This window comes from Prionailurus bengalensis, chromosome C1, assembly GCF_016509475.1.
Source record: "Prionailurus bengalensis isolate Pbe53 chromosome C1, Fcat_Pben_1.1_paternal_pri, whole genome shotgun sequence".
NCBI lineage: Eukaryota > Metazoa > Chordata > Mammalia > Carnivora > Felidae > Prionailurus > Prionailurus bengalensis.
Window position 1 is genome coordinate 111,882,413 of NC_057345.1, and position 288,358 is coordinate 112,170,770.

Below are 288,358 nucleotides of genomic sequence, written 5' to 3' on the forward strand. Positions count from 1 at the left end.
ATTTTCTTATTGTGGAAAATAAATAACGCATGTACAAAAAAAAAAAGTATGAAGCACAAATGTTCAGCTAAATGAATTTTTGTCCAGATCAAGAAATAGAGCATTGCCAGGACCCTAGAAGACTTCTGTATGCCTCTTGCCCATCAGAATACTCTAGCTCTCTTCCTTTCCACCAGCTTATCGCTATCCCAACTCACCATAAAAAAAATACTTTTAACACCATGCAAATATGCATGTATAAATAGTGTAGTTCAGTATTCAGTCATCTTTTAAAGTTTAAGAATGAGGTAATTTTTTTTTTTAATACAGTGAGAACCTGAGTGGCTCAGTCGGTTGAGCATTTGGACTCGATTTTGGCTCAGGTCATGATCTCACAGTTCGTAGATTCAAGCCCTGTGTCAGGCTCAAGGCTGACAGTGTGGAGCCTGCTTGGGATTTTCTCTCTCTCTTTCTCTCTCTCAAAATAAATAAACTTAAAAAAAAGAAATAAAAAATTAAATCCAGGGAAAGCTATATGCATTGGCAAAGTCCATTGATTGGTCATGAGGCAAAAGCCAGCCTTTACATTGGGAATACCAGGATGAGGATTACTTAACTCTGAGATGCCAACATCTCCACTAACTGCCCTAATCCTCCCCAGATAGTTTATTTGGTTCCTTTTTGACTATCATGGTGGTATTGTGCTGCCTTTTCCTCTAGGGGGCACCAGTCATCTTCTCCAGAATCCTCCCTTAGCTCCTCTCCCTTGGAGTTCCAGCTCTTGCCTATCTGGCCAGTGGCATTCTGAAGAAACAGTGTACCCATGAAAAGCAGCAGCAGAGCCCAAGTGTCTTGCCTCATGGTTTGGAGCATCTAGGACAACCACCTACTTTGGAGTCCCGGGAGGGGCAGGAATATAAACTTCCTTGCATTTTGTCATGTTAAGTAATGCTCTAGCCAGCTCAGCCTACTGGTTGGCCATTGCAGACAGGAGCAGCAGATGCACGCTAGCTCTTTACAAAGGTGTATCCCCGCCATGTACAAAGGAGACCAGCCTCACCCTGACACCTTGATCTCATCCACTTTTACCTGTCTCTCTCCCATCTCAGGAGTTCCCTAAATCACTAGCCTGCTATGGGGAGCCCCTCTTGCTACAGCCTGTTGTGGAGTCAGAATTAGCCCACCCTTTCTCCAGAGGCTGTGTTCCAACTTTTTTTTTAATTATTCAGGCCCAAAAGTCTTATATTGTCCAGTGCTTGCCTAGGGGAAGACCAGCTGGGTGGCCTGACCTCCCTCTTGGGGCCGCTCAGGGCCTCTGGCCCCAAAAGTCTGTTCCAATGCCACAAGATCACTCAAATATCGGTGGTACCATTTGTCCAAGATGATGAGGCACTGGGAGAGAGTACAAAAAATATAGAGTACAATATGACACAGCAATGCCACACCAAATTGATGTGGAGCTGTTCCAAATTTTGACTCCCAAGTATCTAATGCTGTCCATGATCTTTTTGCCAATTGATTGTCCTACTGACTGGGTAGACCCCATATCAATTTTTTGATTTCCAAAATTCTCTCCCTTCATTTTTTTTAAGTTTATTTGTTTATTTTGAGAATGAAAGAAACAGAGCACATGAGAGAGAGAGAGAGAGGGAGAGAATTCCAAGCAGGCTTCTCACCGGCAATGCAGAGCCTGATGCAGGACTTGATCCCACGAATTGTGAGATCAGACCTGAGCCAAAACCAAGAGCTGGACACTCAACTGATTGAGCCACCCAGGCCCCCCTCCCCCTTTTAAATCACCACTTGTAGGGGCGCCTGGGTGGCGCAGTCAGTTGAGCGTCCGACTTCAGCCAGATCACGATCTCGCGGTCCGTGAGTTCGAGCCCCGCGTCGGGCTCTGGGCTGATGGCTCAGAGCCTGGAGCCTGTTTCCGATTCTGTGTCTCCCTCTCTCTCTGCCCCTCCCCCGTTCATGCTCTGTCTCTCTCTGTCCCAAAAATAAATAAACGTTGGAAAAAAAATTAAAAAAAAAATGTTTACTTTAAAAAATAAATAAATAAATAAATAAATCACCACTTGTAGTGAGTTCAAGAGACTTGGAGGTTAAAGAAGAAAAAAGAAATGACCATGAAGTAGCAATAGCACACAATGAGCTTTATTTGGACAACTGACAGGGTGGTGTATGGGGAATTCCCTCACCACATGAGGCCATCCAGAGTCTTCTGTACATGGAGCACCTCCCAGAAAGGGGGAGGTCAAGAAAATTCCTGAGGAAGAAGAGGATGGAAGAGAGGATTTAGGTGTCTAGAGGGTGTTGCTCAGCAGCACAATGGAGGGTATCTGGATCAGAGACTTTCAGGAGTATTTTATCTGTGGCTAGCAGATGCTGGGTGCTGTATCCTGGGGTATGCAAAGCAGACAGGCTCTAAAGAGGTAAAAATCTGTTCATTTGGTCTATATTTAAAACAACTGGATGTGTAGGGGCACCTGCGTGGCTCAGTTGGTTAAGCATCTGAGTTCCACTCAGGTCATGATCTCAAGGTCCATGAGTTTGAGCCCCACATAGGGCTCTGTGCTGACAGCTCAGAGCCTGGAGCCTGCTTCAGATTCTGTGTCTCCCTCTCTCTCTCTGCCTCTCCCCCACTTGCCTTCTGTTTCTCTCTCAACAATAAATAAAAACAAAAAACACAACCAAATGTATAAAATTTGAGTTTGGCACCAGGAGAATTTTGAGCTAACAGGTCCCAGCCTGCTATAGTAAAGAATATAGGGTTAATCTATAGAAGTTATCTTTGGCTCATTTATGTAGAACAGCCTGATCAGGAAACAGAAAAGACACAGATCAACAATGTCAGAAATGACAGAGGGAACAGCACTATTTTATATATATTAAAAGAATATAAAGGGAATATTATGAACAACTTTATACCAATAAATTCAACAACTTAGACAAATTCCTTATAAAATAAAAACCACCAAAACGAACTCAAGAAGAAATAGACAACCTGAATAGCCCTATAGCTGTTTTTTAAATTGAATTTATAGCTAAAAACCTTCCCACAGAGAAAAATCCAGGCTCAAAATCTAGTAAACATTTAAGGAAAGAAATAATGTTAATTCTACACATACTTTATCAGAAAATTTAAGGGGAAGGAACACTTGCAAACTTATTATGTGACATAGCATTATGCTGTTACTAAAACCAGAAAGAAAGACACGAAAAGAAGACAAAATTGAAAATCACCTCTCATGAACTATCAAAGTTTTAATAAATTGAATCTAACAATGTGTAGGAAGATAGTACATTATGTAATTTATCCCAGGAATGCAAGGATGGTTGGCGTTTCAAAATCAATGTAAATCACCATATTAAAATAGACTAAAATAGAACAACCATGATATTCTCATGTATGCAGAAAAAACATTTGACAAAATCCACCATCCATTCCCAATAATCTCTCATCAAATTAGGAAAAAGAAGGGAAAAATTTTAACCTGATAAAGAACATCTATTAAAAAACCTATAGCTGACACCCTACTTAACGGTGAAAGACTGAATACTTTTCACTAAGATTAACAACAAGGCAAGGATGTTTGCTCTTACCATTTCTATTCAACATTGTGCTGGAGATCCTAGTCAGTGTAGTAAGTTAAGATTTTTAGTCACTTATATGGTATGGAAAAGAAGGATAAATGGTCTTCATTCAAAACCAATGTGGTTATTTATGTAGAACATTTCATGGAATCTACAGAAAAGCTTTTAGAACTAATGAGCAAGTTTGGCACTTCCTTGGTGTCATCTGTGCAAGTGGCAGCCAACTACTACCAGGATTATGGCCACCCTCAGACCTCTGATGAAGCAGAAGATAGTTAAAAAGAGTTATGGGAGCAACAAGAAAACAAAACGCATGCTGCCCAGTGGCTTCCAGAAGTTTCTAGTCCACAACGTCAAGGAGTTTGAAGTGCTGCTGATGTGCAGCAAATCTTACTGTGCAGGGATTTCTCACAATGTCTCCTCTAAGAATCACAAAGCTACTGTAGAAAGAGCAGTGTAGCTGGCCATCAGAATCACCAATCCCCATGTCAGGCTATGCAGTGAAGAAAATGAATAGATAGCTAATGTGCATGTCATATTTGAGTTAATAAAACCATAGAACTAAAAAATTAAAAAAAAAACCACAACTAATGAGTAAGTTTAGCATAGTTGCAGGACCCAATGTCAAAATCAAAATTCAATCATATATCTTCATAGTAGGAACAAACACTTAGGAATTGAGGGCTGGCCGGGGCGGGGGGGGGGGCGGGGGGGAGGCAGAGAGAGAGAGAAAGAGAGAGAGAATCCCTCATGAAGCGTGAGATCATGACCCCAGCCAAAATCAAGAGTTGCACATTTAACCGACTCAACCACCCAGGTGCCCCTGGAAATTGAGTTTTTAAATGCATTTTTAAAATAGCATTGAAATTATTGAATGTTTATGAATAACTTTGACAAAAGATGTGTAAATCTTATACATTGAAAGCTACAATTGATAGGAGAAACTAAGACCTAAATAAATTGAGAGATCTATGTTCACGTTTTAGAAGACTCACTGTTTCTAAGGTATAAACTCTTCAAATTGATCTGTAAATTTATTACAATACCAATAAAAATATCAGCAGACTTTTTTGCAAAATTTGACAAGTGGATTCTAAAATTTATATAGAAATGAAAAGGACCTAGACTAGCCAAAACAACTTTGCAAAGGAGTGTTGAATTTTGGATAACTTAATTACACCGTTTAAGGACTTATTATAAAGCTCCAGAATCAAAGCCATGGTACAGACACAAAGAGAGACAAAGAGATCACGGGGACAGTCTGTAGACTCACACACACATGACTTTTGCCAAAGATGCTTGAGACACTTCAGTGAGAAAGGATAATCTTTTCAAAAAAGAAATTTTTACAAGAAATCTTTTCAACAACTGGATATGCAAAAAAATGAAGCCTCTAACCTTACCTCACACCATATGCAAAAAATAACTCAAAACAGATTAAAACTATTAAAACTTCTAGGAGAAAATCTTAGCGAACTTGAGTTTGGCAAAGATTAAAAAAAAATTTTTTTTAATGTTTATATTTGAGAGAGAGAGAGTGTGTGTGTGTGAGCGAGAGAGGGGCAGAGAGACAGAGAATCCAAAGCAGGCTCCAGGCTCTGAGCTGTCATGTCAGCACAGAGCCTGATGCAGGACTTGAACTCACGAGTTGTGAGATCATGACCTGAGCTGACGTTGGACCCTTAACAAACTGAGCCACCCAGGTGCCCCGCCAAAGGTTTTTTTTTAATGTTTATTTTATTTATTTTGAGAAAGAGAAAGAGAGAGCAAGTGGGGGGAAGGCAGAGAAAGAAAGAGGGAGAGAGAGTCCTAAGCAGGCTCCACACTGTCAGCACAGAGCCCGATGTGGGGCCCAGTCCCACAAACTGTGAGATCATGACCTCAGCTGAAATCAAGAGTTGGATACTTAACAAACTGAGCCACTCAGGTACCCCAGCAAAGATTTTTAGACATGACATAAAAATCAGATTATGAAAGAAAAAAAATCAATAAATTTGACTTCGTCAGAATTAAAAACTTTTGCTCTTCAAAAACACTGTCATGTTTCAGTCTGGCTTGTAAGGAGCTTGAAAGAGTCATCACTACCGACCTCACCACAAGAAAAAAAGATGAGCAACTGAAAATCAACAACTGTTCTTAGATGTATCAGAGTTTCAAGATCACAAGTGCTGCCCCCAAAATTCGAGAGGCAAAGAGGCAGATAAAGACAATCACACCTATAGGAGAAGAGACTCCATGGAAAAGAGTACCAGGGTGGGAAACCTAAACTAGGCTAGAAGCTTGGTGTGGACAAGTTTGAGAGTTAAAAACTCCAAGAAGAACAGTCTTTCAAGGTCCCCCATACTTATATGAGTTTTATCCCCAGAAGAGCTACCAAGTTCTCACAATTAGAGTCAGAGAAAAATCCCTTCATGCTTCTGGCACGGGGAGAGGGAAAACAGCCATTCTGAAATACACTCAGAGCATTCTTTTCATCTTAAGGCCTGCCTTCTGTTTTACCAGAGCTTAACCAACCTGAGGGAAGGGAAATATCCAACTCCAGCCTCCTCTAGCCTTCCTGTCTCATCTAAGAAGGAAACAAACAACTGAAAAGCACTCGTGAAGGTGATAGCCCAGGGGCTCAGGCTTATGAAAAGATTGAGACTTAATCATGGACTGTAGAACACTTCCCTGTCACACCTTACACCTCACACCCATGTCAATAAAGCTCCTGTATAACAGGGGGACACAACTAAAAAAGCTACATGTCTCAGACCTATTATTTATTTATTTATTTATTTGAGAGAGCTTATGTGTGTGTGTGTGTGGTGGGGGGGAAGGACAGAGAGAGAGGGAGAGAGAGAGAATCCCAAGCAGGCTCCATGCTTAGCACTCAGCCTGGAGCCCAACGTGGGGTTTGATCTCACGACTGTGAGATCATGACCTGAGACAAAATCAAAGAGTCAGATACTTAACTGACTGAGCCACCCAGGTGCCCCTCAGACCTAATTTAAAAGGAAGGCTCTAGAGAAGCTCAAAGACAGCAGAGGACAAAAGCAAAGACACCAGAGGAAATGTTATCCTTTGATATCCATAACAAACAATAAATACAGCCTAACCTATAGCCACATATATGTAAAACCTCACATAAAACCCTACTTAGCCTCAGTTCATTTTTTTTTTTTTACCTCAGTTCATTTTTACCCAATACATCATGTTGGCTTCCAACACACAAAAAAATTACAAGTTGTACTAAAAGACAAGAAACACATTTTGAAGAGACAGAGCAAGGATCAGAACAAGACTCCATTATAGTAGAGATACTGAAACTGCCAAACTGGGAATTTAAGGCAACTATGGCTCATACACTATGATCTTGAAAGGAAAAAGTGGACAACATGCAAGAATAAACGGGCAAAACAAGCAGATAGATGGAAACAAGTGGATGTGCTAGAAATCAAAAAACACTATAACAGATGGGGTGCCTGGGTGGTTCAGTTGGTTAAGCAGCCGACTTGGGCTCAGGTCATGATCTCATGGCCCAAAGGCTCCTGAGTTCGAGCCCCACATCAGGCTCTGTGCTGACAGCTCAGAAACTAGAGCCTGCTTCTGATTCTGTGTCTCCCTCTCTCTCTGCCCCTCCCCTGCTCACGTTCTTTCTCTTTCTCTCTCAAAAAAATATAAACATTAAAATTTTTTTTTAAAAAACAGTATAACAGAAATGAAGAATGCCTTCAATGAACTCATCAATACACTGGACACTAACCCAGAAAAGATTCAGTCAGCTTAAAGATATGTCAATAGAAACTTGCAAAACTGAAATGCAAAGAGAAACAAGAATGAAAAAGACGGAACAGAATATCCAAGAGCTGTGGGAAAATTCCAGAAGGGGTAAAATATGCATCATGGGAATACCAAAATAAGAAAGAAACAAGACATAGTTGAAATAATAATGATTGAGAATTTTCTAAAATTAATCTCAGGCATCAAATCTCAGATACAGAACATCAAGGATGATAAATACCAGAAAATCTACATCTAGGCATAACATTTCAAACTGCAGAAGTCAAACACAAGGAGACAATCTTGAAAGAAACCAGAGGGGGAAAACACCTTGCCTACACAGAAACGAGGGTAGGAATTACATCAAACTTCTCTTCAGAAACCATGCAAGCAGGAAGAGAGTGGTATGAAATATTTAAACTGTTGAAGGAGAAGAGCTGCCAACCTAGAACTCTGTACTCAGCAAATCGTCCTTGTAAGATGAAGGAGAAATAAAGACTTCCTCAGAGAAGAAACAGACAGAAATTGTCACCAGGAGACTTGCCTCACGAGAAATGTTAAGTGAAATTCTTCAGCAAGAAGGAAAACTATGTAAGTCAGAAACTCAAATCTGCATAAAGGGAGGGAAGAGATAAATCAAGGTAAAGTGAAATCTTTCATTTTATTTTTAAAATTGGAGTATGGTTGACATACAGTGTTATATTAGTTTCAGGTGTCCAGCATAGTGACTTGACAAGTCTATACGTTCATTGCACAGTGCTTGCCCTGATGCGTGTAGTTACCATCAGTCACTGTACAGTCATTTCGGTGTCATTTCAGTGTCACCGACTATATTGCCCATGCTGTACTGTTCATCCTCATGACCTATTTATTTCATAACTGGGTGTTTGTGCCTCTTAATCCTCTTCACCTATTTTGCCCATCCCTGACCTTCTCCCCTCCAGCAACCCCCACCAGTTTGTTCCCTGTATTTATGAGACTATTTCTGTTTTATGTATGTGTGTTTCTTTGTTTTTTAGATTCCACATATAAGTGAAGCCATATGGTATTTGTCTTTCTCTGACTTATTTCATTAGAATAATACACTCTAGGTCCATCCATGTTGTTATGAATGACAATATTTCATTCTTTTTTGTGGCTAACATTCCATTGTATATATACACCAAATCTACTTTATCCATTCATCTATCAGTGGACAGCTAGGTTGCTTGCACGTGTTGGCTGTTGTAAATACTGCTGCAATAGGAGTGCATGTATCTTTGCAAATGACTGTTTTTGTTCTCTTGGTAAGTACCCAGCAGTGGAATTACTGGATCGTCCGGTATTTCTATTTTTAATTTTTTGAGGAACCTCCATACTGGTTTCCAGAGTGGCTGTACTAATTTACATTCCCAACAGTAGTGCACACGGGTTCCCTTTTTTCCACATCCTTGCCAACACTTGTTATTTCTTATCTATATTAAAAGATTAAATCATTTAATTTTTTTTATTTTCAACTGATCTAACAGGTAACAGTTTGTTCCAAATAATAATAGTGATTAAAGCTTATGGATAAGTGAAACAAATAACTAAAATGGTATAAAAGATGAGAGATGAATTGGTAAAGTAATTGCACTTTCCATGAAATGCTATAGTAATATTTGAAAGAGGATTTGGATTAGATGTAAAGGCATATTACAAACTCAAGGGAAACACGATAAAAAAGCTTTCCCAGACAAATAAAAACTAAAGTTGTTTGTGACCACTAAACCAGCCCTGCAAGAAATATTAAAGGGGACTCTTTGAGTGGAAAGGAAAAAACAAAAGTGACAAAGACAAGAAAGGATCAGAGAAAATCTCCAGACTCGAGGGCAAAACAAATAGTAAAACGGCAATAAATATATATATCTTTCCAAGAAAGTCTAATTGATATGCAAAGAGAGGAGGAAAAGGGGGAATCATGTAAAATGTTCAATTAAAACTACAGAAGACAAAAAAAATATTTTAAAGGAAAAAGAAACAGAGAACTAAGGGCAATGAATAGAAAACAATGTCTACTTTACAAATAAAAACACAGATTAAAAGTAAAGGGATGAAGAAAGACATACTATGTCAAGACTAATCCAAAGAAAGCTGGAGTAGCTATATTAATTTTAGATAAAACAGACCTTAAAGCAAAAAAAAAAAAATTATAAGGGATAAAGAGAGGCTTACATAATGATACAGGAGTCAATTCTTTAAAAAGACATGACAATAGTTAACATGTTTGCACCTAACAACAGAGCATCAAAATATGTGAAGGAAAAACTGATATACATGCAAAGAGAAATAGAGGAATTCACTCTTACTCACTTTTCAAATTCCTTCTATTCATTATTGACAGATCCAGCAGGCATAAAATCAGTAAGGGCATGAATAGTACCATTAATTAACTGGACCTAATTGACATCTATAGAATACTTATCCAATGACAGCAGAGTACACATTCTCCTCAAGCTCACCTGGGATTTTCACTAAGATCAATCGCATTCTTGGCCATAAAACACCCCTTAAGAATAGAATTTGAAAGAATAGAAATCATACAATGCCTGCTCTCAGACCATGAGGGAATTAAACTAGAAATTAATAACAGAAAGATATCTGGAAAACCCCAAATTATTTGGATATTAACAGCACACTTCTAAATACCACATAAATTTCAAGAGAAATTACAAATATTTTCAATTAAATGAAAATGAAAATTCAACTCATCAAAATTTGTAGGATACAGCAAAAATGGTATTAGAGGGAAATTTACAGCACTGAATGCACATATTAGAAAATAAGAAAGATCTAAAATTGGGGCACCTGGGTGGCTCAGTTGGTTGAGCAACCCACTTTGGCTCAGGTCATGACCTCATGGTTTGTGGGTTCGAGCCCTGCATCAGGTTTGCTGCTGTCAGTGCGGAGTCACTTTAGATCCTCTGTTCCATTGTCTCTGCCCCTCCCTGGCTCATGCTCTCTCTCTCTCAAAAATAAATAAAATAAAAATTAAAAAAAAAGGGAGACCTAAAATCAATGTTTCCAAACCTTACAAAACTAGAAAAAGGAGAACAAATTAAATAAAAAGTAAGCAGAAGGAAAGAAATAATAAAAATTGGAGCAGAAATCAATGAAATTGATTGAAATTGATGAAATAGAAAGTCCATAGAAAAAATCAACAAAATCAAAACCTTGTTCTTAGAAGATCAATAAAATTGATAAATATCTAGCCAGGTTAACATGGGGAGACCGAGAGAAGCCACATATAACTAATATCATAAATGAAAGAGGAGCCATACTTACTGATCCCAAGGTCATTAAAAGGGTAATGAAGAAATGTTAGGAACAGCTCTATGCTCACAAATTTGACAACCTAGATGAAATGGACCAATTAAGACACAATCTTCCATAACTCACACAAAGAGAAATATATAATCCAAATAGGACAATATTTAAAAGAAATTGAATTAGTAATTACTATCCTTCCAAAACAGAAAGCACCAAACCCACATGGGTTCACTGTTGAATTCTACCATACATTTAAGAAACAAATTATATCATTTGTATATAATATATTCCAAAAATAGAAGAGGATGGAATGTTTCCCAAGTTGTTTTATGAGATAGAAGATATTACAAGAATAGAAAACTACAGACCAATATTTCCCATGAAATAGATGCAAAAATTCTCGACGAAATATTAGTAAGTCAAATCCAACAATGCATAAAAATAATTACACATCACAACTAACAGGGATTGATTCTAGGTATGCAAACCAGCTTCAACATTGCAAAATCAATTAATGCTATTCATCACATCAGCATTCTAAAGAAGAAAAATCACATGATCATATCACTATATGAGGGAATACTTTACAAAATCCAATACCCACTTATGATAAAAACTCCCAGTAAACCAGCAGTAGAGGAGAACTTACTCAGCTTGATAAAGAATATCTACAAAAAACCTAAGCTAACATTACATTTAGTTTTGGGAAATGATGCTTTCCCATTAAGATCAGAAACAAGGCAAAGATGTCTAACCTCACTACTGGTATTCAGCATCATACTGGAAGTCCTAGTTACTGCAATAAGACAAGAAAAGAAAATACAGATTGGGAAGAAAGAAGTAAAACTTTCTTTGTTCACAGATGACGTGACTCTCTCTAGAAAATTCCAAGGAATCAACAACAACAAAAACCCTCCTTGAATGAATAAAGGTCATAGGATACAAAGTTAATATACAAAAGTCAATTGCTTTCTTTTATACCAGCACTGAACAACTGGGATTGCAAATTTAAAACACAGTTGTCATTGACATTAACACCTCCCAAAATGAAACATTTATGTATAAATCTAACATGTAGATATGTATAAGATCTGTATGAGAAAAACTATAAAATTCTCATGAAAGAAATGAAGAGGCATTCCATTACATAAATAGGAAGACTCAATATTGTCAAGATGTCCGTTCTTACCAACTTGGTCTGTACCTTAAGCACAATCCTAATAAAAATCCCAGCAAGACATTTTATGGATATTGGCAAATGGATTCTAAAATTTATATGGAGAGGCAAAAAACTCAGAATAACCTATACAATACTGAAAGAAAAAAACAAAATTGGAGGTCATCACTATTTGGCTTTAATAATTACTATAAAGCTATAAAGTGTGGTAGTGAACAAACAAGCAATGGAAGAGAGCCAAGAGTCCAGAAATAGACCCACACAAATACAGTCTACTTATTGCTGACAAAGGAGCAAAGGGAGTTGGATGGGTAAAGGATAATCTTTTTCAATAAATGGTCCTGGAACAACTGGACATCCATATTTTTAAAAAATGAACCTAGACATAGACCACACATCTTTTATGAAAATTAATCAAAATGGACCATAGACCAAAATGAGAAACTCAAAACTGTAAGACTTTTAGAAGATAATTTAGGAGACAATGTAGGCGAACTTGGGTTTGGGATGAATTTTAATATACAATGCCAAAAGCATACTCCATGAAAAAAATAACCAATAACTTAGACTGCATTAAAATGAAAGACTGCTCTACAAGAGACACTGCTGACAAAATGAAACAGAAATCCACGGCCTGGGAGAAAATCTTTGAAAGACACATATTCAATAAAAGGCAGGTATCATAGATAGATTGATAGATAGATGATAGATAGATAGATAGATGATAGATGATAGATAGATAGATAGATAGATAGATAGATAATAGATGATAGATGATAGATAGATAGATCAATAGATGATAGATAGATGATAGATAATAGATGATAGATAGATAATAGGTGATAGATAGATAGATAGATAGATATAAACTCAAAAATCCAAGTTTTAAAATGGGCAAAAGATCAACCTGGGTGGCTCAGTCGGTTAAGCATCCGACTTCAGCTCAGGTCCTGATCTCGCGGTTTGTGAGTTCGAGCCCCACATTGGGCTCTGTGCTGACAGCTCAGAGCCTGGAGCCTGCTTCAGATTTTGTGTCCCCCTCTTTCTGCCCCTCCCCTGCTCATGCTCTGTCTCTATAAAAAATAAATAAATGTAAAAAAAATTTTTTTAATAGGCAAAAGATCTGAACAGACACCCCATCAAAGAAGATACACAGATGGCAAATAAACGTTTGAAAGCTGCACAACATTACATGTAAATAGGGAATTGCAAACTAAAATAACAGCAAGATACCACTATACACTTACTAGAATGGCAAAAATCTAAAACACTGAGAACACCAATTGCTGATGAGGATGTGCAGCAACAGGAATTCTCGTTTATGGTTGGTGGGAATGTGAACTGGTATGGCCACTTTGTGAAACGGTTCAGCAGTTCCTTGTAAACTAAACATAATCTCACCATATAATTCAGCAATTGTGTTCCTTGGTACTTTCCCAAACATTAATTTATATTCACACAGAAATGTGCACACAGCTTTTTTGGCAGCTTTATTTATAATTACCAAAACTTGGAAGCAACCAAGAAGTCCTTCAGTAGGTGAATGAATAAACAAACCATGGGACTTCCAGATAGTCGAATATCCTTCATTAACAAAAAGAAATGAGCTACCAAGAAATGCATATTGCTTAGTGAAAGAAGCCAATTTGAAAAGGTTGCATACTGTATGATTCCAAGTGTATGACATTTTGGGAGAGGCAAAAATATGGAGACAGTAAAAACATTAGTGGTTGCTAAGGCCTGGAGGAAAGGAGGGAGGGATGAGTTGGTGAACCACGGGGGAATTTTAGGGCAGTGAAACGATTTTCTAGGATACTGTAATGTTGAATACATGTCATTATACATTTGTCTAGACCCATACAATGTACAACAACAAAGACTGAACTTTAAGATAAACTATGGACTTTAGTTAATAATACTGTATCAATATTGATTCATCAGTTGCAACAAATGTACCACACCAATGCAAGATGTTAATAAGAGGGGAAACTGGAGGAGGGGGGAGGAATATACGGGAACTCCCTGTGTCTTCTATTCAATTTTTCTGTAAAATTGAACTCCTTACAAAGTCTATTAATGTTTTTATTTATTTATTTTTTTTTAGTTTTTGCTTTAATTCCTGTTAGTTGACACACAATGTTATATGAATTTCAGGTGTACAATATAGTGATTCGTTAATTCCATACATCACCTAGTGCTCATCACAAGTGCATCCTTAATCCCCATCACCTATTTCACCCATCCCCCCACCAACCTCCCCTCTGGTAACCATCAGTTTGTTCTCTATAGTTGTTTCTTGGGTTGCCTCTCTTTTTTGTTCCCTTTTTCTCATTTGTTTTGTTTCTTAAATTCCACATCTAAGTAAAATAATATGGTATTTGTCTTTCTCTGACTGACTTATTTCACATAGCATAATACTCTATACAAATTTTATAATTATTTGCTTTAGTTCTGTGAAAAATGCTCTTTGTATTGATAGGGATTGCACTGATCTGTAGATTGCTTTGGGTATGGACAATGTATGGACATTTTAATTATATTAATTATTCCAACCCATGGTCATGGCATACCTTTTTAATTTGTTCTGGTCATCTTCAGTTTCTTTCCTCAATGTCTTACAGTTTTCAGAGTATAGGTGTTTCACCTCCTTCATTTACTTTCTTCTTAGGTGGGTTGGGTTTTTTTTTTTTGGTATAATTTTAAATGGAATTGTTTTCTTAATTTCTCTATCTGTTACCTCATTATTAGCGTATGGAAATGGAACAGATTTCTGTACATTAATTTTTTATCCTGAAACTTTACTGAACTCGTTGATCAGTTCTAATAGATTTTTGGTGGAGTCTTTAGGGCTTTCTATATATAGTATCATGTAATCTGCAAATAGTAACAGTTTTACTCCTTCTTTACCAATATGGATGCCTTTATAATTTTTTTTTCATCTAATTGCTGCAGCCAAGACTTCTAATACTATACTGAATAAAAGTGTTGAGTGTGGACATCCTTGTCTTATTCCTGACCTTAGAGGAAAGGATTTCAGTTTTTCACCATTAAGTATGTTGTTAGCTATGGGTTTTTCATATATGGCCATTATTTTAATTTTTTTAAATATTTTTTATTATCTTTTTAAAGTTTTTTTTTTTTTTTGAGAGAGAGAGGGAGCATGCACAAGAGGGGCAGAGAGAGAGGGAGAGAGAGACAAGCCCAAGCACTGAGAGTGCAGATCTCTATGAGGGGCTTGAACTCACAAACCATGAGATCATGACCTGAGCCAAAATCAAGAGTCGAATAGTTGACCATCTAAGCCACCCAGGCGCCCCTTTGCGACTATTATTATATTGAGAGGTTTTTTTTTTTAATCATGAATGTATATTGTATTTTGTCAAATATTTCTTTTGAATTTATTGAGATGATCATATGGTTTTTTCCCTTCTCTTATTTTTTTCAATGTTTTATCCATTACTTTTGAGGGAGGGAGGGAGAAAGAGAGAGAGAGAGAGAGAGAGAGAGAGAGAGAGAGAGAGAGAAAGGGGCAGAGAGAGAGGGAGACACAGAATCCGAAGCAGGCTCCAGGATCTGAGCTGTCATCACAGAGCCCGAACCCATGAACTGCGAGATCATGACCTGAGCTGAAGTCAGACGCTTAACCGACTGAGCCACCCAGGCACCCCTCCCCGTTGTCTTATTAATGTGATGTATCACATTAATTGATTTGTGAATACTGAACCACTCTTGTAACCTTGAATAAATCCCATTTGTTTGTAGTGGATGACTTTTTAAATGTATTATTGAATTTGGTTTGCAAATATTTTGTTGAGGATGTTTGCATCTATGTTAATCAGAGATGTTGGCCTGTGGTTTTCCTTTTCTATAGTGTCTTTTTCTGGTTTTCATATTAGGGTAAGTCTGGTCTCAGAATGAATTTGGAAGATTTCCTTCCTCTGCTATTTTTCAGAATAGTTTGAGAAGAATAGGTATAAATTCTTCTTTAAATGTTGGTAAAATTCATCAGTAAAGCCCTCTGGTCCTCGACTTTTGTTTGTTGGGAGTTTTTTTTATTATTACTATTTCAATTTCATTACTAGTAATTGGTCTGTTCAAATTTTCTATTTCTTCCTGATTGGGTTTTGGAAGATGGTATGTTTCTAGGAATTTATCCATTTCTTCTAGGTTGTCCAATTTGTTGGCATATAATTTTTCATACTATTCTCTTATAATCTTTTGTGTTTCTGTGGTGTCCATTATTTTTCCTCTTTTATTTCTGATTTTATTTGTTTGAGTACCCTCTTTTTCTTCATGAATCTAGCTAAAAGTTATCAATTCTGTTTATCTTTCCAAAAAACAGCTCTTGGTTTTTCATTGGTCTTTTCTACTGTGTTTTTCGTCTTTATTTCATTATTTCTGGCCTAATATTTATTGTTCCCTTCTTTCTACTAGCTTTGGGCTTTGTTTATTCTTCTTTTTCTAGCTCCTTTAGGTGTAAGATTAGGTTGTTTATTTGAGATTTTTCTTGTTTCTTGAGGTAGACCTGTATTGCTTCCCTCTTAGAACTTTACTTTTGCTCTGTCCCAAAGATACTGGACTGTTGTGTTTTTATTTTCAGTTGTCTCCATGTATTTGTTGGTTTCCTCTTTGATTTCTTAGTTGACACATTCATCATTTATTAGCATGTTGTTTAGCCCATGTTTTTTTATTCTTTCCAGATTATTTTTGGTATTCAATTTCTAGTTTCATACTGTTGTGGTTGGAAAAGATACTTCTTCTTAAATACAGTCTTCTTAAATTTATGGAGACTTGTTTTGTGGGTTAATGTGGTAAATCCTGCGGAATGTTTCATGTGTACTTGAAAATAATGTGTATTTTATTTGTTTTGGGTGGGATGTTCTGTATGTATCTGTCAGGTTTATTTGGTATAATATGCTATTCGTTTTTTTAAAAATATAACTTATTTTCAAATTGGTTTCCATACAACACCCAGTGCTCATCCCAACAAGTGCCCTCCTCCCTGCCCATCACCCACTTTCCCCTCTCCCCCACCCCCCATCTACCCTTAGTTTGTCCTCAGTCCTTAAGAGTCTCTTATGGTTTGCCTCCCTCCCTCTCTGTAACTTCTTTTTTCCCCCTTCCCCTCCCCCATGGTCTTGTGTTAAGTTTCTTAAGATCCACATATGAGTGAAAACATATGGTAGCTGTCTTTCTCTGCCTGATTATTTCACTTAGCATAATACCCTCCAATTCCATCCATGTCGTTGGAAATGGCAGGATTGCATTCTTTCTCATTGCCACGTAGTATTCCGTTGTATATATAAACCACATCTTCTTTATCCATTAGTCAGTTGATGGACATTTAGGCTCTTTCCATAATTTAGCTATTGTTGAAAGTGCTGCTATAAACATTGGGGTACATGTGCCCCTATGCATCAGCACTCCTGTATCCTTTGGGTAGATTGCTAGCAGTACTATTGCTGGGTCATAGGGTAGTTCTATTTTTAAGTTTTTGAGGAACCTCTACACTGTTTTCCAGAGTGGCTGCACCAGTTTGCATTTCCACCAACAGTGAAAGAGGGTTTCCATTTCTCCACATCCTTTCCAGCATCTATAGTCTCCCGATTTGTTCATTTTGGCCACTCTGACTGGTGTGAGGTGATATCTCATTGTACTTTTGATTTGTATTTCCCTGATGATGAGTGATGTTGAGCATCTTTTCATGTGTCTGTTAGCCATCTGGATATCTTCTTTGGAAAAGTGTCTATTCATGTCTTCAGCCCATTTCTTCACTGGAGTATTTGTTTTTCAGGTGTGGAGTTTGGTGAGTTCTTTAGAGATTTTAGATACTAGCCCTTTATCCAATATGTCATTTGCAAATATCTTCTCCGATTCCATCAGTTGCCTTTTAGTTTTGTTGATTGTTTCCTTTGCAGTGCAGAAGCTTTTTATCTTGATGAGGTCCCAATAGTTCATTTTTGCCTTTAATTCCCTTGCCTTTGGAGATGTGTCGAGTAAGAAATTGCTGCAGCTGAGGTCAAAGAGATTTTTTTCCTGCTTTCTCTTCTAGGGTTTTGATGGTTTCCTGTCTCACATTCAGGTCCTTTATCCATTTTGAGTTTATTTTTGTGAATGGTGTGAGAAAGTGGTCTAGTTTCAATCTTCTGCATGTTACTGTCCAGTTCTCCCAACACCATTTGTTAAAGAGACTGTCTTTTTTCCATTGGATACTCTTTCCTGCTTTGTCAAAGATTAGTTGGCCATACTTTTGTGGGTCCAATTCTGGGGTCTCTATTCTATTCCATTGGTCTATGTTTCTGTTTTTGTGCCAATACCATACTGTCTTGATGATTATAGCTTTGTAGTAGAGGCTAAAGTCTGGGATTGTAATGCCTCCCATTTTGGTTTTCTTCTTTAATATTACTTTGGCTATTTGGGGTCTTTTGTGGTTCCATACAAATTTTAGGATTGTTTTTTCTAGCTTTGAGAAGAATGCTGGTGCAATTTTGATTGGGATTGCATTGAATGTGTAGATTGATTTGGGTAGTATTGACATTTTGACAATATTTATTCTTCCAATCCATGAGCATGGAATGTTTTTCCATTTATTTGTATCTTCTTCAATTTCCTTCATAAGCTTTCTATAGTTTTCAGCATACAGATCTTTTACATCTTTGGTTAGGTTTATTCCTAGGTATTTTATGGTTCTCAAGAAAGCTGGGATAGAAGGAACATACTTAAACATCATAAAAGCCATATGTGAAAAGCCCACAGCTAATAGCATTTTCAATGGGGAAAAACTGAGAGCTTTCCCCCTGAGATTAGGAACATGACAGGGATGTCCACTCTTACCACTGTTGTTTAACATAGTACTGGAAGTCCTAGCATCAGCAATCAGACAACATAATGAAATAAAAGGCATCAAAATTGGCAAAGAGGAAGTCACACTTTCACTTTTCACAGACGACATGATACTCTACATGGAAAACCCAACAGACTCCACCAAAAGTCTGCTAGAACTGATACATGAATTCAGAAAAGTCGCAGGGTACAAAATTAATGTACAGAAATCGGTTGCATTTTTATACACCAATAATGAAGCAACAGAAAGAGAAATAAAGAAACTTATCCCATTCACAACTGTAACATGCTATTCAAAACCACTGTTTTTTTGTTGTTGTTGTTGATTTTCTGTCTGGATAATCTATCCATTGATACAAGTGGGGTGTTAAAGTCCCCTAGTACACTGTATTACTGTCAATTTCTTCCTTTATGTCTGTTAATATTTGCTTTATGTATTTATTTGTATTTGCTTTATGTATTCAGGTGCTCTTATAGATAGATAGGAGTGTATAGATATTTACAATAGTTATTATTTTCTTGGTGGATTGACCCCTTTATCATTATGTATTGTCCTTCTTTATCTCTTGCTATAGTCTTTATTTTAAAGTCTATCTTGTCCAACATAAGTATTGCTACCCCAGTTTTTTTTTCTTTTTTGCTTCCATCTGTATGGTATATATTTTTCTATTGTAGTTTGTACTGTCTAGGTCTGAAGTGAGTCTCTTGAAGGTCACAAATATGTGGGTCTTGTTTACTTTTTAAAATCCATTTAGTCACCCTATGTCTTTTTATTTGAGCATTTAGTCGATTTACATTTTTTTAAGTTTATTTATTTGAGAGACAAAGAGCATGGAGCAAGAGAGGGTGAGAGGAGAGAGACATACAGGGACAGAGAGACAGAGACAGAGAGAGAGAGAGAGTGAGAGAGAGAGAGAGAGAGAGAGAGAGAGACCCAAGCAGGCTCCACGCTCAACATGGAGCCTGACGCAGTTCAAACCCATGAACCGTGAGACATGACCTGAGCTGAAGTCAAGAGCTGGGCGCTTAACCAACTGAACCACCCAGGTGTCCCTAGTCCATTTACACTTAAAGGATTTATTGCCATTTTGTTCATTGTTTTTCTGGTTATGTTTGTAGTTCTTCTCTGTTTCTTCTTCTCTTGCTCTCTTCTCTTGTGGCTTGATGGCTTTCTTTAGTGTTATTGCTTGGATTCGTTTCTCTTTATTTTTTGTGTGTCTATTGTAGGTTTTTTATTTGTGGTTACCATTGGTTTCATATACAACATTTTATGTGTGTAACAGTCTATATTAAGTTGATGGTCCCTTAAGTTCAAGGACACTCTAAAATCACTAAATTTTTACACACACACACACACACACATTTTATGTGTATGGTATCATCCTTTACATCTTTTTATTTTGTGTATCCCATGACTAATTTTTTAATTAATCTTACTACTTCTGTGTTTTAACCTCCATACTGGCTTTTATAAGTGATTAACCTACCATCTTTACTGTACGTTTACTTTTACCTGTGAAATTTTTTCCTTTTTTCCTTTCCTCTTACTTCTAGTGTAATAGCCTTTTTCTTCCACTTAAAGAATTCCCTTTAACATTTCTTATGAGACTGGTTTAGTGGTGATCAACTTCTTTAACTTTCATTTGCCAGGGAAGCTATCTCTCCTTCTATTCTGAATGATAACCTTGCTAGATAGAGTATTCTTGGTTGTAATTTTTTTCCCTTTCAGTACTTTTAATGTATCATGCCACTCTTTTCTAGCCTGTGGTTTCTGCTGAAAAACCAGCTGTTACCAACTAAGTTCTTGATTGAACCAGAAAGAGGAAACATTTTCTGGTAGGAAAAAATATATAATCTTTGGTTGCTCTAATTCCTTTTTAAATGAGTTTCTGCATTCTATAAAAATTATAAGACAAAGAAGAAAAAAATGTAACCAATAATCAAGAAGAAAAGAGCCAATATTTGCACACCCACAATGTATTAAAGAAGACAGAGAAAACAGTGGGCCAAATGGGTGGAAAGGTGGAGATTTTCTCGGAGAAATGGAATATGCAAAGACAAATCATGTGGACCCTCTGGAACTGAAACTTTGATATCTGAAATTAATAACTCATTGCACAGCTTTCACAGAGATTGGCCACAGGAGAAGACACATTAGTGAACTTGAAGACAGATTGATAGAAACTCCTCAAATCAGCATAGAGAGAAAGCAAGAAAGAAATGTGGAGAGAGGGGATGGCCGACTGACTACTCATATGAGGTCCTCTGTACCATGTGATTGTTTAACCACATGCATGAATTTTGTAAACGTGTGCAACGCTCTCCTGCTGATGAAGGGTTCTGTGGGACCATTAGTGCCCACGATCTGACCCTTGTGCACATTGCATGGCAGGGCGGGGGGTGGTGGGTGCAGGGGAAGGACTAGAAACCAGAGGACCTGGGCTTCAGGCCTAGCTCTCCCACCAGCTTGCTGTGTGATCTGGGTTTGCTTGCCTTCCAAATGAGGGACAGCTAATGAGTACTGTGGCCTAATGGGCTGAGGTAACTGGCCCCCAAATAGCATAGATTCTCTGGAGCCGGGTTAGGCTTGTTACTATCCAGTTACTGCAAACCAGCTCTAGCACCTGCACCTTGTGTTGGGAGAGCTGCTGTCCCTCCATCTGCATCCCACTTGGTAACAGAAGCAGGGCTCTGTGGAGACCCCACAACAGCGATGTGTCAGTCTTTAGAACCCCGTGTTGCCATAGCCAGCCCCATTCAGCTCCAGCCTCTGCCAGAACCTGGGAACACCCTCACTTGCTCTCTCACCCTGTTAATTCCTGGCTCTGCTGAGGTCTCTCTAGGACTGACGTTAAGTAAGAATCCTTGCCTGGAGGCCAACAAACTTAGGGGCAGATCCTCATTCTCTCCATACTCACCATATGTGTTTGGGAAGAAGTTTTATCTCTCTGAGCTTCAGTTTTCCTCATCTGAGTAAAGTGGGAGAACGACAGCATGCATCTTTTAAGAGCGCTTAGAGGATTAAATCAAACAGTGCATGTAAAGGGGCTAGAAAAATCCCTGGTCCTTAGCACAGGTCCAGGTAAACAGAGTCTGATTTAAGAACTTCTGAGAACTAGAAAGATTATGGTGTGTTCCTCCTCCCCACGTACATAATTTAAAGTAAAAATCATGCTGAACCACAAAATAAGTGCAATAAAGTCCATCACAATTCTGACTTTCCCATGATGATTACATTCTTTTTTTTTTTTAAAGATTTTATTTTTAAGTAATCTCCACACCTAACGTGGGGCTCAAACTTATAACCCTGAGATCAAGAGTCGCACGCTCTACCAACTAAGCCAGCCAGACGCCCCCATGATGACTACGTTCAATGTCTTTTTTCTTTCTTGATAGATTCTTTTAAAACTCACTTCAACTATTTCAGTGACCTAAGTGTCTGTTTGGCCCCAGAGACCGAACTGCAGCCCCGTTTGGGAACAGGTGAGGAACCACCTACCATGGGAAACATCCTGAGCAGAGAGGGTAGGCGCTGCCCCCTGCCTGCCCTGCCATATCCAATCCTGGCTGAGCCCCCTGGAGTTTCCAGCAGGGCTGCAGCCTGGGCCAGGCCTAGCCCTGCACCTGCTCCAGTGGAGACTGCCAAGGGACAAGGCTGAAGTTGGCTAATGATTGACCTATCCAAATATTGACAGAGCCTAGGTCCTGCCATTGCCCAACTGTACCTGACTCCTCTCCCTCACCTGCAACCTCGCTCCTTGTCTCAGAGGACAGAACAGGGACTTTGAAGCCTACCACAAATTCCACCCAACTCTTCCATTAGGGACAACTGAGGGAGTCCCTCTGAGCCTCTTTCCTTCTCATCAATATGGAGACAGTCAGCAGCTCCCACCTCTAGTTGCTGTGAGACAACCACCATCACATGGTCAGCTGAGTGTGGATGATCAATACGACCACTCTTATCCCTGCTCTCAGCCTTCAGCCTCCCTGAGACAGAGGGGTCTGGCCAGCCATCTCTTCCCTGGAGCCCAGCTCCCTGCTTAGCCTCTCCTGGCATTCCCTGGGACTTGGCCCAGCTACTCCTGAACCTGTGCCCACCAGCTCACCAGCCCCACCACCCCACGACCTCCCCCCCCACCCCCCGCCAGCTCTCCCTGGTCCTCTTGGCCTCAGTTTAGTTAGCAGTTTCCCGTCTGTCCTTCCACCCCTGCTCTGCCCCCTGTGTCAGCTGGGTGGAGGGCTCTTCAGGAGGCAGAAACCCCAACCCCTTACCCCAGCAGCCCCAGAGCCAGAAGTCTGTGCACATGGCTGCTTCTTCCACTGGAGAACTGAACTTTTCCACTTTCATAGACGACTCTAGCCTGTACAGCTCTCTCCCATCTCTGAGGAGGTATTAATTACTGTGACCCTCAGTCCTGGACTTTGTGTGAAGGAGTAAGGAAAGAAGGAGAGGGAGGAACTCACTGAGGACTTTACTTCCAGGCTGCAGGCACTGCCTGTTTTTATTTTGTTTGATCCTCACAACCACTAGGGATGTAGTGAATATGAACCCAAGTTCTTAGACGAGGAAATCAAAGTTCAGGGTCAGGCAGCAAGCCTTAGGCATCAACTGGGAGCTATCCATGGCAATAAATATAAAATGAGCTGGGCAGCTGTTGCTGTGTTTTGTTCTTTTTGTTCATTTCGTAGGAGAAACTTGTTTAAGATGGGAACTGCCTGTTCTTTACGAGTTTGGTAGAACTCACACAAACAACATGTGGCTGAGGCTTTGGAAGGGGACAAGGGATGGTTTTCAGTACCACTTCAGTTTTCTGCTGTGTTTTCAGGAATGTTTTTTTTTTAATTGTTTTTACATTTTTATTCAAAGAGAGACAGAACGCTAGCCAGGATGGGAGCGTGCAGAAACAGAGGGAGACACAGAATTTGAAACAGGCTCCAGGCTCTGAACTGTCGGCACAGAGCCTGACACAGGGCTCAAACTCACGAACTTTGAGATCGTGACCTGAGCCAAAGTCAGATGCTGAGCCACCCAGGCGCCCCAGGAATGTATCTATTTCATTTATGTTTTCAAATTTATTAGCTTATGACAAAACAGTTCCTAATTCCCTCTCCTTTCTGTTTTATTATGTGATTTTATTTTTTTGAGATATAATTGACATTTAATATTATATTTGTTTCAGATATACAAGATAACAATTTAATATTTGTATATATTTTAAAATAATCACCCCAATAAGTCTAGTTAACATCCATCACCACACTTAGTTACAAATGTTGCTTTTTTGTGTGATGACAACATTCAAGATTTACTTTCTTAGCAGCTTTCAAATATACAATACAGTATTATTAACTATAGTCACCATGTTGAACATTACATCCTCAAGACTTACTTATTTTATAACTGGAAGTTTGTGCCTTTTGAACCCCTTCACCCATTTTTCCCACTCCCAAATCTTCTGTGGCAGCCACCAATCTTTTCTCTGGGTCTATGAGTTTGATGTTTTGGTTTGTTGGTTAATTAGTTTTTTTAGATTCCACATATAATTGAGAAACTATGGTATTTATATTTCTCTGTCTGACTTATTTCACTTAGCATAGTAACCTCAGAGTTCATTCAGGTTGCACAAGTGGCAAGATTTCCTTCTTTTTATAGCTGAATAATATCCCAGTGTGTGTGTGTGTGTGTGTGTGTGTGTGTGTGTGTGTATCATGTCTTCTTTATCCATTCATCCATTGAGGGACATTAAGATTGCTTCTGGATCTTGGCTGTTATAAATAATGCTGCAAAAAACATGGTGGTGTAGACATCTTTTCAAGATGGTGTTTTCTTTCCTTCAGATAAATACCCATAAGTGAAATTGTTGGAGCATATGGTATTTCTGTTTTTAATTTTTTGAGGAAACTCCATACTGTATTCCACAGTGGCTGCACTAGTTTGCATTCCCACCAACGATACACGAGGGTTCCCTTTTCTCCACGTGTTTGCCAACACTTACTATTTCTTGTCTCTTTGATACTGGCCATTCTAACAGGTATGAGATGTTATCTCATTGTGGTTTTGATTTGTATTTCCCTGATGATTAGGGATGTTGAGCACCTTTTCACAAACCTGTTGGCCATCAGTATGTCTTCTATGGGAAAAGGTCTTGTCGGAGCCTCTGCCTATTTTTAATCAGATTGGGTTTTTTGCTGTTGAATTATATGAACTCTTTATATATTTTGGCCATTGATCACTAATCAGATATGTAATTAGCAAGTATTTTCTCCCATTCAGTGGTTGTCTTTTCATTTTGTTGGTTTCCTTTGCTGTGCAGATGCTTTTAGTTTTATGTAGTCTCTCTCACTTGTTTATTTTTGGTTTTGCTACCTTTACTTTTGGTGTTGAATTTGAAATATCGTCACTAAGACTCAGGTCAAGTAATTTACTATGTTTTCTTCTGGGAGATTTATGGTTTCAGGTTTTACATTTAAGACTTTAATCCATTGTTGGCACAAAAACAGACACTGAGATCAATGGAACAGAATAGAGAACCCAGAAATGGACTCACAAATATATGCCCAACTAATCTTTGACAAAGCAGGAAGGACTATCCAATGGAATAAAAACAGTCTCTTCAGCAAGTGGTGTTGGGAAAACTGGACAGCGACATGCAGAAAAATGAACCTGGACTACTTTCTTACGCCACACACAAAAATAAACTCAAAATGGATGAAAGACCTAAACGTAAGACAGGAAGCCATCAAAATCCTCGAGGAGAAAACAGGTAAAAACCTCTTTGACTCTGGCCACAGCAACTTCTTACTCAACATGTCTCCAGACACAAAGGAAACAAAAGCAAAAATGAACTATTGGGACCTCATCAAAATAAAAAGCTTCTGCACAGCAAAGGAAACAATCAGCAAAACTAAAAGGCAACTGACAGAATGGGAGAAGATATTTGCAAATGACATATCAGATAAAGGGTTAGTATCCAAAATCTATAAAGAACTTATCAAACTCAACACCCAAAGAACAAATAATCCAGTGAAGAAACGGGCAAAAGACATGAATAGACACTTCTCTAAAGAAGACATCCAGATGGCCAACCGACACATGAAAAAATGTTCCACATCACTCATCATTAGGAAAATACAAATCAAAACCACAATGAGATACCACCTCACACCTGTCAGAATGGCTAACATTAATGACTCAGGCAACAACAGATGGTGAGGATGTAGAGAAAGAGGCTCTCTTTTGCACTGCTGGTGGGAATGCAAACTGGTCAGCCACTCTGGAAAACAGTATGGAGGTTCCTCAAAAAATTAAAAATAGAACTACCCTACGACCCAGCAATTGCACTACTAGGTATTTATCCAAGGGACACAGGTGTGCTATTTCGAAGGGGCACATGCACCCCAATGTTTATAGCAGCACTATCAACAATAGCCAAAGTATGGAGAGACCCCAGATTTCCATCGACGGATGAATGGATAAAGAAGATGTGGATATATATATATATATATATATATACACAATGGAGTATTACTCGGCAATCAAAAAGAATGAAATCTTACCATTTGCAACTATGTGGATGGAACTGGAGGGTATTATGCTAGGTGAAATTAGTCAGAGAAAGACAAATATCATATGACTTCACTCATATGAGGACTTTAAGACACAGAACAGATGAACACAAGGGAAGGGAAACAAAAATAATATAAAAACAGGGAGGGGGACAAAACAGAAGAGACTCATAAATATGGAGAACAAACTGAGGGTTACAGGAGGGGTTGTGGGAGGGGGGATGGGCTAACTGGGTAAGGGGCATTAAAGAATCTACCCCTGAAATCATTGTTGTACTATATGCTAACTTGGATGTAAATTCAAAAAATTAAAATTAAAAAAAGACTGTAATCTATTGTGCATTAATATCGGTGTATAGTATAAGATAGTGGTCCAGTTTCATTCTTGTGCTTGTGGGTCTCCAATTTTCTCAGTACAATTTATTGAAGAGACTGTCCTTTCTCCACTGCATACTCTAGCCTCCTTGTAAATTAATCATGTATGCATGGTTTTATTTCTGGGCTCTCTATTCTGTTCCACTGACTTTTTTTAATGACAGATATGTACTTTTTTGATTATATAGCTTTGTAATGTAGTTTGAAATCAGAAAGTATGATGTCTCCAGATTTGTTCTTCTTCCTCAAGATTGCTTTGGCAATTTGAGGTCTTCTGTTGTTCCATACAAATTTTAGAATTGTTTTTTTTTTCTATTTCTGTGAAAAAATGCCATTGGAATTTGATAGGAATTGCATTGAATCTGGAGATTTCCTTGGGTAATATGGACATTTTAACAATATTAATTCTTTAAATCAATTCATTTAAATCATTGAACAGCCTTCCATTTATTTGTATCTTCTTCACTTTTTTTGTCAATGTCTTATCATTTTCAGTGTACAGGTCTTTCAGCTCCTTGGTTATATTTATCCTGAGAAATATTCTTTGGGGTATAATTGTAAATGGGGTTGTTTTCTTAATTTCTCTTTCTGGTAGTTCACTGTAATATATAGAAATGCAATACATTTTTGTATATTGATTTTGTATTGTGCAAATTTACTGATTTGTTGATTAGTTCTAACATTTTTTTGGTGGAGTCTTCAGCATTTTCTATGTATATCATGTCACCTGGATATAGTGGCAGTTTTACTTCTTCCTTTGCAAAATTGGATGACTTTTATTTCTTTTTATTACTTCATTCTGTGGCTAGGACTTCCAGTATTACACTGAATAAAAGTGGAGAGAGTGGATGTGTGTGTCTTTTTCCTGATCTTAGAGGAAAAGCTCTCAGGTTTTTATCACTGAGTGTGATGTTAGCTGTGGGCTTGTCATATATGTTCTTTATTACATTGAGATACATTTCCTCCATACCCACTTTGATGAGAATTTTTACAATAAATGGATGTTGAATTTTGTCAAATGTTCTTTTCTTTTGTGTCTATTGAGATGATCATATGATTTTGATCCTTCATTTTGCTAATGTGATGTATCACATTGATTGATTTGCAGAGGTCGAAACTTCCTTACATTTCTGGCATAAATCCTACTTGATCGCTGTATGTGATCCTTTTAATGTATTGTTGAATTTGATTTGCTAGTATTTTCTTGAATATTTTTGCATCTATGTTAATCAGGGATACTGGCTTATAATTTTCTTCTTGTCCCTGTCTGGTTTTAGTATCAGGATAATGCTGGCCTCATAAAATGAGTTTGGAAGTATTTTTTCCTCTTCTAGTTTTTGGAAGTTTGAGAAGGATTGGTATTGATTCTTTTTTGAATGTTTGGTAGAATTCACTGGTGAAGCCATCTGGTCCTAAACCTTGTTGGGACTTGTTTTGTTTTGTTTTTCTTTTTCTTTTTAAGTAGGCTCCCTGCCCAGCATGGAGCCCAATGCAGGGATTGAACTCACAACCCAGAGATTAAGACCTCAGCTGAGATCAAGAGTCAGACGCTTAACCGACTGAGCCACCCAGACTCAGGGAGGTTTTTGAGTACTGACTCAAACTTCTTTTTCTTTTTTAAATGTTTATTTTATTTTTTGAGAGAGACAGAACATGAGCGGGGAAGGGGCAGAGAAAGAGGGAGACGCAGAATTAGAAGCACACTCCAGGCTCTGTCAGCACAGAGCCTGACGCGGGGATAGAACTCAGGAACCGTGAGATCATGACCTGAGCTGAAGTCGGATGTTTAACCAACTGAACCACCCAGGCGCCCCTTCTTTTTTTTTTTTAATGTTTATTTATTTTTCAGAGAGAGAGCCAGCATGAGCAGGGGAGGGGCAGAGAGAGACTGGATAGAGGATCTGAAGCAGGCTCCATGCTCACAGCAGTGAGCCGGATGCAAGGCTCAAACTCATGAACCGTGAGGTCATGACCTGAGCTGAAGTCAGACACTCAACTGACTAGTCATCCGAGTGCCCCCTGACTCAATCTTCTTATGGGTAATTGGTCTGTTCAGTCTTTCTGGGGTGCTTGGGTGGCTCAGCAGTTGAGCATCTGACTTTGGCCCAGGTCATGATCCCGCGGTTCGCGGATTTGAGCCCCACATCAGGCTCATTGCTGTCAGCACAGAGCCTGCTTCCGATCCTCTGTCCCCATCCCCCAACTACTCTGCCCCTCCCCCACTTGTGTTCTCTGTCTCTCTCAAAATAAATAAATAAACTTTAAAAAAATTGGTCTGTTCAGACTTTCTATTTCTTCATGATTCAGTCTTTGGAAGTTGTGTGTTTCCAGGAATTTATACACTTCTTCTAGATTGTCCAATTTGCTGGCATCTAATTGTTCACAGTAGTCTCTTATCCTTTGTATTTCTGTGGTATTGGTTGTAATGTCCTCTCTTTCATTTCTGTTTGTATTTATTTGAGTCCTCTCTTTTTCTTTGGCAGTCTAGCTAAATATTTGTTGAATTTATCTTTTCAAAGACATAGTTCTTAGTTTCATTTACCCTTTCAATAGTCTTTTTACTCTCTTTTATTTATTTCCTTTCTGATCTTTGTTATTTCCTTCCTTCTACTAACTTTGGGCTTTGTTCTTTTTTTAGTTTTTAAGGTGTAAAGTTAGGTTGGTTGAGCTCTTTCTTGTTTGTTGAGGTAGGTATTTATCACTGTGAACTTCCCTCTTAAGACTGTTTTTTCTGCATTCCATAAGTTTTGGTATGTTGTATTTCCATTTTCATTCGAGTCAAGGTATTTTTTTCTTTCTCTTGATTTCTTCTTTGACTCCTTGGTTGTTCAGTATCACATTGTTTAATCTCCACATTTTTGTGAATTTTCCAGACCTCTTCTTATAGTTGATTCCTAGTCTTCTACCATTGTGGTCAAAAAAGATGCTTGATATGATTTCAATCTTCTTAAATTTATTAAGATTTATTTTGAGTCCTAGCATATAATCTATCCTGGAGAATGTACCATGTGCACTTGAGAAGAATGTGTATTCTGTTGCATTTGGATGGAATGTTCTACATATGTCTGTTAAATTCATCTGGTTTAACATTTCATTTAAGGCCAATGTTTTCTTATTGACATTCTATTGGGATGATCTATCACATCGATGAAAGTGGGGTATTAAAGTTCTCTACTATTATTGCATTGCTGTCTATTTCTCCCTTTAGTTCTATTAATTTTTGCTATTATATATACATATATATACTTTTTTTAATGTTTATTTATTTTTGAGAGAGAGAGACAGAGCATGAGCTGGGGAGGGGCCGAGAGAGAAGGAGACACAGAATCTGAAGCAGGCTCCAGGTTCTAAACTGTCAGCACAGAGCCCGATGAGGGGCTCACACTCACAAACAGTAAGATCATTACCTGAGCTGAAGTCAGACACTTAACCAACTAAGCCACCCAGGCGCCCCTTTGCTTTATATATTTAGGTGCTCTGATGCTGGTGAATAAATATTTACAAATGTTATATCCTCTTGTTGGATTGACTCCTTTATTTTTATGTAATTTTTTTTTGTCTCTTAATACAGTCTTTATCCTAGAGTCTATTTTGTCTGATAAAACTACCCCAGCTTTCTTTTGGTTTCCATTTGTGTAGAATATGTTTCTCCAGCTCTTCACTTTCAGTCTATGTGTGTGCCCCTAAAGCTGAAATGAATTTCTTGTAGACAGCATAGATATCGGTCTGGTTTTTTAAGTCATTCGGTCATTTTATGTCTTTTTATTGGAGAATTTAGTTCATTTATGTTTAAAGTAATTAATGAAAGGTATGTACTTACTTTCATTTTGTTAATTGTTTTCTGGCTGGTTTGTAATTCCTTTGTTCCTTTCTTCTTTTGCTCTTTTCCTTTGTAACTTGATCATTTTCTGTAGTGGTATGCTTAGATTCTTTTCTCTTTACCTTTTGTGTATCTACTGTAGGTTTGAGTTTTGTGGTTACCATAAGGCTTACATAAAACAAATTGTATTTGTTACAACATATTTTAAGTTGATAACAACTTGAGGTTGAATACATTCTAAAGCTCTACTTTTTTACTCACCCATCCACCACATTTTATGTTGGGGGGTGGTCACAATTCACATCTTTTTTTATCTTGTATATCCATTAACTATTGAAATTATATTTTTACTACTTTTGTCTTTTAACCTTTAGAGTAGCTTTAAGTGATTAACTCACCACTTTTACATTATTCCAAATTTTACTATAATATTTAACTTTACCAGTGAGATTTTTACCTTTATATACTTTTCTGTTACTAACTAGTGCCCTTTTGTTCCAGCTTAAAGAAATCCTTTTCACCTAAAAAATGTCCCTATAAGGCTAGTCTAATGGGATGAATTCCTTTAGCTTTTGCATGTGTGGAAAACTATCTCTCCTTCAATTGTGAAGGACAACTTTTCCAAATAGAGTATTCTTGGTTGGCAGTGTTTTTTTTTTTTTAAGTTTATTTACTTATTTAGAGAGAGAGAGAGAGAGAGTGCAAGTGTGGGGAAGGAGCAGAGAGAGAGAGGGAGGGAGAGAATCCCAAGCAGGCTCTGCAATGTCAGCGCAGAGCCTGATGTGGGGCTCAAACTAACAAACCATGAGATCATGACCTGAGCCAAAGTCAGATGCTTAACTGACTGAGCCACCCAGGCACCCCTCTTGGTTGGCAGTTTTTAACGCTCAGCACTTTGAATATATAGTGCCACTGCCATGTGGCCTGCAATGTTTCTAATGAAAAATCTGCTTGTAGTTTTATAGGGGTTCCATTATACTTAACAAGTTGTTTTTCTCTTACTGCTCTTAAGATTCTCTCTCTATTGTTAACTTTTGACACTTTAATTGTAATATGTCTTGTTGTGGATCTTTTTGGATTTATCTTCTTTTGAAGTTCTAGGCTTCCTGGACCTGGATGTCTGTTTCTTCTCTCAGATTAGGAAACTTTTCAGCCTTTATTTCTTCAAATATGTTTTCTGCCTCATTCTCTCTCTGTCTCTCTCTCTCTCTTCTCCTTCTGGGACCCCTGTAATGCAAATTTTGTTCCTCTTGATGTTGTCCCATAGGTCCCTTACGCTGTCTTTGTTCTTTTTCACTCTTTCTTCTTTTTCCTGTTTGGATTGGCTGAGTTCCTTACCTTGTCTTTGATTCATTGACCTTGCATTTGATTCATTTCTTCCGCATCATCCAGTTTGCTGTTGAGCCTCTGTAGTGTATTTTTCAGGATGGTTATTGTATTCTGTAGCTCTATGACTTCTGTTTGGTACTTTTTAAAAATTTCTCTCTTTCTTGAAGTTCTCACTTTGTTCTTCTACTTTTGTCCCAAGTTCAGTGAGAATCTTTATGACCATTATTTTGAACTCTTTATCAGATAAATCACTTATCTCCATTTCATTAATGTATTTTTCTGAGGTTTTATCTTGTCCTTTCATTTAGAACATATTCCTATTTCTTTTTTTTAGGTTTATTTATTTATTTATTTTGAGAGAAAGAGAGAAAGAGAACAAGCCAGGGAGGGGCAGAGAGAGAGGGGGACAGCAGAGAGCCTGATGCTGGGCTCAAACTCATAAACCGTGAGATCATGACCTGAGCCAAATTTGGGCACTTAAATGACTGAGCCACCCAGGCACCCCCCTCTGTTTCTTCATTTTACTTTGCTATTTTTTGGTTTTTTACTTCACTCTTTGTTGGCTTTTATGCATTAAACATAACAGCTGCCTCTCCCAGCCTTGAAGGAGTGGCTTTGTGTGGGAGATGAACCTTATCATTTGACCCTGCCCTAGATATTAGTTGTCTCTCAAACCTCTGTAATTATCTAAGCAGCCTACTTTATTTTTAGTGGCTCCCAGTAGTTGAGGGTGTACCAAGACTGTCAGAGTCCCAAAGGCAAGGATTTCAGTCAGCACATAGATTCAGGTTGTTGGAAGCCAGACCCACAGGAAGCAGCTTTTAATGTTTGCAAATATGCCTTTTTTCAGAGGAAGACTAGGAGATGGTCATTTCTATCTGCTTCCTTTGTGCTGAGCCCTGGGGTGATAGCCAGTTAAGAGCTTTTCTTTTTTTGCTACTATCCCATTGAACCCATGAACACAAGCCCCACTGCCCACCAGAGCCATGCTGTCGAGGGATATATCTTCTGGGTAGCAGACACAAAAGCCAGGACATCTGACTTGTACACAAGTTCCTTTCTCAAAGACATGTACAATCCGGGGCTGAACAGAGGGAAAGCATAAAGAAGAGACATGTTGTCTTCCTTTGTCTCTGGAAAGGATTGCATTCAGCCCCTAGATATATGTTTAATTAAAAGCCTACGCATCAGGATACATCCATAGAAGTAAGCAGTTAGGACTTTCACAGATATCAACAGCCCAGAATGAGACAGAAGGAAAGCAAAAAGATGGTACCCACCAGCCTCTGTCCTCAGAGAACACCTCAGTAGGCTCCTTGATATGTGCCAAACCAGAAGCCTGACCTTTAGGCTGAAGCTTCGACACCTGTAATGGTCCTCTTTCACAGAAAGGCTGGGTATGTGTTTCATTCTAGTGTCTCTATGCTGTGCCCTGGGGGAGGACACTAGCCGAGAACTCTCTGTAGGACCCATGAGCATAAGCCCCACTGGCCATCAGAGCCAGGTGATCTAGAGGTGTCTTCTGGGTAGCAGCTGCAAAAATCAGGGTGCCAGATGAGGGTACAGGCTCCTTTTGGGGAGACAATGGTGAGCTGGAGCAAGGCAGAGGGAGAGTACAAAGACGGTGCCCATTGGCCTCTGTCTTTAGAAAGTATTTCAGCAAGCCCCTAGGCATGTGTTAAATTAGACATCTGCCCCTCAGGCCAGTGCTTTAGAATAGGCAAATACACCTCTTTTACAAAAAGTCTGGGCATTTTTCAGTCAGCTGCCTTTGTGCTGGGCTCTGGGGTGGATGAATCAGTGCATGAGAGCCCTTTAAGAATGGTTTCGTAGTTTGCTATAGCCTTGTGAGTCTTATGGACCCAAGCCACATTGGCTTTCAAAGCTAGATGTTTTGGAGGCTTATCACTCAAGGGCTGGTTCTAAATGTTGGGATGCCTGGCATGGAGTTCAGACCCTTCAGTCCTCAGGGAGAAGCTCAGGGTTTTGAGTTCCCTCCCGATTGTGAGTTGTTGCACCAGGGGTGGGATTAATGGCAAGACTGTGTCTCAGCTTCTCCTACCCACTTTGATGTGGATTTTTTTTTTCTTATTTGGGTGATGCACCAGAGTCATTCAGCTAGTTTTGGTTTGTTTTGTGTGTGTGTGTTTGTTTATTTTTCCCAGAGGAAATTTTTCCGTAGGTAGCTATAGATTCAGGGCATACATGGAAAAGAGTGACTTCAGTATCTTCCTCCATGCCATCTTGAAATGGAACCCCTGGTCCTCTCCATTCTTATCTTTTTGATGTGCACTTTCCACATCTACCTTGCTAGAGGTAGTCTTTTCAGGGCTGCATTTTCACTTTTGTTTCCCATCTCCTTTTCTCCATTTCTCCTTGTTACTACACTGATTTCTGCTCCTTTATCCATATTTCCTTCCCTCTTATTCTTTTGGGTTTGTGTTCCTTTTTCCAGCTCTATCTCAAGTAGAATTCTTGTGTCACTTGCTATATTTATTAGTTTGCCAAGGCTACTGAAACAAAGTACCACAAACCAAGCTGCCTAAGCACAGAAATGCACTGTCTCACAGTTTAGAGCCTAGAAGTCCCAGATCAAAGTGTCTGTGGGGTTGGTTCCTTCTGTTGGCTATGAGGAGAATCTATGCTTCTCCCCTAGCTTCTGGTGGCTTGCTGGCAATCTTTGGGGGTTCCTTGGCTTGTATGCACATCACCCTGATGTCTGACTTTGTGTTCACCTGGCATTCTCCTTGTGTGATCACATTGTTTTCCCTCTTGGTGTGTCTATATTCAAATTTCTCTCTTTTTATAGTAACACCAGTCATATCAAGGGTCCACCCTATCCCTGTATTGCCTCACCTTAATTACATCTGCAATGACCCTGTTTTCAAATAAGGTTACCTTCAGAGGTTGTGGGGAATTATGATTTCAACATTTAAATTTCAGGGTCAGGGGCCCAGTTCAACCTTTTGTTGGTGGTTAATTTTATGGGTCAACCTGGCTGGACCATAGTGCTCAGATATTTAGTCAAACATCATTCTGAATATTTTCTTTGAAGGGCATTTTTAGATGCAAGTAACATTTAAATTGGTAGATTGAGTAAAGCAGATTACCCTCCATAATGTGGGTGAGCCTCATTCAATCAGTCAAAGGCCTTAAAAGGACCAAGACTGACCTCTCCTGTGCAAAAAGGAATTCTGCCAGCAGATGGTCCTTGGACTAGATCTGCAATTCTTGGGGTGCCTGGGTGGCTCAGTCGGTTGAGCAGCTGACTTCAGCTCAGGTTGTGATCTCAAAGCTTGTGAGTTCAAGCCCCACATCAGGCTCTGTGCTGACAGCTCAGAGCCTGGAGCCTGCTTTGGATTCTGTGTCTCTCTCTCTCTCTCTGCCTCTCCGCCACTCACTGTCTCTCTCTGTCTCAAAAATAAATAAACATTAAAAAAAAAATTTCGATCTGCAATTTTTCCCTGAGCCTCCAGCCTGCAGTCTGTCCCATCAGATTTTGGACCAGCCAGGCCTCCATAATCACACAAGGCAATTTGTTAAAATCTCTCTCTGTTAACGTTTGTTTCTTGATAAGTATATTTGAAGATATAATTTCCCTCTATGCCTTGCTTTAGCTGTGTCCCACAATTTGGCATTCAATCTTACTATTTCTTCATTTTTTTAATGATTTTTTTTTACTAATATGTTAGTTTGAAAATGTACAAGATTTTAAAACATTTTTTGTGAATTTATATTTGCATTGCCTTTTGGCTAGAGGGGAGGTTCTAGATCATAGTGAGCCCTTGGAATTTAGTCAGGTTTCCTTCTGGCCCAGTATATTTTTATAAGTGTTTCTCATATGCTAAAAAAGAATCACTCAAGCTTATTAATTTTATTGCCCAGATATTCTACATAGCCACTTATTTTTTAATCTGTTTAATTTATTGGTTTCTGAGAGAGTTTTAAAAATCTCCAATACAATTGTTTCTTTTTTCCTGAACTTCTGTCAGTTGTTGGTTTATATATTTTGAGGTTATATTGTTAGAGGCACATACTATGATGATTACACGATTGATTCTTTCATCAGTATTTAATGTTCATCATTGGTGTTTAAGATATTTTCCCCTTGGTTTCCATTTTATCCATTATGAAAATCACTATCTTAGCTTTTTGTTCAAAATCATATGACTTTCTATTATTATATATGTTCAGTCTTTCAGTGTTTTTAAGTTGTGTGTAAATAATATATGGTCAGATTGATTTTTTTTAATTTGAGAGTTCTTTTACTTGATAAGTTTAACCTAATTACACTTATCGTTATTTCCATCTTATTCCATAGTTTCCATTTACTATACTTTCTTCTTGTCTCACTTTATAGTTCATGTCCATTTTGAGTTAGTTTTTGTACAAGGTGTGAAACTCAGATTCAGTTTCATTTTTTGGCCTATGGATGCCCCACTGTACCAGCTTCCTGTGAAAAGGCTCTTCTTCCTCAATCGAATTGCTTTTGCAGCTTTGTCAAAAGTCAGGTGGCCATAGTTGTATGTTTAACTTATATCGAAGTACTTCATTTTTTTTAGGGTGCTTGGAAGTGGTATTGTGGTTTTAATTTTGATTTTCACATAGTCATTGTTATTACACAGAAATGCAATGGATTTATGTGTGCTGCTTATTTATTTTTATTCTCCTTTGCTTTCTGTTGGACAGATCAAGTTTTCTCGCATTGATTTAAAAGCTGTATCTTTGTTCTTGTTTTGTTTGCCCTTAGGACCATTCCCAGAGATTTTAGATATTTGTTTTTATAATTTTCACGAGTTTCACTAGGGAGCAGGTCAGTAGAGCTCCTCAGGTCATACCAGAGCTTCCTCACCCAAGCTACCGTACTAGTTAACTGGCTTCACCGGAAGCTTGCCTGGGGCAAAGACGTCCAGCATGCTGTCACTCCCAATCCATTACATCCCACTGTGAGTGTCAGGGATGCTGGCTCAATGCATTCATCAGGAGGTGGTTCCAGCCGTGGGCCTGGCTTCCTCCCACTCCCTAGATGTCCCATCTACTACCCCTTTGCTGCATCTGTTAGGAGATGGATCCTGCAGGCCCCTTCTCAGGCACGCTTCCTGGGGTCTCTGGTCTATAATAAGCAGCTGTGGCTCTGACAAGCTGGGTATAACCACAAGTCAGGGCCTCCTTCACTATTGACTCACTTGTGCTGTCCTTTTTCAGATTGCTGGTCTTCATTGTCATTGGTACTGAGGCTCAGAACTAGGGCCTATCCAAGCAAAAATGGCCCTTAAAGGCCATCTGGTCCAGTGGCTTTCAACCCCAGCTACACTTTTAAATAAGCTGGGGAGTTTTTAAATTATCAATGTCAGGGTCCCCCACTCTAAATCAGTTAAACCAGAATCCCTGAGGGGGCAACTGGATGTTTGTAAAAATTCCCCAGGAGGCTCAAACGTACAGCCAGGATTGAGAACCATTTAATGTTGTCATTTAATCCCTTTATTTTACTGATGCCCAGAGAAGAGAATAGCTTGGCCACAGCTACACAAAGAGTTAGACTCGTTGTATGACTTTAGGCCAATTGTCTCAGCTTCGTCTCACCTCTGTCCCTCTTTATCAAGTACATCCTTACTTATTTCTCTGTCTCATCCAGGTATGCCTATAAGGCTGGCTCAACACAGAGCCGCCTACTTACTGCTATTCATGCTCATGTGAATTTTTTTTTTTTTTTGAGGGAGAGAAAGTGCACGCACACAAGTAGGGTAGAGGGGCAGAGGGGGAGAGAGAGAGAGAGAGAGAGGATCTTAAGCAGGCTCCACACTCAGTGCAGAGCCTGATACAGGGATGGATCCCACGACCCCGGGATCATGACCTGAATTGAAATCAAAAACCAGACACTCAACCAACTGAGCCACCCAGGCACCCCTTTGTGAAATTGTTCTTAAACAGCTTCCTCAGCTGTGAGCTCATTCTGAGCTGAACCAACACCTTCTGAGTCTCTGGCTACTTCCCCCACTGGGCTGATAATGGCCTCCATACCCAGCAAGTGCTCAACACAGCTGCCCTCCAAGAACAGTGGAGAACACACAGGGGCACAGCGGGGTTGGGAGTCAGGCCTAGATCTGAATCCTGATTCCACCATGTAACCCCTCCTAAACTTCAGTTTTCCCCTCTGTAATATGAGCTTAAAACCTCTACCTTCATTGTTGGGTGTACTGTAAAGCTCTGACTTCTAGATCTCTGCTTTGTGCAGTCTCCTTCCAAGGCCCTGGGAGGGGCTCCCACAGTTTTATGGTCATATTTTTTATTCTTTTTCATAAAGAGAGCTCCTCCCCCAAATGTTATCAGCCTCGGACCCCACCAAATTTGGCTCAGCTCTTCCCCGGCCCACAGAGCTGAAAAAGACTGTGTTCATAAAGTGTGGGACATGCAGTAGATGTTCCACAAATGTTACTTCCTTCAGAACAGCCCAGAAAAGGGACGCAAAGAGAGACAGAACTATAGCTGGTGTGCTTGTTACATGTCCCCTTTAATGTCTCAACTGTTGCATTCAGCCATCCAGCCCCCCCACCCACCCCGTTCCACGAGTGGCCTCTGGGTTCCAGACACAAGCCTGAGGGAAGCTAAGGCACCTGGCCCTCAAGCGAGGCCTCCTCAGCTCTAATGTGGCTGTGGATCCAGTCAAGGTAGCGGCTGACTTTAGTGTAAACACCATAATTGTGGAGGCGCCCACAGCCCTCGCCCCAGCTCACCAAGCCCACCAGGAACGAGGTGCCGCGGAAGGATGCAACCATAGGCCCCCCACTGTCACCCTCACAGGCATCCTGTGAGTCCCCAAGGATGCCCGCGCACAGCATGTTCTCAGAGATCATGTTGTGCATGGCATTGATGCACTCATTTTGAGGGACCACGGGGACCTTGATGAAGTTGAGGATGAAGGTGCGGTTTCTCTTGGCCTCGCTGCGATGGCCCCAGCCAGTCACCACCGTCTCCTGGCCAGCCTGGGTGAGCTCGCGCTCTGCAAGGCCACTGTCAGGGAGGCAGATGGGCACGATGGTCTGTGAGAGGATGGCGGGCTGGGCCAGGCGGAGCAGTGCGATGTCATTGTCTGAGGTGCTTCTGCTGTAGTTGGGATGCATGAGGACCTCCTTGATGTCCAGGTCCAACTCCCACTTCTCCCTGCGCCGCAGGTCATACTCCCCTATGGGGCAAGGGGGGCAGTTGGAGTGGTTGGGGGCAGCACCAGGGTCCACAGCTGGAGCGGACGTCACGCATCCCAGGCACTGCCATGGGCGCCACAAATCTCACATCCCTGCCAGGTGTCGTCTTAAAGGGGTGGAAGGCTGGTTGGAATTGAGGCCTCACTCGATGGGGCAGGGAGGCCTGGCAGCCATGGGCAGTGAGCAGGGAGGCCAGGGACACAGAGAGGAGCCACAAAGGGTGTGTGGAGCTACTGTGGTGCAGAGACACGCCTCTCCTGCCAGCTCTGCCGGCCTGAGAGCAACGCAGCGACAAGCAACTGGGGGGGAGCTGACAGGGCAAGAACAGCAAGACCCAAGACCCAGAGGGAAGAACCAACAGGACACAGGCTCTGCTGGGATCACACACCACAGATAAGATCCTCCCCAGCAAGTCTGATGGCTCCTGGAGGGGCAGGGGCAGGGGAGTTGGAGATTCTAAGCCCAGTGCCACTGGAGGCCACTGGCCATTGGTTGTGTGGCAGATTATTGCAGGAAATGTGAATTGGTCATTCTCAATACAGCTTTTCCTTCTTTTTTCCGCATGGACAGTGGAGAGCCCCTTCAGAAACTGGTACACAGTGGGGCCCAGACTCAGGGCCCTGGGGACCACTGCAGCTGCCTTGCTGTGGCAGATGCCAGAGTCTCTGCCACTCAACTCCATCAGCTTATCCGTCTGTGTGAAGCATGGCCCTGGAGCCAGGCCATGTAGATCCATTGTGGGTGTCTGTACCCGACAGCACTGGACGTCCACATAGCCTGCTCCATGTGAGTGGGAGTGAAGAGGCATGTGTGTGTGTGTATGTGTGTGTGAGACGCCCCCCTCACTTTGCAAACACATGTGTGTAAGCACCTGGGCACCAGATTTGAAGAGAATCCCCACCTGCCATATACCAGGTGTCACTGCATCTCAAATCCCACCAGGGGAGTGGCTTGGTCAGGGGAGCACTGAGGTCTCTTCTCCCCAGACACCTTCCGTGGAGCTCAAGCAGCCTCTTGTTCAAGCACCCCGAGGATCAGGGTCCCCAAACCTGGCCAGGCTGCTGGCACCACCCCTCCTGGAGGCCTCCGAGGCCCCTCCTGCCCAGCCCCAGTCCGTACCGAGCCTGACCATGAGCTTCTTAGAGTCCTCCATGCAGTGGGCCGCTGTCAGCACCCAGGACGTGTGGATGAGCACCGCCCCGCAGGCCAGCTTCTTCTTTGAGTCCAGCAGGATCACCTGGAATGGGAGTGGGCAGTGACATCACCACAACTACCCCTGACAGCTCCAGGACAGGGCCCATGGCGCGCAGCACAGCCGTGGTTCTCAAGCCTGAGGTGCTGGCTGCAAAAGTGGATCTTTCCTGTTCCCTGGTCACACAGGCACAGACCCACGGCCCTTTGCTGGCATTTTCTATTTCTGCCTGTTTTACAGAGTTGGCCTGTTGTAGGGCCTCTCCCCACCTTTGCCCATGCTGTTGCTGTAGTTATTCTCCACAGCACCCAGAGACTTCTACTCACCCTTGGGGCTCAGGCTGGGACTCAAGTCCCCTGAGGAGCCTTTCAAGCCTGAACGGGGATCCCTTGGGGTTCCATCAGGTCCTGTCCCACTGGCCATCCTGGCTTTGGTCCCATTGAGTCGCTGTGTTTAGGAGCCTGACCCTCCCAGAATCTTTGAGCTCCCCAAGGCCTGCCAATCCCCTGCTTATTGATTTCTGTACCATCCAATGCCTGGGACCAAGTAAGTGTTAGCACCCACGGTGAGGCTGGAGCGGTATTCAGGGTCAACCATCCCTCCCACCTCTCTCCCAAGCAGAACACCTCTCTCACCTCTCCTCTCCCACCTCTCACCTCTCCAAGCAAAACACCCTGGGCCTCCGCCTAAAATGCCACTGGCAGTGCATTATCTTTCTGGCTTTTTAGTAAAATGATGGCTTGCCTTCCTGTACGTCCACCACATGCCCCTGTGCTCAGCCCATCCAGCCCTGGCTGCTATCCCCCATCAAGTACCTCCAGCTTTCCCCCCAGCTTTCCCTGAAATGGCTCCGCCATTAGCACGGCCTCCCACCCCAAGCAAAAGCAGCATTTCCCCTCCCCATCTGGGCATCCTGAGTGGGGGAACTCCCAGCAGGGGATCTGTGATTCCTCACCCAAGAGGCTGCTTTTCCTCTCACCTGCCAGGGGCTCTCCCCCCATCCGGATAGCTTCCCATTGACGAGCCTTGGATCTATTTGGTCAGCTTGGCTTGTGTCACGTTTCACAGTCTTGCGCTTCTTCTCCATTCGCCTCCCTGGCCTCCCACAGGGGAACTTCACTGAAGTAGGGGAAGCTGGTGAGCTCCTGCTGGGTACTGCTCCCTGAGACTGCTCCCCCACCTTTGTCAACTTCCTGCCTGCAGCCTAGTTTGCCCCATTGTAGGGTAAAGGCATATGTGATGCTTAGGGACCCAGTTACAGTAACTTGAAAATCCCCTCTGTTTGACTCTGGCAAGAGTCAGATCAAGCAGCATCACTACCCATCCGTGTGTCCTTGGTCAGGTTGTTAAACTTCTCAGAATTCCCAGGGCCACTGGGAGTAATCCCTGAGATACATAAGTAAAGTCTCATGCTGGGATGCCACCAAGCTCTTAACACAGGTAAGAGATTATGGGGAGGAAGTGGTGGGCGTTCCTGGAGAGCCCCCAAAGTAGCTCTGAGCACAGTCGTGAGGTCCTCTGCCAAGGGGAGAGAGCATGTGATGGAGCATGGAGGGCTGGGAGGGCTGCCAGAGTCTGCTCATGATGGACCATGCATGCCAGGCTGAGAGATTTAGACTTGTAGGAGCAATGGGCAACCATCAGCAGGGGGATTGCATAGTGGCAGAGAATGGAGACAGCAGCAACAAAATTCCAGAAGCCAGACATGGTAGCTGACTTGGCTATCTGAGAAAGCAAAAATCTCAGCCAGTAATAGGGGATTCTAGGAGCTGACTGCTTTTATTACCAAACACCACCGCCCCCTGCCTCAGTGCTTCCGAATAACACAGTATAGGTAGGACTGCAGACAGAAATGCTGAGTTTGGAAAGGAAACTACTAAAGCCTTAGACCTCTGTGCCAACCCCCCAGTGGCTTGACTCTCTTCTCCAAGCCTGCAGAAGTCCATAGGGGTATTCTCTGCACAGGGGGAACCAGAGACTGTGCAGAGCCACAAGAAAGAGTGATGTGCAAGACTGACCAGAGGGAGTTACCCAGACATCTGCAGCTTCCCTGCTCCATTCCAGGGGGCTGGACTCTTCCCTGCTCTACTCCAGGGGGCTGGACAGCAGGCTGGACCCACCAAAACATGAACCTGGGGGATTCCTCTCAGGAAATAGCCTAAACACCTGAGGGGCTGGGCAGTAGGGATTCTGCCAGGTGACCTGGGCTTTCCAATGGCCTCACAGGAACACCCACAGGCCACCAGGTCCACCAGGCATTTCCTTGTAAGCTCCTGTGAATCTCTATTTCAAAATAAAAAGTGAGACATTTCTTCTAAGTAAATGGATTGGAATATAATGTTGTGGAACACTCCCTGAAAGAACACAAAGTCAAAGAAATGGAAAATAGAAGGATAATAAAATGAAAAGAGCAACCCAGAGGAAAAAGACCTGAATAATAGGATGTCCAAAAAGAGAGAACAGAGAAAGCAGCAGGGAGATTATCAAAGAAATAACTAAGGAAATGTGCCCTGAGGCCGAAGATATGGGTGCACCTAGGGCACTGTAGGTCGAATGACACAAGACCCATGGTGAGGAGCAACCTGCTAGAATTCATTATACCAGTTGTAAAACTCTCACTTCCTTGTACATATACAAAGTTGATAAAATGTATAAGAAGGAGAAGCCAGAGGTATAAGGGGAAATGGGATGCCAGACTGGACAAGGTGTCTTTAGAAAATAAAGCCAGTGGGACCTCATCAAAATAAAAAGCTTCTGCACAGTAAAGGAAATAATCAGCAAAACTAAAAGGCAACTGACAGAATGGGAGAAGATATTTGCAAACAACATATCAGATAAAGGGTTAGTATCCAAAAATCTATAAAGAATTTATCAAACCCAACACTCAAAAAACAAATAATCCAGTGAAGAAATGGGCAAAAGACATGAATAGACACTTCTCCAAAGAAGACATCCAGATGGCCAGCCGACGCATGAAAACATGCTCAACATCACTCATCATCAGGGAAATACAAATCAAAACCACAATGAGTTACCACCTCACACCTGTCAGAATGCTAACATTAACAACTCAGGAAACGACAGATGTTCGTGAGGATGTGGAGAAAGGGGAACTCTTTTGCACTTCTGGTGGGAATGCAAACTGGTGCAGCCACTCTGGAAAACAGTATGGAGGTTCCTCAAAAAATTAGAACTACCCTATGACGCAGCCATTGCACTACTAGGTATTTATCCTAGGGATACAGGAGTGCTGTTTTGAAGCGGCACATGCACCCCAATGTTTATAGCAGCGCTATTGACAATAGCCAAAGTATGGAAAGAGTCCAAATATCCATCAATGGATGAATGGATAAAGAAGATGTGGTATATATACACAAAGGAGAATTACTCAACAATCAAAAAGAATGAAATCTTGCCATTTGCAACAACATGGATGGAATTAGAGGGTATTATGCTAAGCGAAATAAGTCAGAGAAAGACAAATATATGACTTCACTCTATGAGGACTTTAAGATACAAAACAGATGAACATAAGGGAAGGGAAGCGAAAATAATATAAAAAGAGGGAGGGAGACAAAACATAAGAGACTCTTAAATATGGAGAACAGAGGGTTACTGGAGGGGTTGTGGGAAGGGGGATGGGCTAAATGGGTAAGGGGCATTAAGGAATCTACTCCTGAAATCATTGTTGCACTACCTGAAATCATTGTTGCACTATATGCTAAGTAACGTGGATGTAAATTAAAAAAATAAATTAAAAGAAAGAAAGAAAGAAAGAAAGAAAGAAAGAAAGAAAAAGAAAAAAAAAGAAAGGAAGGAAGGAAGGAAGGAAGGAAGAAAAAGAAAATAAAGCTAGCAGGAGTAGTGGAGGAAGATGCCAGAGGCCTGGCCGCCTACATCCGCTCACAGTTTGGGAGATGAGTGACTTATGGGCTCATGCTCCTCCAGGAAATTGTCCCCAAGGTGAGCAGGGGTACCTGGAGGGAGGCAGGTAAGTGAGGAAAAGAGCAGGTGGGGGCACCCCCCCAAATCTGGGACGGACCCCAGGACCGAGCACCCGGAGCAGGGGTGGCTCATTTCCTCGCTGGCTCCCCCGAAGCCTCCCCGGGCCGCCCCCTCCCCGGTTTGGGGGGCTCACCCGTGGGCTCGCACTGCAGGTGGTCGTCCCCCAGCTTGTAGCCCGGCGCGCAGCTGCAGCGGCGCCCGCCCTCCTCCTCCAAGCAGTAGTGCGCGCAGCCGCCGTTGTCCAGCGAGCAGTTGGAGAAGCTCACCTCTGCGCGGACAAGGGAGGGGGCGCCGGGAGGGCACGGTGGCGCGGCGCGACCGGCCCCCCCGCTCCGCCGGGGCCCCCTCCCTTTTCCCGCCCCCACCCTCTCCCCGCCCCGCGGGGCCCGACAGCTCGCCCATACCCCCTCCCCGCCTCCCCGCCCCCTACCGCGGCCGGCCCTCTCACCGTATAGGCAGAAGCGGCCCTCCCAGCCCGGGTCGCAGTCACAGCGGAAGGCGCTGATGCCGTCGATGCAATTGCCGTGCCCGCAACACGGGCTGTCGCACGGGTGATCAGGGGGTGGGGCTGCGCACTGGTCCTCGTCTGCGACACGGCGAAGGGGTGTCACTGGTGCCACCAGCCCGTCCCCGTCCCTCCTGCGGCCCAAAGAACCCGAGGGGGCACGGGCACAGCGGCCTGGGATGGAGAGCGCACTCACCGATGTACTTGGCCCAGAAGGCCAGCTGTGGAGAGAAGGAGCAGCATGAGGGGCCGTCAGCCCGTGTGTGCCTGGGGAGCCCGCGGGTCCCCTCCCGGGTTCCACCCAGGTGGGGCAGGGGAGGGAAAGGCTTGTCGGGCCGGTGGCCAGCCAGGGTAGGGCCACACTCCTCCTTGCCTGCACCTCCTTTGCCATCTCCACCCCACCTCCCATTCACCCCACCCTACCCCCTTTGCGTCTGGAAGCCTGCTCTCTGGACTGTCTGCTACCACAACAGCCTCTGTAGGGGAAGGGACCCCAAATCCCTCAGCAGGCTGCTCAGCCTCCTTCCTGCCCCCATCACTCCTTTAGGCTTTTCTGGACTTCTCATGCTCATGGCCTTTCCCTAAGCCAGCTTCTCAAAGTTGAGACCTTCTGGGTTAGATGCTGATTGCTGGTTCGGAAGGTCTGCTGGTCTAACCAAGTCCCTGCTGCTGGTCTGGGGCCACCACACCTGAGATCCACTGCAGGATGCTTAACACCAGCAGGCCCCTGCAGCAGTGGCTGTGCTCTGTGGGGCCTGGGAGATCTTAGGGTGAGGTGGGAGAGCCATGGGAGGGATGTGATCTGCTCAGATGGTGGCTGCAGAGAGTCCTTTGGGCGTCAGCCGAGGAAGCCATTTGGGAAAAGAGGCCGTGGGGATCTAGGCCATGAGGTAGCAGCCAAAGGGGCAGACCAGAGCTCCCCCTCAGCCTGGGAAGGCCCTACAGACAGCTCAGAAGGGGCCCCCTGGTGGCAGCACAACTCTTTGTCCTAGTAGTTCAAGTAGGCCGTTGGGGATGGAGGGTCTGAGTCCTGTATCAGAGAGCCACCTCTCTTACCAATCCATCCTTCTACCTTAGGGCCACCACAGAGCCCTGGGAGCCAGAGAGGACATGGGCTCTTCCCTCAGATCCCCTGAGCAATCAGATTTAGCCCCTTGAGAATTTGAACTGAGGCACAGAGCAAGTGCATGTGAACAGACATCAGAACAGACACCCTGATGGGCAGGTGCGTGGCTGGAAGCAGAGAAGGTGGCATTTTGGCCACAGAGAACAGGCGAGGCAGTAGTGGCCAGTGGCGAGTGGCCAGAGAGCGGGCTGAACTTCCTGCAGTGGGACTGTTGTCCCAGCCTAAGGCTTCCCCGACTCCCAAGAGGGCCTCAGCAGTGGAGCCCCAGCTTGCTCATACTGCAGGCCCCCGCTGGCCACCAGCCTACCCGCCCTATTCAGCCAGCGCTGCAGCCTTACTGTGTCATCCACATTTTGGAAAATCTCCTGGGCCTCCTCCAAGTCACAGATCTCCTCCACGCACTCCCGCTCCAGGCTGCCGGCCCGGAGCTCCTCCAGGAAAGTGTTGGCTCGCTTGCGGATCCGCAGCACCCGGTGGGAGAGCTCTCTGCTGGAGAACACTGAGTCTGGTTTGGGAGGAGGGGGAGCTCACTTTGGTGGAGGGGCCAGAGGTGGGTGGGTGCTGGGGTAGGGGCTGCACTGCAGGGAGCCCAGTGAAGCCAGGAGGGGTTTTGTCTCGGACCCTCCAGACTTAAGACCCCTTCTCCTCTGCCCTCTTCCTCCACAGGCAGCAGATGGCCGGCCTTGGAGGACAGAGGACTTGGCCACTCGTGTGCTGAGCCAGGCAGCCCTCCCTTGGGACCCAGCCTGAGCTCCATGTGTGACCTTGAGCGGGTGGCTTTGCCTCTCTAACCCTCAGTTTATTCATGCAAACATGAGGAATAATGGTGTCAGATGGCACAGGGCCTGACACAGAACTGAGCACCCAGTGCTACATGCTGCTGTTATTACCAAGACTGCAAAGTTCAGTCGGTGGCATTGCTCTCTGAGTACCCCTGTGCAACCCTGTGTTGATGCTGTCCCTCCTCCCTCCCCGCTCCTCCTTGACCTCCCTAGCAGGGAGGAGCACTTCCCAGCCTTCCCCTCAGGCAGGCACCACTGGAGGACTGCAGACCTGTCTCCAGAGCTCTGAGAGGTGTCTGTTGGGGACAGCTGGGATGGAAGGACCAGGTCAGGGAAGTGAGGAAGAGAGGCTGGAGGGGCTGATGCAAAGGCTAGGAAAGGAAGGCATCAGAGTCTGGATAGAGAAGCCAAGTGGACCACAGGTGGGAGTGAACCCCACCCCCCACCCCCCGACCCAGGCAGATGAGCAGCTCAAGAACAGGCACAAATGCCAACAGTAGCTGGTGTGCCTGGGGCGAGGGCGACACTGGCAACTCATTCCCTCTCAGGCCTCAGGAGGTGCCCTGGTTTCCTCCTGTTGGCTGTGGGGGCTGAAGGAGGGGTGGGGCAGGGCTGTCACCTCTCAGGTCACTGCCTTGGAGGAGAGGCCGCCCTGCAGCTGGGTGGGGTGGTGGCCAGGCCTGGCTTTGGCTGTTGAGGGAGCAAGTACTTGGGTGGAGGGGAAAGGCCCCGGGGGACTCTGTGGTCTACTCCCAGGCTGGAGGAAGGAGCTTTGGGGCATGACCCCCAGGGCTAACTGCGTCACAACAGTAGTCTGCTGTCACAGCTCCCCCCCACACCCCGCAGCCTCCACCTGCCAGGGAGTAGCTGCTGGGTTCCAACAGCTGGCCTGCAGGGGACTGTCAGTCACTTCCTCCCCATGTGTGCCTCTCACCTCCCCATGAGGCCCAGAGGAGATGCTGTGCGGTGTGAGGGCCTTGTGGGGCCCAAGAGGGCCTATGAAGACCCGGAGGGTCCCAGGGAGGGAGTAGCGTGGCCTTACCAGGAGGAGCTGGTGTGGCGGAAGTTCCCCAGATGGTCACCAACAGGAAGAGGCTTGAGAGTTGCCACATTCTGAAGTTGCTGACACCTGTCTGAGGAGGACTCCTGAGCTTCCAGAAGCCCCACCAGCCCTGCTCTGCCTGCTGGCCGGCCCCCCAAATGGCAGCTGAATGCAAGGACTGAGGCTGGGGGGGGTGGGTCCCTGTTCCCTAGACAGAGAACCACTGGCACCTCAGTGTCCTTGCCTATGTGGGGCTAAGGTAACAGCATTTCCACAGAGTCTGAGGGATGAAGAGAAAAGGAAGAAAGGGCATGGAGTCCTGGGGAAGATCAAAGGTGACTCAGCACAAAAGGGCCACGGCAGCTGAGCCCAGAATGTTTCTGCCCTTCCTTGTCCTGTTCTTTGGTGAGGGTTAGGGGGTGGTGCCGTTGCTGATCTGATGGCCAGGCTAACATTTATTGGACATTCGTGGTGTTTTCCCAGCAATTGGTACATGGTTCAGAAGCCAGGCCACCAAGTCAGACCACTTGGTGCAAATCCCAGCTCCGGGACAGCAATACTGGGCAGGATACCTAACTGCTCCTTGTCTCAGTTTCCTCATTTGTAAAATGGTTAGAAAAGCTGTCATTTCTGCCTTATTGGGGTTACTGTGAGAATTAAATACAATGCTCTAAAGACAGGGTTTGTATACAGCAAACGCTCAGTAAATATCGGCTTAGACAAGTGAAGTAGCTTACTAAAAACCCGCAGCCAGGACACAGCAGAGCTAGGACCTAGCCCCAGGCCTAGAATCCTAGCCCCTGCCCCAAACTACCGGCTGCCCTACAAAGCCCCAGAAGTAGCCCTGCCAGCTGGAAACCTAGGAGCGAGCCCTCCACTGCCTCCAAGCCCCAGGGGTAGGCCTGCCTGCCCCATCCGCAACCTCCCCCACTCCCTAGGTTTAGAGGTGGGGGTGAGGTGGGGGAGGACAGCTCCTGGGCTCCAAGCTGCCCCTGACATGTCCTTCGTCCCTGGAGGCCCTCTGACGACTTCTCCTTGCCTCAGAGTCTGGGAAGAAGGCCCCTTGGAACTGTGGCACCCAGGCCTGAGGAATGCCAGCAAGCACCCAGGCCGGCCTTGTGGCAGAGCCCTGATTTCCCATTAGCCCAAGCTCTAGCCAGCCTCTCGAACCCTGGCTGGAGGATTCAGACTTCACATCTGCCCATCCCTCCTCCACCCCCCTCACAGACCTGCCTCGAAGGGGACTTACTGGGGTGGGCCAGGGAGAAATTGCAAGGTCGCCGTCCTGCCGCCATGACAGTCTGGACCTCGAGTTAATCCATAACCGCAAATATTTGCTTGGCCCTCAGTGCTGAGGCCACCCCCTCCACAGATAAACAAACAGGCTCCCAGCTCAGGATGGCCTGGTTTGCCCAAAGCCCACCTTTGTCCACCAATTGGTGCCAACCAGGAGGGAGGGAGCACTTGTCAAGCTGTCTCCAGATGTGGTCTCATTTTGGCCTCACAGTGGCTGCCTAAAGGAGGGACCTTGTCCTTATGTTGCAGATGGGGACATTTTTACCCAGATATATTGCAGTTTTCCCCAGACCAGTGCAATTGGTAATGATCCCATATTTCACCAAATCTAGGATGCCATTAACTGTAAGATACACCTATTTTATGTGCTAGTATAAAAGGGGGAAAAAAACACTGTCAATTACATAGTGATACACTATCCCAATTTCCAATTTTCGTGCTGAAAAGATAAGCCTCTCAGGGTCCCTACCACGTGAGTGCCAGGCACTGGGCTAGACCCTCAGCTCCAGTCACCCCTATAGCTGCCCCCTACAATGGCACATGGCTACTCTTATAATCTCTCCTTTGCAGATGAGGACACTCAGAAATCTCTTATTCGTTGCCCAAATTCACCAAGCTGCTAAGTGGCAGACCTGGAGTAGACTCAGGTCTTCCTGGCACCTCTTGGCTGCTTTTGTAAACAAGTGAGAAAAACAGACTGGGTCCCAGAAAGGCTGTTAGGATGCTGGGAAAGAGCCCTGGCGCTGGTCCTTAAGCCTTCCAACATTTATTAGGCATCTTGCTTCCCTGCATGCACCATATGGGACATGCACCCATTTTTCCCATATCCAACTGGCTACCGGAGGACTTGACCACACCCCTCAAAGCTGGAGCCCCTGCAGGGGGCATGTGACCCTGCCCCCGTTGACCTCTGGGACTGCACAGGAAAGTCACCTGACCCGGGGGTCGATCAGATTCTCTACCTCGGTCCCAGGAGTAGGGCCTCCGAACTCTCGTTCCACTGTGAGCACTGGCCTGGGCGTCCGTGTCTGGGCCTAAAGCAGAGGAAGCTGAGGAGGAGGAAGATACAGATGAGTGAGAGAGGCAGAGACAGGAGACCTTAGACACCCGGGAAGCTGAGGCAGCAGCAAGGCGAGGCCCCTACCTCCTGAGTGGGCACATCCTGGCTTTAGGCTCTTGAGGGTCCTCTCCTCTCCTAGGAAAACCCCCTTTTTCCTTAACTTCCCTTAAATTGACTGGGGCAGCTCTGGATCCTACCATGGGAGGCCACCTAGGCGGGTGCAGCACCATGCCTGGGCTGTGGGGCTACAAGCCCTCATGCTGCCCACACAGCCACTTGAGAAGGCAAAGAATGGGGTGAGGGGAAACCGGCACAAGCTGGGGTGGCCAGGGAAGGCTGCTGGAAGAGGTGGGAATTCAGCTGGAGGTCACAGGACTGGCAGGACCCTGGTAATGGAGGAAGGGCCCTCAGGAGGAGAGGGAGAGGGGGCAAGGAGACAAACAGCAGGGGAGGTGCTGGCATGGGGAGGGGTGGAAGGGAGGGGGAGGAGGAGGAGGGAGTAGAACTTGGAAGGGAACCTGTGGGAGTGGAGAGCCAGTGGCCATGTGGGAGGGTCTGTGGCAGCTGCTTTGAGAAGGGGACACGCGGTCCTCAGGACTCAGCAGGAAGCACGGAGACCATATGTTTGACCACATGAGAGGGTGGAGCGCGCCCCGTCCTTGCTCTGGTGTAGCCCTTCTAAGTGCACACTGTTCTAGGCTGGCCTTTCCTCCACTCCGCTTCCTGCTGCCCCCCAGCGCCAGGCACAGTGGGTGTTCACTGAGACCCCCCCTCCTTCCCTGCCCCACCAGACTCCTCACCTGCCACTTGTACCCCCCCCCCCCCCCCCCCCCCCCGCCCCAGCTAGCTAGCGAAGACGGTCATTGCCGGGTGAAGCCTACCTAGGGCGCCCACGCTGGTCCTGAACGTGGATAAGGGCCCCTGCCTGCTGTGCTCACGGCCCCACCCACCCGGAGGCCCAAAGCCCTGGCTCCCGGGAGAGCCAAGGCAGCTGCGGTGGGACAAGTGAAGGATGCAGGGACCTGCGGAGGCCCCGAAGGCTGCCCAGAGAAGGGCAGGAGGTGCTTCACGCTTGTCTGCCTGCTGGGGCACCACGGTGGGGGAGCCTGCCTCCTGGGCTCCTCGCTGGCTGGCAGCGCAGGGGACCCGGACGACCTCCCTGGAGGGAGGAGGGTCCCCACCATCAGCTAGTCCCTGAGTTGTGCTGGCTGAAAGGCCGCCATCACTTGAGGAGTGCTGCCGCGAAGCCAGGGGTCAGTGCTCCAGGAAACCGGTTTCCATCCGGGCCGCTCCTCTGGTCCTGAGGGAGGGTCCAGGCCGCTGTTCCAAGGGGCCGCCTGGCCTGGCTTGGGGGGCACTGCCGATTTGCCTTGTCGCCAACGGGGTGTTCCTTCCCAGGTGTGAGTCACTCCTGTTGGCCCGAAGTCAGGCTGACTCCAGATGCCACAGCATCACAGCCGTGAATCAGAGAGCGAGGAAGGACCTCCGTTGGCAGGGTATTCGCTGCATTTGTGAGGACACAGGCAGAGACAGGAGAAGCAAAGGTGTGTGGGGCGGGGCGGGGCGGGGCGGGATGGGGGTGGGGTGGCGCAAAACCATGAGATGGCCTCCAGCATGGTCATCCTCGGGGTCAGGCGCATACGGCTTTAAACTTCATCTTGGCTCCCTCAGCCTCAATTTCCACATCCGTAAAATGAGGCCAAGACTAGTGTGCACCTCAGGTGGTTGGTATGAGGATTGAATTAAATATTTTCTACAAGGTGGACAGAGACTTTGGTGATCAGTCAACACCAATGTCCTCTCTTGGCTCCCCCCAGTATCCTAGAGAGACAGCAAGGTGTCACAAGGTGTCACGTGAAGCTTGTGAGGATCAGAACCCTGGGGAAAGTGGGTGTCCCTGTTGATAAGTGCCTGTGAAGGTGTGCAGGAGGTGGGGCAGGAGAGGCAGGACAGGGAGAGGCAGGGACAGCTGCCCTGTGTGGGGCAGCTCAGCAGCGATGGGCTCAGAGCATCCAGAGGCCCCAATCTCCCCGGGGCTGGGGTGTACTCTTCCAGAGCACTGGCTCTGACTCTCTGACCTGCATGGGTGGCAGAACCCAACCTGAGCTACCCCTCCTGACCAGAGGGGCGGGATGGAGGCTCATGGGGCTGCTGCAGGCTCTCAGCCAGCTCCCTGGCGTCTTATCCCTTCCCTCCTGCAGGAAAACCTTGGAGCTGCTCAGGGCTCAGCCCAGGTCAGGCAGGGAAGAGAGAAACTGGACAGGCCCTGGGGAGCTCCCCTTTAACAAGTGGAGATGGACGGATGCAGCCTGATGTCAATGGCACAATGACTCACAGATTCTTTAAAAAAAAAAAAAAAAGTTTGAGGAATAATTTTCATACAATAAAGTTAGCTTTTTATAATTTTTTTAAACATTTATTTATTTTTGAGAGAGAGACAGTGCAAGTGGGGAAGGGGCAAGGAGATGGGGAGACACAGAATCCGAAGCAGGCTCCAGGCTCTGAGCTGTCTGCACAGATCCCGGCAAAGGCCTTGACCTCACGAATCGCAAGATCATGACCTGAGCCGAAGTCGGTCGCTTAACCGACTGAACCTCCCAGGCACCCCCGTTCTGTTTGTTTTGACAAATGTATGTAATAGTGTAACCACCACAATTATGATATGGGACATTTCTGTCACCCTGAAAATTCCCCTGTGCCCCACCAGCAGCCTCTGGCAAACCCTGATCTGGACTCTGTTGTTTTTTCTAGAATGGCATATAAATGGAGTCCTACAGTATGTAGACTTTACGACTGGCTTCTATCACTCAACATAAAATAAAGCTTTTGAGACTCTTCCATGTGGATATGGGTATCACTAGTTTCTGTAGCTGAGTAGTTTCCATTATATGGATATACCACAGTTGGTTACCCATTCACCACTTCTTGGCTATTATTTATTTTTCTTAATTTACATCCAAATTCGTTAGCATATAGTGCAACAATGATTTCAGGAGTAGATTCCTTAGTGAGTTCTTAGCTATTATTAATAAAACTTCTAGAACATTCATGTAGAGGACTTAGTGTGGCTATGTTTGCATTTTTCTTGGGCAAATATGTATAAATGGGACTGCTGAGTTGTTTGCATTTTTCTTGGGCAAATATGTATAAATGGGACCGCTGAGTTATGTGTAAGTACATGTTTACTTTTACTAAAAAACAAAAACAGGAGCACCTGGGCGGCTCAGTTGGTTACGTTTGACTCTTGATTTCCGCTCAGGTCAGGATCTCCTAGTTTGTGAGTTCAAGCCCCGCGTTGGGCTCCACAGAGCCTGCTTGGGATTTTCTCTCTCTCTCTCCCTCTGCCCCTCCCTCCCATCTCTCTCAAGAATAAATAAATACATTTAAAAAATACTGTTAAATAAAGTGGCCATACCATTTCGTGTTCCCACAAGCAAAATATGAGTGTTCTAGTTGTTCTGCATCCTTCCCAGAACTTGGCGTGGTCAGCTTTTGGTTTAATTTTGTTATTTTTAGTCATTCTACTGGTGTGTGGTAGTATTTCATTTCATTTCCCCGATCACTAATGATGCTAAGCATTAAAAAAAATAATTAAAAAAAATAGCTTGCTGGGATTTTGAATGGATTGAGTTGATTCTATAGAACAATCCGGGGAGAACAGACATCTTAAGAATGGTCTTCTGATCTATTAGTGTCGTATTTGTCCCCATTTACTTAGGTCTTTGTTAATTTCTCTCACCAGTGTTTGGTAGCTTTTAGCATATAGACCCTGAACATATTTTGTTAAATTTATCACTACTTATTTTGTGTTTTTAAAAATGCTATCATAAATGGCATTTTACATATTTGAATTTAAAACTGTGTGCTACTAGCATATAGAAATACAATTGATTTTTTTTATTGAGACTTTGTTCAGTTTTATTGAGATAAAACTAACATATAACATTATATTAAAGGCATACAATATGATTTAATATATGTATACATTGCAAAATGATCACCACAGTAAGTTTAGTTGACGTCCATCACCTCACATGGATATAATTTTTTTTCTTGTGATGAGAATTTTTTAAACCTACTGCCTTCGTGACTTTCATAAATACAATACAGAATGATTAGCTATGGTTACCATGTTGCACATTACATCCCCAGAACTTATTTATAGCTGGAAGTTTGTACCATTTGACCACTGTACCCCTCACCCCCACCTCTGGTAACCAATAATCTGTTTTTTTAATCTTTGAGTTCAGTTTTTTTAGATTCTACATGTAAGTGAGATCATACAGTATTTATCTTAGACTTATTTCCTGATTCGACAAGCATGTGCTGGGGTGACCAGCCATCCCAGTTTGTCTGGGACTGTCCCGATTTTAGCACCAGAAGTCCTACATCTGGTAAACTCTTCCCTGGGATGAGAAAAGTCCCAGTTTTCAGTGACAGATACAGAAGGTTAGGGAAAAGGTACAAAATGCAAAGGTGACCACAAAAAAGAGGGGCTGAAGGTGATACTGGTTGTTGTACCAAATGGACCCAGGACTCCCCCAGTATCTGCTGCTGACGAGGACAACCGTGACCTCTGCGACCTGCGGTTAATGATCACGCATCACCTATTATCACACCACCCTGGTGATGACCTAAGTGCACTGTAACTGGGAGCACAGACATCTGCTCTGCCTGTGAGTTAACTATCATGCTGTGTATCTAGACAGTGCTAGTTTGATCTTGACGTGGTGAATATCGTGACCATATTTTTTTTTAAGAGTTCAGATAATGAAAATGAGAATGATTACAATATCAATGCCAGCATGAACCAGACGCCACGGTTATTTGGAAAGCTAAGAGATTGTGTTATTTTAATGGCAGCTGGATAAGGGAGGTAAATCATCAAAAAGGGCATACTGCACCAAATGGAGAGAAGAATTTGGGAGTGAGCATGGTGGACAAAGGAATGTAAAAGATGATTCTCACAGGTCCTCAAGGAAACAGGCAAGTAATTCTAAATTAATCAAAAGAGGTTTTTTGGGTTTTTTTTTTTTTGGTCTCCCCCAAAGACCTCAATTCTCAATTGAAAATAGTGGCTGCTTGGGGCACCTGGGTGGCTCAGTCGGTTGAGCATCCAACTCGTGGTTTCAGCTTAGGTCATGATCCCAGGGTTGTGGGATGGAGCCCTGGATCAGGCTCCAAGCTGAGTGTGGAGCCTGCTTGGGATTCTCTCTTTCTCTCCCTCTGCCCCCTCTCCCCCTCAAATTAAAAAAAAAAAAAATAGTGGCTGCTGAATTAGCATGGGCGTACCATATGAATGAATATATTGCTCCTTTGATTGTTCTATGACACCGAGTAAAGTTACATTTCCTCATTCAGAGGCTGTACCTGAAATATCCTGTGGGTGAACCACAGATACAATTTTGATAACAGATGTGTTGCCCCTTTACAGGGCAACAATCATGCTTTCCATAGTATACAGAGGACTGAGTCCAACCATGGCAATAAAGAAAGGTTCTCCTACCTCTTAAGCACTTTGATTTGAAAAGTGGAGTTTCAAATGGTCTTTTTGATTTCCGGGAAGATTTTAATGAAACTTCAGGAAAAAAATTTTAAATGTTGATGATATACAAAGGAAGCACTGCTTCCCTGCACATTTGACAGACGGTGCGAATGTCAATTTTTGCAAATTCTGTTCAGGCTATGAACCATTACCAAAGAAAATGAAAAGGTCTTACCTGCCGAATGTCCTGCACACATGGGTAATGGAGTGTGGTTTGCTTCCTGTGATATTGAGGCTTTCCCAATGAAAGGTTTGGTTATTTCTCAGTTTCTTCAAAATATGCAAAAGCACTTAATGAGCTATTTGATGTTCTAGAAGTGGAAGGAGACGGTCTCCTTTACACATATGTGCCTATGAGAGGGCTGTCATCGCCGCCAGTCATGGAAGAGATCTTAAAAAGTTAGGCTACCATCAAATCATATTTTCAAAGTGTAGGACAAGAAGAATGTCCTCTAATTTGAAAACATATTGAGAATGAGAATGGAGAAAAGGATTGCATTCAAGTGGAAATTTACAAATGGTTCTTTCCAAAACTGATGATCTTTGAAGAGGCCAGAAGGATCCTGAAAAAGGATGAACTGACAACACCTGAGGTGTTCAATGTTCTGTGTAGGAAATAACAAAAACTCATGTAATAAAAAATGACTCAGTTTTGGGGAAGTAAAACAAAATGTCACTGGAAGAGGACAACCAATTTAAACAGGACTTTCTCACTTCTTTACTAAGACTGGAATTTGTAATCCAACTTTAATATCATAAGCTCAAATATCTCTGCTTTAAAACCATTTTCACACACAGAGAAGGAGAGAGAGATTACAAAATTACATTTTGTAATTGTATGACATGCAGGGTGCTTCAAAATGTTTAAAAAGGATGCAACTTTAGGTGTTGAATTTATTGATGCAAAGGGGCTGACAGAACAGCTGGTCTACGAAACCAGCCTACAGATACAAAGAGGATGGGCATTTTTGGAGAGCTGGAAGCTAATCCCTATAAGTCTAAAAACCTGCTGTTGTTAGTAAGATCTAAAGTATTCCATGCTCAAATAATTTCGTTGAGAGGATCGGTACCTTGATGCCATCACACTGGACTGACAGCACGCATTAGTGTAACGTGGGCTTAATAAATGCAGCACTACAAGTCAAAGCATATGATGTTTGGCCATACCTAGTTAGACCACTACATAAAAGAAGGGTTTCCTAAAGGCTGCCGCAAGAAAACAGAAAGAGGTAGAAATATCCACTGCATCATAGGACAGAAATATCATTGCTATTTTTAGTTAAATATTGGTAATATGTTTAATTAGTCCTACTGTACTTACATTCTCCTCTTAAAAAGTCTTACATGCATGTATCTTTTTTTTTTTAATACTTTATTTTTGTCGAGTAGTTTTAGGTTCATAGCAAAATTGAAGGGAAAGTACAGAGATTTCCCATATACCCCCCCCAACTCTCCACCCCCACTGCATAGCCTTCCTGCCCCCCCATCACCATCTCCACCAGAGTGTACATTTGTTAAACTAACGAACCTACCTTAACACATCATAATCAGCCAAAGTCCTTAGTTTACATTTGTGTTTCCTCTTGATGTGGTACATTCTAGGGGTTTGGACAAATGCATAATGACATGTGTCCATCGTTATAGTATCACACATGGTATTTCCACTGCCTGAAAATCATCTCTGCTTCATCTATTTCTCCCTGCCCCGCCCCCCACCCCACCCCCAACTCCTGGCAGGCGTTTTTTACTGTCTCCATACTTCTGCCTTTTATAAATTATCATAGAAGAATGCCCTGGAATCGTACCATATGCAGCCTTTTACATGTATGTATCTTAATACAAATTTTAAGTATCCAATAATGAGTTAAAATAAATTGCTGTATCAGAGAATAAAAACATTATATAACTATTTTTGTATCTCTCACAAAGTAGTCCTACTACTATTAATTGCCATTAATAATCCTATTGTTCTGTCTAAATAATAGCATTTATGTAACAAAAGTAAGTAATATAGGATATATCATTTCCAGTAAATACCGATTTTTCATATTTCATATTTATGATTCTAATAAATGATTTCAAATAAGCTATTTTTCATATTTCTATGTTAAAGTAATACATACACACGTATAATTATTTTTTACAGATTATCACGGGTTGAGGAGTCTGGTACGGCTGGGCCCCAACGTGGCTCTCTAAAACTGCTCACGAGAACACACATCCCACCTCCTCCTCGCCTGAGTTCCGTTTAACGCTAGGGATGCAGAGCCTACCAAGACCCGGCCGCCATCCCCAAGAGGCTCACAGTGGCGAGGAAGCCAGACCCATAACAGGCCGGCCGAGAGCCAGGCCGAAGGTGCCAGGACGGAGGTGGCCCAGGTAACTCGGCCCCAAAGAGGCCCTCTGGGAAGGCTGCCTGGAGGCGGCGGGGCCGGACCTTGGGTCGCGGGCGTGGGAGGAGCGGAGGAGCGCGGCACGCTGGCCTCTCCGGGCGGGAGGGCGGCCCGAACGGACTCGCGCGGCAGGGTCTCCCTCCCCGCCCTGCCATCCCCCGGCGCCCCGGGTCCCTCGGGCCATCCTTTGCCGGGCTCCGCGCGGGTCGGAAGCCAAAGCCGGAAGGGCCGTCCTGCGGCGGGGCGTCCTCTCCCGTCGCCAGCGCGGCCGCCGACCTCGTCGCCAGCAAGCCCGGGGCCCCGCCGCCCTCCCGCTGAGTCAGCCGGTGAGTCAGCGCCCCCTGACCGCGCCGCGTCTGGGCCGGGGTGAGGGCCGCAGGGCGGGGGCGGGGAGGGGAGGGAGGTAGAGAGGAGGCGGGAAGTAGGGCGGCGGGGAGGGAGGGAGGGAGGGAGGGGGGAGGAGGGCGGCGGGGAGGGAGGGAGGGAGGGGGGAGGAAGGTGGCGGGAGGGGAAGGGGGGAGAGGGAGGGAGGGGAAGGGAGGAGAAGAGGATGGGGAGGAGGAAGGAGGGGGAAAGGGTGGAGGGAAGGAGGAAAGGAGGGAGAGAGGGAAGGGAGGAAGGGCAATGTCCAAAGCAAGGGTTCGCCACCTTTGGCCTGCCGGCCAAATCTGGCCTGCCTTGTTCTCGTTCAGCTCAGGAACCAAGAATGGATTGTACATTTTGTTATTGTTGAAAAATACCACCAGATTAGTATTTTGTAACAAGTGAAAATTATATAAAATTCAAATGTCAAATTTCAGCGTCCATGAAAAGTTGTACTGGAACAGCAACGCTCATGTGTTACATCTGTCCATGACTGCTTTCAGGACATTGGTACTGGGCAATTATGACAGACTGTATGGCCCCCAAAGCCTTAAGTGTTTACTAGGTCTACCTTTACACGCTTGCGGTCCACATTCCAGGGGTGCTCAAGGCCCTGGCTGTTAATTAAGGCAACACTGTCCTTTGAGAGCACATTCTGGGGCGGGGGTGGGGGATTCCCACCCTGGGGAGCCATTCCAGCCCTCTAAGCCTTACCCCAGTGTTTGTCCACCCAGCAGGAGAGCCTTTCACTGGCCTCAGGCCACCTTCTGTCCTCGCTGAACTTGCTGTGCCCTGGGGCAGGGGCCTCCTCCCTGCAGCCTGGGGACCCAGGATTCTTCTGTACAGTCTTTCAGAGCTCTACCCTATGTGGTGTGATGGGGTCCCCTGGGACCACACGCTTGCTTGGAGCTAAGCCTTGTGCTCCTGGTTACCCATTAACCAGCTTAGTCCTTACACAAAGTTTCAGGGAAGTCAGGCCTGCACATTTATTGCCTTGTTGCTCCCAGGAACTCTGACAAGCCCCATCACCTTCAGCCTGCGGCTGACTGTCTTGGTGATCCAGGTTCTGGCTTTAGGCCAGTTGTGGCTTAAGGCAGTGTTTTGCAATTTTTTTTTTTTTTTTTAAACCTCCGTCCTCAGTAAGAAATACATTTTACATTGCAGCAAAGTTTCACAAAAAGGTTAAGTTTCACCTATTACAGGTGATTACTCCTACCATCGTCTGTTCCTCTCTTCTGTTTTTTTTACAAATGACGATCATCATGGGGTGCCTGGGTGGCGCAGTCAGCCAAGTGTCCAACTCTTGATTTCGGCTCAGGTCATGATCATGCTGTTGGCAGGTTCAAGCCCCACATCAGGCTCTGTGCTGACAGCAAAGCCTGCTTGGGATTGTCTCCTGTCTCCCTCTCTCTCTCTCTGCCCCTCCCCTGCTTTCTCTCTTTCTCTCTCAAAAATAAATAAACATTTAAATAATAAATTAAAAAATAAAAACGAGCATGAAACACTAAACTGATTTTATGACTCACTCATAGGGTGCAAGCTGCAATACGAAAGACGTGTTTGATGGTATCCAGACATAGCTGTCTTTTCTCTTTTTCAGCACAAAGCACAGCAGCAGAAAAGGCCTCCTTCACCTGTTGGCAGAGGCTTCCTGGCTCTCAGTCTTCATGACTCCCCTAGATGCCCTTGACCTAAGAGAGAGCTCTCAACTTCCATTTATTGAACAATAAATACACATATCTGTTTGTTTCTACCTGACGTGCATTTACCTGGGGGTGGGAGAGGAGGGGAGGAATGGGGACAAGGACTTGCTCTTCACTCTACCTAAGTGCTGTTTGAATTCTGTCACATACGTATTAATTTAAATTTTTTATTTAAAATCATTTCAAGTTGGGGCACCTGGGTGGCTCAGTCAGTTAAGCCGCGGCTCTTAATTTTGGCTTAGAAATGTCACGTTTTCAGATCAAGCCCCTTGTGTCGGGCTGTGTGCTGATAGGGGAGCCTGCTTGGGATTCTCTCTGTCCCTCCCCTACTCTTGACCAAGGGCTCTTGAGCAAGTGGGGTCTTTCTCTCTCTCTCAAAATAAACAAAAAGAAAATAAAACTACATTAAAAAAAAATAAAAACATTTCAAAATAAAAATAAAAACATTTCAAGCCTACAAAAAGGTGTCCGGAACACATGTAACAGTGCTGTACTCACCACCAAGTTCATGCATTCTGTCTTCCTCTCACTCCATCCTCCCCCCCCCCCACCCCCCCCCACCCCCACCTGAGGAGGGTGACCTGAGGAGGGTAACCTCCTCAGGTCACCCTCAGCATTCCACCCCCCCACCCCCCCCAACCCCCCCAGTGAAGGAAGCCTCAGAATACTTAACATTCCCAGCAGTGGGCAGTGCTGACAACTGATCATGTCAGAAGTTTAGTTGGAAGTTATTTGCAATCCTGTAGTCTGTCCCCTCTTGACAGTGGCTACCAGCATGCAGTCTTTTCTATTTTGAAAATTTAGACTTACAAAAAAAAGTTGCCAGTATAGCACCCTTTGCTCAGACTGCCCTCATGTTAACGTCTCATCTAACCACAGTGGAAGGACCAGAGCCAGGGGGTTAATGGTGATCTAATACTAGGAATTCATCTACTAATCTGACTTGAATTTTGCCAAGTGTCCCATGAGCATCCCGTTTCTAGTCCAGGATCCCATTCAGAATCCCACATGGCATATAGCAGTCCTGTCACCTTCATCTTCAATCTGGAATAGTTCCTCAATCTTTCCTTGCCACTGCAACACTCTGGCGGGTTATTTTGTAGGACAAACCTCACTGTTTTCTCCTTACTAGACTGAAGTTAAGCATTTTTAGGAAAAAATACCGCAGAAGTGATGTACCCTTCTCAGGATGCCATATCTGCTGGTGTTGATGTGTCTAATTACTGGTCATAATAATTTTGATCATTTGGTAAAACTGGTGTCTTCCTGAGGTTTCTCTGTTACAAAGTTACTGTTTTCCTTTGTAATTAATCAACATCCTGGGGGGAGATACTCTATGAGCATATAAATACCCTGTCCTCTTCATCCTTTTTCTTTTTTTTTTATAAATTTTTTTTAACGTTTATTTATTTTTGAGACAGAGAGACAGAGCGTGAACGGGGGAGGGTCAGAGAGAGGGAGACACAGAATCTGAAACAGGCTCCAGGCTCTGAGTGGTCAGCACAGAGCCCGACGCGGGGCTCGAACTCACGGACCGTGAGATCATGACCTGAGCTGAAGTCGGACGCTTAACCGACTGAGCCACCCAGGCGCCCCACTTCATCCTTTTTCCTACTAACTTTAGTATCCCCTGATTCTTGTTTGCAGTGGCTATTACTGTGGTTTTTACCAAATAGTGATTTTTCTATTTCCACTGTTCTTTCTACATTTATTAATGGGAATTCTGCTGTAAAAAGGAACTGTAGCTTTCCCCCATTTATGTAGTCCATTATTATTTTTTTTTTTAATTGCAAGCCAAACTGTATCCAGCTTTATTAAAGACACCTTTCATAAACAACCATGGTATTTCAGGCAGGACGTGGGGAGACAGTCATTAACAGCATACAACATTCAGACTCCCTTCTTCAATGGACTACCCAAATCAGAACGCCTCTCTGCAACCCTGTGAAGTCTTCATCTGGTGCTCTGAACATCAGAGTGAGGGCTGACATTTCACATCTAGCATGTTGTTTAACAACTTTTCACAAGCCGACCCCGACTTTCAGGAAATGAAATGAAAATGACAGAATTATCAATCTTAAGACCCACAAACTAAAAAAGGAACTCTTTTAATGGATACCATCTCCATGGTAATACTGGAAAGTCCAGATTGCCTGACACACTGGGAACCATTGCTTGGGGTCCCATTGAAGTTGAAGGTGGAGAGGGGGAAGAGGGCATAAAAAATGAATTTTATTTATTTAAAAAATTTTTTTTTCAACGTTTATTTATTTTTGGGACAGAGAGAGACAGAGCATGAACGGGGGAGGGGCCGAGAGAGAGGGAGACACAGAATCGGAAACAGGCTCCAGGCTCTGAGCCATCAGCCCAGAGCCCGACGCGGGGCTCGAACTCACGGACCGCGAGATCGTGACCTGGCTGAAGTCGGACGCTCAACCGACTGCGCCACCCAGGCACCCCTGAATTTTAGTTTTTCCACACCACAAGGCATCTGTGCCAAGGTGGCTTACATGTGTCAACATCAAGGAATCCCTCCTCCCGGGAACCAAGAGGAAGTTTCTCAAAACTAAAAGGGAAAAGTGTTTTTCTTCCTGTATCAATCTAATTTTGGAGGTATTTATTAGTGACATAAGCCTTTCCCCCAAAACAACAATGACGTGTTCTGTGTGCTAACAACATAGCTTTAAAAAAAATAAGCAAAATTCTGCATTTTTATAAAACTTGGTGAAAAATAGTATTTCAAACTATAGTCGCCAGAAGTACACAGTAATAAAAAATGCACACACGTCACTTGGCATCTCCTAATCCATTATTTTTATAGCTTTAGGGATAGTGTCTTGAATTTTCATTTCATTCTGTGGGTTATAATCCATTATTACTATTTTTCGCTCAAATTGTACCAGGTCTGGCTATAGAGAGCTCCTCTGAGTTGGCCCCTGTGTTCTTTGATCTATCTCCATCCTTCTTTGAGCACTTCCTTACTGCTTGGCACAACATGTTCCAGGCTCATTGGGGACTTTTCCTGCCATAGCCCTAGAATCTCTAGGAGCCCCGGTTTGTTACACTGAAGAATGGTATTCAGAAAGCAGGATCTAGGCACAAATCAGATTTAACTTGGTTAAATGAAAATGCAAACCTGAACTGGCCTTTGGAACAGCTTCAGAAGGAGAGGGCAAACCGTGCAGGGTCGAGGGGAGAAGGGGGGACACAAACACATACTGAGGTTGAGAGAGAGCCCAGAGCAGAGTCAGCCAAGGCAGGGAGCTCAATCCTTGGCTGGGAGCACCTGTGGGAAGCATGGCCTCGATGCAAATAAAAGGAAGGATTCAGAAGGACACCATCAACAAAACAAGAAAAGGCAACCTGCTGAATGGGAGAAGATAGTTGCAAATGATATATCCGATAAAGGATTAATATTCAAAGTATATGAGGAACTTATATAACCCAACACCAAAAACCTAAATCATCTGATTAGAAATATACAGAGAACCTGAACAGACATTTCTCCAAAGAAAAATACAGATGACTAACAGACACATGAAAAAGTGTTCAACATCACTCATTATCAGGGAAATGCAAATCAAAACCACAGTGAGCTATCACCGCCTTTCTGAGGCTAAAATCAAAAACACAAGAGACAACAAGTGTTGGCAAAGATGTGGAGAAAAAGGAAGCCTCATGCACGGTTGGTGGAAAGGAAATTGGTGCAGCCGTTGTGGAAAATAGTGTGGAGTTTCCTCAAAAAACTAAAATAGGATTACCAGGGGCATCTGGGTGGCTCAGTCTGTTAAGTGTCTGATTCTTGGTTTCAGCTCGGGCCATAATCTTACATTTCGTGGATTCAAGCCCTCCATCGGGCTCTGTACTGTGAGTGTAGAGCCTGCTTGGGATTCTCTCTCTCCCTCTTCCTCACTCTGTCTCTCTCAAAATGAATAAACTTAAAAAAAATTTTTTTTAAATAGGATTATCATATGCTCCAGTATTTCCACTACTGGGTATTTACCCAAAGAAAACGAAAACACTAATTCAAAAAGATACATGCATCCCTATGTTTATTGTAGCATTATTTACAATAGCCAAGATATGGAAGCATCCCAAGTGTCCATGGATAGATGAATGGATAAAGAAGATGGGGTATATACACAATGGAATATTAGTCAGCCATAAAAAAGAATGAAATCTTGCCATTTGCAACAACATGGATGGATCTAAAGGGTATTATGCCAAGTGAAGGAAGTCAGAGAAAGACAAATAAGATAGATTTTACTTATGTGTGGAATCTAAAAAAACAAACCAAAATACAGGGAACAACTTTATGGTTGCTGGGGGTGGGGTGGGCAAAATGGGTGAAGAGGAGTGGGAGATACAGACTTCCACTTATGAAATGAATAAGTCATGGGAATAACAGGTACAGCGTAGAGAATATCCTCAATGGTCCTGTAACGGTGTGCATGGTGATGGATGGCAGCTACACTTGTGAGCATACATGGGGACTTACAGAATCACCATGTTGTACATCTGAAACTAAAGTAACATGTGTATCAACTACATGCCAATTAAAAACAAGGAACACTGAGTTCCAGGCAGAGCTTGTACACCTGGGGCCTGGAGTTGGGAGGGAGAGGATGACTTTTATTTTCTCCCTTGCATCAGTACTCTTATGAATTTTTTAAAAAGTAGTATAGAAAAGACCTACTTTCCATTTTTTTTTCTTTACCAGAGGCTATATGCATCTATTTTCTCACATTGAAGAACAATGCAGGGGATGTGGTTGGACCGTTGCAGTGGGGTTCACCCAGCCGCAAATGGGTCTTTGCGGGGGGGCCAGCTGCGTTGGCGGTCCCAAATCCTTGGGGCTCAGAGGGAGTGCGGATTATTTTTTTAAGTTTATTTACTTATTTTGAGAGAAAAGGCATGCCCATGTTTGGGAGGGGCAGAGAGAGACAGAGAGAGAGGGGGTGGGGGAGAGAATCACAAGCAGGCTCCACACTGTCAGCGCAGAGCCCAATGTAGGACTTGAACCCTACGAACTGTGAGGCCATGATCTGAGCTGAAATCAAGAGTCAGATGCTTAACTGCTTAACCGACTGAGCCACCGGGGCACTGTGGGAGTGTGGCTTTTAAACTCTGTTGCATGTTACCCACTATAAGAAGTACAGTTTACAACATGTCCTAACATATAGACACATATGCAACCTGAAATTTCATGACGCAATATCCATTCCTTGTTATGGATGACGCAAGCTGCTTTCAATTCCTTGCAGGTTATTTCCCGCTAGTTTGATTTCACAACGTACTAAAGAATGGATTGGGACCTGCAGTTTGAAAACCACCCCTCCAGGCCAACCTCTTATCATGTAAATGGGGAAACTGGGCCCTAAGAAGGGAACTGAGTGCCCCAAATGCTATGGCTTTTCAAGATGAACTTTTTACTTATGACATTTACTTATGACTTGTCACACAACACTACATTTTTATAGCTATTGAGGAAAACAGGTCTGAGTAATGAGAGCAGATTTTTTAAGTGTCAAGAGCTGGATGAAATTAGACTAAGGGTCTTGAACCAGAGACTTCCTGCCCTTATTCAATAGCCCCCAATTCCTAACGTTGGAGACCATAGGCTCTTTGCAATAAAATAAATGTTTTGTCCTTCATCAGTCCATTCACCACTGACTCAGCAAAAGCTCTGAGAAGGTAGTAGGCAGAGGCGGGCATGCAAGATGAAGGTGTGAGTGCCTTGTGCTCAGGGTGCTCTCAGTTTCGCTGGGCGGCAGATAGACGAACAGCCCAGCTGAGCAGACAGAGAGGACCTTGCAGTAAGAAGTGTACCCGGTGTGGGTGGGGCTACTGAGGACAGCATGGGAGCTGTCAGTCTGGTTGGAGGGGGTTGTGACCTAGGAGAGTCACCTTCCTAGGCCTCAGCATCCTCCCCTGTATGGGGAAGGCACGACCTGCATCACCTGCATCGGCGAGCTGTAGTGGGCCCTGGGAGCTCCCAGCACGGGCAGGCCAGGAGGGCCTTAGCAGAGCATGGCAGGGAGGCTGGCAGAATGAGTAGGAGGAGGGGAGAAGGCACTCTTTGGTGGACCCACAGGCCTGAGAGGACCTGCCATGACCCCGAGGTGGGGCAGGTTGAGGATATGGGGCCTGGAGTGCAGGGTGTGACGGGAATGACGAGGAGGGGCCCCATGATGGAGGCTTTTTCTGTCTGCCACCCATTGGAGTCAAAATTTCATCCTATGGCCAACAGGGGCCAGGGATGTGCTCTGAGAAGCGGTATTTGTATGGCGAGATTTGTATCCTTTACACTGACTCCTGTAACCATAGGAGACTGGTGGTGCTTGGAAGATCCTGTAACCACAGAATCTGACACTGTGGTGCTTGGAAGACACGCTGTGAGGTGACCCAGGTATAGAAAAGGGAAGCTGCAGTTTCTATTGCACTGCTGACAGCAAGAGCAGGTGGGCCGAGGCACGAAGGTGGCTTTGTACCCCCCCACACCCACTTGGGGTGCAGGGACTGTGGGCGCTTTTCTTTTTTTTTAAATTTTTTTTTCAACGTTTATTTATTTTTGGGACAGAAAGAGACAGAGCATGAACAGGGGAGGGGCAGAGAGAGAGGGAGACACAGAATCGGAAACAGGCTCCAGGCTCTGAGTCATCAGCCCAGAGCCTGACGCGGGGCTCGAACTCCTGGACCACGAGATCATGACCTGGCTGAAGTCGGATGCTTAACCGACTGCGCCACCCAGGCACCCCTGTGGGCGCTTTTCTAACTAAAGACATGGCCCTGACATCAGAGAGAGTTCTCCAACCCTCTGTGCTGAGAAACTGCCCTGGAGAATCTCACTGGCCTGAGCCTGGGAACTAAGTCCCTGACACTGTCAAGGCACTTGAGCACAACGTGAGGTGCCACAGTGAAAAGACATATAGCACACTGAACTGCACACACCTGGGTTCGAATTCCACCTCCCCCATGTACAAATTAAGTGACTTTAGGAAAGTTGGTTAACTTTGCCCTGGACTACATATAGTTTCCTCATTGTCCAGTGGAGAGAGGACATAAGTGTGGATGAGTTAACGTGTTTGAAATCTGTTGTAAATCCCCAATGAGCAGTCACTCTTTTTTTTTTAAGTTTATTTTGAGAGCGCGAGCACACACACATACATGCGTGTGGGGGGGAGGGGCAGACAGCAAGAGAAAGAATCCCAAGTAGGCTCCACACTGTCAGCACAGACCCCGACACGGGGCTCGAACTCATGAACTGTGAGATCATGCCCTGAACTGAAACCAAGAGTTGGACACTCAACCAGCTGAGCCCTCCAGGTGCCCCAGAAGTCACTCTTAATGTCTCCTTTTACTTTTTAAATTTGTGTTAGAGAGAGAGAGGGCAAGCAGGAGAGGGGGAGAGGGACACAGAGAGAGAGAATCTTAAGCAGGCTCCACGCTCAGTGCGTGGAGCCCAATGCAGGGCTCAATCCCACGACCCTGGGATCATGACCTAAACAGAAATCAAGAGTCAGATGCTCAACCAATTGAGCCACCCAGGGGCCCCTCATAATCTCCTTTTAAAGATGAAGAGGTTGAGGTGGGAAGAGTTAAGTGACTTGCCCAAGCATACCCAGCTAGCGGAACCAGGAGCCCCGTGGTGGTCTGGCTGCTGCCCACATTCCTTTGAGGAGCTGGTGCTGCTCCAAGCTTTGATTCCACAGCAAGCAGAGCCCTGCCACCTGCACCCAGCCTGAAACCACGTTGCCTGTTAACCTAGTCCTAGGGGCCAGAGCACGGAGAGATGAGTCACTGCAAGCAGCTCCAACAAAGAGACCCCCTCTTCCCTAGCCAGCACACGGGCTGAGCCCTGGTTGCCAAGCAACAAGACATAACATATCTAAATACAACTAGGTCTCTTGCTGTAACAGTGAGGCCTGTTTCTTGCTTCTCCCTTTCACCCCTCCGTCTTCCTTCCAGTGTCTCCTGGGGCAGTAGGTTTGGTCCTCACGCTAACAGCTTCCAGACCAGAGTGAACGTGGACTGCAGAGTGGATTCCTAGGGGTGGATGCTCTGCCTGGGCGATGAATGGGACAAGGCTGTGCAAGGCAGGGGGGAGGGAGGTGCAGAAGGTGTGGGCGGTGGCAGCAGACAGGATGGGCTTTTACCATTCCAGCCAGGTAAGGGCGGTGGTGGTGCCAGGACATGACTTCCTGACACCGAACCAGGAGGATGGCAGAGGGAGGCTCCTCAGATGGGGGTGCGTGTCCATTTCCTTGGGGCTTCAGCTGTTCCAGGGCCCCCAGGGTGGTGACAGCCTCCTGTGTGGGTCTCGTGGCATCTCTTCTCGAACCTGTGCTTTTTTAATTCCATCTGGTTACTCGGTTTAGCTGCAGAATGTCTTGAGAGGGTGGCTCCCCTGGGAGGGCCTCTTGCCTACACACTGGCCTTGCTTATGCCAAAGACTGTGGACAGGGTAATAGTTATAATTTTAGGACTCCTCTTGTGGTCAGGCAATGAACTTGGTCTTTGCGTATATATCATCCTATTAACCCTTACAATGACAATGTAATGTATTATTTTTTATCAGTTTTATTAGGTTTGATTTACACACAATAAAAGACACCAATTTTACCTGTACAATTTGGTGAGTTCTGACTAAAGTATAACAATGTTGTAACCAACATCACAGTGTTCACCACAGAACATTTCTGTCACCACTCTGCAGCCAATCTTCTACCCTTGACCTCTGGCAACCACTGACCACTATAGTCTTACCTTTCCTAGACTTTATTTCATTCATTCATTCATTCATTCATTCATTATTTGAGGGGGGGAGGAATGGGGGGGGAGGGACAGGGAGGGAGAGGTAGAGAAAGAGAGGGAAAAAGGGGGAGAGGGAGGGAGAGGGAGAGGAGAAGGGGGAGGGAGAAGGGGAGGGAGAATCTTAAGCAGTCTTCATGCTCTGCATGGAGACCGAGTCAGGGCTTGATCCCAGGACCCTGAGATCATGACCTGAGCCAAAATCAAGAGTCAGATGTTCAACCAACTGAACCAGCAGACTCCCCTCTTAGACTTTCATTTACACGGAATAACAGAACATGTAGTCCTTTGGTGACAGCCTTCTTTCACTTAGCATAATGCTTTTGAAACATTATCATTGTTCTGCTAACCAGTTAATGAATATTTGGGCTGTTTCCATTTTGGAGCTATTATGAAAAAAGCAGTAATGAACATATATGTACAAGACTTTGTGTGGACATGTGTGTTCATTTCTCCAGGAATGGAACTGCTGGTTCATTAAACAGATGAAAGATTGAAGCTCAGAGGGGTTAAGAAACTTGTTTGAGCTCATGCACCTTGGCAGAAATTCACAGCCAACGGCAGGTGGTCGCCCATAGGAAATATGTTTTGTTTTTTAATTTTTATATTTTAATTTTTTATTTTTTAGTTGAAAGTTCTTTGGCCAGTAATTACTGTAGTAGTGTGTATCTGGGCTGGATCCAGGTGTATTCAGGCTCCTGGCATAGGTAGACAGACACTAAGCACAAGTTGCTGAGTACACAGGGGCGTAGGTCACTCTCAGAAAGCATTAGCAGGTGACTTCCAGAAGCCTAAGTGGCAGGGTTGCAGGGTTTTTGTTTTGTAAAGATGTTTGCCAGGCTTCTCCACTGTAAAATTACTATTTTCTCTTTCTAATTAATTACTCGAGAGGGGAGACTTTGAGAGGAAGCATCCTGCTCTTCATCAAGCTTTCATCCACTGGTCTGAATATCCATTATGAATTTCCTGACTCCACCATTCCTTTTACATTTGTCATTGGCATTTTCCTATTAGGGAGAGCTTTCCCTTCTTCCCCATTTATGTTTATATCAGTATGCCTCGTGGATTATTTTATTATATGGGAGATAATCCATAATTATCACTGTTTTAATGTTTAACATGTCCCAGATTTGACCAAATTCAGTCTCTTGAAGCTGGCTCCTATGTCCTTTTAACACATGCACAATGTCCCAGGCTTTCGTACTTCTGTGGCAGCCCCGGTCCCTTTTAGTGGAGAATGGCATTCAGAAACCAAGAATGGGGTGCTAGAGATACTCGTTATTGCTGGGCTGTCCCACTTACAGGCCTCCTCAGGCTACAGGGTTTCAAGGCAGTGGGGCTGGGTCAAAGGCAGGGCCATGACACTGGACTTGTAAGTGAGAGCTCAGCAAAACTGGGCATCAACATCAAGGGAATCTACAGTAGGTGCCAGGATGGGGAAACCCAGCCAAGTCAACCAGTCAATCAGTTTCTCTGCTCAGAAATATGTCTATAAATTTCATAAATTTAAAAACCTCTGGGGCAGGGGGAGGTAACACCTTTCAGCTTTTCTTCCTTTGGTGTGAATAACTTCCAGGGCAGAGAACACGAGAAGCTGGTTCTTAAGGAAGGTGGTGGAGGGTCAGGGAGAATGAGGGCAGGCATGGCAGGGGAAGAGTCTAGGGACTCCGGATGGTACACTGTGTCTCCAGTGGTGACAGAAAATTGCCCAAGTTCTCCTGCCACAAACCCTGTGCTATGCCCAAGGCTGATGGACCAGCTGGCTCACAAGAATCTGAGCCTTGAGTGAACTCCAGAATTAGAGGTGGGGGCTCATAACGTGGGACCACCATCTCAGAATTGGTCTCCCTGAAAATAACTACCTTCTGGTTGTTTTGGGGTACCCTCCATTCTGAAGTGGCTGCTGGTCTTACTGGGCAGGTGCGGTGCTAGGCCTCTCATGGGCAGCAGGTGGGGACAAGCCTGCCTGTTTGCAGTGGCTTTCTTTTCTTTTCTTTTTTGAGAGAGAAGGAGCATGTGTGCAGGCACACAAGAGGGGTGGGGGAGCACAAGTTGGGGAGGGTCAGAGAGAGAGGGAGAGAGAATCCTAAGCAAGACCAACATGGGGCTCGATCTCACAACCATGAGGTCATAACCTGAACCAAATCTAAGAGGCAGACTCTTAACTGACCAAGCCACCCAGGTGTCCCTCCAATGGTCTCCACATGCCTTGTCCCACTGGTGTCTCTCAGAATCCTGGGGCAGGATGCTCTTTTCTGTCTTCTAGATGAGGACACTGAGCAAGCCAGGCCAAGAGGAGCAGGCATCAGTCCCTGCCAACTCTAGTATTCATAGTTTAGCCTGACCAGAGCCACCAGACCTGGCCATAGCAGGGTGGCCACTGAGGGCACAGGGAACCCCACGGAGACCGGTCTGAGCAACCTCAGCAGTCTGGAGGGGCTGAGGAGTCAGTGGCACTGCTGCCTTTCAGGATGCTGAACCTTCTCCAGTGCAGCTTCAGACAGGGTGGCCTATGGTGAAGAACCAGACCTTCAGATGAAGGACGTCAACCGTTTGAGCAGACTTGCAGGAACCAGCTGTGGAAAGAGCTATACCACACTGGACTGATGGGTGTGGTGAGCCAGAAGGATGAAGGTGACTAACTCCTCACCGGTGTCTGCCGGTGAGTACCTGGGGGAGGGGCAGGTCCTGGAAACCAGTTCTGAGAGCAGACTGGGAAGGCCTGGAGGGAAGGAAGCCAGTGGTGTCACCACTGGTCAGGCTGAACCTGGAGGGCAGAGCCCCAGTGCTGGGAGGGGCAGCTGAAGGAAAGGCAGGGAGTGGTGCCCTGTGGCATTAGGCAATCAGGGAGGGGCTCTGGGACCTGGCTTTAGGGAGGGATCCTGAGACACCAGGCACTCGGCAGGGGTGGACGCATGACCTCCACTCAGGCCTGCTCCATGAGGAGTCCCAGCAGCCTGGTGACAGCAATCCCACCTTTCTTTGCTACTTTTTCCTTATATGCAGATGAGAATAATAATTCTGCTGACCTGTCTTTCTCAGGATGTTTGTGAAAAACACCTAATAAAATATGGTGCAGAGAGACAAGGAAAAAGAGGAATGGGAAGAGAAGAAAATATAAACAGGATAAAGGGAAGAAACAAGACACAAAGATCAGAAGCAAAGGTTGACCATTAGGGGGTGCTGCAGGGGTAGAGGTCACCAGGAGGCCCCAAGCAAAAGGTCAACTTCTAAAAAACTGATTATTGTCAACAATTTGATATTTTAAAGGTGTATCTTTACTATAGTCTTAGAACGCACTAATTTAGTAAACCCATGTGATTTAAACATCTCTTGGTCCTTTTCCAAAACAGGAAGTTCTCCCCCAATGGCAACCCATAATTTCCCCATATCATGGAAAGTGAGCTGGGACAAGGGCTAAGGGAATGTGAAAGGAATGAGTTGCACTTCTCAGATTTCCCTTAGCATCGGTATCTCATGTGATCTCTCATCCTGCCATAAACACCACGGGCAAAAAGAAATCCCTAACTGTTCTCTTGCCGCCAAGAAGCTGTCCTTAGCTCTCTATCCATTATATGAACATCTTTCACTGAAAAAAAAAAAAATTAGAGGGGTGCCTGGGTGGCTCAATCGGTTAAGTGTCTGACTCTTGATTTTGGCTCAGGTCATGATCTCACAGTTTGTGAGACTGAGCCCCATGTCCAGCTCTGTGCTGATGGCACGGAGCCTGCCTGGTATTCTCTCCCCCATCTCTCTCTGCCCCTCCCCCGGTCATGCTCCCTCACGCTCTCTCTCTCTCTCTCTCTCTCTCTCTCTCTCTCTCTCGGAAATAAATAAACTTAAAAAAATTAGAACAAGTTAAAATTTAAGTATACATACCAGCTATCAAATTTATGTTTGTAATTAAAGCAGAAAATAAAGTCAAACTACCATAAAATCTATCTAAAAACTTACCTAAAAACAAAAAAATACCAGCACAACAAAGATCTATGCAGGGAGGAAAGACTGAAGGAAACAGCTATAGAAGGAACAAGAGGGTTTTCTTCCTTGTGTTTTCCACATTTTCCATTAATATGTGTAACATAATGAGAAAATATATGACAAACGTAATTTTAAAGAAATATACCCAATAGCAACTGATAAAGGAAAGAATTAGGGATGACCAAGATCACAGAAAATTCAAGACCAACCTCTGTGGGAAATCTTATCATAGGACCTCTTTCCAAAGCTTTTGGAAAGCTTTTTGGGCAATCCCCAACAGCTGAAATCCCAGAAATGACTTTTCTTTGCTTGCAGAAGCACTGTGGACTTTTTATCAGGAGATTTACTTTACTAATATTACATTTTGCTTTTTGACAGAGCAAAGTGAGTGTCCACCCCAGGGGATCATGATGACAATAATAAAAATTAAAAAAAAAATAACAGACTTACCATGGATCATTTATATAGCCCACGGTCCTTCTCTTGCTCCCTAAATCCCAACTTTTCATGTGCTTCTCAGGGAAGACATGATTAGCTGCTATGCAACAGCCATCCATCCCTCAGCTCCCTGGTAACCTCTAGCCTGGGTTTGTGGCCAGACATGGTCTGGCAGTGTGCCCAGCCCTGGGGCACACCTCATGTGGGCTGTCCACATTATGGTAATGCTGACTCCTTTGCAGACACAGAAATGGAGCTGGCTCAGCTCTGGTCAATGAGATGCTCCTAGGACTAGGTTCAGCTACCAGTGACAGTGACTTACCCCTTTCTTATGTGAAAGTACAGAGTCCTGTGGTTCAGACCAGGATGGGGGTTCTGCTTCCACCAGTTCTTTGCACGGCCCCCTTGTTCTCCTTCTTCAAGATGATCTGTAAGGTATTCCAGGATGGAGAAAGGGATGAAGGCAGAGGGATCAAAGGGGTCAAAGCACTAGACTCTTGAGGAAGGGTCTCTCAAGAAGGTTCTTGGATGGACACTTCCACTGATTTCCCTTTTACTAGTATTTAGTTATATGACCACATTTAGTTGCAAGGGAGGTTGGGAAATAAACCCTTTATTATTGGGGGGGGCGTCTATTGCTCAGCTAAAATTCAATTGCCATGGAAAGAGGAGAATGAACTTGGGGGCACCATTAGCAGATTGTTAGCAAGAACAAAAGGGGTACTCTGCTGGAGGGCTGACGTGAGATTGTCCTTGATGAAGAGAATCCCAAACACATCTAGCCTCAGATTTTGGTTTCTAATGTTATTCTCCAATAGAAGGAAACAGGGCTCCTTGGAGAATGGCTGATTCTAGGACTGGGGCAAGAAACATTCAGGATGAGTCTGGCACATCTGGTAATGCCAGAAAGTTAGGAAGTACTAAAAAAGTAGGGGGGGGGGAAAAAAAAAAGAAAATCTCATAATGATGAGACCCTCAGAGGATCACAGGAACCAGTGGAAAGAGCTCCTAATGGCCAAATCTGGAACAATTTGAGCAAAAAAATAAATAATGTTATATTGGATTACAACCTAAAGTATAAAATAAACATCTGTGAGCCCATATTAATATAAATAAATGATAGAATAGGTAATAACTGAGGGAGAAGAGACACATTTTCCATGGAGAATTCCAAGGAATTTACGTAGATATTCTGCACTCTAGGAGGTGAAGCATAACTCTCCACTCCTTAGGTGGGAGCACAGTGATTTCATTTCAGAGAATACAATATAGAAGTTGGGGGGCGGGGGGGACGAATAGAGAAACCTGGAAATGAGGCTTCAAACAGGCAATCAAGGTCAACCTTAACCTTTATAAATCACGTTGATGACAGGCTGTGATGAGAAGGGCACTTTACCCCTGTGATCTTCATCCCCAAATTCAAACCTTACTTTAATCATAAGAAACACATAAGACAAACCACAGTGGAGAAATATTCTACAAAATATCTGGCCACTACTTCTCAGAACTGTGAAGGTCATCAAAAACAAGGGACATTGTAACCAAGCGGAGCCTAAGGAGACAGGAGGACTAAGTGTAACGGGGGATCCTGGATGGCATTCTGACACAGAAAAGGGACATTAGGTAAAAATTATGGAAATCTGAATAAAGTATGGATTTTAGTTAATGATAAGGTATTAATATTGGTTCCCTAATCTGAAAAATGTATCAAATATTAATAATTGGGGAAATTGGGTGGGGCATATCTGGGAGCTGTCTGTACTATCCGCTCAATCTGTCTGTAAATCTAAACCTGTTTCCAAAGTTAAAAGCTGAGAGAGAAAGAGGGAGAGAGAATATGAATCCTTTCCCTTTCCTGAGTAGGAGGCCAAGATATTTGGAGGTGAGGGAGTCATCTTATGACTGTAGACATGACAATCACAGCCATAACCAATTATGGACCACTCTATTGGGTTTTTGTTATATAAAAAAATAAACTTCACTGTTGAAGCTGTTTTGGGCCAGGTGTCTGTCTTGTTCCTTGCAGCTGAATGCATCCCAACTGACACTCCTCAGGTCACTTTCACAGCCACCGCTGTAGTTTAGACCTTTATCTCCTTACTTAGGATTGTTAGCCTGCTTAAGCACTCTTCCTTCCTCATTTGGTTGCTCTCTTCCTCCTCTGGATTTACCCACTGGCTGCATCTCTCCAAACACCCTGAGGCCAGCAATTCTTGCCCTTTCCAGGACAAGGGCTGTTCTTCCAAGCTTGTGCAGACTTGAGTCCTTCTGCCCGGAATGCCCATTCCTCCCTCCTCCATTCCAGCAAATAGCTACCCAGATGCAAGTTTCAGCTCACCGTGTGTGATGGGCAGGATTCTCCTATGTCCCTGAAGATCCACAGGTAAACATGGCCTGCGTGGTAAACATGGCCTGGTACTGTGACTATAATGAGCCGTACCCCTATGATTAGATTGATTTCTAAGAACAGATTATCTTGCAGGGCCTGACCGAATCATATGAACTTTTAAAAAGCACAGAGTTTTCTCTGGCTGGTAACAAAAGAGGAAGTCAGAGATTCAACACGTGAGGGGGATTTGATTTTCAAGAAATTCTCTGTTGCTGGTGTTGAGGATGGAGGGGTCCCATGGCAAGGAATGCTGGTGGGCTCTAGAAGCTGATAGCAGGCCCTGGATGAATGCCTGGGAGGAAATGGGGGCCTCAATCCCACAACCACAAGGAACTGACTTCTGACAACAAGAATGAAGATGGAAACAGGTCTTCCCCCAGAGCCTCCAGATAAGAACTCAGCCCAGCTGATATCCTGATTTCAGCCTCATGATACCAAACACAGAACCCAGCCATGATGCTGTGCAAACTCTGACCTAGAGAGCTGTGAACTAATAGTAAATAGGTGCCACTAAGTCTGAGGCAGTTTATTATGCAGCAGTAGAAAACGAACACACCATGCCTCTTCTCTGAAGTCTTCCCTCATTCCTTACATACACCTGTGATGTCCTCCTCTCTGCTGCTGGGGCACCTCATACACAGCTCTGCTACAGGGCAAGTCGCTAAGTATTATACTGATCCACTTAGGGGTCTGCCCTCATCACACAATTCCAGAGTTCCCAAGAAGTGGTGGAAACTACAACTTTATCACTGCAATCTCAGGCACAGAGCAGAAAGGCAAAAAATACTGATTCAACGAGGATTTCATCAAGAAAAAAAACCCCCAGGATCCCCAATTTGTAATCATATACACTAAAATTGCCAAAGGTACCAAAGATTTAATGTCTAAGCCAGAGAAAAACTCACCAATGTAAAGAGAGAATGGAGAAAAAAGGTTAATATTCATGTAGGGTGTTTCTAAGGAACCAGATGGGAATGAAGTCCCCAGGTAAGTAGGTGAGGGAAGAAGTAAGCAGAAGTATGAGGAAAAATCTCTACATTACTTAGTAAACAGGTATTTATTGAATGTCTGCTATGTGGTCAGGCCAGGAAGTGTGGAAAACAATACAGGATTTAAACCCTGCTCTCAAAAATACTGAAAGCCTCCTTTCTGTGGCATACCATGCTTAGAATGTTAGAACCAAAACGAATTTTATGCATACTTATGATTTTATGCATACTTAAGCTTAAAAATCCTCTACTTTTTTTTAATGTTTATTTTTGAGAGGGGAGGAGGCAGAGAGAGAGGGAGACACAGAATCCGAAGCAGGCTCCAGGCTCTGAGCAATCAGCACAGAGCCCGATGCAGGGCTCCAACACAGGAACCGTGAGATCATGACCTGAGCTGAAGTCTGACATTTAACTGACTGAGCCACCTAGGCGCCCCCAGAATCCTCTACTTTTTAAACAAGTGGGAGCAAATGGATTTTCTATTGAGCTCCGTAGTTTTGAGGCCTTTTGGTATTGGCCCTTCTTTGCGTTGGCTGCCTAATTCTCTGTAGGACAGACGAACCATTCATTATCAGCTTAGCCTGATAGTCATTTAGGTTGTTCGGAGGTTTTCACTATTACAAACATCTGTCCAGTAGCAACTAAGCTCCCGCGCCTTTTACATCTCTGTGAAAGGGTCTATAATGACAATTCCAGGAAGGGGACCCAGATATTTTATGACACCACACCCTCTCCCGCAGTCCCTGCCCCACGGAAGCAGGCTCCCTTGAGCAGCTAGGGCCTCCTGAGTTGGGGCAGTTGCCTACCTCTGGGCCTGGCGGGTGCAGCTCCCATCTCTCTCCGGGAGTGGAAATGTGGTCTGGAATAGGCAGGAAGGAGGTGGACTCCATAATGTACCCAGAAGCCAAGTAGATGCAGAGCGAGGTTAAAAAAAAAAAAAAAAAAAAAAAGGCACAGGAAGTTGTTAAGGGATACTTGAGAAAGAAGAGAGGGGGTGGAAAAGATGCTTTCTGGTTTAGGGTGGCGTAGGCTAAAATCAGTCGGAATACATACAGGTTATTCACTCGCGATTAATTTGTTTTATCCTGTGGGCGATGGGGAACGAGGGAAGGATTCAGTGAAACAGAGTTAGCTTTCAGATTCTGCCACTTGATCTAGGGATGAGTGTCAATTCATCTCTCTGGGTTGTTTCCACATCTGTTAAAACTGGGGAAGTAGTATTTGCTGGGCCGACCCTAGAACGGTGACAGGAACTAAACAGAGAACAGCTGTAAAACTTAAAAGGCCGATCTGCGGGGAGGGGGTGGTGGTGGTGGTGGTTTACAGTTAGCTAACAAGCCGACAGTAATATCTAAAGTGCTTCAGAAAACAATTCTGCAGTGAAGTCCGAAAATTAAGAGGCTTTTCGCCTGCAAACGACATGCCACAGACTGAGTCGGTCGCAGCCTCTCCTTGCTCTGCTGCTCAGCGCCTGGCTCAAAGCCGACGCAGGAAACCCTAGCCCGGGTTTGCTTGGAAGTCTCGGGCGCCGAGGACTCCCGGAGGCGGAGGATGACGGCGCGCGTGCGCGTGCGCGTGCGCGTGCGCGGCGCACCCCGCTCGGAGAAGGCGGCGGTGATCTAGGGGCGGGGCTGGCGCTGGGGCTGACCCGGACTGGGAATCCCCGCAATGCCTAACGGGTGGGGGCAGCGGAGCGTGCGTGGGCGCAGCCAGCCAGTGCGCAGGCGCGGGCACGCTCCCCTTGGCCTCCGCGCGGCGCTGTAGGCTGGGCGCGCGCCCGCGGCGGGTTCCGTTCCCGGCGGGCGGAGGGTTGTGCGCGCAGGAGCGAGCCGGCCGTGACGTGCGCCGCGCTACGCCCGACGTCACGGGTCCGTGTGTAGTGGCGGCCCGGCTGCCCTCAACGGCGGCGCCTGACGGAGGTGGTGCGGTCGCTGGGTGCGGCGTTCAGGGGTCGCGCGGCGTGCGGCGACAACCACGATTAGGACGACGATCGGGAGGCCGGGCACTTCCAGCCGCGGAGTCGCCGCTCCCGCCCCTTCTCCGGCCTCTGGCGGCGCCCGGCCCACGGCTTCCTCCTTTCCAGCCCAGCTTCGCGCGGGCCTCGGGGCCGCGGCGGCGAGAAGTACCTAAGGGCGCCGAGAGGCCCCGGCCGGCCGCGACGTTCCACGCGCCCGCCATCCCGCCCGGCGCGGGCTCCATGTGAAGGAGAGACTCGGCCCGCACCACACTCCTCGCGCGCCCCTCCGGCCCCCGGGGGCCCGCGGCCTCCCCCGACCGGGGGGGGGGGCGCGGTGACAGGCCGCGCGGGGGCGGAGGGGCGGGCTCGGAGGCAGCGGCGGCCCCTCCTCGGGCCTGCGGCTCCCTACGTCCCCGCGGAGCGGCCGGTACGTGCCTGTGTATGTGTGGGGCGGGGGCCGCGGGAAGGGGGCCGCAGCCCGCCTGTGAGCAGCTCCCCGGGCGGGGGGTTTCGCTGGGTGGTGGTCCCGCTCCAATTGGGCAGATCTCGGGGTCCCTGTATCCTGTCCTGGATCCCAGATCTGAGCGAAGTAGACTGCTGAGCTGGGTAGCTGTCAGACATGTACTCTGCAGGGATTTTAGAAGCAAGAGTGCATCTGGTCCCTTGGGAGAATCAGATATGTGCAGTAAGCGAAAAAGTGCTTGCCTTTGCACTGTCACATTGTGATTCTCTTTTGATTGGGGTTGATTCTTCCTTCTCGCTTTAGCTAGCACTAACTGCGCCGGGTAGTTGTCTTGCATTGTCTGACTTGGTCTTCTCAGCACAATGAGGTTGGTAGTGTCTCCCCATTTTACAGATAAAAGAATTGAGTCTCAGGGAGCTAGGGAATTTGCCCAAGGTCATGCAACTGGTAATCTGGGAAGCCTTGATTCCACTATGATGTCTTTTCCGTAGGAGTGTATTTTTGTGTCTTGAAAAAAAAAATATGTGAGGAAAATGAGAAGAGCTGGAGAGTTTCTTCCTGGGAGTAATGTAGTTTACTTGCCTCTAACGTAGGCTGTTCGATGTGTTTTGCTGCAACCTAGCCAAATCATTTTATTGCTTTTAAATAATTTTAAAAAGGCGCTGGGCACCTTCCCCTTTTTTTGCGGTAGGATTGAACAGAAAACAAATTTCACTCTTCTTAAGAGGAAATATAGTGAAGACTATTTGATACATATTAGAAGATGATAATTAAAAAAAGAAAATTGGTAACACTGCATGTTTCTTGAAAAGTTACAATGTTACTTGTGCAGTTTGTTCTTGACAAATACGGGGAACTCGCACTTGGGTTATTAGCTTGAGATTTCCTTATTGCAAAACTTGTTGCTGAATTATGTGGCAATGGCTGAACATACTTAGTAATTGGTGCAGTCTTATGCAATATTTCTGAGTTGAGTGTCAAAATTCAGTGTGTAGAATATCATAGAAACTTGTAATGGTGTGATTTTTTCCCCCTTTCCTTTGTATGTGGTGACTGATCAATGTTTATAAACTAAAAATTCTCATTTTAGCTTTGGCCTGTATTATTTCTTTGATTATGGTTGGTGAATAAGAAAAGAGCCTTTACGTTTCTCTTTACAGAGCAAATATTGATAAATTCCTTTGAGTAGTTGAAGCTTCACGCACAGTTGCGAATGTTTGAGAAATGTACTGATGCCCAATTACAGTACTCTGTAATTTTATCCAGTGTATTTTCAGTTTGAAAAAATTTGTAGTTGAATGATTTTGTATTGTCTGTAGAGAAAAAGTTAAATTATAGAGTTGACAGTGGTTGGTTCATAGATTGAATTGTTATTTGGTTAAAATATAAACTATGTTGAGTCCTGTTGAATTATGTTGAGTGTGAGATCATTATAGAATCGTTATCTAGCTGTGATATCCATGTGTCTCTTTTGAAAGACTAGTTGTTAAAGGCTTATTTTTAAAAATTGGATTACATTATGTACTCAATCTTTTAAGCAGTGGTTTAGGTGAATCTTTCATTTTTAGTTCACCTTACTGCTACCAAAGCGGTAAACTATTTAATAGTTGCTGTGTTAAACTGCAGTCATGTTTGATTCTTGACAGTTGCCACAGCTTTGATTTCAGGTTGATCTTTTCTCCCCTTCTAGAATTGGAGTTCACTGGGCTCCTCAACACACTCCCTCAACCTTTTATTATGAAAGTTTCAAGCATATGAGAAATTGCTAATCGTGAACATCCATACCATGACCCTTTAGATTCAATATTTGTTGACATCTTGCTGTATTTGCTTTATCTATAAATATGTGTGTATTATTTTTGGCTCAGCCATTTGAAACTAAGCTGTAAACATTATGGCACTTTCCCCCTAAATATGTCAGCATACATTTCCAAAGATGGACATTTCCTTACATAGCCAAAATACTATTACTGTCACTTTTTTTAGTTCATATTTTCTAATCAATAATTAGTTGATAGTTTCTTATTGGTAGTTCCTTAATGTAATCTAACATCATCCATACTTAAATCTATTTATACTGACTGGTCTTTTATGGTGTTTTACACCTAGCCACACCAAACCAAGATCCTATCAAGGTTTATTCACTGCATTTGGTTGTTAAGTCTCTTTGAGCTCTTCGAATCTAGAACAGTCTCACCTCTCCCTTTTAAAATGAGGTTGCTTTTTAAAAAGAGATCAAGCCAGTTGTCTTATAAAATGAGTCACATTTTCTTTGTCTGATTTTCCCCCCTCTTATGGTGTCATTTAGTGTATTCAGTTTCCCTGTATTAGTTAACTGTAAGCTAGGTTTAAAGGCTTGATTAATTTAAAATTAAATATTTTGGGCAAGAATAACCCCTCAGTGATCCCGTGTACTGCATATTGCTTCCCATCAGGTCATATGTTGTCAGGTCCCATCATTTGTGATGCTGAGTTTGATCACTTGGTTATGGGGGTGAAGGTAAGGTCTATCTATTTTCCCCACTGCAGTTAGCAGTCTGTGTTTTAGCTTTTCTTAGCCAATATTTGTTGCACAGAAGTAAGCAGAAATATAATAAAGGAAGAATGGATTTATTAAAAAACATTTTGAGGGGTGCCTGGATGGCTCAGTCGGGCATCTGACTTCGGCTCAGGTCATGGTCTCATGGTTTGTGAGTTCGAGCCCCGCGTCAGGCTCTGGGTTGACAGCTCACAGCCTCGAGTCTGCTTTGGATTCTGTGTCTCCTCTCTCTCTCTATCCCTCCCCTGCTCTTGCTCTGTCTTTCTCTCTGTCTCTCTCAAAAATAGAACATTGAAAAATATTTAAAAAAACATTTTGAGAAAACTATTTTTATGGTGTAATGCAAGGAGCACTGGATTAAGTGTCAGAAGATCTAAATCCTAATACTACCACTATGTGAAGTTCAAGAATTATAATAGAATTATATGTTTTTTTTAAACTCAGTGTTCTCATTTCATAATGATCAAGTTAGTAAACATTTGTGAATTTCTGTTTTTTTTAATTGAAGTATAATTGACATAGTATCCTATTAGTTTTAGGTGTATACCATAGTTATTTGATATTTTTATACATTACAGAATGTTCCCCACAATAAGTCTAGTTACCATCTGTCGCCTTACAAAGTTATATTATTGGCTGTACTCTCTATGCTGTATATTACATTTCTATGACTTACTTTATGAATACTGTAATTTCTGATAATAAGGAGTGTTGGTTACATTTAGAGGGGAACCTCATTTTAATTAAGCCAGGTAGAAATAAATCAAGTATATGTAATATGAGATTGAATTTATTTCCCAACTAATTGACATTTAGTGGGTTATTGGTTTATTTATTTTTAGGTTATTGTTTTAAAGAAGGTTTCATAATAGGATTTACTTAAGTAACACATTTTCTCATTAGAAATACGATTTAATTCATTAAACAGTTTATGTGAAGTTTTTCCACACGTAGGATGAACTATATATGGAAATAAAGAATCCTTTCCCTTATTCTCAAGGTGTTGTGTGAGGTATATCTCTGTATCTAGACACACATATACTTTTATAAGAAATGTGGCTGGGGGCGCCTGGGTGGCTGGGTTTAGTGTCCGACTTCAACTCAGGTCATGGTCTCACAGTTTGTGGGTTTGAGCCCCACATGGGGCTTTGTGCTGACCGCCCAGAGCCTGCTTCGGATTCTGTTTTCCTCTCTCTCTCTCTCTCTCTCTGCCCCTGCCCCGCTCTCTTGCAAAAAGAAATAAACATTTAAAAAAAAAAAAAAGAAAGAAAGAAATGTGGCTGTATAATTTTGTGGTTTTTTTGCCTTGTATATCTCTGGGATTTATTGGGAACATTTGTTGACTGCATTTTTTTAAGGTGGTTAATCATGTATATGCTTTGTAACATATCTTGTTGTCTTTATAGTTACTTAACCCTTAGATTATTGCTTAATTTTGTTTGTTTGTTACACTTTGTCTTCCCAACTAACAGGTAGAATCTTTGGGAGCCCTTCCTCTAACTAACACATTGCCTTTCTTATAAGTGCTCAAGAGTGTTTTGTTTGAGATTCATAGTACCGTAAATTTTATAAGCACTATGTGGTTTATAAACTTCGGGAGTTTTTTCTAAAGGTAATTTTTCCCATTTGTGCAGTTAGTAATTTGTGTGGACTTTAGTAATTAATAATGACAAAGTAAAATAATTGTTTAAGATACGATTTTATCGGTATTCTTTGGATAATTCCCAGATTAGGTCCCCTCATCACTACTACTTCAGAATGCTTCTCAAGCCCACTGCACCTGCCTCTCTCTACCATCATACTCACCACATTGCTCTAGAATTATGTCTGTGTCCTCCACTGGGAAGTTAGCTCTTCAAGAACAGAGGCAGTAGTGTTGTGTTGATTTTGGGGCACCCAGCACCATGCCTGGAGCCAAATATTTATTGAAAGAGAATTGACAGAAGGGACCTCCTTTTTCAGTGTCCTAAGATTCTTAAAAGGTGGTGCCTACCAAATCGCTGATCATTTACAGAATGTTTCTTCTTTATTTATTGGTTGAGTTTTCTTTGTTCTCTTTTGTGGTATTGTTTATTTAGCAAACGTAAGCTATTTCTATATTCTATGCACTGATTTAGGTGCTACTTTAAAGATACTTATTCCCTATTAACAACCTAAGGAAGTAGTTATTATTATGCCCATATTACAGATTAGGAAATTGAACCACAGAGACAATAAGTAACTACCCATATTCACACTTTTTGTGCATGGTGGAGCTGGAACTTTAATGCAGGTAGTCTGACTTCACAATATGTGCTCTTAAGAATCGCACCATGCTGCCTCTCTGCTTTATCAGGGCAACCAGAAAATTGGAATTGCTTTACCAGAGTACTATTGGTACCATTCATGGAGACCCAACTGTGTATCAGGATGGGGAAGGCACTTCAGAAGGCCTTGAAGAAGAGGTAGTACTTGAACTAAGTTAACAAAATTGGTAAACTTTACAGGTAAACTGATTGTGATTATAATATATTGAAAAAATTAAATATAGAAAAGATAAGGAAGCAAATATTAGTAATCAGTTAAGAGTATATATTTGGGAGTCAGACCTGAATGGGAGTCCCAGCTGTGCTGTTCATCCTATCTATGCTTCACTTATCTGTAAAATAGCGAGAATAGTATGTAACTCATTGGTTTGTCATTAGGTTTAATGAAATAATATGTTTAGTACAGTGCTTCGCATATAAAAAGTGTTCAGTAAACATTGTCAGGTATTGTAAAAATTTCCCATAGTTCACTTAGGTCATGCCTATTTTGATGTTATAGAAGCCCTTCTATTTAATGTGATTAAGATTGGTGGGTCAGTTTAATTAAAAAAAATTAATATAAGGGGAATTAAGTGATACATTATTACTTTAATTTTTTTTTTTTTGAACACAGAGATGTAAACTAGTCTGAGTTAAAGTGATCCATCTGGAGTTGTATGGTTATTTCTCCAAGTCTTACAGCTTGTTCACCTATGCCCACTTTAACAACACTTTCTTTTTTTAAAAACTAGCCTTTGAGTCTTTCTAAACACTCAACTTCATTCTCATAGAGACAGTTTTCACATTCACAATTTCTTTGGGTTATATCATATTTAAACTGTATAACGAGCACGTAAACACATTTGATTCTTGGTAAATTGATGGGTGCAGAAATGTACTGGTTTGGTAAAAGATAAATTTAACATTGCATGTTCAACATTTTATCCGAAGGCTCTATTTATTTATTTATTTATTTATGTACTGGTTTGGTAAAAGATAAATTTAACATTGCATGTTCAACATTTTATCCGAAGGCTCTATTTATTTATTTATTTATTTATTTATTTATTTATTTATTTATTTATTTTCAGAGGGAGCAAGCCAGGGAGGGTCAGAGAGAGAGAAATCCCAAGCAGGTTCCGCACTGTCAGCGTAGAGCCCGACATGGAGGCTCGAACTCACATTGTGAGATCATGACCTGAGCTGAAACCAAGAGTTGGATGTTTGACTGAGCCACCCAGGCGCCCCTTATCAAAAGGTTTTATAGGGAGAGTGGACTGTTGGTTAATTTGCCAAGTTGGTTTGTTAAGGAGGTTAGATAAGAGAAATTATTGATACCTTGCCTTCTGAGTTTATGGATGTAGGTATTATGTAGATATTTAAACAAATAGCGAATGTAGATTGAAAGCTAAGAGTCATAATATCTCACTTTTATTTCAGTTCATTCTTTTTTTTTTTATCTGTCCTTTGGTTTTTCTTTGTATTATGGTTCTTTGGAAATGTGTATAGTTTTTAGATTTCCATTCTCCATCTTACATATTTGTCATCATCTTTTAATGTTTTCATCTCTGTTATTTTACTTTGTGTTCCAGGAGAGCTGCTTGTGTTTGATCTCCATAGCCACATTGGCGGTTCTGCTCTTTTGCCCTCTACTGTGTTTTAAAAAAAATATTTTTCATCTCATGAATATTTTAATTCTGCAGTTGACTTCCTATTATCTTGGTAATCCTTGGTCTTTCCCATTTCTTTTTTTCCTCTTATCCTTGTTTTGCATTTCAGCCAGATCTCTCCTTCAGTTTTCTGTTTTTGTTTCATAAAGGTATATCTTCTGGCATTGAGGATATCACACATTAATTATATCTTGGGAGGAAGAAGTAATGTATAAGTAAAAGAAGTAAAGAGTGTTTGTTACATGTCAGAAGCTTTACATACATTACTTTTACGTGACTGTGGTAGACCATAGTATCCTGGTTTTGAGCTAGGAAATTGAGGCCCTGAAGTATTAAGAGGCTTGTTGATAGTCACATAGTATAGATGGGGATTTTTTTTTTTAATTTTTTTTTTCAACGTTTATTTTTTTGGGGACAGAGAGAGACAGAGCATGAACGGAGGAGGGGCAGAGAGAGAGGGAGACACAGAATTGGAAACAGGCTCCAGGCTCTGAGCCACCAGCCCAGAGCCTGATGCGGGGCTCGAACTCACTGACCGCGAGATCGTGACCTGGCTGAAGTCGGACGCTTAACCGACTGCGCCACCCAGGCGCCCCAAGATGGGGATTTTAAATGGCTCTTTTAGAGCAAGAGTTCCTTAGCCTTCTCTCTGCCTCCACATTGTTTACATGAAGCCTTCTCCTTGGAAATGTGTGCGCTGGAATCTTCTGGGGGTAGGGCCAACATGATTTTTGAAAAGTGCCCACAAATATAGATATTATTCTTACCTCTCATTCTTCGTAATTGTAGAGAATTAAATCAGAGAGTTCTGATAAATATTTGGGTAAACCTGAATGATTTCTGTGTTTGAAGTAAATACACTTTTCAGTGGAATGAGAATAACCTGGCCTATTTTAAGTAAATGGTATGGGAAGTATGTTAATTTTTCTGATATTTAGGAGAAGTGATAGGAATGATTTTAATGTACGTGGTCAGAGAAGGGATAAAATTTCTTGAAATGATGGGGCGCCTGGGTGGCTCAGTCAGTTGAGTGTCCAACTTCGGCTCAGGTCATGATCTTGCAGTCTGTGAGTTCGAGCCCCGCGTCGGGCTCTGTGCTGACAGCTCAGAGCCTGGAGCCTGTTTCAGATTCTGTGTCTCCCTTTTCTCTGCCCCTCCCCTACTCATGCTCTGTCTCTCTGTCTCTCTCTCTGTCAAAAATAAACATAAAAAAAATTAAAAAACAATTCTTGAATTGAGTAGAATGAACACGAGGAATTTTTAGTGTGATTTTTAAAATTAAATTTTAGGGGCGCCTGGGTGGCTCAGTCGGTTGAGCGTTCAACTTCAGCTCAGGTCACGATCTCACGGTTCGTGAGTTTGAGCCCCGCGTCGGGCTCTGGGCTGATGGCTCAGAGCCTGGAGCCTGCTTCCGATTCTGTGTCTCCCTCTCTCTGCCCCTCCCCCATTCATGCTCTGTCTCTCTCTGTCTCAAAAATAAATAAACATTAAAAAAAAATTAAAAAAAAAAAAATTAAATTTTAGACTATCATCCTGAAAGGCTATGAACAATAAGTCTCCAACTCAGGGCCTTAAAACAACAAAGATTTAGTTTTTGCTCATGCCAGGTGTTCATTGAGGGTCAGTTGACGCGCTTCTGCTCAACATTGTCATTCTTACTTTGAATCCCACTTTGGGACCTCCCTTGGGAGCAGTCATTATCTGGAACATTACTGGCTGCCATAGGTAAAAGAAAAAAAACACTCTAGGTTTTTCTTTTGTATTGTGCTTTCTGGGAAGGAAAATTTTTCTTTACCCTTCTTGGTTATTTGGTAGATTGACTTAAGATTGATAAACAGGAGAAAAACAAATTTAATTATATATGTACAGAAGCCCCATAAGGATGGGAGATCCACAGGCAGACTGGCAATTGAGGCTTATATGCCATCCTGAGCAGAGAAAGGGTAGGTTTTTGGGACTTCAAAGGGAGGGGAGGAAGACAGTTTATGGGAAGATGGGAAGAACAAATGTTTGGTAAACATGTTTGCCATGTTTTGTGGAGAAGGTGGGACACTGAGGAATTTGATCTCCAGGCCCTGTCAGCTTCCCCCACCCAGTTTACCATGCTTGCCCCATATTCTTTGTAGTTATTTTAGGTGATAGTTCAGGTAGACCAGACCTATCTAAATTCTTTTTTTTTTTTCTATGTTTATATTTGAGGGAGAGAGTGCGAGCAGGGGAGGAGCAGAGAGAGAGGGAGACACAGAATCTGAAGCAGGCTCCAGGCTCTGAGCTGTCAGCACAGAGCCCGATCGATGCAGGGCTTGAACTCTGGAGCCTTGAGATCATGACTTGAGCTGAAGTCTGATGCTTAAGTGCGATTGAGCCACCCAGGCACCCTCCCCCTCACCCCAATCTAAATTCTTTAGGCTGTTAAAGGGGAGGTAAAAAGCTCTTCCTGAGTCTTTTGGACCTTGATTGACTTCAGTTCAAAGTAATCTATAAGCCAAAGTGGCATATTTGAAGGAGGCTCATTCTGAACCTCTTCACACTCAATACTTTTGACACTTCTGATCACCAAATATGTATGTGTGGGAGGCATTTCCATACCTTAAACAATTTTGTAATAGCAGCCAGACATAAGGTCATATCCCACAGGTTAAGAGCTCCATTGCAGGGAACTGTCCGCCCTTCAGGCTCAGTGGCATGGTAGGTAGTTGCCTGTGCTTCAGACCAATTGGCTGTAAATCAGAGGTTCCCATTCTTTGGGAATCTTTAGGTTCAGTTAATTTGCTAGAGCAACTCCCAGAATTCTGGAAAACACTTCACTTACTAGATTACTGGTTTGTTATAAAAGGACATAACCCAGGAACAGGCAGGTGGAAGAGATACATAGGGCAAGGTTTGGGGAAAGGAAGTGGCTGTGGAGTTTCCATGCTCTCTCCCAGTGTACCACTCTTCCAGCACCTCCAGGTGTCTGCCACCCCAGAAGCTCCCCAGGACCCATCTTCTTGGGTTTTAAATGGAGGTTTCTTACCTAGGCATGACTGATTAAATAATTGGCCATTGGTGGTTGAGCTTAATCTCTAGCCCTTCTCCCCTCCCTAAAAGCCATGGGAAGGAGCTCAAAGTTCCAACCCTCTAATCACATGGTTCCGGTGGCAACCAGCTTCCCTGGATCAGTGCTTTTCAAAAGTCATCCATTAACATAAACTGAGGTGTGGCTTAAAGAGATTCCTTATGAATAACAAAAGACACCGACTTGTCCTAGCTACACCTGTGATGAGCATATCATAAAGTGTAAACTTGTTGAATCACTATATTGTACACCTGAAACCAAGGTAACATTCTGTGTCAACTATACTTCAATTAAAAAAAAGAAAAAAGACACCTGGTTTTTCTGAGCTCTTTGCCAGAAATGAGGACAAAGACCAGATATGTGTTTATTGTAAATCATACTCTCACACCAGGATAGAATGAAAATAGAATGTGTGAAAGTACACTCAGACTTTTAAAGCTTTTACCTGGAAGAAATATTCACCACTTCTATCCATGTGTATTGGCCGGAGGAAGTCTCATGGCTGTAACTAAATTGAACAGGGTGGGGAAGTTCAGTATTTCCAAATACCAGAAGAAGAACATCAAGTATTGGTGAACAGCCCTACGACCAAAGCAATGCTGTGGAAAACTGTTTGAAAATTATTATTTAAAAAAAATTTTTTTTTAATGTTTATTTATTATTGAGAGACACAGAGAGAGCATGAGCTTGGGAGGGGCAGAGAGGAGGAGACACAGAATCCGAAGCAGGTCCCAGGCACCAAGCTGTTAGCACAGAGCCCCACGTGGGGCTTGAACTCACAAGCCGTGAGATCATGGCCTAAGCCGAAGTTGGACACTTAACCGACTGAGCCACCCAGGCAACCTGAAAATTATTTTTGAAAATTAATAGGAGCCAATGAGAAAAATGTGAATCGATACTTTATAAGCCACTGGGAACAGATCTATAGCCTAAAGAAGTCAGTTTGTAATTGTTTTTGTGCTGTTACTATCTCTAAATGTTTTCAAGTCATATTTTAGATTTGACATAAAAGTGCTTATTTCTCATTATTTGATGAGTTTGTGATTATTCTAATTAGGTTTGACTTGTTACATTCTAATGGTATTTGTGGAGTTTTAAGACAAAATGTTTTTGTTTTTTGTTTTAATACAGTAAGGTAATGAGATTAATGTCCCTGATTTAATTTAAGGAGAGATTGTCATGATTTATGTGATGGCTTTAATGTATTTGAAATCAGTTTAGGCATTTAAACATAGCCTGTTGATTCCTTTTAAAATTACTAATATTGTGCAATATGACCAGTATGTCAAACTATATATAAAATTTCTGAGTTGCTTAGACACTATAAGGAAACAAAAGGTGTAGAAGTAGCTCTGCCTTACTGTTGATAAAAATCTACTTTGAGAGATGGTATATTAACCATCTAGTCTGTAAATAGTAGATGACCGCATTCTAATGACTTTACCCCCAAACCACCATGTCTCTGCTTATATAAACTTGTCTCGTGATTTGGGAAAGAGTAGATTAGTGATGTGGTCTGAGATCATGTAATCCATGTTATTAATCAGCATTGCAGTTAATGTCTCGTAGCCATGAACTGTTGCATACTTCCTTACTGTTGAGAGTTTTACTTAGGGGTGTGCCAAGGGGATTTCTTGCCTAGAGTTTTCCTCAAGAGAGTACCACAAACTGTATTCCATTCTGTTTGTTTAATATTGATGGTAGGTAGGAAAGCCTGAGTTCAGTCTTAAATCTGACATTAATTAGAAATAGACTGTGACAGAGGGACTTCAACATTTCTGAATTTGAAAAAGTTGCCCCAGGTGATTTCTTAAGGACTAGCCTGTCTAGTCTGTGATTCTGTGAGACCCACAACATAACAGAATATAGTAAAGACTCAAAAGAAATGGAAGTTTTCTTGCTTGGGGGGTTGAGATGACAGTAGTCCAGGGAATATTTGTTATAGGGCAGCATTTGGAAGATAAATAGCTGTGTTTAAGTGTGACTAATTTGTTAGAATGACATCTCTTAAAGGTATTTCATAACCAGATACCTTGCATTGTGCTTGACATGTAGGCTTTCAGTAAAATGCTTGTTGAAAGAGTGAAAGAGTAACTTCAGAATAATGTGATAGAAACCAGAATCATCTGTGGACAGTTTAGTGATAAAATCCAGTAAACATTGAGCCCTAGAAAATAACAGAACTGAATTATTCTCATGTTATGAATGAGGAACCAAGACTAGTGGAATGTGTTTTTGGAAATACTTTCGCCAAAAAGAGAGGGAAGATCTTTTTGGAAAAAGGTGAAAGGTATTGGAAAAATTGTACATGCACTCTTTTATGTCCACTAGAAAATTTTAAATAATTTAGGGATATGCTTGGATAAGCCCAAAATGATTACATAAAAAAATGAAGCGGGGCGCCTGGGTGGCGCAGTCGGTTAAACGTCCGACTTCAGCCAGGTCACGATCTCGCGGTCCGGGAGTTCGAGCCCCGCGTCGGGCTCTGGGCTGATGGCTCAGAGCCTGGAGCCTGTTTCCGATTCTGTGTCTCCCTCTCTCTCTGCCCCTCCCCCGTTCAAGCTCTGTCTCTCTCTGTCCCCAAAATAAATAAACGTTGAAAAAAAAAATTAAAAAAAAAAAAAAATGAAGCTTCTGGGGCACCTGGGTAGCTCAGTGGGTTAAGCATCCAACTCTTGATTTCAGTGTGGGTCATAATCTCGCAGTCGTGAGATCGAGTCCCGCATTAGACTCCATACTGAGCATGGTGCCTGCTTGAGATTCTCTCTCTCCTCCTGTCTCTCTCCCCTTCCCCCATTCACTCTACCTCCACCCCCTCAAAATAAATAAACTTAAAAAAAATGAAGCTACCCTATTTCGCAGTGGACAAACCACACATCAGCAAATATTTTTCTTCTCAGAATCCTTCTATATCTTTGTTTTTTGTTCTTCCATCTTCACATGTCAAAACAGAACATGGAAGTGCCCGAAGTGTTCTTAGCTTACTTTGTTCTTAGTTAATAAATTAATATTGACATGCTAATCTGATGCCTGCTCTAGTGCTTTCTGTCACTTAAATCTTCCTTTTTTGGAAACGGGAGGATCAAGTAGGGAGATACTGTTTCTTTAGAATAAGGGACACTTCAGCCTGTTTGGAAGCAAGGATAGGCTGTGCAGAACTATAATAGAAGGCTTGAATGGAGGCTATGAAAGGACCAAGTGGCCTAGATTTGGTTTTGCAGGAAGATCTCAGAAGGAAGGTTTGCAGAGACTTATTGGTCATTAGATTGGGAGGAGGCTTGAGTAGTTACATTAGTTAGGGTTCAATTAGGGAAGGAGAAGTGCTGTGATATTATGGGATAAGGAATTTATGTAAGGTGTAAGAGCTTCTACAGTTGTGGGAGAAACTCAGAAATAAGAGTCTGTAAGGGGGAATTGGCAGATCAAAGTCAGTAATCAGCCTTCCTAAAACAGTGGTACTTTGGGCCGAAGTTTGTAGATAAATCTGAGGAGTCTGGTATGCCCAGCTGCTGGAGTAGAATCACACAGTAGAGCTGGTAGAAGGTCTATGGAAAGCTGTTGCCTCTGCATAGCCTCTCCTGTGGTTTCTAGTCAAGCGTTTGGTGGTAGCCCTGAGGTTGCTGTTTTGTCAGCAAGGTGCAATCAGGAAAAGGCTGTATGCACAAGGGGAGAGCAGAGACATGGAATTTGCTGGCAACTGCACCTGTCTATCTAACCCTGATCTTCGGAGTAATTTCCTCCTTTGGCTAACTCTAACCTGGAACCATATGGGAAGAGGATTCTGGGAAATGTAGTTTAAACTCAATCAAGTTGACATAGTACAGACTGGCACAGTAGGTGAGCGTGGGGTGGGTGGGGAAACTACAGATGTGATTGTGATGAGAATGGTATTTTATAGATCTAGGTTCATTCTGTGAGAGAGCATGTCTTTAAATTCAAGGCTTTTCCCACCTCTCTGAGATGGGGAGATAATATCTTCCATATGGGAGTATTCTGAATATTAAATAAAATGTTTGTAAAGCATTTAGCAGAGTATAAGCACAGTGCAAGCTGTTATAAATAGTAGCTTTATTAATAGTAGTAATTAGTAGTAATGAGAAAGGAAGAGTACATATTTTGAAAGGGGAGGAGAGAAGTGTACGGAAGAGAGATGGATAATGAGGGGAACAAAGTAGAAGGCATGGTTCCTAATATGTGAGAATGCTGTGGTCTACCTGCAGGGAACACATGTAAACATAGAATGGGAAGGTAGTGTAGGAGGTAATATCTTTTAAGAAAGGTGATTCTTTGTCATGGTGAGTGGAGAGACAGTATGTGCTGTCATTCTAGTGTAATTAAGGTTAAGTGGTAGTGTATGTGAAATGCCTTAGCACGCTGGCAGTGCACAGTGGATAGTTATTTGCTACTTCTGTCAGTTACCCTCATGACCAGGTGAGGGGAATAGGGAAGGCTTAAGCCAAGTCCTTTTTTTTTAATTAAAAAAATTTTTTTTTTAATTTTACACTTATTTATTTTTGAGAAACAGAGTGAGACAAAGCGTGAGTGAGGGAGGGACAGAGAGAAGGAGACACAGAATCTGAAGCAGGCTCCAGGCTCTAAGCAAGCAGTCAGCACAGAGCCTGATATGGGGCTCGAACCCACAAACTGTGAGATCATGACCTAAGCTGAACAAAGTCAGACGCTCAACGGACTGAGCTACCCAGATGCCCCTAAGCCAAGTCCTTAAAAGGTGGTTTGGTCAAGTAGCAAAAAGAGAGGAAGCCTTTCAGACATAGAGAAGAAATAAAAGGTAGGCATCAGCAAGACACGTAGCACTTGATTAGTACTGCTCAGTACCTATTTATTCCTCCTCTTTGCTTTTGGTTATCTATTTGTAATTTCTAGAGATTGTCTGTGTTTGCTTCTGCTTGGGTCACTTGCCTACCTCTGGGCCATCAGTATGGCGAGGGATGTGGGACCACACTGTGCTAGTTTGGTGATATTAGGTAATCAAGTGGGTGGTTGGAGGTGGGGATGGTCAAAGGGACATATTTCCAGAAGAAGGCCACTATGGGTGAATAACTTTAATCACTCCCTTTGTTATAGTTGTTCAGTTTTGTAATTCTACCTTGTTCTTTTCAGTTCCTTGAATTAAGCATTTTTTTTTAACGTTTATTTAAAACGTTTTTTAATTTAAAAGCTGAAGTCAGATGCTTAGCCAACTGAACCACCCAGGTGCCCCTCGAATTAAGCATTTTAATCTTGTTTCATACAATTAATATTTGTTTAGGTTTATCATGTTTGCCAGATTTTTGCTAACATTTGTTCTCCTGGAATCACTTTCCTTTTTCTTTTTTTTTTTTTTTTTTGAGAGCAGGAGTGTGCAAGTAAGCGAGGGGCAGAGGGGTTGTGAGAGAGAGTGAATCCCACAAGGGGTGGGGGGAGGGCAGAGAGAGAGAGAGGAGGAGAGAGGGAGAGAAGGAGGGAGGGAGGACTTGAACTCAGGAACCATGAGATCATGACCTGAGTTGAGGTCAGAGGGGCCACGCAAGTGCTCCTCATTTTCTTTTTTCTTGAAGTATATCCTTTAGAAGTTTCTCAATTAAGGGTCTTTGGTGATAAATTACAATTTTTATTTGTTGGAAATCTTTAGCTCTTGTTTTTGTTTTTTTTTTTAAGTTTATTTATTTATTTTGAGAGAGAGAGAGAGAGAGCATGAACAAGAGAGGGGCAGAAAGAGGGAGAGACAGAGAATCCCAAGCAGGCTTCTCACTGTCTATGCAGAGCCAGCTTCAGTCTCTAACTCATAAACCGTGAGACCATGGCCCAAGCTGAAATCAAGAGTTGGATGTTTGACTGAGCTACCCTGGTGTCTCATTGTTTTTTTTTGTTTTTGTTTTTTTAAGTTTATTTATTTGTTTATTTGAAAGAGAGAGGAGTGCCTGTGTGGCTCAGTTGGTTAAGCGTCTGCCTTCGGTTCAGGTCATGATCTCATGGTTCTTGAGTTTAAGCCCTGCATTGGGCTCTCTGCTGTCCACGCAGAGCCCACTTCAGATCCTCTGTCACCCTCTCTCTCTGTTCCTCCCCCACTTGTGTGCATGCATTCTCTCTCTCTCTCTCTCTCTCTAAATAAACAAATAACTTTGAAAGAGAGAGAGAGTGTGCAACATGCCAGGGAGGGGCAGAGAGAGGAGAGAGAAAATTCCAAGCAGGCTCCATGCTGTCAGCGCGGAACCTAATGCAGGACTCGAACTGACGAGCCCTGAGATCATACCTAAGCTGAAATCAGGGGTTGACACTTAACTGACTGGCTATCCAGGCACCCCTAGCTTTTGTTCTTGAATGATATTTTAGTTGCAAGTGAAAATCTACATTAGCAGTATTTTTCCCTCAGCATTTCAAAGATATTATTCCATTCAGTTTTCTGCCATATAATCAGATATAAAGGGCTATGTGGATGTTTTATAAATGATGATGTATTTTATTGTGCCGTTAGTATATAATTAAGCTTTTGAATGGAAATATTCATATTGGTTTTTATTTTAATTTTAAAATTCAGTGAATATTTATTGAAAACCTTAGGAATGTCAGAGGGAATGAGTAAAATAGGCCTTTAAAAAATCTAATACATTTTGTTCACATGCACAATATTTCTAAAATGTTTAATTACCTTTTCTGCATTAGCACTGAAGATAAACAGATAAACTGGTCATTCTTTTTTTTTAAGTTTATTTATTCTGAGAGAGCGAGTGGGGGAGGGGCAGAGAGCGAGGGAGAAAAGAGTCACAAGCAGGCTCTGCGCTACTGGGACAGAGCCCCATGCAGGGCTAGAACTCCCAAACCATGAGGTCATGACCTGAGCCAAAGTCAAGAGTTAGTTGGATGCTTAACCGACTGAGCCATCCAGGCTCCCCAGCTGGTCATTATTTCTATAATTATAAAACTTCATTCTGGTGAAAGGGAGAGAGACACATTAGGGTGACTGTATAATTTATTACCCAGAGTGGGCTACTTTGGAGAGTGGAAGGAGACTGTCTTAATAATTATCCTGGGTCAAAAAAAATAAACTGGTACTGTGCTTCGTAAACTGGGACATATGGTTACCCTTCCTATGTGCATATGAATATATTACAGTAAAATATGTACAAAATACCATGGGCACATTATAAGTAATATAAAATTGACTATAAAAGTATAAGTAGTATATGTAAATATCCAAATACTGAAGCTATATTTAATTAGCGATAGCAGTAATACTTTGATTTACTAGGAATGAAACATACCTAGATGTCAGCTTAACCTAATGAAAATATGTCAAAAACCACATTTGGCAAAAAAGCTTAAGAAATCTACAAATTGGATACCCAGAAATAGGGAAAATTGTGTGCAAAGTGCTCGTAGTGGCAATTTAGTTAACTGGAGTAGGTTTTCTGAATAAGTTGTTCTGATATGGATGTTAAGAGTAAGAATTCCTAAAGAGGAGGGAGAGATGAGCATTCAAAGGACAGGCAGAAGTTAAGGACCAGGAGGTGGGATCTGTTAAGTCCTTTGGGAAAGGCAGGTGGGTTGGATTGACTAAACAGATGTGTGCTGTGTAATGTTGTGGTTGTAAGGAGACTCAGATTTGAGATTGCTTTATTTTAAGGTATTTGTTAATGGACTTGCCAGGTACAATTGGGTGCTGTGGGATATATGAGTATGGGCGTCGAGGTGGCCTAGTTGGTTAAGTGTCGGACTTTGGCTCACGTCATGATCTCATGGTTTGTGAGTTCAGGTTCCACATCTGGCTCTGTGCTGACAGCGTGGAGCCTGCTTGGGATTCTCTCCCTTTCTCCCTGTCCCTCTCCCACTCCCATTCTTTCTCTCTCTCTCTCTCTCTCTCTCTCTCAAAAAAACAAATAAACATTAAAAAAAAAGATATGTAAGTAATATTTCTTGTCCTCAAGGAGCTTACAGTAATGAAGACACAGCCAGGTGCCCATATACAACCTTTTTACAAAGCATGAAATGAAAGGGTTTATGGGAATTGGTTTGATGAAAATGGCTAGCCTTGGGGTTTTATGTTGGAGTTTGAGATTCTGACAATGTATACTGACTTCAGAATTCTGACGGAGGAGTACTGTGTTTGATATTATTTGGGAGTTTTGATTTATGTGATAAGCAACAGAAAGTGTTCAGCGCCTACCAGCAGAATGAGTATATTCAATATAATCCTGTTTTGACCATAAACTTGGTCATGATTTTATTATACCAGTATTAAAGTATAAGTATTTGCCTTTCTATGCTTTGGAAAGACTTTAGAATTTTAAAAGACATTATTAGTATTATATAATTTGGTATTTCATCATTTAAAAAGTTCAGGTGACTAGTGAAGGGAGCATACACAATAGGCAGGTGTTACATGTTGATGGAACAGATAAACCAATGAGAGTATAATGTAGACTGTAAGAGTGGGTGCTGAACAGGATTGTCTGGGCTCCGATGCTGAACTTAGTAAATGTTAGTTGCTATTTTTTGAGTATTCACTAAGCTCTAGTATTCTAATAAGTGCTTTACAAATACTTGATTCAAATGTTATAATAATCATACGAAGTGGGTACTGTACCCATTTTACATTATAAGGAAATGGGCACCGAGAGCCATTATTATTAATTATTATCAGTGAACCATTGACTAATGTTTTTGGCAAACCAATTACAATCTTTTATTTGTAGTGGTTGATAGAAATACCAGGGAATGATAACCACGGTGCAAATATCGTATCTACATCAGCCTACAGTGATTTGAGAGTTTTTGACAAGCTTAGATTCGTTAGAGTATTGATTTAGGAGCTACCCTCTTCTTCAGGATAATCTAATTCAGGGAAAAGTTAAGATTCATACACATTTAAAATAGATTTCCTAGTATTCTCAGTATGGTTTAAGAGTAAGAAAAAAAAACCCCTTAAGTATATCAAATTAATTTTAACAAACATTTGTATAATTATTATTGTATGCCAGGCTCCTTCTAAGCACTTTATAAACATTAACTTGTTTAATTCCCATGGCAATCCAGTGATGGTATTACATCTAATACACCAATAAAAATCTTTGTATTACAGATAAGGAAACTAAGACAAAGAGAGATTGCGTCATTTGCCTAACATCACACAACTAGTGAGTGGCGGATGTGGATTTCAAACCCAGGCAGTTTGGCTGCACAGTTTGAGTGTTAACCACTGTGCTTGCTGTTTTTCTGTTTGTTGTTGTTGTTGTTTAGTTTCAAGTTTTTATAAATAACATAAAGTGTAATATTAGTTTCAGGAGTAGAATTTAATGATTCATCACTTACATACAACACCCAGTGCTCGCACAAGTGCCTACCTTGATATCCACCAAACATTTAACCCATCCCCTGACCCGCCCTCCTTCTAGCATCTTTGTTTGTTCTCTATAGTTAAGAGTCTGTTTCATGGTTTGTCTCCTTTTTCCCCCCTATGTTCATGTTTTGTTTCTTAAATTCCACATAAGTGTGAAATCATATGGTGTGTGTTTCTCTCTGACTGACTTCACTCAGCATAGTACTTTCTAGCTTCATCCATGTCTTTCCAAATGGCAAGATTTCATTCTTTTTTATGGCTGAGTAATACTCCACTTGTGTGTTTTGTGTGTGTGTGTGTGTGTGTGTGTATGTGTATGTGTGTGTGTATGTGTGTATACGTTACCTTAATTCATTTGTCAGTTGCTGGACATTTGGACTCTTTCCATAATTTGGCTATTGCTGATAATATTGCTATAAACATTGGGGTGCATGTATCCTTTTGAATCAGTATTTTTGTATCCTTTGGATAAATACCTAGTAGTGCAATTGCTGGACTCTAGAGTAGTTCTATTTTTTTTTTTAATTTTTTTTTAACGTTTATTTATTTTTGAGACAGAAAGAGACAGAGAATGAAAGGGGGGAGGGTCAGAGAGAGAGGGAGACACAGAATCGGAAGCAGGCTCCAGGCTCCAAGCTGTCAGCACAGAGCCTGACGCCCGGCTTGAACTCGTGAACCACAAGATCGTGACCTGAGCCGAAGTCGGACACTTAACCTACTGAGCCACCCAGGTGCCCCTAGAGTAGTTCTGTTCTTAACTTCCATACTGTTCATACTGTTTTCCACCCTGGAAGTGCAGTTTGCATTCCCACTAACAGTGTAAGAGGGTTCCGCTTTCTTCACATCCTCCCCAGCATCTTTTGTTTTTTGTGTTGTTAATTTTAGCCATTCTGACAGGTGTGAGGGTGATATCTCATTGTAGTTTTGATTTGTATTTCCCTGATGTTGAGCATCTTTTCATGTGTCTGTTAGCCATCTATATGTCTTTGGAAAAATGTCTTTTCATGTGTTCTGCCCATTTTTAAACTGGATTATTTGTTTTTTGGGTATTGTGTTTGGTAAGTTCTTTATAGATTTTGGATGCTAACCCTTTATCAGATATGTCATTTGCAGATATCTTGTCCCATTCTGAAGGTGGCCTTTTAGTTTTGTTGATTGTTTTCTTTGCTGTGCAGAAGCTTTTTATCTTGATGATGTCCCAACAGTTCATTTTTGCTTTTGTTCCTCTTATTTCCAGAGATGTATCTAGTAAGAAGTTGCTATGGACAACGTCAAAGAGGTTATTGCCTGTGTTCTCTAGGATTTTGATGGTCTCCTGCTTCACATTTAGGTCTTTAGTCCATTTTGATTTTATTTTTGTGTATGGTGTAAGAACCATTTCATTCTTTTGCATTGGTTTGATTTCATTCTTTTACAGTGTTGCTGTGCAGTTTTCAAAATACCATTTGTTGAAGAGACTGTCTTTTTTTCCATTGGGTATTCTTTCCTGCTATGTTGAAGATTAGTTGACCATATAGTTGTGGGTCCACTTTTGGGTTTTCTATTGTATTCCATTGATCTATGCTGGTTTTTTTGTTTGTTTGTTTGTTTGCTTCCAAATGTTTGTTTAGTTTTGAGAGAGAGAGAGCAAGCAGGGAGGGACAGAGAGAGAGGGAGACAGAGGATCCGAAGTGGGCTCTGTGCTGAGAGTAGGAGCCCAATGCAGGGTTGAACCCACAAACTGTGAGATCATGACCTGAGCCAAAGTCGGACACTCAAATGACTGAGCCCCCTGATCTATGCTGTTTTTATTTTTGTAGGGAGCATAACCTACTGAGAGATAAAATGTGAGTGAGTGTGAAGTAATGTTACAGATGATAAATACATTCGGTTTCTGTATAATACTTTACAAGAAAAATCAGAATTTAGTAATTTCATAAAAATGGTTGCTCTGCATTTAGAATGGTCAGATTTTGAATTCAGATCCCTCTATGACTCTAAAACATTCTATGATCATATTCTGCTTCCCAAGGAAATGTGAAAACTCAAATTTGGTTTGCCAAATAAAGCACATATTCTTTTGAAATATCAGTCAAGAAATGATAAAACATTTTAACTAAAAAATCTTTTAGGACTTAATAGGAGGAAGGCAGCAAATCCTAAATAATGATGATTATCGTGTCAACAGGGACCACTTGATGGACATTAGACTTTGTCTTCTAAGTATGTGCAGCCCTGTTTACAAATGATTACCACTTTATATGAGGTGTGATCATTCAACCAATTTGAAATAACTATGAGTTGTGACTAATAAGTTATTAAGAATTAACCAAATTTATTGCATCTAGGTAAACATTTAATCATTCTGGGAGGCTGTGTATTGTCTTTATTTGTATTATTACTTAAAATGTTTTGGGAACACTTTTAAAATTCTCTTTAAATTTGAATTTTGTATGGTTTTGAGTAGATAATATGGTACAAAGCTCAAAAAGTATGAAAAGATACACAATGAAAGTCTTCTTCTCCAGCCATCCAGTTCTTCTTAACCAGAGGTGACTGATATTATTAGAGAAAATTCTTCTTTGAAATCAGCTTCAGAATTTTTGAATACTTGCAATTAGGATATATCTGACCAACAATGCCAAATTTTATTTTTTAGAATCTGAGTTCATTTACAGTCTGGCAAATTAAAGGGGCTATCAGCTGAGTAATATTTTTGAAAATCAAAGGAGGGGTGTCTGTAAGGTAGTGAGATTTGTGGTGTGACATAAATTGGCTTAGTCATGGTCATAGTCACAGTGCTTGTAGTGTTATGGAATAAAATTTTTGTAGCTTGACTGAAATATTGACATAAACTCACATTTAAAAATGGAATTCGGTAAATTTGGACATATGTATATACCTGTGAAATTGTTGCTCTTATTAAGATTATGAAGATTAAGATCCATCACTCCCAAAAGTTTCTTCATGCCTTTTTGTAATCCAATCACTATCTTGCTTCTATCCATTGTCCCTAGATAACCAGTGATCTGATTTTTGTCACTTGTTGATAGACATTTGAAGTTCCAGTTTCAGGCTATTATACATAAAGCTGCTGCGAACGTTTGTATACAAGTATTTACGTAGACAGTGCATTCATTTTTCTTGAGTAAATACAATTTCTTGAGTGGAATGGGTGGGACTAAAGTCTGTAGTTTGTATTAGCGTTCACTCTTTGTGTTGATTATTATGTGGGTCTTGACAAGTGTACCTACCGTTATACAATATCATGTCACAATGTGAACAGTTTCACTGCCCTGAAAATCTCCTGTGGTCCACCTATTTATCCCTCCCTCCCTCCTTCCTGAAACTCTGGCTGCCACTGACCTTTTTACTGTCTCTGTAGTTTTGCCTTTTTCAGAATGTCATATTCTTGAAATCAGTCACCCTCATTGGCTTCTTTCACTTAGCAATATGTGTTTGAGGTTCCTCCATGTCTTTTTGTGGTTTGATAGTTCTTTTCTTTTCTTTCACTTTTTCCTTTTCTTTTTAAAATCACTAAATAATATTCCATTGTTTGGAGATGCCACAGTTTGTTTATCCATGTACCTATTGAGGGACATCTTGGTTGCTTCCAGGTTTTGGCAGTTATGAATCAAGTTGCTGTAAACGTCCATGTGCAGGTTTTTGTGTGAACATAATTTTCAGCTCCTTTGGGTAAACACCAAGAAGCATGATTACTCGATAGTATGGTAAGAGTATGTTTACTTTTGTAAGAAACTGCCGGACTGTTTCCAAAGTGATTTTACCATTTGATGTTCTCAACAGCAGTGTTGTGAGCATTTTAGTTGCACAGCATCTTTGCCAACACCTCACATGGCCAGTTTTAGGAATCTCATTGTGGTTTTGATTTGTATTTCCATAATGACTAATGATTTGGAGCATCTTTCATGTGTTTATTTGCCATATTTCTGTCTTTTTTGGTGAAATGTTATGTCCTAATCTCCAGTTGTTTCTGCATTTGGTTGTTTGTGTTTCTTTAATGGGTTGTAAGAGTATTTTACGTATTCTAGATACAAATCCTTTGTTGGATATGTTTTGCACATATATTCTCTTAGTCTGTGTCTTGCATTTTCATTTTCTTCATGTCTTTTGAAGATCAGGGGTTTCTAATTTTGATTAAGTTTAGTGCATTTTTTCCTTTAAAATTTGTACTGGGGATACCTGGGTGGCTGAGTTGGTTAAGTGTCTGACTCTTGATTTTGGTTGAGGGCATGATCTCATGATTTGTCAGTTTGAGTCTCATGTCTGCACTGTCAGTGCAGAGCCTGCTTGGGATTCTCTGTTTCCCTCTCTCTCTCTGCCCCTCCCCTGCTCGTGCTCCCCCTCTCTTTCTCTTTCCCTCTTTCTTTCTCAAAAATAAGTTAGAAAACTTTAAAATTGTACTGTTGCTCTTCAAAAGATACTATTAAGAAAATGAAATCTTTGCCAAACTCAAGGTCACAAAGTTTTTTTTCTAATAGTTTTGTACTTTTAGCTCTTATATTTCAGATATATGATCCATTCTGAGTTAATTTTTGTATATGAGATAAGGGCCGAGATATCCTATTTGTTCTGCCACCATTTATGGAGATTTTTCTTTGCGTGTAGCATCTTGTCATTGGCCTGTAATTCACATATACAATACACCCGTTAGTAATATTTACAGAGCTGTGCAACCAGCATTGCAATGAATTTTAGAACATTTTCTTCACAACAAAAAGATACTCTGTACCCTTTCACCATTTTCCCCAATCTTCCCTTCTTCTCAGCCCTCAGCAACCACTGGTTTACTTTGTGACTCTATAGATTTGCCTATTCTGGGCATTTCATCATAAGTGAAGTCATACAATTTGTGTTTTTTTGTGATTGGTTTCTTTCACTCAGCATAATGTTTTCAAGATTCATCCATGTTGTCTGATGTATCAGTACTCCATTTCTTCTTATGGCTGTATAATACTGCATTTTGTGGATATACTATATTTGTTTACTCGTCAGTGATAGGCATTTGGGATGGAACATTTCTGTACACATTTTTGTATGGACATATGTTTTCAGTTCTCTGGTAGTAGAATTGCTGGGCTCTATGTTTAACCTCTCAAGCAACTGTCAGTCTGTTTTCCAAAGTGTTTGCACCTATTTAGCAATTCTTCCAGAAGTGTGTGAAGGTTCCAGTTTTCTCACATCCTTGTCGACACTTGTATTGATTTTTATTATAACCATCCTAGGGTATGTGAAGTGGCATCTCATTGCATTTTTGATTTGCACCTCCTCAATACTTAGTGATGTTGAGCATGTTCTCACATATTTATTGTTCATATCTGTATCTTCTTTAAAGAAATACCTGTTCAGATCCTTTGCACATTAAAAACATGGGTTGTCTTTTTATTAATGAATTATAAGTGTTCTTTATATATTTTAAATACAAGTTATTTACGAGGTGCTTTGCAAAAATTTTTTTAAGTGCTTTGTAAAATTTTTGTCCTATTCTTTGGATTTTGTTTTTATTTTATGTTTTTAATTTTTAAAAAGTTTATTTTGAGAGAGAGAGTGTATGCAAACAGGGGAGAAGAGCAGGGGGGGAAGAGAGAGAATTCTAAGAGAGAATCCCAAGCGGGCTCTATGCTGTCAGCTCAGAGCCTGACACTGGGCTTGATCCCACAAACGGTGAGATCATGACTGAGCTGAAATCAAAGAGTAGGAGGTTTAGCTGACTGAGCCACCCAGTGGCTTTTTACTTTACTTTACAAAAAATTGTTTATTTTTACTTTACAAAAAATTGTTTATTTTAGGTGTTTCAGAGGAGAGTTACAAGTTTCCTAATTTATGTTTTCAGTAAGAGAAGTTTATTTCGAATGTTAGGCCAGTTTGGGGACACCTTTTTCTCTCTCTCTCTGTCTCTCTCTCTCTGTCTCTCTTTCTCTCTGTTTCTCTCTCAAATAAGTAAACTTTTAAAAGAAGAGCAAGCTTTAAAAAATAATGTTATGCCAGTTTTAATCAAATGCATTAACTCTATGGTAAAAGTTTAAGTTTTATTAATAGGTTAGATAAGCATTTTCAAAATATGTCTGTAGGAGATGGTATAGCATTGTAATAAAGGATAAGGATGTATTGTGGGGTTTGATTTCAATTTCCCCACTGATAGCTGCAGGACCCCAGGCACATATCTTAACTTTTATACATTGCTGTTTTCTTTTCCTTGTTTTTTATATTATTTTTAATTGAGATATAATGGACATATACCATTATATTAGTTTCAGATATACAACTTAATTTAATGATTTGATATTTGTAAATATTGTGAAATGATCACCAGAAAATCTAGTTAACATCCATAAACACAGTTACACATATTTTTTTCTTGTGATGCACACTTGAAAAAAATGTTTATTTAGAGAGAGAGAGAAAGAGAGAGAGAGAGAGAGAAAGTGTGAGTGCGAGCAGAGAGAGGGAGAGAGAGAATTCTAAGCAGGCTCTGCACTGACAGTGGAGCTTGATCTCACCAACCATGAATCATGACCTAAGTCAAAATCAAGAGTTGGACACTTAAGTGACTGAGCTGCCTAGGCACCCCTTGTGATGAGCACTTTTAAGATCCATTCTCAACAACTTCCTAATATACAATACAGTATTATTAATTGTGGTCACCGTGTGATATCTTCCATCCCCAAGACTTATTTGGGGATGGGATCCCCAATAAGTGGGGAATTCCCACTGGAATTTTATACTTTTTGACCATTTTTACCCATTTCACTTACCCTTCAACTTCCAGCCTCTGGCATCTACTGATTTGTTTTCTGTATTTATGAGTTTGGTTTGTTTGTTTGTTGGATTTTTTAGTTTCCACATATAGGTAAGATCATATGTATTTGTCTTTCTCTGACCTGTTTCATATAGGATAATGCCCTCAAGGTCCATTCATGTTGTTGCAAATGGCAAGATTTCATTCTTAATGGATGAGTAATTTGTGTGTGTGTGTGTGTGTGTGCGTGCGCGCGCGTGTGCGCACATTTGCATGCATCACATTTTCTTTATCGGTTCATCTGTGGGCACTTAGGTTGCTTCTGTATCTTGGCTATTACAAGTAAATAATGCTGCATTAAACAAAAGAATACATATATCTTTTCAAATTAGGGTTTTTATTTTCTTCAAGTAAATTCCTAGAAGCAGAATTACTGGATCATATGGTATTTCTAACTTTGTGTTTTTCAAAGAACTTTCATATTTCCCGTAGTGGCTACACCAGTTTTACATTCCCATCAACAGTGCACCAGTGTTCCCTTTTCTCCACATCCTTGCCAACACTGTTATACCTTGTCTTTTTTTTTTTTTCTTTAAGTTTATTTTAAGAGAGGGAGAGAGAAAGAAAACTCCAGCGGGGGGGGGGGGGGGGGTGGGGGCAGAGAGAGAGAGAGAGAGAGAGAGAGAAATAGGGAGCGAGAGAATCCCAAGGAGGCTCTTTGCCACCAGTGCAGAGCCCAGTGGGGGCTTGAACCCATGAACTGCAAGATCATGTCCTGAGCCGAAACCAAGAGTCAGATGCTTAACTGACTGAACCACCTAGGCATCCCTATTTCTTGTCTTTTTGATGATACCCATTGTAACAGGTGTGAGTTGATATCTCACTGTGGTTTTGATTTGCATTTTCTTGCTAATTAGTAATGTTGAACATCTTTTCATGTGTCAGTTGGTAATCTGTATTTCTTTGGAAAAATGTCCACTCAGTTTTGGATATTAATCTCTTACCAGTATATGATTTGCAAATATTTTCTCTCATTTGGTAGTTTGCCTTTTCATTTTATTGGCTTCCTTTGCTGTGCATCTTTTCACTTACCTGAGGTATCCATTGGAGCTCAAACGTTTTTACTTTTGATAACTTATTTATCTAGTTTTTCATTTGTAGATTGTGCTTTTGGTGTCATATCTAAGAAACCTTTACTCAGCCCAAGGTCATAAAAATTTATTGCTGTGTTTTTTTTAATGAGAATTTTCCTGGTTTAGCTCTTATGTTTATGTCTTTGATCCATCTGGGGTTAATTTTTGTGTTTGGTAATGTAGGGACTCAACGTCATTCTTTTGTATGTGTCTGTCCAGTTGTCCCAGCACCATGTGTTGAAAAGACTATTCTTTTCTCATTGAGTCGTTTAGGTATCTTTGTCATTTGCCTTTTTTTTTTATCTTAAAGAAAGCATTCAGTCTTTCATCAGTGAAAAAAAACGGCTGTTTTTCCTAGATGCCTTTATCAAGTTGAGGATGGTTCTATTCTTTGCTAGGACTCTTTTTTTTTTTTTTTTTAAATCAGAAATGGATGTTCAGTGTTGTCAAATGCATTTTTCTGTGTCTGTTGAGATGATTGTATGTTTTTTTCCCCTTAGTTTGCTAATATAATGAATTACATTAGTTTATTTTCCAGTTTAAACCAACTCTGCATTCCTGCAATAAATACTACTTGTCTTTTTTTTTTTTTTTATAAGTAATGTCTACACACAATGTGGGGCTTGAACCCACAATCAAGAGTCTCATGCTCTTCTGACTGAGCCATCTAGGAGCCCCAAATACTACTTGTCTTGATATAGTATTGTTTTCAAAAGTTCTTGGATCCAATTTGCTAAAATTGATTTATCTATTTTTGTAACTATGATAGTGTGGCATATCAGTGTTAGGGTTGTTTTGTTTTTGTTTTGTTTCCTTATTATGTCTTTGATTTTAGGTTAGATCAGATGCTGTCTTCACAGGATGGGTTGGGAAATACTTCCTCCTCTTTAATATCCTGCAAAGGAGGGGTGCCTAGGTGGCTCAGTAAGTTAAGCATCTGACTTAATTTCAGCTTAGGTCATGATCGAATCCCATTTTGGGCTCTGCACTGATGGTGCAGAGCCTGCTTGGGAATTTCTCTCTCCCTCTCTCTCTGTCTCTGTCTCTGTCTCTCGGAATAAATAAACTTAAAAAAAAAAGATTGAAAAAATATTCTGCAAAGATGCATGTAAAATTGATATTATTTCATCCTTAATTATTTGCAGACTTCACCAGTGAAGCCTTGTTGGCCTGAAGTTGTCTTTGTTGGAAAATTTTTAACTACAGATTAAGTTTCTTTAATGGATACAGTACCATTCAGGTTATCTTTTTGAATGAGTTTTGGTTGTTTGGTGCTTTTAAGAAATGTATCCATTTCATCTAAGTTGTTTTAATTTATTGATATAAATATCATAGTATTTTGTTATTTTAATATTTGTAGAATCTATCTATAGTCACCTCTCTTCTGATAATTGGAATTGTGTCTTCTGTCTTTTTTAAATGTTTATTTATTTTGAGAAAGAGAGAGAGTGAGCATATACAAGCAGGGGAGGGGCAGAGAGAGAGAGAGAGAGAGAGGGAGAATCCAAAGCAGGTTCCACACTGTCAGCACGGAGCCTGATGCAGGACTCTATCTCACAAACTGGAAGATCATGACCTGAGCTGTTATCAAGAGTTGGATGCTTAACCAATTGAGCCACCCAGGCATCCCTCTTCTTTTTTTTAACTGATCATTCTGACCAGTAGTTTAAGAATTTTATTGATCTTTTCAAATAACCAACTGTTTTATTTCCTTTCCCTTATGTCTTTCTGTACTGTTTCATTTATTTGCACTCTGATTTTTATTTATTCTCTTATTTTGGCTTTAATGTACTATTCTTTTAAAAATCTATTTAAACAGAGGTCATTGAGACCTTTCTTTTCTCTAATATAGGAAATTTTTGTGCTAAAAGTTTTCTTCTAAGAATTGCTTTAGGTGCAGTCTCCAAGTTTTCATTTATAAAATTTTCTTTTAGAAAGCTCAAAATACTTTCTTTTTAATGTTTATTTTTGAGAGAAAGGGAGAGACAGCGTGAACATGAGAAGAGCAGAGAGATAGGGAGACAGAATCAGAAGCAGGCTCCAGGCTCCAAGCTGTCATCACAGAGCCCAATGAGGGGCTCAAACTCACAAGCCGAGAGATCACGACCTGAGCCAAAGTTGGACACTTAACCGGCTGAGCCACCCAGGTGCTCCTGTTCTAAATACTTTCTAATTTTCTTTTTGATTTTTTTCCCTGACCCATGGGTTAATTTGAATGTATGTTAGTGTCCAAATACTTGGGATTTTCCTGGTCTTCGATTAATTTTATTTGTGGTCAGAGAACATACTTTGTCCTATGTTAAAGAAATTATATCAAGATATTTAGTAAATCATAGTATCTGTCATGATAAAATTATTTTATTAATGTTTTAACTATATTGAGACTTGTTTCATGACCCAGACATAGGTCTGTCTTGTTAAATCTTCCATGTAAACTTGAAAAGGAATGTTCTAAAAATATCAAGTTGGTTAATAGTGCTCTTCAGGTCTTCTATAGGCTTATTAATTTTTGTCTGTTCTATCAATATTTAGAGAGGGATGTTAAAAATTTCCCACTATAATTAGGGAATTGTCTGTTTTCCCTTTAATTTCTTTTGGATTTGAATTCATGTATTTTGAAGCTCTTTTAAATTCACAGTTGTGTAGTATTGTTATATTCTCTTGGTAAATTGACTCCTTCATAATAAATGCCTTTATTCCTGCTAATATTCATTGCTCTAAGATCCATTTTGGTATTAACATAGCCATTTCAGCTTTATTTTGTTTGTGTGTTTTTTTTACTTTTATTTTACTTCTAACCAACTTTCATCATTATATTTGAAGTCAGTATCTTGTCATCAACAAACAATTGAATCTTGCTTTCTTTAGAAGCCAATTTCACAACCTCTGTCTTTTAATTCTGGTATTTAGACTATATTTAATGAGATTATCGCTATGGTTGAGATTTAACCCACTATTTTGCAGTTTTGTTTGTGTGTGTGTGTGTGTGTGTGTGTACTATTGGTTCTTTTTTTTCTCCTTTTTTGAGTTGTTTTGGAATGAATTTTTTTTTGTTGCATTTTATCTTTTTTGTTGACAAATCAGCTTTAACTTTTTAAAACTGTTCTAGTGTTTGACCTGGAGTTTATGGTATGTATATTTAAATGATCATAGTCTGCCTTTAAGAAATACATATCATTTAATGTAGACTGTAAGAAACTTATAGTAGTATACTTCCATTGTCCACTCCCCTCCTTTTCTAGCTTTTGTTCTACTGTTGTGATGCCTTTAATTTACCTTTTTGTTTTTTAAGTAGGCTCCATGCCCAGTGTGGGGCTTGAACTCAACAATCCTGAGATCAAGAGTCACATATACAGACTGAGCCAGCTAGGCACCCCACACATTTACGGTTTTTTGTTTTTGTTTTTAAAGTTTATGTATTTATTTTGAGAGAGAGAGAATGAACGGGAGGGGCAGAGAGAGAAAGAGAGGGAGAATCCCAAGCAGGCTCTGTGCTGTCAGTGTAGAGCTTGATGTGGACCTTGATCTCACAAACTGTGGAATCATGACCTGAGCCAAAATCAAGAATCAGACACTTAACCAACTGAGCCACACAGGTGCTCCCACATTTACCTTTTTAAAGAGAAAGGAAAAAAAATTCTTTTATGTATATCTACAAATTTACCATTTCTTGTGCTCTTCATTTCTTTGTGTTATGCCTAACTTACATTCGATGGCATTTTCCTTCTCTCTGAAAGACTTCCATTAACATTTTTTTGTCTTTTGGAGCAGTCTTGGGATGATTTCCTTCTGATTTTTTTTTTTTATTTAATATCTGCAAACGTCTTTTTTCTCTTTTATTTTTGAAAGATATGTTTTGGGTTCTAGAATTCTAGTTGACAGTTTTTTTTCCTTTCAGTACAGATCGTCCCTGACTTAGGATATTTTGGCTTTTGGGTGGTTTGAAAATGATACACATTCAGTAGAAACTGTAGTTTGATATTTGAATTGTCATGTTTTCCCAGGCTAGCTATATGCGGTACGATACTCTCTTGATACCAGGCAGCGAGCCACAGCTCCTGGTCAGCCACACGACTATGAGAGAAAACAACTGAAATGCTTACAACCATTGTGTACGCATAAAGCCATCTGGTTTTTACTTTCAGTACATTATTTAATAAATTACCTGAGATACGGAACACTTTAATATAAAATAGGCTTTGTGTTAGATGATTTTATCCAGCTGTGGCTAATGTAAGTATTCTGAGCATATTTAAGGTACACCAGACTAAGCTTTGATGTTCAGTAGGTTAGGTACAGTAAATGCATTTTTGACTTACAATATTTTCAACTTACAATGGATTTATAGGAACGTAACCCCATTGTAAGTTGAGTATGATCTGTATTTTAAAGATGTTGTTCCCTTGTCTTCTGGGCTTACATTGTTCTTGATAAGAAGCCTGCTGTCATTCTTCTTGTTTCCATGTATATATATAATGTGTCTTTTAAGTAATTTGTGATTTACTTTGATATAGTACTCTTCATATTTCTTGTGCTTGGAGTTCTTCAGGATTTATGGAACTGTAGGTTTATAGTTTCTATTAAATTTGGAACAATTTTGGTATTTCTTCAAATATACTTTCTGTCTTGCCTTGTTCTCGTCTGAGGATATCAGTTACATGTTTATTAAGCTGCTTCAAATTTTCTTATCATTCATTGATGATATGTTCATTTTTTACCCACTCTTTTTACTCTTTCATTAATTAAATCATCTTTTGGTTATGTGTTTACCAATTTTTTCTCCATTGTTTGATTTACTGTTGTTAATCTTATCCAGTATATTTTTTGTCTTAGACATTGTATATTTTTTATCTGTAAAAAATCCATTAAAAAAGTATCTTCCTTGTGTCTACTTAACATCTGTCCTCTACTTCCTTGAACATATGGTATGTAACTATGACAGCTGTATTAATGAGTTTATCATAGTGTTGTTTCTGTGTCTGTTTGTATTGACTGAGTTATGTTTTTCTCCTTTTCATACCTGGTACTTTTGGATTTGATACCACATATTACGAATTTTACATTCTTGGGCCCTGCATTTTTGTGTTTCTGTAAATACTCTTTGTTCTGGGATTTAGGTAAGTTACTTGGAAACAGATTCTTTTGTGTTTTGTTTTTTTTAAATTTTTTTTTAACGTTTTAATTTATTTTTGAGATAGAGAGACAGAGCATGAATGGGGGAGGGTTAGAGAGAGGGAGACACAGAATCCGAAACAGGCACCAGGCTCTGAGCTGTCAGCACAGAGCCCGACGCGGGGCTTGAACTCACGGACCGCGAGATCATGACCTGAGCCGAAGTCGGCCGCCCGACCGACTAAGCCACCCAGGTGCCCCTTTTGTGTTTTGTTTTTAATTTTAAGCTTTGTTAGGTGGAACCAGAGCAGCAATTAGTCTATCACAAAACTTTTTCCACTGTTGAGGCCAAACCCTTCAAAATGGTTTGTCCAATGCCATGTGAATTATGAGCTTTTCCAATCTGACAGTTTTATGAGGGAATCCCATATGTAAAAGATAAAATCAGGGAATGATTGCTGAGAGCTTCATCTTCTCAGTATCTCACTATATCAGGGAATATATTTGGATTTGTGTAATAAATACGAGAGGTTATCAAATTCATTTTTTCATATACTCAGTCTAGAGACTGAAGGAAGTAATCATGTGCCCATTTTAGCTTATTGCTTTGCGATCCTTAGCATGTGGCCCTGGATGGAAATTTGAGATTTTTTTCTGTAATTTGAAATGTGGAGGTGAGCTACAGACTGAATGTATAGATTTGAGGGTTATCAATTAGCTTGTAGGTAGTGGTGGTTATAATCATAGGAAAGTTTGCTCTTGCTCCAAATGAGCCAATAGAATAAGAGCAGTAGTGTAAGAATGGAACCTCAAAAAACACCATTTTTAACATCCAGATAGTGGAGGAAGGGATTCTAAAGAAGATAGGTGAAATGTGTGGGATGGGGGAGGGGATGGAGATCATGAGAGTGCATTACTGTGGATGTTTGTGTTTTAGTTACCAGCATCTAAACAGCCTTCTTTTTGGAGAGGAATCATCCAGCAGTGTCATCCCCTCCCCCCACCCCCAGTATAACCTTCACTATACTATAACATAATGTCAAGAAGTAGGGAAGTTAGTTATATCTCAATAAAACCAGGGTGGGGGGGCGTGCAGATTAGGAAGACAAGGTTATATATGGACATGTAAGCCTTGGCAAGGACATGTAAGCCTTGGCAAACTTGGCAAGCCTTGAGTTTATTCAGTGTTTGATGGAAAACTACCAAAAAGTTCTGAGCAAAGAAAGAATTAACATGGTCTGACTTTATTTTTCCCTCTGTTTTTTTTTTTTTAATTAGTTAGCATATAGTGCAACAATACTTTCAGAGGTAGATTCCCTAATGCCCCTTAGCCCATCTCCCCTCCCAAAACCCTTCCAGCAACCCTCTGTTTTCTATATTTAAGAGTCTCTTATGTTTGTCCTTCTCCCTGTTTTTATATTACTTTTGCTTCCCTTCCCTTATGTGCATCTGTTTTATATCTTAAAGTCCTCATATGAGTGAAGTCATATATTTGTCTTTCTCTGACTAATTTTGCTTAGCATAATACCCTCTAGTTCCATCCACGTAGTTGCAAATGACAAGATTTCATTCTTTTTGATTGCCGAGTAATACTCCATTGCATATGTATAGCACATCTTCTTTATCCATTCATCCATTAATGGACCATACTTTATATGGACTTTTCCGTACTTTGGCTATTGTCAGTAGCCCTGCTATAAACATTGGGGTGCACTTGCCCCTTCGAAACAGCACACCTGTGTCCCTTGGATAAATACCTAGTAGTGCAATTGCTGGGACGTAGGGTAGTTCTATTTTTAATTTTTTGAGGAACTTCCATACTGTTGTCCAGAGTGATTGCACCAGTTTGTATTCCCACCAGCAGTGCAAAAGAGAGTCTCTTTCTCTACATCCTCACCAACATCTGTTGTTGCCTGAGTCATTAATGTTAGCCATTCTGACAGGTGTGAGGTGGTATCTCATTGTGGTTTTGATTTGTATTTCCCTAATGATGAGTGATGTGGAGCATTTTTTCATGTGTTGGTTGGCCATATGGATGTCTTCTTTAGAGAAGTGTCTATTCATGTCTTTTGCCTATTTCCTCACTGGATTATTTGTTCTTTGGGTGTTGAGTTTGGTAAGTTCTTTATAGATTTTGGATGCTAACCCTTTATCTGATATGTCATTTGCAAATATCTTCTTCCATTCTGTCAGTTGCCTTTTAGTTTCGCTGATTATTTCCTTTGCTGTGCAGAAGCTTTTTATTTTGATGAAGTCCCAATAGTTCATTGTTGCTTTTGTTTCCTTTGTGTCTGGAGACATGTTGAGTAAGAAGTTGCTGTGGCCAGAGTCAAAGAGGTTTTTACCTGTTTTCTCCTTGAGGATTTTGATGGCTTCCTGTCTGACATTTAGGTCTTTCATCCATTTTGAGTTTATTTTTGTGTCTGGTGTAAGAAAGTGGTCCAGGTTCATTTTTCTGCATGTCACTGTCCAGTTTTCCCAACACCACTTGCTGAAGAGACTGTTTTTATTCCATTGGATATTCTTTCCTGCTTTGTGAAAGGTTAGCTGGCCATACATTTGTGAGTCCATTTCTGGGTTCTGTATTCTGTTCCATTGATCTGAATGTCTGTTTTTGTGTCATGATTTGGTTTTCAATTAAGGCTTTTTTTTTTAGACCAGGTTTAGCCTCATAGCCAAATTGAAGAGAAGGTACAGAGATTTCACACATACTTTCTGCCCTATGCATATTCTCTTCCATTATCAACATCTCCGACCGCTGTGGTGTATTTGTTATAATTGATGAACTTAGATTGATACATTATAATCACCCATGTTCATACTTCACTTTAGGTTTCACTCATATTGTACATTCTTTGGATTTGCACAAATGTATAATGACATGTATCCACTATGATGGCTCTTCATACACATCCCTATCTCTCCCCCTGCCCAACCCTGGCGACCACTCATCGTTTTTTTGTTTGTTTGTTTTTTTTTTTTTTTTTTTTTTTTTTTTTTTGCTGCCACTCATTTAAAGAAAGATTGTTTTAAGTTTATTTATTTTGAGAGGGAGAGAGAGAGAGAGAGAGGCAACAAGCAGGGGAGGGACAGAGAGAAGGAAAGACAGAATCCCAAGCAATCTCCTGCACCATCAGCATAGAGCTTGATACAGGGCTCAAACCCACGAACCGTGAGATCATGACCTGAGCCAAGATCAAGAGTCAGATGCTCAACCAACTGAGCCACCCAGGCACCCCATGCTACCACTAATTTTTCTCAAAAAAAAATTTTTTTTTTTTTTTTTACTGTCTTCAGAGTTCTGCCTTTTTCAGAATATCATATAGTTGTACTCACGCAATAGCCTTTCAGATTGGCTTCTTTTACTTAGTAATATAAGTCTAAGGTTCCTTCATGTCTTTTCATGGCTTGATTGCTTATTTCTTTTAGGACTGAATAATATTCCATTGTCTGAATGTATTACATTGGGTTTTTAAAAAGGGTAACTCTCATCGCTGTATGGAAAATAAATTGTATGAATGATTCAAATGAAAACATTTTGGGTTGATAGGAAGCTTTTGCAGTAGTCTGTGCAAGAGATGATCATGCCAATTCATTGGAATGAAGTGGTAGTGACAGAGATATTTTTAAGAAAAGCTAACAGGATTTGGAATGTAGAGTGAGAGAATGAAAAGAATCAAGGATACTCCAAAATTTTTGTTTTGAGCAATTGGAAAAATAGTTTAGTTTTGTTTTTCCTGTTTTTGGTGAGATGGAAAAGACTGGAAAGGAATAGGTAATGTTTATGTTTTTCAACTTTTTTCTCACTTTGAATTTTTTTTTCTTTAGAAATAACTTTAAGTTCCAGAAGTTACAAAAATGGTTCTAAAGAAGTTTCTGATCAATTGAGAGTGTGTTGCCAACATGAGGCCCCATCACCTCAGAGTACTAATTTGTAATTGTTGTCAACAAGGACATTTTCTTACATATCCAGAATACAACCATCAAAAGTTAACATTGATAGAATAGTGTCATCTAATCCACCGTAGCCATTCAAAGTTGGGTGGTCTCAGTAATATTCTTTATAGCAAAATAATTCAATCTAGGGTCATATTTGTATGTTGTTGTTGTGACTAGTGTTTTTTCATCTGGAACAATTCCTCCATGATTCCTTGACTTTCATGATCTTGACAGTTTTGAAGTTTATTGAGCAGTTAACTTTTAGAATATTTCTCAGTTGGAGTTTGTCTAATGATGCTTCCCCATGTTTCAGTTTATTTTATTTTGGCAGAAACATCACAAAGTGATGTGATATTTTTCTCAGTGCATCCTGTCAGGTGGTGAATGATTTTAATTCCCCCATTACTGGTGATCTTAATATTGATCAGTTGACTAAGCTTTCTGACAAGTTGCTATGCTAATAAAAAAGGTAGTTTTTTTTTTTCTTTATAGTTGATGAATATTGGGGGGGAAGGTATTTTGAGACTATTTTATTCATTCTTCATCACATTTTTACATGAGTTTTAGCACTTACTGATTTTTCTTGGCTGAATTACTATTAGTGGTGCCAAATGGTGATTTCATAATTTTATTAAATTATTATAATTTATGAGTGCCAAAAAACCCCTTCTTTTCCCATTTATTGACTTATTTTTAAAATAATGTGTCTGTGGACTCATAGATTCCTTTTTTTATTCAGTGGTTGTAATCTGTCATTTATTTTGATGCTCAAACTGTCTCATATTTGGCTAATGAGAGTCCCTTCTGTCTGGTTCCTGTGTCCTTTTGACATGTTTCGTGACTTTTTGTGTCCTTTCTTTCTGACACAGTAAGTCAGATGTTCCAGGCTCATCTTGCAGTTACCTGATTCATACCTGGAAATAACTCATATTTTCAAGGAGCCTTGGTACTTCTTAGTGGAGATTAGAATCTTCTTAATGGAGATTAGAAACCAACATCTAGCAGGTGTACTCATTGTGAGTGGGATGTCACTGCTCCTAGATTGCAGTAGACAAAACTATAACACGTATATATAGGTACAACCATGTTTGTGTTCATGTGTGTGCATACATATACACAAACATGCATATACATCTGTATTTACATCTGTTTCTTTATCTGTACATATTTAGAACAAAAACATTATTTCATAATGAAACTTCCAATCCCAGCCCAGCACCGTAGGGTTCATTCCTGCTCTTACCTGTTTGCATATTTGCAAGAGCCCAAAGGATGTTAGGTAGGGCATCTGTTGGGAGAAGGGGGTGTGGTGCAGTAGCAGTGCAGCATGATACTGTAATTTTTCCCCCTACATAGTTTTACATGTTTTAGTTCCATTTAATTCTATATGTTAAAAAAACTATTTGAGAATTTGTGTCTTAGCTGTTGATTATTTTGAAGTATGTTGTTTTATTTGCAGATGTTTGGAGATTTTCCTGTTGCCTTTCTATTGTTTCTGTATTGCTTATATTGTGATGAGAAAACATAGTTTGTATAATTTCAGTTCTTTCTTTTTTTAAGTTTTTTTTAACATTTGTTTTTGAGACAGAGAGAGAGCATGAACGGGGGAGCGTCAGAGAGAGAGGGAGACAAGAATCTGAAGCAGGCTCCAGGCTCTGAGTGGGCTCGAACTCATGGACCGTGAGATCATGACCTGAGCCGCAGTCAGGTGCTTAACCGACTGAGCCACCCTGGCGCCCCTAATTTCAGTTCTTTCAAATGTGCTGAGACTTATTTTGTGGCCAGGATATGGCCCAGGTCCATCTTGGTGAATATTCTGTGGGTGCTTTAAAAGAATATATATTTTTTTATTGGGTGGAATGGCATGTGGCTGTGTGTGTATGTGTGTGTTAGCTTTATATAGTCATGTTTTTTTAAGAAGCTTAAGAGAAGAAAAAATGTTAATAATTTTTTAAACATTTTTATTTAGCATTTCTAGTGTTTTTAATTTTGTCTGTTGGATTTGACCTTACCCCATCTGATGTCACTTCTTCTCAGTTTAAAGACTTTCCTTAATATTCTATCAGCCTTTGTTTATCAAGGAATGTGGGTTTTTTGTTTTTTTAACTTTTGAGAGGGGCAGAGAGAGGGAAGGGGACAGAGAATCCAAAGTGGGCTGTGTTGACAGCAGAGAGCCCAATGTGGGGCTTGAACTCATGAACCATGAGATCATGACCTGAGCCAAAGTCAGATGCTTAATCGACTGAGCCACCCAGGCGCGCAGAATGCGTTTTTTTAAAACTTAAAAAAAATTTTTTTAAGTTTATTTATTTTGAGAGAGAAAGAGAGAGCGAGAGGGGAAGGGGCAGAGAGAGAGGGAGAGAGAGAATCCCAGGCAGGCTCTCTTCTGTCAGTGTGGAGCCCAATGCACAGGGCTCGAACCCACGAGCTGAACCCATGACCTGAGCTGAAACCAGGAGCTGGTCACTCAGCCACCCCAAGAATGTGTTTAATTCACCTTGCTATTTTGTAAAGCACAGTCTTGGTGAATATCTGATTCATGCTCTACATTTTTGGGTTTTTGGGGTTTTTTTTTTTTTTTGTCATTTAATAAGTCACTTCACCTTCTGCTTCTGTTATTTCTCTTAGAAGTCAGTTAATTGTATTGTTCTCTTATACAAGAGAGATCTTTTCTCTTTCTGCTTTTAAGATTTTTTTTAGCTTTCTGTAGTTTGAGAATGATATGTCTATTTGTAGATCTCTTGTATTCATTGTATTTAGGGATTATTGAGCTTCTTAGATTTGTAGATTCATGTTTTTTGTGAAATTTGGGAAGCTTTTAGCCTGTTTCTTAAAATATTTTTCAGGCCCATTTTTCTTTTCCTCTCCTTTTGAGACACCCATTAAAAAATTTACCTTGCTTAATGTCTCACAGGCCTCTGAGACTTTTTTCATTTTCTTTCAGTCTTTTTTCCCCCCTGTGTTATTCAGATTCTTTCTCTTGATCTTTTTGTTTAGTTCTTCTGCAGTCTCAGATTGAGTTCATCTAATACATTTTACATTTGGATATTGTACTTTTCAAGTCTAGAATTTCCACTTTAGTTCTTTTTTTTGAGTTTCTGTTTTTTGTTGAGATTTCCTGTTTGTGGAATAATTTTCATCAGATTTTCCTTTAATTCTTCTGTTTATTTAATTTAAATTGCTGGTTTGAAGTGTTGGCTAATTCCAACATTAGGGCCTACCCAGAGTCAGTTTCTATTTTTTTTTTTTTAACATTTATTTAATTTTGAGAGAGAGAGAGTGTGTGTGCGTGAGTGGGGGAGGAGAGCAGAAAGAGAGGGAGACACATAATCTGAAGCAGGCTCCAGCCTCTGAGCTATTGGCACAGAGTCTGACACGGGGCTTGAACCCATGAACTGTGAGATCATGACCTGAGCTGAAGTTGGAAGCTCAACCGACTAAGCCATCCAGGTGCCCCATGAGTCAGTTTCTATTGACTGTTCTTTATCTTGAGTATGGGTCACACTTTACTCTGTTTGCTTGCCTTGTAATTTTGTGTGTGTGTGTTTGTTTTATTGTTTTTTGAGAACTAGACATATCATATACTATATTGTAGCAACTCTGGAATCAGATTTTTTTTTAATTTTTAAAAAATTAAAAAAAAATTTTTTTAGTGTTTTATTTATTCTTGAGAGAGAGAGAGAGAGAGCGGGCACACACTCTCACAAGTTGGGGAGGGGCAGAGAAAGAGGGAGACAGAACGGGAAGCAGCCTCCATGCTCCGAGATGTCAGCACAGAGCCTGATGCGACAGCACAGAGCCTGATGCGGGGCTTGAACTCACGAACCGTGAGACCATGACCTGAGCTGAAGTTGGACGCTTAACCGACTGAGCCACCCAGGCGCCCCCAGATTTTTTTTTTTTTTTAAACCAATTTGCTTCTCCTTATTTGGTAGAATATCTTATTCCCCGTGCTTGTTTCCTTGCTATTGTGTTTGCTTATTTTTCTTTGTTTTTTTTGTTTGTATTTTTTAAGCTAGACTTCTTAAGGGTTGCCCTGTGACCACATAACTTAGTGGTCAGTTATTGGTTTGGTAGAGGTTACATTCAAATACTTCAAGGCTGTAAGGCTTTGACCATCTTCTGGTGGATGTATATGAGTTGGAGAGCACAAATTTAAGGCAGTTTCCAGGTGTGGCTTAATTTTTACTTTGTACCTGGCCCTCTTGGGTCTCGTCTACACATGCCCATACTTTTCTAGTCAGCCTGGGATTTTTAGAAAGTTCATCTAGCACTTTTATGGCTTTAATTTTCAAGGTCTTCCCATTAAATTTCTGGCAGGCTTGCCCCTGTCCCCATCTGAGACACCGTTCTCTTCCTAGCAGAGCCACTGGTTTTCCCCATTTGTTTTACCCTATTTTTCTTTTTATTTACAGTGTTATTCAGTGTAGGTTTTCATCTTTCACTCCAAATTAAGTCAGCACCTTAGCAACAGAGCTGCTGGATTTCAAGCCTGTCTTGTTTAAAGCTTTTATGCAGGGGTGCCTGGGTGGCTCAGTCGGTTAAGTGTCCGACTTTCGGCTCAGGTCATGATCTCATGGTTTGTGAGTTTGAGCCCCGCGTCGGGCTCTGTGCTGACAGCTCAGAACCTGGAGCCTGCTTCAGATTCTGTGTCTCCCTCTGTCTCTGCCCCTCTCCTGCTCATGCTCTATCTCTCTCTGTCTCAGAAATAAATCAAACATTTTTTAAAAATTAAAAAAAATAAAGTTTTTATGCAGACCAACCTGGGCTAGTGATGGGAGTATCTCCAAGTAGGAAGTCTGTAGACTCCCACTCCTTCCCTAAAGTTCTGGTAGTTTTCCATGAATAAATAATTCTCAATTTGTTGTTTACCTTTTGGCAAGTTCTAAATCCTTAAAATAGTTATTTTTGACAGTCTGTCCAGTTTAGTTCTTATTTTTGAAGGAGAGGATTTGCTGACCTTTTTATTCTATACTAGCTGGAAATCTAACCAGAAAGTTCTTTTTATCCTGTCTTACAAAATATACCTTGAATCCAACTCTTGTCTCCCATCTTCTGTGCTACCATCTTATGACACTTTAATACATCATTATCTCTTCCTGGATGTTAAGTGACCTTATAACTACCTTTTGCTTCTTTTGTTGCCCTCTTGCAATTCATTCTTTTTTTAAAATAAGTGTTTTAGTTTAGGAAAGTTGTAGATTTACATAAAACTTCCACAGAGTACAGAACTTTCTCAGTTTCCTGAGAACCAGTTTCCCTGTTATTAACATCTTACATTATTGGGGCACCTGGGTGTCTCATTCAGCATCCCAACTCTTGATTTCAGCTCAGTTCATGATCCGATCGTTGTGGGATTGAGCCCCACGTTGGGCTCTGTGCTAAGCATGGAGCCTGCTTGAGATTTTCTCTTTCCCTTTCCCTCTGCCCCTCCCCTGTGTTTGTACATGCATGCTCTCAAAAATATTTTTGAAAAAAACCTTATATTATTATGATTGTGATAATTAATGAATCAGTATTGATAACTCATTATTAACTGAACTCCATATTTTATTTGGATTTTATTGTCTTTTTTCTGTGTCCCAGGATTCCATCCAGGATGCTACATCACATTTAGTTTTCATATTCCTTTCATTCCTCTAGGTTGTGACAGTTTCTCAAACATTCCTTGTTTTTAATGACCTTGACAGTTTCAAGGAATATTGGTGAGGTATTTCATGTCTCTTAAATTTTATTTTGGCATATGTTTTTCTCATGTTACTCGGTTTATGAGTTTTGGGAGGAAGACCAATAGGTAAAGTGTCATTGTGTATTAACCACATAATCCTTCCTATAGTTCCTGGAACATGCCAAGGTTTTTTGGCATTTGTAACTGCCATTCTTCAACCTTGAGAGTTTTCCCTTGACTCTTTATGGCTGGTGCCTTCTCAGTTTTTGAAGATTTTATTTACTTATTTACTCATTCACTGGGTTTGTTTCTTCATTTGATACTTTGTAGTTACTTGTATATCTTTGTCATTAAAGTATAAACCCAAGAGTACAAGGACTTTGTTTTCTTTACTACTGTATACATGACACATAGTAGGCAGACACTAAAGTTTTCTTTTTAGAAATTATGAAGTGGCTGTCCTTTTTAGAAAATTTTTTAATGTTTATTTTTGAGGGAGAGAAAGAAAGCGTGCGCATGTGTGTGCGAGTAGGGGAGGGGCAGAAAAAGAGGGAGATAGAATCCCAAGTAGGCTCTGTGCTGACAGCACAGAGCCCCACGTGGGGCTCAAACTCAAACCATGAGATCATGATCTGAACTGAAAGCAAGTTGGATGCTTAACTAAGTCACCCAGGCACCCCAGTTAAGTGGTGGTCCTTAAAGCACATGAAGTGGAAGTATGTACAATGTAGATGACTCTTGAACATCATGAGTTTGAACTACATGAATCTACTTGTAGGTGGATTTTTTCCATACAGTACTGTAAATGTATTTTCCTTATGATTTTCTTTTTTTATTATTGTCATTTTTGTTTATTTTTTTATTTGAGAGAGAGCGAGAGCACATGAGCAGGGAAGAGGGGCAGAAAGAGAGAGAGAGAGAGAGAGAGAGAGAGAGAGAGAGAGAGAGAGAGAGAGAGAAAATGAATGAATCTCAAGCAGGCTTCACGCTTAGCGTGGAACCTGACTCCAGGCTAGATCCCATTACCCTGGGATCATGACCTGAGCCAAAATCAAGAGTCAGACCCTCAACCGACTGAACCACCCAGGCGCCCCCTTTCTGATTTTTTCTTTTCTCTAGCTTACTTTATTATAAGAATATAACATATAGTGTATGTAACATACAAAATATGTGTTAATCTACTGTTCATGTTATTGGTAAGGCTTCTCTAGTCAACAGTAGGCTATTAGTAGTTTTTAGGGAGCCAAAAGTTATAACACAGATTTTTGACTGCATGGGGAGGGGTCAGTGCCCATAGCCCCATGTTGTTCATGGGTCAGCTGTAGATCATGTAAAGGACAAAGTGAAGAACACCTATATTTTAAAAGTAAATGGTTGCACTTGAAGTAAAGCACAGTGTAGTGTCGGTAAATTCTAGATTTGTCTTGTTTGGATTTTGCAAAAACTGAGGGTTTTTTTTTTTTTTGTATTTTTAGAATTGTTATAAAATTTACCATTTTAATTATTTTTAAGTGCACAGTTAAGTGACATTAAGTACATTTGCATTGTCATGCAGTTATCACCATTAGCCATCTCCTGGCCTCTTCTTATATTGTAAAGCTACAACTGCATACCCATTAAGCAACAACTCCTCCTTTTCCCCCAGTCCCTGGCAACCACCTTCTACTTTGTCTCTATGAATTGGACTTTTCTAGGTACCTTTTATAAGTAGAATTATACTTTTTGTTGGCTGGATTATTTCACTTAGCAAAATGTCCTTATATTTCATCCAAGTTATAGCATATGTCAAAATCTTTTTTTTTAAACTGCTGAATCATATTCCTTATATGTATATACCATGTTTTATTTATCCATTCATCTGCCTCTAGACACTTGAGTTGCTTTTACTTTTTGCCTCATGTGAATAATGCTCTTATGTGAACGTGGGTATACAAATACCTGTTTGAGTCCCCACTTTCAATTCTTTTGGGCATATACCCAGAAGTTAATTTCTGGATTTGTGGGAGTGAAATTGCTAAATAATATGGTAACTTAATTTTTAAATTCTTTTAAGTTTATTTACTTATTTTTTTTAGTTTACATCCAAGTTAGTTAGAATATAGTGCAATAATGATTTAAGGAGTAGACTCCAGTTATTAATCCCCTATGTATAACACCCACTGCTCATTCCAAGTGTCTTCCTTAATGCCCCTTATCCATTTATTCCATCCCACTACCCACAACCCCTCCAGCAACCCTCAGTTTGTTCTCTGTATTTAAGAGTCTCTTATGTTTTGTTCCCCTCCTTGTTTTTTATATTATTTTTGTTTCCCTTCCCTTATGTTTATCTGTTTTGTCTCTTAAAGTCCTCATTTGAGTGAAGTCATATGATATTTGTCCTTCTCTGACTGACTGACTTCGCTTAGCATAATACCCTCTAGTTCCATCCATGTTGTTGCAAATGGCAAGATTTCATTCTTTTTGATTGCCAAGTAATACTCCATTGTATGTATATACCACATCTTTATCCATTCATCCATTGATGGACATTTGGTCTCTTTCCATACTTTGGCTATTATTGATAGTGCTGCTATAAACATTGGGGTGCATGTGTCCTTTCATAGCAGCATACCTGTATCCCTTGGATAAATAACCTAGTAGTGCAGTTGCTGGGTCGTAGGGTAGTTCTATTTTTAATTTTTTGAGGAACCTCCATACTGTTGTCCAGAGTGATTGCACCAGTTTGCATTCCCACCAGCAGTGCAAAAGAGAGCCTCTTTCTCCACATCCTCGCCAACATCTGTTGTTGCCTGAGTTGTTAATGTTAGCCATTCTGACAGGTGTAAGGTGGTATCTCATTGTGGTTTTGATGTGTATTTCCCTGATGATGAGTGATGTTGAGCATTTTCATATGCCTGTTGGCATCTGGATGTCTTCTTTGGAGAAGTGTCTATTCATGTCTTTTGCCCGTTTCTTCACTGGATTATTTGGTTTTTGGGTGTTGAGTTTGATAAGTTCTTTTTTTTTTTTTTAATGTTTATTTATCTTTGAGACAGAGACAGACAGAACATGAATGGGGGAGGGTCAGAGAGAGAGGGAGACACAGAATCCGAAGCAGGCTCCAGGCTCTGAGCTGTCAGCACAGAGCCCAACACGGGGCTTGAACCCACGAACCATGAGATCATGACCTGAGCCAAAGTTGGAGGCTCAACTGACTGAGCCACCCAGGCACCCCTGATAAGTTCTTTGTAGATTTTGGATACTAACCCTTTATCTGATATGTTGTTTGCAAATATCTTCTCCCATTCTGTCAGTTGCCTTTTAGTTTTGCTGATTGTTTCCTTCGCTGTGCAGAAGCTTTTTATTTTTGATGAGGTCCCAGTAGTTCATTTTTGCTTTTGTTTCTCTTGCTTCCAGAGACATGTTGAGTAAGAAGTTGCTGTGGCCAAGATCAAAGAGGTTTTGTCTGCTTTCCCCTAGGGATTTTGATGGCTTCCTGTCTTACATTTAGGTCTTTCATACATTTGAGTTTATTTTTGTGTATGGTGTAAGAAAGAGGTCCAGATTCGTTTTTCTGCATGTCGCTGTCCAGTTTTCCCAGCACCACTTGCTGAAGAGACTGTTTTTATTCCATTGGATATTCTTTCCTGCTTTGTGAAAGATTAGCTGCCCATACGTTTGTGGGTCCATTTCTGGATTCTCTATTCTGTTCCATTGATGTGAGTGTCTGTTCTTGTGCCAGTGCCATACTGTGTCGATCATTACAGCTTTGTAATACATCTTGAGGTCCAGGATGGTGATGCCCCCAGCTTTAGTTTTCTTTCTCAGGATTGCTTTGGCTATTCAGAGTCTTTTCTGGTTCCATACAAATTTTAGGATTGTTCTAGCTCTGTGAAGAATGCTGGTGTTATTTTGATAGGGAAGTTGATTTATTTTTGAGAGAGTGAAGGAGGGAGAGAGGGAGAGGGAGAGGGAAGGAAGGGAGAGAGAGAGTGAGTGAGCGAGAGAGAATGAATCCCAAGCAGGATCTGCTCTATCAGCACAGAGCCCGATGTGGAGCTCATCGTCATGAACTGTGAGATCGTGACCTGAGCCAAAATCCAGATTTGGATGCTGAATTGACTGAGCCACCTAGGTGCCCCTTAATTTTTTATTTTTTGAAGAACTGCCATAATGTTTTTCTAAGTGACTGCACCATTTTACATTCCCACCAGTAGTGCAGAAGAGTTTCAGTTACTTCACATCTTTGCCAACCTTTATTATGTTTTGCTTTAAGTTTATTTGTTTATTTTAAGGAGAAAGAATATGTGCACCACATTCACATGCAAGCAGAGGAGGGACAGAGAGAGAGGGAGAGAGCAAATCCTAAGCAGGGTCTGCACTGTCAGCCCAGAGGCAGATGCGGGTCTTGGCTTGATCCTGTGGCCTCATGACTCTGGGATCATGACCTGCACCAAAATCAAGAGTTGGATGCTGAACTAACTGAGCCACCCAGGTGCCCCTTGATAGTAGTTATCGTAATGAGTGTGATATGGTATTTCATTATGGTTTTAGTTGGAATTTATTTCCCTAATGATTTGTGATGTTAAGCATCTTTTCATATTCTATTGGCCATTTGTATATCATCTTTGGAGAAATGTCTATTCAAGTCTTGTGCTCATTTTTTATTTTTATATTTTTTATTATTTATTTATTTATTTAGTGTTTATTTTTGAGACAGAGACCGCATGAGCAGGGGAGGGGCAGAGAGAGAGGGAGACAGAATCTGAAGCAGGCTCTAGGCTCTGAGCCGTCAGCACAGAGCCTGACGTGGGGCTTGAATTCACAGACCGCAAGATCATGACCTGAGCAAAGTCAGACACTTAACCGACTGAGCCACCCAGGCGCCCTGTTGTGCTCATTTTTTAATAACATTATTTGTTTTTTGTTGTTGAATTGTGAGAATTTATTCTGGACATTAACCTCTTCTCAGATCAATGATTTTTAAATATTTTCTCCCATTCTGTGGATTGCCTTTTAATTGTTGACTGTGTCTTTTGATGCACAGAAGTTTTAAAATTTTTTAACTGCTTTAATGAGGTATAATTGATATAAAAAAACTATCTATTTGGTGTTGTATAATTTTATTAGTTTGGACATATACAGGTACCCGTGCTACTACCACAATTAAGGTGATAGACATATCCAGCACTTTCCAAAGATTCCTTATGTCTCCTTTCTTTGGTAGTGGAAGGAATACTTAAGGGTATAATACCATATCATTAGCTATAGGAACTGTGTTGTACAACAGATCTCTCGAACGTAGGCCTGTAGAATAACTGACACTTTATACCCATTAAATAACAACTTCCCATTTTTCCCACCTATCAGTCGTTGGAAACCACTATTTTATTCTCTGCTTCTATGAATTTGACTGTTTTAGATACCTTATAAAAATAGAATCGTGTAGTATTCTACATGACTGGATTATGTTACTTAACATAATACCTTCCGGGTTCATCCATGAGAAGTTTTAAATTTTGATGAACTCCAATTAATCTATCTTTTTGTTGACAGTGCTTTTGGTGTCACATCTAAGGCATTGTTGCAAAAATTCTATGTCATGAAGCTTCTTCTTTCTATTTTCTTTGAAGAGTTTTATGGTTTTCACTATTACATTTAGGTTTGTGATCTATTTTGAGGTAATTTTTGTGTTTGGTGTAAGGTTCAGTCTACATTTTTTTGCATAAGGATATCCAGTTTTCCCATCACCATATGTTTACAAAACTGTCCTTCTCTATTAAATAGTCTTGTCATCCTTGTCAAAAATCATTTGACCATATATATGCAAGGGATTAATTCTGGACTCTTTTTCATTGGTCTGTGTGTCTTTTACACCAGTACCACACTGTTTTAATTACTGTAACTTTGTAGTAAGTTTTGAAATCAGAAAGTGTACATTCTCTGGTTTGCTCTTTTTGAGGATTGCTTAGGTTATTTGGAGTCCCTTGAGATTTCTATATGAGCTTTTGGGTGGATTTTTCTTTTCTGCAAAAAATGTCATGGAGATTTTGATAAGGATTGCATTGAATCTGTAGGTCACATTGGTATTATCAACATATTAATGGTGTTAAGTCTTCTAATCCATGAGCATGGGATATGTTTCCATTTATTTATATATTTTAAATTTCTTTTGGCAGCGTTTCTGGCAGTGTATCATTGTACAGGTTTTTCACCTCTTTGGTTAGGTTAATTCCGAGATATCTTACTCTTTTTGATGCTGTTGTAAGTGGAATTATTTTCTTAATTTCATTTTCAGATTATTCATTATGTAATGAGATGTAACTGATTTTTGTGTATTGATTTTGTATCCTGCAACTTTGGTGAATTTGTTTGTATGTGTGTAATCTTTAGACATTTCTATATATAAGATCGTGTCATCTCAAACAGATATTTTACTTCTTTCATTCCTATCTGGATGCTCATCATTTATTTTCTTGCCTAATTGCTCTCACTGGAACTTCCAGTATTGTGTTGAACTGAGGTGGCAAAGTGGGCATTTATGTCTTGTTCCTAATCTGAAGATGGTAAATCTTAGAGGAAAAGTCTTTCATCAGTAAGTGTGATGTTAGGTGTAGGCTTTTCTTATATGCTCTTTATTGCGTTTAGGAAGTTTCCTCCTATTGGTAGTTTGTTGAGTGTTTTTTATCATGAAAGGGTATTGAATTTTGTCAGATGCTTTTTCTGCATCAATTGAGTGTATCTTGTGTTTTTTGCCCTCTTCATTATGCTAATGTGACCTGTTACATTGATTTTTTTCATATATTGAACTATCTTTGCCTTTCAGCAATAAATCCCACTGTGTTATGGTGTATAATCCTTTTAATATGCTGCTGAATTTGGTCTGCTAGTACTTTGTTGAGGAATTTTGCATCAATATTCATAAGAGAGAATTGTCCAATAGTTTTCTTTTAAATGTCTTTGTTTGGCTTTGGTATTAGGGTAATGTTGTCCTTGTCCAATGAGTTAGGAAATGCTCCTTACTCTTCAATTTTTTTGGAATGTTTCAGAATTTGGAAGAATTGTTTCAGAAGAAACCATGTGTTGATGTTTGATAAAATTCATTAGTGCAACCATCTGGTCCTGGGCTTTTCTTGTCAGGAACTTTATGATTACTGGTTCATTATCTTTACTAATCATAGGTTTCCTAATCATTATTCATTCTTGGTAGGTTTTATGTTTCTAGAAATTTTTCCATTTCACCTCTGCTATATAGTTTTTCATATGCAGTTGTTCATGCTGCTCTGATATGGTCCTTTTTATTCCTGTAATGTTCTCTTTCTGATTTTAATTTATTTGAATCTTTTCTGTTTTTCTTATTCTAACTAATGGTTTATCTTTTCAAAGAGCCAGCTCTTGGTCTTATTGATTTTATTTATTGTTTTTCTCTTCTCTCTTTAATCTCTGGTCTAACCTTTATTATTTCTTTCCTTCTGTAAGCTTTTGGCTTAGTTTGTTTTTGCTTTACTAATTAAGATGTAGAGTTAGGTTGTTTGAAATTTTTTTTGACATAAATATTTATAGCTCTAAATTTCTCTTAGCATTGTTTTTGCCATATCCTATGAGTTTTGGTGTGTTGTGTTTTCATTTTCATCTTTTTCAAGATATTTTCTAATTTCCCCTGTGATTTCTTCTTTGAAACATTGGTTAAGAATTTACTGTATGATTGCCACATCTTTGTGACTTTTCCAGTTTTCCTTTTGCTGTTAATTTCTAGTTTCATTCCACTATGATTGGAAAAATACTTTGTCTGATTTTAATCTTATTAAATTATTAAGATTTTTTTTGTGTGTGGCCTAACATATGATCTATTCAGAAAAATGTTCCATGTGGACTTGAGAAGACTATGTATTGTACTGTTTTTGGACTTGAGAAGACTATGTATTGTACTGTTTTTGGATTGAGTGTTCTGTATCGGTCTGGTAGGTCCAGTTGGCCTATAGTGTTCAAGTCCTGTATTTCCTTACTGATCTGAATGGTTGCTCTGTTATTGAAAGTGGAGTATTGAGTTTTCTATTGTTACCGTGTAGGTATGTATTTCTCTTTTTTAATTCTGTTCATGCTTCATATATTTTGGAGCTCTGCTGTTTGGTGTATGTATGTTTATAATTGTTATATCTTCTTAATGAATTGACCATTTTCTCAATATTTAATGTCTTTTTTGTGTCTTATAACAGTTTTGACTTCTAGTCTGTTTTGTCTGATATTAGTGTAGCCACTCTAGCTCTCTCCTGGTTACTATTTGCATGGGATATCTTTCTGTCCTTTTACTTTTAGCCTATCATGTCCTTAGATCTTATAGACGCTGTATAATAGGATCATGCTTTTTAAATTCATTATGCCATTCTGAAATGATACTCAACATTATTGGCCATGAGGTAAGTGTAAATTAAAACTAGTGAGATATTACATCGTCACCAGAATGACTAATAGGGTTGGTGAGGAGGTGGAAGAACTGGAACTCTCAAACGTTGCTGGTGGGAGGATATAGATTGACAGCTACTCTAAGAAAGTGTTTGGCCATATATGCTAAAGTTAACTATGTGTGTGTCTTAGTGACCTAGCAATTCCTTCTGTTGGTATATATCCAACAGAAATATGTGTTTATGTTCACTAAAAGTTATGTTCAAGGGGGTTTGTAGAGCCTATGTTTGTAATAGTCAAAAACTGGAAACTTTTATGTCCATCAATAGTAGAGTAGGTGAATTAATTGAGATATAGTCACATAATGGAGTATTACACAGCAATGAAAATGAGCAAAATACTCATACAGATGATGTGGAAGAATCTCAGAGCTGTAACAGATATTGAATGAAAATAAATACAAAAGCGTATGTCTTCTGTGAATTGATATGAAAAGCTGGCAAAATCAGTCTATGGTAATAAATGTCAAAATGACAAAAATTAAAATAGGTTGTAGATAAGAACTTTCAGGTACAGATGTGATTCACCTTTGTTTAACTTTTCCTACTAACTTGTACCTTTAATTTTATATATTTTGATGTTTTTGCCAATTTCAACCTCAGAATATTGGTAAAAGTACTGAACTGTTTGTTTATTTATTGACTGTTTTATTTATTTGGGAGAGAGAGTGTGAGCAGGGGAGGGGTAGAGAGAGAGAGAGGGAGAGAAAGAATCCCAAGTAGTCTCCTTGCTGTCAGTGCAGAGCCTGAAGCAGGGCTTGAACCCACAAACCATGAGATCATGACTTGAGCAGAAATTAAGAGTAGGATGCTTAACATACTGAACCACCCAGGCATCCCCATAGTTGTTTTTATAAATGCAGCCTTGAACTGCTTTTCCATTAGACTGATGCCTTTTTTATTTAATTTGTGGTTTGGGGAATTAACTGTTTTTCCTGAAAGAGATGTTATTGATTTAAATGGAAGAAATTTTGTTTTCAGAATACTTTATTTTGGAGGTTAGTCAAGATTTGTCTTCAACATTTTAATTTAAAAATTGAAAAAGGCAGTTGAGAATTTAAATTTGTAGAAAGACAATATACTGAATAAATTCTTCTCGACCATTTTTTGACATTCTGTGTGTCTATATGTATGGTAGGAGAATTTCCTATGCTAGCCATTTTCTTGAAAGGTGAACTGGAGTGACACATAGTATTCTAGAAAGTTTAAGTGAGAAATAAGAAGTGGGTATTCGGGTCCTAACTTTGCCCAGCTTTATGATCTTGAGTAAATTACATTATCTTTTTGTCTCTTCTAAGTAATGCTGCATTGAATATTAGTGTCAACATTTTTGTGTGGTTATATGTTTTTAGTATTCTTGGATATATACCTAAGAATTGAAATAGTGATTCATATAGTTTCAGTGTTTCCACATTTTCACCAACACTTGTCATTGTCTGTCATTTTGGTTATAGCCATACTACTGGGTGTGAATTAGTAGGATGCCATTGTGGTTTTGATTTGCATTTCCCTGATGACTGTTAATATTAAGCATCTTCTCAAGTGCTTATTGGCCATTTTATATCTGGGAGAAATGTCTTTTGAAATCTGTTGCCCATTTTATAATTGGGTTAGTTGTTTTATTATTGAGACCTTATATATTTTGTATCCTAGACCCTTATCAAGTATATAATTAGCAAATATTTTCTCCCAGTCTGTGAGTTGTCTTTTCACTATCTTGAGAGTGTCCTTTGATGCACAAAAATGTTTAATTTTGAGGAAGTCCATTTGTTGCTTGTGCTTGTAGGGTCACATTTAAGAAACTATTGCCTAATCCAAGGTCATGAAAATTTATACCTTTGTTTCCTTCTGAGAGTTTTTTTGGATTTAGCTTTTACATTTATGTATTTGACCGATTTTGAATTAATTTTTTGCATACTATATGAGGTGGGAGTCCAACTTAAGGCTTTGGCGTGTGGATATCCAGTTGTTCAGTGCCAGTGAACTGCCAGAACTGGGTTGCTCAGTCAGTTGAGCGTCCGACTTTGGCTCAGGTCGTGATCTCGCGGTCTGTGAGTTTGAGCCCCGCATTGGGTTCTGTGCTGACAGCTCAGAGCCTGGAGCCTGCTTCGGATTCTGTGCCTCCCTCTCTCTCTGCCCCTCCCCCGCTCATGTTCTGTCTCTGTCTCTCTCTCTCTCTCTCTGTCAAAAATAAACATTAAAAAATTTTTTTTATAAAGACTGTTCTTTCACTGTTATCTTGGCAACCTTGTCAAAAATCATTTGACTGTAGATGTTTGGGTTTATTTCTGGATTCAGTTCTATTCCACCAGTCTCTATTCTTATGTCAGTATTACCATTGTTTTGATTGCTATAGCTTTGTAGTAAGCTTTGAAATCAGGGTATGTGAATATTCTAACTTTATTTTTCTTTTGCAATATTGTTTTGGCTCTTCAGGGCCTCTTGTACTTCCAAATTTAAGGATCAGCTTTTCTGGGGATTGTACAAATTTAGGGATCAGCTTTTCTGGGGGCGCCTGGGTGGCTCAGTTAAGTGTCTGACTTCCGCTCAGGTAACGATCTTGCAGTTTGTGAGTTCAAGTCCCATGTTGGGCTCTGTGCTGACAGCTCAGAGCCTGAAGCCTGCTTTGGATTCTGTGTCTGCCTCTCTCTCTGCCCTTCCCCTTCTCACCCTCTGTCTGTCTCTCTCAAAAATAAATAAACATTAAAAACATTTTTTTAAAAAGAATTAGCTTTTCTATTTCTGCAAAAAAAAAAAAAAGGCCAATGGAATTTTGATACAGATTGCGTGGAATCTGTAGATCACTTTGGGAATATTCCCATCTTAACAATATTGTCTTTCATCTATGACCATGGGATGCCTTTCCATACATTTAGATCTTCAATTTTTTTCAATAATGTTTTATAGTTTTCAGTGTATACAAGACTTATTTTTCTTAAGTATATTCCTAAGTAATTTATTCTTTTTGATACTATAAATGAATTTATTTTATTTTTTTATGTGACTTTTAAAAAATCTTATTTAAGTTCCAGTATAGTTAACATGCAGTGTTAAATGAGTTTCAGGTGTACGGTGTAATGATTGAACAATTCTGTATATTTCTTTGCTTATCAAGAGAAGTATACTCTTGGGGTGCCTTGGTGGCTCATTTGCTTAAGCATCTGACTCTTGATTTCCGCTCAGATCATGATCTCACAGTTTGTGAGTTCAAGTCCCATGTCTGGCTCTGTGCTGATAGTGCAGAGCCTGCTGGGGATTCTCTCTCTCCCTCCCCCACTTGCACACTCTCTCTCAAAAACAAATAAATAAACATTAAAAAAAAGAATTTAAAGTGTACTCTTAGTTCCCTTCACCTATTTCATCCATCCCCTCCCACTTCCCCTCTGGTAACCATCTGTTTGTTCTCTGTAGTCTTTTTTGGTTTGTCTCTCTTTTTTTCCTTTGTTCATTTGTTTTGCTTATTAACTTCCACATATGAGTAAAATTATGTGTTATTTGTTTTTCTATAAAAACAGGAGTGCTTTTAGTCCTGTATCCAGTACAGTATTAAAAAGGAGTAATAAGACTGGCCATCTGTTTCTAATCTTAAGGGGGCATGCATCTGGTCTTTCGCCATTAAGTATGATGTTAGCTGTGGGGTTTTTCATGGATGACCTTTATCACCTTGATGAAATTCCCTTATCTTTCTAGTCTTTCAAGTATTTAAGGTAGTTAGATTTTGGCAGATGCATTTTCTGTGTCTATTGAGATGATGTTTTGGTCCTTTTTTAATGTTATTTATTACATTGATTTTTGTATGCTGAACCCTACCTTTTGTGGAATATATCCCACATGTTTGCAGTGTGTAATCCCCCCCCCCTTTTTTTTTAATGTTCTGGATTAGGTTTGCTAGTATTTTCTTGAGGATTTTTATATCTGTTCACTTGGGGATCTAGTTGTCTTGTAATGTTTTTGTCTGGTTTATCAGTAATCAGTAATACTGGCTTCAGTTCTCTCTTTCTCTAGTTCTCTCTCTTTTAATAGTGGTAGTTTTTTCATAAATGTTTGAAGGCATGTGGTTTGGACTTTTATTTGCAGAAAGATTTTCATTTCTAATTCAATCTCATTAATTTTTATATTGAATTCAGATCCTTCTTGAGTTGGTTTAGGTAGTTTCTAGTAATTTGTGTCATCCAGGTGACCCAATTTATTGGAAATACAGTTGTTCATAGTATTATCTTATTCTTTTCATTTCTGTAAGGTTGGTAATAATGCTCTATCTTTAATACCTCAGTTTAGTTATTTGTGTCTTTTTTTTTCTTGGGTAGTCTAGCTAAATGTTTGCTAATTTTCCACTCTAATCCTTATTGTTTCTTTCCTTCTGCTTGTTTGGGTTTCAAATGCTCTTCTTTCTCTAGGGTCTTAAGGTAGAAGTTTAGGTTACTAATTTGAGATCCTTCTCATTTTCAATATGAACATTTACAGTTAGAAATTTATCTCTAAGTTGTACTTCAGGAGCATCTAGTAAGTGTCAGTATATTTTGTTTTCATTTGCATTTATCTCAAAGCATTTTCTAATTTCCTCATGATTTCTTTTTTGATCCATTGATTCTTAAGGAGTGTGGTGTTTTATTTTCACATATTTGTGAATTTCCCAAATTTCCTTCTGTTTCTGATTTCATTGCATTGTTGTCAGGGAACAGACTTCATATAACTTCAGTCCATTTATACTTACTGAGATTAGTTTTATTGACTAACATGGTGTGTTTTGAAAAATGTTCTGTGTGCATTTCTGAAGAATGTGTTTTGGGGTTGAGTTTCCGTGGAAGTTTTATAGTGTTATTCAAATCTTCTTTTCTCACTGATTTTTCTGTTTATCTATTGTTGAAAATTGGGCATTGAAATCTGCAGCAATTATTTTTGAATGATCTATTTCTCCTTTCAATTCTGTAATTTTCTTCTTCCTGTATATTGAGTTTATTGTTACGTGCATACATATTTATAATTACTATAATATAGTATATACTATATTATAGTAATTGTAATTGATGAACTGGCCATGTTTTCATTATAAGTGTTCTCCTTTGTCTCTAACAATTTTTGTATTCTCTTTTGTCTTCTATTAGTATAGCACTGTAGATCTTTTCTGACTACTGCTTGCGTGGTATATCTTTTTCCATCTTTTTACTTTCAGTTTTGTCTTTGAATCTAAAGTTGTGGACAGCATATGGTTGGATCATGTTATTATTTTTTTTAAGTTTATTTATATGTTAGTGCTGATGGGAGAGGGGCAGAGAGAGAGGGAGAGAGAGAATCTCAAGCAAGCTCTGCACTGCCAGCACAGATCCCAACATGGGGTTCCAACTCACAAAACCATGAGATCATGACCTGAGCTGAAACCAAGAGTTGACACTTAACCGACTGAGCCACCCAGGCGCCCCGCCCCGATCATGTTTTTTTTCTTTTCTTTTCTTTTCTTTTCTTTTCTTTTCTTTTCTTTTCTTTTCTCTTCTCTTCTCTTCTCTTCTCTTCTCTTCTCTTCTCTTCTCTTCTCTTCTCTTTCCTTTTTAATTTTTTTAATGTTTATTTTAGAGAGAGAGACAGAGTACAAGCTGGGAGGGACAGAGAGAGAGGGAGACACAGAATCTGAAGCAGGCTTCAGCCTCTGAGCTGTCAGTACAGAGCCCGATGCAGGGCTCAAACTCACGAACTGTAAGATCATGACCTGAGCTGAAGTTAGATGCTCAACTGACTGAGCCACCCAGGCGTCCCACCTGATCATGTTTTTTTAATCTACTGTGCGAATCTCTATCCTTTAAATGGTTTGTTCATTCCACTTATATTTAATGTAATTACATATGGGTAGAATTACATCTGCTACTTTGTTTATATTTGTGTTTTATGTGTTGTATCCATTTTGTACCACGTTTTTCTATTACTGCTTTCTTTTGTGTTAGATATTTTCTAGTATGCTAATTTAATTTTATTTCTTTTGCCGCTTTTATAAAGTTTATTTTTACCAGTTGCTCTGGATATTAAAATTAATAACTTAAAACAATGTAGTTTGGGGGCACCTGGGTAGCTCAGTGGATTAAGCATCTTATTGTTGATCTCAGTTTAGGTCAGGATCTCATAGTTCATGGGATTGAGCCTTATATCAGGCTGTGTGCTGACAGTGTGGAGCCTGCTTGGGATTCTCTCTCCCCACCCCCCCTGCCCTCCCCTGTCCTTGCATGCTTTCTCTCTCTCCTTCTCTCTCTCAAAATAAATAAACTTAAAAAAAAATAACAAAAACCAAAAAATCATTATAGTTTGAGTTGATACCATCTTAATTACTGTGGTATGCAAACACTTTTATATAACACCATTCTTCCCCTTTGTGCTGTTACTGTTATATAAGTTATATTATTGTATCTTGTGTGCCCAACAAAACACTTCATATTATTGCTTTGTGCAGTTTCTTTAAACCTGTGTATTTCTTGTTGTTGCTTGTGGAGAAGAGTTAACATGGTAGGCCTCACTGCATATCCTTAGAAAGAACTGCTTAAAAGATCCACCCTTGGCTAGCATCTGAGAACTTACCAGGGTCCATACGTGCCTAACTCATAAGAATGCTCGCTGTGCCTAAACTGCTTATACAAACAGTATAGTTTGTGCTGAATAGCTGCTTTTCTTCTGGGAGTTAGGAATTTTGGTGTATGCTAGGCAGAAGGTATGTATTGATCAGTCCCTAACAAAAACTCTCAGTGCAGAGTTTCCAGTTTTTCCTGGTGATGTCATAACTGATTTCTGGGGTTGGGGGGAATTAAAGGTCTCATATGACTTTATTAAAAAAAGATCCTTAGGAGCTAGCCCTCACCTTCCCTGGTCTTTGCCCCGTTTGCCCTTTCCTTTAGCTTATTTTGCTTTGTGCCCTTTTGCTATAGTAAATTATAGCTGTCAGTACTACTGTGTCACTGAGTCTGTTGAGTTCTCTAGCAAGCTCTTGAAACTGGGTGTTCCATTACATACTGCTATAATAGATTACCACAAATTTGGTGGCTTAAAACAACATAAATTTATCATCTTACAGTTTGGGAAGTCAGAAGTCTAAAATGAGTCTAACTGGGCCAAAATCAAGGTGTCAGCATTGCTATGGTTCTTCTGGAGGCTGTAGAGAAAAATGCATTTTTCTTGCCTTTCCCACATCCTAGCAGCTGCCTGTATTCATTGGCTCATGGCTGTCCCATTCCATCTTTAAAGCCAACAATGAGTGGTCAAGCTATTCTTTTGCAGTACCACTCTGACACTTTCCTGCTGATTGTTTATTTATAAGGATCCCTGTGATTATGTTAGGTCCAGCCAAATAACCCAGGATAATCCTCTTATCTTAAATTTGTTAATTTATCATATCTGCAGAGTTCCTTTTGCCATGTATATATATATATATATATTTTTTAACGATTAAATGTGTTTATCTTTTTTTCTCCTCAGGCACTAAAGAATGCTGATGGAAGAACCATTTTCCTAATTTTCAAATTGTTGAGCTGGTTGCCATGATGGGTGAGTTCAGACTAAAGGCAATTTTCATCTATAATTAAAGGATAAAATGGGGAAGAAAAATTTTTCTCTGTGTGTATGACCAAGCATTTTTATAAAGAAGTTTTATGATGTAATAGACTTCTGTAATGTTTTGTATTTAATAGATTTTAGATTAAAGCACTTTTTTTCAGTTAACTTACGTATTTGGAATGACCATTTCATGCAGGATATCCTAGTAGGGACATTCAAAATAAACTACTAAAATGGATTGAGATTTACTTAGAGTCTAATGGCCAGAGAGAATACTAGATAAGGAAACCTGACTTGTAAAGATTGAATAAATGCTGAAGAATGAATTGTTGTAACTACCCAACTATGTAATGTGGTATCATAATGTTAATGGCAAGGGAGGCTTTCCTAAAGTATGGGAGTGGGTTATAGGTTATTTACTTTTTTTCTTCCCCTTTTCCCCTTGTTGAAGTTTCCAACATGAGGCAAGGATTGGACAGGGAAACACTAGAAATAAATGGACCAAATGGCACCCACCCCATCCTAAATGGGGAAAAAATGGACTGAGTAGTTGGAAGCTAAGTTTTTAAATCTAGACTGATCCCATTTTCTTAATTCTGACATATACTTGTTCATGTTTATCTTTGTCACATTTTTCTTATCACTTGTTTAACAAACGTTATTATTCACTCTTACATGCATGTATGTGACAGTATAGGCTAAAGAGCTTAAATTTGTCAGTGTTCTTTAGTGGAGGGTCTGTACATTTTCAGTGTGTCTCCTTGTGGCAAGTGTGTAAGCTGAAGCTTCACCTTCCTGCTTTTTAAATTTCTCTTCATTTCTCTTTTTGTAACCATGTGTGTAGTGCCATCATGTGGCCCAAATTCTCCGCCCAGCTTCACCTCCAGTTCCAAATTGGATATCTTTTACTGAACTCCTATCATCTTTTCATTTTGGTTGTTCTCACTTGCAGTCTGAGCTGTGTATTAATCAAATCCAGTTGTACCATCCTTCTCAAATAACACTTCACTATAGTAAGCAACAACACAAAGAATAGTCATTGCTTAAAAACTTATACAAAGGTATTCACAGAAAACTGAATATTTAAAAGTATGAATCATAGGTATTTGAATTTTAGATTGAGGATGTTCTCCTGTAGTTATTTTACAAGCATAATGAATAAGCATAGAAGGAATCTAAACCTTTCTGATAAAAGATTTTATTGAAATTATTTCCCAAATAATTTGTTTTTGTGTTCAGGTAAATGTCTTTTCAGCATGTCAGAAACCCACTGCTTCATCTGTGTGCCTTTGGTCAGACTGTGGCCTCCTCCTGTAGGCATCCTCATTGCCTGTTTGATCAACTCATGATCTTTAAGAAATTTATAACCTGTCATATCTGCCTAGTACCAATGACCACCACAGAGATTCTTGATAGAGTAAAGCAGCCTAAGAATTGTTACAAGAGTGCTTATAGTGGATGTTCACCACTTTGCATGATCTTTTGTGAATTTGTTAGTTTACATCTTGTCAGCATCCTCAAAGTAAGTTTCTTATTGGGTACTTAGGTATATCATGTGATTCTTCTTCAAGCCGGAAAAAGAAGGAACTCAGTTAAATTGCCCTTTATTTGCATATCATCTCACTGTGAAGTTACTTTTATTCAAATGGTCCTCCTTACTTTTTTACATCTACGATAGGAAGCCGTACTTGTTTTTTTTTTTTACTTTTATTTATTAAAAAAATTTTTTTTCTTAACATTTATTCATTTTTTGGGAGACAGAGACAGTGCGAATGGAAGAGGGGGAGAGAGAGACCCACATAATCCGAAGTAGGCCCCAAGCTCTGAGCTGTCAGCACACAGCCCGATGTGGGGCTCAAACTCACAAACTGTGAGATCATGACCTGAGTGAGCTGAAGTCAGATGTTTAACCAGCTGAGCCACTCAGGCACTCCCATACTCATTTTTTTTAAACAAGGAAATTAGTATATGTAAATATGATAAGAGATTTAAGCCAGGCATCTGTTCATTTTGGTATTGTGATATTAAACATGGGAAAATATCTAAATTCAAGTGTTTAAGTTTTCTCTAATGAAGAAAATAATTAGAACATATATATGTACTTTTAAGTTTTCAAGTTCTTCTCTCTCGAATACTTAAAAGTATTACTTAAATACTTAAAAATCCAGTTAGGATTAAAGAGCTTACCTTTCTCGAGAAGGTTACATGAGAATATTTTATTCCAGTTGAGATCATTCTCAGCTTATTTTTTTCCTAAGGGCAGATTTATTTTTATCAATAAATGACATGTTCTGGCTTGGACCTGTGGACAGAACACACTTTGTGATTACATTATACCTGGCTGGCTCAGTTGCTGTTTGGCTAAGGTGACATGATGAAATTGTATTTTACAAAGAATATTTTGTGAAGGATTATAAAATTTTCTCTAAACCTGGAATTTACTGATAACACCTTTGGCAGCATTAATTTTAATTTTAATTTCAATTTAATATGCAAGCAGTCTCATTATAGAGCAGAATATATTGAGTATTATAAAAAATTAATACATTAGGAAAGTCAGCTATTTTGTGTGTTTGAAAGGCTGATGAAGCCACTGAATTGCCACATTCTTTTTAATGATTTCTCTTTACAGGGTAAAGCATGTTTTAATTATTACTACTCTGAAACATAAATTATTGCTCACCAAAATGGTTACATCTTAAAATGTAATCTGTAAAAGTCCTTCAATTCCTTTATTGATTATTTGCTGATTATCATTAGTAGAATTGGTTTAATTCTAGTGATTTACTAGTGAAAATCAATTAAATTATCTCCAAACTTTCCCAGAGAGCATATAATTGGTATTACTAGGAGACTCAGACTTACAGTCTTAGAAAGAAATTTTTTATTTGTTTGGAAGAAATTAAAAGTTCATGATCCTTTCACTCAGTTTTATGGATTCACCCCCTTTTTTTTTTTAAAGGAATGCATTTTTCTTATATTGTTACATTTTAAGTCATTACTGGCTGAGATCCTTAAGCAGCCTATTAAATATAGTCTTGTTGAACTTTATGGTGAGGAAGTACTTACAAATATCAGTAGGTCATTTATTATTCACAGATAAAGCCTTTTGTTTCTGACTTGAAATACTGATGAAAATCTCTAAAATGAATTCTGTACTTTGAACATAAATGCCAAATAATGATGAAAGTCATTTATTTTTTCCCTACTAGCTTTAATTAAAATTTTAGCTATTCTATTGATGTTTTATTTAGGAATCACAGGAAGTAATTTGTCATGATGGGGCTGTTTTCACCCATACACTAGGATGTTACATTATTAGAAGAATCAGAATGAGTTTATCTTGCCTATAAATGTCTCATGTGTAAACATCTAGTATGATGCTAGTGCTTGAGTCTAGTGCAGTTTTAATGTTACTTGTATTCAGTTTTTAAATAATGGAAATTTTTTTTCACCAAAATAATAGAAGTATAGGCATTGAAAATGTTCTAGATGCATTTTTTGTGTTAAATTAACGCATTTTGCATTAAATTTAATGATCAAATTTGTGTTTGATGTCTATGATAAATACATATTGAAATTATGATTCTTTGCATCTATTATTTTAAAAATACCCAGATGATCAGCAAGCTTTGAACTCAATCATGCAAGATTTGGCTGTTCTTCATAAAGCCAGTAGACCGGCATTATCTTTACAGGAAACCAGAAAAACAAAATCGTCATCACCAAAAAAGCAGGTATTCTAATAAACACATATTTTTATTGTATGAATTATTTGCCTTGAATATCCTAATCTTATAGAGGGTTTGTTTAAAGTGTTTGTCTTTTACATTTTTGAATCAAATATTTTTTGTCATACATTTTTCCTAATGGGTGTGCATTTTTAAAAATGGTAGTTTTCATTGAATGTAGTAACTGCCCTCTAATACTGATATTTCATCCATTCTTAAAGCACTTAAGATAAACAAATTGTTTTTATTTGAAGTAGTCTGTTCTGTTTACAAATGAGCATCATTTTCATTTTTGTAACTCAAATTTCTTTGAGATGTCCAACACAAAAAGTGGGAATCCAATGCTCTGTATTTCCCTCTCATAGGTTTAGCAAGGGTCTCATAGGCATGATCACTAAGAGATTTTGGTGCTCTTTGCTTTCAGCCCAGAGTCAGCAACACAGTTCTCAACTCAGCTCTTTGACAGACATTATGAATTGATTGGAGTTCACACTGAAAATGAAACCTCCTTTCCCCCTGCTTTTTTTTTTAAAATGAGTGACTAAGGGGAAAAAAAATGAGTGACTAAGAAAAAATATCTAGAAATTGTAGAAATTTTATCTGATCTCTGAAATGATTTATCATTTCATTACAGAATGATGTGCGAGTCAAATTTGAACACAGAGGGGAGAAAAGGTAAGCAAAGAAACACTACATGCCAGTTTATTGATTTAATCAAATAAGTCATAAAAACCATTAAAAGTTTTTTCTGGACTTTAGTGAAAGTTGATGGCTTACAAATTGAGAATGGAATAGTCCTTTGGTAATGTGTAACATGTACTTAGACTTAAAATAGAGTCTGTCAAAATTTAGGCTAAAGTTTAGTAACAATTATTAATGTTTTTATTTTAGGAAATAAAAAAATCTTGGATAATACAGCCTTTAAATATTACTATTTCCTTTTATTTTTACTCAGTGGAAATCAAATATATTTCTCCTTATCATAATTGTATTGTCCCTTCAGATATTATATAAAGCTTATGTACATGGATTTAACATTCATAATTTTGATTATTCTCAAGAGACCTCAGTCATATGACATATATTTGATTAGTAACATTGAGGAAGATGATTGGAATGGTGGCTGTAAATTAATTAGCAGAGGGATAAGCCTAGCCTTCCATTGGGTGTCTGTATCTTAGTGCAGTGGTAGAGGTGGTGGTGGTGGTGGTGGTTGACAACAAAATTGTTAACAAGGCCTAATAGGAGATAGAGAAGATGGGATTTCACTTCTGTTATTGGTGTCTCATTAAATCCAGTTAGTGAAAGAGCATCCATTTTAAGGGCTTTAAACAGGCTCATGAGTCATATAACCTGAAGATGTAAAAATGTTTTATACAGAGATGTCAACAAAATTGGATATACCACATATACCATCCACTTGTCCAACGTGCTTTTTTCCTATTGTTCTTTTATGGATATTTTCTCAATTCTTTCCATTCATTGAGCATTATTTATTAAGTACTGTAAGTATTGGACCATAAAGGAATAAAGTGAGCAGAACAAACATGGTCCCTCCCCCATACTACAGTCTAATATAGTAATTTCCAAGCTTAGGTGCTTGCTTCCAGGGTCAGCATAGGCTAATCTTTTGAGACACAGGAAGAAAATACTAGAATTAAAAAGTTTTAATTTTATAAAAATACTTATTTTGGGGATATGCTTACATGATATATAGGTCCTCAGAAATGTTGAGTTGATAAAGGTACAGAAATCAAAATTTGAATCTCCAAAGAACAAACAACTTTATTCGTTTAATAGTTTTGTTGCATTCCATTATACAGAGGTCACATAGTTAAGTTTAATTTTAATCACTTTTTTCAGTGAACATTTTACAGCTGCTCTTTAATAATATTAAAATTCTGTCCACATAGAATCCTTCAGTTCCCCAGACCAGTTAAACTGGAAGATCTGAGATCTAAGGCTAAAACTGCCTTTGGACAGTCTATGGATCTCCATTATACCAATAATGAGGTAAACATGTACAATTTAACTTTCAATAGCTCTTATTTTGGAAAGTAGTATGTTCATTTAAGAGATTGTTTTAGGAATATTTATTTAGAAATTGATAAGGATATGGTATACTAGAGAAACAAAACACGTAAATTTGTAAATTTTAACTAACTGAACTGTGTGTTTTCCATTGTGGAAAGATTTAAAGACACTACTGTGCAAGTAATTGAGTGAGAACATATTGAGGGAGGAAACATACGTATTACTTAGAAGTTTGCTGCTTATTTATGCTTTATTTTCACTCTGTGTACTTTTTTTTTTTTAATTATCCTCAAGTTAACATACAGTATAGTGTTGGCTTCAGGAGTAGTAGAATTCAGTGATTCATCTCTTACATATGACACCCAGTGCTTAATCCTGAAGAGTGCCTTCCTTAATGCCCCCATCACCCATTTAACCCACTCCTCCCAACGCTCAGTTTGTTCTCTGTATTTAAGTCTCTTATGGTTTGTGTCCCTCTCCTATTTTTATCTTCTTTTTCCTTCTCTTCCCCTATGTTCATTGTTAAATTTTCTCAAATTCCACAATGAGTGGAATAGCTATAAACACTGAGGTGCATGTGCCCCCTCAAGTCAACATTTTTGTATCTTTTAGATAAATTCCTAGTAGTGCAATTGCTGGGTTGTAGGGTAGTTCTGTTTTTAATGTTTTGAGGAACCTCCACACTTTTCCAGAGTGGCTGTAACAATTTGCATTCCCACCAACAGTGCAATAGGGTTCCCCTTTCTCCACATCCTCGCCAACATTTGTTGTTTCCTGAGTTGTTAATTTTAGCCATTCTGACAGGTTTGAGGTGGCATCTCATTGTGGTTTGGGTTTGCATTTTCCTGATGATGAGCGATGTTGAGTATCTTTTCATGTGTCTGTTTGCCATCTGGATGTCTTCTTTGGAAATTGTGTACACTCTACTTTTTGATGAACTGTCTTTTTTTCTCATACTCTACATTTGGGTGTATAGACAATAGAGCTTTGGTAGTCAGACAGTTTAGCTAAAACTTTAAAGGATTATTTTCAAGTTGCTTAGGATATGATTAGATCATTATGTTTGTGTGTCGGTACATGTGATTTTAAGGGCTTCATCTGGCACTGAGGAGCTCTGTGTTCTGGACCACCCCCCCTTTTTTAATGTTTATTTATTTTTGAGAGAGAGAGACAGAGAGAATACAAGCAGGGGAGGGCAGAAAGAGAGGGAGACAAAGAATGTGAAGCAGGCTCCATCCAGGCTGTGAGCTGTCAGCACAGAGCCCGATGCAGGGCTCAAACCCATGAACTGTGAGATCACGACCTGAGCCGAAGTCGGACACTTAACTGACTGAACCACCCAGGCGCCCCTGGAAAATCCCCCTTTGAACCTTCTTAAAATTCAGATTGGATTAGATAATCCCTGAGGTTTCTTTAAGATCCTATGCAATCTCAAGATCTTGAATCTTAAAAATTTCAGGGACAATTTAATTGGTTAATTTGTTGTTTTCTCAGAAAATACTTGCTGAATTTGCCAGGCATAATGCCATGATTCATGAATTGCAGTGCTTCATGGAGTTTATAGGCTTGTGTTTGTGGTAGAAGCAGACAACTAAATAATGAGTTGTTCAAATATATTAAGTTCTTTGAAGGACAGGCATAAAATATCATGAAAAACAATGAAGGCAAGGGCAGGCAGTACCTGTTCTGTTTAGATGGTACTAAGGAAGAACTAAGGTGGTAATATTTAATTACTGTCACTTGAAGTATGAAAAGCCAAACTTGCAAAAAGTTTGAGGACAAGAACATTCTTGGTAGAGAGCCATTGAGAAGCATACCTACAGAGATCCTAAGATGGAAAAGACTAGTTATGTTTCAGGAATAGGAAAGTGCTAGTGCGAATGGAGTAATGGTGGAGAGCTTACTAAAAATTAACTTGAGAGAACATGTAAAAGTGCTTTGCAAATGTTAAAACATTGAGCAAATAAAAATATTTGAAAATACTAGATTTTCAAATGAGTCATTATTAATTTAAAACAAAAACTATGTTAATGTAGTTTGTCTAAAGAAACCACTTACAACTGAAAGCAGAACATATTTTGAGAAAGCAAAAATCCATATTCAAACAAATAGTATCCCTGAACAAAGTGATGAGTATTATACTATAGTAATACCTTAATATTTTATTTTTTAATAATTTTTGGGTTTTCATTTAGCCACGAACACCTCTTGTTGCCTGGCCCTGTCTTGGCACTTACTGTTTCTTTTTGTGCCAGCCTGATTTCTACCTGCCAGTCTGAGGGCTTTTTAGAGGTATAGCCATAGGGTCTAGGCAGAAATACAGATAGGGGTACCAGGGGGTGATGGGAGAATGAGACTCAAGGATGGTGTGGGAGGTGGGGATAGGTAGGTTCCACTTAACAACAATGGTAACTTGCTGGATAACACATCCTTTATAGGCCCCTTTCCTGTCTTCCCCATTCCTCTGTACCAGTGTTTCCTGGTACATTTTCCCACATACAAAGGTTTGAACTTGAGTCTTTATTTTGTGGTATGATTTTAGGGGAATCCAGATATATATTTGTTTTTGATTTTAGGGGAATCCTGATATATCTTTGTTTTTGTTTGGCCTAAAATTGTATGATGGAAAGCTTTCAAATGCCAAGATACATTAAGTCTACAATATTGTCTTGGTCTAGCAGTCTAGAAGGTCTGTCAAGAAAAATGAGGTCAGTTTGACATAATTGGCTCATATTGTACCTGTTCTAGGTCCTAGAATTGCTGTTTCATCTCCCTGAGTTCTCCAATTTGTTTATATAATTTTTTCTAGAGTTTTCTTAAGGATTGACACCAAGCTAATCTGTAGTTTCAAGAATGTTCTCCCTTTTTCTAAAAGTTGGAAAATTTCTCCCATTTTCAGTTTCTTTTTCTCATGCTTTCTGAGGATTTCTGTGAGTGGTTCTGCCATTATATCTGGGTGGCCTCTTGGCAGGAATGTGGTAGAAGAGACATTAAGTAGGGTGAGATCACATTTAAAATTTCTCACAACTAAGAGATTCTTTTGAGACTGTGATTCTGTGAGTTAACCATGTCCTGATTCACATCATGACAAACCCAATGCATGCCCTTCAATACTGAGGGTACTAGGGAAAAGCTTATAAGGTCTGTTAGTTTTGTGGACATATGGACAAGCAAAAAACTCAGTCTATAGATATTTTTTTCTAGTATAAATCCCTGTGTTCTAAAAGAACCATTATTCTGTAAACTTCTAGTTTGCCAGACTCAAAACAATGAGATTTAAGCTGTGATTGGTTGGCTCTGTTAGTTGGGCTCCTCTTTATCTAATAGTGTCAAGCATGTGTGTTGTCATGTGTGTGTGTGTGTGTGTGTGTGTGTGTGTGTGTGTGTGTGTATTGCCACGGGAGATAGATGTGAAGGTGTGCAGGCAAGGAAAGTGGATTTTCTAAGATCTTTCTCTCTCTCTTTTTTAAGTGTTTATTTTGAGAAAGTGCTGTGGAGGGGCAGAAAGAGAGAGTAGAGAGAGAATCCCAAGCAGGCTGTGCGCTGCCAGTGCAGAGCCTGATGAGGGGCTTGATCTTGAACAAACCATGAGATCATGATCTGAGTTGAAATCAAGAGGCGGAAGCTTAACCAGCTGAGCCACCCATGTGCCCCAGATCTTTCCCATTTTAGATGGTTAGAGGAAGAAAACCTTTCTATGGACTATTATCATGTGTCACTGTGCAAAGTCAGGCAAATAAATCACTTCTTTTAAATTTAGGTTCTATTGCATGGGCTTCAGGACCTAATTTTGAGTTTTTGGGAAGGATTCACATTAACCCACAACTGATGTATCAGTATTAAGACAGAGGGAAGTAGATTTCATGACTGAGGCTGAAATGAATTCACTAAGCAGGAAAACATTGTGTAATGTATTTAATATAATTTAGATAAGGTGGGATTTGTTATTAACTCTTAGTCCTCATTTTAAAATTGGTAATAGGTGACTTTAGAACATACAAGGGATCACATGAGAACCATAGGCAGTAGCCCAAGCTGCCAATATATATACTCCTCCACAATGCCCAGATTTCACATTAGTAAACTGAAGAACAACAAAATCATTTATGTTAATATTTTGTTATTGTGATTTAAATAGTGTCTTTTCTCCCCAGAAGCAACAGTGTCTTAGAGAAGTAAGCGATCCAATTATCAATAAATGTATAGTAAAAGTAAATATTCAGGTTTTCCCCTCAAATGAAAAACTGGAAAAAAAATCATCTTTGCTTTAAAATGTTTTCTAGTGCTTAAAATATAATTAAAAAGAATACAAAAGATAGGAACAAGATGTACCAATATGGTTCAAAATCAATTGGAAAATAAAAGGATATTCTTTTTCATTTATGCTTATTCTGTGATACCAAACAGTTAATATTCTTTTTTTATTAGAAAAAAAAATTCTCATAGAGGAAAAAAAGGCCTGGTTATAGTAGGTAAGTTGGAATAGTACAAAACTACTAAAGTAGCTACAAACAGATATTGGGAATATAATTTCAAGTACCTATTAAGTAAATTTAAGTGGATTGTACGGTGGAAATCACGTTAGTCTGGAATCCACATTATTTGTGTTTGGAAGCCTTTATTAAAACAATGGCTTTTTTCCATAAAGAAATCTGCAGAGAATGCACACCATGCCAGCTTGTGGGTTTGGGTACAGATGATGCTTTTGCCATATGATATGCATTAAACAGTATTTACCAAGTAGTTGACATGCATTCTCTGTGTCAGTTATTAGTGCCTCTGTCCTCAAGGCATTCATACTGTAGAGGACCCCAAACTAACTAGGCCTTTACATTTGAATGGCTTCTATACTGTACTTAATTAGAGCAAGGTAACAAGTGTGCAATAAGTTCATTTATTTTTATTCTGTCCTTTCAGTGAAATGGAATATACTTTGAAGATTATTGACAGTTGTCCTAAGCGATTAAGTTTACATTTTTTTAAAAAAAGAAAAGAGTATTTGATTTTAAGTTGTGTGAGTCATGCTTTCTCATAGACCTTTCAGAGGCTTTTTGTCCTTTATAATGTCTGATCCATAAGAGGATCCAATCTGCTAATGAAAGCAGATTTCCACATTTAGAGTTTACTATGGATGGCTGACCCATTTAGCTGATTTATTGCTGGTGTAGTCACCAGGAGCAGAGGGAGCCCCAGGTGGACTGTAGATTGCGGGTACATTGTTAGTGGTCCCTCCATGGCAGCTGCTACAGATGCTCATTGTATTTGGGATGGTGATACTCACTGTAGGTATGCAAATCTGGAGAATGCAAATTCGTGGTAGTATTACTATAGAGAAAAACCTGAGAGTTTCATCAATGCAGATGAAGGATAGTATTGTATGTAGTTTTTGTGTGTACTCCTTAATGCTGTTTTGAGGTAAAGATACTATACTTTACATTTTGCAACATTATGGAAATATCCTAGAAAATTAATCTTTAACCTTTAAATGTGTTTTTTAGAAGAATTTAATGATGATTAAAGCAAAAAAAATTTTTGTCCATATTCAGTCTTATGATTTTAGTGGTGGCAGGATGGGAAGAGTGAAACAATTTAGATACATCTATTCATTCAGAATTTCATTATACTGACAAAGAGCCAGGGTATTTTGAAATTTATAATTCCATAGTAATGAAGATGGTCCTGAAAGGACTTTACCTGGTGAGATGGTTGCATGATTCATTATGTTCCCTTCTGTTCAGTTGGTAATTCCATTAACTACCCAAGATGACTTGGACAAAGCTGTGGAGCTGCTGGATCGTAGTATTCATATGAAGAGCCTCAAGATATTACTTGTAATAAACGGAAGTACACAGGTATGCATTGAGACATCTTTCAGTAAGGATTATAGGATTTGTGCCTGTGAAATATGAAACATAGTTACATTCCATAATCATTGATATATTTTCAATATAATGAAATGTAAACTTACATAATGTAATTGCTATAGTTTTATATCCTTGCTCCTCAAAACCATGTAGCCAAAATTAAAGTAAGTATAATATACTGTACATATAGAACTAATAGAAATACTGAGAACTTGGGAAAATTTATGCTGGAAATAAAGTTTCAAAGAACAGATTTGATAAGACCTACAAACAGTGTAGAATATCTAGGTTGTATTTGGTGGGGGGAAGGATTCTGTTTAAAGCCCCAAAAGGGGAAGAATAGTATTAATCATCCCCTTTCCTTATAGGCTGCTAATTTAGAACCATTGCCATCACTAGAAGATTTGGATAACACAGTATTTGGAGCAGAGAGGAAAAAACGGCTTTCTATAATAGGTAAGAATGATAGTGTCCAAACCATAAAATGGACAATTTCTCAGTTTCTTCTTCATCCTTTAATGTAGGCCAGCACCTAAACATAACCCTGATAAATAGCAGCCTGTCTCTGTACTCTGTAATTTTTCCCAGGTACCTGTGTTCTAGTTTCTTATGTCCCTTCAAAAGTTACATCAAGTGTTGTAAGATTAGCAATCTCAAGCTTAAATATTTTTTCTTTATATACTTAGGATATTTTAATATTTAACAAATTTAAATAAAACCTCTAGTTATTTTAATTATAAAAATAACCAGAGAGAAGAAATTAAAAGAAGTAATTCCAATATATTAAAATTAATGGATGGACTAAGTTCATAAGCCTTTCTCTAAGTTTTAGTTATTGCAGTACTATCAAATGCATTGCTAAGAGTTTCCAGATTGTTTTTTTTTAGTATTCATTATTCATCATTAATAATAGACTATTAAAATTAAGCTTGTGGTACAAAGCAGAATGGATCCCGTGTGCTGTTTGAAGGAGGCCTATTAGAGAGGCAAGGGTGAGGCAGAGGTGCTCTGAACTCCCCAGTTCTGTGGATCTTCTTCAGGTGGCATAAAATATTAATAATAATCTGCATTTTTATATGATAAAAGCATTACATTGCTCAAAAACCACTGGTATAAATATATTTTAACAGGGCAGTGAATGTGACAACATGAAAACGTATGTGAGGTATGGACTTGAAAGGGAAAAGTAGAGGAGGAAGTGAAACAGATGAATGGAGAGGGAGGAAGCAGGAGGGTGGGACAAAATGAGAGATATGGTTGGGACTCCAAGACTGGTAACAGAAAAGGATTGTTAATAACACAAGAAGAGATTAAATTGGCATATGGGCCAACCCCCATATATCCGTTAGTGATCTTTTGTTTTGGCCCCCCCGGAAGAAGCTACTTAACTACTTCTTTCTAAGTATCTGTCTTACATAAGTCCTACTTTTGGTTTCAGAAATGCTGGAAATGTGAGCAGCAGCGATAATATACAAGCAAAATAGAAATTGTTTATCTTTATTCAGATATATTTTTATATGGTTTAGAATTTGGGTGAAGGAACATTAGGAACACCTGAATTCAGATTCCATCTCTCTAATTAACTTGAGACCAATAATGTTCTTCTCATCTTTAAATCATGGGATTCTTGTGGCAATAGGTTGAGAAAACACTTTTAAGAACATTTTGCTTTTCAAACTAGAAAACATGACTGTTATTAAACCTACATTTCTTTCTTCATTCCCTTTTCTTATCACATTACAGTATGTATCATTTTAAAGTAAAAATTGCCAGTCACTGTAGTTGCATTAGAACAAGCTGAATGCTCTACTTAAATTGACATTTTAAGTTCATTTTGAATTAAAACTCTACTGAGTACCTCAATCTTGTCCTACTAGTAAATATTTGAGTTCAGTGCTAGCATAAGAAGAAGCTGGAAATTATAATGTAGAAAATTGTTGGTTTTTATTGGTACCTCTTTAAACCTAGAATAGCTTTGATAGATATGATCACCATCTTTTTTCCTTATTTATTGATAATTATTCTCTTTAATTATTTTCATAAAAGATATCTAGAGGAAAAACTACCTTTGGGATGAGTATATTCTAGTGTGGAGGTCTCAACCAAGAGTGCGTTGGCATACCCATTACCAATAAAAGTTAAGAAAAAAGGGTTTTCTTTGGGTATAAATACCCAGTAGTATTTGGTAGTTCTGTTTTTAATTTTTTTGCTGGACCTCCATACTGTTTCCAAGGTATCAATTTACATTTCCACTGACAGTTGATGAGGGTTCCTTTTTCTCCACATCCTCATCAATACCTCTTGTTTCTTAGGTTGTTGATTTAGCCATTCTGACAGGTATAAGGTAGTATGTCATCATGGTTTGATTTTCATTTCCCTGATCATGAGTGATGTTGAGCATCTTTTCATGTGTCTGCTGGTAAAATGAAATTCAAAGAAATTTGAAGAAAAGCTAATTCAAAACAATATATGCATCCCTATGTTTATTATACTAGTATTTACAAAGCCAAGATATGGATGCAACCTAAGTGTCCATGGATAGATGAAGGATAAAGAAGATGTGGATATGTATATATAGAGTGCTGTATTACTCAGCCACCAAAAAGAATGAGATCACGCCATTTGTGAGAACACAGTGGACCTAGAGGGTGTTATGTTAAGTGAAATAACTTAGAGAAAGATACCATATGATTTCATTTATATGTAGAATCTGAAAATCAGAGCAAATGAATAAACAAAAAATCAGACTCTTAAATACAGAGAACAAACTGGTGATTGTCAGGGGATTGGGAGGGTGGCCAAATAGGTGAAGGGGATTAAGGGGCACAAACTTGCAGTTATAAAATAGATAAGTCATGGAGATGAAAAGCCCAGTATGGAGAATATAGTCAATAATATTGTAATAATATATGGTGGCAGATACTGACTATACTTAGAGTGGTGAGCATGAGAACTGTCAGATCATTATGTTGTACACCTGAAACTGTTACAACGTTGTGTGTCAACTAGACTTTAATAAAAATAAATAAATAAAAAGAAAAATGAATTATCTAGTAAGGAGATGAAGAGACTTTCATAGCATTTTTTTCTTCCCTATCTCCTTTTAGTAATGAGTATATTGATCTTTTATAAACAAGAGTATATGGAGGGAGTAAAAATATTAGGGATAATGTCATTGTACCTATTACAAAGCCTAAATAACCCTTGGCTCAAAGTTCAGTTACTGATTATTTTAGAGTCAAGCAGAGAGTTATCTGTTCTGTTCAAATCTTTTGGTAATCACTTTGTTCTTTTTCTCCCTATCTCCTCACTCACAAATGCTAGCATATACTTACAGTAACCCCTTTTTATAAGGCAAAGCCTTTTGCTTTCAATCTGACCAAAACTTAAATGCCCACATGACCTCCCCATATCTTTTTTTTAAATAGTTTAATTTCAGAATATTTGGAGGAAAAGAGAGCTGTGTTAATAAACATAGCATTATTTCTATAAAACCAGGTAAAAATAAAATGGATTATTATCTCATAAGAAATGATGTGATTAACTAGGTGAACTATATTAGATTTTCTGCTTTTCTGAATTATGAAGAAATTTAAATGCCAGGAATATGGCTTGTGATAAAACCTAATTTTAAAGTACCTGAGAATAAAATTCAGGATTCTAATTTGAAAATACTCTAATATGGCTTAAGTGACTTAGAAAGTAATCTCACTTTAGGTTTTTAAAGATTAAAGAGAGGGAATGGAAAGAACATTATGGAACCAGATGTGCCTAGCACATACTCAGTGTGAATAATTTTATCATTACAACACCCTTGCAGAGGAGGGATTTTGTCTTTTTTTTTTCTTTGTTTATCTTACGTGCTGGCTTTATTCAGTTCTTTAACCTATTTTTAAAATTCAAGTATAATTAACATACAGTGTTAGGTTAGTTTCAGGTGTATGATAGAATGATTCAGCAGTTCTCTGTGTTTCTTAGTGCTCATGAAGATAAGTGTACTCTTGACCCTCTTCACCTATTTCACCCATCCCTCTGCCCACCTCCCCTATGGCAACCACCAGTCTGTTCCCTAAGAGAGGAGGGATTTAGTCTTATTTTGACAGGTGAGGAACCAGGTTTGTGGGGGTTGGATAATTTTACCAAAGACAATACAGTTGGTAAATAACTAGAACTGGGATTTTAAACTGAGGTATAAAGTCCACATTCTTTCCACGACATTATGATGCCTTCCATAAGTTATGTTAAAGGGTAACATATATCTAGGTACAAATGACCCTTGGAAGTTCAGAAGCAATGGCATCTAAAAATCTTTATTATCAGCCCCATAACGCAGTTGTCAGCAGTTAGAAGAACATACCATCTAATAAGAATAAATGAATATTACAGTGAGGTTAATAATTATAATAGGGTGGGAGTTTAGAAAGGTATAAAACATTTGAAGATTTATAGAAATGAATGTTCTTGTAAGTTTTAAAAACTGGATTTCAGTAGTTACTGAAATCCTGTATTTATATTTAATTGAAACAAAAATTAGTTCCCAGTTGATATTTATAAAATCATGTAACTTTTTTTCCTTTGAGGTCCCACTAGTAGAGATAGAAGCTCCCCTCCCCCAGGATACATTCCAGATGAATTACACCAGGTTGCCCGGAATGGGTCATTCACCAGTATCAACAGTGAAGGAGAATTCATTCCAGAGAGCATGGACCAAGTAAGCAAAAGTTGGATGTGGTTTTTCATTTCACTTAAAGGGATGTTGTCAGGATTTGTGTGGTTTGGCAGGTATCCTGTGTTTGTGTGTGTGTGTGTGTGTGTGTGTGTGTGTGTGTGTGTGTGAGAGAGAGAGAGAGAGAGAGAGAGAGAGAGAGAGAGAGAGGGAGAGAGAGAGAGGGAGGGAGAGACCTCTTCTCCCATGTCTTCCTTAAGTGAACAAAATGGTAAAAGAATATAGGATAATGCCCACTAACTTACATGTGCCTGTGTGCATTCATGTATAAACAAAGCTGGAATAAAGCTGGTTTTCTTATTTTGTCCATCCATAAATAAATGAATGCATTTGTTTGTAATCCTGGGATTGACATTCAGATTTTTAAATTAACATTTGAAAGATATAGTGAAGGGTGCCTGGGTGGCTCAGTTAGTTAAGTGTCTGACTTCCAGCTCAGGTCACAATCTCACAGTTCATGAGTTCAAGCCCCGTGTCAGGCTCTGTGCTGACAGCTCAGAGCCTGGATAGAGCCTGTTTCAGATTCTGTGTCTCCCTCTCTCTCTGTTCCTCCCCTGCTCATGCTCTGTCTCTCTCAAAAATAAACAAACATAAAAAAAATTTAAAAAGAAGAAAGATATAGTGAAACTAAAGATATTTAACTTTGTGAAGCTGAGGTTTGTCAACTTTTTAAAACATTGTAAATGTTTTAATAATGTAGCAGCCACAATGTCATTATTTTCCATTTGAGTGGGGCTTTAGTCAGTGTTCAGTAAGCAAAATTATGTGAAATCTTTCAGCTTTTATTTATTTAGCTAGTAATCTTATAGAGAAAATATTTTTCCCTTAGGATATTTTGAAGTTGTAGCCTACCTACAAGGGACCACTACATTTAAAATATTAAAAAATTAGTAATTCTGGGGAGAGGTGACTGCTGTTGGATATGGGGTCTTCTTGTGGGTACTGAAAGTGTTCTGCGACAGTGGTGAGGGTTGCACAACTCTCAGTATACTGAAAACCATTAAATTGTACACTTTAAATAGGTGAATTTTATGTTACATGAATTATATCTCAATAAAGCTGTTTAAAAACCCAGTAACTTCTGGTTGTACACATTGAATCATGGAGGAACTCTTTATTTTTCTAGATGCTGGACCCATTGTCTTTAAGCAGCCCTGAAAATTCTGGCTCTGGAAGTTGTCCATCACTTGATAGTCCTCTGGATGGGTAATATGGATTGTAGTTTTTATTTTTTAATGTATGTGGGTACATATGCATATATATAGCATGTCAGAGGAATGTAATTGATACTCGTCCATACTTAGGCCAAATGAATTTTTTTAGTTTGAACAAATCCCTTAACCTCATGGGGCTCAGTATCTTTATTGGGTAAAATGATACCTGATTATAATATTATCAGTATTTCTGCTTGCCAAAACTGTGTTTGAAGCTAAATGCAAACTTAGAATGTACATTTACTTATAAAACTATGTTGGTGAAACTTCTATCAAATTTCTCATTAATACCTTTGGTTTTGGAGGTTTCTTGAGTTGTTTTCACCTGTTTAGGATTATGTTCATTCTGGCACCAGGTTATAGATAACTTACTTTTTTGGTAATTGTGGCCCAGAATGTTGGCTGTCATTTAAAATTTAAGTAGTGTACATTTCTTTTGTGTGAAATGGCTGTTCAGAAATATAACTGGGTGAAGTTGCAACTGTGGATTTTTAGTTACAAGTGTTCCTTCTCTTCTGGTCTCAATAAGACAGTGTTCACATGTAGCAGGCAAAGTCATCCTGTAGCATAGAGTCTGTAAAATCTTTACCTATTTGATCTCCTCTGGGATTTCTTTTTAGAAGCAAATTCTGAAAATAATAATGAATACTGTATGGAAATACACATTTAATTTTCTTTTACCTGTATGGATAAAACCTTTGTGCCCATGTCTACCTCAAGATAGATATCTGAAACATTTAAGAAATTCAGGAAAATAGTAATGTGGAAGCTATATATTGAGCATTTAATATTTGAAAGACACTGTCCTAAGCAATATATGTACACACCATTGATGAGTTGGAAACTATTATCTCATTTTTATAGATGTGGAAAATCTCAGAAAGGTGATTTGCCAAGATTGCAATTGCTGATTAAATGGTAGAGCTACGATTAAAACACAGGTGTTTGCCAACATCTGTAATTCCAAAACTTACAATTTTTACTGCCATACCCTATAGGTTAATATATTTTTAAAATTTTTTTATGTTTATTTATTTCTGAGACAGAGACAGAGCATGAATGGGGGAGGGGCAGAGAGAGAGAGAGAGACACAGAATCCGAAGCAGGCTCCAGGCTCTGAGCTGTCAGCACAGAGCCTGATGCAGGGCTCGAACTCACAAACCATGAGATCATGACCTGAGCCGAAGTTGGTTGCTCAACTGACTGAGCCACCCAGGCTCCCCTATCGGTTAATTTTTAAAGCTAGGCTTTTGCCTCCCTGCACCAAGTAAGTGTTTAAAAAGAAGTCTCTCTTTTTCAGTTATGTTGACATTTCAGAGTGAGCTCCTTTATTCATATATTTATATATATATACACCTCATATATATGTATAATTTCCACACATACAGATACTGATATTGCATAAAGATATTTTAAATGTCTTATTTACATACTTTCTCTTCATTTAACATGACATTGTCTGTTTTTAGAGAGAGCTATCCAAAATCACGAATGCCTAGGGCACAGAGCTACCCAGATAATCATCAGGAATTTTCAGGTTAGACTCTCCGTATTCTAAATGTTTAAATATTTGTGTCATTAAACAATGCTTTGGCTGGGAGGGAGAGGGGAGTTTTTTTTTTTTTTTAATGAATAAAAATGTGTAAATGTGTATTTTTTATTATTAGAGATATTTGACTTTTTTATAACCCATAACTTTCTTATGTCTCAATAGACTATGACAACCCTATCTTTGAGAAATTTGGAAAAGGAGGCACATACCCAAGAAGGTATCATGTTTCATATCACCATCAAGACTATAATGATGGTAAGCTTCTGTAACTAGACTACAAGAACAGCTTGTTAAAAATCTCAAAAATAATCAAAATCAAAATCACATTTTTAAAATCATATTTAAACCATTAGAGATAATTTTTTTCCTGAATCACTTAGTTTTTCTGCTTAAAACCATTTTTGAAGGGTACCTGGGTGACTCAGTTGAGCGGCTGACTGGCTCAGGTCACAATCTCATGGTTCATGAGTTTGAGCCCCGCCTCAGGCTCTGTGCTGACAGCTCAGAGCCTAGAGACTGGAGCCTGCTTTGGATTCTGTGTCTCCCTCTGTCTCTGCCCCTCCCCCATTCTGTCTCTCTGTCTCTCTGTCTCTCTTTCTCTGTCTCTCTCAAAATAAACATTAAAAACACCCAATTTTTGGTTTTTTTCCCCCAATATATGAAATTTATTGTCAAATTGGTTTCCATACAACACCCAGTGCTCATCCCAAAAGGTGCCCCTCCTCAATACCCATCACCCACCCTCCCCTCCCTCCCACCCCCCCATCAACAAAAAAAACCCAATTTTTGAAAGAAATTAGGTAACTAAAACGGTAACAGGTTTATGCCAGCTTACCACATAGTACTTATCTTTCCCTTAAAAGAAAAACTGTAATTAAAAAATGATATTGGGGGTGCCTGGGTGGCTCAGTTGGTTAAGCGTCCGACTCTCTTAGTTTCGGCTCAGGGCATGATCTCATGGTTTGTGGGATCAAGCCCTGTGTCAGGTTGCATGCTGACAGCACAGAGCCTGCTTGGGATTGTCTCTCCCTCTCTCTGCCCCTCCCCCACTCATACATGCACACATACTATGTCAAAATAAATAAACTTAGAAAAAATTGATATTAACTAGAAAATTATTCCTTGATGATGGAATTCATACTTGCATTGTCCTTTTCAAAGAAAAAAAATACTTCTAAATTTTCTAACTTTTGTTCTTATAACTGGAAATGAGAATAAAGTACGTTTTTTTTCTTTTTATCCAGAAATGAGAGAGTGCAGTGATTTTATGAATGTGGGGGGGGGGGGTGTTTTTACAAAAGACATTGAATTTGTATTCAGATCCTGTTTTTGCCCCACTTTTCTCATTTCTGCTTCTTTCCCCCCTTTTCTCTTGATTTTCATTTTTTACTTAATGATTCATTATTCAAAAGGCTATTTCCTTGAACTTAAAAAAAAAAATACTACTCTTAAGTTTCAAACATGTAAACAAGGGGCACCTGGGTGGCTCAGTCAGTTAAGCATCTGACTTCAGCTGAGGTCATGATCTCCCAGTTCATGGGTTCGAGCTTCGCATTGGGCTCTGTACTGACTACTTAAGAGCCTTCAGAGCCTGGAGTCTGCTTTGGATTCTGTGTCTCCCTCTCTCTCTGCCCCTCCCCTGCTTGTGCACTCTCTCTCTCTCTCTCTCTCTCTCTCTCCCCCAAAAATAAACATTAAAAACAAAAGTTAAAAAGGTAATCAAATAATCATTGCTATTTTAGTTTCTTAGCCTACTCACAGGACAGACTTCTATTCCTCATGTTACAAATTTTAAATACTTTGAATTACAGCATATGAATAAAAGTTGTAAGGTAATCCTGTTTTGATTTTGTAGGTCGTAAAACTTTTCCAAGAGCTAGAAGGACCCAGGGGACCAGCTTCCGGTCTCCTGTGAGTTTCAGTCCTACTGATCACTCTTTAAGCACTAGTAGTGGAAGCAGTATCTTTACCCCAGAATATGATGATAGTCGAGTAAGAAGAAGGGGAAGTGACATAGACAATCCTACTTTGACTGTAATGGACATCAGCCCACCCAGCCGTTGTAAGTAAAAGAAATTGGCACAGTGAATGTTTAGCAGAACCTTTGCAGAACTTTACAGTATTAAAAGGAATAAATACCAAACGAGTCCTCAGGGTGAGACCCAACTTCTCAAAAAAGGTAAAAAGGGTATTTCTAAAAGTGGTTGGAATATAAGGTGTAAGTACAGTGTTACTGCTAATTACTTTAGCTGATTCTTTCCTTCTCTTTAGTTAGTAAGATTGTTACCAGTCTGTCATTTATTCGTTCATTCCACATATCCTTGTTGAGTACCCAACTGAGATTCCAAATATGACCTCTAAAATGTAGTCTAACGGGGAGAATGTTGTGTGGAGAAATGATTATTGTATAGTATTTAATCTAGATCTTGAATGTGAGTAGGAATTCACTAGCTCGGAAGGTGATATGTGTAGGAGGTCATGGCATGCTCTGAGAATGGGGAATAGTTCATTTTTGGCTAAAGTGAAGGGTATCTTACTTGAAACAGTAGGAAAAGGACTAGAATGGTAACTAAGGCCAGATTGTGGAATATTTGGACTTTATCACATAAGCAGTGCATACCAAGATTTGTGCTCAAAGGTATTTATTGCAGCAGCATTTGAATATTTCACATTCATCCCTTTTGTTCTAGTGTTGTCATATTTTACTTTTACATCTGTGACCTTACACTACATTGTTGCTATTTGTCTTTTAGACAGCTATTGTTTTTGAATTGATAAAAAATAAGAGAAGAATATCTTTCATATATCCATCACTTTATTTCTGTAAATCCAGGATTTTGTAGACTATAGGTTATATAGATTCCGGATTCTGTTGGGTATCACATTCCTTCTGCCTGAAGAATTGCTTTAAACCATTCTTGTAATGTAAGTCTGCTGGCAATGAATTCTTTCAGAGTTTGTTTGAAAAAGGTCTTTTTTCTCCTTTACTTCTGATATATATATACATTTATATATATATATATATATATATATATATTTTTTTTTTTTTTGATACAGAATGCTGGGCAGTTTTTTTTCCTTTTAGCACTTTAAAGCTATTTTTTTCCGTTGTCTTCTGACTTGTATACTTATTGAAGGAAGGTCTGCTGTCCTTCTTATCTTTAATCTTCTGTAGTATTCCCACCCTTGCTCCTGCTCCAGCTGCTTGCTGCTCTCAGGATTTTCTCTTGTTAGAATGAGAGTGATACTCTGTCCAGCTTTCTACATCGTAAGCAGGTGGAAGACTAATTACAAATATTGCTGCAATAAAGCTTAGGAATGGTGCATCTGACAGTCCACAGTACCTTAGATTGAGTGAAAGATACTATTATATTTTTAATTGAGGGAAAAATAATCTGTTTGGAAAACATAAGGCATGGGGATATATGAACCTTGTTTGGGTTTAGAATCTTAGAAAATTGAGGAGAAAAATTTTCAAAGATGATCATTATGAATTTGGATGATAATGATTTTCCCTTATATCCACACATACTCAATTAAGGATGTCACTAATGCAGTTTACTCATTTAGTCCTTAACCATTTGTGTGGGTATTCCATTTTAAGAAAATATTCTTTTTTAGCACCTCGTGCTCCAACCAACTGGAGATTGGGCAAACTTCTTGGCCAGGGAGCATTTGGCAGGGTCTACCTCTGTTACGATGTCGATACAGGAAGAGAATTGGCTGTTAAGCAAGTTCAGTTTGACCCTGATAGCCCTGAGACCAGCAAGGTAAGAATCACTGCAAGCTACTTTGTCACATTTATAAGAAGCATTTTTACTAAATAAATGTAACGCAATAGAATATTTTGTTTTCCCTTAATACAAATTATTTGTGAAACAAATCAATAATTTATCTACTTTGTACTGTGACTTTTTTTTCTCTTTAGTACTCAGTTATATTCCTGATCGGATTTAGTATTGCTTTAGTATACCTTCAAGGTCTATTACTGTTTAGAGACTTTAAAATGTTTATTCCTTGGGAAGTAAAAATTTCAGAATGAAATCACCTTGATGGTCCATGAAGTTTGAATGTTTTGCTTTCACTAACAATGCTGTAAAGACTTAAAAGTGAGTTTTGTCTTTCAGGAAGTAAATGCACTTGAGTGTGAAATTCAGTTGTTGAAAAACTTGCTGCATGAGCGAATTGTTCAGTATTATGGCTGTTTGAGGGATCCCCAGGAAAAAACCCTTTCCATATTTATGGAATATATGCCAGGGGTAAGTTAGTACATCTTATGAAAATAAACATATTCTCTTTCACGTCTTCAATAAGGAAAGAAAAACTAAAACTTTGATTATAATATGTTAAACTACTTTAGAAAATTTTGAAAGTTTTAAATTATTGCTGGGTAATGTAATTTTATTTTGTTTTCATTTATTAACTCATTTTTTTTTTTCAACGTTTATTTATTTTTGGGACAGAGAGAGACAGAGCATGACCGGGGGAGGGGCAGAGAGAGAGGGAGACACAGAATCGGAAACAGGCTCCAGGCTCTGAGCCATCAGCCCAGAGCCCGATGCGGGGCTCGAACTCCCGGACCGCGAGATCGTGACCTGGCTGAAGTCGGACGCTTAACCGACTGCGCCACCCAGGCGCCCCTATTAACTCATTTTTTTAGACAGTGCTGAGGTATACTAAAATAGGTTTACAGGTACCATAGCAGTCCACACTCAGATTTCCCTAAATGATCTTAAAATAACCATAATAGCTGGTTTATACAAACCAGGATCCAGCCCAGGACTGCACATTACATTGAACTGTTATGCCCCTTACTTCTTTTTTAATCTAGAACATTTTTACATGACATAGGTTTGACAAAGAGACTAGGTGCTCTGTTGACAGTCTCACCTCCTAGATTTCTCTAATTGTATCCGCATAGTGGTGTTTAATTTGTTCCTTTATCTTCTTATTTCCTGTAAGTTAGATTTAGTATCTAAATTAGGTTTAAGATGTGGCATTTTTTATTAGAATGCATCATAGATGATACTGTGCATTTCATGTTGCATCCCATTAGGAGACCTACAATTTCTGGTTGTTCCTCTATTAATGATGCTAAGATTGAGTGTTAGATTAGGATGATTGACATCCAGATTTCTCTGGTGTAAGATTTTGTTTATTCCTGAAGACCAGAAAGTAACTTGAGCTATTAGCAATGGCGCATAAGAATATCCAGTTCCTGGGGTGCGTGGGTGGTTCAGTCAGTTGACTGTCCAACTCTTGGTTTCAGCTCAGGTCATGATCTCACAATTGGTGAGCGCAAGTCTCATGTGGGGCTCCTCAGTGCCTGTGCAGAGCCTGCTTGGGGATTCTCTCTCTCTCTCCCTTTCTCTGTCCCTCCCCCACTCGTGCTCATGTGCTCTCTCAAAATAAACTAAAAAATAAAAATAACATCCAGTTCCTTTTCAGTCATCTACCTAATGTTTTTAACATGGATTGGTAATCATTGCCTGAGTCAGTAGTTTCAATAGAAATTGCAAAATGTGACTTACAAACTGTTATTCCTTGTATGTAATTTTTAATATTTGTAGTGTTGTAGGGCACATTTTAATATTAATGTTTTTCAAGATGGTGGTACATTTACTCTTTTAAAAATACATGCATTCAGGGCGCCTGGGTGGCTCAGTTAGTTGAGCGTCTGACTTTGGCTCAGGTAATGATCTCAGAGTTCATGGGTTTGAGCCCCGTGTTGGGCTCTGGGCTGACAGCTCAGAGCCTGGAACCTGCTTTGGATTCTGTATCTCCCTCTCTCTTTGCCCCTCCCCTGTTTGTGTTCTGTCTCTGTCTCTCTTAAAAATGAATAAACATTTAAAAAGTTTTTTTAAACACATGCTTTCGTGTACTTTAACAGGTAATATATATTAGGAAAAACATTTGATTTATGGGTCTCTAAGTGGATTGTTTATTAGAAGTGTATATGTTTAATGTACAAATTTACAGTTTGAGCTTATGGATCAGTAAAACTGTTGACCAGTATCTAATAGTAATGGTTTTAATCATCCTGTTTCACAAGATCAGCAGTAAACTTTACTTTCTTATCATGAATAACTGTTTATAGAGACACTGTTGTTACTCATCATTGCTACTTTGTATTTTCAAAGATTCTGTTGATAGTATAAATTAGTTGGGTTTTTTTTTAATTCCTTTGGAAAACAAATTGGTGGGATGTATTTAAATGCCATAGAAATCTTCAAGACTTTGAAGACTTTTGGACTGGTAATTTCACAGAAATTCATTCTACAGAAGTAATCCAAAAGAAGGAAAAAGTTGTGTATATTTATTTTAGTATTGTCTGTGATGGAAAATGAGTGCCCACGGTAGAATTAAATTACGATGGTGCTGTCAAGAGAATATGTTAAAATTGTGAAGGCTATGTTGCAAAGTTGGAGGAAGTACTTACAGTAAGAGAAAAAGAATATAAAATACTTTTTAATAATGATGATGGTGTTTTAAGAGTACCTGTATTTGGACAAGGATAGGAGAAACTTAAAAAATGAAAATGTGTCATGTTGGAATTGTGATAGATTTTTCTCTTTTATTCACATTTCGATTGCTGTTTGTATAATTATTTAAATTGGAAATAGAAAATTCTGAATAAGCATGAATAGAGGTCCTGATTGTTGAAGATGAGATTAAATGGTTGGGGCTCTTGGCTGGCTCAGCTGGCTGAGCGTCCGACTCTTGATTTCGGCTTAGGTCATGATCTTATGGTTCCTGAGCTTGAGCTCCAAGTCCGGCTCTGCACGACAGTGCAGATTCTCTGCCCCTCCCCCACACATGTGTTTGTGAGCACTCTCTCAGAATAGATAAACTTTAAATTAACCATGTAATTGGCTGGGACTGATTTACATCGCAAGTGGAGACAGGTGATCCTTATATGTTTAGCAATCTTAAGACTAAACCAGGACCATTCAGGAAGAGGTGTTAGATTCTGCTTCTCATTAACTTCACTTGGTTTTGTAAGGGCAGCTATCTCTTCAAAGTATAGGTTGTCAGTGAAATCATGTTACCAAATTAATCATAGTTCATCAGCAGTCTTAAATGAATTACACATATGCCAAGCCCATGGCATATAATGGTCTGGACATATATGATTTTATTAGACTTAACTGAATCTCCAAGTTTGTGAAAGATGCTATATAATTCTCTCATTAAATTTGCCATGATGATCTCTTTGTGTCCTCGATTCACACTTTGCCAAGATTGTCATCCCATTTTTTTTTTTTTTTAAATTTTTTTAACGTTTATTTATTTTTGAGACAGAGAGAGACAGAGCATGAACGGGGAAGGGGCAGAGAGAGAGGAAGATACAGAATCAGAGCAGGCTCCAGGCTCTGAGCCATCAGCCCAGAGCCCAATGTGGGGCTCGAACTCACGGACCGCGAGATCGTGACCTGAGCTGAAGTCGGATGCTCAACCGACTGAGCCACCCAGGCGCCCCTGTCATCCCATTTTTCAGTTTTCCCAAATGTAGCCTTCTGTTTCTTAGTTGATCTAGAACTGCTTTTGGAATAGAACCATAACTTTATTCTCAGTATCTGGACTAGCAGCTAGCTGTTGATTTCTCTGTTACACACACGTGCATGCACACACACACACACACACACACACACAGTTTTTATCTCACAGTACTTTGCAACTCATTCCACTTGTTCACATCGAAGAAGATAACTGTGTTTTTGGTACACAGGAGTAAATAGACTACACTGATGGAGCTGTTAGCAGCTATAGGCTACTGGCCCAGCTGCCCAAGGCCCAGAAGAGCCTTAAGTCCATCACTTGTTTGCAGCCTACAAGTAATTTGGGGGCTTATTATTTGGACAGCTCAGTTCTAGCTATGTTATTTTGGGTATTACTACAAGTAGAGACACAATAAGTAGACTGAACAAAAAGCCAAGTTGACTTGTAGGTGTAGGTACTTGGCTGCCTAAGGCTTTCCACAAATGTGTTTGCAAATTTGGGTCAGCAGAATTGCATCTTGCGGTCCCCCCAGATGTTGTTGATGAATAGTGGAAACAAGCAAATGGTTAAACCTGTAAAGTCTAAGAATCTATTTTCCTATGGCAAAGTATACCATTGGCCAAAACTCAAGGAAAGGCAGAAACATTTGGATATAGAATAGATTTTATCCTTCAAGAAACATTTTATTCCTATCTTTTAAAGTGGTGATTAGGGGCGCCTGGGTGGCACAGTCGGTTAAGCGTCCGACTTCAGCCAGGTCACAATCTCGCGGTCCGTGAGTTCGAGCCCCGCGTCGGGCTCTGGGCTGATGGCTCAGAGCCTGGAGCCTGTTTCCGATTCTGTGTCTCCCTCTCTCTCTGCCCCTCCCCCGTTCATGCTCTGTCTCTCTCCGTCCCAAAATAAATAAAAAACGTTGAAAAAAAAATTTAAAGTGGTGATTAGTCATCAAATTTGCACATTGGAATCAATCAGTAGGGAAGCTTTTTCAGAATTCAAGTGCCAGTGTCTCACCTCAGTGATTCAGCATTCTCAGAAATGGCACCTCATCTTGCTTTAAAAAGCATATAAGAAAATTTGAAATTCTTCTTTAGTATATTTTCACATATTTTGAACTAGAATGTTGAGTATGTATACAAAGGAAAACTTACCCATTCTTTCTCCTGAGAAGTAAATTAGCAGATATCAAACAAATAAGATTCAAGTAGAGCATATAGAAAAGAGCAAGTGAGAAAAACAAAAGTATATTCAGGGCAAAGAGTGCAAGATTTTATTATTTATTTATTTATTTATTTATTTATTTATTTATTTATTGTTTTTAATTTAGAGCATGATTGGGGGAGGAACAGAGAGAGAGGGAGAGAGAGAATCCCAAGAGGTTCTGCACAGTGAGTGTAGAGCCCAATGCAGGGCTCAATCCAGCAGACTGTGAGATCATGACCTGAGCTGAAATCAAGAGTCAGAAGCTTAACCAACTGAGTTAGCCAGGCACCCTGCCCTCCCAAAAAAGGAAGATTCTAAAAAACACAATTGCAAGAACAGGAGATCGTTAGAACCAACATAGTCATGGAAACAAGGGCATCAGTCAAAAAATACTTTTAAAAGGCTTCTTTCAGCTCTGACCATACTCTTCCAGGGTTTGAGTCAGGAAATGTAGTAGAATTTATGTTAATTAGATGGCATATAATGTCCTTAATGTACTCTCCAACTAAAGCCTCCTAGTCATGAACTAAAGATCCTTTTAAAAATATTTAATAGTGGTTTTCATTTCAAACCATACCATAGTGTTTTTTGTTTTTTTTTTGTTTTTTTCCCTTTTAGGGTTCAATTAAGGACCAACTAAAAGCATATGGAGCTCTTACTGAGAATGTGACTAGGAAATACACCCGTCAGATTCTGGAGGGCGTACACTATTTGCACAGTAATATGATTGTTCATAGAGATATCAAAGGTAAGTGATCAAGTATTTTTTAAGCATACAGTTATTTTTTTTGTGAATCTAAATGAAACAGGTGATATGATTTAAGAAATTTAACATTTAAATTAATACATCTACCTTTAAAATATCTTAGGAAAGCAATTCTGCTTTTTTGCTGACTCTGTCGATATTCTGACCGATGTTCAGGTCTTCACAAGTGGGTAGCTCATCTGTCATGGTTCCAGAATCAATAAAGTTCAAATGATCATAAAAATGAGACCTTTTATACAGGGGAACATACATATATAGAACATAGGCATTAGAGTATAGCAGTTGAGAGTAGGGGCTCTGACACCAGATGGCCTGGTGCAAATTTGGGCATCATTGTGACCTTGGTCAAGACATATAATCTCTCTGTGCCTTAGTTCCTCATTTTTAAGGAGGATAATAATAGTGTCCAACTCATAGGAATTTTGTAAGAATTATAAATGAGTTACTTTATATAATATGCTTAAGACATATATTTAGGAAACACTCAGATTAGCTGTGATGGTGATATGCTTTATGTTGAGATCATATTTAAAGCCATGGGGGTAGGTGTCACTATCTAGGGAGAGCGTAAGAAGAGGGAAGAAGAGAGCCCAAGATGAGCTTTGATAATCTGTAACTCAGTTAAACTCTCTTTTTAAAACTCAGAAACCCAACTGTTTTCAGGGAGCAGGTACGTAAAGGAAGTGCATGATGTGAGACAAAAGCAGTTGGCAGAGATGTTTCAAATTATGAGAGTGCCTACAGCTTTGTACTGCATAGCGTATCCAGAGGTCTGATTCTGTAAACACTGGGTTGTGGCCCACATTTAAAGATCACTTTATTTAATCGGTCAGTAAGAAACACACACACATGTGCAGTTGATCCTTGAACAACACAGGTTTGAACTGTGTGGGTCCACCTATTCGTGAATTTCTTTTTATAAACTGTGGTACTGTGAATGTATTTTACTTATGATTTTCTTAACATTTTCTTTTCTGTAGTTTACTTTATTGTAAGAATACAGTATATAATACATTTAATATGCAGAATATGTGTTAACTCTTCATGTTATCAGTAAGGTTTCCAGTCAACAGTAGGCTGTTAGTAGTTAAATTTTGGAGGAATCAAAAGTTTTACGTGGATGTTCAACTGTGCTGGTGCAAGGGGTGCCCCTAACCCTTGTGTAGTTCAAAGGTCAACTGTGAATAATAAAAACACATTTTTATTGGTTTTTCTGGGGACTTTTTTTTTTTTTTTAATTTTTTTTTTCAACGTTTATTTATTTTTGGGACAGAGAGAGACAGAGCATGAATGGGGGAGGGGCAGAGAGAGAGGGAGACACAGAGTCCGAAACAGGCTCCAGGCTCTGAGCCATCAGCCCAGAGCCCGACGCGGGGCTCGAACTCCCGGACCGCGAGATCGTGACCTGGCTGAAGTCGCATGCTTAACCGACTGCGCCACCCAGGCGCCCCTCTGGGGACTTTTTTGAGCTATCGGGTATTTAGTTTCTTTCTGGTATATGTTACATCATAAATATGGCCATATTCAGGCCAAACGGAACATTCCTAACACGTTTCTGGTGACAGAGTAGAATCTGCTTCAGAATGCCCGAGCCAGATCGCTGGTATGGAGTGGAGCTTGCTAGTGTGTCTGGGAGGACGAGTACCTGCCTACTGATCTAAAAAGAAATAGTCTTTCACCTCAGTTGTCAAGTACAAAACCTGATAGCTTCAAGAACCACGTAGGGAGATTCTTTGATTGCAAATTTTCTATTGGGAATCACTTCTATTCAAGCCAGTTTCTCTTTAGTTTTCATAATGAGGAAAGGTAGAGGACCTGAGGGCAGCTACCCCTCAGTGGGTCCTCTTCTAACCTTGCCATTCCAGTAAATGAGGAGGCTGGAAGCAAGCAGATTTAAAAGCATTACAGGGCAAATAGGTTGATAAGAGAAAAGCAAGATCTAAAACTGGATATACAATGTGATCTCAAGTTTGCAAGATTAAAGTACAACTCAGGACAACAATTTCCATATAATTAACAGTGATTATTTCAAAATGGGAGGATGAGTGATAGTTGTTTTCTTTTCATACGTTTTACTTTCTGTATTTCCCAAGTTTTTATAATGTGCAGTTTTTATTTTTACTTTTATTTTTTTAATTGTGCAATTTTTAAATTTTGTTTTTTTCAACGTTTATTTATTTTTGGGACAGAGAGAGACAGAGCATGAACGGGGGAGGGGCAGAGAGAGAGGGAGACACAGAATCGGAAACAGGCTCCAGGCTCTGAGCCATCAGCCCAGAGCCCGACGCGGGGCTCGAACTCACGGACCGCGAGATTGTGACCTGGCTGAAGTCGGACGCTTAACCGACTGCGCCACCCAGGCGCCCCCCCTTTTTTTTTTTTTTTAATTTTTTTTTTCAACGTTTATTTATTTTTGGGACAGAGAGAGACAGAGCATGAACGGGGGAGGGGCAGAGAGAGAGGGAGACACAGAATCGGAATAATTGTGCAATTTTTAAATGATGAGAGAAAAGGAAAGATAGTTGGTTGCTCTTAAAGTTTAAATCCATGAGTTCATAATGAAACTTAGGATAAAAACGAATTGATCATTGTTGCTAGGAACCAGCTCATTATTTTATAATCGGGTTCCTTTATTCTGCTTTTCTGTTACAAACTATACTACAGAGGACCAAATAGTGGATGAAAGGAAACATCTTTATAGAAGTGTGTTGGCTAACAAATGAGAAAAGAATAATAGAATAGTATCATTTTGCAACCACTAAGGAATTAATAGATGTAAGCACTAAATATGAACAGTTGCTGACATCACTAAAACAAAGCCAGTCCAGCATTATGTACTTCCTATTTGTAGAATAATACATCATCATCCATGTAGGTGGTTCTGCAAAAAAAAAAAAAAAAAAGCAAAACTGAACCTGAATCTGATCAAGCCTCTAGATTCAGCTACGAATTATAGAACACATATAGCACAGATGCATATGTAGAATGACTCCTTGGGATGGAGACAGCAAGATCTGGACCATAAGGAAGCTATAGGCAAACAGTTCAGATTGTTCATAAATTACAAAGGAAAAAAAGGGATTGGAGGGAACTTTAGATTAGGAAAGACTTAAAAGATAGATCAGTGAGTCTCAATGTATGGACCTTATTTGGATTCTGATTTTTTTTAATGTTAAAAATAGCATATATTTAATAATATTAAAGAGTTACTGTCCATCCTCTTAGGTGTGATGAGAGTTTATATTTTAAAGATAGGTACTAAACTATTTGTTGATCCTGGTGTGTTGAATTTGCTTCAGATAATATGAGGGGGAGTAGCTAGCAGTATACATACTGGTGGGGAAAGATTGTGGGTACTATATTCTTGTGTATGCTTTTGTGTGTTTGAAAAGTCTCCTTAAAAGCCTACTTCTAATGTACTTAAAATTAGCTTTAAAAAGTTGCAAAGTTATTTTGGTAGCTTGGCTACACAGTTTCTCCTCAGCGTTCATAAGAATGGACATTGGTTCGTCATTGGTGATTACTCCATGGCTTTCCCAGTCTGTGTCCATGGCTCCCCCAGTCTGTGACCTGCCTAGGATTGTTCTTCCCATCTCATTGATAGTAAAAGCTGGCTGGTTTGTTGTCCTTCCTCTGGCTAAGCATTTTATAGGGAGTGGCTTTTTTGACAGAATATCTCTGCAAGTTTTGAGCGGTGGGAGATGTTAAATAGGCAGTGTGCTGTTTTTGAGGATCACTGGTGTCCTTATAGCATGCTTAGTCTCATGGCATATAGAGAATGGATCCTGGACCCTCCCCTGGAGAGAGGCTCTGGGGAGTCATTGCTGACTAGCTGGGGAGTTTGCTGGGAGAACAGAAAGACAAGTACAGAAGTCCATGGTGGGGAATGCACAGTTTACATTCTCTCTCTTCTATAATGCATATTTTCTCTACTGTTCACTCTCCTTCTTAGAGGCCATTAAAAAAAAAGGATAAAAGGACAAATAAGGAGGTTTTTTTTCAATATAAAATATAGTTAAGGTAATGGAAGACTTAAAAAATGAAAATTGAAGTAAAGCTTAAAGATTAGAACAGATATGTTAATATAATAAATTGCTTATTTAAGAACATGTTATGGGGGTGCCTGGGTGGCTCAGTCGGTTAAGTGTCTGACTTCAGCTCAGGTCATGATCTCACGGTTTGTTAGTTTGAGCCTCGCATCAGACCCTGTGCTGACAGCTCAGATCCTAGAGCCTTCTTCAGATTCTGTGTCTCCCTCTCTCTCTGCCCCTTCTCTGCTCATGCTTTGTCTCTCTTTCACGAACATTAAAAAAAAAAAATTAACAACAACAAAAAGAACATGTGTATTGAAGAAGCTAAAAATGAGAATAGAAATAATTTATATAAGACAGAAACCAGATCTACAATCCCCGAAGAAAGATTGAATTTTAAAATGATAAAGGGAAGAATAAAGAATAAGAATAAATTAACATAGCACCTAGATCTTGATTTCTGATACCATTCTCCACTAAAAGGAACCAGGGCTCCTTGGAGGAATGACTGATTCTAGGACTGGTGTGGGAAATACACAAGTTGAGCCGGGAGCACCTTTTAGTGCCAGAAAGTAAGAAAATGCTTTTAAATACCCACAAAACCCAAAACAAACAAGAACACAGTGATTCAGGGTATGGCCAAGGGACACAGGAGCCAATACAAAGAGTTCCCAATGGTCAAAGCTGGAACAACTTGAGGAAAAACATGATGCCATATTTGAGTATAACTCAGAGTATAAAATAAATATGTGTATTTATACACAAAAGAAAATATGTGTATTTATATAAATGAAGGGTTGAATGAATAAATGGGAGAGAGGAGACAAATGTCCCTCGCAGAATAATTACAAATAATTTATGTAGCTGGTCAGCCTTGAGCACCTTAACTGGGGATTGTGCATAGTGAGCTTCTTCCAAAGAGTGTGGTATGGAAACGGGGGAAGAGTAACTTTCAGTGTGGAACTCAGCAAACACTATCTCACGCCCCACGAGCAAGAGCAATTTATAGTAAATACAATTAAAAGTTTATTGTAAAAGTGAAATTTTAAAACAGCTCAAAGCTAACTTATAGAAATTGAGAAATAAAATTAGTATAAAACAAAACCCAGTAAGTACTAAGAAAAACTGTAAAATGTGAGACAACTAACATTAAATTATAGTAGTGGGGAAAGTGCTAGAAATTGTTGATTATGAAGGTCCCCCAGGAAGTCCCCGAGGAGGAGCTAGCTCCTCAGGGAAAGAAGCTGTAGCATGGGCTTCTCGCTTTGTTTCAGAGAAACGGACCAAAAGCCCGCTGTTGCTTTCTGCATCCTTCTCTGAGCTTCACATTCTTAACTCTTTCCCCCTTTTTCTTTGTCATCCTCGCCTCCCACACACTCCAGTCCTTTTCAGTGGGCGAAGCTTTTTAGTTCCTGAAGTATACAGAGCTGACTCTAAAAATTCAGTGTTTGTGCAGTAAGTCCTTAATGAGCCCTGGCTGTGTGACTGGCATCATGCCAGGTACTGCTCGGAAGACGAAAAGCAGCCTAATTTTGGAGACAGACTGAAGAGTCTACTAAGTAATTCTCTACCATTGTTTTTTTAAAATTTTTAGGGGCGCCGAAGTGGCTCAGTCGGTTAAGTGTCCGACTTCGGCTCGGGTTATGATCTCACGGTTTGTGAGTTTGAGCCCCGCGTCCAGCTCTGAGCTGACAGCTCAGGGCGTGGAGCCCGTTTCGGATTCTGTGTCTCCCTCTGTCTGCCCCTCTGCTGCTTGCACTCTGTCTCTCGCATTGTCTCAAAAATAAATAAACATTAAAAAAAAAAAAATGAAAAAAAAATTTTAAACAGCCAATAAAAATAATGAATTGAGGATGTTTTTGTATTTTTAGGTGCAAATATTCTGCGAGATTCAACAGGCAACGTCAAACTGGGAGATTTTGGGGCCAGCAAACGCCTTCAAACCATTTGTCTTTCGGGGACAGGGATGAAGTCTGTCACAGGCACACCATACTGGATGAGCCCTGAAGTAATTAGTGGAGAAGGCTATGGCAGAAAAGCAGACATCTGGTAGGTTTTGATGCTAGTTTTGCCTGAAAACACTTACCTTCTTACATAATTCCACCTAAAATGGAAATTACTGAGCCAGACTTAGATAATCTTTTGTACTTTTAAATCAGATGTCAGGAAGGGTGCCTGGGTGACTCAGTCGTTAAGCGCTGGACTTCGGCTCAGGTCATGATCGCACTGTTTGTGGGTTCAAGCCCCACATCGGGCTCTGTGCTCACAGCTCAGAGCCTGGAACCTGCTTTGGATTCTGTGTCTCCCCCTCTCTTGGCCCCTCCCATGCTCATGCTCTGTCTCTGTCTCTCAATAATAAAGAAACGTTAAAATTTTTTTTTAAAAATCAGATGTCAGGATTACAAGGATTACTATCATTTTCATTTTGCTTTTTTTTTTTTTAATGTTTATTTATTTTTGAAGGAGAGAGACAGAGTGTGAGCGGGGGAGGGGCAGAGAGAGAGAGAGAGAGAGAGGGAGACACAGAATCTGAAGCAGGCTCCAGGCTCTGGGCTGTCAGCACGGAGCCCAATGCGGGGGCTCAAACTCACAAGCTATGAGATCATGACCTGAGCCGAAGCTGGACACCCAACTGACTGAGCCACCCAGGTGCCCCTTCATTTTGCTTCTTTGTGGCTTAATAATTAAACAAAAGGAGTTTTTGAACCTGTTTTCCTTTCTTTAGACAGGATTTCATCTAAAGCAGATTTCAGCATTAGAAAACTACCTTCATTTTATTTCCCTGAAGATCTTTGAAAGTTATTAACCTTTTTTGCTAGTATCTTGTAATTCAGTTAATCTTTAGTTTTTTAATAATTGTAAGTGAGAACATAAAATGGTTATTTTCTATTTCTCACTGAGAAAAGTGTTTAATAGATTAATCATTTTAGGCACCTAAAGGCAAATAGTTTCTTTTTTTTTTTTTATTCTTTTTATTTTTATTAAAAAGATTTTTTTTAATGTATGTTTATTTTTGAGAGACAGAGCACAAGTGAGGGAGGGGCAGAGAGAGAGGGAGGCATGGAATCCAAAACAGGCTCCAGGCTCTGAGCCGTCAGCACAGAGTCTGATGTGGTGCTCAAACTCATGAACTGTGAGATCATGACCTGAACTGAAGTCCAGCGCTTAACCAACTGAGCCACCCAGGTGCCCCAAGGCAAACAGAATTTCTAATGTTTGTGTCCTTTGTAAGACAGAAGTAATATTTAATAATCAGGTTAGAGAATTACATAATATCAAGCAAAAATTATAAAATTAATAATGTTCTCTGCCTAACCATTTGAATTAGCCCTTATTGTGGTTTATTTTCATTGATTTTACCTTTAAATTTTAGTTTTATATAATTATAATCCTTCAATGAAACTTTAAACTTGAAGTCAAGTTGTATTTAAATGTATATGGACTTCAGTCCTGTTTCTCGTGTCATTAAGTGACTTTCCTTCATGGTGATACTGTTTGTGTAATTTTTTTTTCTAGGAGTGTGGGCTGTACTGTGGTGGAAATGCTAACTGAAAAGCCTCCTTGGGCAGAATTTGAAGCTATGGCTGCCATCTTTAAAATTGCCACTCAGCCAACAAACCCAAAGCTGCCACCTCATGTCTCAGACTATACTCGAGATTTCCTCAAACGGATCTTTATAGAGGCCAAACTGAGACCTTCAGCTGATGAACTATTAAGGCACATGTTTGTGCATTATCACTAGCAGCCGGTACCTCTACTGTGCCTCTACCCAGCTCCCATCAATTCATTCACCTTCTCTCTGACTGCACTTTTCTTTTTTATAAAAAAGAGAGATGGGGAGAAAAAGACAAGAGGGAAAGTATTTCTCTTGATTCTTGGTTAAGTTTGTTTAATAATAGTAACCTAAATTTTTTATATTTAATCTTTTTTTTCCCTTTCAAGAACTTGAAACTCCTTTTATTTTTTTTAATTTTTTATAATGTACTGATGTGGTTCAGAGAGATAAAAGCACTTTAGTACATAGTCACTCTTTTTAGTACAAACAAATCATTTAAAATACCTAAAGATTGTAGAGTCTTTCCCTGCGTCACTGACCGATTGATTCGTGGTGATGGGGAGACATGAAAAACAAGGAGAAGAAAATGATGTATGATTTGTAGTTTTTAGTGATAGTATTTAAAATAGATCCTCATTTGTGGGGTTGAGCCCTAAACTTGAGTTTAGGGTAGGTACTCAAAGAATATAGGTTCCTTCTTATATCTGTATTCTTTAGATCCTAACCTCTGTCTACCAAGCTTTTTGCTCAGTAGGAATCTCGATAGAAAATATGAATCTCTAAGAGGTATGTTTATTCGTTAATTCTAACCAGTATAATAAGCAAATACACTATAATAGATCCATGTTACTGGAATCTGTAAACCTTGAGGGATAGCTTTCTGCTTAAAAAAAAACAAAAAAACAAAAAAACAAAAAAAAAAACGGTACTATTTTAGTTTAAAGCAGATATGGGAAGTCAGTGAGCAAATCCAAATTAAACGGCAAAAAAAGATTGCTCTATATCAGCATGCGAGCAGATGAAACCACATTTGCCAGTCAAAAGAAATAAGGAAAAGAAGAACTAAATATTGTTTAGTATATTTGCAACTGTGTTCTTTATCAGAGGTAGACAGTCCCAAAATTAAGGGAAAAAAGAAATAATCAAAATCATGTATACTGTATTTCCCTATTTCTAGCTCCTGATTCCCCATGGATAACATTCTTTGGGAACTAAGAATTTAACTTGGAGTATCATGTGTTACAGCTAGTGTCATGAGATAAAATCCTTGTTCTTGGGATCACAGAATACTAAAGCACCAAAAAATAGTTACCATGTTAAATAGTGGTTCTCACGTGTCAGATGAGGTTACTTTTGCTTTGCATTTGGCAGTGCCCAGAGATGATTTTTCCTGTCACAACTAGAAGGATGTTAGTGGCACCTGGTGTCCCAAAGCCAGGGACGCTGCCAAACAAACTACACTGTACAATACAAGTACATTAACCCTGTTCCCCAAGTAAAGAACTATCCTGCCCAAAATGTTAAAAGTGCTGAAGTTGAGAACCCTGATGCAAAGACCAGCCCCAGTTATAAACTGAAAACAGCCATTTGCAGAGCAGGGTCCTTGCAAAAAGTAAATTTCAGAGAGAAAGTGATGCACAGTGCATAATGAGGGTTTTACAAGAGCAGATACCACTACTTTAAGTCAAGGGTGAGCGATCTCAACAAACATCAGATAGCAATCCTTTCCTTACCAGCTGCATATTACACCAAAACCAGTACCTTCCATTGTAGAAACAAAATGAATTTAAACACAGAACCTGTTAAACCCAGCCATCTGTATGTATTCTTTCCTCAAAAGTCAGTTCATAATTGTGAGAAAAGCAAAGCATATCAGAAAAGAGTATTAACTATTTTATGGGAAGGTTTAAGGTATTTCTAGTACAGCGTATTCCCTAAGAGCAAGGGCATCCAGTGGAAAGAGGCAGCTGAGAAACTCCCATTAGCTCTAATGGACTTATGCTACTGAAAAATATCAATAACATCAGTAATTTGGCTACTTGCGATTTTTTCAACATATTAAAGCAAGTGGTAAGTGCTTTATTTTTAAAGGTTAGAAAATAGTCTTTTTGGAGGCCCTAAATGTGTTGCCTTTTATAGGGTTCATAAGGAGCTCTGGTATTTTATTTTCTGCTTAAAGGTATGCTCTTCTAGGGACTCTTTTAAATTACTTTGTTTCTGAAGATAGGTAGATCTTGGTTTCCTATATCAAGGTCCTATCTGGCATTTTCTGTAGGAATATTTGAAATACCACTAGCTAGGCTGAGAAAAAAGTCAAAGCACAAATATGCTTGTCAAAGTTTCTTCCATACGCTCATAATCAAAGGAAGCAGCTTACAAAGAAGAATATGAATTAGTGGCCCTTCCCCTGGAAAATCAACTGCCAAATCTTGTGCTATAAACATAGTAACCAAGGATGTGGATCTATTATAATTTCTTTATCTTTTATGAGTGAAGGCATCTCTTCTGCTTGAGCAAGATGGTATCTGGACTAGTGGGCTTTTCCTTCATTCCTTTGTCTTGTGTAGTCTTGATTTCCTTTGGGTTCATTTTTGGTCTGTCAGGGTAACCAGCAGTGTAGAATATGAGACAGATGCTCTTTAGAGAGAAATCTTGGGGGACTGTGAAACCCAAAGCAAAATCATTTGCTTTCTTCAGTCTCTTTTTTCTTCTCTAAGTGCCATAGAAAATAAATTCACCTGAAAAGAAATTACTGCTTTAACACTGCTGCAGAAGACCTTTGTTTTATAAGGAAAATGTGGGAAAGTATCGTTCTTTATGTAAAGACTTTAAAATAGACTAATAGTTTACAGAATTGCTATATAAAATGTGATGTGAATTTATTTCAAACAAGTTGTAAAGGTACCAAAACCACAATAAAAGTTAATATATTATACAAAAACTACTAGAACAAAAAAGCTTGAAGTGGGATGAGGTGTGAAAGACCAAAAGTAAATTAAAAAAAAAAAAAATTGAAAAGAACCTCGCCCCCCCCCCCCCCCATTAGGGGCAGTTAAATATAACACTCCAATTTTTTCTTTCTAATAATGGTATGGATCAACAAATGAAATTTGAACTTTTAAAGATGACTCAATGTATTTTGTTTTTTAAATGCACAACTGATTCTTCTATACTGTAATATTTCTTTGCTGAGGCTGGAAAATGGCCAGACTGCTGACTTTGTGCCTTTAAAATGTGTTCTGCTTTGATAGTGGCAGACTTTTTGGTGCTGGAGAAGATTCACTAGCAGTCTTATATGTGCTTTTCAGGAAATATCTTTCTACGTAGGCCTTGAGAGATTCAAAATGGCATGACTTAGGCTTGGACCAAATACAAGATCTTTTACATTGCAAACAAACTGTACTGAATAAAAGGGTTAAAAAACATCACAATGACTAATGGAAATTTTGATGGTAATTCTTTAAAATGTATTTAAAAGTATACAGACTTTGAAATTTTCAGTATGAATATCTTGAAAATTTTTCAATTTTTCTCATTTATAAAACATGTTTCTAACTTGAAAATGCCTTAGAAAGTTCTCAAAGGCAGTCAACCTTACATAATTTCTATGAGATTGGAATGTTAATGCATAGACAGAAATATAAAAGAAAATGAAAACTTGAATTGGCTTTCATATGAGGGAGGCTTTATTTTATTACCAATAGAAAGTACATGAAGAAGGTGGAATTATTTCGTTAATAGCTCTCTGCTGCTTTAGCTTTTATATATGTCAGGTGTGGTCTGTAGTACTTCTGAGATGGAATTGTTATAAGATATGTGAAGACACTAAGAAAATCAAATCTGAATAGTTTATAGGGATGACCAAGCTTGGGTGCAAAAGCCAAGATGTTCGTCAGATTCAGATTGACCCACAGAAGAGCTCTGTGCCAATGGTTTCATTTGGGGTCTAGAGACCAGTAGCTGGATACACAGTCACCTGGTGTCAATCAAATATAGGAATCTATCAATTTCTTTTAAAGAGGGTGAGTCTTTTTCACTTGCTTATTCAATAATTGTGGTTTATTATGTCAAGTACTAGATTAACTTATCCCTTAAGTAGGTCACAGTCTAGGAGGAAACATGGGCAAATGGATTCTTATTTTATGGCATACCCTAACTCTGAAAGTTCAGCACTGATTTTTTTAAATTCTTTTTTCTTTAAATGTTTACTTATTTATTTTGAGAGAGAGGGAGTGGGAGAGGGGCAGAGAGAGGAGAGAGCAAGCTTCCCAAGCGGGCTCCGCACTGTCAGTGTGTAGCCCATTGTGGGGCTGGAACTCACAAACTATGAGATCACGGCCTGAGTTGAAATCGAATCGGAAATCAAGAGTTGGACACTTTACCAGCTAACCCACCCAGGTGCCCCCAGCAGTGATGTTTTAAAATGCTGTTGTTTTTTATGAAATGAGGAGAAAGCAATTTTGGGTAATCTGGCTGTTACAAACTAAAATGTCATTAACAGAGATTAAAAGTATCCCCAAATTGGAGGGACCCTCTGGGGTCAGGTGGCCTCTTTCTCAGAACTCCCTCTTATATAAAAGTTCAGTACCTACTCAATTCCTGTGATGAGGGGCATAAATTCCATAGGTTTTTTTTCCCTGCTTTTTCTTTCAAAGAGAAAATAATTTTTTTTTTTAGTCTAAACTATTAAAATGCCCAAAACATTTGATAGAAATTGAATCCTGTCAACAGTGTTACATATGCCAGGATCAGGACACTGTCTTGAGACCTCATTATTTTATATTAAGTTTGGCCTTTTTACAGATGTAATGTTCATATTTATTTGAATTTTAAGATTGATTAATTGTTAATGAAAAGCAATTTAATTGTTCATTTTTGGTAGTGCCTTTTTCTCTGTATGCCTTAATTTTATTTTATATCAATAATAATTCAAGTTACCCACCGAAATGAAGGTTTTTCCAAAATCAGTAGGCTTCAAGAGTTCATTTGGCCTTGGGACTGTATATTGACCCTTAAATCTTTCTTAATGCCTGCTTCCTCCTACCCTTTTCTACCTCTTTTTATTTTACATATATATATGTACATATTTTACATCTATATATGTTAGAAGAGAAACATTAGCGTTAGTCTATGATAGACAAAGTGCAGTCTCCACTAGACCTGAATGCCTACGATAAGGATAGAAAGAGGTATTCTAATTCTAAAGAGACATAGCAAATTTTTTTGCAGGTTGGTAACTTGACTGTCAGTCACATTGGCACTGTCCAAATTCTTTGTATATCATGGTTCAGTGATGATTTTCATAGCAGGGCTAGAATAGTTGATTTTGCCCTAAAGAGGTGATTTAAATGGTTTACAAATGTTAAGGCAATGAGACTTAGGGCAATGCGCAAGGAATCCAGGGATAGCAGTTCTGATCCTTACTTTTAATTAACATTTTGACTAAAAACTCTTACTTTTCTGTGAAGAGAGAGACTGTGTGTGTGTGTGTGTGTGTGTGTGTGTGTGTGTGTGTGTCTGTCTGTGTGCACGTGGGAGTTGGGGCAGGGCTGGGAAGGAGGGAAAGGTATGAATGTTCAACTAGATTAGTCTCCGTTCTTAGAAGAACAACTGAAAAGTGTATGACCTACTGATGTGGGTGAGTGTAATTGTCTTCAGGTAGGAACGCCAGCATATTTTCCACAAGTAGCTAGTACAAGTGATTGTTTAATAAAGATATTTATTGTAAATTGCCAAGCTTTTGGTTGGTAAAAGTAGATTAAAATTGAATTTGTGTGTGTGTATAATAGCTTATATATAATTCTGAAATAGAAAATAATTGATTTTGCATAGTTCTTCATGAGCTCTTTGGAATAGAAATTCTTCCAGACATTATGAAAACAAGCTTCCTTAGCTTACCAAGTATTCAAAAGGAAATTGTCTTATACCTCTTTTTGGTTGGCTGAGAAGGCGTGCTGTGAAGCCACTGTTCCTACTTCATAGTTGCTTTAGCTTTGCTTTGACTTCTGCCATGGTCTGGACGGTATGCCATAATAGAGGTGGAAAGTATCAGGGCCAACCATCTCTCCATACTCACCTGTCAGAGCTGTAGATGGTGATGAGCTCTCAGGGGAGTCTAGAGAATCTTCTCTTGGTGATAGAGCAGACATGGTTCAGTCTCAGAAAGTTGAGGGAGGAGTCATAGCTAGAGTAAAGAAAAGAATACATTTTTATTTGTTGCCTGTATACAGTCTCATGTAAGTCTTCATATTTTTCATAATTATGCATTTTAATTGATAGTAGTATGATACTTTAGTTTATAACGGCAAAGGCATCTAGTCAGTGAGTACTGTTATTCCCTATGCCTGATGACTCCTTGTTTGTATTCACAATCTGTATTATCAGAATCACTTTAAACCAAAGCTTTTATATTCCCTGCACACATAGCCAAAATGATGATCACTGTTACTTCTGCCCACCTGTAAGCTAATAGTATAATTGTGATAAAGCAGGTACTTGTAGAATTTGTATCTCAATCTATCCTTCAAGTAAAAAGACAGGTGCTCAGTATTTGCATTTAGACATACAGAACTTACTTCAACTATTATGGAACTATATAAACATTACAAACTTGAGCTTGTACATGTGCCAATCTTATTGTCATTTGACCATAGATGCATATACTTATACGTTGACATGTGATGCCTCAGGTTGGTGGCATACTTTCTTCCTTGTGTCTTAACATTTATGAACTTGTGTTTGACTTGAGGGGCTTTTAAGAAAGCTGTGAAGAAAAGTAGGTTATGGGCTGACGTCTGCTTTGTGCCATAGACATTTTGGAACATAAGGAAGAGCCTGCTCTCCAGTATACGTGCAGAATTCGTCCCCAGATAAGGATTTCTTAGTCCCTTTATGCCAGTCGAGAATGGTAAAGTTTGTGACTAAACTGAAAAGCACTTTTGTGTTCCTTTATATTTTTTTAGAATTAAAAAGAAAAAGAAAAGAAAACATGTAACTAGTGGTGATTTTAGCATATGTATTACTTGGAGGGGAGAGAGAAGTAACAGAGTCCCGTCTTAAGCTCTATTAGATACTTAGGCTCCAAAATGGATTTGACATATTCTAATTTTTCCAAAGACTTTTCCACCTGGAATAGGAAGAGAGAGCTAGTGGAAACATTTGAGCTGGAAAGGCTTATGCAAAGGAAAGTGGGCCAAACCCTTGCAATATACCCTGTTCAAGTGCAAGTACAGTGTCTACAGATAAGAATACTTCTTTAAAAACAAACAGTTGTTTGTAATACAATCTTAATTAGTAAGTAAAAGGTTTACATTTTTTCTATTGCTATTGGTTTTAAAATTTGCTAGCCTGCATTCTGAAATATTATAAGAGTTAATACCAAAAATACTTTTAATGTCTGACATCTCTTACATTTCACATGGTTCTTTTTATTCAAGTATCATTGTAAATAAAAGTAAACTTGGATAAATTTGAGAATAAACTTTTAATTGTTGCAAACTATGATTATCAATTTGTAAATTTACCCTTTGACCTAATGTACATTTTTTAACGTAGCCATTAAATTGTCTATATTTAATCTATTAGTTTCTCTCTGTAAACGTTTTTAATCTCAGTTGAATGCTGGGCAGTTTATAATTATGTACAAAGGTGTTTTTTTCCTATCAAAGTTGACTTTTGCACATTTTTGGAAATGTTTAATTTGTACACTGATTTACTACTATGACCAATAATTGTTGATGGGTGTATGAGTATCACGAATGCGTGCATTGAACTACTGTCTGTGTCTTTTATGTTTTAACTTCTTTCAAGATGTAGCCATCAGTAACTGCACTGCTATTACTGACTTAAATGGACTTTCTTGCTTTTACAAAGTATACTTATCTATGGTTCTATCTTTGTTGGAGAACTCAGGAGTTCAACATCGCTTTCTGATTTTATATGTATTCTAAAATCATGACTAAGTTGAAAGTATGCTTGTAACTCTGTGTATCAGGGGATGTGTGTGTGGAGATGTCTTTTTCTGTCTGTAGGCACATGTATATATCCCAGTAATTTCTTATTTTCATTTTATTTCTACATTTTTATGAACTTGTTTTATATGCGTACTGTTTAGTTAGAATAATTAAATATATATAAAAGCTTTCTGAGAGATTATTTACTATATGAATATATTTTCAGCTGGCTGATCAAAAATATTTTTTTAATTTTGTTTTTAACCATTTAAAATGTATTTGTATTTCCAGAATTGGATGCAAATTTACTTAGATATCAATTAAAATACTCTTGCAAGGAAGGGAATAGAATTCTCCTGTGAGAATTCTGTGAAATGCAAATTAAGAGGAAAACTAGGTTTTAAAGCAGTAGCAAGAACACACTGTCCACAAAATGGCCTTTGAATCCTCAAAGCTATGAAAAAATGTGAGAAACTAAATTGTCTTGAAGAGATGTCAAGATTTTTTATAGCTGCAGTTGCTGTTGGCCTGTCCTGTTGTTTTTGGGTATTTTCCTATATTCTACCCTAAAGATTTAAACTTTTAGTTTTTCTCTTACTGGGCAAAATCAGACCACATTTATAAAACAGTACATTGACATATTGTGATCCTCTGTAATTGACTATAAATTGGTTTAGAAAAGTTTGAACATACATTGTTGTGTCTTTAGTGTACTGTGTATTTTAAGTAACTGGCAGAAAAAGAATTGGAAATTAAATTTCCAATCTGACAATGTTATTGTACTTAAGGAAAGCCTTGTTTTTAATATGCGGTACCACGTAAAAATTATTTGTATTAGGAATAAAGTCCACTGTTGAAGTTGAATGTCACTAAACGTATTATGTTACAAGGAGCCGGTATGATTAGAAAAACCTACCAGAAGCCAGATACAGTGTGGTATGTGCCACATTTCATGCACATTTTGACTTTGTGTTGTTCATTTGAAATTGTACTTGTAAAAATGTATAAAATTTCTGAGTTTTACAATTTTTATGTACTTATTTTTTCTTGCTGGTAAATAGCTTTTTTTTTGAAATCTAATGTGAAAGGAAACCATGTTTATATTTTGTTAGTGATCAATGACTTTGTTTATATGGAAATTTGTATATTGTTGGCTCACATCTTTGTTTAGATTTCTTGTGCATGAAGGCCTGCAATAATTAGCACAATGAAAATTGCTTTTTCTTACATGTTAGTTCATTTTTTTGAAAGATTGTGGTGCAAAGGCTTACTCTGAGTAACCTTCTGGACTTTGGAATGAATATAAATGAATGGCACTTTGAGTGTTAATAAAGCTGATATTTATTTCCACTGTGATTGATTTGTCCAGATCTGTTCTTGACACAGTGTGTTCTCAATTGTCCCTCCTTTGCCTGAGTTGATCACTCTCTAGGACACCAACCACAGACTGACCTGGAAAACATTGCAATTAATCTTCCCCTGGATAGATCTGTAATGTCCTACCCAACATGCTCTGGCATGTCTTTTAATGGACACTTCAATTCTCGAAATCAGAAATTAACAGTGATTAAAAACAAAAACAAAGCTTACTACCAGAGTGTAAGGAATGGACACTCCCACAGTATTAAAGATCATTTACATTAATACTTTCATATAGAGGCAACTTAGTGATGCAAGTCAAAAACCTCAGAATCTTGTATATCCTCTCACCCAGCAATTTTCTAAGAATTAATCCTGTGGAAATGGTTGCAGATGGGCCAAGATTTGTCTATAAAAGCCCAAAATTGAGGCTTTACATGTCCCAACAATAGAGGCTATTGTAACAAAGTATCACAGAGTGGGTGACTTATAACAGATGTATTGTCTCAGCTCTGGAGGCTAGAAGCCTGGAATCAGGGTGTCAGCAGGACCGTTCTCCCTCTGAAACCTGTAGGGGAATCTTTCCTTGCTTCTCCCTAGCTTCTGGTAGCCCCAGGCATTCCTTGGCTTATGGCAACGTAACTAGTATCTTCATGTGATGTCCTCCCTGGGTATATGTATGTTTCCCTCTTTTAGAAGGACACTGGTCCTGTTGGTTTAGGGTCCACCCTAATGCCCTTATTTTAACTTGACTACCTTTTGTAAAGATCTGTTTCTGTATAAGGTCACATTCTGAGGTACTGGAGATTAGGACTTCAACATATCTTTTTGTTGGGCGGGGGCAGGGGGTGTGGATACAAACCCATTATAGTCTGCCCTGTGGCCCCTAAAAATGTATACCTGCCCCACATGCAAAATACATCCAGCCAATCCCAACATCCCCCAAAGTCTTCATCATTCTAGCATCACCTCTAAGCCCAGCATTTCATCTAAACACCACCAACTCAAATCTCATCATCTAAATCACCCGGATCAGTTATGGAGAAGACCCCAGGTAAGGGTTCATGCTGGAGCAAGATTCCTTTCCATGTGTGAACCTCTCTGAAACCAGACTAGTGATCTGCTTTCAGAGCACAATGGTGGGACAGGCAGAGGAGGGACATTGCCATTCCAGAAGAGCGAGGTCAAAAGGGAAAAGGGGACATGGGTCCCAAGCAAGTATGAAACCTAGCAGAGCAAGTTCCACTAGATTTTAAGACTGTAGGGGCGCCTGGGTGGCGCAGTCGGTTAAGTGTCCGACTTCAGCCAGGTCACGATCTCGCGGTCCGTGAGTTCAAGCCCCGCGTCGGGCTCTGGGCTGATGGCTCAGAGCCTGGAGCCTGTTTCCGATTCTGTGTCTCCCTCTCTCTCTGTCCCTCCCCCGTTCATGCTCTGTCTCTCTCTGTCCCAAAAATAAATTAAAAAAAAAAAAAAAAAAGATAAGACTGGAGAATAATCGTCGCTATCTCCATGCTCTGTCCTGAGGAGCCCAGTGGCTGGTGACACTGACACCTCACAACCAATGAGGTGGTCCATAGACTCAGATTTGTAGTACCCTGGGCCTGCCCGTTCTGGGGGCCCTCTGCGCTGCCCTCCAGTCATTCTTCCCTCTTTCTTTTTGCTTCACAATTCTTTCTTCAATTTATCTTTTTCTCTCACGTTTTACTATTAGCAGCAAGGAGAAACCAGGACACACCTTCGACCTTTTCATCCAACTTCATTCATAGTTTCCAAGTTCTATTTTCCACCCAACAGAACACAATCCAGCCAAATCCTCTGCCACTTTATAGCAGGGATCACCTTTCCTATAATTTCCGATAACATAATCCTCATTTCCCTCTGAGTCTCACTAGAGTCACATGTAATGTCTATGTTTCTATCAACAGTCTCTTCAAGGCATTCTAGTTTTTTTCTATCCTGCATCTCAAGATTCCCCCATCCTCTACCCATTACCTAATTCTAAAGCTACCCCCATATTTTTGTTAAAAAAATTTAATTGAAGTATAGTTGACAAAATATATATTTTTTTAAATTAAAAAAAATTTTAAAGTAGGCTCCATGCCCAATATGAGGCTTGAACTCACAACTCTGAGATCAAGAGTCACATGCTCTACCAACCAAGCCAGCCAGGCACCCCGACATAATATATTTATATTAGTTTCAGGTGTACAACAGTGATTCAACAATTCTGTACATTACAAAATGCTCACCATGATAAGTGTAGTTACCATCTGTCAACATACAAAGTTATTACGATGTTGACTGTATTCCCTATTGACTTTTCATCCTTGTGGCTTATTTATTTTATAAGTGGAAATTTGTACCTCTTAATGCCCTTCACTATGTTGCCCCCCCCCCCCCCCCCGCTTTGGCAATCACTAGTTTGTTCTTTGTATTTATGAGTCTGTTTCTATTTTGGTTGGTTCAATTGTTTTGTTTTTTAAACTCTGCATATAAGTAAAATAAGGGATTTGTCTTTTTCTGTCTGACTTATTTCACTTAGCACAACACCCTCCAGGTCGCATATTTGGGTTATTTGTTACAGCAGCACCCCATTTCCCTTTAGCAAAATCTGTATTAGGGTCCTCCAGAGAGGCAAAACTGTTTTGCTGTCTGGAGGCAGAATTCCTTTTTCCTTGGGAAACCTGTCTTTGCTCTTGGGGTCTTCAACTGAATGGATGCAGCCCACCTGTGTTATTGAGGATATTCTGCTTTACTTAAAGTCTACTGCTTGTAAATGTTAATTATATCTAAAAAAAAAAAAAATACCTTAGTAGCAACATCTAGGCTGGTGTTTGACCAAACAACTGGATACCATAACCCAGCCAAGTTGACACACATAATGAACCATCACAGATATTGAGCAAATAAACTAGTATATTCATACAATGGAACTCTCCACCATGTATTACTGACTGAAAGAAAGCAAGTTATATGAGATATATAGTATGATCCCACTTTTTGCTTAAAAACAGAAAAAATATCGGGAGGATATATGTGTTACTCAAGTGGTGGGTGAGTTATGAGTGGTTATTATTTTTGCTTCCACATAATTTTTTAAACTTTTATGATAAATGTAGGTGTTTTTGCCTATTACCAAATATTTTTCCCCAGCTTTATTGAGATATAATTTACATACAACATTGTGTAAGTTTGAGGTATACAATCTGTTGACTTGATACACTTATATATTGCAATATGATTACACCACAGCAGTATCTATCATGTCACATGATTTCTATTCTTTTGTGTGTGGTGAGAACATTAAGATCTAATGTCTAGCAACTTTTAAGCATGTAATACAGTATTATCAACTATAATTGCCATCTTACACATTAACTCCCTAGAACTTACTTATCTCTAGCTGAAAATTTTACTCCTTGACCAAAATCTCCCCATTTCCTCCACCCTTCAGTCCCTGGTAACCACCGCTCTACTCTGTTTCTATGAGTTCAGTATTTTTTTTTTTTTTTTTTAGATTTTACTTATAAGTGATACCATACAGTATTTGTCTTTCTCTGTCTGACTTCACTTAGCATAATGCCCTCAAAGTCCATCCATATTATTGCAAATGTGAGGATTTCCCTTTTTCTCATGACTGAATATTTCATTTTGTATATATATATGCACCACATCTTCTTTATTTATACATTGCCAGACGCTTAGGTTGTTTCCATATCTTGGCTACAGTGAATACTGCTGCAATGAACATGGGAGTGCAGATAATTTTTTGAGACCCTGTTTTCATTTCCTTAGGATGGATACCCAGAAGTGAGATTCCTGGATCATATGGGAGTTCTATTTTTAATTTTTGAGGAACCTCCATACTGTTTTACATACTGGCGGTACCAATTTATATTCCCACCAACAGTACACCAGCGTTCCCTGTTCTCCACGTTTGCCAACATCTGTTGTCTCTCTTTTTTTTTAAGTTTATTTATTTTGAGAGTGGGGTAGGGGCAGAGAGAGAGGGAGAGATAGAATCCTAAGCAGACTCCACGCTGTCAGTGCTGAGCCTGATTCAAGGCTCCATCGCATGAACCATGATATTGTGACATGAGCCAATATCAAGAGTCAGACGCCCTAACATCTGTTATATCTTATAGTGTTCGAACAGGTGTGGAGGTGATAGCTCATTGTGGTTTTGATTTGTATTTCCCTGATGATTAGTGATGTTGAGCATCTTTTCATGTGTCTGTTGGCCACTTGTATGTCTTCTTTGGAAAAATACTCAGTTCGTCTGCCCATTTTTATTTATTTATTTTTTAATGTTTATTTCTGGGGCGGGGGAGAGAGAGAGAGAGAGAGAGAGAGAGAGAGAGAGAGAGAGAGAGACAGCCAGAGAGAACATGAGCAGGGAGGGCCAGAGAAAGAGGGAGACACAGAATCTGAAGCAGGCTCCAGGCTCCGAGCTGTCAGCACAGAGCCCAACGTGGGGCTGGAACTCAAAAACCACGAGATCATGACCTGAGCTGAAGTTGGATGCTTAACCGACTTAACACACCACCCAGGTGCTCCTCGACTGCCCATTTTTAAATTGGATTATTTATTTTTGAGCTATTGAGTTCTTTATATTTTTTGGAATATTAACCCTTTATCAGATAAATAGTTTGAAATTATTTTCTCCCATTTCATAAGTTGCCTTTTCATTTGGTTATTTCTTTTGCCATGCAGAAACTTTTTAGTTTATTGTAATCCCACTTATTTCTTTTTGCTTTTGTTACTTGTGCTTTTGGTGTCACATCCAAAAAATTGTTGCCAAGAGCAATGTCAAGGAGTTTTCCCCCAATGTTTTCTTTTAGGAGTTATAAGGTCTCAGATTTTACATTTAAGTCTTTAAATTTAGACTTAGAGCTGATTTTTATGAGTAATGTTCCTCTGCACGTGGTTATACAGTTTCCCCAACACCATTTCTTGGAGAGATTAAGCTTCCCCCATTGAATATTTTTGTCAAATATTAGTTCACAAAATATTTTCTTAATTATGAAAATGTTAGATTGGCCATTCTTCCCCATCACCTCCTTCAGTAAAATTAAGCAGGTTTGGCAGTAAGAGCTTTTAAAAAGTCCATATGTTTAACCCAATATTTCTATTTCTCTGAATTTGACTTAGGAAAACAATCCCAGATAGAGTTAAAGATTTATATCTGATGATGTTCATTACAGGACTATTTATATAATAGGATAAATTGTAACTATTCTGATGCTCCCAAATTAGGGTTTCGTTAAATAAATCACGATAAAGTGATAACATGAAAAATTAAATAGTCATTAAACATTCATTCTAACAAAGGGTGAAAAGGCTTAGTTTTTAGGAGGATATACAATCATATGTCCATGTAACATCTTTGTAGTATAAAAACACCTACTCACAGAAAAAAAAATGCCTGGAAGAAAATAAACCAAAATGTAAATAGCTATGAGTGGCATTGTATATGATTTAAATAGCTTTCACTATGCTTTTCCTTTTTTTCAAGATTTTTACATGGCATGTAGTACTGTAATCAGATGAAAACTAGAGAAGCAGAAAATCCAGCGTAGGGTGTGGTTCCTCCACTTCTTGAGTGAAACTCTTTTAGAGCAGGGACCAAAAAAATCTTCAATTTACTAAAAGCCATTTAGCTGAGAACTGATCTCTCCATTACAAATCCGGTGGCTGAATCTCAGTCTTCAATTTGCTCAACTGATTGGCAGCGTCTAACACAGCTGATCACTTGCTCCACCTTGAAATGCCATGAAATGAAAGCAGGACTTCCAGGACTCCCCATTTCCCTACTTCTCTGAGCGCTCCTTGATTGGTGTTGCCCCGGTTCTCTACCTTCCAGCCTCTTCACTGTGAAATGTTCCTAGAACTTTTCTTTACCTACATTCATTCCCTAGGCAGCCACAATCAGTTTTATAGCTTCAGTACCGTATGCTGGCAATTCCCCAACTTCTGTTTCTAGGTCCCTGAACTTCAGGCTTAGATCCAACTGCCTTCAATTGTCTATTAGAACACTGCCATAGACTGAATTGTGTTCTCCTTAAAATCTGTATGTCGCAGCCCTAACTGCTAATGTGAACTGTATTCAGAGATAGAACCTGTAGGGAAGTGATAAAATTAAATGAAGTCATACACGTGGGGCTCTAATCTGGAAAGGCTGTTGTTCTTATGTGAAGAGGAAGAGGCATCAGAGTTTTTGCCCTTCCCTCAACCCCACGGTGAGGTCACAGTGAGAAAGGAGGAAGGTGGTAATCTGCAAGCCAGGAAGAGAGCAGAACTATGATCTTGGACTTCCAACCTCCAGAATTGTGAGAAAATAAGTTTCTGTTGTTTAAGTCATACAACCTGGGGTATTTTATTATGGCTCTCAAACAGACACATTCAATATGTCCAATCCCCCCCCCCCTTCAAACCTGTGCCTTCTTTCTTCTGAGAGAGCAGGGGTGGGGGAGTGGGGTGGAGAGAGGAGCAAAGGGAAACAGAGAATCCTAAGCAGGCTTCATGCTCAGCACGGAGCCCCATGGGGCTTGATCCCATGACCCTGGGACCATGACCTGAGCCGAAATCAAAAGTCACTCAACTGACTGAGCCTTCCAGGCACTCCAAACCTGTACCTTCTTTAAGGTTCCTCAATTTTGAAGTTGCTGCAGCCAAAAATCTTGGAGTTATCCTTTACTCCTCTGTCACTTTCAATACCCAGTCTGTCAGCAAATCCTGCTCTATCTTCAAAATACATTCAGACTGGAACCACTGTTTCTCATCTTTATCCCCACCACCCTAGTAAAGCCAGCAATTTCTCAACTGGAGTACTGCAGTCATTGCCCTTGACCTCGTAAAGGCTATCTTCAACACAGCAGCTAGTGTAGACTGACTTTTTAATATTAAATCAGATTGTCATTTCTCTGCTCAAAACTCTCCAGTAGTTTCCTATTTTGTAATAAAATCTAAGTTTTTGCAATGGCCTATAAGGCTCTATATCAGTGGTTCTCATCTTGTGGATGACAAGACTGCTGTGCCCCTAGAGTTTTACCATTCAATAGGTCTGGGGTGGGGCCGGATACTTTGCATCTGTGCCTCTCTCATCAGTTTGAACCAATTTCTGTCTGACGGCGATGCAGCCAGGAGACCCCACTTTGAGAACCACTACCTACATGTACAGTAGTGGGTCCTCCCTCTCTCCTTCTTCCAGCCACACTACTCCCCTCTCGTCTTCCTCTGAGACGCCAAACTTGTGTGGCCGAGTCCTAGGCTCCGACTGCTCCTCTCTTGGGGGACAGCGTCTGGCTGTTCCAGATCTTTTGCTCAAGTAATGACACTTCAGAGGGGCATTGGGGGGGGGTCCTCTCTGTTTGGATGGCGCTGTTACTCTGAGCCCTGTTTTCTTCTTAGAGTACAGAACGCCGTATGCGTTTACTGCCCACATCCCTGTCAGAATTTAGGGCCTTTACTTTGTTCACTATCCTACCGCAAGACTAAGACAGTGGCTGGACGCTTTATGCGCCTGGACGCATAAACATGCTCAATAAATATTTCATTGACTGACTACAGGAAAGAACGGCTGGGGAAAAAGGGCCTGCAACACGGGAACACAACAGACACCCCTTAGTCTCCCGGCTAGCTCGCCCACCCAACGACCCGGCGCCCAGAGGCGGGACTTCCTGTGCGTTTGCCGGAAGAGCGTCCGGTGTGAACCGGAAGCCCCGTTGGGAGCAGCCGCCGCGGAGACTCGGCGGCACCGGCTGTGTGGTGCTGTTGCTGCCATGGGCAAAAGAGACCGGGGAGACCGCGGTGAGACGTGGCGCGGGCGCTCTGGGGCCTGCCTGCGCTCGCCTTCCCCGTCGTCCTGTGTCGTAGCCGCTCCGGGCTTCTCAGCGGCTGCCGGCCCCGCAGTGTCTCGCGGCCTGTTCATGCTGTCGCGACAAGCTGCTGGGCAGGGGGCGATCCCTGACCTTTGGGCCGCCTTGCGTCGTGGGCCGGGTGGGAAGCGTTGGAGGGAGAGGACGCCAGCGGCACGCAGGTGGCTCTTGGCTAGGGGTGCATGGCGTTGGTGAATGAAGTACGGCTGCTGCCAGTTTCCTTCGAAATGTCACTCAACAGTGCGGAGGGAACCTTAGGCTCCTGCTGCGCTCACTTCTGTGTCCATATCTGCAGATAAGAAGAAGTCTAAGAAGCGGCACTACGAGGATGAAGAAGAAGATGACGACGACGTCCCCGGGAACGACTCTCAGGAAGCGGTCCCCTCGGCGGCTGGGAAGCAGGTGGATGAGTCCGGCACCAAGGTTGATGAATATGGAGCCAAGGACTACAGGCTGCAGATGCCGCTGAAGGACGACCACACCTCGAGGCCCCTCTGGGTGGTAAGCATACCCTCCGCCAGGGCAGAGCCAAGCTGGTTCGGTTTTTGGACCCCAAATGGAAATGCAGGGTACTGCCCTCCAGAGCTGGCTGGGAGACGGCTTTCACACATGCTGTTTGAGCAGTCTGAGAAGGAGCAGGTACCCAGGGCACACTAGCCTTCGTTTCTAGCCCCTCCTTCTCCCCTTCCCTTCAGCTCTACCACATGCGTGGAAATACTTTTTTATTTACTGAGCAAATGCTGTTTATTGTGTAACATTTTAATTACCCATCTACAAAAAGTAATGGAAGCTATATATTTGCTAGGCCACTCTGTTGTTCAGCTTGAAGTAGGTAATAGTCTACGTTCGTTTGAAAACTAACCTAAAGGTACATTGAAGATAGCCAATAACGTGGGCTTTCCCTGTGAAGAAGAGTGGAAACCGACTTCGGAAACCTGCTCTTCTAATCTCTCCATTCCTTGGATCTGATTAAAGTAACAGGCCCACAGTTGGCTGAAGGAGGGCTTACAAAAATATCCTTGGTGTTAAAGATCCCTTTTTGGGCAGCTTATCTTTTCTGGGTAATGGTGTGGGAAAGAGTCTAATAGTCTCTACACTTCATTTGGTTTTCTTATTTTTTGTTTTGTCTGTCATGTCCATTTGGTGTTTCTTAGGCTCCTGATGGCCACATCTTCTTAGAAGCCTTCTCTCCGGTTTACAAATATGCTCAAGACTTCCTGGTGGCTATTGCAGAGCCAGTGTGCCGACCAACCCACGTGCATGAGTACAAACTAACTGCCTACTCCCTGTATGCAGCTGTCAGTGTTGGGCTACAAACTAGTGACATCACTGAATACCTCAGGAAGCTCAGCAAGACGGGAGTCCCTGATGGAATTATTCAGTTTATTAAGGCAAGTGGGGAGCTAAGGCCAGCGCTTTTGCCTTCCTTGTGAATGTGTTAATAGTGGACAGGTACTACCCATTGTCAACCTGTGGCCATCATGAAGATGTCATTCAGATCTCGTGTGGAGAGACATAACTGATTCCCACAGCTGCTTCTCTTCTGGATCTCTTCTTGCTGAGGCCACACTTCTCATGAGCGCTCTGATACAATGAACACTAACACATTGGGGATACTAATTCAGGCCCATTCGGCCAGGGTTATTTGGGAATGCAGCCAGAAGTGAATGGTGTTTTGGACTGAATTGTGTCCCCTCCAAAATTCATATGAAGCTGTAACCCCTAATGTGATTATATTTGTAATGAGGAAGTAATTAAGGTCAAATGGGATCAGAAGAGTGGGGCCCAGATCCAATAGGATTAGCATCCTTTTAAGAATAGTCATCCAGAAAGCTCAGGTGCTCTCTTTGCATGTACACAAGGAAGAGGTCATATGGGCACATAGTGAAAATGTAGTCAGGAAGAGAGCCTTAACTAAAAACTAATCACTGGCACCTTGATGGAGGACTTCTAGAAATGTTTCTGTTGTTAAATCACCCAGTCTGTGGTGTTTTGAACAGCAGCTGAGCAGACTAATATAAGTGGTAAACTCTGTCTAAGGCTGAATTCCTGCACGGGACCAATAGTCAACACTTTCCATTAGGGAAAATCAAAAAGAACTTGCAAATGTTGAAGTGGATAGGGTTCCATATGAAGAGCATTGGACATGCTTGGGTTTGTCCTGAGAGACAGGTCAATGCCATTCAGAATAGATGACAGTGGCTTTTGTCACCTTCAGCTGATCTAAGGGAGTTGGATTCAGACCCCCAGATCTGGTGAGTGCCACAGACCGTCAGTACAGTGATGCATCTGATCTCAGGGAAGCTGACAGGAGCTCTGGTAGGAGTTCTGTCTTCTTGTGATATGGAAAGGTGCCCAGGGAGAAGGGCCTCACCTTGCTGGAATGAACCCTGCATTAGCACACTGGCTGTGCTCAGTCTTGACCTGGAACCGCCTGCAGGAATGTAGGTGTTGGTATAATGCAGCAGGGGATCCAGAAGGGCAGCAGCAGGGGCTGGTCACAGCCTGAGAGCTGAGCGGCAGATCTCCACGGCCACCATACAACCTCTGCTGCTTTCCATCCTGAAGATTGCTGGGAACCTAGAAGATTTCAGCTGTAGTCTCTTCTGTCAAGAAGCTTCCATTCTGTTTTTTTAATTGTTATTTTTAAGTAGGCTTCATGTCCAGCACAGAGCCCAGTGTGAGACTTGAACTCCTGACCGTGAGATCAAGACCTGAGCTGAGATCGAGAGTCGGACGCTTAACTGAATGAGCCACCCAGGCACTCCAAAGCTTACATTCTAGTTGGGAGAAATAGAAACATTGGTGAGGAGGCCAGGGGGTTTTGCATTTAATTTACACAGCAATTACTAAATACATGCTCTGTGCGAGTTTTGTGCTGGGACCTGTAATAATGCTGGTGTGGCTGGATGAACCATTGGATTAGGTTGGGGCCTGTGGGAATGGAGAAGAAAAGGGAAGGGAAAATAAAAGAAAGATTTTACGTAGCATTTTATAAATTAAGATGTGCATCAGAAAGAGCCAGGCAAAAGCAAGGTTTTACTCTCAAGAGTAGAGTTTAATAAGAAAAAGGTCACCTTTGGCAGACCTGACTTCTTTAGGATTGCACATTGGGGTAAACTGAAGTCTTCACTTGGTAGGTAGTAAGACATGCCCACTAATGAATGTGTCCCTAGTGAGCCGAGTATTGCTAATTGTGCCTGTTGGATGTTGTCACTCTTTGCAGCTGTGTACTGTCAGCTATGGAAAAGTCAAGCTGGTCCTGAAGCACAACAGGTAAGGGATCCTGTGACAAGCCCCCCAAGGCACTTGTGCCCTGTGCAGAGCAGGTGGCAAGGAGCTGATGTCTGTGGGCTGTCTGTCTGCACCAGCACCTGCTCCCCTGAGTAAGGGGATAGAAGGGATGAGCGAAGGGAAGTGACCAAAACTGGGAATTCATTTACTGGCCACCGTGTTCCCCACTCCCGAGCAGTGACGCTGAGGCTCAGGCCACTCCTTATTTGACCTCAAAGCCAGATTTTGTCCACAACCTCATTTGTTATATCTTGGCCAGTAGCTCGCAGCTCAGATCTGGCCAAGGGTATGGGAGACTAAGAGATTGAGAGAAGCACAGAGCCACTATTTCCAGCCCATCTGATCAAATGAGCCACAGAACCTTCTGGAAATGGTGTACTGCTCAGTAGTCACCTCCTTCCCTCCCCTCTTTTAGGTACTTCGTTGAAAGCTCCCACCCTGATGTCATCCAGCATCTTCTCCAGGATCCGGTGATCCGGGAGTGCCGCCTGCGGAACTCTGACGGGGAGGCCACGGAGCTCATCACAGAGACGTTCACGAGCAAGTCGGCTGTAAGTGGGCTCCTGGGTCACCCTTGGTAGTGGGAGCATTGGGACATTCAGTTCAGCATTTGCATCTTGGGACCCTGCTGTCTTACTATTTTTTTTTTTAATGTTTATTTATTTTTGACAGAAAGAGAGAGACAGAGCATGAGTGGGGGAGGGGCAGAGAGAGGGAGACACAGAATCCGAAGCAGGCTCCAGGCTCTGAGCTGTCAGCACAGGGCCCGATGCGGGGCTCGAACTCACAGACCACGAGATCATGACCTGAGCTGAAGTCGGATGCTCAACCAACTGAGCCACCCAGGCACCCCTCCCGTCTTCTTACAGCTGCAGTTGCTTGTTCAACTTTGGCTCTTGCTTGGTGGCATGAGGTTTCATTGTTGCACAGAGGTTCAGATCCTGCCTTTCTTACAGATCGCCAAGACTGCTGAGGGCAGTGGTGGGCCTTCCACTTCCCGGGTGACGGACCCACAGGGAAAATCTGATATCCCCACAGACCTGTTTGACTTCTACGAACAAATGGACAAGGATGAGGAAGAAGAAGAAGAGACCCAGACAGTATCTTTTGAAGTCAAGCAGGTTAGTGAACGTACCCCTCTCCAAGCAGCCCAGCCCTGCATGGACTCTGCGGTCTGTGTGAGAGGAAGGGATCCCTGTGTCTTCCTGAAATTGCTTTCTCCTTTATGGTGTCTGTGAGCTGTGGCATCGTTCCTCCTGATGGGGTTAGATCTGAGTGTCCTGTGACTCTGGCTGCTGGGTCAGTCTTCACAAGTTCCTGGGAGATGTGGGAAGTGTCTGAGGGGCATTTTGGTGGTTTTGGTGGCATTTTGGTGATTGGATTTAATTTTGTCTGTGTCCTTAACTTGAGTTGCTTTTCTGTGCTTTAACCCAGCTGTTATCAAGAAGATATCTACTTGATATCAAGCAGATCAAGATCTGAAATTGTAAAAGCCTACATAAAATGCTGTCTTCTTGACCATTAACCCCCTTGGATTATGCATAGTTTATGAGCATGCTTAGGATTTAACAAGATTATAAATGTCTTCCATGCTCACTCCCCAGGAAATGATTGAAGAGCTCCAGAAACGTTGTATCCACCTGGAGTACCCCCTGTTGGCAGAGTATGACTTCCGGAATGATTCTGTTAACCCTGATATCAACATTGACCTGAAACCCACAGCCGTCCTTAGACCTTATCAGGAAAAGAGTTTACGGAAGATGTTTGGGAATGGACGTGCCCGCTCAGGGGTCATCGTTCTTCCTTGTGGTAAGTGACACCTGAATGAAGAAGGTGGCCAGACTCTTCTGTCATGGTCTGCCAGCTTTCTGTCGCTCTCCTTTGTGTGCCCTTCTCTAAATCATACCTGGCCAGGGAGCAGCTGAGGTCAGATGACGCCCTGATCCGTGACCTAACAGTTATTTGAGTGCCTGCTGTGTGCAGGGCTTTGACCTCAGCAGTGGGGATACAGTGGTGGATAGAACAACACTTCGACCTCGGGGAGCTCATTTTGGTTGTAGAGAGACAGATGGTAAACACATCGACTAAGCAATGTGTAAGATCTTGGGCAGTGACAGTGATGTGGGGCAGGTGCTGTCTTTTTTTTTTCATTTTATTTTTTATTTTTAAAAATTTACATCCAAATTAGTTAGCATATAGTGCAACAATGATTTCAGGAGTAGATTCCTTAGTGCCCTTTCCCCATTTAGCCCATCCCCCCTCCCACAACCCCTCCGGTAACCCTCAGTTTGTTCTCCATATTTATGAGTCTCTTCTGTATTTATGTTATTTTTGTTTCCCTTTCCTTATGTTCATCTGTTTTGTCTCTTAATGTCCTCATATGAGTGAAGTCGTATGATTTTTGTCTTTCTCTAACTATTTTCGCTTAGCATAATACCCTCCAGTTTCATCCACATAGTTGCAAATGGCAAGATTTCATTGTTTTTGATTGCCGAGTAATACTCCATTGTATATATACACCACATTTTCTTTATCCATTCATCCATCGATGGACATTTGGGCTCTTTCCATACTTTGGCTATTGTTGAAAGTGCTGCTATAAACATGGGGGTGCATGTGTCCCTTTGAAACAGCACCCTTGTATCCCATGGATAAATGCCTAGTAGGGCAATTGCTGGGTCATAGGGTAGTTCTATTTTTAGTTTTTTGAGGAACCTCCATACTGTTTTCCAGAGTGGCTACACCAGCTTGCACTTGCAGGGGGAGGTGATATCTTATACACTGGAGTTAGGGTCTCATCCTTTGCAATCAGCTTGTGAGTGTGTGTATTTGGAGACTTCATAGCAGAGAAGCTTTGCTCGTTCCTGGATGGCTTATTACAGTGTGCACATCCAAGAAAGGAGAGTATAGCCTCCTTGGCACCTGTCTGATATCATTTGTCCTAAGTCATGTCAGGTCCTGGCTGAGGTTCTTGGCCAGAGGTCACAGCACATTCACCTGGGGGCCCTACCTCAGACTTGAGGAGGTTAGAATCTCCAGGGGAGAGGCCTGTGCCTCCACATTCTTTTTTTTTTTTTTTTTTAATCTCCCTGGGTGATTTTGATGCACATGCCTGGTGAAGGAGGAAATGCTGTTTAAAGGAATAGCTTGATTTTTATCTTGATCTTCAAATGGTGGAAGATAGTAAACTTGGAAGCCCTGGAATTTCGCCTGTCTTTGCCAGTAGTGTACACATTTCCCGTATGCCTGAATTCTCAGCCCAGCACGTTGTGCAGTCTAAGAGCTGCCTTCTACTGGGCCCTCGGTGTGGTCTGTGTGCCGGGCACACTTTCCTCCGAGGCACCACCTTCCCGTGGCGGGGGCCACGTGTACCTCTGCTTTCGTTTCCTCGTGTTCACAATTTCAGCAATAAGAGGGTCTCTTATCCAAAATTCATGGAAAATGCCACAGGAGGGCCTGGTGCCTGTCTCTCTTAATTGTCACATTTGTGCGTGAGCTGGACGTGTCTCCTTTTTATAGAGAAGAAAACAGACCTTGGAGCAAGAAGTGCCTCATGGTATCGGCTGTGAGGGTTATTGCAAGTAATTCACCCAGATTTGTGTGTGGATTCTGTCTGTGTCCTTCAAAAAAATTTTTTTAAATGTTTACTTTTGAGAGAGAGAGACCAGCATGAGCAGGGGAGGGGCAGAGAGAGAGGGAGGCACAGAATCCGAAGCAGGCTCCAGGCTCTGAGCTGTCAGCACAGAGCCCGATGTGGGGCTCGAACTCACGAATCGTGAGATCATGACCTGAGCCAAAGTTGGACGCTTAATTGACTGAGCCATTCAGGCACCCCTGTCTTTGTCTTTCATTGCAACCTGGCCTTGGGTGGCATTGCCCTTTGGTTTCATATAGGTGCTGGCAAGTCCCTGGTTGGTGTGACAGCTGCCTGCACTGTGAGAAAGCGCTGTCTGGTACTGGGCAACTCAGCTGTGTCTGTGGAGCAGTGGAAAGCCCAGTTCAAGATGTGGTCCACCATTGATGACAGCCAGATCTGCCGCTTCACCTCCGATGCCAAGGACAAGCCCATCGGCTGCTCCATTGCCATTAGCACCTACTCCATGCTGGGCCACACCACCAAAAGGTCCTGGGAGGCTGAGCGAGTCATGGAATGGCTCAAAACTCAGGAGTGGGGCCTCATGATCCTGGATGAAGTACATACCATACCAGGTAAGCAGGCTGAGAGCCGAGCTACCTGCTCATTGCAGAGACAAAAATTGATTTCTATTCGTTGGGTGGAGGGAAGACTGCTGTGTAGTTCATCTGTCTTGCTAGAAAGGTCTGCTGGGTAAAGTTTTAAAGTAAGTCTGAAGCATGTGGGGGGGTGGGCATGAGGGTGGGTGGCAGACAGCTTCGTGAATCACTGGCCCACAGTAGTCATTCAGAAAATGGCTTTTCCCTTCTTCCTCAATCTTACTGTTGTGGTTCAGTTTACCCTTAACCGGTTGGCTTATGGTGCTGTGAAAACTGGACCAGCAGCACTGAAGTCCTTGCCGTAATGGTGTTTGTTTTATTTGAAGGCTGAATTGAAGTATTGATCCTTGATACGTTACAGAAGCCCAACTTCTCCAAGTGTTGCAGGCAGTCTTTTTTTTAAAAAAAATAGCTATATTGATACAATTTCCACCAGTAAAAACTACCTATTATAAATGTACAATTCAAGATTTTTCACAGGTTTATGGAGTTGTGCACCCGTGACCGTGATCCAGTTTTAGAACCTCTCCCTCATACTCATTTACAGTCAGTGTTTTCAGCTCCAGCCCCAGAGAACCATGGAAGTGCTTCCTGTCTCTATAGTTGACCTGCCTTTTCCATAATGTGAATCATATGATATATAATTCATATATGTTTTAAGGAATGTATGTTATATATAATAGTAAATATTTCATTTATTTTCCAGACTCATATAATATATATTTTCTTAGATGTGGCTGTTTTTACTTTGCATGATGGTTGACCCATATAACATTGTATTGGTAGTATCTGCCCTTTTATTGCCACATAGTATTCCAGTATTCATTGATAAAACAAATGAAGGGGAAGCTCTGGTAAGTTAAATGTAAATTAGGGATTTCTCTTCATGAAATGAAATCAGAGGCATTTTCACATAGTGTTCAAAATACTGCCTAGGTGGCCCTAGCATCATTCTTTTCAGTTAATGAGAACCCCTCCAGCCCTCCTGCATGTCTGAGGGTACCTATTGATGTTCACAGCAAGCCACGTAGGGATTGGGGGTCGTTCAGGTTGAAGGAACAGGGCAGCATTAGTCCCAAGGTGGGAGAGTACTTGACACGGTCCGACAGCAGCAAGATGACTATGCGGCAGGAGGGACATAGAGGAGAGCAGCCAAAGCCAAGGTTAGAGAGGGCCAGGCAGGATAGAGTGTGGGCCAAATCCTATACTGTAGGGTGTTGGGCTTGTACTCTATGAGTGGGTGGGAAGCCATTTGAGGGATTTGAGCAAAGGGTGACATGATCTGATTGTCATGTACTATGAAAGTACCACCCTGGCTGCTGTGCTGAGAATAAACGGAAGGAGGCAAGGGTGGAAGCAGCTGGATGGGCCCAACCAAGAGGCTTGAACCAGTAAGAATAAAGGTAATCTACTTCTGGATGTGTTGTGAGGGCAGAGCTGACAGGCTGGCCATGAGACCTGAAAGAAAGAGAAATCAAGGATGACCATATGGGTTTTTGCTTGAGCAACTGGAAGGAAAGCTACAGAACTGGGGAAAGCTGTAGAAGGAACAGGTTTGCAGAGTGCAGGGGTTCGGCTTTAGGCACGTTCATTTGATTGCCAGTTAGACATTCTGGCGGTGGCAGAGATGTTAGAAAATGGGCAAAAGACAAGAGTAGACATTTCACCAAAGAGAATATACAGATGCCTAGGAGCCTTTGAAAAGATATTCCGCGTCATTAGCCCTGAGGGAAGTGCACATTAATACCATGCGACGAGATGCTGCCACACACCCATCAGAGTGGCCACGATGGAAAATACTGACAATAACTGACGAGAGTACAGAGCAGCTGGCATGCACCGCCAGAGGAATCACAAAATGTACAGTCACTGTGGAAAGTTGGGCAGTTTCTTAGAAAATTCCCATGTGACTCATCAGGCCCACCCCTGGGCATCTGTCCTAGAGAATGAAAACTCAGGTTCACACAAAAACCTGTACATGAATGTTCATAGGGGCTTTAGTCAGAGTCTCCAAAACCTGGAAACAACCAAAATGCCCAACAGCGGGTGACTGGATAGACAAATGGGAAGGTCCCTCCCCTGGAACTCTTTTCAGCCACAAAACAACACACTGTTGCTAATGCAACAACTTGGAGAAATCTCAGAGGTACTTGCTGAGCGAAATCAGCCCATCTTGGAAGGTTATATGATGTATAGTGCCTTTGAAAAGACAAAACTAGTGATGGAGAACAGATCAGTGGGTGCCAGGGTTTGTCTGTATCCTGATTGTGGTGGTGGTTACACAGATCTTCACATGTGTTAAAATTTAGAGAACCAATCCCATCCACCCACAGCAAAAGGTCACTTTTTACTGTGTGCTAATTTAAAAACTCCAAAAAAAAAATTTAAGGAGCAGGAGGTTACTGGCTCTGATTGGATTGGAAATCGATGACCTAGAGAATCACATCCTACAAATGAGTTTGGAAGTGCTGTGCAGTGGTTCATTTGGAGTCTGTGTTTGAAACTTGGGAAACCTGAGTATGTACTTAGTTTATGTTGATGTTCGTTTTTAGCCTAGGTTCCAGGTTTCAGAGGGCGGCAGCCAGGCTTGAGATTGGTTGTCTGGTGATGAGGATACAGGGTGTACCCCACAAAATTTCATGCTTGCCATCTGTGTGTTTTCTCTTCCTGATTCACTGGGTCAGTTTGTCTCTGGCTGGGTAGGAGAGTAAAACCAAACAGCTCTAAATAGAATTCTGAGTTCAGTTGTGTTCTTGTGAGCTCCTTGGCCTGGCCATGCTCACTGGGCCAGAGAGCCAATGTTAAATTAGGGAATTCTAACAAATCACAGCAAGATTCTTGATTGTTAAACAAGTATACCACGTTGGATGAGGTAGAATGATAAATCTTTGAGATTTATCTCAAGAGGTAAAGATGGCTGTTTTCTTTTAGACATCGTCCAAAAAGAGTCCTATTGTGTCACTCACTGTATTGATAAAATATCGGTAACTGCAGACTTGCATGTATTAAGTGTTTACTGCACTGTGCCACTTTCATTATTTTAGGAAGTATTTATTAAGAACCCACTATGTATCAAGCACTGTGCTTGGACTAGGGACGAAGTGGGAGACAACTGACACCTGTGACATGTACAGCAAAACAAATCACATCCACAGAATATGTATTGTGATTCTATTAATACAAAGTTTGGATGACAAGTGAGATGGTGATTCCTTTGAGCGGGGAGTGTTGGTATTGACAGGCGGGGTCAGAGGAGAGGCTTCTAGGTGCTAGGAACACTTGTCTTGACCTGGGTGATTTCACAGGGACATAGCTGTGTAAAAACTTAACCATCTGTACACTGTGTCATATGTGGGTTCCTCCTCCTGACAGCCCTATGGCTGTTGGAGAATGTGGTAGTGGGACGTGGCTGGTCTGTAGGGCAGATGCCACAGCGGGGGCTTCTTTCTGGCTGCAGAGTATCCAGGCAGGGAGCGGACTCATGCTTCCCTTGGGTTGATAGCATCTCTGGGCTGTCCCCAGCGCTGCCTCCCTGGCACTCGCATGAGGTTGCTGTCTCCATTGCCTTGGCTGCCATGCCCTTCTGACACGAGGAGCCTGGTCTGCAGTCCTTGGCTCCCCTTTTTTTCGAGCAGCACAGTCCTTGGAGATAACTATGCTGCTGGTCTTTGTCTTCAAGTCTATGTGCAAACCACCTTAAGCTTGGAAGACCTGGACACTTACTAGGGGCCCAGACAGTCCTCTGCTATCTCACTGTTCTTACGTTTTTGGTTTGTGTTCTGGTGCAGTCTGACCCTTCCTTCCTCAGATTGTTAACCTCTGTTTCTGCAGTATCACTAACCTCACTTTTAATTGTATTATAAGATAAGCAAAACACAAACATTTTAACCTTTTTTTGGAATATTAGTATTTTAAAAAAATTTTTAATGTTTTATTACTTATTTTTGAGAGAGAGAGAGACAAATTGCAAGCAGAGGAGGGTCAGAGAGAGAGGGAGACACAGAATCTGAAGCAAGTTCTAGGCTCTGAGCTGTCAGCACAGAGCCTGACCTTGGGGCTCGAACTCAGGAACCGCGAGATCATGACCTTAGCCGAAGTCAGATGCTTAACTGACTGAGCCACCCAGGCGCCCCCGGAGTATTAGTATTTTTAAAGGATGAGCCCATGGAAACCCATTAATTGGTTCTTTTTGAAATTAGTATCTTAATCCCATTTATGTGTTTATTTAATTTGATAAACCAGAATTAGAACATTCCAAACAGAGACAGGAGGTTGCTCGTGGACCAGATGAATCTAATTGGAAAGCTCAGAGAAGGGAGTTTCCTAAGGAGGGTGCCTGGGGTTTCATGTCTCCCTGTTGTCTCCTGCTTTCTGGGAAGATGGTAGGAAGTCCAGCAGACCAGGCTCCTTTTGTTTCTCTGATCCCATGGTCACCCAGCCATCTTCCTGGTATCCTGGGTACAAGTTTTGGGATGAATACATTCCTTGCATCATTTGGAGCTCACTGGTGTTTTAAGTGTTACATCGTGTTTCAGATCGCCATTTGCACTCCTGTTGGTAGCTTAGCTGTTACAAGGAAGGATCCTGGGGCTCACTGATTTGGAGCTTCCCTAAAGCCATTTCTCCCTTTGGTTCTCTTTTTCTTCCTTCTTTTGGACAGGTCTGAAAGTGATGATTAAGTGTTCTTGCCTAGTCATTCTGGTCTAGAGCCAGGTTCCTATGATTCAGAAACCCGGGGTTAGCCCACTTAGTGTCACAGGCCCGTGTAAAGTCGCAAGGCTGTGTGTGGTACTTGAGCATTTAAAAAAGTGACAGTGTTGAGGCACCTGGGTGGCTCAGTCGGTTAAACCTCTGGCTGTTGATTTTGGCCCAAGTCATGATCTCATGATTTGTGAGATGCAGCCCCACATTGGACTTTGTGCTGACAGTGTAGAGCCTGCTTGGGTTTCTCTCTCTCCGTCTCTCTCTACTTCTCCTCTGCTTGTGCTCTTTTTCAAAGTAAATAAGTAAACATTTAAAAAAAATGTTAAAAAAAGTGACAGTGTGAATGCATTGATTGTTTCCCTAGCCAGGATGTTCCGACGGGTGCTTACCATCGTGCAGGCCCACTGCAAGCTGGGTTTGACCGCCACCCTCGTCCGGGAAGATGACAAAATTGTCGACTTAAATTTTCTGATTGGCCCCAAGCTCTACGAAGCCAATTGGATGGAGCTGCAGAACAATGGCTACATCGCCAAAGTCCAGTGTGCCGAGGTAGCTTTCCCCTTCCTGGTATGGCCTCGAGAGAGGGATTCCACCCATGGTTAAGGGGAGATGGTCAGGTCCCCTCCCCATGGGCAGATACACAGTCAGGACTTGAGCAGAAATGTTGCCACTTTATACTGTTCCCTCAGTCCCCCTGTGAGGTGGGCAGTTTTCTACCCACTCTAAAGACTTGTGAAACAAAACCCCTTTCCAGGGGCACACAGTCAGTAAGTGCTCAAGTCGGGATGGTAATCCAGGCTAGTTTGACCTCCAAATCCACTCCTCCTTTTCCCTGGGAGTGAGCACCTCTGGATGGTCCTGCCCACCCTCACCTTTGAGGAGTTCCTGGGTGCTCCTGTGTGGGCCACTGTCCAGGCCACCCCAGGGTCAAAGCCTCTTGGGTTTTGGTGTCCCCAGAAGGCACCTGTGGCCTACATCATTTCTAAACACATTGGGAAACACATTGTCCCAGTCTTGTTCCACAGTGAATACCTGCACAGGTAAATGTTGAAAATACGCATTCAAAGGTAAGTCTTCTCAGAAGGAACAATTGTAAACATCCTTCCTGGCAACTTGAAATGACTGTCACTCACTGGCTAGGGTCAGGTGGCCTCTGTCCCACAAGGGCAGAAGGGGGCCTCTTGGGTAACGGTGAGTGTGAGGAACCTGTGCAGGTAGACTTGCTCTGCTGAAAACTTCCTTACCCTGTAGTTGCCTCTTCATAATCAACACGCATCCTACGAAACAGAGCATTGCCAGAATCTCTGAGGGCCCTAATCCTCTCCAGTTGTGTCTCCCCTCCCCCGCCAGGGGATTCACTGTCCCACGACAGAACTTGTCATCCTCTCCCTTTATTATTTTACCTCTTGTGTATATTTCCATCACCTACTTTGTTTAGTGTTGCCTTCAAAAAAGGTCTTCCTGTATATGAGAATAGAACCTAGTTTTGTGTGTTCTCGTATGACTTCTGTCCCTTGCTTGGTACTTTTATCCCTTGCGTAATGTATTACTTTTTTGATGATGCAGGTAGCTGTGCTCTGCAGTATTCCATTGTACAAATATACCACAACAGGATATATGATGAAATACTACACAACACTAAAAATAATGTTGACAGACACTTGGGTTGCTAAGTTTGTCTTTGTAACAGCTTTATTGAGGTGTTAAGTTGATGTTTCATAACATCCACCTGTTGTAAGTAAGTAAATTCTGTGATTTTAGTCAGTGTAAGGAATTATGTAGCTGTCCTCACCCTCCAGTTTCGAATTGCATTTCCCACCACCCCGTCACCACCCCAGAAATTTCCCTCATGCGCATTTGCCATGAATCCCTGCTTCTGCTCCCAGCCCTAGGAAGCCACTGATTTATTCTTCATAAATTTGGAGCTTAGTGTTTTGTTTTTGTTTCTGTTTTTTTTTGCTGTTGTGATAGTGTTGCTGAAAATATTTTTATATCTGTTTTCTGGGGCCTTGGGTCATTTTTTTCTAAAGCAGTGTTGTTTGTACTGTGGACTGTGGTCCCATAGTAGGCGGTGACATTACTTTATTGGGTCATTATCAGGAAAGAATAGAATCTGCCAAAATGCATAAGTACATTAAGGGTAGACGTTGTTTTTTGTTTTTGTTCTTGAGTATATGTTGTTTAATACAACTGTGTTCATGCATATGAATGTTTAGTTTGTGGCCTAAAATGATTGAACTGTGAAGGCCACTGCTCTGGCAGATACACCCAGAGGTAGCATATCTGGGTCAAAGGCTGTGTGGCTGTTCTCTTCACTAGTTGTGTCCTAGAAAACACTGTTTTCCAAAGTATTGGACCGGCTGACACTCTCATCACGGGTGAGTGAGATTACTCCACATCTTCTATAGTACATAATACTGAGTTTTATTTTCTTTTAATTGTTTGCTGACATACTAAGTATGAAAATGGTATTCCTTATGATCTTAATTTGTATTTTCCTGTTTACTAATGACCTTGAGTATTGCTTCCTATGTCTGTGGACCATTCATGTTCTGTGAAATGCATGATTTTAAAGATTTTACTGTGGAAAAAGAATTGCTTTGGCTATAAAGAACTAGAAATCCTAACGGAGTCATAACAGTACACAGCCCAGGGGGGAACCAGAAGACAGTGGCAGCAAAACCTATGAATTCGAGTTCAGGCCAGTGGTAGGCATGGAGCGACAGCAGCTGAGTCCACAGTGGTTGCAGCATGAAGAAATGGTCTGTGGTGATCACACAGAAGTGGCACTGGTCACACCCCAGAATTCAGAGCCTGTCAGGATAGGCTTTGTGGCCTGTTCAGTGCAAAGTTTCCAGAGGGTCATTTTTCCGTGTTCACAGCCTTGAGACCTTTAAAACCCATGGCACTTGAGTATATTTGTCTGAGTTTCCTTAAGCTTGCCAGTAGCCCATGCACAAGGGCCTAGCACAGAGGAGCCCAAAGAGTGTTCCTGTCATTCTTATTTGAAGGATCTAATTGTCTCAGATGTGACCAGTGGGACCCCTTCAGCCTGGCTCCTGTATCCATTTTACATGTCCCCATTCTTTGAGCACTTCCTTGCTTTCTGGCACAGCAAGTTATTTTATGTTTATCTGGTACTTTCCCTACCTATTCTGGCCCTGGAAATCAGCCATTTCTCCAAGGTTCCCTTTTAGCAAAGAATGGAATTTACAAACCAAGATCTAGGTGCTAGGTGTGTTCATTACTCCTAGGATGTCATTGCTAGGCTAATTCAACAGACAGAGCTAGGAGGTATGTGTGCGCTTCTCCATAGCAGTGCTGTGTGTAGACTTGTGTGTGGAGGTGTGGTCTAAACGGGAGGGATTACTTGGACCACTGGTTGAGAATCTGGTTTCCTTTACTTACTTGGAGCTGGTGTGAAAGTAATTCCCCAGATATCGATGCATTTAAAAATCCATTTGTTTGGGGTGCCTGGGTGGCTCAGTCGGTTGAACATCTGACCAGCTCAGGTCATGATCTCGAGGTTTGTGAGTTCAAGCCTCACATTGGGCTTGCTGCTGTCAGTGCACAGCCTGCTTCAGATCCTCTGTCCCTCTCTCTCTCTGCCCCTGCCCTGCTGTGCTCTCTCGAAAATAAAACATTAATAATAATAATTATTATTATATCTATGTGTTAAGAGATAAATATGAGAGTGTCCTTGTTCAACATTAGGTACTTAATTTTGTTTTGATTTGTTTTAAAGCTAGTTCTGCTAAATTAATGGTCTTTAAAAATTTCCAGTTGTGTGATGTTTAAATTTGCAAACTGACCCTTGATTCTTACTGTGTCGCAGGTTTGGTGCCCGATGTCTCCTGAGTTTTACCGGGAGTATGTGGCAATCAAAACCAAGAAACGAATCTTGCTGTATACCATGAACCCCAACAAATTCAGAGCTTGCCAGTTTCTGATCAAGTTTCATGAAAGGAGGAATGACAAGATTATTGTCTTTGCCGACAATGTGTTTGCCCTGAAAGAATATGCCATTAGGCTGAACAAGTAAGAAGTGAAGAGTTGGAGTTGCCCCAAGGCAGCTTAATCTTCCCCCAAACCCGAGTGCAGAAGGTGCCTGGTTTTCCTTCGTTGCCTCTCAAAGTTCTCTTAGGTTCTGAAGGTCTGGTTCTGCAGCAGCCTGGTCACCCTCAGCCCAGGGGTCAGGGGCCAGAGTCATGCTGCTTTGGTGGGGCTCCATCTATGAGCTGGGCTCCGAAGGTGGGCACAAGTTGGTATCTGGAATGGCAGGCCGAGTGAGCACTCTGGTGGAGCTGAGGTTAGACTGTACAGGGGACAGGAAGGCAAGGCTGGCTGGGCCAGCATCCCAGCCAGCCCTGCATCTAGACAGAGCTTCTCAGGAAACACCAGCGGTGTCCTCAGTGGCCCCTAGTCCCACCTGGATGCTGTGTTAGCACTGCTTGTGTAGACACTAAGCTTAGATTGAGGGACATGGATTCAGGAAAAAGCACAGTTCAGAAACAAGGAAAAAAGTGAAGGAGGAAATCCTGAAGAGAGTGGTGACCAGAACCTTGGCTGAGGGTCTATAGCCCCTCATTTTTATGGGCCTCCCTCTGATATTCTTGCATGGTGGAGGGCTTCCCGGGAGGGAGCAACCTTGCAAGAATTCCTTTTCCTACTGATGTTAATTGGGGGGTGATTCTGTGGTCCTCCTAACACACCTCATTCTTCTTTAGACCCTATATCTATGGTCCTACATCCCAGGGAGAGAGGATGCAGATTCTCCAGAATTTCAAGCACAACCCCAAAATCAACACCATCTTCATATCCAAGGTCTGTGTGCCCTGCAGGGTGGTGGTGAGGCCTCAGCACCCTCAGGGCTAGAGGGGACACTGGGTGATTGCGAGGGCCATGAATTCATGTTTGTTGAAGGGACGTCATGTGTCACTTCTCATTCCCATGTTTCCAGTGTCTGGTGACAGGAATGCTTTCTGATGGGTAGCAGAAGGAGCACTTGTGGGGTTGAATGTGTTGTGGACAATTTATAAAGTCTCTTTACTTGACTGAGGTTTTCCCCACTTCTTTTGGGGATATAGGAATTTTAAATTGTATTTTCTCTATCCCAGGGGAAAATTTTCATTACCTATTCTGGCAGAAGTGGACATTTAGATGAGGTTCTCTTTGTGGAGTTTTTGCTTCCTGTGGGCTGTGGGCCTTCATCCTGGCTGTTCGTGTGCCGTGGTGTGGTGGGCGGTGGATGTAGGCACGGTGCGAATGCACAAAGGCCCAGCTCGGTGATACTGTTGGAAGCTGTGGCCGAACAGTGTAGAGCAGGCATTCAGATTAGAACAGGCCCAAAGCTCAAAATAAATGCGGTTTGCCAATAAAGTTGATCACAGCTGGGTTAGTAAGTACCACACTTAGATATGTGCTGGGAACCTCCATGGTTGGAACCCTCAAGCCAAGGCCGCTACCCTGACCAGATCTAGCCTGGTGTGGGCAGTGGGCCCTGACAGGTCCTGTGTCCCACATGTGCTGATGGTTTCATTGGCCTCCAGTCACGAGTGTAGATGGTTTTGTGCAGACGTGTTTCTGTAGCAAAAAAGAAGAGTAATCCTTTACAAAGAATCTCTGTCGATAGGCCCTCTTGTCTCTGGTCCCTAGCAGCCTGGCCTGGGAGCATAAATGAGATGGCCGGTGGGGACTGGGAGTCCTGACCCGCTTCTTTAGGACAGCTCTCAGGAGAGTTCACAGAAGGTCCTAGAGGCCTGCCTGCATCCGCAGGACCCTGGTGCAGAGGGAAGAGGATGGGTTTGTCTCTCTCAATTATCTTTAGAGCTTATTTAAATTCCAGGTCAACTGATTGTTTCCTTTTTGTCCCAGATAAAAAACAAAACAAAAAAAATTTGTCAAACTCAACGCTGTTTCATTTCTGTAGGTGGGTGACACATCGTTTGATCTGCCAGAAGCAAATGTTCTCATTCAGATCTCATCTCATGGTGGCTCTCGGCGGCAGGAGGCCCAGAGGCTGGGGCGAGTGCTCCGAGCCAAAAAAGGTAAAGGCGGCCTTATGCCTTCTGCTCCAGCAAGTCTTTCCTTTTGAGCCACTTGGACTCGGAAGAGGGTAGGGCTGTGCTGCCTGCATGCCCGTGGTGGTGAGCAGGCACCCCGGGACGCCGGGACCCCGGCTAAGTAGATGGCACAGGGAGGGGTCCCAAAGCAACGACCAAGATCAGTGTGGCTCGTGTTCTTTCTCTGGCCTCGGAGTTCCTATGTGGGCGTTCTCCGTGGCAGCTGCCTGCTCCGCGTTGGGTGTCCTCAAAGCCAGCTGTCGCGTTGGTAGGCCATCAGGGGCCAGGGAAGCGGTGTGAGTGTGCAGTGCTGTGGACATAAAAGGCAGGAAGCAGAGCTGGGCTGCCAGTGCCATGTGGGAGCTGGAACTGAACCCTGGGCCTTGAGTCAGGAGTTGGGGAGGGCTTTGGAAAGAGCAGCTCGGGCAGCCACATGGGGATACTTTGCGCGCACCCTGTGAAGAGTCCTGCCTTGGGCGGCAGCTCGCAGCAGGGGTGTCATGCTTAGTGAATGAGGGTGCGAGGCCGGAGTCTCTGCTTGTTACCTGTGGTGAGAGGGCCCTGACCCTAACGGTGGGTGTGGCAGGGACTGACGCTTAGAGTGGCCGCGTCTCTCCTCCTGGGACCAGGCAGGCCCTAAGACCAGGACACAGGCCCTGTCCTCAGGGAATTCGCTTTCCTTAGGGGCAGCTGGACTGCTAGGGTGACTGGAAACAAGGGTAGGGGCATATGTTGGAATCGTACTGTTGTAGAATGTGTTTAAGAGGCGACTGATTGTATTTAAACTGGAGACAGGGCATGTTAGTAGAAATAGCATGAACTTGAGCACCAGACCACCCTGGTGACCTTGGGCAGGTAGTTTGCCGGTCTGAGCCTTGCTTTCCGATCCAGAGTGGGAGTGACAGTCCTCTTGAAGGACTCTTGAAGGACTCTTGTGAGGAGGGAGCCATATATAATAGAACAGTGTAAAAGGCTGCTGGAGAAACGATAGCTTTTATAAATTGACAGGAATATCATCTGGCTAGTATATGTGAATGTATCTCATTAACTTATGCCTTACCCATTACCTCCCCCCAAAAGAAACAAATCTAATTTTAAAGCTCCTTTGAATTTGAGTAGAATTTGTTTTTTTAAAAATACTATTTGATGTAACGTATTTGGCTGCTATCTTTGCATCTGTGAGCTCTTGTAAGACTAAGAAACAATTGAATTCAGAGGCAGTACACAGATATTGAACCTGCTGACATTTGGACTGTGAAGCAAAATGTGCAGATTTTCCAGAAGGATCAGGTTTTACAGGCTTCAGTATTTTCTGTCCTAGTTTCTGTGATCATTCTTCTGCTCTAGGTTTTTTTTCTGACCTGGGTTTTTGTTTTTTTGTTTTTTTTTTCTTTTTTTTTTTTCAAGCAACTTTATTGAGACAGAATTCACATACCATATAGTCGGTCCACTGGAAGTGAATAGTTCATTAATTTGTTGTTTCTTAATGTTTATTCTTGAGAGAGAGATACAGAGAGCGAATGAGAGCAGGGAAGGGGTAGAAAGAGAAGGGGACAGAGGATCCGAAGTGGGCTCTGAGCTAACAGCAGAGAGTCCAACGTGGGACTCGAACTCACAAACTGTGAGATCATGACCTGAGCTGAAGTCAGACACTTTAACTGACTGAGCCACCCAGGTGCCCCAGTTCATTGGTTCTTTTTTTTTTTTAAACGTTTATTTTTGAGGAAGAGACAGAGTGTGAGTGGGCAAGGGGGAGAGAGAGAGGGAGACACAGAATCTGAAGCGGGTTCCAGGTTCTGAGCTGTCAGCACAGAGCCTGACACAGGGCCTGAGCCCACGAACCTTTTTTAAAAAAATTTTTTTTTTTTCAACGTTTATTTATTTTTGGGACAGAGAGAGACAGAGCATGAACGGGGGAGGGGCAGAGAGAGAGGGAGACACAGAATCGGAAACAGGCTCCAGGCTCTGAGCCATCAGCCCAGAGCCCCACGCGGGGCTCAAACTCACGGACCGCGAGATCGTGACCTGGCTGAAGTCGGACGCTTAACCGACTGCGCCACCCAGGCGCCCCGAACCCACGAACCTTGAGATCACGACCTGAGCTGAAGTTGTACGCTTAACCAACTGAGCCACCCAGGCGCCCCCATTGGTTCTTAATATAATTGCAAAGTGTATAACCATCACCACAGTCTGTGTTTAGAATATTCTCATCGCTGCAGGAAAGAAACCCTTACCCATTGGCAGTAACTCTTCCTTTCTTCTTGCCTCCCAGCCCCACCTGCAGGCAATCACGACTATTTTTACTTTGATAATTGTGCTTATTCTAGACATTTCATATGTATGGAATCATGCAGTCTGGGTCTTCTGTGACTGCCTTTTTCACTAGCATGATGTTTTCACAAGAATCATCTTTATTGTAGTATGTATCAGTATTTCCTTCCTTTTTAATGCTGAATAATATTCCATTGTATGTCTTATTCGTTCTTCTATTGACAGACACTTGGGTTGTTTCCACTTTTGGCTCTTAGGAGTACTGCTGCTATGAAAGTCATGTGTAAATTTGTGTGGGCGTATGTTTTCAGATCTGTTGGGTATAACTAGGAGTAGATTGTTGAGTCATGTGGTAACTCTGTTGAACATCTTAATAAACTACCAGACTATCCTCCAGAACAGCTGCACCATTTGACACTCTTAGCAGCAATGTGTGAGGAATCCAGTTTCTCTACATCCTTGACAATAGCTGTAATAACCTTTCTTTAAAACTTTTTTTTATTTAAATGTTTATTTTTGAGAGAGAGAGGGAGAGAGAGAGCATGTGCAAGTTGGGGAGGGGCAGAGAGAGGGAGACAGAATCGCAAGCAGGCCCCAGGCTCCAAGCTGTCAGCACAGAGCCCAACGTGGGGCTCGAACTCATGGACCCTGAGATCATGACCTGAGCCAAGTCAGACGCTTAAACCTTCTGAGCCACACAGACACCCTGATCTTTTTTGATTCTAGCCATCCTAGGGAGTGGCAGGTGGTACCTCATTGTGGTTGTGGTTTGCATTTTCCTGATGACTAATATGTTCAATGCTTTTCATGGGCTCATTGGTCATTTGTATATTTTCTTTGGAGAAAGGTCTGTTCAGGGGCACGTGGGTGGCTTAGTTAAGCCTCCGACTCTTAATTCACCTCAAGTAACGATCTTATGGTTCATGGGTTCAAGCCCCACATCGGGCTCTCTGCTATCAGTGCAGAGTCTGCTTAGGATTCTCTCTCCCTCTCTCTCTGCCCCTCCCCTGCTTGAACTCTTTCTCTCTCTCTCTCAAAATAAATAAATAAACAATTAAAATTTCTTTAAAAAGAAATGTCAGTTCAGATCCTTTGCTCTTTTTATAATTGGGTCATTTATCTTTTCATTATTGGCTTGTAATAGTTCTTTATATAGTCCAGATATAAATTCCTTATCAGATACATGCTCTGTAAATATTTTCTCCTATTCTGTGGGTTGTTTTTTCACTTTCTTAATGGTGTTCTTTAACCAAACATTTTTAATTTTGATGAAGTAAGTGCCCACACAGAGTCCAGGCCATTAGCCCCTTGACTGCAAAGCTCTCCCACTGCATTGTGGTTGACCCTTGAACTGTAGTTTGAGCTGTGGGGGTTTTTTTGGATAACTACAGTACTGGGAGTGTACTTTTGTTCACGATTTTCTTAATAATGTGTTCTTTTCTCTGGTTTACTTTATACTAAAAATAGTATGTAATATGTATAACATGCAAAATACATATTCATCAAGTATAACATATTACTGGTAAGCCTTCTGGTCAGCAGTAGGCTATTAGTAGTTAAGTTTTGGGGGAATTAGACATTATGTGGGTTTTCAGCTCTGCAGGGTTAGGGGTTCAGCGCCCTAACTCTCACATTGTGCGGGGTCAGCGTACTTTTGAGCCCTGGAGCCTTGCTTCCAGGCATCGTAACAGCTAATGTTGTCCTTTTTCCTTCCCTCTCTCTTTTTATATATGTTACATATGTGCGTGTGTGTGTGTGTGTGTGTGTGTATGAAATAATAATATATATAAATAGTATTAATTATAAGAAATCTATTTTATTTATGTTTATATATAACATATATATAATATTAATTATTATATATATATATTTTATTAATTACATCCAAGTTAGCTAGCATATAGTGCAAAAATGATTTCAGGAGTAGATTCCAGTGATTCATCCCCTATGTATAACCCCAGTGCTCATCCCAACAAGTGTCCTCCTAATGCCCCTTGTCCATTTAGCCCATCGCCCCTCCCACAGCCCCTCCAGCAACCTTCTGTGTGTTCTGTGTATTTAATAATCTTTTACATTTTGTCCCTCTCCCTGTTTTTATTTTTGCTTCCCTTCCCTTATGTTCACCTGTTTTGTATCTTAAATTCCACATGAGTGAAGTCATATGATGTTTGTCTTTTCCTTGCCTCCCTTAAGGAATGGTGGCAGAGGAGTACAATGCCTTCTTCTACTCGTTGGTGTCCCAGGACACACAAGAAATGGCTTACTCAACCAAGCGGCAGAGGTTCTTGGTAGACCAGGGTTATAGCTTTAAGGTATGTATTCATTAAATGCGTGGTGAGAATAGAACCGAGGCTTGCTTTGTGCCCGCACCTCCAGGAGAAGGGGGAGCCGCCATCGGCACCACTGGGGGACAGCTTAGGCAGGCACAGAGCATGAGGGCATTGGAAACCCCGCCTCACGTTCCCTGTATCTCTGCACGAATTGCCGGGGACTTTGAGGGAAAATATTGTGCAGGATCCCTTCCTGCCCCGGGCTTCCCACAGTGAATGGTTAAAGAATGGGGCCTCTGAAGTGAGGAGTCTGGAGTGTCTACTTGTTCAGATTTTACAGTTGTCTTGGAAGAAGAATGTTAGCTGTCAGCAGGAAGATGTGCTTCCTGGCAGGACTCGGGACACCTCAGAGCTACGGCCGTCACTGTGCCACCCTGAGCCCCTTGGGATTACTTTCCTGCACCAGCAGTGGCTGTCCACTGGAGCTCAGGGTTTCCCAGGTTGTTCACACACCTGATTTGTGATACAAGGTCAGCTCCAGTGGGGCGCCCCACCGGGTGCTGGGCGAGCTGTGCTGTCAGTCAGCCTCAGGGGCCTCACGGCACAGGTGTCCATGCGCTATGAACCCACGGTTGTGCAGTTTGGGAGGTGCTAACGTTTTGGCTGACTTCTACCGGCTGCCATGTTTGTGTTCTCTTCTGTTGACACAAGTGGAAAGGTTATGTCACGATTTTGTGCCCCTAAAGGTTTTTGTTTGTGGGGGTGGATGGAGGGTGCTGGAAGCTGGGGACTAAAAGGACACCCCTAGAACATGTAGGTTCCCAGATTCTTGGTTCTCAGAAGACTGCAGGCTGCCTTTTCAGATCCTTTCGCTTGTGTCTTTTTCAGGTTGGCCAGTTTCTGTCATTAACCATAGATAAGAGGTCAGGGCTGTCTGACCCCTCCTTTTTTAGCTGGAAGCAGTGACAATTTCAGATTTCTCATGCTGGGCTAGAGGACAGGATGCTTGGCCGTATTTTGAAGGATTTGCATTATGACCTTTTTATGTGTCTGTGAAAAGTAGGTGGTGATAGTAACGTTCATACGTCCTGATCCCTGGAGAGTCCAGTGAGAGAACATGTGCCAAATCAGGTCATGTCCTGGGCTTTTTGGAAGGTGCCCTTGGCAGAAAGGCACCTGGACCTGCGATTGTCTGCTGGTTGGAGGGGCCTTTGCCCCGCTTGCCTTCAGAGCTGCCTGCTGAGAGCAGCCCGGTTAGAGCTCCTGTGATCATGACCCTGGACTTTCCAGAGGGGTGGTCAGGCCAGGGCAGAAACGCCCAATGTTTATGCTCTGGGCCTGTGGCCCCCTGAAGGGCTCAGCCAGATCCCTACTTCTAGGCCTTTTTTTCTCATTAAAATTATGAGAAGATTTAGAGGGGCGGGGGGGAAGATTTCTCTACGTCATCAGTCCTGGCTTTCTTCAGGAATTGGTAGGCCTCATAGTGAATCACCTCCAAAGAAGGGAAAACCACATCTCTACATGCTGTTCTCTTGCTGTCTTAGAAGAAAGTGCTGCAAACCCACCTTGACATGCTCTCATTTCTTTTTTTTTTTTTTTTTTAATGTTTTTACTTATTTTTGAGACAGAGACAGAGCATGAGCAGGGGAGGGGCAGAGAGAGAGGGAGACACAGAATCTGAAGCAGGCTCCAGGCTCTGAGCTGTCAGCACAGAGCCTGACACGGAACTCGAACTCACAGACTGAGATCATGACCTGAGCCGAAGTCAGAGGCTCAACCGACTAAGCCACCCAGGCGCCCCGACATGCTCTCATTTCTAAGTGCCGTCCTGCTGGAAGTCCTATGGGCCAAGCCCAGGGGGCTGAAGACCCTTCCTGAGGGCGGCAGGCTGTGCCCTCCATCTTTGGTCCCTTCCTTTACCTGGTGCAAGGTGGAATACTGCCACGGGGGCGCATTAGAGTTGTCAAGGTCCCGTTGGTCGTCTGTAAGTGATATGGATTTGCTGTTCTGGGAGGAGGTGTCTCTGGAATTTCCTTCCCATCTCCTGCCCCGCAGTCATCAGTTAAGCTCCCTGTTACAGATGGCTCTGAAGCTGGTCTCTGCAATGCCAGAGAGGAGCTCTCCGTTTTTAGCCACCTGCTCAGCTGGGTCCGAGGGAGGCAAAACAGAAGGGGCCATGTGGCCTGCTGATTTCGGCTTTATAGGTGATCACAAAGCTGGCTGGTATGGAGGACGAAGAGCTGGCGTTTTCCACGAGGGAAGAGCAACAACAGCTCCTACAGAAGGTCCTGGCAGCCACTGACCTGGATGCAGAGGAAGAGGTGGTGGCAGGAGAATTTGGCTCCAGGTCCAGCCAGGTGAGTGAGCGGGTGAGGCCCCACCTGCCAGTTCTCCCAAAGGACAGAGTTCTTATGCGCCCGCATGCACTGTGTCCCCTGTGCATGTGCAGGTGCACGTGCACACCTGTGTGACCTCCAAAAAGACTTGGAAAGACCAGGACGCTGTGGAGAAGAAAATAACAGAAATTGCCCCTGTTAACCTTTCGGTGCATCCTTCCTTCTGGACACGCTGTTTCATGTGGCCACGCCCATAGTCTGTGGCTGGCCCCCTGCTCTGTGCACAGAATGGGGGAGTCCAGGATGGCAAATGTGGCCCCAGGCCGGCTCCCAGGTGGCTGCAGGAGGGGGTGTTGCAGGCCTGGGCCCGCCGTCCAGGGCCTTGCACAGGCCAATTCAACTCTGGCTTCCTCCTCAGTAATAGAGCTAAGCTGTCAGCTTAGGTGGGTCTAGTCCAGTAAGCTGTCCAGTAAGGTGGGTCTAAGGATCCTCTCCCAGCTAGTTTCAGTATTTATCTTGAAAAATGTAGAGTTCTGTCTCTCTCTCTCTCTCTCTCTCTCTCTCTCTCTCTCTCTCACATTATAACAAGAAAATTTAAATTAAAAAAAAATTAAAAAGGAGCACCTGGGTGGCTGGGTTGGTTGAGCATCTGACTTTTAATTTTAGCTCAAGTCAAAGCCCCATAGAGGCTTCACGCTGAGCATGGAGCCTGCTTGAGATTCTCTGTCCCCCCCCACCCCGCCCCTCTCCTCAGCTAGTGCTCTGTCTCTGCCTCTAAAATAAAATTAATTAAAATATGTAGAGTTCTCTGAAAATAGTGAACTTTCCATTTATTCTACAAATAGTTACTGAATGCCTGCCTGTGCCCAGCCCTATATAATATGGTATAACTAATGAAAGTACCTTTATGGGGAGTTCTTATCCGGCTCTTCCAAGAGAAAAGTACGGTGTAGTCAGGTGCATTGGAAACTATATTGATATTAGAGCTAAGAGGTAAGCAGTGGTTGGGGTAAAGGAAGAAATACACTGTCCCCCGGGAGGTGCTACCCTTCCTCTAGCCTGAGACTGGGGGACCAGACCAGCTCGGAGGTGTCTGAGCCTTCCCTCATGGATGCTTCAGGGAAACTTCTTGCCTCTCACTGTGTCCTTGGAATGCCTGGTCAATCCCACCAACCAGGGAGTCACCTAAGGTCAGGCTGGCATTGCTTGGTGCCTGTATGTCCCCAGGCTTGTAATCTGGTGCAAGTGGTGTGCAAGGCTCTGGGTCAAACCCTGCCTGTATGATTTCTGTTCACACCATGTATGTCAAGACAGATGTGGCTGTCCCCATTTTATAGATGAGTTCATTGAGGTGCAGACATTCAGTATTTGTCCACAGTGAGAGGTAGATCCAAGATTCAAGCCCAGGGCTTTCTGGCTTTCCACTTGATTCAAAACCTTATGGTGGAGTCTTGAGCTGTTGGGGGACCACTCTTCTCACTGTTGAAAAATTCTGTTCATAAATTGTTAGTAAGAGAGGCAGAATAGCATTATGGTTAAGAATAGGGAATCTGAAGCTGGCTGCGAGAGTTGAAATCCCGTCTCTTTAAGAGCTGTGTAGTCTTGGACAAGTTACTTAATCTCTCTGTGCCTCAGTTTCTTCATCTGTAAAATGAGGATTATAATGATTGGGAGGATTGGATGAGTTAATAACATGTAAATGCATGTGAACTGTTTAGTATAATGCCTGAGACATAGTAAGTAGTCAATAAATGTTCTAAAAAAAATATTAAAAACTTTGAAAAACTTACTACAATTATAAATGTTCTAAAAGGAGTGTCTTTCTCCTTGTAAACTAACCTTGGGCTGGGTCCTCCCGCAGGTGTCTCGGCGCTTTGGCACAATGAGCTCTATGTCTGGGGCCGACGACACCGTGTACATGGAGTACCACTCGTCACGGGGCAAGACTTCCACGAAGCACGTGCACCCACTCTTCAAGCGATTCAGGAAATGATGGCCACCTGGTCACCCAGGTCAAGCCAGGGTCCTCAGCACCAACGCTGGAGAGGGATTTTCCGTATCATAATCTTTCCTCTGGCATTGGCCAACATGATCTAGACGCAGTGTTTGTTAACTGTATTGAGGAAAATGCATCGAGAGCTTGGCTCTTTGTGAATCATCCAGGGCTTTTTGAAAAAGTTGGGAGACTATATTTTTGGGGGTTCCTAGACCATTTTTCAATCTTGGGGAGTGGTCATTCCTGTATATAAATCTTTGTAATGTTTAAGGTGTATAAATGGAACATTTAACAACTCTTTTTTTTTTTTTGACGTTTATTTATTTTGAGAGAGTGCATGAGCGAGAGCAGGGGAGGGGCAGAGAGAGAGAGAGAGAGAGAGAAAGGAGAGGAGAGAGAGAATCCCAAGCAGGCTCCATGCTGTCAGTGCAGAGCCCAGTGCAGGGCTCAGTCTCCCGGATGGTGAGATCATGACCTGAGCCGAAATCAGGAGTCAGATGCTTGACCAACTCAGCCACCCAGGTGCCCCAAGCATTCTTTATTACAGGTGTTCTTATGCCTTGTCACAGGCAGGGGCTACGTCTAGGTGACAAACCTCCATCAAGGCCCCCTTTGTAGTGGGCACCAGGGAGTAAAATGGGGCGCATCCCTGAGGAGCTACTGGGAGACACATCCCAAGATACAGAAGACTTGTTACTTAGTGTTGAGGTGTTGACAGGGGAGAGGCCCAGAGAGAGGGAGGAGCTCACGTGGGCTGCAGTGCTGCCTGGTCACTCTTTGGCCTCTGTGCCTTCCACGCTTGGCACCCCTGTGTGCAGGTCCTCTAGGTCACCCGGGGGCCATCACATGTTTAGGGAGCCACCGTGCACACAGCTTCTCTGGTGGGTCTCTTATTTCTCTCCCAGATCCACTTTTGATATTGTTGGTAGGCTGGATTCCTCTTCTAATAGCAGTTTTAATTTTAATTTAAATTTTAATTTAATTTAATTTTATTATTTTTATGTTATGTTATGTTGCTATTTTTAATTTACATCCAGGTTAGCATACAGTACAATAACAATTTCAGGAGTAGTTCCAGTGATTCATTCCCTATGTGTAACACCCAGTGCCCATCCCAACAAGTGCCCTCCTTAATGCCCCTTGTCCATTTAGCTCATCCCCCCACCCACACCCCCTCCAGTAGCCCTCAGTTTTGCATTTTAAGAGTGTCTTATGGTTTGTCCCCCTCCTTATTTTTATACCTCTTCTTATAGCAGTTTAATGCCCTTGGGTCTTTAATTGCTAGTTCCTTTCTTCCGAGAAATGTCTTGTCTCTTGTTCCTGGTATGAAGGAAAAGCAGGAAGGACAAAAAAAGCAGGATTGTTCCATTAAAAAGACACACACACAAGGCATGCATAGGTCATGAAGAAAAACTTGTTAATTTGAGAAGGAGGCTCATCCTAATAGGTGACAGTGCTCACCTCTGGGAAGTGTTGAAACCCTGTGCTACAAAAGGCTCTAAATTAGGAGTCCCTGTCCCACCTCTGGCTCAGCAGCAGCGCTCTTTGCTGTGGCTGCTCTGTGAAGCGGCTGCAGGCCGGGCCTGGGAAGACCGTACGTCTTTGGTCAAGAGTGCTTTGAAGCAAGAGCCACCTTTCCGGAGTTCCACTTTTCTGAGCTGACCTTTTGGGGACAAACACTCATAGTCTGGTCAGCAGCCAGCTGCTCTGCGCAAACCCCAGAAATGGCCCATAGCAGCCAGACATGAGGCCTGCGCTCAGGCCTGTGTGTGCTGAGGCCTGTACATCTGCTAATTACTCACCCTGATGGGCTGGCACCCAGATGTCTCAAACCTGATCATCAAACCTGACTGCCTATTTCCAAATTCTTCTCTCTGGTCACACCTTTATGCTTGAGATACTCAACTGATACCAAGCACTTCTTGTATTTGCACATTTCTGTCCTTGGTGCTCACTGTTTTCTTGTTCCGTAACATGTCTACTGGTAATGTGGACCTTGACCCCAAGCCCTGTGATCCTGGAAAACGGGGACTGTTACAGAAATCCATCCTTTATGTTCTGGAAAACTGCTTACAGCAGAGAACCACCCTTCCACACATGATGTAGACAAGACTTGTCTTGTTTACCCTTTGTTTACCTGTGACAAGGCCAGACACATCTTCCCCACTCCTATTTTTTGCCACCGCTGTGCTATGTCCTTTATGGTGGTGTTTTTCTTTGTTTTTTACATGTCTGAACTCTGTTCCTCCGTAACTGGTGTATGGCAGGTGCCCAGGGAGTACTGAATGGGATTCTGACAAGTGTTTATGGACTTTAAAAAAGTTAAAAAAAAAAAAAAATCCTTGAGAACTTTAAAAAAGCGTTCATGTTCATGGACTTAAAAGTAACACTGTGACCCTGCCTGCTTGTGCCCTGAGGGGAGTTGTGAGTGAACTACCTACTGGCAACTACCTACACTGCTGTGCCTTCCTCCTGCCTTTGCCCTGAGCCAGCTCTCACAGCCCCGGGAAATGGGATTCGCAGGACAAAACCGGAGAGGACAGCTGCACAAAGAACTAGAGAGGTTTGCTTAGGGTTCCCTGACCTTCCACTGACCACTGGTCAGCATACGCATATAAGGAGCCACATGAATGGGTTGGGGGAGCTTTACCCAGGACCTGGTTGTTTGTGTTCCCGTCAGCCAGGGTGAGAAACCTCATAATCACAGGGCATCTAGTAGAACATTCAGCCGGGCTCTGCCTCAGTAGTGTGTGAAGTTAGACCCAAATTCACACTTCCTCCATCCTAACAAAGTTTAAAACCGAGACCCAAAATGATCAAAGTGCACATACCTAACGGCAGTCCCAGAACAAAGCTAATTGTTGGAATACAAAAATACCTTGCAACTGATAAAACTCATGATGTCTGACATCCAATCAGAATCTACCAGGCAAGCAAAGAGCAAATAAAATAGCATCCCTAATGAAAAGGAAAATAAAATGGATCCAGAAATGACCCAGATGATACAATTAGGACACAGGCCATTAAAAGTTGTAACTGTACTCCAGATGCTCACAAAGCCAGAAGAAAGATGGAATGTGTTAACACAGAGGATATAAAAATCCAATAGCAGGGCGCTAGGGTGGCTCAGTTGGTTAGGCGCCTGACTTTGGCTCAGGTCATGATCTCACAGTTTGTGAGTTCAAGCCCCACATCGGGCTCTGTGCTGACAGCTCAGCCTGGAGCCTGCTTTGGATTCTGTGTCTCCCTCTCTCTGCCCCTCCTCCACTCACGCCATCTCTCTCTCTCTCTCTCTCTCTCACTCAAAAATAAAATCCCATGGAAAACTTCTAGAGATTAAAACTACAGTGTCTAAAATGAAAAAAAAAAAAACAAACTATGGGTGTAATCAATCCCCTCCCTTAAATGTGAGCTGGAAGTAGACTTGCTTCTAATCGAAAAAATCCATCAAAAGAGACGGCTATTGCTTCCAAGATCAGGTGACAAAAGACTTTGACTTTTTCTTGTTCCTGTACTGTCTCTGGCACCTCTTGGTTGTTTGCTCTGACCAAGCGAGCTGCTCCGTGGAGAGTTCCACATGGCATGGAACTGAGTGGGAAGGTCAGTGGAGGGACTCAGTCCAGTGAGCCATGAGGGACTGAATCCTACCAACCACCGTATGAGTGAGCTTGGAAATGGATCCTCCACCAGTCGAGCCTTGAGATGACCACAGCCCTAACCTACCCCTGATGGCAGCCCGTGAGAGACCCTGAGCCAGAGGACCCAGCTAAGGCCCTGGATTCCTGAGGTACAGAAACTATGAGATAGTAAATGTCATTTGAAGCCGCTGAATTTTAAATTTAAAAAATTTCCTATTGGTTACATATCTTTTTTTAATGTTTATTTTTGAGAGAGAGAGACACAGAATGCGTGCAGAGGACAGGCAGAGAGAGAGGGAGACAATCCGAAGCAGGCTCCAGGCTCCGAGTTGTCAGCACAGAGCCCGATACGGGGCTTGAACCTACTGACCACGAGATCATGACCTGAAACTAGGTATTGGGGGGTCTCTTACACGGTGGCAAAACTTAGTGGCACTATCAACTGAGGTTTTGTGGAGAGCAGGACGTTCTAACGAACTTTGTGATCTAGGCTTGCAAGATTTGCAAGCAGTGTTCAAGGTGCCGCCTGATTTCTTCTTGCTGCTGAAGTAGTAAAATGCAAATGGAGGGCAGAACTGTTTTTAAAAAGGAGCCATTTCTTGATGGTTTAAAAAATTCTCAGCCTCTCCCAACTGCAACTGACAACTAAAACAGTGCGATTATTGGAGATCAGATATTGTGGAAGGAAAGATTGGTGCACTTGAAAACACATTAATTTAAATGAAATGAAACCAAAAAAAGACTGAAACAAAATGAGTAGAGCCATTAGTGAGCTGTGGGGCGACTTCAGGTGGCCGGATATGCGTGCGTTTGGAATCCTTGAAGCAGAAGAGGGAGAAGGGAAGATAGGAAAAAAAAAAAAAAGTGTTGGAGAAATAATGGCTGAAATTTTTCTAAGCTTGATGAAAACTGTAAGCCCCCAGTTCCAAGAAACAAAATGAACTCCAAGCACAGGAAATAACACCAAGGATACATCAAAAGCAAATTGCTTAAAACCAGCGATAAAGAGAAAATCGAAAAGGAACCAGAGGACATTTTGTGTACAGGGAACATGGATAAAGATATCAGCAGAAAGAATTCATCACTAGCTGACCTGCCTCTGAGTCAGGTTTAGGGAAGTTCTTTCTTTTTTTAAGTTTATTTATTTATTTTGAGAGAGACAGAGACAGCGTGAGTGGGGGAGGGAGAGAGAGAATCCCCAGCAGTCTCCGCACTGTCAGCACAGAGCCCAACGCGGGGCTTGAACTCATGAAATCGCAAGGTCATGACTGCAAACGACATTGGTAAATAGAAAAGATTTTCTTATTATTCACATCTCTTTGTAAAGAATTTATTGCCAAGTTCTGGAAAGATGGATCATGGTCATTCTTGCACAACAACATGACTGTGATTAATGCCATTGAACTGTATACTTAAATGTGGTTAAGGTGGTAAATTTTGTTATCTGTCACCACAATAAAAAAATAACTGTTTAAAGTAAGGCTAATGTATCGTGGAGTTTACAAAGGAAAATGTGTAACAATAGCACAAAAGCCAGGAGAGTAGAGATGGAAATATGCTATTGTAAGGTTTCTGTATTATATATAATGTGGTACAATACGACTTGAAAGTAGTCTGTGATTAGTTAAAAAACCTCTTAAGCAACCATGAAAATAGCATGGCAAAGGATTATGGCTTCTAATCCAACACAGGAGATAAAACGGAATCATGAAAAATACTACACCCTAAGAAAAGTGGATAAAGGGAATAAGAGGCAGATGGGAAAATCTAGAGTAAACAGAAAATGATCTGAACGCCCTCAATTAAAAGGTAGACATTGTCAGATTCTGAGAACAAGGACCCAACTATGCTGCCTACAAGTTGAAATATTAGGATGCAAATAGGTTAAAAGTAAAGGAAGGAGAAAAAAAAATATATTGTCTTAACACTAAGCAAAAGAAAGCTGGAGTAGCTATACTATTGGGTGAAGTAGATTTCAGAGCATAGACTATTATGACCCGGGATAAAGAGTGTCATTCTATAATGATAAAGTGGGAATAACTCCAAACATTTAGGTCCCCAGTAACAGTTTAAAAATATATGGGGTGGGACACCTGGGTGGCTTAGTCAGTTGAGCGTCTGACTTTAGCTCAGGTCATGATCTCACCGTTCATGAGTTCGAGCCCCATGTTGGGCTCTGTGCTGACAGCTCAGAGCCTGGTGCCTGCTTCGGACTCCCTCTCTCTCTGACCCTCTTCTGCTCACACCCTGTGTCTCTCTCTCTCTCTTAAAAATAAACATTAAAAAATTTTTTTTTAAATACACAGAGCAAAAACTGATACACCCGCAAGCAGGAATAAGACACTCGTATTCAGAAATTTTAATACCTTTCTCTCAATAATTAATAGAGTAAGTAGACCAAAAATCAGTTAAGACAGAAGACAACGCCATCCACCTGGTTGACTTAATTGACGCTTCTGGAACGCCACCCACTAAGAGCAGAATACACATTCTTCTCCAGGTCAGACAGACCGTTTGCCAGGACAGACAGACCGTTTGCCAGGACAGAGTCAATTCTGGGCCATACAGCAGGTCCCCATTAATTTAAAACGATTCAAGTCATACCAACTATGTTCTGTGACCACAGTGGAATTAAATTAAAAATCGATAAAAGAATGATCTCTGGGAAACCTCCCCGCCTCTGTGCTATTTGAAAACCAAGTATAACAATTCTAAATCTAAAACCTCAAAAGGGAATTTAGTATTTTTGAATTGAGTGAAAGTGAAAACCATGTTGTTTATATATTTTTTATTTCTCTAAATTACAGTGTTTTGGTGTCTTAAAAACCTTTCTGGCTGGGGAGAGACTGACCCTCCTAGGGCTAGCCAGTTCTGGAGGCAGAAGAGGTCCAGCCAGGAGCCTGTCTCTGATTTGCAAACTAACCAATCCAGAACCAGGCCTCCTCTATCTGGTTCATACTCCCCAAGAAGCAAGATTCTGCCACCTTAGTAGAGGTGTGGGCAACTAGGGACCATCCCTCTAGTTCAGAGCCCACTGAAATTATTCAAACTGGACACTCCTAAAGTGTTCATCCTGCCCTTCTTTGCCTGTCCCACAGAAACTCCAGTAAAGGTGCTAGCCCCAGCCTTCCCCCTCCACCCCGCTTTCTGCCTGCTGAGCACACCAAGACATCCCCCCATGGCCCTGTGTGGTGTGCTATGTTGTGCCTCAGGTGTCTAGGACCTGTGAGTATCATAAACTTGTCTTCCTGAACCTCTCCTGTGTCTTCTCTTGTAGCTACACCTGACTGACCATAACATAAAAGAACATAGAACAGAAGCCAGCCTATCAAAAATTGGGACATGCAGCCCATCCTGTCCTTAGAGGGAAATGTATAGTATTAACCTATAAGAGAAAAGAAGAAAGATCTTAACTCAGTGACCTCAGCTTCCAGTTTAAGAAACTAGAAAAGGAAGAGCAAAAGACTAAGCAAAACAAAGATTTTTTTTTTAAAGCAGAAAATCCATGCGATGGGAAACAAAGCAATGCAGAAAGACAACAAAACTGAAAATATGTTCCTTGAAAAAATCAGTAAAATTGATAAACCGTTAGCCAGACTGATTAAAAAAAATGCAGAAGACACAAATTACCAGTATCAGGAATGAGAGAGGGGACATTGCTACAAATTCTGCAGATATAAAAATGCAGGCATCCTATGTCCAACAGGCATCTGATCTAAGCTTTCTTTTTAGCTTGGCTGTGTTTCCTTCTGCTCAAATGAGTAAATACATGTATATTTTCTTATTTTTTCCTTCTTTATTATTATTTGTTCTTTCTTATACAATAGGTAGTATACTGTAGATCATCTTCTGCCCTTTGCTTTTTACAGTTTTTATTTTAGTAATTTCTATACCCAACATGGGGCTTGAACTCATGATCCTGAGATTAACAGTCACATTCTCTATCGACTGAGCCAACCAGGTGCCCCTGCTTTTTTGTTTTTTTTTAACTTAATAAATTCTGGAAAACCATATCAATTCATAGAGATCCCCCCCCTCTCTTTTTTTAAACAACTGACAGTAATCTATTTTGTGAAGGTACCATGTTCTTTTAACCACTGATACTATGGACTGAATGTTTGTATCCTCTCAAAATGCTCATTTTGAAGTCCTAACCCCCATTGTGATGGTATTAGAAGGTGGGGCCTTTAGGAGATGATTAGATTTAGATGGGGATGGAGTCCCCTAATGGGATCAGTGCCCTATTAGAAGAGCAAGACACAGGCGCTTTCTCCCTCTCTCCACAAGCTTGCACAGAGGAAAGGCGGTGTGAGTATACAGACAGGAAGCTGCCATCTGCAAGCCAGCAAGTGGGTCCTCACTAGACATCAAATCCACTGGTGCCATGATCTTGGCCCTCCCAACTTCCAGAACTGTGAGCCACCAGTCTACGGTATTTCCTTATAACAGCCAGAGCAGACTAAGACAACAGTCTTATGTGTGGCATTTAGATTATTAAAAATATTCTACAGCTGCAAATATTGCTTCTAATAAACATCGTGCAATGTATTTTCTTATTGTTGGAAGTATATCAACATGGTAAATTCTTAGAAATGGGATTGCTAATTCAAAAGGTAAATGCAAGTGTAGTTTTGCTAGAGACTGCCAAATTACTCTCTATGATGGTTGTTCTAATTCACATTCCCTCCAGCAGTCTATGAGATGCTTCTTTATCCACGGCCTCACTATCAGAATGTATTGTAATTTTAAAATTTTGTCAATGTGATAGGTGAGAAGCAGTATTTTAGTGTAGCTTTAAATTACTTTTCTCTTAGGAATGAGGTTGAAAATCTTTTCATTTGCACAAAAAAATTTTTAATGGTCTGTTCTCGTCTTCTGCCAGTTTTTCCTTGTCCCCCCCCCCCTTTCTGTCTCCTCAATTTTTAAGTTACTTATATATATTGGCATATTGGTCCTTACTCTGTAATATATATTGCAAATATTTTCCCCCAGGGTATTGATGGTCTTATAACTTTGTTTATGGTGACATTGCCATACAAAACCACAGTTTTTTGTTTTAATCAAATTTATCAATCTTTTAGTGGATTTAGTGTATTTGGATTTCAAGTCATAGTTAGAAGCCTTTCCCCATATGCAGGCTAAAGAGAAATTCACTTATTTTTCTTATAATACTTGTATGGATTTAGTTTACGTTTAGATACTGACCATCTGGAGTTTATTCTTGAATATGATGTGGGGTAAAACTCAATCTTCTCTTTTTCTCCAAATGGCTATTTGTGCCAACATCATTTATTAAAAAGCCTGGTTTTGCCATAGAGATTTGAGTTGCTACCTTTATCATATACTAAAGCTCCATATGTACTTGACATTATTTCTGGTTTTTCCATGATAGACTTGATAAACTTTGATAGACTTGCTTGTCTATTCATGTGTTAGCACTACACTTGTCTAATTATAAAAATTTTACAGCACCTTTTAATGACTTATAGGGCTAGTCACCTTATATCTTTTCCTTTTAGTGTTTTCCTTGCTATTCTTAAATTACGTATATATTTTTCCATATGAAATTTAGCATCAACTTGTACAGTTCCATTAAAAAAAAACTTATTGGGGCGCCTGGGTGGCTCAGTTGCTTAAGCATCCAACTTCAGATCAGGTCATGATCTCACAGTCTGTGAGTTTGAGCCCCGCGTCAGGCTCTGTGCTGACAGCTCAGAGCCTGGAGCCTGCTTCACATTCTGTGTCTCCCTCTCTCTGTGCCCCTCCCCTGCTCATGCTGTGTCTCTCTCTGTCTCAACAATAAATAAAAACATTAAAAAAATTAAAAAAAACTTATTAGTATCTTTCTTGGGATTGCATTAAATTTATAAATTAATTTAGGGAGACCTGATATTTTTATAAATTTTTTTAATGTTTATTTATTTTTGAGAGAGATAGAGACAGAGTGTGAGCATGGGAGGGGCAGAGAGAGAGAAGGAGACCACAGAATCCAAAGCAGACTCCAGGCTCCAAGCTGTCAGCGCAAAGCCCAACGTGGGGCTCGAACTCACAAACTATGAGATCATGACCTCAGCCGATGTCAGAGGCTTAACCGACTGAGCCACCCAGGTGCCCTTTTTTTATTTTAATTTTTTTCAATGTTTATTTATTTGGGAGACCTGACATTTTTATAATACCGAGTCATTTTGTTCAAGAACCAGAAATGTCCTTCCATTTGTTCAAGTCTACTTGTTTTAAAATTTTTCCTCATGTAGTTTTTAACTATTTCTTATTATATTTATTCCTGAATTGTTAATTTTCTTGACATATACATTAGATTTTTCTGTATTATATATCGATACCACTTATTATTTGTATAGTTGAAGTCTATTGATTTCTATATGATAATTTGATGGCCTGCTAAATTATCGAAATGGTAGTTTTATCACTGATTCCCCAGGGTTTTCTGTGTACATTTATATCATCTGCAAAATAGAGATAGTTTTATTTTTCTTTTCCAAATCTCATGTCTGTACTTGAGTGTCTTGTCTTACTGGCTAACATCACTAGTAAAATGTTGAGTGGCAGTGGAGACCATGGGCAAAGTTGCCTTGTTCCTGATCTTCATGGAAAGTTCCTAGCATTTGCCCGCTAAATGAGATCCTGGTTGTAGCACAAAAGTTGTGTGTGTGTCCATGCACATGTGTCAACTTACATCTTAAGAAAGTACCCATAAGTTTCTATTTTCTTAAGTCTTTCTAATGAATTTTGGGTGATGAATTTTGTAAAAGACTTTTTCAGCAGCTGTGGAAATAAATGCAATTTGTCTCCTTAGATCGATCTATAAATATGGTGTGTTCATTTATTAATATTTAATCAACCTTGTATTCCTGAAATAAATCCCACTTGGTTATGTTGTATTATTATTTTCATAATGCGGTGTTGAATTCTATTCACTAGCATTTTATTTAGAATGTTTTCATGAATATTCATGAATGATATTTATAATCTTTTTATACATTTTTGTATACATTTTATACATATATTGGGTTTTTACAGTATTCCTCTTTTATAAAAAGAGCTAAGAAATTTCCCTTCATTTTCAATGCTCTGGAAAAGTTGGTAAAGCACTGGGACTAGCTGAAGATTTGGTAGAATAACCCTGTGAAACGTTGTTCTTTGTTCTTTTTTTTAACGTTTATTTATTATTGAGAGATAGAAAGAGACAGAGCATGAGCATGGGAGGGCAGAGAGAGGCAGAGACACAGAATCCGAAGCAAGCTCCAGGCTCCGAGCTGTCAGCACAGAGCTTGAACTCACGAGCTGTGAGATCATGACCTGAGTTGAAGTCAGATGTTTAACCGACTGAACCACCCAGGCACCCCCTTGGTTCTTTCTTAATGTGGAAGTTCCTTGATAATTTTTTGTACTTCTAGGGAAATTAGTCTGTTTAAACTGTCTGCCTGTAATGGGGTCAATTTTGATTAATTGTATTTTCATAGGAAGTTATCCATTTCATATAGGTTTTCAATATTTTCATAGAGATTCTGAGAAATGGTCTTTTAGTATTTTAAAAATATCTTTTGTCTCAATGGCTAATTCCCCACTTAATATTTCTTATTTTTGTGTATTTGCTCTTTCTTCTTTTTTTCTTATGTAAATATAAATAACAGTTGGTCTGTTTTGTGAATTTTTTCCCAAGAAACTAGGCTTGGGATTTTCTAATTGGATCTATTGTTTCTTGGATCTTTGCCTCATTAATTTCTGCCTTCACTTTTATTATTTCCCTTCTTCTTTCTCAGGTTTCTGAGCTGCAAACTCAAATTCTTTCATTTTTATTGACAAAAATGTTCAGGGCTACAAATTTTCCTCTGCTCACTGCTTTAAATGAATTTGATGGAGTATGCTGTTAGTTTTCATTATCAATTTTTTTTTTTAGAAATTTCAGAATTTTGGGGGCGCCTGGGTGGCTCAGTCGGTTAAGCATCCGACTTCAGATCAGGTCATGATCTCACAATTCATGAGTTTGAGCCCTGCATCAGGCTCTGTGCTGACAGTTCAGAGACTGGAGCCTGCTTTGGATTCTGTGTCTCCCTCTCTCTCTGCCCCTCCCCTGCTCATGCTCTGTCTCTCTCTGTCTCAAAAATATTAAACATTAAAAAAAAAAGAAATTTCAGAATTTTGGTTTGTATTTTCCCCTTTGCTCAAGGAGTTTGATAGGTTATTTAATTTCCAGGTGGAAGGGCCTTTTAAAAAGTTGCTGGTAGTAATTTCTTGTTCTTATGTTCCAGCACCATTTGTGGAAAGACTTTCTCCAGTATTGCTTTTGCTCTTCTGTCAAAGGTCAATGGATTTTGTAAGGATCCGTTTCTGGGCATTCCATTCTGTTTCATCAAAATACTTGTCTACTCTTTCACCAATATCCTACTGTTTTGATTATTGTAGCTTTATGTAGGTATTAAAGTTGGGTAGTGCCATTCCTCTAATTTTGTTCTTCTTCACTATTTCATTGGCTATTCCAGGTCTTTTGCATCACCATGAAACTTTAGAATCAGTTTGTCAATAGCCACAAAATAACTTGCTATGATTTTTATTGGAACTGAATCTATAGATCAAGTTGGGAGGAACTGACATATTGACAATATTGGGTCTTCCTATCCATGTAATGGAATATCTCTCCATTTATTTAGATCTTTGATTGCTTTCATCAGAGTTTTGTAAGTTTTCTTCATATAGATCTTGTACATATTTTATTAGATGTATACTTAATATTTAATTTGCTAATGTAAATGGTATTGAGTTTTAATTTCAAGTTCCAACTCTTCATTGCTAGTATATAAGAAATACCATAGTATATATAAGAAAACCGTATATAAGAAAACAGACTTATATATTAACCTTGTATCTTGCAACCCCACTATAATTTCTTATTCATTCCAGGAGTTTGTTTCTGTTGATCCTTTGGTATTTTCTATATGGACAGTCATGACCTCTACAAACAAAGACAGGTTTATTTCTTCTTTCCCAATCCCTATGCCTTTTATTTCCTTTTCTTACCATATTGCATTAGCTTGGATTTCTAGTATGATGTTGAATAGGAGTGGCGAGAGCAGGCATCCTTCCCTTATTCCTGATCTTAGCAGCAAAACATTTAGTTTCTCACTATTAAGTATGATGTTGGCTGTGGATGTCCTTTATCAAACTTAGGAGTTCCCCCTCTATTCCAGTGTTGAAAGTTTTTATCATGAATGGGTGTTGGATATTGTCTACTGCTTTTTATGTTCCTATTGATATGATAATGAGTTTTCTTCTTTAGCCTGTTGATGTGATGGATTACATTAATTGATTTTCAAATCTTGAACCAGCCTTATATACCTGGAATCATTCTCCCTTGATTACGGTGTATAATTCTTTGATTGGTTAGAATCAATTTATTAATATTTTATTAAGAATTTTTGCTTCTATGTTCATGAAAGATACTGGTCTCTAGTTTTCTTTTTTTTTTTTTTAAAGATAAGGTATTTTTTTTTCAACTTTTTTCTTTTTGTTTGTTTTGTTTTGTTTTTTTATTTATTTTTGGGACAGAGAGAGACAGAGCATGAACGGGGGAGGGGGAGAGAGAGAGGGAGACACAGAATCGGAAACAGGCTCCAAGCTCTGAGCCATCAGCCCAGAGCCCGACGCGGGGCTCGAACTCACGGACCGCGAGATCATGACCTGGCCGAAGTCGGACGCTCAACCGACTGCGCCACCCAGGCGCCCCTGGTCTCTAGTTTTCTTTTCTTGTAATGAGTTTTTCTGGTTTTTATATTAGGGTAATGCTGTTTCAGAGAATGAGTTAGAATGTATTCTCTTTGCTTCTATTTTCTGGCAGAGTTTACAAAATATTGGTATAATTTCTTCCTTAATGTTTGGTACAATTCACCAGTGGACCCATCTGGGCCTGGTGCTTTCTGTTTTTGAAGGTTATTAATTATTGATTCAATTTATTTAATAGATATAGTCCTCTTTAGATGATCTATTTCTCCTCATGTGAATTTGGTAGGTTGTGTCTTTCAAGGAATTGGTCCATTTCATCCAGATTATCAAGTTTATGGGCATAGAATTGTTTGTAAGAGTCCTTTATTGTCCTGTTCATGTCCATGGCTCCTCTTTTGTTTCTTCTTTTTTTTTAAGTGTAGATGGAGAGAGAGTGTGAGCAGGGGAGGGGCTGAAAGAGAGAGAGAGAGAGGGAGGGAGGGAGGGAGAGAGAATCTATGCTGTTAGCACAGAGCCTGACACGGGCTTGATCTCACGAACCATGACATCATGACCTGAGCTGTTGAAATCAAGAGTCAGTGGCTTAACTGATTGAACCACCCAGGCCCCCCTTATTCCTGATATTAGTAATTTGTGTCTTCTTTCTGCTTATCAGTCAACATGACTAGAGGTTTATTAATTTTATTGATATTTCCAAAGCTCTTGGTTTTGTTTCTTTTCTCTATTGATTTCCTGGTTTCAACTGCATTAATTTCTGCTCTAATCTCTACACTCAACATGGGGCTCAAACTCATGACCCTGAGATAACAATTGGATGTTCTACTGACTAAGCCAGCCAGGCACCCCTCTGCTCTAATTTTTATATTTTTTTTCTTCTGCTTGCTTTGTATTTAATGTGATTTTCTAGTTTCCTAAGGTGGAAACTTAGAGTATTGATTTTAAATCTTTCTTTTCTGATATGTGAATCCAATGCTATACATTTCCTTCTATGCCATACTTTCACAGTGTCCTACAACTTTTGATGAGTTGTATGCTTATTTTCATTTAGCTTTAAATTTATCTTGAGACTATTTTGGTCCATGAATTATTTAGAAGTGTGTTGTTTAATCTCCGAGTATTTGGGGGGTTTTCTAGTACTGGTTTCTAATTTAATCCTGCTGTGGTCTGATGGTGTACTTTGTATTATTTCCATTCTTTTGCATTTATTAAGGTGTGTTTTATAGCCCAGAATATATCTATCTTTGTAAATATTCCATGTAAGTTTGAGAAAAACGTGTATTCTTCTCTTGTTGGATGAAGTCACCCAAAGATGTCAATTAGATTGCAATTTGATTGATGGTGCTGTTTAACTTCAACTCTGTCCCTACTGACTTTCTGTCTGCTGGATCTGTCAATTACTGATAGAGGGGTGTTGAAATCTCCAACTATAATAGTTCATTTGTCTCTGCTTGCAGTTCTATCAGTTTTCACCTTGTGTATTTTGATGCTCTGTTGTTAGGCACATACACAGTAAGGATCATTGTCTTCTTAGAGAATTGATCCCTTTATTATTATGTAATGCTCCTCTTTATTCCTGATAGTTTTTTCTTGCTCTGAACTGTTTTGTCTGAAATTAATATGATAACTCCAGCTCTTTTTTTTTTCTTTTTTGAGTGTTAGCATGGTATATCTTTCTCCATCCCCTTTAGTTCAATCTATCTATATTGTGATAGATAACTCACTAAATATGAGTTTTCTGTGTACAACATGCAGTGGCTTTTTATCCACTCTCATGTATCTGTCTTTTACCTGATGTGTTAGATCATAGATGTTTAAGTGATCATCATTTAGCAACTACGGTTGGGGTATTGTCTTACTGAGTGTGCTGCCATCTTCTATTCCTTGCCCTGTTCTTCCTTCCTTCCTTCCTTCCTTCCTTCCTTCCTTCCTTCCTTCCTTTTCCTTCTTTTCTTTCTTTCTTTCTTTCTTTCTTTCTTTCTTTCTTTCTTTCTCTTTCTCTTTCTTTCTTTCTCTTTTTCTTCCTTCCTAGTTTGTTTCTTTCTTTCTTCCTAGTTTCTTTCTTCCTTTTTTCTTTCTTTCTTTCTTTCTTTCTTTCTTTCTTTCTTTCTTTCTTTCTTTCTTTCTTTCTCTCTTCCTTTTCTACTTTTTTCCTAATGTCTCTGGTTTTAACTGAGCATTTTATAGAATTCCATTTTCTCCCTTTTCTTAGCATATCATCATAGTTCTTTATTTACTTTTTGTAGTGGTTGCCCTTTAATCTGCAATATACATTTACAAGTAATTCAAGTCTTTTTCAAATAACACTACCAATTCACAGGCAGTGAGAGTACTTTATAATTGCAGATTCCTAAATCATCCCTCCTGCCCCTTATAGCATTGCGGTCATTTATTTCACTTCTCTATAAATTGTGATCACTGGATATTTTGTTGCTATTTTTTTGAATAAATTTATCTGTTAGATCAATTCAGAATAATACAAATAAAATATTTTATTCTATCTTCATTTATCCCTTTTCTAATGTTCTTCCTTTATGTAGATCCAAGTTCCTGACCTACATCATTTTCTTTCTGAAGAAGAATTTTGTTTACTGATTTTTGCAAAGTAGATCAACTGGTGACAAATTCTCTATTTTTTTTTTTTTTCTGAGAAAGTCTTTATTTCTCTTTCACTTTTTTTTAAAGGTTTTATTTATGTAAGTAATCTCTACACCCCATGTGGGGCTCACACTCACAACCCGTGAGAACTCATGACCCACACTTCTCTGACTGTGCCAGCCAGGCTGGTGCGTTGTCTTGTTTTTTGTTTCTTTTTTTTTTCTTCAATGCCATAAATGTTTCACACCACTCCTCTTGCTCACATGGTTTCTCAAGAGAGGTCTGATATAATTCTTATCTTTGCTTCTCTATAGGTAAAGTGTTTTTCCCCCTCTGTCTCATTCAAGATTTTCTTTTTGTCTTTGATTTTTTGCAGTTTGAATAAGATATGTCTAGGTATAGATTTTTTTTTTTTTTGGTATTTATCCTGCTTGATGTTTTCTGAGCCTCCGGATCAGTAGTTTTGTGTCTGTCATTAATTTTGGAAAGTTCTCTGTCATTATCGCTTCAAATATTTCTTCTTTTCTTTTCCCCTGCATTTTCATTATGCATATGTTACACCTTTTAAAATCGTCCCATAGTTCTTATTCTGTTCTTTGTCATTCTTATTTCTGTTTATATTTCAGTTTTAGAAGTATCTATTGACATTTCTTCAAGCTCACTGATTCTTTCCTGGGCTGTGACCAGTCTATTGGTAAACCTGGCATTCTTCATTTCTTTACAGTGATTTTGATTCCTAGCATTAACTTCCAATTCTTTCTTAGAGTTTCCATCTCTCTGTTTACATTGTGTATCTCTTCTTTCATGTTGTCTACTTTTTTCCATTACAGCCCTTAGCATATTAATCATAGTTATTTTATATTCATAGTCTGATAATTTCTACATCTCTGCCATACCTGAGTCTGGTTCTGATGTTGGCTCTGTCTCTTCAAAGTGTTTTTTGTCTTTTAGGATTTCCTCATAATTTTCTGTTGATAGCCTGACATGATGCACTGGGTAAAAGGAACTGAGGTAAATAGAACCATTAGTGTGAAGCTTTATGTTTTCCTGTCTGAGAGTTAGGCTATATTTACTGTTTGCTGAAGCTGTAAATGTCAGAGGCTAAACTTCCTCTGGTTTTCTTGGTTTTGTCTCCCCTTGTTGCATAGGAGCTCCACTGATGTCCCAGTAAGATGTGTGGGAAGGGGAACATTCTCTGATCTCATGATTAGGTCTCAGTCTTTTAGTGAGCCTGTGCTGTGACCATCTCAAGTGCTTCTCAGATCCCCCACCCCCTTAGGTGGGTATTTCCCTTTCCCCAGGTTGGCTAGGCTCCAGTAAAATCTGTCAGTTAGGTAAAATAGCTTTTTGAAAGCTGGGCTAATTAAGAACAGAGTACTCTGATGCATTTCCCCTTGTTAGTTTGCAAATTCTTTGGGCGCTTCCTGGGTGAAATCTGAAACCAGCTCCCAGTTCACAGAGGGCAGGGAGAGACCAAAGTGAGAGGCAGAGCCCTCTGGATTGGTAGGTGGCAGGTTTCATAAGCAAGGGACCTTATGAGAGGTTTGTCTGGGGCAGCTGCGAAATGAGTAGATTTCCACACTTAAAGTTCATACAGGTGCCATAACTGGATCCAGTCATGCATACCATCCAGATAGTCTCAACACCACATTTCTATCTCAAGGCCATATCCTTGAGGCAGCTTCTGGGAATAGGGAAGGCAAGTGGAACACACATTTCAAAGGATAGAGGAGGGGCGGGGAGCCTCCAATTGCCCAGGTCCAGCTTGTGGGTCAACCGGTGGTCACATCTCAACAACTTCCCCCAACACCCCTCCCCTTTCTGGACGTATGGTGGGATTTATCTCTGATCTGCATTGTCAGAACATGGTGGGCTCCTGGAAGTAAAACTCACAAAAGTGTGAGAGCTTCCCTAAGAATGGACACCTGGTGTTTTAGTCTCAAACTCGTCCACCCTGAGTTTCCAGCAATTCACCAACTATGGTTTCAGTTTCCCTACTTTGGTGCTGCTTCCTGCAGAACTTCTGCCCTTGGGCTTCATCTCTGGTCGGCTGTGATTCTCTGTACCCACCTGTTGATCTCACCAATACATGGGGTAGCAGCTTGCCCTGTGACCTCAGTTCTCTGCTGGATCTAAGAAAGTTGTTAGTTTTCAGTTTCGTGGGGTTAGTACAAGAGTGTTGAGTACAAGCTCCTTACACATCAGAACAAAACCTGGAGGTCTGGGTCGCCATTTCACTTTTCTTCCCTTTCTTTGAGGCATAAAGTTTAAAATTTTGAGGAACTGCAACTTACTTTTTTTTAAAGTAGGCTCTACACCCAATGTGGGGCTTGAACTCAAAACCCCGAGATCAAGAGTCACCTACTTTGGCAACTGAACCAGCCAGGCGCCTCTTATTTTTATTTTGTTGTTTGTGCTTGTGCTTTAGGCATCTTATCTAAGAAACCATTGCCTAATCAAAGGTCATAAACATTTTCACCTATTTTTCCTTCTAAGCGTTTTATAGTTTTGGCTCTTACGTTTAGACCTTTGGCCAATTTTGGGTTACTTTTTGCAGATGGCATGAGGTAGGAGTCCAACTTTTTTCTTTTGCAAGTGAATGTCCAGTCGTCCCAGCACCATGAATTGAAAAGACTGTTCTTTTCCCCATTTAATCATGTTGCCATATTTGTTGAAAATAATTGACCACAGATGTATGGGTTTATTTCTTGACTTCCAATTCTATCTCACTGATGTATTTATCATTATGCCAATACCGTATCATCTTGATTATGCAGTAATCTTGATTATATAGTAAGCTTTGAAATGAGGAAGTATGAGTCCTCCAACTTTGTTTTTCTTTTTCTGGGTTATTCTGGGGCCCTTGCATTTCCGTACAGATTTTAGGATCAGGTTGTCAATTCTGTGTAAAAGGCAGCTGCGATTTTGATACGGATTTTACTGAATCAGTAGATCATTTGGGGGAGTATTACCATCTTAATGTTATTAAGTCAGGTTTCCCAATTCATGTATATGGATGACTTTCTATTATTTAAGTCTTTTAAATTTATTTAAGTCTATTTATTTAAGTCTTTTAAAATTTCTTTCAGTAATATTTTGTAGTTTTTAACTGTCCAAATCTTGTACTTCTTTTGTTAAGTTTATTTTTAAGTATTTTAATCTTTTTGATGCCATTTTAAGTGGAATTGTTTTCTTAATGTTATTTTTGGATTGTTCATTGCTAGTGTGTAGAAGTACAACCAATATTGTATATTGACCTTGTGTCCTGGAAACTTTGATGAATTCATTTGTTAGCTTAAATATTTGAGGTGTGTGTGTGTGTGTGTGTGTATGTGTGTGTGTGTGTGTGTATTCACAATTTGCTATATATAAGATCATGTTAGGCACCTGAGTGACTCAGTCAGTTGAGCGTCCAACTCTTGATTTTGGCTCAGGTCATGATCCCAGGGTTGTGGGATCAAGCGCTACATTGGGTTCTGCACTAAATGTGCAGCCTGCTTGGGATTCTCTCTTTGTCTCTCTGCCCTCTCCCTGCTCTTTCTCTCTCAAATAAATAAATAAATAAATAAACATTAAAAAAAAAGATAATGTCATTTGCAAACAGACATGTTTTTACCTCTTCCTTTCCAATATGGATTCCTCTTTTAAATTTTTCTTATCTAATTGCCCTGGCTAGAACCTCTAGTACAATGTTGAATAGAATTGGCAAGAACAGATATTTTTGTCTTGTTTTTGATACTAAGGAGAAAGCTTTAGTCTTTCTTTAGTAAATATGAGATTATGAATTTTCTTATGGATGCTCTTACCAAGTGCCCAGTTATTATCATCTCCGTTTTTCAGATGAAAACACTGGGGCTCAGAGAGGTTGACTGAGTTGCTGGACCACAGGGTAGGCAACTAGAAAACTTCAGGATTGGAACCTCGTCAGTGGTCTCCAAAGGCTGTCAGTACTTTCCTCCTTTGCCTGGGAGTGGCCAGCAAAGGGAGAGCCCAAGAAGAGAGGGGAGGCAAGGAAGGTTCAGTGGCTAAGAGTGGATTTTCTCTCTCTGGAAATCCTTCATTCACATAACTTGCTTACATCCCACGGGGCCCTCCTAGCTTGAGACAGAAGCCAGTTTTCTCCGTGGCCTGTCTCTCTGCTGTGAACACTGGCAACATCAGCTCCATGTGAAGTGGGCCCTGTCCACTGTCTCTGTCTCCTCTCCTGAGGCTGGGGAGTCCCAGGGTAAAAACGCTGGCTAGGAAAGTAAGTAATGTGTTGGTTGCAAACAAACGATCTTTTGCTTTTTGCTTTTTCTTCTTCCAGTTTCTTTTCTGGAATTTTTGTCTTTTCTTAAAATATTTCCATAGTAGATCTTCACTAGAAATACGTACTATTGCTCCCTGACAAATTTCTCATCTTAAAGAAGGTCTTCAGAAGTATATTAAGATTTCAGTTTAGAATTTAACTGTTTCTTCAAACCATCCTTTGCCCTCACCTAAAAAATGAGATAGACATATCTGATACAGGGGTAAGAGGTTTGGGTGAGTTCCCCATGGTCAAGTAGTAAGGTATAGGCTTGGCCCCAACTCAGATCAGGGTCTAGGATCTGGGACATTAGAAGTTGTCTACAATACTGTTTTTCCACACAATGTTGCTTCATACACACTAGGCCATTTTTCAGAGGTCATTTACTGCTCATGCTTTGCCCTCTGATGGTGTGGTGAAGCTTAGGAGAGCACACGGTGTTTTGCTACATTTGTGGGCTTGGAGCCCCAGGCCTGGCTTGAACCTTGATTGAACTGCTTACTTCTGGGTGGCCATGGGCTTATTGAAGTGAGTGTCTGCTCTGTGTAATGCCTGGCATATAGTGAATGTTCGATACTTTATAGTTATTATTAATGCTTTTCCTTCCACTGTTGAAGGGAGGACAGTTTGATTTTCAGTAGGTCTGTCTCACACAGAAAGCCTTGCTGGTGGCCTGCTTTTGTCAGGGTATATTTTGGTGCCTGGACTTCTCATATTTCAGGGCCTCTTTTACATGCTGAGAAGGCTTTCATGGACATTGGAAACCTGGGCACTCTTCTCACTAGACTGACAAAGACCTCAGGAGTTGGGGTAATTTTGTGGGAAAATACTGGGATCTTCCAGGCGTACCTCCCTTTGCTAGAAAACCATCTCATCTATTGTGGGCCCCATGCTGACTGATTGCTTGACCAAGAAGAGACAAAACATGATACAGTCAGTCCTAAAGAGGGCAGAAGACCTTTGAGGACAGAAAAAGGCATTGTGAATCCCACATTCTCATTCCTATGTATTTGTTCACACAAAAACCTGTTCATAAATGTTTAGGGTGAGTTGGTTCATAATCCCCGAATCTAGAAACAACCTAAGTGTCTTTAGTTGAGCAGAGTGGTTACCAGGCTATGGTACAGTCCTATAAAGGAATACTGCTTAGCAATAAGAAGGAACAAATGCCTGGTGATGGACCAACATGGGTGAAGTGATAGAAGCCTGACTCAGCAGGCTATTGTCTGTAGGATTCCATTTTTAAGGTATTTTGGAAAAGACAGAACTGTAGGGGCCCAACCCTAACCTAGTGGGTTGACTGTAGAGGTACCTGAAGATTTTTTTTTTTGAGGTGATGAGACGGGTACCTCCACTGTGGTGGTAGTTACACAACTGTATGTGTTTATCAAGCTGTACTCCAAAAAGAATCCACTTGGAATTGTACCTCAGTGGATGAAGGACATGGGAATTGGCATCCAGGCAGAGAGGCTCACATTTTGGTCAACTTGTCTTGGTGCCCCTCTCCCCCCCGCCCCAGCTCCTAGCCTACTGGTTTCCACAGAGAGGAACTCAACAATCGTGGGTCACCACAAATGAACTGCAGCCTCATCAAATTCTGGAGTTGATGAAATACATGAGTATGATATTTCCAAACCTACACTATGGCTGCTATCAGAGCGTGTGTGGGAAAAGGACAGGCAGGTAGGCAGAGAGAGAGAGTTGGCCTGCAAGTCAGAAAAAAACAGAGTTCTCCAGGCCACTGGCTGGCCACAGGGGTCTGGACGTGCTACTCAACTTTTCTCTGATGACCAGCCACTGAGCTGTCTAGACAAAGGTGTAGAGAGGGTTGAATGAAAATGCGTGTGTTCAGATATTAGTATTGTTATTGTATTTTCAAATAAGGAACATAAGTAAAAGGATTTAAGGGACATATACAAGATAAGACTCCTCAAGTAAGGGGCGCCTGGCTGGCTCAGTCAGTAGAGCATGTGACTCATGATCTCAGGGTCCTGAGTTCAAACCCCACGTTGGGCATAGTGCTTACTTAAAAAAAAATTCTAAAGTGAAACTCCATCTTAAACCCTTCTCAAGTTATATGAGAAGTTGGTGCTCACATAACAAAATGAAAAGCAAGCTTTGAATGAGCTATTTTAGGCAACTTAGAAGCCATAATTTAATATGATATTACAAGCTACTTAACCCGTGTTCACCTCTGTTTCTTATTTGTTATAAGGGAATTCAATCACTCAACAAAAATATGTTAATATATGAAGCCCCTGTGTCCTGGGTGCCACGGCTGCTGTGGGGTGTCGGCACCCATGCAGGACAGAAGCAATTGTTCCACAGAGCTCCTGGGTTAGGGCAACAGCACAACATTCCAGAGGACCGTAGAGGGAAATGCATGGGCTTTCTGGTCTACACCAGCCTCCTTCAATGGACAGCTGGGTCAGAAATTTGTTTAGCTACTGGGGGGTCATGTGGCTAATGTCAAAGTCATGTCTTGCCATTGTAGGGAAAGTTTCCATTTAGCAAGTAGGTGCTTTGTGGCTTATATCTCTTAGTGGTAGGGACTGTTTTTTTTATTTTGCTAACTGAAACTGAAATTTGTTTTGACATTTGTAAGTGTCACTGTGTGCCAGCTCCGTGTTAGGCTTGGAGAAATCCAGCCATGAGTCAGACACAATCCCAGCCCTTAGGACATTTACAGTTCTAGACTCAGGCTGGGTAACTTACATAAACAAGTTCAGCCGGGGCTCAAGGGTTACAGATCTGTGACAGCCAAGAAGACTGGGCCATCCTCACCAGGCAACCTTCTGATAGTTTAGTTTCCAGTGTCCTGGTAAGATCAGTGGAAATGTTTGGTACACTGTGAGTTCTCTCTCTCTTATTGTGAATTAATCATATAATTGAAAGTTCCCGTTCCTCTGGGCAGGTATGCTCATTAATGAGACACTCGCAGCCTCTGTGTCTGCAAGAGTTAAGACCTCACCCTGGGCCATGATTAACTCACCCCCTCATGAAAACAAAATAATCTGCTGACTCACCTAACCAAGAAATCAGGGAAAGGGTGGAAGGCCTCTTCTGGGCACAGATGGGTCCAGTGTCTCAAATGAGGATGTCAGGGTTCTCTCTCCTTTGTTTGCAAAGCTCTCAATCAGGTGCTCTTTATGTGTGAGGGGACAGACGCTCCCAGGGACTTCCGGATTGCAGTCCCCAGACAAGAGAGCACCTGTACTGATGCTCTAGCAAAGTCCCTTGAAGACTCCGAGCACCCTGGAGTGAGGGGCCGAGGGCAGCCGGCCCCCTCCCAACCACTTGGACTGAGCAGGGCATCTTTGAAAGGAGGAGGGGGTGGCTCTCCAAGAAAGGGAGAGTGAGCAAACAATTCTGATCTCCTACCGAAGTCTTCTGGAGACAATGGAGGGGCCTTCTGCCTCATGCAGCCTTTCTTTCCGAATTCACCAGAGCCATTCTTTGTTAATCTATCACATCACCAGTATCTAAGAAATGGGGAGTTCTGTGAAGCCTGTCTCCCTTGCTAATGCATGGAGAACTGGCCTAGTCTGAATTCTCTTCACTTACATTAGAGCAGGTGTAGGGAAAGCAAACGCAGAAGCAGATTCAGATTCAGGGTTAACTGGACTCCTCCTGACTCAGCTCTTTGGAGCTGAAGCCTGCGTCCTCATAGAAATGGGAACCGTGTGCCCAGGTCATAGGGTAGCTGTGGCAATTAGCTGGATGAAAGGGTTGCTCAATATGTGCTTATTAAAATGCAAACCAATACTTCACAAGGCCAGTTCGTGGAAGCAACAGTTTTTCATTATGGGAAGTTAAAGCTATTTTGGCAGCCAGACAACTCCTTCTAAAGCTTTGCCAGTTAATGAACCCCACTGGAGAATTCCCACATACCTTTCAGGAAGAGGGAAGTTTTTCTCTTTGCCTCTTGTTGGAGCTACGTGGCAACAAGGCTCACAGAAAGACCATCTGAGACCTCCCAGTTCTGTCTTCCGGAATACTTTTGTTTCATTTTCTTTTGGTTTTGTCTTTTTCTTGACTAGTGTGGGCAAGTAGCAAGATCACACCATTCATTTTTTTTTTTTGAAACATCATTAATTCTCCAGATGGAAAAAGAAACCAATCAGTGGCCTGGAATCAGAGCACAGGAAGCCAGCGTGGGTGAGAGACCAGGAGAAGCTTGGCAAATTGTTCCTGCCCCACCTTGACCGGCAAATTCGGGTTTTGGAAAGGAAAGCCTTGCTTCCTAGAACGTCTTGTACAAGAGTCCTCTTTTCTGAGATTATTTGATCATCCCTGTTCTATCCCAAGAATATACTTCGTGAAGATTTGCTTACCAACAAGCCCCAGATTCCAGTTTCACATCCCAGGGATTCATCCGAGGTCACCTTGATTTGAGTTCTGGGAGATTTTTAAAGACTGTATCTTGGTTTTACTTCCACAGATGGCTGGTTACTGTGTGTAGAATTTATTCGTCCAACTTCTAGAGGGCAACTTTATTTCCTTTATTTCCTCTTGGGTAAGGGCACCTCATTGTTTCCCTCTGTGCTGCCAACAAACTGGTTTTCTTGAGGGAAAACAGCTGTGCAAAATCTCCTGGTTTCAGGTCGGATGGGGACAAATAATGCTGTCCTGTCTACTTGAAATCAGAGTCTCATGTTTGTTTCTCTTGCTCACTCAGGGAGAAAGGAACAGACACATGGACAGTATTTTCCTATTCAGAAACCATTTTTTGTCATCATTTTTTTTCGTTATGTTTCAGATTCTTACAACATTCTACCCTTTATTTTCTCCCATTAAACTTCCCCACAACTATGAGAATCCTTTATTTTACATCAACTACTTTTTTAATTATAAAAGTGATATTCATCAGGAAAAATATCCACACAAAAATTATATAAAAACAGGCAGGAAACCATAAGAGACTCTTAAATACAGATAACAAACTTATGATCGCTGGTGGGGTGTTGGGTGGGGGGATGGGCTAACGGGGTGAGGGGCATTCTCAGGAAAACAACCGTTGGGATGAGTCCTGGGTAAGTGATGAATCACTAAATTCTATTCCTGAAATCATTATTACACTATATGTTAACTAACTAGGATTTAAACTAAAAAAAAAGAAAAGAAAAGAAAAAAAGAAAAAACTAGCACAAAGACCAAAGTAAGTTACTTTATAATTTGTTGTTGTTGTTCGATTCAAAGAAATTTTCCCAATCAGAATGATTTATTCTATTTCTGGGTTCATTTGTGCTTTCCATTAAAAATAATTAGCTACAGAACAGTAATAAGAAAACAGTAAACTGTTCTATCGCAGAATTACAGATTGATAATTTATACCACTGTACTGAGACTCTGAAGTAGTCTTTGGCTTAGTTTCATTAGAGTGTCAGGCAAATATGAAGAACTAATTTTATTTGGATCCACGATTATGGAGTTAGCTTTACAAGTTACCAGAGATGATACCCTGAGACAGAGAGAGCAAGGGTACTCCCTGAAAACCTATTTCTGTGGATGATTAAATCTTTCTTCCTCCTGGTCTTTCTCTATCTGCTTTTACTCTCTTCTACCTTCCTATCTTTACTGCAGGCTTTTTCTTAGTTAGCCCTAATAAAGAACTAGCTGTGTTTTTAATCACTTTACATATAAATCTGTATTTAACAGCTTGTCTAGAATGGACTGAATTGCTTAGGGGTGTCTTTGTTCCGTAGGACCAGTTACCCTCAGAAATATTTTTAAAAGTCTCTAGGAACAAAGTCATTGTGCCATTCTTCATACTCTCCACCTTTTTTTTTTTTTTTTTTTTTTTTAAGTCTGTTTAGTTTGAGAGAGAGAGAAAGAGTGTGGTAAGGGCAGAGAGAGAAGGAGAAACAGAATCCCCAGCAGACTCTTTGGTGTCAGCGCAGAGCCTGATGTGGGGCTGGCGCTAGCCATGAGATCATGGCCTGAGCCTAAATCAAGAGTCAGTCACTCAACGGACTGAACCACCTAGGCGCCCCATTGATACTTTCCTAGCACAATTGCTGCCCCATTTCTGCCTGCTGAAATTGAGCCCTGTCTTCAAACCCTGTGGAAAATGCTACCTAGTGTTGTATGGAAACCAGTTTGACAATAAAGTATATTTAAAAAAAAATGCTACTTAAATCCAGAGGTCTTTCCTCTGCACCAGCGCCCTTCAACTGGGTGTGATGGCTCTTTCCCACACACCCCCATCATATTGTACCGGTCTTATGACACTGATGGTAATCTGGCTTGGATTTGTGTACCTGTTGTATTCCTCTCACGGGTTATGAGCCCTCAAAGGCAGATTCAGTGTCTCACTCTTTGAATCTCTTGCACCTATCTTTAGAAATAAGAGTTGCTGAGTACTTACTAGTAAATTCTAGAAATTGAATAACTGACCTTTGCTTCACTTTCTTTTTTTATTTTTTTACATTTATTTATTTTTGAGAGAGAGCACAATTGGGGAAAGGGCAGAGAGAGAGTGAGAGACAGAGACAGAGACAGAGACAGAGACAGAGAGAGGGAGACACAGCATCGGAAGCGGGCTCCAGGCTCCGAGCTGCCAGCACAGAGCCCAACGCAGGGCTTGAACCCACAAACCGTGAGATCGTGACCTGAGCCGAAGTCCGACGCTTAACCCACTGAGCCACCCAGGCGCCCCTTTGCTTCACTTTCATACTTACTATAATTATAAAACTAGTGGAGATTTCACAGAGCATTAAAGGTGTAAACTACTAGTCAAAGAGTGGGTTATGTTTTGCGTGGTAACAACACTTGGCGTTTGTAGTTTTGGGTTTCGGTTATCGCTGCTGTTTCACCTCCGGCTGCACTAGGACGCCCTGCATGAGGTCTTAAGTAACGCTCTCCGTTTTCGGAGTAAGTGGTTGAGCGGCTCATTCAGAATCTGGGCGCCCTTCCTGAAACCTGAGGACACACTCCTAGGCCGTCCCACGCCAAGTCCCTCCTTCGGCGGCCGCTTCCTTTCTGCAGCCAGGCCCTGGGGTCTGAGCCCCTGCTGGCGAACCGCGCTCTCTTCTCACCTTCCCTAGGAGCTGCGTTCCTTTCTCCCAGCCTGTGCAACAGGACCGGTCTTGCTGAGAGACCGGAAACAGGCCAAACGTTCAAGCCAATGTCCAGGCACCCCAGTTCCTCACTTCTTGAAGGGGTGCGCTGGGGTAAAAGCCGGGAGGCCCTTGGAGGCCAAACGGAGACCGCGCAATTATCCAAGGGAACTTGTGGTAAAATGATCATGTGGCCATTTTACAGTATCACGAGCTATGTGCAAAAACGAACATTTCTGCATGTTGAATTATAACTGCAAGGCTTGAAATCATAAAGCGCGGTTTCCAAAATACGAAAAAAAAAAGGTGAATTCGGTTTTTGCGTATACTCTCCATAGTAATTTTTAAAGAAGAAATGTTTTTTTCAAACCCCAGTAGACTTTTCTTTCCTTTTTTTTTTTTTTTTTTTGGCCATGGCCAGAAATAGGGTTGAATTTAAAATTTTTTGGTTTTAAAGAAGGCTTAAGGGGTGAATTAGTGCGATGTGAAGAGAAGCTAACCGCCTGGTTCTCCGGCAGTCTAACCACAGACCACCCCCTTTCCCCCAGCCTTAGGGGAGGGAGTCTTTAATACTGGTCTGTGTAAACTGATGCCCAGGCGGAATGAGCTCGAAGAAGCGCCGCGCGCACCAGTTAAAGCGAAGCCAGGAGCCGCCCCAAAGGGCAGCTCCCTACACAAAAAAGTTGCTTCAGTCGACCCACCGACCTGGGCGGCCTCGATGGCCCTGCTGGCGCGAGTCCTGAAAGCCCGTGGGAGCCCGGCGCCCGGGCGCTGGGGGCTCCTGGACGCCGGGGCCCCGCGGCGGCGGCGGCCCGAGGGCGCTCGGCTGTCGGCGGGGGCGCGGGCCGAGGACAAAGGAGCGGGCCGGCGGGGGGCGCCGCGGGCCGGGGGCCGGACCGAGGGGCCCAGGAGCCTCGCCGTTATGCCGGGCCCCCACCCCCTCGCCAACCTGGTGGAGTTCTTCTGGAAGGACGGCTTCGGCCGCATCCACGAGATCCAGGTAGCGGCGCGGGGCGGGGGGGGGGGGGGGCAGGAGGACGCCCGGGAGGAGGCGCCCAGGAGGGACTTCGGGGAGGGGGCGCAGGGCCAGGCCCGGAAAGGGACGCCGAGGAGGGGCGCACGGGAGGGACTCCAGAGAGGGATCACCGGGCAGGGGCGCCAGGCAGGAGGGGAGCTCAGGGAGGGGGCGCCGGGCAAGGGAGCCAGGGAAGAGGCGCCCAAGAGGGGGGCTCAGGGAGGGGGCGCCGGGCAGGGGAGCCAGGGAGGAGGAGCCCAAGAGGGGGGCTCAGGGAGGGGACGCCGGGCAGGGGCGCCAGGAAGGAGGCGCCCCGGAGGGGGTCTCACCGGGGGGGGGGGGGCACAGGGCAGGGGCGCCGGGGAGGAGGCGCCCAGGAGGGGAGCTCAGGGAGGAGGCATCGGGCAGGGGCACCGGGCAGGGGCGCCGGGCAGGAGGCACCCAGGAGGGGAGCTCAGGGAGGAGGCATCGGGCAGGAGCACCGGGCAGGGGCGCCGGGCAGGAGGCACCCAGGAGGGGAGCTCAGGGAAGGGTCACCAGGCAGGGGCACCGGGCAGGGGACTCAGGGCAGGAGGCACCCAGGAGGGGGGCTCAGACAGGGACGCCGGGGAGGGCGCTCTGGGGAGGAGGCACAAGGCCCAGCGGGGAAAGGGATGCCAAGGAGTGGCGCCCAGGGGGGACCCCAAGGAGGGTGTACCGGGCAGCGGATGCTGGGGAGGGACGCCGAGCAAGTGGCGCCAAGAAAGAGGCCTCAAGGAGGGCGAGGGAGAGGTCCCCGGACCGGGCGCGCGGGGGAGAGGGCTTTGGGGAGGGAGCCCGGGGAGGGGTGCCGGGGAGCGGTCTCCAGGTAGGAGGCACCGGCGGGCGGAGGCGCGAGCGGGAGCGGGACTTGGTGCGCCCAGCAGAGGGGGTCGCGGTCCAGCCCCGGGAGCGGGAGCGCAGAGAGCGGCTGGGAGCTCTCCAGGGCACCGTGTCTAACAGACCGAGGTCATGTGGCGTCCGTTTCTAGGCCTTTTGGGTTGTGTTTTATAAATGGAAAACAAGCACCTCCCACCCTCCAAAACCTGAGGTTCAGAGGCCACAGGTAGCTTAGCCTCTTAAATGATGGGGTCACCACACGAATGTCAATGAACCTGGGCAGGCTGCCAGGACTGGGGCAGAGACCTAGTCGTTCCAACTACGGGGGGGAGTGTTGGGACCGGCCCAGAGTGCAGTTTCCCATCTTGACCCGAGTTTTGCCTTTCCTCTCCCCACCGCAATTTGCAATCTGTCTTCCATTGCAAGGTGATCCTCCCCATCAAGGGTCGTCGGATCCCCTTTCCTCTCACTGACTGTGGCAGCTGCTTCTTCCACTTGACTTCATTTTTTCAGGGCTCGCACCCCAGGGCACACTTACTTCTGGGCTCTGGGCCTTCTGACTTCTCCCAAGACCCCTTCCCCATTCCCATCCCCGCCCCCCCCCCCCCAATTTGCTTTTGTTCAAAGCTTATTCTCCTCCTTCTGTAACCAGAAGGTCATTCCCTCAACCAATAAACATACCTGATGGTGCAGAGGCCCTGATTGGGTTGGAGAAGCAGAAACTTAATTAGGAGAAAAAACAGTAGAACTCCAGAGCAAGTTAAAAAAATTTTTTTTAATGTTTATTTATTTTTGAGAGACAGAGAAAGAGAGAGAAAGAGCAGGGGAGGGGCAGAGAGAGAGAGGGAGAGAGAATTCCAAGCAGGCTCCATGCTGCCAGCACAGAACTAGATTCAGGGCTTGATCGCACAAACCATGATATCATGACCTGAGCTGAAATCAAGAGTCAGAGGCTTAACCAGCTAAGCCACCCAGGTGCCCCAGGAACAAGTTTAATTTGGCTGAAATTCCTGCCCCTTCTCTCCATCCCCTACACAGTTTTTCCTGGACAGGCTTCTTAGAGGTGAAAAATGATTTTCTTTTCCATGTGGAATCTGTACATAAGATATCAGGATGATACTTTTAAAATGGGATTTACAATGTTTTGTTATTTACTGTGGACAAGTCAATACGGCTTGATTTTTTTTGTTTTTGTTTATCTACTTCTATCTACCTCTGCTTCTATCTGATTTTATCCTCACAGTCTAAGCACCCCCCTCCCCTGTTGGTTCCCCCCCCACTCCCCCTTCCCCCCACAGGGTTCTTTGAGAAGCAGACCACTGTTAAAACCTACATCTCTGGGAGGAGCCACCTAGAAGGCCACCTCTCCACAACCAGAAAGTGTCTCAGTTCAGATGGGTATTTTCCCTGCATCTGCCATGCTTCTGGCCATCACCCTAAACCCTGCCCTTCTGCCTGAGGCTCAGATGATGCCTTTCATCATGGTCCGTCATGAGTGGTGGTGCACACCTGTCAGAGGACAGTTGTAGAACTGACTCATCTGTGCTTTCTTGCAACATGGTAGATGGGCCCCAAGGGTTTCCAGCTTGGTTGTCCTTCTGGGCTCCCCTTTTCTTTTATTTCCAAATAGTGCTCATTTGCAAGAGCACGAATCCCCTTGTGACTCCTCTGAGGACCCCACAGGAGTGCTTTATGGCCTTGGGTTTCCCCACTTGAGGTGTGCTCAGGTTGTTCCAGAATAAGGTTCTAGGAAAGCCCTCTGCCCTGCTCTCCAGGCTCCTGAGGCACTTGTAGGAGGAAGAGGGTTATTCTGCTACCATACCTCCAGCTTACTGTACTCGACTCGTGATCACAGAGAGTTCTTTCAAGGCTTATACATTTTTTTTTTAAGGTTTATTTTTGAGACAGAGAGAGACAGAGCATGAATGGGGGAGGGTCAGAGAGAAGGAGACACAGAATCCGAAACAGGCTCCAGGCTCTGAGCTGTCAGCACAGAGCCCGACGCGGGGCTCGAACTCACAAACCATGAGATCATGACCTGAGCCGAAGTCGGCCACTTAACCAACTGAGCCACCCAGGCGCCCCAATCAAGTCTTTCATGTACAGGTGGAAAAGGCCCAAAGCGTTGGCGGAGTCACTTGCCTGAGGTCACATAGCTAGTTAGTGGCAGAGCATACACCCTGACCCATGTCACCAGCAGCCATTTCAGATGGGACAGAACAGGAGGGCCCTGTGTTCTCATGCTAGCCCTCCACAAGCACCTGTGGAGTCTTGGCTAATAACTTATTCTCCCTGAACTCCAGTTGCTTCATCTGCGCAGAAGTCTGACCATCCTCATCCATCTCACAACCTATTGTGAGGTCAGGTGAAATTTGTAAACTGTAATAATAACAAGTAAATACTAATAATGAACATTTCTAGAGCTCTTTTCATGTGCCAGGCCCAGTTCCAAGTCCTCTGTGTGAGGCAAGTTCTATTATTTGCCTGTTTTGCAGGTGAGGAAACTGAAGTACGGTGGACCTTAACTTCCCAAGGGTGCTCAGCTCGTAAACTGTGAGCTAAGATTCAAATTCCAGAGTCTGTGCTCTTAATGTCTATGAAAATTCTAAGTGCTAGGACTGACTATACTGTTCTGCAGTCCACTAGCAAAAAGTGCCATACAGTATCCAGGTCATGCATCTTGTTCTTTCTCCCGCCTGGTCAGTTGCTCCCTTGTGCTGATGGTGCCCATTCAGTAGCTGGATTTGCCTGAGAAGTGACCCATTTCCCAGTAGTTGCTATTAACACTCATCTCATCAGTGGCTCCTTTTCAGAGACCCAGAGGAACATTCCAGTTGATTCTTAGTGTCTTTATCTATCGGGGGGAGAATGTCATCCAGGTTGACAAGGAAGTGAACATCTTCTACCTAAGGAGTAGAAGGAAGAATGGAAAGACAACAGACCCTCTGGCCTGCCATTTCTGAGGCAAAGAGTTGGGGTGATAAGAAATGTTGGCAGATGCCAAAGAGAGACTTAGTCATTTTCCCCATGCTCAGCCTTGGCTATGCCACACTGACCCAGGCTAGAGGGTACTTTCTCTCTCTCTATTTCTCTCTTATTTATTTGTTTAACCCATTTACGTTTATTGTAATTTCTCATTGTTTTTTGGTAACAGCACTATTGAGATGTATAATTTACATACCATGCAATAGTCACCCCAGTCAATCCTAGAACAGGTTCATAACCTTACAAAGAAACCCCATATTGTTTCTTTTAGCTATCACTCTCCAACTCTCCATTCCCCCAGCCTTCAGCAACCACTAATTTACTTTATGTCTCTATAGACTGGCCTATTCTGGGCATTTCATATAACTGGAATCATAATATGTGGTCTTTTGCATCTGGGTTCTTTCACTGAGCATCATGTTTTCAAGGTTCATCTATGTTGTGGCGTGTACCAGTACCTCATTTCTTTTTATGGACAAATAATATCCCAGTGTAAGCATATACTACATTTTGCTTATCCATCAGTTGAGAAACATTTGGATTGTTTCCACCTTTTTGCTAATTATGAATAATGCTGCTGTGAATATTTGGTATAAGTTTATTTTTGACATATGCTTTCATTTCTTTGGATTTATGTCTAGGAGTGGAATTGTTGGGCCAAGTAGTAATTGTCTATTTAATCATTTGAGGAACTGCCGGAATGTTTCTGAAAGTGGCTGCACTATGTACATTCCTACCAGCAGTGTAAGAGCATTGTGATTTCTCCACATCCTTGCCAGGGCTTGTTGTTACCTGTCTGTTTGAGTATAACCATCCTAGTGGGTGGGAAGTGGTGTCTTATTGTGATTTTGATTTGCATTCCCTGATGACTAATGATGTTGAGCTTCTTTACATCTGCTCATTCTCCATTTGTATTTCTTCTTTGGAGAAATGTCCATTCAAATAATTGCCCAGTTTTTAATAAGTTCATTGTTTTATTGAGTTGTTTTTTATATATTTTACATACAAATCCCTTATCATATATGTGCTTTGCAAATATTTTTTCTTTTTTTTAAAAAAAATTTTTTTTTTCAACGTTTATTTATTTTTGGGACAGAGAGAGACAGAGCATGAACGGGGGAGGGGCAGAGAGAGAGGGAGACACAGAATTGGAAACAGGCTCCAGGCTCTGAGCCATCAGCCCAGAGCCTGACGCGGGGCTTGAACTCACGGACCGCAAGATCGTGACCTGGCTGAAGTCGGACGCTTAACCGACTGCGCCACTCAGGTGCCCCTGCAAATATTTTTTCAATTCTGTGGGTTGTCTTTACTTTCTTTGAAACACAAAAGTTTTTTAAATTTTGATGAAATCCAATCATCTGTTTTTTCTTTTGTTGTCTGTGGTTTTGGTGTTGTATCTTAAGACACCATTGCCAAATTCAAGATCCTGAAGATTTACCCATATCATTTCCTCTAAGAATTTTATGGTTTTGGTTCTTACATTTAGGGCTTGAACAATTTTGAGGTAATTTTTATGTTTGGCATGAGAGAAGGATATAAATTCATTCTTTGCCTATAGATATCCAGTTGTCCCAGTACCATTTGTTGAAGAAACTATTCTTTTCCTATTTACCTGTTTAATTGTCTTGGCACTGGCATCCTTGTTGAAAATCATTTGACCACAAATGTATGGGTTTCTTTCTTTCTTTTTTCAAGTTCATTTGTTTATTTTGAGAGAGAAAGAGAGCAGAGGAGGAGCAGAGAGAGAAGGAGAGAGAGAATCCCACACAGGCTCTGTGCTGTCAGTGCAAAGCCCAATGTGGGGCTCAATCCCATGAACCATGAGATCATGACCCTGAGCTGAAATCAAGAGTCGGATGCTTAACCAACTGAGTTACCCAAGTGAGCCTGTATGGTTTATTTCTGAACTCTCAATTCTACTCCAGTGGTTTAGATGTTTATTCTTATGTCAGTACTACACTGTTTTGATTATTGTTGTTTTTGTAGCAAGTTTTGTAATAGGGATCAAGAAACCCTTAAACTTCACTCTTTTTTTTTTCAAGGTCATTTTTGCTATTCTGGGTCCCTTGCATGTCCGTATGAATTTTAAGCTTGTCAATTTCTACAAAGAAGCCAACTGAAATTCTGATAGAGATTATGTTGAATCTATGGGTCAGTTTGGGGAGTATTGCCATCTTAATAATATTAAATCTTCCAATCCATGAACATGGGATATCTTTCCATTTTTTAGCTCTTCTTTAATTTCTTTCAATGATCTTTTATAGTTTTCAGAGTGTTAGTTTTGCACTCTTTTCTCAAATTTATTTCTAAACATTTTATTCTTTTTGATGCTATTATTAATGGAATTGTTTTCATAATCTTACTTTTGGATTTTTCATTGCTAGTGTATGGAAATACAACTGACTTTTGTATTTTGATCTTATGTCATGCAAGCTTGCTGAACTTGTTTATTAATTCTGACAGTTTTTTAGTGAATTCTTTAGAATTTTCTGTATGTGAGATCATGTCATCTGTGATTAGAGATAGCTTTACTTCTCTCTTTCTAATCTGGATGACTTTTCTTTCATTTTCGCACTGGGGGCTATTTTTACAGGTTCATTACAGGTTGTCTGCAGAGGGTTCTCCCTCTGCAGAGTAGGGAGGCAGAGCAGCTGAGGGCCTGGAACAGGGGGTTGGCACAGTCTTTTTGGCTCAGGCCATTGAAGGCTCTGCAACTCATCTCCACCCATAATGACATTTCTCTCTTGTTGTTCCACACAGCTAAGTATTGTTAAAAACATAGCTCTAAAGAATAAGAAAACTTAGTGAATATGATTAATGATGTGAAAGTACGTTTATCTCAGGAGTATTTAAAGTCACAACTCTGATTCAGCTCTGTATAATGTAGAGCTTTCCTCTGCCCCAGTTTTTTGCTCCCCTAAAACACAGAAATGTTCATGTCAAAGGTATATCATATCTGTGCATTTTTTCCTTTTTTGGTTTCTCCATGGTATTGCAGCAGAAGCACACACGGGAATATGGAAAAATCTTCAAGTCTCACTTTGGTCCTCAGTTTGTAGTATCTATTGCAGACCGAGACATGGTGGCTCAGGTGCTCCGGGCAGAGGGGGCTGCGCCCCAGAGAGCCAACATGGGGTCCTGGCAGGAGTACCGACACTTACGAGGGAGATCCACCGGGCTCATCTCGGCGTGAGTATGTGGCCTGGTCAGGCCATGGGTGGGAGTGGGGAACCCAGGGAGACCCCTGCTTGAATGCTGGGCTCTGAAAAACAGCCTTAATAAATTGTAGAACTCCCAGTGGAATAGTGTCAAAACAGCCTCCTTGTGTGATTTCCTAAATACTGGTGTGGAGGGCCCTGTCCCATCTCCTCTGGGAAGAGGTTAGATGGCAGGGACAAGGCTGGGTCACACTAGCCTGGTAAAGGGGGAGAGCTGTTTCTCAAGCAGTGCTCTGAGGCTGTAGGTGTCCATTCAGTGACAACCAAGGGGGGCGGGTGCTCACAGAGCCTCTCTATGGGCAGGAGAGGAGGCAGGCAGCTACTCTAGGAGACCCTGGGGAAGGGCCGAGAGCCTTCCTCCGTGGATCACCATGTGATGATGTTCCCAACTCACAACAGGCTTTGATTATTACTTGTAAACAAGCCTCACGGAGACCTCTGTGCCCTCTAAGAAAGAGCTAATCAGCACAGTCTCAGGCAGGGAGGAGAACACAAGCCTCTGTGGATCCCCCTGGTCCAAATCCCTTTGGTTTAGAAATTCTATCTGTGGTTCTTTGGTATATATGCCCTTATACATGAACTAGGGAGAAATACAACTATCGGTTTCTCAAATGAGGTAAATAAAAGCTGTGACTGGATGTCACCAGGATCCCTCAACTTATGCTCTGAGGGAAATAATCAAACACCTCCTCCCTGTGAGTCTGGCCCCAGATGGGGAGTGACCAAATGCTAGAAAAGCTCTCTGCTCTCTGCCCTATCACCTGCGGCTTGCATCGCTGTGGGCCCCAGAGCTCAGTTCAGGGCTCAGCAGTTCATACACATAAACTTTTCTCTCTTTTGCTAATCACAACAGCTTCATGTCTCTTTATTATAATATTATTGCAAGGTTTTTCAAAGGAAATCATATTCCTTTTATAAAGATGATTCCCAGTGGCAATCTTTCCCCTTAAAGTTTGCTTCCCGTTAAAGCTCTGACCAACTGCGAGACTGAAGTTACTCCCCTCCCCCTGCACAGTGTCTTGATTCCATTGGGATCGGCAGATCTGGCTGGCTTTTTTATGGCTGGGGGAGCTCTCAGAGGTTCTCTGAGTTCTTTTCCAGAATGTCAATGGAAGTAAGATTATTTGAAACTCACTTTACTCTTCTAGGGAGGGTGAACAATGGCTCAAGATGAGACGTGTATTGAGACAAAGAATTCTGAAACCGAGAGACGTGGCCATTTTTTCAGGAGAAATCAACCAAGTTATTGCAGATTTAATTAAAAGAATCTACATCCTCAGGAGCCAGGCCGAAGATGGAGAGACTGTGACCAGTATCAATGACCTTTTCTTCAAATATTCAATGGAAGGTGAGGTGAAGTCAGGAGGGAGATGGAAGAACGGACATGTGCCAAACATAGGAGTTCTCATTCACTGGGCATGTCCTGTGTCCCCACAGGCATTGTGCTGAGCCCTGTACCCACACATGTGACCCTCACCTGCTAACTGAGCCCGGTGTACCGCCACTGGTTTGCATATGGGCAAACTGACAAACCATCTCCATTTTTACTGGCAGAAACTCAGTCTCAAATCGGGTCTTTTTTTTTTTTTTTTATTAAAAAAAAAATTTTTTTTTCAACGTTTATTTATTTTTGGGACAGAGAGAGACAGAGCATGAACGGGGGAGGGGCAGAGAGAGAGAGGGAGACACAGAATCGGAAACAGGCTCCAGGCTCTGAGCCACCAGCCCAGAGCCTGACGCGGGGCTCGAACTCATGGACCGTGAGATCGTGACCTGGTTGAAGTCGGACGCTTAACCGACTGCGCCACCCAGGCGCCCTCAAATCGGGTCTTTTTAACTCAAGAATCATGCTCCTAAATTACTGTACATCTTGCTTTAGCACAATTTGTAAAAACCATTAAAAGTTCAGAGGGCCTCTACTACAGTCATTGTAGCTTTTAAAATTTATGTGGGACGGGTAGGACATTGCCATGTCCTAAAATCAAAAATCAAATCTCAAAGGTATTCACTGAAAAGTCCCCTCATTCTCCCTTTCTCCTGACCTGGTGAGGTCACCAGTGTCTTTAAGGGATATTTTATGCACATACAAGGGGATACATGTGAATAGTCTTTTTACCTAAAACGAAACAAAACAGTAGCATACCACTTTATTCGGTACTTTGCTTTTTCCTAAGGAACTTCTGTCAGTTTTCTCCTTTATTTATTTATTTATTTATTTATTTACTCACTTACTTAAAATTGTTTATTCATTTAGTTTTGAGAGAGAGAGAGAGAGCAAGACAGTGCACAAGCAGGGGAGGGGCAGAGAGAGGGAGACACAGAATAGGAAGCAGGCTCCAGGCTCTGAGCTGTCAGCACAGAGCCTGATGCGGGGCTCGAACGCATGAACTGTGAGATCATGACCTGAGCCGAAGTTAGATGCTTAACCAACTGAGCCACCCAGGTGCCCCTCTCCTTTTTTAAAAGATTTTTTAAAAAATTTATTTGAGAGAGAGAGAGAGAGAGTGCACATGTGTGCACTAGAAAGGGTGGGGGAGAGACGGAGAGGCAGAAGGAGAGTCCTAAGCAGGCTCCGCCATGCTGTCAATGCAGAGCCTGAAGTGGGGCTTGGTCTCACAAACTGAGATCATGGCCTGAGGTGAAATCAAACGTCGATACTTAACTGACTGAGCCACCCAGGTGCCCTGCCCCTCTCTCTCTCTCTCTCTCTCTCTTTTTTAAAGCATGCTTACCTTACTTCAAATTTAATTTTTAAGTGAACTTTTTAAAGTTCTAGTAATGCTTGCCAAATCGAGTAACGCAATCAACAGGGTGGAGTTGTAAACACTGGAAAATCCTGATGCATTGAGGCTGTTCCCTCTCTTCCTATGGCTCTCTTGGCCAGGGGCTCCCCCCTCTGTGGCCCAGAGGAGCCACCTTTCAATTCCCCAAGGTTGGGCAAGGGGCCGATAGGTTGGGTGCTTTAGGTCCTGGGTGTAGAACAAACCGTGGGGAGGGGGGTGTGATGAGGTGAAGCCCCGCCAGGTGGAAGGAAGGACCTGCCGGCTGTCAGCACTGAGTGTGCAGCGCCCTGTAACCCGGGAGGTGGTGGAGAAGACGACCGGTGGTGGAACAGAGCCTCCCTTCCGAAGGGCAGCTCCATCACTTTTGAAAGTGACTTTTGTGGCTAGATATGGCCTGTTGATACTGCAAGTAACCTAGAAGCAGGTTTAAACGCTCTTTCCCGGGCAGGAGTGGCCACCATCCTGTATGAGAGCCGCCTGGGCTGCCTGGAAAACAGCGTCCCGCAGCTGACCGTGGACTACATCGAGGCGCTCGGGCTCATGTTCAGCATGTTCAAGACCTCCATGTACGCGGGCGCCATCCCCCGGTGGCTCCGCCCCTTCGTCCCGAAACCCTGGCGGGAATTCTGCAGGTCCTGGGACGGACTCTTCAAATTCAGTAAGTGATGAATTCAGGGGCACCTGTTGTCCAGCCAGCCGACCTGACTGCCTTTACTTGTGGTGTATCTAACGCTTGTGCAGACAGAGGGGAGCTCCGCGGGGGATGAGCTGACACATGTTGTTATTTGGACCGCTTATTTGGACAGATTCCTTGGATGAAAAAAAGCGTGTGGGTGGCTACTCCAAGCAACCTGACCGATTTCTCATTTTTAGATTCTTCTCATTTTGGCAAACTTGCTAGCAGTGATGTAGGCAAGTAAATGTTGCCTAAGGGAGACGATGTCTTTAGTCCAGTAATTCTGTCATTGCTGAAAATGAGTGGGTCTGGGCACACTCATTTGAACATTCTTCTTTGCAGCTGTTTGGAAGAGACAAATTCCTGTTTTCTTACTGGGTGAAACAAACTAAGAAATAATACTTTGTTCCAACTCAACAAAGCAAGATCTGTTTTCCTACATGGCCAAAAATTTCACTAAAAAAGTTTCCTATACTGTATGTTGACTAACTTGAATTTAAATACATAAAAAAAAAAAAGAATTTCCCAAAACAAAAGATTTCCAAAATGTTTATTAGAACAGTGTTTCTAGAACAATACTAACTTTGAAAGAAGTATCCTACGGTGCCTTTTGAAGAGGCCAACGTTCATTTGAATATATGTGTCCTGATGGACTTACTATGCCACTATCTTTTTTATGGTAACATGGCCTTTATAGTCAATCCATTGCCCCTTCTGGAAACATGGTGGGATAAAAAAAAAGTGGGGGGGAAGGATCTGTATTCTTGTTACTCCAATCCTTTTTTGGCTATTTGATGAATAAAGCGAACATTTGCAAATATCTTCTAGATTATTTTCAGAGGAAAAAAAAAGATGCTTAGCTTGTCTTTAACTTTTCATTCATTTATACAGACAGGCCCACTGATGAGGTTCCCAGATTGATGGTAAATTAACTTTGGAACCTGCCACAGATTAAGTTATCGGGAGGACGAAGAGATTGTTCTCAACCAGAATGTCTTTCAAGAGGAATACTCTTTTCAAACAGGCCAGATCCACGTGGACAATAAGCTGAGGGACATACAGTGCCACATGGACCGAGGGGAGACAGTGAGGGGCGGGCTGCTCTCTTGCCTCTTCCTCAGTCAGGAGCTGACGCTGGAGGAGATCTACGCCAACATGACCGAGATGCTGCTGGCGGGCGTCGACACGGTGAGCGGCTTGGCTTTTCTGTCTTCTCCATTAGCAGAGCGTGGTAAAAGCCGGTGGCCTTTCCCAGTAATCTCATACGCGTTTGTACCAGCTGGACGCCTGCCTCACTGCTGAAAGGCTCCAGGAGAAAACTCTAACGTTTAAATAATATATATGTATTTCAAACGTAAAACCGTAATTCTGCAAAAAAGGTAATCCCCATTCACTTATCACACACACAAAGTAACAATTATGTTTTAATGCCTGAAAAATCATTCCTGATTTGCAAACATTGAACCATTCCTTCATGATATCAGAAATGAAGAAGGCACAGACGTTAAAAACCTTATTGTTTATCATTTAAAGTATTGAAGGTCATGGAGAGCTCCACGGTTCATCTCATAAAGCCATGTAACTTTTAAACCAAAACTTACTAAAGAGGGCAGAAAGAAGGAAAAGTGTAGGAGCGCCTGGGTGGCTCAGTCGATTGAGCATCTGACTCTTGATTTAGGCTCAGGTCACGACCCCAGGCTTATGGGATCGATCCCCATGTCCAGCTCCGTGCTGAGTGTGGAGCCTGCTTGAGATTCTCTCTCTCTCTCTCTCTCTCTCTCTCTCTCTCTCCCCCTCTCCCCACCCCCGCCTGCCCCTCTCCCCTATTTGCACACATGTGCTTTCTCTTTCTAAAATTTAAAAAAAGAAAGAGAAGTGTAATGAACAGTTTGAGTTATGAAAATGTGTGCGTATCAGTCTTAAAATCCTAATGAATAGATTTATTGTGGCAGATGCATAATGTACTGTGACCAAGGAAGGGTGGCCGTCAGAGTGAAACAGCACTGCCAAGTGACTGGGTGGGAATTCTGTACCCTCCTGTTAAGTGACAAATGAAGGTGCAGAAAAGTGTGTGTGCTGTGCTCATGTTGGTAAAGCAAATGGTGGCCTGGCACTGGCCCGTCTGTGTGCATGTGGAGGAGGTACAGAGGGTGCACACTGGATTGTTAACATGGGTTACTGGCTGGGAGTGGGAACCATGTTTTCTCCAAAATCATTATAATAATGTATAATAGGATACCATTATTCATGTGTGGAAAATGAGACACATGTGGGTATAGTTACAGAGACATTTTTAAATTTGCTAAAAGGAAGTAGTGAAATAGGAATAAGGCACAGACCTCCTGTTTAAAGGGAGCACCCCTCCCCTCCAAGTTGACTTATTTTTATTATAATGGGACATAAACATGTAAAAGCAAAAACATTAGCATACACTCCTTATTCTTATGGATCTTCCACAACATAAAACAAAAACAATTTCAATCAAATACAAACTAACCAATGAAATCAAGGCGATCAATGAAAACTCTAATCAGCTGTGGGAATGTGATGGGTGGTGTGGGTTTCCTTGAATGCGGAAACGATGAGTGAGTGGATGGCCTTGCCTCTAAGCAGATTTGGGTGCACTGTGCCTCCTGCCGCCTGGTGGTAGCTAAGAGCATCACATGAGGTGGAGCACAGAAGGGAAGGGACGGTCTCACAACTTCATATTCGTTTCCTAACTTATTACTTTACAAAACCTTTAGGGGCACCTGGGTGGCTCAGTCGGTTGAACATCCGACTTCGACTCAGGTCATGATCTCACGGTTTGTGAATTCGAGCCCCGTTCAGGCTCTGTGCTGACAGCTTGGAGCCTGGAGCCTACTTCAAATTCTGTTTTTCCCTCTCTCCCTGCCCCTCTCCAACTTGTGCTCTCTCTCTCAAAAATAAATAAACATTTAAAAACAAACAAACAAACAAACAAACCCTTTATTACAGTGTAATATATGCACCAGAAACTGCATCCACCGAAACGGTACAATTTGATACAAATTGCTGGCAGATACAGGATAAAGCACAATGCAGTCATTCATGAAACCACCACCACAATCAAGATCCTGAACATTCCTACCACCCCTGCAGTTTCCTCACCCTTATTTCAGTCCATCTCTTCCCATACCCCTGCCCCAGGCAACCGCCAATCTGCTCTCTGACACTGAGCATCAGTTCGCACTTTTCTAGAAATTTATAGAAATAGAATCATACATACAGTGTGTATTTTGCACCCAGCTTCCTTCACTCAGCAAAATGATTTCAAAGCAGTTTATTCTTTTTTATTACCAAGGACAGACATCCTTTGCTTTATTGTGCTTCGCAGATAATGTTTTTGTTTGTTTGTTTGTGTGTTTACTAATAGAAGTTTGTGGCCACCCTGCGTTGAGCAAGTCTGGTGGGGCCATTTTTCCAACAGCACCTGCTCACTTTGTGTCTCTGTGTCATATTTTGACAAATCTTGCAACATTTCTAACTTTTTCATTATTGCTATATTTGTTGTAACATAATACATATTATATTTGTTGTAACATACAATATATAAATATATATAATAAAGAATCACTGGTCTGTGATCAGTGATTACGACTTGCTGAAAGCTCAGGTGATGGTTAGCATTTTTTAGCAATAAAGTATTTTTTTTCTTTTTTTAATTTTCTTTTTTTTAATTATTATTTTTTTAACTTATTTTTTTAAGTTTATATCCAAGTTAGTTAGCTTATAGTGCAACAATGATTTCAGGAGTATATTCCTTACTGCCCCTTACCCATTAGCAATAAAGTATTTTTTAATGTTTTTTTTAAATGTTTTTTTAAAAAAACATTGGGTTTTTTTAAAGACATAATGCTATTTCATGCTTAATTGATTACAGTATAGTGTAAATATAACTTTTATATGCACCAGGAAACCAAAAAATTCATTTGACTTGCTTTGTTGTGATATTCATTTTATTATGGCGGTCTAGAGCCCAACACTCAATGTCTCCAAGGTATGCCTGTCATTTTCCATTGTCTGGATATACCGCATTTGGTTTTTCCACATAAATGTAATTTTAATAGACATTTCTAAGTGATTCCCTTACCATTTATAAAGAAGAATTTGTACATTATATATATTACAGAAGAGCTTGCCCTCTAAACACATATAATATTTATTACAGGGAAATGATATCAGTATGGCCGACTTACTTTAAATTTTTTTTAGGCAAAAGAAAGGGCATTTATACTGTGGAATTTCCTTGCTTATAAGAGAGTGAAACACAGTCACATAGATAATAGTGAAAATGTGGTGAAAGTCTTGGAGGATAAAATAGAATTATTCTCAATAACTAGAAATGTAATTCTTCAGTCTGAGTGGTATAAAAAATGACACTGCTTGGGGTGCCTGGGTGGCTCAGTTGGTTAAGTGTCTGACTCTTGATTTCAGCTCAGGTCTTGATCTCAAGGTCAAGAGTTCAAGCTGAGTTGGGCTCCATGCTGGGTGTGAACGTCTACTTAAAAAAAAAAAAGACACTGTTTTGCATAAATGAGTTATTAAATCCTTATAGGTTGCTTTACTTGATAAGTGCATGGAAACTAGAGCTAATGAGTAATCCTGCCACAGATGAGGCAGCCAGAGTGGGCCTCACCCAGCTATTGTGGGCTATGGAATGCCAGAAGGTTGAACAGTTCCCCAGGCTGATGGGCAGTCTCAGGCCCTTTCTAGCAAAAGCCAGATGACCCTTGCAAAGAAGCTCACAGGAAGTTCCAGGCACAACTTCCAGACTTGACCAGCATCCCCAAGTCCTCTCAGACTCCACTGAAGAGGAGGCAGATTGCTTTTAAGTGATCCAAAGAAGTTCTAACATAATTTTTCCTCTGGCTTTTTATCGAAAGAGCAATTGAATCACACAATTGATGTGACTTTCCAAAGTATTTTTTTTTTCTGGAGTGAATTAGGAAACTCACCTTTGTTTTGGTAAGACCTAACATACTCCGATGGAGTTTTACGAACGTGACTTTTCACATATGCTTATGTTCACATGACTTCATGCCTGATGTTGCCTGCTGCTTAAATCTTTGGTGTTGCTCACTCCTGTGCCTATGTCTGCCGGTTTCTTTATTAGACATCGTTCACATTATCCTGGGCAGTGTATCTCCTTGCGAGGCACCCAGAAGTGCAGCAGACCGTGTATCGGGAGATAGTTAAGAATTTGGGGGAAAGACATGTCCCAACGGCAGCTGATGTCCCCAAAGTCCCATTGGTCAGAGCTCTGCTGAAGGAAACCTTGAGGTAAAAGCCTTGCCAAAACTGTGCCTTTTAAGTCTCTGATTTTTTATCGTGACAACTCATGCTTTTGACTAAAAACCGGGTCCAAAACAAATGTGCCAGCATCCTTCAGTGGCCGAAATGTTAAGGAAGGAGCTATTTCTGGCTATCTTTGTTCCCTCTCTGACCTTGCCAGAATAGTAGAAAGGCTATTCTGTTTTACAGCTTGAAATATTAATTTTTCTTCATAAAGCCCTTTGGAGCCCTCTGCTTTAGTGATTTGGTTCACCACGCTCCCCAGTGTGCTCCTGGATCAGTACTCCTAGGTGTCTGTTCCTCTGAAGGTAAACCAGAACAAGACTGATTTATTAGGAAAATACTTTGGGGCTGTTTGGCTAATTATCAGGCCTGCTTACAAAAGACTGTGGTTCTCGTGTGGATATGCTAGTTCGACTGGAGACACCAAACAGCGAGGCTCATTCAGTCCCTGACAGGGCTTCACTGACACTCGGAAAAGCCGGGATGTGAGGGCTCTGGGTGGCCATGGGTGGACTTGGGTGGGAGGTGGTGGGATTAGGTGGCCAGTGAACCTTCTTCCTCCTTTGAGGTTCAAGGATCCTGAACACAGTGTTCCTCTGTGGAGGAAATGCCTTGACAAAGAGCAGAAGTTATTTACATAGTACCCATTATAATAATTGGATTCTCAGTCTACAGCATGTTGTTTAACCTTGGGGGGGAGAAAAATAACTAGCTGTGTGTTTACTGGTATTTGTCAATTAAAGTTTTACTCAGAGTTTTCTCCGGATTGCCTAAGACAATCCAAACACGGACATGCATTTCTCAAAATGTGTTTCCTGGACCCCCAAGTCCTGTGGACTGTTACTTGATAAAGGGGTCCCGGGTGCATGTAAGTTTCAGAATTTCTTCCACACTCTCCCTCCTGGGAACACAATAGTATGTTCAAGGCTCTGCTTTGTGTTTTGTGCACATTTTTGACTGTGGGACTTTCCTTCGCATCCCTCAGAATACTCGCTGGCCACAGCTAAGGAGCCACAAAGGTCCTTGCGAGATTTCTTAGTTGAAACTGGACCATGTGTTATGTTGTAGAAAATGAAAATGGCAAAATAGCCAGACTTTTCGAAAATTTAGCACAATATTTTAAAAGTGGCTGTTCCATTCCTGCTTCCACTGGTTCTTTTCCAGGCTGTTTCCAGTGCTTCCAGGGAATGGCCGAGTCACCCAGGAAGACCTGGTTGTTGGCGGGTACCTGATTCCCAAAGGCGTGAGTTTGGCTGCCAGGGTGTGGGCACTTGGGCTCTGCCGTGTGGCTGAATGGGAAATGTGCTGGTATGTTGACGAAGCCCTTGCGCCCGAGCAAATATCAGTAGGTTCCTTTCCTTCTGCACGTATTGCACAATGAAGACGGGGCTTCGGAAGCGAGGAGCAGAAGCAAAGCCAGAGATTTTTGTAGCTCGCAGGGTTCTCCCTCCCTCCCTGAGAGGCCTGTGGACACAGCAGTTGTGGGGGTTGGAGGGTTGGGGGGGTTTGAAGGACCTGAATCTCCTGCTCAGCTCCTGAGGGAGGATTGCCATCCTGGGGGCCCTCCTCCTGGCCAGAAGTGCCTCTGGAGGGACTGTCCACCCGGGGCTCTTGCTTCTGCTCTGCCTTCATGCCATCCTGTTCTTTATTCCTTTTCGGTTGCAAATGGTGTCCTCAGACCCAGCTGGCCCTCTGCCACTATGCCACTTCCTACGAGGATGAGAACTTCCCTCGGGCCAAGGAGTTCCGGCCGGAGCGCTGGCTGCGGAAAGGAAGCCTGGACAGAGTGGACAACTTTGGGTCCATCCCCTTCGGGTTTGGGGTTCGGAGCTGCATCGGGCGGAGAATTGCAGAACTGGAGATCCACCTCGTCGTGATCCAGGTAGGTGCGTGGGTCCGGACGTTGACCTTCCACCTTGACCTGGTTTACGGGGCTCTGTTGGACCAAGGCTTGGGTGGGAGAGGAGATGTGATTTGGAAAACTCAAAAGCAAGAGCTTCATGTTAAGTCCCTTTTATATTTTAAAATGCCACCCCCCACAGTAGCCACCTTCCTTAGTCCCCTGACCACCTGCTGAGCCTCTTGCCTCCTTGGACTTGTAGGGCAGCAGTTCAGGCCCTTGGAGGCCTGAAGGACCGGGGTGTGTACATGTGGGTGTTGTAGGGTGTATAGGGGCCCGAGAGCTCAACTCTTGTCACACTAGGAGCTCTGGGCACATGTGAACGGGAAGGTGTCAAATCAGTGGTCCTCAAACGTTATGGAGAGAAAAGGCACTAAGGGGCTCCTTAAAATGTAGGTTCCAGGACCCCACCGCAGAGAGAGTAATTTGGTGGGTCTGGGATGGGCCTGCTGGGCGATTCGGACTCCAGTGACCACTGGGCTGCACTCTAAGAGATGTGTGAACCAGCCACTCACACAGCGCAGTGGTTCTCACACTTGTTTAGGCTGCCAAATATCAGGAAGGCTTTGTTCTTGTTGGAGAATACCTTACATTTAATCTCTTAATACTAAAATAGATGCTTTTTGGCCTATACTATACTAAGTAATGTCTGAAGGAAATTTCATAAAAGAAAAGACTTTGATAGAGAAAATTAAACCTAGGTTTAATTAGGTTGTCTTGCAAATTTAGGAAGACTGTGATGAGCCTAGCTTAGCCATGGAAGGCCTTGGCCCAAGTTTTGGGAGCTATTGTCATTGACGTTGCATTGGAAGAACACAGAAATTACCTCATGACCCAAGCTCCCCATTTTACTGATGACGAAACTGAGGCTCAGAGAGTTGGAGCCACTTGCCACAGTCACAGAAGGACAGGTGCATGGCACGACCCAGGCGTCTTGACTCCTTCCTGCATCCCCTGCCCCCCCATATCATAGAGGGGCTTTCCTGAAGCCTCACAGAGTTTAGAGCAGAGCGCTGAGGGGTCGGGACCTTGATGACAGTGAGAGAGAGGGCGTAAGGCACCATGGAAGCCTGGTCAGCCTGGGAGGGGTGGAGAGGGATTCTGGATGGTGGGTGCTTGGGGCTGTCTGAGAGCTGGAGAAGTTGAGGGGCTACTGCCCAGTGGGAGAGGACGTACAGGGTAGTGTGGGGGGAAGGCACCTCTCTGGAGTTGGGTGGCTCAGGTCAGGGAAGCTTGGTGGCCAGTGTGTGTAAAAGGCCATTCCCACCTCTGTCGGGATGTGTTGGCTGCTGGCAAGGTTCAGGGGTGTCACCAGAGCAGCCGTCCTGGGGACCGTGGGACGCTGGCCCATCCAGTTGTGTCGGAGGTGAAAGGCAGCTCAGTGAGGTGTTGATTCCAGGGCGAGTAGGGCCCAGTTCAGCTGTTTTCTGTTTCTGACACTCTGGGCAGCCTTCTCAGCCACGCCGAGCCCATTTCCTTATTCACAAAATGGGCCAAATGCCTACTTCTTGGTTGTGTGGGGACTAAGCAGTGTCCATACGCGGTCTGTGCCGACGGGCCGGGAGCTGCTGTTGTCTCTGCTCTGCTCTGAGTGTCTGCCCTCGGCTTTTCAGGAAGGTCTTAGGCTCCATAAAACTCTGCTGTACATTGTGTGGCCACGTCCCGGACAGGCTGAGGCCATTTCCTACCAAGGGTCATTCAGGCAGGCGTGGAGCTCACTGCTTCCCCTGCTCTGGCTGCCCGAAGGACCAGAGGCCACTGCGAGAGCAAGAGAGGCCAGCCTTGCCCGATGCTCCTGTTGGCAGAGGGTCAGAAACAGGGTGTTTGGTGGCAGTGATGGGGTTTTGTTTGGTGCTATTAATACACAAATGGATCTGCTTCTTTTTTTTTTTTTTTTTTTTTTTTTTTTTGCAAGAGAGAGACCTAGTGCAAGCAGGGTAGTGGCAGAGAGAGAGGGAGGCACAGAATCCGAAGCAGGCTCCAGGCTCTGAGCTGTTAGCACGGAGCCTGCCTGACACGGGGCTCGAACTCACGGACTGTGAGATCATGACCTGAGCCGAAGTTGGATGCCTAACCAACTGAGCCCCCCAGGTGCCCCATCAGAGTTCTCATTTCTACTTGTGCGAATACAGAAAGGGAACATCGCTATTTGTAATTGTCAGGGGAAAAAAAGAGAGAGAAGGCACACGTAAACTGTGTTAGCAATGCGGAGGAGACAGCAAAAAATGCAGTTGTCGATATTTTTAAAATTTATTTATTTATTGATTTTGAGAAAGAAAGGGAGGGAGAGAGTGAGCACAGGAGGGGCAGAGAGAGAGGGAGAGACAGGGAATCCCAAGCAGGCTCCACACTGTCAGCACAGAGCCCAATGCAGGGCTTGAATTCACGAACCATGAGATTGTGACCTGAGCCGAAGTCAGATGCTTAACCTTCTGAGCCACACAGGTGCCCATGTGTGTTCTGACACAGGTCTTTAGAGCAAGATGCTGTGTTCCTGAGCCCACTGGTGGCCTGGAACGTCAGGCCATGGCCACTTGGTCGGGGAGGTTATTGCTTTAGGCTGACGCATACTTTGGTGCTTTTTAAAACTCGTTCTGGAGGTTGTCTCTAGTTTTATCCTGAGTGGTAAGGCTGGTTCTCCTTCTGGACCGTAGAAATGAGAAATGGGATCAAAGGTACAGATCAAGAATATTTAATATTTTTTTTAGCGTTGATTTACTCTTGAGAGAGAGAGAGAGACAGACTGTGCAGGCTCCAGGCTCTGAGCTGTCAGCACAGAGCCTGACATGGGGCTCGAACTCACGAACCATGAGATCATGATCTGAGCTGAAGTCAGAGGCTTAACTGACTGAGCCACCCAGGCGCCCCCAGATCAAGAATATTTAAATTAAGGAGAAATTAAGGACATTTATCACTGAAGCCTGTTGGAATGATTCACCTGCCCCCCACTCCCCGGCGGTGTGCTCCCCTGGGTCTGTATCACCTCAGATCCCCAGCCGGAGGGAAACCTGGGATTTCACTTTATCTCTCTGTCCTCCTTGCTCCTTTGATTTGTTCTTTCCCTCCACCTAAAGAGGAAGCAGAGGAGTTGGAGCTTTGAGATGGCTGAGAAAGCCTAAGTCATTTGAACATCGTGTCTGCATATACCTTTGTTATGTGAGCTTCATGGTTGCTCAGTGGACAGACCAGGCTCCTGTGCAGGACCTGGTGCTGCTTTCAGAAGCATGGCATCTCCCTTGCACCGTCCTGATGGGGATTGGCATCCTGCCTACTTCCTGGGCTCCCTGCAGCCCGCGGCCATCACGGTCAGGTGAGGGGCCCTCATTTGGAGCACTGTGAGTCCTGTACTATCCCAATTTTGAATCCCCCTTCTCTCTTTCTCTTCTTAGTTGCTTCAGCATTTTGAGATCAAGACATCTTCTTGGACTAAAGCAGTTCCTGCCAAAACCCATGGGCTTCTGACGCCAGGGGGGCCCATCCACGTGCGTTTTGTTAACAGAAAGTGATCCTGGATTTTTAAACCCAGCCAGCCACCTGCCACAAACCAGTGTCAACTGATGATGGTGGAGGAAGGAAATCGTCACTTTCACAGGCTGTTTTGCTGATAAGCTGGCCGCCCTCCATGTTTTGCAAGACTCCTAAATCTTTAGGCAATGTGAAAAGATTATTTGGCTTTTGCAAACCAGAGCTGCCTTTTCTTTGGGGAAATGGCTGTTTAAAAACCAGTGGCACTGAATTCTCACGTCTCCTATGTGGTCTTACTTGATATTCAGTTAGGTGTAGTCTCCTATGCATTTCTGCAAGGAAATGTTGGCTTGCTTATAAATTCAGTGCTTGAATATATGTTCTGTAATGCTGCACCAGGACCCTGTCAGGAGGCAAGCTCAACTTACTGTTTCTAATCTGACGAGGAAACGTGTCTCTATAAGACCGCAATTATGGGAAGAAAGCGCCAGGGTCAACATTTTATCCTGAGCAGGGCTCAAAGTTAAAAGAACCATATTCTTACTTTTCTCTCCAAACTAGTGCTTCCTTTTCCAGTGACGGCTCCTAAAGAAGTTGAATGTTAGTTTTTGTTTAAAAGAAATAATCAATAAAATAGAGAACTCCTGGTGAAACCAAGAATAATTGGGTTTTCTAACCGAGTGTAAACACTGAGCAGATGTATAAGAAAGAAAACCTGACAGGGTGGAATGTCATAGTCTCGGCTGAGAAAAATGAATTACAGAAGCATCGTGGAAAACAGCGTAACTTTAGTACATTTTTATTGCGAGGAAAAATAAACATGTAAATGGACATGCTGTAGATAAAATAATATTTTTATCTTCATGGTGTTAGTTTAAAGATCTGGACTGGAAACGTGATCCAGCGGCTGGTGCTTATGTAAGGCTCCAAGTGGATGCCTTGGGCCTCGGCACTGTTCACTCGTGCCAAGTTCTGCTGCCTCTCCTGCTACTTGCTGGTCGCTAATAAGAAAAAAACACCATTTGATAACATTCTCTCTGCATGGTCGTGCTTGAAACTGCTTGTTCTCAATCCCATAAATCTTTGCCCATAATGCTTCCCCCAAATCACTTCCCTACGAATACATACCGTACGTCTCCCCTGCCTTTAGTTAGTCGGGCTGCAAAATAACCCTCCAGTAAAGTAGAAATCATATTCATTTCACATACTGTTTTTGTTAAAGTATGTAACAATATTAAATCTGTGTGAGAAGACAGAATAACTGTAGTATGAGAGCTGTAAAAATATGTACAGTTAAATATGAAATGATGTCCTAATAACTGACAAAATGTTGGATTACTTTGAGGTATGTAAGCTTTTATAAACCAGCTATGATTCTATTCTGTTTGTGACTGAAATTAAAAAGAATTGAGACTAAGCAACCTGAAGGGACCTCTTATTCTACAAGGCACCCCCCTCCCCTCTTCCCCCGCCCCCCGCCCCATGAACTCTGGCCCTGCCTGGCAATCGGCACACGCTGAAGAGCTGGAGTGCAGGTCAGGTGGATAACTGCTGCTCAGCTCTCCGTCTCATGAACAGAGGGACAGACAGACCTTAGGAGCCTCCTGAGGTGACGCAACAGGAAGCAGATGGCAGGGACTATCAAGCGTTCTTACCAAAGAAATGGAAATTGTATTGGGGAAGCCTGTAGGTTTACTACCAGCTCATAGGAAACACAGAGGATCAGGTTCAAACTCCAAGACAGTTACCATATGGTTTCACTCATAAGTGGAATCTAAAAACAGAACCCAAATGAGTAAACAGACCAAAAGCAGAATTGGACCTAGAAATACAGAGAACAAACCGGTGGTTGCCACAGGGAAGGGGTGGGGGAGGGGCAAACAATGGGTGAGGGGGTGCGGGAGGTCCAGGCTTCCCATCATGGCATGAATAAGTCACGGGGACAGAGCGCACAGCCTAGGGGATATAGTCTGGTTCTGTGATAGTGTATGCTGGCAGACGGTAGCTATGCTTGTGGGGAGCACAGTATAATGTATCAACTTGTCCAGTCACTGCGTGGTGCACCGGAAACTAAGGTAACATTGTGTGTCGACTAGACTCAAATAAAAAAAATGGTTTTGAAATGAAAAAAAAAAAAATAAAGTGGCCCTTAAATGGAAAAATTAATAAATAAAATACACAACAACTTAAAAAAACAAAAACAACCCCCTGAAAAAACAACTCCAAGCAGATGCAGTCAGTAGAATCCACAATATAGTGAGGTCTACGACCAATAAGTCCATTTTTTTCAGCAAATAAGTGACAAGGAAAAAAAAAGAGGAAGGGGCCTGTTGTAGATTCCGAGAGATTTAAGCAACCTATTGACCACACGTGATGCCGGGTTTGGTTTGGATCCAGATTCGAGTAAACCGCTTGTACAGAAACATTTAAGAGACAATTAGGGAAATTTGAACACTGTATTTGATGATATTAAGGAATTACTGGGGTGTTGTGGTGTGATAGTGGTAGTTCTCACATTAAAACGAGGGAGAGAGATACCAATGGTATCTCATTTATGGATGAGCTGCTGTGATGTCTTGGGTTTGCGGTAAAACAGCACCGTTGTGGAGGGCCGGTGATGTGGGGGCAGAGGTGGAGGGTGCGGGGAGGGTGAGGTGAACCAAGGATGGCCCAGTGTCAATAACTGTTGGAGCCGGTGAAGGTGGGTGGAGGATTGGTGACACTATTCCCTCCACTTTGTGTATGTGTGTGAGCATTTCCATAATAAAAACCTGTCTTCAGAGGCCAACGACCGGATTAATAACCTTATAGTTCACTTCTTTTTCATGACTATTCACTCACCAGCCAAACTGACTATAAGCTAGCTTCTTCAGGGAGCCACACCTCTTCTTTCAATGAGTGTCAGAGATGATTGATTTAACTCACTATGGGACAGCCGCTGTGCTGGGATTCAGGGGACCTGGTGGCCTGGGGTCAGCCAGCTTTGAGAGCTGGGGACAGATCTGGAGCTGAGCAGAGGACACAAGTGGGTGAGAGCTCTGGGTGTGAGACCACAGAGTGGGAGCGCCTGCAGAGTGCGTCCCCTGCCTCAACATTCTCCAGCTCCAAACTCCATTTCTTTTCTTTAAAAAAAAAATTTTTTTTAAACGTTATTTATTTTTGAGAGACAGAAGGAGACAGAGTGAGAGCAGGGGAGGGGCAGAGAGAGAAGGAGACACAGAATCCGAAGCAGGCTCCAGGCTCTGAGCTGTCAGCACAGAGCCCCACGCAGGGCTCGAACTCCCCAACTGTCAGATCATGACCTGAGCTGAAGTTGTATGCTTAACTGACTGAGCCACCCAGGCGCCCCCTAAACTCCATTTCTAAACATGTGCCGGTCAAGTAGAAGGGGTCTGTACCTCTGTACCTGGCAGGGCTGCGAGACGACTGAGGTGCCTGGTACCCAGGGAGAATCAGCTCAAAGCTGCCCCATTTCCTTTCTCCAGCGAGCAAGCAGGGCCCCCAGCACGGACAGTTGACGGGAGGAGGCTGGACGTCCTCCAAACTGAAGGGAAGCTGAGCAGCCAAACACCAGGAAGGACCAAGGGCCCCGGGCTGCAGGACCTGTGGGCAGCCCTCTCCCAGCCTGGGGTTCCTGTTCCATGAGGTGTGTGATGGGCTTGGCCGGTGACAGGTGCCCTGACCCAAGGTCACTGCTGGAAAAGAAAAAAGTCTCCAGTTACTTTTAGCTACCATATGGCTCTCGTTTAGTACTGAAAATATCCAGTCCCGTGTAAAGAAAACGTCCCTGAACTTCACTCACAGCCAAGCCCTCTGCACCCTCAGCTCTGGGCAGCTCAGGGAAGCCCATGGAGGGACGGACAGGTCGGTGTTTGTCTCTCCTGCCATGTCCTGAGTCTGGAGGTGGCAGAGGAACAGGAGGTGGTGGGAAGGGGAAGGGTGGCTTCTGCCTTTAGGCCCTTTGGGCCTGAGCAGACATGCAAAGCTGACTCTCACTCCTCGGGCTTTCCTGATGAGGAACCTCCAACTGTCGCTCCAAGAAGCAGGCAGTGCCCCTCCTCCAGGTGGCTTCTTACAAGTGCCCCCCGGCCCTGGGGCACACGGGGTCCACTTCTGCCTGGGTCCCCTGGCCCCTCCAAAGTCTCCCCTTGGGCAGAATCTAAGCCCCCTGCCAGACTCTGTTGTCCCTGTTCTTGATGGACACAGTTGCTTCCCTGTGTGTCCGGGCTTGTGTGGGGAGTCTTTTGGGGGTGAGCCGGGCACCAGTGCCGGTACCCCACAGCCTGCAGGCAACGAGCGTCAGCTCCCTCTGAGTGGCTCACTCAGGCTGGGGTGAGGAGGTAACCCCAGGCAGGGGTTGGGTGAGCCGGAGTGCGGGCTGCTTGTCACCTGCTGCCTCAGCTCAGAGAGACACAGTCCTGTTGCCTTGGTCACAGCTGCTCTCACAGAGACCTTGTTATGCACCTTCCACAGGACTCCAGGAAGCCACTCGGACTGGTCCTAGCTGACACCGGGGACAGGACAGGCCCATACTGGACAAAGTGGCAGGCATGGCTGTCTGCTCCAGCGCTTTCTTACTTTTGTGGATAAGGGTCAGAGCTGTTACCTGGAACAGGCCCTCTGAGCCCTGTCTGGAGTGGAAAGGGGGCCACTTACAGCCTGCCTGTTGTCATGTCTTCTAATTCTATGACCTTTTTTTTTTAAGATTTTATTTTTAAGAAATCCCTACACCCAAAGTGGGCCTTGGACTTGTAACCCTGAGATTGAGTGTCTCATGCTGTACTGAGCCAGCCAGGAGCCCCTCTATGACCCTCTCTTGATTTAAATTGCTAATTTAATTATATCATGATCTGTATGATGTTGTTGAAACTTGCTCTGTGGTCTCAGACAGGGATAATGTTTTTAAATGTTGCATGTGTGCTTGTTGGGTGCAGGGCTCAACATATGTCTTATTAGGCCCGGCTTGGTGTTGTGTTGTTGAGAACAGCTGTCTGCCTATTAATGTCTGAATGCCAATTATTGGAAATGCTGTGTTCAAAATTCCCAGCACAATTGTGGGTTTATCAGTTTTTGCCTAATATATTTTGAGGTCATGTTATTAAGTGCATTCAAGTAAAGTGTTTTATTTTCCTGGTGAACCATCCATATGTCATTACCATTATTATCACTAATCGCCTCCAGGCACTTTTGCCTCAAAGTGCATTTTCATCTGCCATTTACGTAGCTACTGCAGCTTTATTTTATTGCCTGGCATTTCTGTTCCTTGTTATTTCCCTTCTACCGCCCCGGCCCCCGCAGTTCTTTTATTTTCAGTCTTGCCATGGTCTTATGTCCTGGATGTATCTCTTGTAAGTGCAACATAGCTGGATTGAAAAACAGTCCCATTTGGTTACCTCTGTCATTTGACTCTTTTTAAGTAGGTTTCATGCCCATCACGGAGCCCAATGCAGAGCTTTAACTCACAACCCTGAGATCAAGACCTCAGCTGAAATCAAGACTCGGATGCTTCACTGACTGAGCCACCCAGGCATCCCCCATCATTTAACTCTTAACATTTCTTGTGATCACGGATACATTTGGATTTACCTTACGTTTTATTTTGTGCTTTGTGCTTAACTTCTTCTCTCCCTCCTTCTTCTTTGATTTTCCTTTCCTGACGTCTTTTATGATTTGAGTTTTCGTTCCCTTTCCCCTCTCCCCTGGCTTGCCAATGATGCATTCTCTTCCTACTCTTTTAATGATTATCCCTAAACTTTTTTTTTTAAGATTTTATTTTTAAGTAATCTCTGCACCCCACATGGGGCTCAAACTCACAACCCCGAGATCAAGAGTCACACGCTCTACCGATGGAGCCACCCAGACTCCCTTTCCCCTAAACTTTTAACGTTCATACTTTACAAAGTCTGCAATTAATCTGCATCTCCACCTTCTCCTCGAAATGCAGGGACATCGGCAGGGTTTAATTCTGACCCCATGTTTCTGTCTTACCTGTTTCCCTTGCCCCATGTTTTAGTTTCACCTTTTTACATCCACATTATTTACTATCATAATTATGATTTTATAGTGTTAAGTACTCATTTAGATTTATATATTCACCTGGTTCTTTGTCATCCATTTATTTCCTGCATCTCAGATCCTTTTTCTGGTTTTAATTTCTTCGTTCTGAAGTACATCATTTAGAAGTTGTAGCTGTCAAGATCTGTTAGTGGTATACTAGGGATGTTAGTCGACATGATTGCAGTTAACCCTGCCGTCTGGCATATTTGAAAGTTGTCAAGAGAGTAGGTGCTAAGAGTCCTCATCACAAGGAGAAAACTCTTTTTTTCTTTCTTTCTTTTATTTTTTTGTATCTATAGGAGATGAGGATGTTAACTAAACTTATCGTGGTAATCATGTCACAGTATATATAAGTCAAATTACGTCATACACTTTTTTAATTTTTTATTTTAAAGTTTATTTGGAGAGATTGTTTTATTTGAGAGACATTTTATTTTGAAGTTAATTTTGAAAGACAGAGAGAGAGAGAGTGAGCATGAGCAGGTGAGGGGCAGAGAGAGTGGGAAAGAGAGAACCCCAAGCAGGCTCTGCGCTGTCAACACAGAGCCCAATGCAGGGCTCAAACTCACGACCCTGAGATCAAGAAATGAGCTGAGATCAAGGTCGATGTTTAACCAACTGAGCCACTCAGGCACCCCTATGCTGTACACTTTAAACTTATACAATGCTGTCTGTCAGTTTTATCACAATAAAACTGGAAAAAAATTCTAAGAAAAACCCTATATGAAACAAAACAAAACAAATCTATTGGTAGGAGACTCAGTTTTGCCTGGAAATGTCTGTTTCATGCTCTTTTTTTTTTTTATGGTTTTAAATTTTATATAAATAGTACCATACTCCACAACCTGCTTTATTCTGCCAACATTAAGTTATGTATTCATGTTGTTACATGTAGCTCTATTTCTTTCATTTGAACTCTCCATAGTATTAATTATAGTAATATAGCACAGTGTATTTACCCATAGACTTGCAAGATGCTTTCTCTCTTTTTTTTTTAAATTCATATCCAAGTTAGTTAGCATATGGGACAATAATGTTTTAGGAGTAGATTCCAGTGATTCATCCCCTAGGTATAACACCTCATCCCAACAAGTGTCCTCCTTAATGCCCCTTTCCCATTTAGCCCATCCCCCCCCCCACCTACAACCTCTCCAGCAACCTGTTTGTTCTCCATATTTAAGAGTCTTTCATGTTTGTCCCCCTCCATGTTTTTATATTATTTGTGCTTCCCTTCCCCTATGCTCATCTGTTTTGTATCTTAAATTCCACATATGAGTGAAGTCATATGATATTTGTTTTTCTCTGACTAATTTCGCTTAGCATAATACCCTCTAGTTCCATCCACGTTGTTGCAAATGGCAAGATTTCATTCTTTTTGATGACTGGGTAATACTCCATTGTGTATATATATACCATGAAAGATGCTTTTTCAACTAATGGTTTATTTTAAAATGAGAGTTACTACTATGCTTTTTTTGTGAAAAAATTCAAACACCACACATATAGAATAATGAGCCTCATGTATCCAGCCTCAACAATCAACTCATAGTTGATAGCTTTACATTTATCTCTACTTACTAGATTTTTCTGAGGTAAACGCTATACATTATATAGTTAAATGTCTTAATAGTTCAATGTACATCTCTCAAACATAAGGAATATTTAAAACAGATAACTGTAATATCACAATAACACCGAAAAAGTTAACAATGATTCATTATTATTATGAACTATCCAGTCAGTGCTCGAACATCCAATTGTCTCTTGACTATAATTTTTAACATGGTTTGAATCAGTTCAAATAAGGTCTATTCGCTAAGATTGGCTGATTTGTCTCAAGTTTTTTTTTTAGGGTTCTCCTTCGCTTCTTTTTTTTCTCTTCTTAAAATTTCCTTGTGATTTGTTTGTTGAGGAAACCAAGTCATTTGTCCTGTGAAATCCTCCACAGTCTGAATGCTGCTGATGTCATCCTTCTTGTATCATTTAGAATGTTCTTCTATTCTCTATTTTCCCCGCATATCTGTGGCTGGATCTAGAGGCCACCCTCATCATTGACTAATTGAGTTGAGTAAGAAACTCCACATTGGTAATTATTCTCTCTCAACACTTTGAAGATATTATTGCATTGTCATGATGCTTTGGTTATTGTTGTTGAGAAGTCTGAGGTCAGTGTAGGCAATTTATCTTTTCTGTCCAACTGTCCTTGGCCTTGGAGTCCTACGATTAAATTATTTTTATTTATCTTACTCATTATAATCCCTGAATTGGAAGATTCATGTCCTTCATCAAATCTGGAAAATTCTCAGCCATTACTTTTTGAAAAAATTTCTTTTTCCTTTTCTCTCTGTACTCTCCTACAGGAACTTCTATTAAATGTAAGTTGGCTCTTCTCATTTTGCCTTCCATGTCTCTTATCTTTTCTTTCAGGACTCCCATCTCTGTCTCTCCTGAGTGGTATTCTTAGGAATGTCTTCAGACTTATTTTCCAGTTTATTATTGTTCTTTCAGCTGTGTTTTGTATGCTACTGAACACATCCATTGAGTGTTCCATTTCAATAACCATTGTTTTCCATTTCATAAATGCTATTTAGTTCATTTTCCTGCATGCCTGGTAACATATTTTAATAATATCTTGCTCCTTTGCTACACTTTGATTCCTTCCTTTATTCTTGTTTAAAAAAATGTTTATTCATTTTGAGAGAGAGAGAGAAGTGTGTGCACAGAGGAGGGACAGAGAGAGGGAGAGAGAGAATCCCAAGCAGGTTCCCACTGTCAGCGCAGAGGCTGATATGGGGCTCAAACACAGGAACCCTGAGATCATGACCTGAGCCTAAATCAAGGGTCAGACACTTAACTGACTGAGCCACCCAGGCACCCCCGATTCCTTCTTTTATTCTTTACTAAATTTAAAGATACTTATTTTATAATCTGATCAACTTGTTCTGTTATTGAGAGTTCTTAGGAGTCCAGTTCAATGGCTCACTGTTTCCTTTGACTCTTGCTCACAAAGGCTAGTTTCTTCACTTGCTTTGTGGTTTTGGATTATGCATCCCTATCGGCGGTGCCTCATCTGTAGAGCACATGCAGCCCAGATTGAGGGTGTGTTCATCCAAAGCAACTTTATATTTGCATTTTCCAGATGCATCCAGGGTATTAATGCTTGAGACAGTTATTTTCTTATTTCTTGGCAGTTGGTTTCTTGGACGATGAATGAGGGCACCTCTGTGGCTGTGTTATTCTCATGGGAACATTATGAGACAGTCCGGACAAACTCCTTTGTCATTTTGCCTCCGGAAAGATTTTTATTTATCTCTGAAGTCAGCCCTTTAGAGTCTCTGGCTTTGTGGGGGGCTCAGTTCTAACTCAGTGCTCAGGGCATGTCTCCTGCCCTCACGGCAGGTGGGCTCTCTTCCTTGTATTCTTCCCTCTCAATCCAGCATGTCTTGTATATGTTCCTGGAGCATAAGAGCAAAGAGAAGGATGGCTCCGGTGCCCCATGTGGGGCACGTTTTGGAACAAACACAAGTGCAGGAAGTGAGGTCTTGAATATGAATGATCTTGATGGGTTCCAGGGTCGGTGGCATCACACACGATGGCAGTGGCCAAACACCCCATCCTGTGCATTTCTTGGGAGGCCATCTAGAAGAGGCAGAAGATTTTAGTCACTGCCAAATGCTTTGTTTTCTCTAAAGGCTCTAATTTAGCTCTTGGATAAGAAAAACCCTCTCTAGAACTCTCCTGGCTCATTTCATGCTGAGGAGCCAACCCTGTGTCAGCCACTGGGCGGGCAGGAGAGCAGTGGGAGCAGAAGGCCCCATAGAGAGTGAACCCGCTGTCATGAGTAAGTGCTGGCCTCCAGGGCAGGTCTTGCCTTTGTCGGAGTGGTAAAACCACGAGGACTCCCCGGGTACCCAGAGTGGGTTTTTAAATGTCAGGCATGTGGTAGGTGGTTGTGTTAATATTACCACCCATATGGATTTTAAATTATAGCCTCAGTGAAAAGCAAGGATTACAGTGTGGCTTGCAGAGGCCTTCCTGGATCCCCCAGAGCCTGAGCGGGATCCGAGAGGCAACCACGAGTGGGCTGTTCCTGCAACGTGATGTCAAGACAACCCCAAGGGACCCCCAAGGATGTTTGAAAGTGCCTTCTGTGTGACAGAACATATGGCCAGAACATATTTCACTCAAAACTAAATTTTTTTTAATGTTTATTTATTTTTGACAGAGAGAGAGAGAGAGAGAGGGTTGGGGAGGGGCAGAGAGAGAGGGAGACACAGAACTCAAAGCAGGGCTCCAGGCTCCACGCTGCCAGCACAGAGCCTGACATGGGGCTCAAACTCACAAGCTGTAAGATCATGACCTGAGTGTTGGACTCTTAGCTGACTGATCTACCCAGGCACCCCTAAAACTAAATTTTTAAAAAGAAAACATACAAACTGTTTTGGCTTTTGGTGGAGTCAGAGAGAGACAAGTTACACCCTCCTCCAGGGTGTGGAAGCAATTTCCATAAATAGATTATTCCGGAAGAGCAGCATGGGGCTCTGTGAGCAAATGACCTCCTGCTCCCTGCTAGCCCTGCCTCAAGGGAGACCAGGGGACAGGAGCCATAACTGTGATCCATCCGGGCAGCAGGTGGGCACCAAAGTTGTGTCTCACTATAATCCCGAGCACCACTGCCAGGTGAGGCTTCCCCAAACACTTGCTATCCTCACCCTGCCCTGAAGCTCTTGAGATGAGTTGCAGGATGCTAGACACACCTCTGGGCTTTGATGCAGACACATGGAGGTTTGGGTCTGTCTAGACCTCAGTTCGGTTCAGCACTTGACTCTGGCAAGCAGTCCAGGACCTTGAGGTCTTCATGTAAACACGACAGATGGAATAGCTATCTTGCTGGGTCAGGGTTAGGTAGGAAGGATGCTGTGGGCCTTTCCCTGCAGTAATTAATGAAGCAGGTGGCATGGGTAACCAGTCAGCACTAACTGCAGTCCAGTAAATCCGAGGGGGGCCACACTGATTTCTGAGTCACGGGTTAGTGTGGTTCTGAGGACAGGAACCACTTGTGGGCTGGTCCTGGGGGATTGAGCCATTCCAAAGTCATGGCTCAGATGGGAAAAGGGCAAAAGGGACTGGGGTGAAGTCCAGGTGGCCTCAGAGGCCACTGGCAGAGAGGAAGTGCACAGCGTGGTGTGTGGGCTGCAGCTGGGCCCGAGTCCTGGCCTCCCTGCTGACATACTGCAGGACTTGGGAAGTGACCAGGCCTCCCTGTGCCCGGATCCTCACTGGCCCGGATCCTCACTGGCCCGCCTCTGGTGGCAGTGGTGACCTCTCAGAACTTCCTGGGAGGCTGTCTGGCCCTGGGAAGAAGGTCTATTATCATGATTCTCTCTGAGTCTGTTTCTTCCCTCCCTTCCCCCTGCCGGCACATTCTGTCTTACCAGAGCCCGTGCTGACCTGCGGCTCCTGAGGACACAGCTTCTTCACTTTCCCGTGTGGCCCTGATGCTCCCCATGGCTTCTGTTCCCCATCTCAGCTCATGCTGGAGCCGGCTCGGCCCTGGCTGCCATCTGGTCCCATGCTGGCTCATGGGAGCTGACTGTTGTGTTTTAAGCTATGCTCAGAATCGGTCATGGCAAACACGACTCCAGTGGCCTCTGATGCCAGCTTCCCGGAGTTGGGCCAAGTTTTACGGGTTAAGGACGCCGTCCTTTGCAAGACTGCCCTCACTTCAGACACCTGGCACCAGTTCAAGGGTCCCCAGGCCACCCTCACATCTGATCACCTGGCTACAGATTTAGGGGTTCTCACCACCCCCTCAGATTCAATAATTACTAGAAGACTCACAGAACTCAAGAGATTGCTGCACTTATGACTGCAGTTTTATTATGATGCAGGGATGCTAATCAGAACCAGTCAAGGTGAGAGATGCATCAAGGGGAGATGCCCCCAGGGATACATTATCTTCCTGGCACATCGACGACGTTGCCGGCCAAGGAAGCTCACCCGAGCTTTGGTGTCAGAGTTTTTATTGGGATTTCATTATGTGGTCATGATCGATCAAACTGGGGGCCATGTGACTCCATTTCCTGCCCCCTTTCCCCCCAGGGTCAGGCTGATATCATATCACTCAAAATCCCAACCCTGTAATCACATGGTTGGTTTCTCTGGCATCACCGGCCTCCTTCCTGAGTCACCTTGCTAGCATAAACCATCAGGTGTGGTACAAGGGATCTGCCATAGATAACACTGGGGACATTCCAGGGGTTTAGGGGCTGCCTCCCAGGAACCAGGGGCAAAGGCCAGACTGTTTCTCTATTATATATAATAAACTCCAAGTTAGTGCCCATTGTGTCTCCAACCACTGCTCCTTTCCATGGTTCCCCACCCCTGTTTCTAAGAGCAAACACTGGACAGACCAGATTCATCTTTCCCCACCAGGCAATGTCCCAATTTGGGAGTAAACCTCTGATCAAGTGTTGATGGTTCAGTCAAGGGGGACAGGAGATGGGACATCTAGTCTTTCTTCAACTATAGCCATGAAGTGGCCAATTCCCTGTCACCAGGGCTCCGGGAGCAGAGGGTACCCTGACTGGTATATTTGCTGTGTTAGGGAAGAAATGTCAGATATGCAGTCAGGTGGGGTGGTTTTCATTTTGGCTCCTTAAGGTGCTTTGACATCACACTTTTCTCCAGGGAGGCTCATCTTGTCTCTCTCTCTTTCTTAAAAAAATTTCTTCACCAGTGTTCTCAGTCTTGTGGCCCATGCACACAGCCTGCCCTGTGGGGTCTCCTTCCCACCTGCAGTTCACTATTCTGAGGCTAAGACCAAGGAGGTGGATCAAGTACACACTTCAGAAATCAAGACATCAACATTTTTCTTGGGGCACCTGGGTGGCTCATTTGGTTAAGCCTCTGACTTTGACTCAGGTCAAGATCTCGTGGTTTGTGAGTTCAAGCCCCACATCCGGCTCTGTGCTGACAGCTGGGAGCCTGGAGCCTACTTCGGATTCAGTGCCTCCCTCTCTCTCTGCCTCTCCCCACTCATGCTCTGTCTCTCTCTCTGTCTCTCAAAAATAAATAAACATTAAGAAAAAGACAATTGTCTCAAAAACAACAAATATTATGAAGCATCTACTTTGTAGTAGGTTACGAGGAGGAAGAAGTGTATAAAGCTCCAGAATGGCTGTCTGATGGAAAGAAAAAATGAGCCACATATGCAATTCTACAGCCACACTAAAAATGTAAGAAGAGAAAGGCCAAATTAACTTTAATCATGTGTTTTTAATTTCTTTTTAAATGTTTATTTATTTTTGAGACAGAGACAGAGCATGAATGGGGGAGGGTCAGACAGAGAGGGAGACATAGAATCCAAAGGAGGCTCCAGGCTCCGAGCTGTCAGCACAGAGCCCGACACAGGGCTCAAACTCACAGACCTTGAGATCATGACCTGAGCTGAAGTCGGACACTCAACTGACTGAGCCACCCAGGCGCCCCTTAATCATGTGTTTTAAAAAAATTTTTAATTCAAGTGAGTTAACAGGGTAGTCTTGGCTTCAGGAATAGAGCCCAGTGATTCATCTCTTACATATGAAACCCAGTGCTCATCCCAACAAGTGCCCTCCTAATGCCCGTCACCCATTTAACCCATCCCCCCCACCTACCTCGCCTCTTAACCCAATAAACCCAAAATATCTTTTCAATATGTAATTGATGTAAAAATTACTAATGAGATATTTTACAACTTGTTTTTCAATGTGTTCAAGATCTGCTGTGTACTTTATGCTCACAGCACAGCTCAGTGTGAACAAGCCCCAACTCAAGTGCTCAACAGCCTTCTGGGGTCAATGGCTGCTGTATTAGATACACAACTACATGTTTATTATATATATATATATATAAAACATAATTTAATATATTTAATGTTATAACATATATATAGTATGTGTGTATATGAACACATGTATATACGTATGCATATGTGTGTATATATATGTATGTACATATATGATCTGTTTTCTCTCGTAGAGTAACAACATTGGAGAAAAGCATCCTCAGGAGGCCCCGAGCCTATATCCTGGTTCCACTGCTTCCTGGCAAGTTACTAGTCTTCCCAAGCCACTGCTTTCTTCCCTTGTGTCACACGGGTAATAATACCTACACAGAATGGTTGGGAGGGGTAAATGAGACTCTATATGGCACGGGGCAGGTGATTAATAAATAGCTTATTCCCCTGTTCTCAGATACTTGAAGTAGGGACACGGATAAGGATGGTAAGTTGGATCCTGACCCACTTTGACCAGAATTACTCCTCTTCTTCTTCTTCTTCTTCACTAGGAAAAAGTATTATTTTAACAACGTTATTAACAGTAGGTACTATACTTACTCCTGACCTTGAAGTTCCAGCTAATGCATGCTGGAAGCTAGATTCAAACCCTGGTCTGTCTCATGCCAGAGCTCACACACTTAACAGTTCAACATCCTACCTCCCTTCAAAACTCAGCTGGGAAGACAGAAGAATAATGAACAAACGTACAAAAGATCCTTAATTCTGTGAATAATTCTTTGTCTTAACTTAGCTACCTTATATTGATTAAATCTCTCAATAAAAATGTGTTTTAATGTCTGAAACGTGTTTAATTTGTTTTTTTAGATAAATATTACTTTTTAAAAATTAGTTCTGATAGGTGTTTATTTTTATTTTTTTATTATATCTTTAAAAAAATTTTTTTTAAACTTATATCCAAGTTAGTTGGCATATAGTGCACTAATGATTTCAGGAGTAGGTTCCAGTAATTCAACCCCTATGTATAATCCCAGTGCTCATCCCAACAAGTGTCTTCCTTAATGCTCCTTACCCATTTAGCTCATCCCCCACCCACATCCCCCACAGCTCTCAGTTTGTTCTCTGTATGAGTCTTTTATGTTTTGTCCTCCTCCTTGTTTTTATATTATTTTTGTTTCCCTTCCCATATGTTCATCTGTTTTGTATCTTAAATTCCACATATAAGTTAAGACATATTTGTTTTTCTCTGACTAATTTCACTTAGCATAATACACTCTAGTTCTTTCCATGTAGTTGCAAATGGCAAGATTTCATTCTTTTTGATTGCCGAGTAATACTCCATTGTGTGTGTATATATATATATATATACACACACACACACACACACACATTGTATATACAATATATATATACACCGTGTGTGTGTGTGTGTGTGTGTGTGTGTACCACATCTTTATCCATTCATCTGTTGATGGACATTTGGGCTCTTTCCATACTTTGGCTATTGTAAATAGTGCTGCTATAAACATTGGGGTGTATGTGCCCCTTTGAAACAGCACATCTGGATCCTTTGGATAAATACCTAGTAGTGCAATTGCTGGGTTACAGGGTAGTTCCATTTTTAATTTTTTGAGGAACTTCCATACTGTTTTCCAGAGTGGGTGCGCCAGTTTGCATTCCCACCAGCAGTGCAAAAGAGAGCCTCTTTCTCCTCATCCTTGCCAACATCTGTTGTTGCCTGAGTTAATTTTAGCCATTCTGACTGGCGCGAAGTGTGGTATCATTGTGGTTTTGATTTGTATTTCCCTGATAATGAGTGATGTTGAGCATTGTTTCAGGTATCTGTGAGACATCTGGATCTCTTCTTTGGAGAAATGTCTATTAATGGCTTTTGCCCATTTCTTCACTGGATTATTTGTTTTATGGGTGTTGAGTTTGGTAAGTGCTCTATAGATTTTGGATACTAACCCTTTATCTGCTATGTCATTTGCAAATATCTTCTCCCATTCCATCAGTTTCCTTTTAGTGTTGCTGATTGTTTCCTTTGCTGTGCAGAAGCTTTTTATTTTGATGAGGTCCCAATAGTTCATTTTTGCTTTTGTTTCTCTTGCCTCCAGAGACGTGTTGAGTAAGAAATTGCTGCGGCCAAGATCAAAGAGGTTTTGCCTGCTTTCTCTTAGGGATTTTAATGGCTTCCTGTCTTACATTTAGGTCTTTCATCCATTTTGAGTTTATTTTTGTGTATGGTGTAAGAAAGTGGTCCAGGTTCATTTTTCTGCCTGTCGCTGTCCAGTTTTTCCAACACCACTTGCTGAAGAGACTGTTTTTATTCCATTGGATATTCTTTCCTGCTTTGTGAGAGGTTAGCTGGCCTCACATTTGTGGGTCCATTTCTGGGTTCTTTATTCTGTTCCATTGATCTGAGTGTTTTTGTGCGAGTACCATACTGTCTTGATGATTACAGCTTTGTACTACAGCTTGAGGTCTGGGATTCTGATGCCTCCTACTTTTTTTTTTTTTTTCTTCTCAAGATTGCTTTGGCTATTTGGGGTCTTTTCTGGTTCCATAAAAATTTTAGGATTATTTGTTCTAGCTCTGTGAAGAATGCTTGTGTTACTTTGATAGGGATTGCATTGAATATGTAGATTTCTTTGGGTAGTATCAACATTTTAACAATATTTGTTCTTCCTATCCAGGAGCATGGAATCTTGGTTGAATTCATGGATCAGTTCTAGCAGATTTTTGGTGGAATCTTTTGGGTTTTCCATATAGAGTATCATGTCATCTGTGAAGAGTGAAAGTTTGACTTCCTCCTGGCTGATTTGGGTGACTTTTATTCCTTTGTGTTGTCTGATTGCTGAGGCTAGGACTTCCATACTATGTTGAATAACAGTAATGAGAGTGGACATCGCTGTTGTGTTCCTGACCTTAGGGGGAAAGCTCTCAGTTTTCCCCCATTAAGGACGATATTAGTGGTGGGTCTTTTGTATATGGCTTTTATGATCTTGAGGTATGATCCTTCTACTTCTACTTTCTTGAGGGTTTTTATCAAGAAAGTCTGCTTTATTTTGTCAAATGCTTTCTCTGCATCTATTGAGAGGATCATGTGCTTCTTGTCCTTTCTCTTATTGATATGATGTATCACATTGATTGTTTTGTGGATATTGAACCATCCCTGCATCCCAGGTAAAAATCCCACTTGGTAGTGGTGAATAATTCTTTTAATGTATTTTGATCTAGTTGGCTAGTATCTTGTTGAGGATTTTTGCATCCATATTCATCAGGGAAATTGGTCTGTAGTCCTCCTTTTTAGTGGGGTCTTTCTGATTTTGGAATCACCACTTTAACCAGAATTCTAATCAAATCACAAGGTCACATCCAGTCAACAAAGACCAGTGTCTGTTGTGTGGGCTAAGGTTTCCAAGTGTGTATCAGCTAGGAGGCTAGTTTCACAGGCTGTCTGTATAACCTTGTTAATGTATCAGAGTTATCTATGATCAATTACATTTGGGGAACAATCAGGTTTCTTTCCTGCAGGACTTCTCAAGGCCTGAATATGTTAGCATATTAGTAGGCTTTGTGAATCTCTAAAAGTGAGATATGTCCAGATGTATTTGACCATGTAGTCTTTTTTTTATAGAACATCTCAAGGAGAGATGGGCAACATCTTTTTAAGCTTCCTGCCATATATATTATATGTGTATATATAATATACATATAATATATTTATATACAGACATATATGTGTACACACACACACATATACTTTGTGTATGTTAAAATAAATTTATTTTTATTTTTTAAATGTTCATTTTTGAGAAAGAGAGAGAGAGAAAACAAGTGATTAGGGAAGGGGCAGAGAGAGAGAGAGAGACAGAAGATCCAAAGTAGGCTCTGCTCTGACAGCAAAGAGCTGGATGCAGGGCTCAAACTCACAAACTGTGAGATCAAGATCTGAGTTGAAGTTGGACTGAATCACCCACGCGCCCCAACAAAAATTTAATTTCTCTTAGATGAATGCTTAAAAGAGGGATTTCAAGGTCATATAGTAATTACAATTTTAACTTTATAAGAGACTGCCAGACTGTTTTCCAGAATGGCTGCACCAGCAAAGTATGAGAGTTCCAATTTTTCCACATTTTCTTTCTTTCTTTCTTTCTTTCTTTCTTTCTTTCTTTCTTTCTTTCTTTCTTTCTTTCTTCTTTTCCTTTCTTTCTTACTTTATTCATTAAATATTTATTTAGCACTCCACAGTGGAGCCATGTTTACCAAAGGTGGGGTCTCATAGACCATCAGCACCAGCATATCTGGGAATTTTTTTTTCCTTTATAGTAAGTGCACTCCTTAATCCCCACAACCTGTTTAACCCACCCCCCCCCCACCCACCTCCCCTCTGGTAACCATCATTGTTTTCTATGGTTAAGAGTCTATTTCTTGGTTTACCTCTCTCTTTTCACCCATGCTACTGTGTTTTGTTTCTTAAATTCCACATATGAATGAAATCATATGGTATTTGTCTTTCTCTGACTGACTTATTTCATTTAGCATTATACTCTCTAGATCCAACCACATTGCTGCAAATGGCAAAGATTTCACTCTTTATGACTAATATTCCATTAGTATGGAATAATATACTAATATACTAATATTCCTTTCATCTATACACCTTTCATGTATACACCTATACATCTTTCTTATCCATGCATCTATTTATGGGCACTTGGGCTGCTTCCATAGTTATTATTCATAATGCTGCAATAAATATAGGGGTGCATGTATCCCTTTGAATTAATGATTTTATATTTTTAGGGTAAATACCCAGTAGCTGCAATTATTGGATCATAAGGTATTCTTAGTTTTAATTTTTTGAAGAAGCTCTATACTGTTTCCCACAGTGGCTGTACCAGTTTGCATTCTCACCAACAGGGCAAGGGGGTTCCCCTTTATCCACATTGTCGCCAACACTGGTTGTTTCTTGTGTTTTTGATTTTAGCCAGACAGGTGTGAGATGATATCTCATTGTAGTTTTGACTTGCATTTCCCTGCTGATGAGTGATGTTGAGCATCTTTTCATATGTCTGTTGGCCATCTGGATGTTTTCTTTGGAGAAATATCTGTTCATGTCTTCTACGCATTTTTTCATTGGATTTTTGTTGTTGTTGTTTTTTGAGTGTTGAGTCATACCAGTTCTTTATATATTTTGGGTACTAACCCTTTATCAGATATGTCATTTGCAAATATCTTCTCTCATTCAGTAGGTTGCCTTTTAGTTTTGTTGATTGTTTCCTTTCTTGTGCAGAAACTTTTTATTTTGATGTAGTCCCCTGTGATTTATATTAGTTATTTAAGAATCATAAGCATGCCTTGGCTTGTCTTTATTTCCCTGGTCACACTGGTTTGGGTTTAACAAGTTAAAAGCAGTTTATGCTCAAATGAAAAGACTGTCTGTGGGGGCAGCTGGGTGGCTCAGTTGATTAATCATCTGACTTTGGCTCAAGTCATGATCTCGCAGTCTGTGAGTATGAGCCCCATGACAGGCTCTGTACTGAGAGTGCGGAGCCTGGAGCTTGCTTTGAGTTCTGTGTCTCCCTCTCTCTCTGCCCCTCCCCTGCTCACATGCACACTCTCTCTCAAAAATAAATAAACATTAAAAAAACAACAACAAAAAGAAAGATTGCCTATAAATATGAGTCTTAAGGTACGTTAGATTAAATATCCCAAATTTGTAGAATGATGCTGTATTAGGGCTAGAAGACCCAGAGGGGATGCTTGGTTCCACCTCTCCTCTTCCGGCCCTCCTGAGCTTAGGCACATGGCTTGACTACCTTCTTCCCATGACCCGTGGTTGTGCCGAGAAACCAGCTCCTTCACTGGGGACCAACTGTTGATAGTCCTTCCTTACCCAGGCCAGGTGTGTATCTTGGAGCAGGTCCCATCCTTTCCACATGGCAGCCCCTCATTCAACACGTGTGGATGCTGCTTCTGTCTCCGTGAAGTCTTGTCTTTTCCAGGTCTTCTCTCAGCCATGACTCATGCTGTGGCTTTCAACTCCCTTGCCACCGTGGCCCCTTCCTTCTTCCTTTGGATGTGCTCCATCTGATGTGTTCTTAAAGCATGATCCTCAGAGCTGGGTCCAGGACCCAAGGGAAACGCTGAGGTGGGCTTGGCCAATGCCTCCTTTGTTCAAGGTGTTGTCCACCTACTGAGGCAACCAAGATGTGGTCAGCCCTCTGGAAACCTGGCAAAGGCTTAGCCCCATCTTTCCTCCCACACGAACCACCCTTCACCCTGGGTCTTCCCCCCACATTCTGTCCCTGCCAGATTTTACCTTTGCTGGCTTCAGCCTGTTGGGCCGATGGGATCACTTTTATATCCTGGTTTTGTTAACTCAAGCGCAGCATGGCTCTGCAGGCCCTGTGTGGGTCACAGTTTTGGCAACCACAACCCCTATGTCCGTGCAAGTCTTTGACAGAAACATACGGAGCTGATGGCCACAGGCTCTCCAGCCTCTGCATGGGTACTGGGTCCTGTTGCATTGCTCTCCACTCTTCACCGCTCGGAGTCCCTGTGACTGAGGGCGTCTGCCCCTCTCCTCTGTCTCCCAGGTCGGCCCCCCCCCCCGCCCCACCACCGTAGCAGTTCTCTGGGGTTACTGCTCGTCTCGAACCCCCTCCGGATGCTCACCAGGCCCTGGCTGCTGTGGCCTGCATGGCAAACCCCCTCTCTGCCTCATATGCCCCCTCTCTTGCTGCCTGAGCTTCAAGACCCTGCCTGACATTCCCGCTCTTTCTGTGGAACTCTGCCAGATGCAGTGTGGACAAGGGAGAAGCCCCCTCTCCCCCACTCTGAGCCTCTCTTGGCCCCTCACTCTGAGTCTTTGCAGATGGGGCACAGACGTGGGGCTCATGTCCCTCCAGGGACTCTGTGCAAAACTTTCTCCTTACCTGCCTGGGGGGTTCCTCTGGCTGCGTTTAGTTTGGGACAATCATGGCTGGAGAATTGTTGCCTTTTCCCACGGGCTTTCTTCTTCTTTCTCTTAGTCTTCACCACCTGCCTCCTGGATTGCGTTTATTATCCCCAAATTCCAGATAAGAAAACAGAAGCTCAGAGATTAAATAGCTTGCTCAAAAATTACAACGATGGTAAATCGCAGGTCTAGGTTTGAATCCAAGTTGCCCACGCAGTCAGGAGATATTAACTGGGCACCTACTGCAAGCTGTCTGCTTCCAAAGCCCATGTGTTTTGCATGTAGTGAGCTGCCTCTCAAACTGCGAAGTAGGACTGGACAGAAGGAGAGGCCTGGGGTGGGGGCCAGGCCGGCAAGGGAGGCACTGCCCCAGTCCCACCACTAGGTGGAGCTGCTGGCCCGACCGTCCCAGGCCAGAGCGGGATAAACTGCCAATCCCCACTCAGCCCCTCTCGGGGCCCACGTTGTTCCTGGAAGAGGGGGAGCTCCAGTCATGCCAAGGAGAGTACTTTCAAGCGGCCAGGAAGCCACCAAGAGAGTTACTGCATCACAGAAATCTGGAGCCTGAGGGGACTTGGGGATCCCAGTCTCAAGATGTGCACTTTGATTTCTCACAAGTTGCAGCTCTAGAAGTGTCCAGGAAGCTCCAGAAGACTCCAGAAGGCGGGTGGGGCCAAGAAGAAGATGTTGGCAGATAGACCTTTGGCCCCACTTCTACTGGCAGGAGGTCGATGGAGATGATCCTGGAACTGTGGAATTAATTTTTCGAGTTTCTTCTTTTTTTTTCCTGCAAACTTAATTTTGAAAAATTTCAAGCCTATAGAAAAATTGAAAGAATAGTACAGGGAACACCTATTTCTGTCTCACCAAGATTCACTACTTAACATGTGGTCATCCCTGACTGGTCTCTTTCTCACACTGTGTGTGTGTGTGTGTGTGTGTATAAAACATAACAGTTGCAGACATGGTACTTCTCTTCTGAACATTTCATCGTGTCTCCCTCTTTTTTTTAATGGGAACTCTATTTTACTATATATATATATATATATATAGTTTCAGGAGGAGGA

At 41.6% G+C, this 288,358-nt stretch overlaps 5 protein-coding genes, 2 long non-coding RNA genes and 1 other non-coding gene across 11 annotated transcripts; 5 read left to right on the forward strand and 3 right to left on the reverse strand.

The window, feature by feature from the left end:
* Positions 1–38,223: 38,223 nt before the first annotated feature.
* PROC (protein C, inactivator of coagulation factors Va and VIIIa) lies at positions 38,224–48,968 on the reverse strand. 3 transcript variants are annotated; one of them, XM_043576473.1, is made up of 9 exons: positions 48,837–48,943; positions 47,588–47,674; positions 46,102–46,268; positions 44,834–44,858; positions 44,581–44,718; positions 44,266–44,400; positions 41,107–41,246; positions 40,055–40,172; positions 38,224–38,916 (listed from the first exon to the last, which is right to left on the reverse strand). In XM_043576473.1, exons 1-9 carry the CDS (start codon positions 48,880–48,882, stop codon positions 38,339–38,341), a joined length of 1,434 nt encoding a protein of 477 aa, XP_043432408.1. In that variant the 5' UTR covers positions 48,883–48,943; the 3' UTR covers positions 38,224–38,338. The 3 variants fall into 3 exon arrangements, with proteins under 3 accessions (XP_043432408.1, XP_043432407.1, XP_043432406.1); XM_043576472.1 differs by having other exon boundaries at positions 44,266–44,718; positions 47,588–47,678; positions 48,837–48,968; XM_043576471.1 differs by having other exon boundaries at positions 44,266–44,718; positions 48,837–48,944.
* Positions 48,969–57,638: 8,670 nt separating this feature from the next.
* On the forward strand, positions 57,639–59,997 carry LOC122481224. Its single transcript, XR_006296788.1, has 2 exons — positions 57,639–58,207; positions 59,845–59,997. It is a non-coding gene; the product is annotated as an uncharacterized LOC122481224 (long non-coding RNA).
* Positions 59,998–62,641: 2,644 nt separating this feature from the next.
* Positions 62,642–73,607, reverse strand: LOC122481225. The gene is made up of 2 exons (XR_006296789.1): positions 73,500–73,607; positions 62,642–63,039 (listed from the first exon to the last, which is right to left on the reverse strand). It is a non-coding gene; the product is annotated as an uncharacterized LOC122481225 (long non-coding RNA).
* A 4,445-nt stretch (positions 73,608–78,052) lies between these two features.
* Positions 78,053–79,312, reverse strand: LOC122479465 (basic proline-rich protein-like). Its single transcript, XM_043573362.1, has 2 exons — positions 78,529–79,312; positions 78,053–78,486 (listed from the first exon to the last, which is right to left on the reverse strand). The coding sequence occupies exons 1-2, from the start codon at positions 79,310–79,312 to the stop codon at positions 78,053–78,055; spliced, it is 1,218 nt and encodes a 405-aa protein (XP_043429297.1).
* Positions 78,382–181,908, forward strand: MAP3K2 (mitogen-activated protein kinase kinase kinase 2). Its single transcript, XM_043576474.1, has 17 exons — positions 78,382–78,939; positions 136,349–136,417; positions 140,045–140,163; positions 140,792–140,832; positions 142,071–142,170; positions 147,930–148,043; positions 148,424–148,511; positions 152,636–152,766; positions 153,908–153,987; positions 155,465–155,532; positions 155,710–155,802; positions 157,403–157,609; positions 159,169–159,317; positions 159,675–159,806; positions 164,866–164,995; positions 170,916–171,093; positions 172,561–181,908. The coding sequence occupies exons 2-17, from the start codon at positions 136,411–136,413 to the stop codon at positions 172,784–172,786; spliced, it is 1,863 nt and encodes a 620-aa protein (XP_043432409.1). The 5' UTR covers positions 78,382–78,939; positions 136,349–136,410; the 3' UTR covers positions 172,787–181,908.
* A 7,701-nt stretch (positions 181,909–189,609) lies between these two features.
* On the forward strand, positions 189,610–217,250 carry ERCC3 (ERCC excision repair 3, TFIIH core complex helicase subunit). The gene is made up of 15 exons (XM_043576475.1): positions 189,610–189,720; positions 190,084–190,289; positions 190,943–191,179; positions 193,015–193,064; positions 193,498–193,633; positions 194,039–194,203; positions 194,687–194,891; positions 196,977–197,291; positions 202,384–202,568; positions 205,855–206,057; positions 206,747–206,843; positions 207,949–208,066; positions 212,546–212,664; positions 214,827–214,979; positions 216,820–217,250. The coding sequence occupies exons 1-15, from the start codon at positions 189,693–189,695 to the stop codon at positions 216,949–216,951; spliced, it is 2,349 nt and encodes a 782-aa protein (XP_043432410.1). The 5' UTR covers positions 189,610–189,692; the 3' UTR covers positions 216,952–217,250.
* Positions 217,251–239,156: 21,906 nt separating this feature from the next.
* On the forward strand, positions 239,157–239,229 carry TRNAM-CAU. The gene has a single exon. It is a non-coding gene; the product is annotated as a tRNA-Met (tRNA).
* Positions 239,230–244,682: 5,453 nt separating this feature from the next.
* Positions 244,683–267,904, forward strand: LOC122481228 (cytochrome P450 27C1). 2 transcript variants are annotated; one of them, XM_043576476.1, is made up of 9 exons: positions 244,683–245,271; positions 252,128–252,318; positions 253,496–253,695; positions 255,579–255,788; positions 256,831–256,994; positions 260,941–261,107; positions 262,287–262,365; positions 262,801–263,004; positions 266,412–267,904. In XM_043576476.1, the coding sequence occupies exons 1-9, from the start codon at positions 244,861–244,863 to the stop codon at positions 266,526–266,528; spliced, it is 1,743 nt and encodes a 580-aa protein (XP_043432411.1). In that variant the 5' UTR covers positions 244,683–244,860; the 3' UTR covers positions 266,529–267,904. The 2 variants fall into 2 exon arrangements, with proteins under 2 accessions (XP_043432411.1, XP_043432412.1); XM_043576477.1 differs by having other exon boundaries at positions 245,164–245,271; positions 252,201–252,318.
* Positions 267,905–288,358: the final 20,454 nt, after the last annotated feature.

Excerpts from the sequence above, each read along its gene's own strand:
- LOC122479465 (XM_043573362.1), bottom strand. The coding sequence starts at position 79,312 with ATGCAAGACAACTACCCGGCGCAGTTAGTGCTAGCTAAAGCGAGAAGG. Across the intron at positions 78,487-78,528 it reads CGATCGTCGTCCTAATCGTG|CGACCGCACCACCTCCGTCA; the intron begins GTTGTCGCCGCA and ends CGCCGCACCCAG.
- PROC (XM_043576471.1), bottom strand. The coding sequence starts at position 48,882 with ATGGCGGCAGGACGGCGACCTTGCAATTTCTCCCTGGCCCACCCCA. Across the intron at positions 44,719-44,833 it reads CTTCTGGGCCAAGTACATCG|ACGAGGACCAGTGCGCAGCC; the intron begins GTGAGTGCGCTC and ends GCCGTGTCGCAG. Across the intron at positions 38,917-40,054 it reads GAAGCTCATGGTCAGGCTCG|GGGAGTATGACCTGCGGCGC; the intron begins GTACGGACTGGG and ends CTTGCCCCATAG.
- LOC122481228 (XM_043576476.1), top strand. The coding sequence starts at position 244,861 with ATGCCCAGGCGGAATGAGCTCGAAGAAGCGCCGCGCGCACCAGTTAAA. Across the intron at positions 245,272-252,127 it reads GCCGCATCCACGAGATCCAG|CAGAAGCACACACGGGAATA; the intron begins GTAGCGGCGCGG and ends ATGGTATTGCAG. Across the intron at positions 262,366-262,800 it reads GGTACCTGATTCCCAAAGGC|ACCCAGCTGGCCCTCTGCCA; the intron begins GTGAGTTTGGCT and ends TGGTGTCCTCAG.
- MAP3K2 (XM_043576474.1), top strand. Across the intron at positions 140,833-142,070 it reads GAACACAGAGGGGAGAAAAG|AATCCTTCAGTTCCCCAGAC; the intron begins GTAAGCAAAGAA and ends CTGTCCACATAG. Across the intron at positions 155,803-157,402 it reads CCATCAAGACTATAATGATG|GTCGTAAAACTTTTCCAAGA; the intron begins GTAAGCTTCTGT and ends TTGATTTTGTAG.
- ERCC3 (XM_043576475.1), top strand. The coding sequence starts at position 189,693 with ATGGGCAAAAGAGACCGGGGAGACCGCG. Across the intron at positions 194,204-194,686 it reads TATCTTTTGAAGTCAAGCAG|GAAATGATTGAAGAGCTCCA; the intron begins GTTAGTGAACGT and ends CTCACTCCCCAG. Across the intron at positions 194,892-196,976 it reads GGTCATCGTTCTTCCTTGTG|GTGCTGGCAAGTCCCTGGTT; the intron begins GTAAGTGACACC and ends GGTTTCATATAG.